The 288,358-nt window shown below is 43.3% G+C and overlaps 4 protein-coding genes and 1 pseudogene across 7 annotated transcripts; 3 read left to right on the top strand and 2 right to left on the bottom strand.

Annotated features, from left to right (window-relative positions):
* The first annotated feature begins 5,366 nt into the window (after positions 1 to 5,366).
* On the top strand, positions 5,367 to 30,764 carry mkrn4 (makorin, ring finger protein, 4). The gene is made up of 8 exons (XM_078546724.1): positions 5,367 to 5,521; positions 8,926 to 9,054; positions 9,857 to 10,287; positions 14,328 to 14,443; positions 18,582 to 18,775; positions 21,834 to 21,941; positions 26,770 to 26,899; positions 29,878 to 30,764. The coding sequence occupies exons 1-8, from the start codon at positions 5,469 to 5,471 to the stop codon at positions 30,091 to 30,093; spliced, it is 1,377 nt and encodes a 458-aa protein (XP_078402850.1). The 5' UTR covers positions 5,367 to 5,468; the 3' UTR covers positions 30,094 to 30,764.
* A 3,576-nt stretch (positions 30,765 to 34,340) lies between these two features.
* fance (FA complementation group E) lies at positions 34,341 to 63,614 on the bottom strand. Its single transcript, XM_078546723.1, has 11 exons — positions 63,529 to 63,614; positions 57,333 to 57,545; positions 53,953 to 54,607; positions 49,841 to 49,885; positions 48,916 to 48,969; positions 43,622 to 43,765; positions 42,851 to 42,974; positions 41,731 to 41,806; positions 39,994 to 40,060; positions 38,753 to 38,878; positions 34,341 to 34,639 (listed from the first exon to the last, which is right to left on the bottom strand). The coding sequence occupies exons 2-11, from the start codon at positions 57,539 to 57,541 to the stop codon at positions 34,535 to 34,537; spliced, it is 1,605 nt and encodes a 534-aa protein (XP_078402849.1). The 5' UTR covers positions 57,542 to 57,545; positions 63,529 to 63,614; the 3' UTR covers positions 34,341 to 34,534.
* Positions 63,615 to 69,252: 5,638 nt separating this feature from the next.
* LOC144683571 (NADH-cytochrome b5 reductase 3-like) lies at positions 69,253 to 104,376 on the bottom strand. Of its 3 annotated transcripts, none has more exons than XM_078546721.1 (9): positions 104,237 to 104,376; positions 89,988 to 90,137; positions 89,832 to 89,904; positions 88,819 to 88,925; positions 85,946 to 86,075; positions 81,160 to 81,243; positions 80,319 to 80,404; positions 77,508 to 77,607; positions 69,253 to 70,985 (listed from the first exon to the last, which is right to left on the bottom strand). In XM_078546721.1, exons 1-9 carry the CDS (start codon positions 104,249 to 104,251, stop codon positions 70,813 to 70,815), a joined length of 918 nt encoding a protein of 305 aa, XP_078402847.1. In that variant the 5' UTR covers positions 104,252 to 104,376; the 3' UTR covers positions 69,253 to 70,812. The 3 variants fall into 3 exon arrangements, with proteins under 3 accessions (XP_078402847.1, XP_078402848.1, XP_078402846.1); XM_078546722.1 differs by lacking the exon at positions 104,237 to 104,376 and adding an exon at positions 100,072 to 100,094; XM_078546720.1 differs by lacking the exon at positions 104,237 to 104,376 and adding an exon at positions 93,405 to 93,539.
* A 46,104-nt stretch (positions 104,377 to 150,480) lies between these two features.
* Positions 150,481 to 286,609, top strand: LOC144683570 (tetraspanin-18B-like). Of its 2 annotated transcripts, XM_078546716.1 has the most exons (9): positions 150,481 to 150,631; positions 193,206 to 193,317; positions 269,443 to 269,543; positions 269,894 to 270,088; positions 273,375 to 273,449; positions 273,543 to 273,641; positions 276,280 to 276,453; positions 277,196 to 277,279; positions 283,930 to 286,609. In XM_078546716.1, exons 3-9 carry the CDS (start codon positions 269,484 to 269,486, stop codon positions 283,975 to 283,977), a joined length of 735 nt encoding a protein of 244 aa, XP_078402842.1. In that variant the 5' UTR covers positions 150,481 to 150,631; positions 193,206 to 193,317; positions 269,443 to 269,483; the 3' UTR covers positions 283,978 to 286,609. The 2 variants fall into 2 exon arrangements, with proteins under 2 accessions (XP_078402842.1, XP_078402843.1); XM_078546717.1 differs by lacking the exons at positions 150,481 to 150,631; positions 193,206 to 193,317 and adding an exon at positions 237,236 to 237,493.
* On the top strand, positions 251,999 to 252,159 carry LOC144684105 (U4 spliceosomal RNA; annotated as a pseudogene).
* Positions 286,610 to 288,358: the final 1,749 nt, after the last annotated feature.

The following is a 288,358-nucleotide window of genomic DNA, read 5'->3' as shown; positions in this document are numbered from 1 at the left end:
TATATACTTTATTCATAAAATATCTGAAAGAACATGACAAAACATTTCTAAATTGCCATCGCAAAAAGTGCAATCAGATTCAACTTTTACACCTGGATCACGGGGTGCTTCAATACAATCAATGAATATTACAATCATTTCAGGTGATTACAGACAGTCAGACAGTGCAATGGTATTGGCGTTATCAACATACATCATGTTGCATTCTGAGGTGCTTCAATACAATTATAATACAATTAGTGTTCAATGCATACATTCATTGTGAGCCGTACAGCCTGAGGAGTCTATACCTTTCCCAGCCCCTCGGTGCACTATGGCAGGAAGGTCTTAGACAGTGACTTTTCCCCATTGTGCCTTTGCAGCGGCTGCCCCAAGCTTTAGTGCGTCCCTCAGCACGTAGTCCTGGACTTTGGAATGTGCCAGTCTGCAACACTCGGTCGGGGACAACTCTTTGTACTGGAAGACCAACAAGTTTCGGGCAGACCAAAGAGCGTCTTTCACCAAGTTGATGATCCTCCAGCTGCAGTTGATTTTTGTCTCGGTGTGTCCCCCTGGGAACAGCCCGCAGAGCACAGAGCCCTGTGTCACTGATGAAAAACTACCCAAACATGAGTTGAGGAAATCTTCTAGCTTTGGGAACCAAGAGTCCAATTCACCTGTTCCTCTTGAGCATGCTACACTCTACAGTATGCCGTGTTTCAATTTACTCTCATACTATATCTGAAGGGATAATTTTCTGAGAGAAATCTATTGAATTTGCATTTGAATGAATACTATTGACATCTGTAATCGCCCTAGGTAACCTGTGCCATAGGAATAATGTTTCCACAGATTAATCTTGAATTTATCCCTTTTTAGGCACAGGCTGTGAGCTCTAGTTCCTCTGCTCTGGCTAAGATGAGACAGCTTAAGGTCTACACCTTCGGTCTGTCTGCAAGCATGACCCAGACCTCCCTGTCGCTTGCCATTTCAACACACCACTCTGCTCTCATGCCCACATGTCCGTCCTTGGCCTGCTGCAATGTTCCAGCAAACTGGAAGAACAGCACCTCATCTTCCGACTAGGCACTCTACAGCCTTCCGGACTTAACATTGAGTTCAACAACTTTAGAACATGAACTCTCTCCTCCATCCCCACCCCCTTTCCGATCCCTCTTTTTCCAATAATTTATAATTTTAAAAATATATTTTTCTTTTCCCACCTATTTTTAAACTTATTTCAATCTATTGTTTTATCCCACCTTTTAGCTCATTTCGATCCGTTCCCCCCACCCCACCCCAACCTGGGCCATCTGTCACTTGCTTGTCCTGCTTTCTACCCTTAATGTCACCATTAGCACATTCCTTAGATAATATCACCACCGTCAATACCCTTTTGTCTATGACAGCTTTGGCAATTTCTTCTTTGCCTCCACCTATCACTGGCCCTCTATCCAGCTCTACCTGTCCCACCCCCCTCAACTAGCTTATATTTCACCACATTTCTATATTTCCTTAGTTCTGATGAAGAGTTATACGGACTTGAAACGTTAACAGTATTCCTCTCCGCAGATGCTGTCAGACCTGCTGAGTTTTTCCAGCTATTTTTGTTTTTGTTTCAGATTTCCAGCATCCGCAGTATTTTGCTTTCAGCTAAAGGTCTATCTAGTTCCTTCAGAATCCCCAAATCTGTCAAACTTCTTTCAGTGGGAATATACCCAATGAACATAATTGCTTCTCATTATCTAATCTCTCAATCATTCTGGTTGCTCTCTTTAGTACTCTTTCAATAGCTGAACTATCTCTTGGTTCTGCAGGGACCAGAACTGTACACTATTCTAAGTGGAGTTGCACTAATGATTTATAAAGTGGCATATTACCTCACTTTCATATCAATAAAGGTCATTCAGTCCCAACAGCTGATTTGCTTTAGTCGGTTACCAAGCAGTTTGCAATAGCTTCAGTTTATTGTTGAGAGCTGCCGATCTCTTTCATTTTGCACCCCATAGAATGTACACCACAGAAGTAAGCCGTTTGGCCTAATAAGTCTACGCTGGTGTAATGTTCCACGTGAGCCTCTCCTACCCCTCCTAATCTATCACCTCCCCCCTCCAACGTATCTTATTCTTTTCTTCTTCATCTGCTTATCTAGCTTCCTCTTAAATCTATCTATGCTGTTCATTTCAACTATTACATGTGGTAGTGAGTTCCATTTTTATGCAAAAATATGCTTTATTCATAAAATATCTTAAAGAACATTACAAAACATTTCAAAATGGCCATTACAGAGAGTGCAATAATATTCAAATTTTCTACATAGATCATGTTGCACTCTGAGGTGCTTCAATACAATAAAAGGAACATTACAAACATTTCAAAATGGTCATTACAGTAAGTGCAATGGCATTTATATTGTCTACATTGATCATTCCATATTCTAATCATTCCCTTGATAAATAGGTTTCTCTGAATTCTGTTGTCAGTTTGCAGCAAGAATGTATTTAACTTAAAAATAAACAGACATTAAAGGGTTTAAAAAGCTGGACTGTAAAGGCAGTTTTTTCTAAATTGAACAATCATATTCCGAGGAACCTTAAGGAACCAATGAGGCTCTTAAATGAACTTCTAAAACAAGCTGTGAGTTGAAAGGAAATTGTTCATACCAAAATACAGACACGGTGGATTGACATTATGAATATGTTAACCAAGAAAGTAGCTGGAGTAATCAAGCCATACAATGGCATGTGTTTGTTTAAATTTAAGTAACTGTCTTGATCATTGAACTCCTGTGACCAAGCTGTAACAGGTCTTATAAAATAACAACCATAGCTCTGCTGCTTCTGGATCAGTTGCCACATTCCATGCGAATGTTAACATCAAAATTGTCACTGGAGTAACACATATTCACCATATTCACCAACCTATCAGACTACTGATAAACTCAGAAGGTTTTCCTATGTAAACACCTTTGTGTGATAATTGTTAAAGGTCAAACAAAATGAGGACATTTGCTTCTGTGACAATGGACCCGGGATGGCGAAAAGACAATCAAAGGAAGGTGTGGTTACGTCAACCTATTGTCACAGGTGTGATCTTTGTATTATAAGAAGTATGCATTTAGGGATGATTTTGGCACCTTGGAAGGAAACTGTTGGGAGACTTGATTATTCACAAGATGGGAACATACTCCTCTGAGTTATTGCCAAATTATTGTGAGTAGTGTTTGAAATTAAAGAGAGTTAAAGGGAACGGCGTATTTGGATACCACTTGAAGTTAAGGGGAATAGTGAATTGATATTTGTATGTGATGTGTAGTACAATAAATAGTTAAAAGAATACTAAGTTGTGAGCTTTGACCATTTTACTCCACTTGGACGGATTCAGGTCAGATTCAGGGATTAGACTATAAAATGGAAGATGTGGGTTCACCTCCCTGAAATTCCCTATTGGATTTCTTTGTGATTATATTACAGCCTCTAGTTCTGGTGTTGCCTATGAGTGAAGCAACTCCTCATCTACCCTAACAAACTCATTCATAATCAAAATGATTTCTAACAGGTCAACCCTCAGTCTTCCCTTATCTAGAGAAAAGAGCCCAGCATGTTCATTTTTTCCTGACAGGTATAACCTGTCAGTTCTGATATCATTCTAGTAATCTTTTTTGCATCTTCTCCAGTGTCTCTACATCCTTTTATAACATGGAGATGAGTACTGTTCAGAATACTTCTCTAAGTGCGGTCGAATCAAAGTTCCACACATGTTCTGCATTTCAATTCTATCCTCCCAGAAATGAACTCAGTGCTTTCTTTACTTTTGTTGTGGCCTTACTAACCTGTTACTACTTTTAGAACTTTCTTTCTATAATTTAGACTCTCTATAATGTGCAATATTCAAATTTTCCAGGTGCAGTGTGACAAGACTGCTCAAGCACATAAAATTAATCCTTTTAAAATATGGTAATTTTATTTGGGCTTTGGAAATCTCTCCAATTTTTGTAATCTCAAATGTGATGATATCATCAGTGGTCCTCAGCCACCTGTTAGTTGAAGATTTGATCATTCTATCAGGAAAGACTGATATAATAAAAACAAAAATACCTGGAAAAACTCAGCAGGTCTGACAGCATCTGCGGAGAGGAACACAGTTAACGTTTCGAGTCTGAATGACTCTTCATCAGAACTAAGGAAAAATAGAAAAGAGGTGAAATATAAACTGGTTTGGGGGTGGGGGGGTGGGGCGTTGGCGGGTAACAGGTAGAGCTGGATTGAGGGCCAGTGTTAGGTGGAGATAGCCAAAAGATGTCATAGACAAAAGGACAAAGAAGTGTTGACGGTGGTTATATTAACTAAGAAATGTGCTAATGGGTATATTAAGGGTGGAAAGCAGGACGAGCAAGGGACAGATAGCCCTAGTTGAGGTGGGGTGGGGGGGGAATCGAAATAGGCTAAAAGGTAGAGATAAAACAATGGATGGAAAAACGTTTAAAAATAATGGAAAAATGTGGGAAAAGAAAAATATATAATTATTAGAAAAAAGGGGATCGGAAAGGGGGTGGGGAAGGAGGAGAGAGTTCACGATCTAAAGTTGTTGAACTCAATATTCAGTCCGGAAGGCTGTAAAGTACCTAGTCGGAAGATGAGGTGCTGTTCCTCCAGTTTGCTTTGAGCTTCACTGGAACATTGCAGCAGGCCAAGGACAGGCATGTGGGCATGAGAGCAGGGTGGTGTGTTGAAATGGCAAGCGACAGGGAGGTATGGGTCATGCTTGTGGACAGACCGAAGGTGTTCCGCAAAGCGGTCACCCAGTCTGCGTTTAGTCTCTCCAATGTAGAGGAAACCGCATTGGGAGCAGCGAATGCAGTAGACAAATTGAGGGAAGTGCAAGTGAAATGCTGCTTCACTTGAAAGGAGAGTTTGGGCCCTTGGAATGTTTGAGGTGCAGATACTTCTTCAGAAGACTTGGGTGGCTGTACAGATCCAATATTTTCTGTTTTTATTTCAGATTTCCAGCGATTGTGTTTTTTAAGTGTCTGGTTATGAAACTTCACTTAGTAGTTATGATCAGCAACTCAATGACACAATCACTCACTTCTTTTGTATTATGAAACAATGACCCATAGGCGAGTCAGTCCGTTGTGGTTCTGAGATTCAGATCAATTCTTAGCCCACGATCATATTTCAATCTGGCGGGTCTTGACATCATAATAGTGGTCCACTGTGATTGGCTGATGTGTGGACCTATTAACATCGCGAGTCGAGGTAATTAGGTAACATCTGCTTATGATTGGTGGATTGTAAAGGATGACGCGATGGGATGCTCTACAGTGATTGGTCGGTCGTGGGGACCACTCTGCAGTGATTGGTCAACCGATAAGAGGGAGGCGGCAACCGGCGAAGCCGAGCGGCCGGGGCCCACCGGTCTGGAAATAAAGGGGCAACGCGGGAGCTCCGTGGTTGTCGGGGGAAAGAAGTGGGGGGTGGGTCAGATAAATGGCGGAAGCGTGGTCAGGAAGTGTTCCGCGTCGGAAGCGTATCCTTTGCAGGTAAGGGGCGATGAGGAAGTTCCGAGACTTTCCTTCCAGCTAGGGAGATAAATTAAAACTTAACATTCCGTCGAAGCTGAAGCGACGGTTGAGGCCCGAGCTCAACATTCTAGAGCGCCGGGGAGGGGCGGGTCGCGTCGTGCGTGCAGGCGGCGGCCCGGGCTGAGCGCTGTAGAGCGCGGGGGCGGGGCGCGTGCAGGAGGGAGGGAGGGAGGGAGGGGGGGGTGGGGGGGGTCTATTGCTGCATTGTTCACTCCTGTGTTAGCGGGTGCAGCGGGGAGTCGGCGCCGTTTTAACTGTAAAATCAGAGACCTATTAGATGTGACCATTTCCACCCTGCCCTCGCCCTCATGTCCAACTAACGCACCAAAGTTGTTTTTTTTCACATTGAAGCTCTGCTTTGTGCCCATCCATGTGTAGACTTGGAGGGCTGTGCGGGTGAATTTACAATACAGGTTTACAAGCTTTAAACGATATTTAGCGGAAGGACAGACTCGGAATAGCTTTAAATGTTTTTTTCGCAATTTAAAGAAGACAGGAGTTGAGGTGCCTTGTGCCTGATATGATTAGCGCTGCTGAGGTGAAGAAGCATATATAGTACTTGCTGAATGGTTTGTATTATGGTTATTGAATAATTAAGTTTTATGCTTGGAAGTGCCTATCAGCTCTGCGTTAGTCAGCAGAGGATCAGACTTCAGGGTTCCAAGAAGGCGATTTTTCCCTCTGCCTTGGCTTCTGTTTGCAGATTGCTGCTGTACGTAAAGTTATAAATGTGGACGTCAACTAAGGTAATATGTGCAAATGCAGTTGTAATCCTTTAACCAAGCTCTCTTTCTGGTTAAGAATGGAAAGGTGATTAAATTTTTCTGCGTTTTGTAAATGACATGCAGTAGCTAAAATGACTGTTGTGGCTGAGCATTCTAGGGTTTGTTTTAATCTGTACTTTAGTAATCAAAATCTAGTAGCAAAAATAATTAAGACTGTTACTAATAAAGCTGCGAATTAAATTGATGTACACAAGGTGCTTTTGTGGCCAAAGCAATCATTCAACCCAGCCATTTGAGTGTGAAGTTAAGGCCCATCAAATGGTTGTTTGAAGTGTTAAATGGTTAATCCAGGCAATTCTGAATATTGTTTAAAAATCACTAACATTGAATGTACTTGGTGATGCCTAATCAATCTGCCAGAGGTTATGAAAATTTCTCTTACTTTAATATTGCTGATCTGAAGTAATACAGTTGCTCTGAAATAGAAACAGGTAATTGTAAGGGTGGATGCTAGTCTGGACAGGCACCAAAGAATAAACCAGGGCCTGGGACTGCTGTTTGATACAGTCCATCAGTTGGGATGTATGGCCTTACGTACCTGTTGTTGCACCAGCACTGGAATTCATATACCACATTAATCATATGTGTGGTAGTAAAATGTCTTTTAACTTAATGGCAGCATCCTGTTAGTGAAAAATACCACTCCTGTTGTTACTGCATAGTAGCACTGTGTAACAGCTAGCTTCACCTGTTGATCACAATTTGAGATACATTGTCCTTTCGGGGTAATTTGAGGTACACTGGGCACTTTTCAGGTCTAAAAGTTGTGCTGTAAACTGCCCATTTACTTCGATGATGAAAAGGATTTAGGGCCAAGAATAGCTAATCAGTATTGCTATCTGGACACGAGGTTAATGGATTTCATCTTGCCAAGGGGACAAGGGAAGGAGAAGCCATTTCTGAGATCCAGGTTACAGGTTTCCCTACAAACCGGTAAATATCACCGACAGCAATTCTGTCTGGTCAACTGAGGAAGTGGCTGTTTTGGCTTTGTGAACTATCATAGCCAGATGTGGGGTTGAGAAGGTTGACGTTGAAGAGATGCATCCTGCAACCATGTAAAGGTTGTAGGAGACTTGCTCTGACACATCCAGGGGGTTGAAGAAGCATCAGTACAGGTTTTATTACTAGTGGTTGGTTTTTAATTTTTAAAAAAATTCTGAAAACTGAGGAAGTGTAGATGGCCATTTGAAGTCACTATTCTGATACAGGCATACAGGAAGCTGGGAGCAACTTTAGATGATTTGCTATCAGGACTGTAATTCTGTGGAGGGTGCAATGAGCTATATGTATAAAAGGGAGCATCACTTTCTACAGTTCAAAGTATATAAGTTGCCTTCAAAAATAAAATAACATGTAGCCAGTAGTGTGCTTGGTCATTTTTTACAGTAAAAGTTTTGAAATTGGAAACAATGCTGTATGTTATGACACAGCAGTTGGTAATGCTGAGTTATTTAAAAATCTCAACAACTGTCATAACCTATATTTTCATTTGGTACGTTTTGAGATGCAACTCTGAATTCAGGAATAAAACTACCAGTTCGAGAGGTTTTTATCTCAAATCACAGGAGACATTTATTAATTTACAGAAGTTAAGCATATACACATGGCTACAAATTACTACTATCATAACTTTTAACACACTAAGACAACAGCAACCCATAGACTTTAAGCAGACACCAGGCAAAGCATTTTCACCGTACAAATTCAAAATGAGGTTCCTTTCACTTTGGTTCCTGTGCAGACAGTTGTAGGCTTACATCTGCTCTGATGTTACATGCCTCTGCTCTGTTCACATACAACTGCTGTCTGTTATACCAGCACATCTCTTATGTAAATTCTCATTGTATCACCAGCCACTTTGATCTCCACCTCTTCTAACAATAAAACCTTTTTCATAGTGCCAATTTTATTAGTAATATAAACATTGCTTGATCTCTGCTAGCTAGGTGCCAGATTTCACTCCCCTTCTTGAATGCTCTATTCAACAAAATGCAAATGCACTCATATCTCTCACACCCCAAAACTAGTACACATCAAAGCACCCAGACTAGCTGTCTTTAATCCAATTAAGACCCACCCACAGACTAAACCTTTTCTAGAAAAATAATTTCCAACAATATTATATACATTACTAGATTCATGACACCATGTCAGTTCTTTCAGCTAGAACTGAACCAGTCTCCTATGGAGATTGTAAGAAAGGTTTCAGACTTTGGGAGTTTTGATAGCTGCTACATTAGCTTAGGTTATTTCCATAATGGTCACAGATTTTAGGTACAACCATGACACACATGATAAATTTCGAGTAAAATACATAATGGGAATGCATGGCTTTGAGAACCTTGGAGCACATGGTGTTAAAGTACCATCTTAAGAAAATGCACAGCAAGTGAAGGCCATTCAGCCTGTCAGATCTCCTCAATCTAGAATTCATATTAATCCACTGTGGCTGGCTCTCTATCTCCCTTCTGTTTGTGTCCCATCTTTCTGGGATCTTGGGCTTGTAGCTGCTAACTTGAGGGATCTCAATATTGATTTGAAGCATGCATAAATTTAGTGACGTCTGTTTTCCAGGAACTTCATCTGTGGAGTTTGCAAATGGGGACATAGCTGCTATTACTCACATGATCTTTCTATGCTGAAGTCGTCCCAGATCTGTAAACACTATTTAAATGGATTTTGCTTCTATGGAAATCGTTGCAGGTCTGTATTTGGGCAGGTGTAGGAATTTTTAATGTTACAAATGGTTCTTCTTGGACTTTACATGCTAGAATTTGAATTCCTATAATACCTTATTGCATCATAAAAATACTTGAGTACTTCACATATTTAAATATTTTGTATGATCATTATATAGATAAATATGACATGCATTCTGTGCCAGCAGGAAAAAAACTATTCAAGGGGGACAGTCCCAGCACAGACTGAAACCTTTAGTTTGTGTTAAATCTTTCTGCAATATACACATTTGACATGATTGACAACTGTTTTCTCTCTGTACCAGAATTCCCATTTAACATGAGGCTATTCATCCCCTGTCTTTGAAGAGAATGTTGTAGTCTTTATAAATCGAGCTTTAGTGCTCTTGGTGCTATAGAGATGTCTTTCTCAGGAACTAAATTGAAATTAACTCTGGTCTGTCTCAAAGCAGTTCAGTACTGTAATGGCCACCTATAACTGCACCTAATTTGGATGTTTTGCTTGCTTTGGGGTAGCTGTTCATTGAAAGTGGTAGTACACTGTCCTGAGGCTGGATTTGATTGGGCATTTAGGACAGCATGGTGGCAAAAATTGAGAAAGGCACAAAAATTAGTTCCATTTTCCAACCTGAATATAATTCCCCTTTTTTAATACCTAATGTATTGCAATGGGTTGCTGGGATTTGGTATAATGGTAGTTAGGCTGGTTCATTACCTAGCAGTTTTGGACTTGCACCCAAAGGTTGCTTTTGTATGAGGTGGTATTAAAATGCATTAATGAGCAATAATGAAAAATCTCGTACTAGGTACCAACATATCCGACCCACTGCAGGATGGTTATCTGAAAGCAGACGTGGTTCTGAACCTGCTGTTCAGCCGAGGGCTGGCGAATCGCCCCAGGGTTACTATGGTGTGGAGTCTAGTGATCCTACTGGAAGAAACTGCGCTCAAAATAGACGTAGCTCTGCTCCTGCTATTCATCAAGGCCCAGGAAGATTTGCCCAGCATTTCCATGCTGCAGAATGTACTGCCCACTCAACTACTGAAAAGGGTGCTTCGGGTCGGCGTGGTTCTGAACCTGCTGTCTCAAGCTTCACTCGCTTTGGTAGGAACACTGGGTATTTTGGCATGCAGCTGGAGGAAGATGTGGAAGAGGATAAGGAGAATGAAATGCCTGAAAGCTCAGACAGATGGACCTTTCCTCTAGAGTTTACATCTCAACGATTTCAAGAGCACGGTAGGTAACAATGGCCTTGCATAAAAGGTGGGTTATGAATTTATTGGAACTTGCATTTCTCATACATTATGTTAGTTTGAATGATGTGATTAAATATAGGAAATAGTTGTCCCTGCAACAGTGGGGGAAAGGCAGAGGAGAGATTTCTGCTTCCTTAGTTGAAAGGAGAGGTCTCTTCAAATTATCTTCCCAAATTATTTTGCTGCCATTTTGTGTGAAATGTAATCAAGAAATAAAAGCTGCCTTTAAGCATGCTGCAGGGAATCTTTGCAAGTCTGGCAGGAATTATGTTTAGAAAGTGCCGAACCTCAATAAGAGGACAGAAGGGATTCCAATAAATTGGAAACCAGCCAAATTCATACTTCCCATCAAAAAGTGACAGCCTTGACTTTTTGAGCATGCCATTCTAAGAGGGTGTAAGAAAATCCTATGATGTAGTACACATGGACTTCAAAAAGCCTTAATCAAGTCTCAAAATATTGCAAAGTTTAAAGCAGTGGGTATTATGGGTAAAGGTTTTGAGGTTTTTAAAAGTTTGCAAGAGAACATTGCGCTAGCCAGGGGAGCAGTGTCCGTGTGCACTACTACATGGAATGTTGTGCTGGGGATCTGCATTAGAAGTCTTTTATAAGAGAATGTTCAATTGAAAAGAGACTGGCATTTACATAAATAATAAAAAACAAAAAGCTAAAAGCTACTGCGGATGCTGGAAATCCAAAACAAAAACAGAATTACCTGGTAAAACTCAGCAGGTCTGGCAGCATCGGCGGAGAAGAAATCAGTTAACGTTTCGAGCCTTCATGGCCCTTCGGCAGAACTGAAGCATAGTTAGAAGAAGGGAGAAATATAAATTGGTTTAAGGTGGGTGGGGGGTGGGGGAGAGAGAGAGAGACATTGAGGGTGTGGTGATTGTGGAGATGAGCAGATGATCAAAAGATGTCACAGACAAAAGGGTCAAAGAGGTGTCGAAGGTAGTGACATTTGTCTGAGAAAAGTGCTAATTAAGAATGGAAGACAGGATATTCAAAGTACAGCTCTAGTGGGGGTGGGGTGGAAAGGCTAACAAGGTTTTAGTTTAGATTTAAAAATAATGGAAATAGGTGGGGAAAGAAGAATCTATATAAATTATTGAAAAAAAAAGGGGGGGGTGGCGGGGGGGAAGAAATGGGGTGGGGATGGGGGGAGGGGGAGTTTAAGATTTTTAAGTTTAAGATTTTACATAATGCTTTTCACAGTCACCAGAAGCCTCAAAAGCAATTTGCAGACAGTGTAGCACCATAAAGTGTAGTCACCTTTTGTAATGTAGGAAATGCATAGATCAAGCTCCAACCAACAGCAATGTGATAAAGACCAGATAATCATCTCACAACAATAGAGATTAACTCCCATGCTTTTGAAAACTGTGCCATGGGATCTATTACTTCTCCCTAGCACTTCCCTCTGCTGTGCTGAGGGAACACTGGACTGATATAAGCTGGTACCCCCACCCCCCACCTTAAACCAGCTTATATTTCACCCCTCTCCTAATATTACTCAGTTCTGTTGAAGGGTCACGAGGACTCAAAACGTCAACTCTTTTCTTCTCCGCCGATGCTGCCAGACCTGCTGAGTTTTTCCAGGTAATTCTGTTTTTGTTTTGGATTTCCAGCATCCGCAGTAGATTTTTGTTTTTATCACTGGACTGATAGCCTTGCTTTACATTGAAACCTGTAAATTACAATGACCCCATGGTGACTGGCAGCAAATCAGTGCTCCCTGGGATAGACACAAAAACAAAAAATTGCTGGAAAAACTCAGCAGGTTTGACAGCATCTGCGGAGAGGAGAACAGTTAACGTTTTGAGTCCATATGACTCTTCATCAGAACTAAAGAGAAATAGAAATACAAGCTGTTTAAGGGGTGGGGGGTGGGGTGGGGGGTGGGGTGTTGGACAGGTGAAGCTGGATAGAGGGCCAGTTATAGGTGGAGGCAAAGCAGAGATTGCCAAAGGTGTCATAAACAAAAGGTCAAAGGAGTGTTGACAGTGGTGATATTAGCTAAAGGATGTGCTAATGGTGACATTAAGGGTGGAAAGCAGGGTGAGCAAGTGACAGATGGCCCTAGTGGGGGTGGGGTGGGGGAGGGGGTCAAAATAGGCTAAAAGATGGGGGTGAAACAATATGGAAATAAATTGTAAAAATAATAAAAATAGGTGGGAAAAGAAAAAATATATATCTTTATTAGAAAAGGGGTGAGGATGGAGGAGAGTTCATGATCTGAAGTTGTTTAACTCAATGTTATGTCCGGAAGGCTGTAGAGTGCCTAGTCGGAAGATGAGGTGCTGTTCCTCCAGTTTGTGTTGAGCTTCACTGGAACAATGCAGCAGGCCAAGGACGGACATGTGGGCATGAGAGCAGGGTGGAGTGTTGAAATGGCCAGCGACAGGGAGGTCAGTTTGCAGATAATACCACCACCTTCAACACCTCTTTGTCCTTTTTTTGTCCTTTTTTTTGTCTGTGACATCTTTTGGTTATCTCCACCTATCACTGGCCCTCTATCCAGCTCTGCTTGTCCCACCCTCCCCTTAAACCAGCTTAAATTTCACATCTCTTCTATTTTTACTTAGTTCTGTTGAAGGGTCATTCGGACTCAACGTTAACTGTGTTCCTCTCCGCAGATGCTGCCAGACTTGCTGAGTTTTTCCAGGTGTTTTTGTTTTTGTTTTGACTATTAATTAGGCTGACGTGCAACCTTGGCGCTCCACCTTTTATTCGTTCACAGGATGCAGGCATTGCTGGCTGTGCCAGCATTTATTGCCATCCCTAATTGTCCCTCGAAGGAGGCGGTGAGTTGCCTTCTTGAACCACTGCAGTCCGTGTGGATCTAGTTTCATAAGTTCCCTACTAAAATGATACCAATATTAGACTTTGACTCAACTTTCCCAGTGTGCAAATATTAATCCTTTGTTATACCAGAATTCCAGTAGTGTCTCAGATGGACTATCTTCTACAGTAGCTAATTTCTATAAATTTGATTTGGAAATGTGCAAGTTGGTTAAATTTTTATAGATGGCACTAAATTAAGGATCAATAGAGCCTGAAGTAATGACTAGAAAAACTTGCAAGCATGTGGGCCAGAAACTTACCTATGTCAGGCAGGCCAGGCACGGAGCCGATCGCCGGTTGCTTGACGCCATTTTACGTGGGTGGGCCAATTAAGGCCCGCCCAATGTATTACACATTCCGTAGCGTTCAGCACTATCTATGTGGGCAGGGGGAGGAGGGAGAGTCGGGGCATGTGCGCGAAAGAGCACAGCAATCTCCGTGAGGCATGGAGCTGCCTCGGATTGAAATTTTTTTAATAAAGAAAGTAATTATTTAGACTTGTCCCCTTCATGTGACAGTGTCACATGAGCTGGGACATGTTTGTCAATTGAACAAAATTTATTTATTGATTTTATTAAACCTTCAGAAAACCTCATCATACCTGTGGATGAGGTTTCCTGAAAAACGCAAAGGCTGCTTGGGCTCTTTGCCTGCCTGCCAATCTTAAGGTCGGAAGGGCAGTGCTGTTAATTAGCTAAATTAGTTTCCTAATAGTCTTAATAGGCCTTTTGACAGTTCGGCAACCGTCTCTGGCAAGCACCTGCCGAACGTGATATCGGAATGACACGCGATGACGTCGGGATGAATGCCTGGCGTCATATCTCGTGTCATTTTGTGTGTCGGTGTCAGACACACTGACAATATTCTGGACATAGATTTATGACAATACTGATGAGCAGAGTTTTTCATATTGGATAAAAGATGAGGTGTGTGTCTCTTTACTCAGCAGTGACTTAGAATTGCAGCACAGTACTGACTCTTGTGTACACATCATGGTCCATGGATGAAAACTGGATCACCATGGTTATACATGCACTAGGTTTAATTGAAATTCTTTGAGTCAGGCCCTCTTGCAAGTACATGATTTAGTCTTAAAGGTGACAAAATACTTTTCTGTCCTCTTTTATTGTATGTACTCTAATTGGGGTTTTGTGTTGAATTGTTTGCAAATTTCAGATTGTGCATCAACATCTCAGGCAGCAGGTCCTTTCCATTGTATGCCCAGTTGTGACAACAGCATACCTCGAACTGAGAAGCCAAAGAATCGATCTTCAACTCAATCTGTTACACAGGTGTGCAGTTTCAGCTTTTCTAAATGAATCCACCTGCCTGTCATTGCAATGTGATGTCTTTTTAGAATTTTTCCCCCACCAAAGGAAGTATCTGTATTTTTGGTATCAGTATTGTTGCTTGTCTAGTAATCCACAGACCCAGGGTAATGCTCTGGGGACCCAGGTTCAAATCCTGCCACAGCAGATAGTGGAATTTGAATTCAGTAAAAATTGGGAATTTAAAAGTCTAAAGAAGACCATGAAACCATTGATTTTTTAAAAAAAAACGCCCGTCTGGTTCACCAATGTCCTTTAGGGAAGGAAATCTGCCATTCTTACCTGGTCTGGCCTACATGTGACTCCTGACCCACAGCAAAGTGGTTGACTCTTAAATGCCCTCTGAACAAGGGCATCCAATAGAATTTAAAAAATCCTACTTTTTCAATGAAGGAAAATTTTACCTTTTTGGAGCACTACAAAGTACAGATCAAGTCAGTAAAGGTTCTTAGATTAATATGAGGCCAGTGCATCGATGAAGATTGAAGGGACATTTTGCTTCTCTGGGTAGCACCTATGAATTTCCATCTGTTAGTTTGCATGTATATGATTTAGTCTCCAAGCTGACAAAATATTTTTGGTGTTGATTATTCAAGGATCACTGAACCATAACTTATGCTGTGATTTTTTTGCTACAGGGCAGCGTGAGGGGGCAGGCACCAGCCCCTCAGTTGGAATGGGGATCAAACCCTTCACTGGTGTCCTGAACCACATTAGCTGTCCAGCCAACTGAGTTAGCCAGCCCTGGTAGGGGCATTCTTGTTTTTCAAAAGAACATGATCCTCTGCTTTCTTTCCTAACACACTTCATTGTAGCACATCTTGCTATAATTTTTTCCTGTCAGGGAAAAGTGAGGGTAAACTTAATTCTTTCCTGTGAGTTTTTGGACAGTTCTATCTTTTTTCCCTTTTTGGGATGGCTTCTTTGCCATGGTGAAAGTAAAAGTTACCTATGTTTATAGATGATGAAATTGTGAAAAATAAAAGCTCATGGGGCAACAGATTGGCTAGCTAACAGGAAACAGGGTAGGCAGAGATGGATCTTTTTTCTGGTTGACAAGATGTAATGAGGGATGTGCCACAGGAAGTGCTGGACCCTCAACTCTTTACAAATTATATTAATGACTTGGATGAAAGGTTTGAAGGTATGGTTGCTAAATTTGCTGATGAAACAGTTAGATAGGATAGTAAGATCTGAAGAGGACACATGGAGGTTGCAAAGGGATATAGATGGGTTAAGTGAGTGGGCAAAGACCTGGCAAATGGATTATAATGTGGGAAAGTGTGAAATTGTCCATTTTGGCAGGAGGAATAAAAAAAGCATAACTATCTAAATGGTGAGATTGCAGAGCTCAGATGCAGAGGGATCTAGGTGTCCTAGTGCATTAATTTTGGATTGGGGGAGAGTGGATTTTAGTAAAATAAGGCAGGATCTGGCCAAGGTAGACTGGGAACAGCTACTTGTGGGAAAATCTACAGAGGAGCAGTGGGGGGCATTCCAAAAAGGAAATGGGAAGGGTACAGGCTCAACATGTTCCCTCTAGGGTGATAGGAAGGAGTAACAAGCCCAAAGAACTATGGATGACCAGGTTACAATGAGAAGGAAAAGAGGCTTTTAGCAGGTACAAGGGAAGCAAATCAGCGGAGGCATTAGTGGAGTACAGAAAGTGCAGGGTGGAGCTTAAGAAAGCAATTAGGAGAGCAAAGAGGGGATATGAGAGAGCTCTGGCTGGTAAAAGTAGGGAAAATCCCAAGATATTCTATAAGTATATCAATGGGAAAAGGATAACCAGGGAAAGAATAGGGACCAATCTATGGGTGGAGCCAGAGGACATCGCTAGAGTGTTGAATGAATAGTTCACATCTGTCTTCACCCAAGAGAATGAGGATGAAGGTATCCAACTCGGGGAGAGAGACCGTGAGGTTCTGAAGCAAATTGATATAGGGAGTTACAAGGTATTGGAGATGTTGGCAGGCTTAAGTGGACAAATCTCCAGGTCTGGATGATTTGTATCCCAGACTGCTGAGGGAGGCAAGGGAGGAGATCGCAGGGGCTCTGACCCAAATTTTTAATTCCTCTCTGGCCACGGGGAGGTGCCAGAGGACTGGAGAACAGCTAATGTGGTTCTGCTATTTAAGAAGGGTTGTAGAGATAAGCCAGGGAACTACAGGCCGTGAGTCTCACGTCAATGGTAAGAAAACTATTGGAGAAAGTTCTGAAGGAGAGAATCTATCTCCACTTGGAGAGGCAAGGTTTGATCAGGGATAGTCAGCATAGCTTTGTCAGAGGAAGGCCATGCCTAACAAATTTGATTGAATTTTTTGAGGAGGTGGCCAGTTGTGTAGATAAGGGTAGTGCAGTTGTAGTCTATATGCATTTCAGCAAAGCCTTTGACAAGGACCCACATGGGAGACTTTTAAAGAAGGCAAATACACATGGGATACAGGGTACTTTGATAAAGTGGATTCAAAATTGGCTTAGTTGTAGGAGGCAGAGGGTGATGACAGAAGGATGCTTTAGTGACTGGAAGCCAGTGTGCAGTGGCATACCACAGGGATCTGTGCTGGGTCCCCTATTATTTGTCATTTATATAAACAACATAGATGACTATGTGGGGGGTAGGATTAGTAAGTTTGCGGATGACACCAAGATTGGCCGGGTGGTTAACAGTTAAGTTGAGTGTCTTGGGCTACTGGAAGAGCATGGTCAAATGGGCAGATATGTGGCAGATGGAATTTAACCCTGAAAAGTGTGATTAATTTGACAAGGAAGTGTTCAATGAACAGCATGACACTAGGAAGTTCTGAGGAACAAAGGGACCTTGGTGCGTGTGGCCATAGATCTCTGAAGGCGGAGGGGCATGTTTAGTGGGGTGGTGAAAAAGGCATATGGGACACTTGCCTTTATCAATCGAGGCATAGATTACAAAAGTTGCGAGATCATGTTGGAGTTGTATAGAACCTTGTTGAGGCCACAGCTGGAGCACTGTGTGCAGTTCAAGTCACCATATTATAGGAAGGATGGGATTGCACTGGAGGGGATGCAGAGGAGATTCACCAGGATGTTGCCTGGGATGAAACATTTAAGTTATGAAGAGAGGTTGGATAGACTTGGGTGGTTTTCATTGGAGCAGAGAAGTCTGAGGGGTGACCTGATCAACGTGTACAAGATTGAGGGGCATGGACAGGGTGGATAGGGAGCAGCTGTTCCCCTTAGTTGAAGGGTCAGTCACAAGGGGACATAAGTTCAAGGTGAGGGGCAGGAGGTTTAGGGGATGAGGAAAAACCTTTTACCCAAGGGGTGGTGACGGTCTGGAATGCACTGCCTGAGAGGGTGGTGGAGGTGGGTTGCCTCACATACTTTTTAAAAAGTACCTGGATGAGCACTTGGCATGTCATAACATTCAAGGCTATGGGATTAGGTAGGTCAGGTGTTTCTCACGTGTCAGTGCAGACTTGATGGGCCAAAGGGCCTCTTCTGCACTGAGATTCTGTGATTAATCACAAAAGGCTAGTATGTAGGTACAAGTATACTGTGTACAGTTTTGGTCTCTTAATTAAGGAAGGATGTAAATGCGTTGGAAGCAGTTCAGAGAAGGTTAATAAACTAATACCTGGATTAGTTTTATGAGGAAAGGTTGGACATGCTAGGCTGATATCCACTGGAGTTTAGATTAAGAGGCAACTTGATTGACCTCTCAGATTGTTAAGTTCCAATGTGGAGAGGTATGTTTCCTCTTATGGGAGAATCTAGTCCTAGGGGCCACTGTTCCTCAAAAGGCAGTGGAAATGGAGCCTTTGAAGGCAGAGGTAGATCCTTGATAAGCAAGGTGGGGGTAAAAGGTTCTTTGGGATAGGCAGGAATGTGGAGTTGGGGTTAAAATCAGATCAGCCATGATCTCATTGAATGGTGGAGCTGGCTCGAATGGTCAAGTGGCCTACTCCTGTTCCTAATTCATATGTTCATGGGATGATTGGGTAAATGCTTACTGATACCTTGCTAAGCAACTTTGACACGATAGAACTTTGATGGAAAAGGAATTCAAATTCAGATATGAGAAAACGCTGATTCGCTAAATGTATTTTACTTCCTTAAATTTTAGGGAAAGTTGACTAAAGACCCAGCCTTTGAAATGAGTAAAGATATAACTTGTGGAATTTGCATGGAGAAAGTCTATGAAAAAACACCAGCTAGAGACCGTTGCTTTGCAATTCTCCCTGACTGCAACCATGCTTTCTGTGTGACCTGTATCAAGAAATGGCGAGACAGCAAGGGGTTTACCAATAATGTAATCAAGTAAGTACATGTAACCAAATTAGCAACTTCAGTATTTGAGCCATTAGTAATCTCACTATTCCAATTGTTTTATTGACTTAACTGTTGAAATGCCTAATGAATATATAATCTAAGGCTTCCCCAGTGGCTCCCCATGTTTGTCAACTAAGTAGCTGAGCTGATACAATCACCAGTCTGCTGTGTTGGTCTGAAATTTTAATAGTATTAACTTCTGGTTGGAAGAAATGGACTTGGTGCCATTTTAGCTTTCAATTAACTTGGGAGCAGGAGGAGGCCATTTAGCTCCTTGACACTGTTCTGCCATTCAATGAGATCATGGCTTTTTTTGGTCATCGATCTGTATGCATGGCTTTCCTTGTACCTATCAGTTAACAAAAAATCTGTCACCAATCTGAATTTTAAATTACTAATTGATCTAGCATCAATTGCTCATGGAAGAGAATTCTGAACTTCTGCCATCCATTGTACTTAGGAATGTTTCTGATTTCACTCACTTTTTTAAAAAAAAAAAGTTTGGTTCTAATTGTTAGACTGCTTCCTGAGTCCTAGATTCCCCAACCAGCCGAGATAGTCACTCTACCTGTCCGTTCCCATTTTAATATCCTAAACTTCAATCACATCACCCCTTAACCTCTAAATTACAGGGAATACAACTCTAGTTTATGTAATCTCCTTGTAATTTAACCCTTGGAGTTCAAGTAACTTCACTGCCTGCCCTATAAGGCCAATGTGCCCACTGGTCCTAGTGCAGTGTAACCAGTGTTATGTATAATTGTGCTTTACATAATATTTACCCCTTTTTATGTTCAATCCTCTGGATATGAAGACCAATATTGCATTAGTATTTTTTCTTTTGTTGTTCATGATTGGTGTACCTGCATTTTCACTTTTCTGGTTTTTCACTATTTAAAATGGTTGTCCAAAATTTTCACATGAGGGATCACACTTTAATTTTTCTGAAACATGCACATCTGTCCCTCGAGTGAGAGAAAAATTGGAGTTAGTACAACATTAAACATGAATTTGAAAAAAAAAATCATGTCTGAGCAATAAATTGGTAATAGTAGCAAGCAGCAGAGCTAACTGATTAAAGTCTTTCTTTGCCTTTTATGCTTAAGAAGCAGAGCTAGAGACAGACTAGGCCCTAAGTCTTGGTGACCAGGGAATGACTGGGGCCAAGCTAAGGAGTTAGGTTTCACTAACATTGACCTTGTGTTTGCCTCTGGTGGTGCAGACACTGAGCTGGGCACAGTGGAAAACATATGAAAGTGGGGGTCAGAAGCAGGTTGCCTTTCAGCCTGGGCTTTCCCCCTCTCCCAGCCTGCTCTGATTGGGTTGTGTCTGGATCAATCCAGTCTTGGGGTTTTCACTTGTGTACAGACTTGGATGCTGTCTGGCCACGTGTGTTTTGGACATTTTACCATCGAGGAGGAATTTGGGACTGCAGTGATGATGCCAAAACATGCTTCCTCACTCTGCCCTGTGGGAGAATATAGCTGCCCTGAGTGGGGGCAGGACAGATGCTGTTGCAGCAACTGCTGTTCCTTGTGGCCTCCCCAGCCCAGTGCCTGCATAGGAGGGTGAGTGATGGAAGCAAGCAGCCAAAAGTACACAGAATGCACCATGGCCACTTCTCTTCATGCTGCAGAAGAGAAACAGTTTGTGATTGGAGAAGTTCCTTGCCTTTCATTCATTTGAACTTGCCTGTATTTTGAACAGTGAGTCTGGGGGCCAGTTAGAAAGGCATGGTGGGCTGGATTGTGGCCTGCAGGCCATATGTTAGACAACCCTAATTTAGAAAGTATTTCCTATGAGAAGTATATGACCTCATTTGCTTGCATTTAAATCCTTCTGTTCATAACAAAATTAGAGACACGAATTGTTTTCCATCTACACTTCTTACAATCACAGAATTTTAGTGGCACAGGAGGCCATTTAGTCCATGTCTGCACCAGCTCTCCAAATGAGCATTATGACCTAGTGCTATTGCCCTGCCTTTTCCCTGCCACGCAGTCATCTGCCTTATCCTCCTGTTTCTGTACTCACTGGCATGTGGCACTGGGAGTGATCTGGAGATTACTACATTTGAGGTCCTGCTTGCTAATTTTATACCTAGCTTCCTAAATTCTAATTGCAGGACCATATTCTTCTTCCTACCTATGTCGTTAATACCAATGTTGACCTTGACCTGTGGCTGATCACCCTCCCCCAGAAGAATGCCTATCTTTACATGAGCAAATTTGGGCACGTGGCTTTCCATCCCATCATCTAATTCATTAATAAATGGCTGTTTGCTCACACTACAAGTACAGAGGGCACACTCTACTTGTATGCAGTTGTGGTGCCTGTGTAATCACTGTTAGTGATATCCCAGACAACTGCCTGCATCATAGATGGCACAGACCAAACTCACCCAGTTCACCTCTCCAATATTGCCAGTGAGGGCTTGGAAGAAAGGCAGCAAACAAAAGGCAAACAACTGATGCACAACAATAATGTCAGCAGTGGGAGAAATGACATGTGCTGGTGGATACCAAGTGGGCATGTGCAACTGCTGTTTGGTGCCAGGAGTTAGTGTTGTTAAATACTGTGCATAATTGTGGCCTCCACATAGGACCTTGCAGGACACCATGCAAATTATCTACTAACCACTGCCAAACAGCCAATTTCCTAGCCAGGAAATTCCATGAGCTTCAACTTTAGGTTAAAGTCTAGGGCAAGTACAGCACAAATGTTACAATGGCTTAATAACTTTTCATGAACAACTTCAAAAACAAGTTTTGAAAACTGAATGCTTGAAAATGTTTGGTAGCCCTGTAGTAAAGGGGAAGTAAATGTTTGGTATCTGAAAGCAATTTATGCTGGTCTCGGAGCATTTATGTCTAAATGCCTGGAAAAATAAATCTTAAATTGTGCTGTATTCATATGGTGTAGCTGTGAGGACATCTTGAGGGTCTGGCCCAGACGGTCTTGTGGACTGAAATGGGGTTCTAGTTAAAATGTTTTTATCTTTGTGCTGAAGAAAATTTAAACTTCAAAGATATCCTTTTGTTTGCAGGGCATGTCCTGAATGTAGAGTTGTGGCCAGTTACTTCATACCGTACAAGTACTGGGTAGTTGATGAACAGAAACAGAAGCTTATTGAAAAATTCAAAGCTGAAAAGAGGTAGGTTTGCCTAGAGGTATCAGTGTCACAATAAAAGCAGTATTTTAATCTGTTTTCTAATTCTGAATATACTACAGAGCTGCACAAGTTTCAATTTAAAAATCCAACACTTAATCTTTTGCATTTTTAAAATTCTGAAATATGAAATGAAGTTAATTTTGAACTTGAGCCAGTTAGATTGTGTAATGCAGAATTAGTTCTGAATTTATTTCCAAAAGGATCTGGCAGATATGTACACTTGGAGTGTATACATTTCATTCACTTGTGATATGTGATTGAAATGGCTATAAAACATTTTAATTTTTAATTCCTCTCTGGCCATGGAGGAGGTGCCAGAGGACTGGAACAGCATATGGGTTCTGCTATTTAAGAAGGGTTGTAGAGATGAGCCAGGGAACTATAGGCCAGTGAGTCTCATGTCAGTGGTAGGGAAACTATTGGAGAACATTCTGAAGGATAGACTCTCTCCACTTGGAGAGGCAAGGTTTGATCAGGGATAGTCAGCATAGCTTTGTCAGAGGGAGGCCATGCCTAACAAATTTGATTGACTTTTTTGAGGAGGTGGCCAGGTGTGTAGATGAGGGTAGTGCAGTTGATGTAGTTTATATGGATTTCAGCAAAGCCTTTGACAAGGTCCCACATGGGAGACTTATAAAGAAGGCAAATGCACATGGGATACAGGGTAATTTGATAAAGTGGATTCAAAATTGGCTTAGTTGTAGGAGACAGAGGGCGATGACAGAAGGATGCTTTAGTGACTGGAAGCCGGATGACACCAAGATTGGCTGGGTGGTTAACAGTGAGGTTGAGTGTCTTGGGCTACAGGAAGATATAGATGGGATGATCAAATGGGCAAATAAGTGGCAGATGGAATTTAACCCTGAAAAGTGAGGTGATACACCTTTGGGAGGAGTAATTTGGCAAGGAAGTATTCATGACAGTAGGAGGTTCTGAGGAACAAAGGGACCTTGGTGTGTGTGTGTCCATAGATCTCTGAAGGCAGAGGGGCATGTTAGTGGGGTGGTGCAAAAGGCATATGGGACTCTTGCCTTTATCAATCAAGGCATAGATTATAAAAGTAGGGAGGTCATGTTGGAGTTGTATAGAACCTTGATGAGGCCACAGCTGGAGTACTGTGTGCAGTTCTGGTTGCCACATTATAGGAAGGATGGGAGTGCACTGGAGCGGGTGCAGAAGAGATTCACCAGGATGTTGCCTGGGATGAAACATTTAAGTTATGGAGAGAGGTTGAATAGACTTGGGTTGTTTTTGTTGGAGCAGAGAAGACTGAGGGGCGACCTGATTGAGGTGCACAAGATTGAGGGGCATGGACAGGGTGGATAGAGAGCAGCTGTTCCCCTAAGTTGAAGGGTCAGTCACAAGGGGACAAGTTCAAGGTGAGGGGCAGGAGGTTTAGGGTGGATGTGAGGAAAAACTTTTGTTACCCAGAGGGTGCTGATGGTCTGGAATGTGCTGCCTGGGAGGGTGGTGGAGGTGGGTTGTACTTGGATGAGCACTTGGGCATGTCATAACATTCAAGGCCATGGGCCAAGTGCTGGTAAATGGGATTAGGGAGGTAGGTCAGGTGTTTCTCACGTATCAGTGCAGACTCAATGGGCCGAAGGGCCTCTTCTGCACTATGATTCTGTGAAAACTGAAAACCTTGTGTAAATGAACTCTAAAGCAGTGATAGTAAATGCTGAAAATACTCAGCAGGACAGGCAACATCTGTGGTGAGTGTTAACATTTCCAGTTTATATAACCTTTCGTCAGAACTAGTAAGTATGTTAATGGGTTTTAAGTGAAGGGGGAGGGTGGAAGAAGAACACCAGGAAAGGCCTGATAGCGTGGAAGGTAAGTGAGATTAAATTACAAGGGTTGGTGATGCAAGGCCACCAGTAAAGAAACAAACTAGGTGTGAATGGCAGAATGATGAACAACTGCTGTCCAAAAGCAAAGAGTAAAACCAAAAGCTAGCAAAGAAAAAAGAAGCAAAATGGGGACACAAGTAATGATCTGAAACTGTTTGAATTCTTATCAAAAGATGAGGTGCTGTTCCTTGTTTGCATTGAGTTTCATTGGAACACTTCAGGAAACCGGTCAGAACGAGCAAGCTGGAGAATTGAAATGACAGATATGAAGCTTGGGATCATGCTTGCACACGGAACAGAGGTGTTCTGCAAAGCTGTCAGCCAATCTGCATTTGGTCTATCCAATGTAGAGCATACTGAAACAGCAATACACAGCAAATATAATATATACTGAATTGAAATTATGAATAAATTGCTTTCACTTGGAAGGAGTGTTTGGAAGGGGGTAAAAGGGCAGGTGCTGTGTCTCCTGTGCTTTCATGGAAAGGTGCAATTTCAGGGATTAGGGCTGATTGAAGAATGAGCTAGGGTGTTGTGGAGAGATGTGTTCCTTCAGGATGCTGGAAGGAGAGGGGGGGGTGTTCGGTAGCATCATGCTGGAAGTGGCAGGGGGTATCCATTGAATACAGCCTGGTAGCTGGAAGGTGAGGAGAAGGGGAACCTCATGATTCTGGGAGGGACAGTGGTGAGCAGAAGTATGGGAAACTGGATGGATACACCTTTTTAGATGGCAGCTGCTCACCTTTCTGCATTTATACTTCTAGACATAACCATTGTTCCATTTAGTCATTCCGTTACTACTCCCTTTGGCCTTGCAGCACCAACCCTTTCGTTATTTAATCTCCTACCCCTCAATCCTATTGGAGGCCTTCCGTACTATGAAAGGTGCACATGCTCCCTCGTGCGCCTGCATTCTTTTATTACACTTATGATTGGCCCCTGTAGAGACTGATCTTTCAGAAAGATAGGAATTTCCCAGCGACTGCAAAGAACCTCATGATAAGATTTCATGTTTTAAGACTTGCTGTAAAAAAACTAAAATCAACATACACTAATATTTAGTTGATTGACTACTAAGTGAACTACAAAAAAGTTTAAATTTGTTTTTCCTTGCCCCCATTAACTTGGCACAATCACAACCCCACTCCACATTTGTACATTATACTGCAGTCTCAGCAGAAACAAAGGATAGGATCCCTTCTCCCTGCCTCACCAGTGTCCAAAAAGTCCTTTCACTTAATCTTCTGAGCATAATGGAATAGATGTCTTTTAGCAAGTCACCTTCTGGTGACTCCTTGATCCTTAATCCTCCAAGCCTTGTTTCTATGAACAGGGGATCTGTCCTCACCAGTATGTTGCTTGGTGGTTAACTCAAAAAAAAAATGCTATACCTTTGGCCAATATGGCTATTCTTTCTGCTTATTTAGCTGCTTCTTAATGGCATAATTGTGGGCTGTGTCTATTGGGGATAGTCCCTAAATGTATCTTTTTGAACTAGAGTTGCCTTTCTCTTCTCCCTCCTGCAAAAAAACTGAAGGAGGGCAAAATATAAAAGTTTGGCTCTTATTTGGAAGGACAATACTGGACCTCCAGATGAGCTTGCTATTAGATAAAAGTTCCAGGACAATTTTGATGCCTCAAAACCAATGCCTATTACCAGCTTGGCTAGGTTAGACTAGTCATAGATTGCGGATTCAAGTCCCAGTTCAAACCATCTAGGTTGATACTTTAGCATATTGGAATGCTGTGTTGTCAGAAGTGCTATCTTTAAGCCAAGGTTTTGTCTGACTTTTCCACTGAACGATGAGGATCTTGTGGCACTGGTTGAATAACAGACCCCTTTCCTCATTCACTTGGTGACATCTGAAAACTTGGAACCAGGTTCTATATGACATCCAGCTCTTCCTCTTCTCTCTCCCTCCCCACCCACCTGTTATTAATCTACTTGTCTGACCACCAATCCTGGATGTGTCACAATTTCCTCCAGTGCAGCATTGCTGAAAGCCTCTTCAGGACCCCACTTCTGTGCCTTTTGCCACTGCAATGAGAGCTATGATTCTTGATTTTGTTTTTCTTCTCTCCAGTTTATTCTTTTGGTATCTATTCTGACATTCTTAAATACATCACTCAGGACCCTGTATTGCCACCACAAAGTGTCTTGTCTATTCTCCTGACTGAAACTGTCCCTGTGCTTTTGTATTTTGGTCTCTGTCCCTGCCTCTCCAACCCTGACAACCAGTTGCTCCACTACTGATGCTGGTGGATACTTTCCTATGGAGTTTCATACAACATGTACTTGGTATCAATTTTTTTCTTTTCAGCACATTCAAGCTGAATGGCCTGAAGTTTACTCCTACCTGATTAGGTGGTCTCACTTGTGTTCCTTGCTAACATTGTTTGTAGGGTGACCACCTCCTGGAATTTGCATTCCATGGATCCTTCAGCTTGCTAAATGTGAATATCACAGTTTGGAAGTCTGTACTCTAGCCTCTAAAATGCAAGCATGTCCCCAGTGTCTTTCAGTGGAAGTTTCTTTGTGCTCCTCCTGTTCCTCTTATTGTAAAGAATGTATCATTGCTCCTCCAAAGACTGAGGCTATTACTTTGTCTTTTAGACAGCAAAAGGCCTAGAGGCCCCAGGTTCAAAACCCAGTTGGCAAGTTGAAGTAAGGGTGATGATGCAATTGGTCTTAACATCTGAGGAGAGGTGGGTGGAATTGGTTGGTGTTCCTGACCATTATCCATTCCTCCTGATGGGGGTACATGTAGGATTGGGCTTGTGCTCCAGTCATAGTCTGCTGAAACATGCCATCCAGGTGGCACGTGAATGGTTATTTGGGCAAAATGTGAGGGAGAGTGACTGGAGAGTCGGTTGCTGTGATTTAGTTCTTCAGCTGATGGCTTTTGAAGGAGTTGGGAACAGTTGATTCACATCTAACAACTTTTTCTTTTTCACAGAAAAATACACTGCAAGTTCTTCCTACGAAGTAACGGCAGATGTCCTTTTAAATCTGAATGCATTTACTTACATGAGTTTCCAGAGGGATATCGACCCACCCAGCGTCGACAAAGGAGGCAAAGAGATAGTGTAAGAGCATACTATATATTGCAACATAACTGATGTGTTTAGTGACAGGTCAACATTATCAAACCACCTAACCATGGCCTTGTCTCCAGGCAAGGAGCTGAGTAAGTTGTCTTTCAGCCCTTTGGAATGTAATAGTGACACCAAGAATCAACAATCTTTAATTTCTGAAAGTAAAATGCTTAGAAGAACTGAGCATTAATTTCAAATCTTTTATTTGATGTTTGTTTGCATCTACATTGAAGCTGTTGACCAAAGTATTACTGTTATTTATGTACCCTCTGAAGCCTGTTTAATTGAATGGACAAATTCAGTATTTTGCATTCTTATCAGCAATAATTTAACAACATTAGCATAAATCATGTTAATAACCACCATGACAATTTACCCCCTTTTTTATTATTGAGTAACTTCCATACCATGTTTATAATGCAGACCAGATTTGATAATGTTTATGGTTAACTCTCGCAGTTAGTGCCACAACATATTTTCTTGAAATCTGGCTCAACAGCCCTCTGGTGGAATAAAAGGAGGGAGAGAAGGCATCTGGGCTTCACACCTGCATGATGTCTCTAGCTCAGCATCAGTAACTTGTCAGGAAGACTATTTTGCCATCTCATATATGAAATAATTGGAGGGGGGAAATGCCCCATTGTTTAAAACTGTTTCTCAGGCAACTGAAGTTGAAGCAAGTGATGACCAATTCAAACCCTGTAGAATAAACATTTTAGAAACCTCTAATTTTTTGTAGTTTTGACCAATAAATTTGCCTATTTGGACACATCTGGTTTGCAAAGACTGAAAGCAGTAATCTGTTATAATTATATAATAAACCATGTGGAATTCCTGCCTTTTTATAATTAGAGGCATGGAGTACAGAAGCAAGTAATGCAAAACCATCATAATCAATGGGTTATACTTGGCTTCATCGTTTTCCTCCCTCAACACTGACTTCTCATCCTCTGACTTCAGCCTCCACTATCTCAACGCATCATGTTCTCTTTCAAGCTCACCTGCCCAAGAATCCTCTCTATATAAACTCCTCAATCTGGGGAAACCTTCTCCACCCACAGGAGAATCAGTAAACAGAGAACACCAAATGAATAAATTGTGTTAAAGCACTACATAAATATAAAATTTCCCAAAGCACTTCACAGGAGCATTATAAACCAAAGTATGACACCAAGCCATTGAAAGAGATTGAGTCAAATGACCAGAAGCTTGGTTTTAAGGAGTGCCTTAAAGAAGGAAATATGAGGTGTAGAAATGCATGGAGGAAATTCCAGAGTTTGGGGCCTAGGCAACTGAAGGCACAGCCACCAATAGTGGAGTAGTTAAAATTGGGGATATGAGGCCAAAATGAGGGAGTGCATATAGAAGGGTTGTGGGACTGGAGGAATTAGAGGGAAGATTGAGGCTATGGAGAGATTTTGAGAACCAGGATGAGAATTTTAAAATCAAGACATTGCTTGGCCTGGAGCCAAAGGTCAGATAGCACAGGGATGATAGGGGTACAGGGCTTGGTGTGATTAATGCAAGGGCAGTAGAACTTGGATGACCTCAAGTTTGGGGAGGGTAGAATGTGAGAGATCAGCCAGGAGTGTTGGAATAATTAAGTCTAGCGGTAACTGGTTTCAGCAGCAGATGCTGAGATGGGGGGTGAAGTCGGGCAATGCTACAAATGGAAATCAGCAGCCTGGGTGATGGCACAAATGAGGATTGGAGGCTGATCACCAGGTCAGATGTGACACGAAGGTTGCAAACAGACCGGCCTAATTTTGAGACTGTTGCCACGGAGAGGGATGGAGTTGGTAGCTAGGGAATGGTGTTTGGGGTGGGGATTGATCACTTTGGCTTCAGTCTTTCCAGTATTACTGGAAATCTTTACTCATCCAATGCTGGACGTCAGCTACGCTGTCTGATAATTTGGTAACAGTGGAGGGGTCGAGAGAAGTGATGGTGAGGTAGAGCTGAGTATTGTCAAAGTACATGTGCTAGCTAACTGCTCTTTCAGATGATGCTGCTGAAGTGCAGCATTCAGATGAGAAATTTGAGGGGACAGAGGACAGATTCTTGGGGAACACCAGAAGTAACAATGTGGAGGGAGGAAGAGAAACCACCAAGTGATTCTCTGGATACCATTAGATAAGAATGGAATAAAGTGAGAATCACTGAATGACCATGGAGGATGGTGTTGTCAACTGTTAGAAGTTGTAGGCAGGTTGAAGGCAAGATGAAGGAAAGTCTGCCTTTGTCACAGTCACTGATGTCATTTGTGACTTTACTGCAAACAGTCTTAAACTGCTCTTAAAGTAGAGAAGCTGTGGATTATGTTTGCAATTCAGGATCATGAGCAGTTTTGGTAGACAAGAACAGGACCTGATGTTTAAATTGTTCCAGCCAGATCTGGCAGTGGATGGTTAAACCAGTTGTCTGGCATAGCCCTTCAGGTCTGTGTCCCTTGGGTGAGAGGGAGTGAAGTTGAGGGCTGTACCAAGGTGTGACAAGTCATGGTTTTATTGGGGACTAGGCCACAAGTTGGAGCAAATCAATATCTGCAGAAATGGGGTGTATTGTGGGGGGCAGCTTGAAGAGCTGTGGGAAAGTGGATACTTGTTTCAAAGCAGACACACAAACAATGGCTAAGTCTCTGTACCTCAAATCAGTTAGATATCCTTGCTGTGGCAGCAAGGTTCTGTGCTGCTTTGATTCAACTTTGGCAGTGCTGAAAATGTCAAAGTATAAGCTACATTTGATGACAAACAACGAGGTCTGTCATTTTCCCCTACAAGAAACATCTCATCCAATGATCACAGTAGCTTGCTGACACTGTGGGGCAGTAGCTTTGCCACTCCAGGGTAGCTAATAAGTAAAGGAAATTAATATGATCAACTTCTGTTTAACTTTGTTTAACCTTTTTTAAAGTTGAACAACTGTCTTTTTAAAGTCTTGGATTTAATGTCTTATTATCTATTCCACAGTCTCCGTTGGGAACTATGTGGGAAGATGATTGCGATGATGATGACTATGACCGTGCCCTTCACCTTGTTGGTATTCTTTCCCTCGATGATAGCTTTTTAGAGAATTTGGTACATTTTCAGTCTGAACTTTTTGATTCCGATCTGTCTGATTTTAATCAGGATGATGATTCTGATGATTATGATTCTGATGATTTAGATGGCTTTGTGCCATTTTAGCCTTCTGTATGAAGCAGTGTTCCTGCATACAGCAGGTGGAATATTGATGGCAAATGCTTATCCTATATTTTGGCAGTGCTGTTGCAGGTAGCAGGCTGAACCATACAGGTTGGGTATTTGCACACTGATCTATAATGCATGTGAAGTTGATTTTTTTTTCTCTTGCACTAGTTGTACTTTGACAGTTTAGTGAAGCTACTTTTTGCTAAATCCTATAGTTGCAGCTACTTAAGAATTCAAACTTTTTAGGCTAGAAATATAAAGTAAGTGATATGAAATGCATTTAAATGATTTGAACAATTCACTGATTTTTGATGTTGGACTTCAGGGATTGATTGTGCTGAATTCCATGATCATTGTGATTAACCTTGGGAATTGGCTATTTTACCAAACCTTGTAGACTTTTGACTGCAGGTAATCTGACTATGTACTGAAATGTTGAGTTAATAAACCAAATATAGAGAAGTGGAATAATGTATATTTAGTAGAACTGGAATGTTTTTCTCCTTCCTTTCATCCACTAATGATGGCAAATGTATATTTAACATGGGGATCAATGGCAGTTTGACATTTTGTAAGCAATAACAGCTTGCTGATAAAGTTGATCAGTGGGAATGTTTTTTTTAAAATGTTTGTGCTAACAATGTTCAAATAAAAACTTTTTGTAAATAGTTTTCTTCAATTCTTGCATTTTCTCTTCTAGACATGCATGTCTGGGATGTGTGCTTGCAAAGTCATAAGCACATGGGGCATGTTACTGATGAGGTGTTAAAACCTGAACTTGGTGAATACCTGTTAATAAAATGACAGCTTCAAATAGCTATGAGGAAAGCACCTCTTTACTACAGCTATATTAAAAGCAAAAAACTGTGGATGCTGGAAATCCAAAACAAAAATAAAAATACCTGGAAAAACTCAGCAGGTCTGACAGCATCTGCGGTTAACGTTTCGAATCCGTATGACTCTTCAACAGAACAACTCTTCTTTACTTCGGCTGTTCTTATTAGAATTATCACCAGAAAATCTGTCCTGAGCACCATTTTCATTTCTCTCCGCCAGCTGCCTGAAACTAAGCCAGACCCTTTCACAACCTTGGTGGTATTTGGCCCTGGATGAATTTCCAACTATCCTGCTCCATCACCAAAACTACCTATTTCTACATCTAAAACGTCACCAGACTCTGACTCTATCTCAGACCATCTGCTGCTGAAACTTGTCATTTGTACCTTTTTTTGAGCCTTCAGCTACTGAACACTTAGGCTCTGGAATTCCCTACCTAAATCCCAGTGTTCTCTACCTCCTTCTAAAACACTCCTTAAAACTTGCATCTTTGACCAAGGTTTTGGCTGTCTTTCTGAATGTCCTCCGTCTGGCTTGCTGTGACATTTTGTTTTATGCTTCTACGAAGTGTCTTTGAATGTCTTACTATGTTAAAGATACAATTGAAATGCTAGTTGCTGTTGCCTCTAGGCTATTCCAGTGCTTTTCTGGCCTGGCCACCTTCTACTTTACAAACTTGTGATCCAGTGCTGCTGCTGTGCCTTTTTTAACTCTCACCAATTCTCATGCTTGCTGATCTGTAATGGCTCCTTCTGCAAATGCCTCAATTTAAGTTACAGATCCCTCCCATGACCCCTCCTGTAAGCTGTTGCAGCCCTCCATACCTTTTTTGAGACCTGTCTTCCTCCAATTCTGGTATTGTGTCCCAAATTTTAATCATAGCACCAAAGGTTTCAAATGCCTAGCCCCAAAGTCCTGGGGTTCCCTCTCTCCCACCCCCAAACCTTTTGGTGCCTCTGCTCTTTAAGATGCACCTAAAAGCTTTGTCATCTGTCCTGTAACTGCTTTTGTTGCTTGCTGTTAGCACCACAAAATCTTTAATGTATTTCAGTGCTACTGTTACTATGGAGCATTTCTCCTGCCTGTTGCGGGGGGTTGGAAAATCAGATGAAGGGGGATTTTTAAATATCACCCACGTACAGGCACTGAAGTTGTGGAATGTGCAGAAGTCCACCTTAGCAGCAACATCAAACTTTTTCCTTTGCTGGCATCAGTATCACCTGTCATGGATTCCATGCTGCAGCAACCCCAAAAGCAGGAATAATCTCTGCTTCCGATGCTTTCTCTTCCACACGAGCATGAGTTGTTGGTTGGTAATTGGAGCATTTATTGTCTCTCCTTAGATGCCCTTGAGTAAGTGATGTAAACCACTACTTCAGGCCATGTGGCGAAGGCATTCCTGCAATGTTGGGGCTTCTAAGATTTTTGAGCCCAGCAAAAATGGTGTATGTATTGCTGGGGGCAAAAAACCAAACATGCTGGTGAAGCTTTTCATCTTGTGGGCCTGACTGACTATCTTAAATTGGTTAAGTGAAATTCTTGGCAGGATCAGGATTGTTTAGTAATACTATGCTCAGTTTTGCACTAGTGGGTTGAGTACAGTCAGTACTTTGCCATTTGCAAACAGACAAAGGGATGTGCTGTTTGATAATCCACTAGATGTCAGGATGTACAACCTACATACTTGGCATCACACCAGCACTGAAATTCATATACTACCAATACTCATTTGTGTAATAGGTAGCATGTCTTTTTGGCTTGACAGCTGCATCTTTCTTTGCCTATTGCTCAGTTTTTTGGGGGAGGTGATGGTGTAGTGGTACTGTTGCTGGACTAGTGACCCAGAGTAACACATGGCACCCAGGTTTGAATCCCACCATGGCAGATGGAAATTGAAAGTCTAATGATGACCATGAAACCACTGTCAATTGTTGTAAAAGGTGGTGTTGAATATTGAATTCAACAACTTTAGATCTTAAACTCCCCCTCCCCGTTTCTTCCCCCTCCCTTTTTTTTTTCAATTTATAGATTCTTTTCCCACCTATTTCCATTATTTTTAAATCTACAACTAATACCTTGTTATTCTTTCCACCCCACCCCCACTAGAGCTGTACCTTGAGTATCCTGCCATCCATTCTTAATTAGCACTTTTCTTAGATAATATCACCACCTTCAACACCTCTTTGATCCTTTTGTCTGACATCTTTTGATTATCTGCTCCTATCACTGCTTGCTTGTCCCCACAACCACCCCACCCCTACCTTAAACCAGTTTATATTTCACCTCTCTCCTAACTATACTTCAGTTCTGTTGAAGGGTCATGTTGGACTCAAAACGTCAACTCTTTTCTTCTCCACTGATGCTGCCAGACCTGCTGAGTTTTTCCAGGTAATTCTGTTTTTGTCGTAGATAGGTTCTTGTTAGGCAAGGGAATCAAAGGTTATCGGGCTTAGATGGGAATGTGGAAATCGAAACATAAACAGATCAGCCATGATCTAATTGAATGGCAGAGCAGGCTCAAGGGGTCGAATGGTCTACTCCTGTTCCTATTTTTTGTGTAACTAAAAATGTTTTAATGTCACTCAACTTTAGTTAGACTGGATCATTTCAGCCTAGGTGTTTGCCACTTTTTGATGAGTCACACTAACCCTGAGGAAATTACAGTAGACAAATGGAGAACCCCTGCAGAAACTCAGCCCTTAGATAAGAGTCAAAGCCTACAGCATCCATCCTACACACCTATACATGACCTATATTTTAGTCCTAGATTATACTGAGCACAATGTAAATGCCAATTCTCCATGAATTAAAAAAAAAGCCAAAACAAAATGAATCGATGTTCACCTACTCAGTGCCTTTCTTTCATCCATTTTAGTAATTCTCTTAAGTGGAATTTGAGGGCTGATATTAAGAGAAGTCTTCCACTTGTGGCGAATTTGATTAAACTGCGCACGTTCTTAAACTTCATGGAGATTAGGAACAAAATCTTGTTTTTGGAAGGTTATTGGTGCAGCACAAATCATCTATTAACTTTTCGTGATTTCAAACTGCCGCTGCCTAACGGGTTAACAGCTATTATACTAATAGCTAATGTACATAATCAGTGATGTTAGATCATGTGTAGAACTCAGAAGGAGCCTCATGCTTATCTGTCCCCGTGCATAGTTAATCAACGTTTGGAAGTTCCCGGAAAACTTGTTCCCATTAGTCTCTGTCAAACACACCCTGGGCCTGTTTCTGATATTACTTCAGTCTTCAAAATTACTCATTTACTGTGCAATCCAACAATGGAATGTACATTTCCAGGCCAATGTCAGAAAACATATGAATCTGCAGCATCCTTGAATGGTGAAAGGGTGTTACTGCAGCCATGTCATGGAATAGTGAAGTGACATACACAACAAATTCATTATACTGTACTGTATATTTTTATATACATAAACATAGTATATAGTGTCCTTTATCCTGACATATGGTCTTTTCCCATTCCAATTCTTGCTATGGATCTGAAGAAGCATGTACTCCAACCAAACTGGATGTATGATAAATACAGTGTCACAATTCCTCTCCCTGTCCCACCGTTGCTTCCTCGAAAAACACTTCACGTTGTAACGATGTGCTTTAGTGCTGCCTGCATTGACTTCTTCAGAAATGTCTTGTGTAGTGCTAAGGCACAGGACAGTACGTTTTTGTGCGCAGTTGTTATCTAGAAAAAGTAACAACAACAAAAAAAATGCTTCAGAGTCATTTCTTTGATTGGTTTCCTATTAGCTTTAGAAAAGGAGAGAAACTATGCGATGGCTCTCTCGATAGTGATGGGGCTGGAGGCTTTCTCAGCCTGTCCTCAGCTGGCTGGTACATTTTCTAACTGGAGTCACTGGATAATAATTAGAAGGGAGGGCCACATACTAGAAATGCAGTTCCTGTATCAATTCTGTGAAAAGAACAAATCAAGCTGCAGCAGTCAGCCAGACTGAGTCTAAAGTAAAATATGTTTGGCCAATATCATTCAAATTCTTCAAAGGAGAAAGAGCACAGGCTAGAATTGCTGAAAGTGTGAGAGATCAACACTGAAGCATGTTTCCCTTCAACTATATTTCTTAAGATCATAAGGAATAGGAGTAGACCAATCGGCCCTGTATATGCTCCGCTATGCAATGCGATCATGACTTCTACCTCATGCTCCACTTTCCCACCCATTCCTGATCTCCCCTGATGCCTAGAAAAACCAGGAATCTACTTCAGTCATAAATATACTTATTAATGGGGCATCCACAAATCTATGGGGTAAGCAATTCTAAAGATTCAAAACCCTCGGGTGAAGAATTCTCATCTCAGCCCTAATTGATTAGCCCCTTATGCATGACATCATTGTTTTTTTTGAAATCCAAGTATACTATATCTACTGGATCTCTTTTATCTACTCGACCACCTTTCTCTCTTCATACAGGGTCGTTGGTGTCCGAGGGCTGCTAATCATGGCTCTCCACACATCTCTATGCCATAATATGACAATGGATCAAGTAGAAGAGGCAGTCCCAAGAGCTACCTCAGCCAGTATGGGCAATGAACCCATGTCAGCAGTGTTGTTAAGCATCATGCTCTAGCAAACTTAGCTAACTGGCTCCACCCTACTAGTTACGCTCTGACAAAAACTTAATACATTTATCAAACACAATTTCCCTTTCATAAAAGCGCACAGACTCTGTCTGGTCATTATGGAACAAATCTTCTCGTCTCCAGAACACTGGAGGCGGGACATACATCATGGGATGTGCGTCAGGACCCTGCAGAAGAACCCTGACACGATATGTGGGAATTGTCTGGGAAGTCTGAACTTTCGGTGGGCTGATGCCCTGCTGCCCAGGACCCTCTGCGCTCGCCTCCAACCCTGAGTTCAGGGAGGAGCCTTGGGCCAGATATGTGGGACTTACCTGCATGTTTTCCCTGGAAATGTCAAGACACTTTAAAACCTAGTCTGACAACTGGGTAACTCCACATCTGGCCCCTGACCTGACTGAGTGACCACTCAGCTAACCCTTCCTGACCCATCCAACCTGCTTCCCCAACCCAACTCAACTACCTCCCGACTGAACCACCGCCCCCATGCCCCGACCCAACCACACTGCACCCCCTGACTCCGCTATCTCCCAACCTAACTACCCATGTCATCCACTCACTCACCCACCTATCCATTCATTCATTCAACCACTCACCTACCCACTCATGCACACTTGTTCATTAAAATACTTGGACCTTTAAAAATTTAATTGAATATGGCAGCTAGTGCTGTAAAAAGTGGGCGTTGCCCTCTCTTTCCCCAACTCTACTATGCTCGCTGGACAGTTTTAGTTGGGATTGAAAGATCCCGGAGGAAATGGGCAGTAGCGTTGCGTTGGTAAACATTGTGCAAGCAGTGGCAATGCACCCGGCACTGCTGCTTGAGCGGAAGATCTGGCCAATATGATTGTCTAAGTGCATTGTTAAGACTTCCTTGATTCCAGCATTTTCCTGATGACAGATGTCAGGCTAACTGGCCTACTGTTCCTTATTTTCCCTCTTCTCTCCTCTCCTGAATAGTGGTGTTACATCTGCTAACTATCATTCTGCTGGGACTGTTCTAGAATCTCAGGAATTTGGGAAAATCATAACCAATGTATCCAGTATCTCTGCAACCACCTCTTTTAGAACCTTAGGAATGTTGGCCATCAGGTCAGGGGATTTGTCAGTTATTAATACCTTAAGTTTCCCTAATACTTGTTCTCTGCTGATGTAAGAATGAGGAACTTAAAGTAATTAGTTAGTCCTTTGGTTACCCTCAGTTTCTGCGATATAATTTGTGTCTTTTACTGTGAAAACAGAAAAAATATTTGTTCAATGTCACTGCCACTTACTTCCTCACTCCCCATGATAATTTCTTCTGCCTCTGCCTTTATAGACCAACATCTACTTTAGCTACTCTCCTTTTTATATAAAAATTCTTACTCTGTTTTTATATTTTTTAGCTAGTTTACTCTCATTATATTTTTTCCATTTATATAACCTTTTGACTCCCCTATGTTGGTTTCTAAAGCTCTCTCAATCGTCAGGCTGACTACTATTCTTCACAACATTATAAGCCTTTTCTTTTAATCTAATGCTGTCCTTAACTTCCCTAGTAAGTCACAGATGGATCTCCCTTGCTGAGATTTTTTTTTTTTGTTGAGCATTTGGAATCGTTTAATTGCTTCCCACAGTTTATTTTATCACCACAGATTTTTGTCGATTTACTCAATCAACATTAGCCAGCTATCCTTTTGTATCTGTGCTTTAAGTTGAAATTTCTTGCTTTGGACCAATGTGTGTTGCTCTCAAACTTAACATGGAATTCAATTGCAACATGATCACTTTTCCCAGAGGATCTTTTGTTTTGAGATTATGAATTAACCCTGCCTCATTACACAATACTAATTCTAAAACAGCTTTATCCTTAGTTGGTTCCACCAGGCATTGTTCCAGAAAACTGTTGTCAAAGCATTCTACAAACTCATCTTCCAGACTACATTTGCCAATCTGATTTGTTATTTTCTTAATGTTATAAATGTGCAGTTAGTGTTTCTTAATCACTCTTCAGACCAGCCTTTTTTATGGTGGAACTGACGGTTAGTATCTGCTTGGAAACAAGTGCCCACCACTTAAAAGGTTTACAACAGATTACATATTAGCCAAACATAATAATTACTTGACCATTTGTACTAACATCATTTAAAAAGTTACCAGTTATAAAGTCGTAAATGCTCTGTTTAATTTGGGCAGAAATGGCTCTGCTTACTCACCTGTGATGTTGTCTGAGTGAAGTCTACATGAAAAACTAAGGAATGTTTTCTTAAAAGTTTATTTAACTAAAATATCATGTATAATAATCCTAGAAGCCGAACTGGAGTGCCCTAATCCTGTGTTTGGGTTGCTTAAATGGTTGTCCTGTTCCTCCAGTTTTTTGATAACTGCAGCCAGGATAAGATTGGAGCTTTGGGATGTTTGTTCAGGTCTAGGATCTGACCGTAAGGAAGTGCATTCAGGGAGCATCTCCTTTAATCCTCCAAGCATTTTCAAAAAAAACCCCAAAAAATTATACCGCAACAAAGATTAGTAAAGCACTCAGCCTGCACAATTACCTGATCTTGAGTACTTTGATTCCAGGCCTACAAAGTTAATGTTTCATTCCACAACAATGAGACCACTGAATTGTAGTATTAAATTAATACATTACGTTAAACACAGGAATCTGAATTAGTTGATGGTGCAGAATTGAGGGAAAATGTCCAGAATGGTAGGTTTAGTTCAGTCACAAAGATATGTCTCCACCCTCACTGATGTTCTGGTTTTGGGCATCAGCTACATTATCCAGTGGTCTCAGCATTGCCATTGTGTATCTCCAAAGCTAAAAAGGAAATGGCAGAAAAGCTAATGCAATCAATCACCAAATTCAAAAACATTTCAATTTTGAATGGGATTTGTGCTGCCCATCTCAGCTGGTAATGAATAGGCAACCCTATGACCTGCATTACTAAGGTGCCAACAGCAGAACATGTTGGTGCACATTTTCACTTTTTTTGCAGTTTATTCCATTATGTCCATGTTTAGATGGATAGACATATTATTGCCACCTCCCCCACCACTTCACTCCTGGCAGGAAGGCTTTGAGGGGAAAGAGGGGTGATCCAGCTGACTGTTGCATTCCCACGCCCCCTACTCCCACCACCACCCCACCGCCCCCACAAATCTTGAAAAATAAGATATAAGCCAAAGTTTTTCCTCAAAACTCAGTTGTAATACTCACATAGATCTGGTACTTTGTGAGTGCAGCCAGGACCACTTTGGCATATTTCATAGATTTGTTGAAAATTCCTGCATGCTGGCTGAGCTTTTGAACAAACTGCTCAAATAGTTCAGATGTTACTTCCACCTATTAAGGAAAATAGAATGATAGCTGTTCAAATAGCAACTAATTCCTGGCTCCTCTTTCAACCAACATGAAAACAAATTATCTGGTCATTTATTTGTATGCTGTACTTGAGATTTTGCAACTGTCGGTTGCTGCATTGTTACATAACAGTGACTACACTTCAAAAAAAAGTAACCTCTTATCTATAAAGTAATTTAGAACACCCTCATGAAAATATAAGCGGTTTCATAAACTTTATTCCTGTAAGTGATGAGTCAGTTCAGAAGGGGCAATACTGGATTTTAAATCCACATAGTGAATAGTGCACAAATTCCTATCAAGATTGCGGTTTCCTTTTCTTGAAATATTTTTTGACCACCAGACAGTCTTTGTACTGCTCGGTTATAAAGGTAAGAATATTCAAAATTGGTGATGCCTATTATCAATGAAAAGGGTCGCAGAGCCTGGAAGCAAGATGTAAGCAGGACTTGGGAGGTAAGCCTGCAATAGCTGACAAGCAGGAGAGCATTATACTAAGTATACATATTACACAAAAAGGAACACATATATACACAATAGTAATTCAGAATATTTTATCTACTATTATAATTTATCCAGCCATGGGAAAAAGCAGGCCCATTAACTAAGATGGTATATACATGGGATCAGTTCCAGTCAGGATTGTCAACTAAAACTGACATAATTCTGAAAGTGTTTGGTTACTCTGAAATGAATGGGAAGTAGTTTTAAACTTGGTATTGATTTCCACGCCCCACCCTCAATCATGTTTTGCTGGGGTACAATTAAACTGTGCCAGCAGCTGCTTGTTATAGCACTGAGCTAGTTATGAATTTGAAGTGGAGCCTAATCTTTATATACTTAATAGCTTTTATTTACAGAGATCGAAAAAAGTTTGTCTGCTTCTATGTATGAATGAGTCCCACCTTAATACAGTTAAACAGTCAATTAATATACAATTAGCACCTGGTGCAAATCACATGGATGGTATTTTATATGTTGTCACGTTAGCTATTTATTTCCATGTCACCAGATTATTTTGCTGTTATAAATAGTTGCTCAATTAAACTACACACTGTGTCATATGGTATCTCCAACTTGCAGTTACTATTACTCACCCTCCTCTCAAGCAGCGTATGGACCACAGAAAGTATTTCTTCACTCCACATGATGGACAAGATGTGCCTGTAAGTATATCACAAAAATTAGCATGAAGAACCAGCACACTTTAAAAAAATCCCAATAGATGATCCTCTTTCATCCTCGTAGTTCAATCTTTTCAATTCTCCCCATTTTTGTGCCCTCAGTAGAACCTTGCACAGGCTACATTTTTCTATCTGTGCCAACCATTACATGTATTCCCTTCAACTTTCACTACCTCATAAAAAAGGGAGATGAACTTGACCGAAGGCATGTGTCTGCCACTATGGCAACCGTTCACTAAAAGTTGTACAATGTACATTTCTGAGATTTCTTCTCCACCAATTTACATGCCAGTTTTGTTCAGCGCTTAGCCTCTGTGGGTTCAAGACCCACTAGGATTTGAACACAATGTAGGCTGACACTTCAGTGCTGCATTGTTGGAGGTCCCAGCCTTTGGCTGAGATAGTAAACAAAATGCTGTCTGCCTGTTTAGATGGATGTAAAAGATCTTTTACATGGTTCTTTTTCAAAGCCCTGGCCTAGCACTTATTCTTCAACCAAAAACAGATTAACTGGTCATTCATCTCAATGATGTTGGTGCAGCTTTACGGTTTGCAAAGTGGCTTCCAAAACAAGTGACTACGCTTCAAAAATTTTACAGTGTGCTCAATTTATCAATTGATCTGGATTGAATCAGAGCTAACTACAAATGAGTGGAAGTTGCAAAGTTCTGGTTTAAAATCATATTTCTCCGAATTTAATCCCGAGAACATTGTCCTGTGCTGAAAGTTGAGAAGATTTCTCATTGGCAGCAGAGCTTTTTCAAATAGTGGAATGTCCCCAAACCTGAAACCACAGCAGGGCAAAATAGTCAATTCTTAATTTTATTTCTTTCGGTTTCCACAAAAGTTCTTATTTCTTTCCTCCCTCAAAACTGATTAAAGGAGTGTAAAATCCCAGACCACGTTTTGTTGAAAATACTCCCCCTTTCCATGAAAGTGAATGATACGTGCATCTTAAATTTATTTTTCAAGCATCAATGTTGAGGTTACTGTAAAGAGCTTCAGAAAGGGCCCAGGCCTCTGTAGTAGTTGGCCAACATGCAATAGCTGTGCTGCAAACCGGCCTGATCTCAAAAGCACCCTGCAGCCTGTGCAGAGAGAAGAAAAGGATTGCAGTTCCATAATGGCCCAATGGCCCTTCTGCACATTGTTTGCAATGGAGTTGCTACAGGGATACTTAAGCTCTAGATGAACTCCAACCAACAAAGCAGTCCAGCAGACACATTAATTATCAACATACTAAATAGTGCCTTTAACAGACTAAAACATCCCAAGGCACTTCACAGGAGAATTATAAAACGAAGTATCAACCGAGTCACAAAAGAAGATATTAGGTCGGATGACCAGAAGCTTGGTCAAAGAGGCAGGTTTTAAGGAGTGTCTTGAAGGAGGAAAGTGAGGTAGCAAGATGGAGAAGCGCAGGAATGATATGCTAGAGTTTAGGGTCTAGGCAACTGAAGGCACGGCCACCAGTGGTGAAGCAATTAAAATCGAGGATCCTCAAGAGAATGTTGGCTTTTAAAAAATGTGAAGGATTTTGTTTTTCCATTTAACTATATGCATGGATACTTTCAAATATGTTCTCCTGAGAGAGGGATATACAAGATATACACGCAATGTAAACTTGAATTATCAATAGAATAACTCAACTCAAAAGTCACTGTTAGATGCTCTTGTTCAAGGCAGTCTTCTGTAAGTCTGCAAATCAGTTCCACTTGAATATTTCCTGTAAAGAATCCAGAAACATGAAACTGCAAGCAAAAGCATTTAACAATTACTGTCTATTTCAGCAAAATCTGATTATACAGAACAAAACTTAGTTATTAATGAGATGATCAAGACTGAAATATGTCATAATGCACTTGTTGTAATGTGGAAAGACACAGGTATATGTCCAGAACCGGGCTCTTAACCTCAGTTAGACAGTCAGTGTAGCTTCAGAAAGGAGGCTTCAGAGAGAGATGAAGAAAGATTCCACAATGGGGACAGTGGTACTCTGATTGTTAACTGTGGTGACATTACACCACCTAACTGTTTATATAAGAACAGAATCATTGAGGAGGATGTCACTTCAGCAGATTTCACATTTGTAACTAGTGACATAGATAATTTTAGAGATTACAACTTCACAATCATATTAGATTATGCGAATTCAAAGATAACAGTGGCAGCCTGGTGACACAAATTGGGTTTCTTTCAGAAGATAATATTTTGGGATACAGTACATGAGTAACCTGAGACAAGATGTATAATAACGTAGCATGCTCTCTATAGCAAGAACAGATGATCTGGGACCTATGGTCCCCAAAGCTTTGTACTGTTGTGGGTTTACAGTTGCCTCATGTGTCTAGGTCTGTTGGAGACTAATTAATAAAAGATTGATTGCTATTAGTCAATAACTTGTATTGTTACATCATATGATTACCAGGGTGGCAGAAGATGAAACAGATGGACCGTGGTCATATTTCATCCAGCAATTCCTATGTACTGCTTCAGTGCCTTGTTCCACCATACCCATAATTTTGCACACTGCAAGATGCAGATCACTACAGTGATAAACTAGCTAGCCTTCCGGAATGAAAATTTGATGGTAAGTATCAGTTTAATGCTCAGTTAAAAAGAGGCAAGGGAAAAAAAAGAGTAAAATAATTTATGCACAGATCACCAGTTCATGTCTGGCTATAGTTAGGACTGCTTTAGTCATTCTTAGTCAAACAGTGATAACAGTTGTTATCGGTACATTTCTGTAGTTTTTAAAATCTGACCATACCTTTGTCTGGAGCCTGAAGGAGTGGCTGGATCAGAGCACTGCAGGATGGACGAGCATATTTCTTGCAAAATGAAGTGATGGCAGCCATTAGAAAGCGTGAGGCAGGCTCTGTCAATGAGAGTACCTATAAATATACACAATCCACTTATTTATTTAAGGAACCATTATGGTTCATTTAAACAATATCTTTATCATCTGAGCCAACAGGAGAGCTACACATTATTTATATCAGCACATATATACACAAAGACAAAGCTTCCTTTGCATGGGGACCTAATTGGAATTTAGTCTAAGGCAATTCAACATTCAAATGATGCAGCGCTCCAATCTTACTGTGAAGCATCCTTAAATATATAAATTGTACTGACACAGGTAGGACAAATCGAATATTAAAAATAGTATCAACATGACCCCACCCCTCATCACAGAGAAGCTGGAACATAGTGAAAACTTCTTTGGAACCACTTTTCCCCTGGCCCCTAATTCTCTCTCTCCATTTTCAGGATTTCCTGCTGGGATTAACACAGCGCCTGCAATATAGCCACCTATATTTGGGTAAGCATGGTGCAATGCCAAACAAATAATAGAATCATGTTATCTAACATTTGTCATTTGTGCCATAGCAATCTCTGGTGTCCAATGTTGTGTTTGGTGACAGAGGAGCCCAGTCAGATTTCAGTGGCTGAAAAGGCTGTGCAATCAAAATGGAGGAGCTGGAAAAGAAAAAAAAACAGCGATTGCAAATTGTAGTTCCACACAGTCCCATCATACCCTCGTCAAGAAGAGGTTCCGAGCGAGCACAGCCGCATTACTGTAACTGAGATCAGATGACAAGGAGATCAGTCTGTTGCAGGCCAGGGGCAGGAGGTGCTCTGGGAGTTCGGACAGCCGCAATAACAAACAGAGTTTCTCCAGCTACAAGAAATGCAATGTGCAAATTAATTACCGAAAACCTTATGAACAAAACTAAAAATTTACAGACTCAATGCTGGAAGGATATGTGGATTACACTTTTTTACTTTGCCAAACAGATGCTGTAATCTGGAAATTCTGCTAATATGCTCAGTCAAACTAAGGCTGCGCTATCGCAATTCTGAAACTAATCGTGCATTTTCCATTATTCTATTGACTTGTTTATACAGAAGTGATAAAAGTGGCATAATATAGTAAAATGCATCTTCCTCAGCTCTTGGCAATTCTGATGCAAGTTAAAAGTTGAATGGCATCCCTACCGATGCTTTACTTTATTCATTTTGATAAGCAATACCTGAGAACTTTAAATTGAGTTGGTTTGTGTAAGACATTTTCAGATTCAAATTAATTATTCACAATAGATTAATTATCACAATATACCAGGTGGAAAACTAAATCCTGAACAATTTCCCTTAAACATTAAGCACATAAAAACCAATGGTACTTTGAAAAGCCACACATCCTGGCCCCAATCTGCCAATTGTAGATTTGGAATGGAAGGGTCTTAAAATGAGTTGGGGGACATCTTCCGCCTCCTCCTCCTCTTTTATAAGAGAGTCCTGGTGCAAGATGTGCCTGCCTCATGCCCTGATTAAACACTGCATTCAAGGGCTGCCATTAGGGCCCAGTCTCCAGCATTCTCAAATAAGCAGGGGGGTGCAATGGAAGGGGCCTGTGGAAGTGTTTTGTTGGTGGATGCACAAAGGTTCCAGCAGCAGCACAGAAGAAAGCCATTTTCCTTACAAAGCTCATCATTGCTTTCTACCCTTTCCAGTAGTCCCAAGGGCTGCCATGACAAACCTCCAGCCCCAATCTGCTATGATTGGAAGCTCCTTTTTAATTCTCCATGGGATGTGGGCATCGCTGGCAAGGCCAGCACATGTTGCCAATCCCTAATTCCCCTTGAGAAGGCGGTGGTGAGCCACATCACAGAATTTTAACGCACAGGAGGCGGCCATTCAGCCCACCATGTCAAATGAGCATTATGACCTAGTGCCATTGCCCTGCCTTTCCCCTGCACAATGTTTCTACTCAAATAATCATCTAATGCCCTCTTGAACGCCTTGATTGAGCCTGCCTCCACCACACTTCCAGACAGTGCATTCCAGACCCCAACCACTCGTTGTGTGAAAAAGTTTTTTCTCACGTCACATTTGCTTCTTTTGCAAATCACTAAATCTGTGCCCTCTCGTTCTTGACCCATTTACGAGTGGAAACAGCTTCTCCATATCTACTCTGTCCAACCCCCTCATGATTTTGAACATCTCTATCAAGTCTCCTCTTAGTCACCTTCCCTCCAGGGAGAACAGTCCCAGCCTCTCTAATATATCCTCAGAGCTGAAGTTTCTCATCCCTGGAACCATTCTCATAAACCTCTTCTGCACTCTCTCCAATGTGTTCACATCCTTCCTATAGTGTGGTGCCCAGAGCTGTACACAATACTCCAGCTGAGGTCTAACGAGTGTCTTATATAAATTCAGCATAACCTCCCTGCTCTTGTACTCTATGCCTCTATTAATAAAGCCCAGGACACGATATGCTTTATTAACTGCTCCCTCCACCTGTCCAGCCACCTTCAATGATCTATGCACATATACACCTTTCTGCTTCTGCACCCCCTTCAAAATTTCACCCCTTATTCTATATTGTCTGTCCATGTTCTTCCTATCAAAATGCATCACCTCACACTTCTCCACATTGAACTTCATCTACCACCTATCTACCCACTCCACCAACTTGTCTATGTCCCTTGAAGTTCCACACCGTCCTCCTCGCAGTTCACAACACTCCCAAGTTTCGTATCATCCGCAAACTTTGAAATTGTCCCCTGTACACCAAGATCTAGGTCACTAATATATCAGGAAAAGCAAGGGTCCCAATATTGACCCCTGGGGGAACTCCACGACAAACCTTCTTCCAGCTTGAAAAATATCCATTGGCCGTAACTCACTGCTTCCTATTTTTCAGCCAATTTTGTATCCACGTTGCTACTGTCCCTTTTATTCCATGAGCAATAACTTTTCTCACACGTCTGTTGTGGTACTGTATCGAATGCCTTTTGAAAGTCCATGTACACCACATCAACAGCATTACCCTCATCAGCTTTTTCTGTTACCTCTTCAAAAAAACTTCAGCAAGTTAGTTAAACACGATTTCCCTTTTAGAAATCCATGCTGGCTCTTCCTTATCAACCCATATTTTCTATGTGACTATTAATTCTATCTTGAATAATTGTTTCTAGAATCTGGCCCACCACTGAAGTTAAACTGACTGGTCTGCAATTGCTGGGCTTATCCTTACAACCTTTTTTGAACAAGGGCGTAATGTTTGCAATTCTTCAGTCCTCTGGCACCTCCCCTGTGTCTAGGGAAGACTGAAAGGTTATGGCCAGTGCCCCTAAAATTTCTACTCTCTCTTCCTTCAATGTCCTTGAATGCATCTCATCCGGTCCTGGTGCCTTGTCAACTTTAAGTACCGACAGTCAATTCAACACTTTCTCCTTATCAATTTTGAACCCTTCTAGTGACAGAGTTTCCTCATCTGTCACCAAGGCCTGGGTAGCATCTACCGCCTTGGTAAAGACGGATGCAAAGTATTCATTTAATACCTCAGCCATGGCCCCTTCGTCCATGTGTAAATTCTTTTTTAGGTCCCTAATCAGCCCTACTCCTCCTTTTACCACATAGGTTTATACGCCTATAGAAGAATTTGGGATTCCCCTGTATGTTGGCTGCCAGTCTTTTCTCATAATCCCTCTTCATTTCTCCAATATGCTTTTTCACCTCTCCTCTGAACCTTCTGTATTTCTCTTGTTCTCAGTTGTATTTTTTTACCTGACACCTGCCATAAGCGCACTTTTTCTTTATCTTAATTTCTATCTCCTTTATCATCCAGGGAGCTCTGGATTTGTTTGTCCTACCTTTCCCATTCGATGGAATATACCTTGACTGTGCCCGAACCAATTATTTTTTGAAGATAGCCCACTGTTCAGCTATAGATTTTGCTGCCAATCTTTCATTCTAGTCTATCTGGCCCAGCTCCGTTCTTGCCCCATCAAAGTCGGCTTTTGTCCAGTTAATTATTCTTACTCTGGATTGCCTGTCGTCCTTTTCTATCATCATCCTAAAACGTACAATACAATGATCACTGTCTCTTAAATGTTTCCCCATTGACACTTGATCTACTTGGCCCACCTTAATTCCAATAACCAGGTCCAACAGTGCGTCTTTTCTTGTTGGATTGGACACACACTGCTGTAGAAAATTCTCCTGAACACAATCTAGGAACTTTTTCCCCTCTCCGTCCTTTACACCACCACTGTCCAAGTCTACATTTGGGTAATTAAAGTCAGCCATTATAATTACTCTATAATGCTTGCGTCTCTTTATAATTTCCCTGCAGATTTGTTCTTCTACGTCCTTCTCACTATTTGGCTGTCTGCAGACTACACCAAGCAATGTAATTGCACCCTTTTTGTTCCTTAACTCTAGCCAAATTGATTCTGTCGTTGAACATTATTGAATTGCTGCAGTCTACCTGGTGTAGGAACACTCACAATGCAGTTAGGGAGGGAGTTGCAGTATTTTAACCCAGGAACAGTGAAGGAATGATGATATAATTCCAAGTCAGGATTGTGTGTGACTTGGAGGGGAACTTGTAGGTGCTGGTGCTTCTATGCATCTTCTGCCCTTGCCCTTCTAGGTGCTAGAGATTACTGATTTGAAGATGCTGCCGAAGAAGCCTTGGCAAGTTGCAGCATTGCCTTTTGTAGGTGCTACACAGTGCTGCAACTTGCTTCGGTAGTGATGAATGGGGTACCAACCAAGTGCCTGCTTTGTACTGGATGGTATTTTGCATATTGTTGGAGCTGCAATCTCAGCCTCTGACCCGCTCTTGCAACCACAGTATATATATGGCTGATTTTGGTCAATGGTGTGGGATTCAGTGATTAGTAATGCCATGGAACATCAAGGGGAGATAGTTAGAATCTCTCTTGTTGGAGATGATCATTGCCTGGCACTTGTGTGGTATGAATGTTACTTGCCACTCATCAGCCCAAGCCTGAATGTTGTCCAGGTCTTTCTACATGCAGACGCAGACTGCTTCAGTATCTGAGGAATCGCAAATTGTACTGATTAATGTGTAATCATCAACAAACATCGCCACTTCTGACCTTACAGTGGAGGAAGGCCATTAATGAAACAGCTGAAGATGGTTGAGCTTTGGACACCATCCCAAGGGACTCCTGCAGCGATAGCCTGGGATTGAAATGATTGGCCTCCAATGACCACAGCCATCTTTGTGCTAGGTATGACTCCAACCATTGAAGAATTTTCCCCCTGATTTCTATTAACTTCAATTTTACAAGGCCACACCTGGTCCTTCACCCCACCCCACCCCCCACTAGGGCTATCTGTACCTTGCTCGTCCTGCTTTCTACCCTTAATTAGCACATTTCTTTAGATAATATCACCACCTTCAACACCTCTTTGTCCTTTTGTCTGTGACATCTTTTGGTTATCTCCACCTCTATCCAGCTCTTCTCATCCCGCCCCCCCACCCCGCCTTTAAACCAGCTTGTATTTCACCCCTTTTCTATTTTTCCTTATTGTTGAAGAGTCATGCGGACTCGAAACGTTAACTGTGCTCCTCTCCACAGATGCTGCCAGACCTGCTGAGTTTTTCCAGGTATTTTTGTTTTTGTCCTGGTCAAATGCTGACTTGATGTCAAGGGCAGTCACTCTCACTGCATCCCTGGAATTCTTTGGTCCATGTTTGGACCAAAGTTGTGATGAGGTCTGAAGCCATGTACCCCTAGCAGAACCCAAACTGGGCATCAGTGAGCAGGTTATTGGTGAGTAAATGCCCCTTGTGAGCACTGTCATGTTAATTATCTGTGGGCCCAAATTACAACCAGGGTCAGGAAAGCATCTCCTGGATAGGGAGAAGTTTGACACCATCAGAGTTTCCTAAAAACAGAAGGTGTAGGCCAGTGAGGCTTGGCAGAATGGGCCACCACCTCAACAAAGACAAAGTGTAGTGCAGTTCACTGCAAACAGGGTGTTACTTTAAGAAAACCACTCTGGCCCTACCTGGCTTGGATCACATTCATTCAGGATATTTAGTTCTTCAGATGTTCCCAACTTCTGGAGGGAGAGGAGGGAAACAAAAAACACTCAACAAAAAAGAGTTTACAGGTTGTAACAACCGGCTGATCCTTCGACTTGTAAACCATTACAAACACAATTCATTTGATTTCAGAAATAAATCAGCACAGTCATAGCTGCGCTGCAATTAACAGAACAGCAGAATTTAGTTTCCAGGACAAATCGCAACAAAGCTTTCACAGGTAGAGAAGCAAATAAGAATAGGTGAGGATAGCCACTCTATTTAGTTCTATACCTGGCTAGCGACCTGTTGTAGGCATCTTCAACACCTCCTTCTCCACTTCAATTTAATGAGACATCATATAATTACAGTGCTAAACTCATATCATCTACTTTATTTACATTATTAGGCTTCTCATTGGCCAGACATAGCTTAATATCTGGGGGAGAAAATCAAGTGCAACCCAGTTAATTCCAGAACTGAGTGGATAGGGTGGGGTAGATAATCCACTGCAGAAGCCAATTGTTAGCTAGCTCAATGAGGAATGCACTAGCAACATTTTTGGACTCTTCTCCATCATCCTGGTTCCTGGAACAGACAGCAGTGTCCTGGACTCTCTGGTTTGGTTTGACTTGAAAAATTAAATCTATTGTACATCACTGCTGCTAGATGGCACTAATGAATGTGTCCCAATATGAGTTCAACGGATAATCAAATCAGTAAAGGTTATTTTCTACCCAATGCTAATCTGACGGATGAGCATGCTTTACTTTCTAACGTAAAAGCACTGCTGCAAGTTGCTAGTAAAACAGAAGACTTTTGAAAATTTCTTTCTACAGTTCGAATAAAAGCCACCTCCAATGGGAGCTTTGGCTTTGCTGTAGACAAAAAAGTTAACAGAACACTTACATCCGAATCAGCCTCAAACAGATCCCTCAGTCTGGATACTGAAGACTTTAAGAAAAACAGAATATACGTCAATCAGCAGGTTTAGTAACTTAGAAACACAGAATCAGCAAGGCTTGCTCTATCAAATATCCCATCTAATGACCTCCATGTTTTAAATAATGGACTCCATTTGATTCCTAAATCTTGGTTTCCCTGGTTTCCCCTCCCTGAGGAATTACTAGTTTCCATTTTAAGTGCGATTTGAAGTTTCTTACATCAGTATGTAATTACACCAGTGAATCTCCTTTGATTGCACAGGGAGCTGGAGGAAATATACATCTTATATAGCCTGTTAGGACAGATACAGCTAACAGCATTTACAGTACCACCTCTGGAATGAATGACAATAGCAGAACATTATCCATTAAATTTGATGTTCTAGAGCATCAGTGTTATTAACTCAAGAATCTTGAGATATTTATGTGGATTTAACCTATTTACATGGAGGAATCAAGTTTGATTGTACTTGCAAGTCTCCACATCTTCCTCGCCCACTTCAAATTATCCCTCTGATCGCTGGTTATGAAAGACAATACTGATTCTCTTATTTAGGGTCGGGTTGGGGAAGGTTTCTGTTTAATATCAGTGTGATTCCTTTTATGTTCAGCAGATTTGCCATGATCTGTGACAGGTGAAAAGGTAAAGGACTGCATGTTGGGATAAGGTTTACTGGCCTGGGAGAACTGAGATTCTTCCAAACTATCAACGAATTCTGCAGGATTACCACAAGGTGTGCTTTTTTACTTCAACTTTTAACAGAAGAGTTTTCCTTTGAGTGAAGGATGGTGGAGGCTTATTTAGCAAAAGGGCCAGGAGGAGTGAGAAGTGAGAGTGCACGAGGCAAAGGCAGTCAAGTATGCAGCTTTGACTCAGAGGGCAAAGATGCCCACTGAACTGCTCATATTTAACATTAGAGGTGATGATGGAGGATTCAGGGAGTCAGACAAGAGACCATTAATGGTAGTGAGTGGGGCAGCGAATTGGAGCCTGGTGAAGTACCAGGAATGAAGGCTTGGAGCTGAGTGGAAGTTTTAGCAGCTGTCATGCACATTGTTTGGAGTCAAGCGCCTTCAGAGGTTTCGCCATGTTAAAGGCAGTATATAAATGCAAATTGTTAATTACCAGCACATATTCAGCAGCCTGTAGACAATCTGCATAATAGATAAGGCGCCAGTGAACAATGCAGTGTCACAATTTGTGAACATAACAAATAAAGAACAATTTTGCATATTTACAGTGCCTTTCATGACCTACAAAGTACTTCATAGCTAATTAAGTACTGAAATCACGAGATAGAAAGAAAGACTTGCATTATATACCATTTTTCACATTCTTTGAACTTCCTAAAGCACATAAAGGAAAAGTGATAGGAAGAGTCTAGGCTTGTTCTTGCCTCCTGAATTACAATGGAATCATATGAAGATCATGCTGCAGAGAGGGAGCAGTTTCAGGAGATCTCAGAATGGACAGTCATATACTGCCAATATGCGGGATCATTGATTTGGTTGTTATACTGGGGTTGGAAACACTCAGGGTCTGGTAGTAAGAAGAATATTGAAAGTGAAGGCAAGACTATTGTGGATTGATAACTGACTGATAAAGAATGATGGGCAAAAAATGCCAACTTTGCCAGCATTGCCCACATCTTGTGAATTAATTTTTAGAAAAAATGCTCGTAGTAGGCCACAGGCTGAAAAACCATAGCAAGCATTTGTGAGAGAAAAGAGGGGCTGATTTTTCCAGGTTCTGAAAGAGAGGGAGTTGAAGGGACAGAATCTCACAAGCAGAAGTAGTTAGCAGTAATAGTCATCAACCAGCATCTGCAAGGTAGGAAGATCAAGGGAACAGTAAAATGCAGATGGGGCAGTTGAGAGGGAGAGGGAAATTGATGGCGGTAAGGATGGCAGAAGAAAGATTCCGAAGAGATGTGGAGAGGTAAAAGCTGCAGCTCCCGGTCCTCTCAGATCATTGCAGTTCCTATTGGAGGTCACAGCCAGCCACTCTCCACTACCAATGTCATTAATAAATAAATCGTAGATGTTGCTGGTGATATGACATCTCCAGACTTTTCCTCATTTACCAAGGATTTTACCGATGAGAAAACCTCCTGTGGTCCAACCGTGGAAAAGTCTTCCGAGAGTGCTTGAGAGTTTAAGATGGAAAACCAGCTGGTTCTGATCAAGTTCCACCCATATGTTTAGTGTTCCATTGTGCGATGTCTCGAATGCTTCCTTCACTAAAGAAGCAGTTCCACGTCAATGGAAGCAAACAATCGTTGTTCTGGTGTCGAAGCAACAACCAGCATCATTGGACAAGCTACGTCCCATTGCCTTGACAGGCCACTTCCCTAAGGTTGGCAGAGCAGTTCATAACTAAGTGGTTACTGTTGTAGCCAGGCTGGAAGATCGACAGTGGTTAATACGGTGAATGTGCTTTGTAAAAGCGGCAATAAGCTGGGAACAACCTAAACCATTATTACTACAGATTTTTCAAAGGCGTTCAACAGGGTGGACCATACACTTGTGGTTAAAGTTAAATGTACATGAGATTCTGTCCAATGAATTGCTGACTTCCTCCCTGACCACACAAGTGTGTCAGGTAGTGTGGCCATCTATCCAAAAGTGTTCAATTAACAGCAGCTGTGCCTCAGGGCACTCTGCTAGGACCACTTCCTTCCTAATCCTCATTAGTGATACTTTCCTTCAGGTCTCAAATACAAGAAATAGGTGGATGATATGACAGTCAGGGAGTCTAGGCAGCTAATGCAGTCAATGAGGTCAGAAAACATTCAACACTCCGTGTATGGTGTAAGGAAAACTGTATGCAGCTAAATGCTACTAAATGTGATGCCATATGAGTAGACTTTGGTAGACATGAGCACATGCCCATTGACATAAAGTTAGACAATTACACCCTGACAGATGTGTAAGTCTTGAAAATCTTAGGTGTACAGATTCAAGGGAGGAAAACAAAATCCCATTCATGTGTCAGGTTTCAGATTCAGGTTGTCAATGCACTCATCCTGGAAGAGCACAAACAAGAGGATCTTATTCAGGAGAGGAAAGACTTTTTTACAGGACATTAATGGCCAGCCTGAAGGTTGCTAGAATGGGAGCTAGAAGGCGGTGTTGGGTCAGGAAATGGAGAGCGTATTGGGAAGGACAGAGGACCTGGACAAAGTGGCACTGACAGTTAACACTGGGAAAGGAGGCAGCCTGAGAGAATGCTCAGAGAATACCAGCAATTTGTGCCACAAGAACCAGGTGGGAGTTAGATGAAGTTGTAGGGCCTGTTCAGGAGGGAGAAGGTTCTGGGACAAGTAGTTAAGCAGAGTAGTGATGGGCAGAGAGGCAGGATAGGAGACTGGCACAGGGGCAGGGAGTACATCAGGGGGTGAGACAGGAGATGAGATACAAGAACAAAGCAGGGAAGAAATAAGTAAAATCATTAATATTGCACCTTGCATATCCTCAGGGGACCCCAAAGAAAATCCCTACAAAGGGATATGAGCTGGAACACTGCATGAACTTCCTGCTCCTCTTTGAATGGTGCCATGGGATCTGTTATGTTCCCATAAACTTGGACTTAAACATTTAATTCAAAAGACACCTCTGATATTGCAGCATTCCCTCAATGCTGCACTGAAGTGCAGCCTAAATATGCTCAAGTGCTGGAGTGGGTCTGGAATGTAAAATCTTTTGACTCAGTTGAGAGCTCCATCACTACACTAAACTGACACTTCAAAGTTGAGGAAATAGATGGAAAGGAAGAAGCTTTGGCTTTACTCTTCCATCCATCTCCTCCTCCTCCTCCTCCCCCCCCACCCACAGCCAATCTTGTTTGCCTGCCCTTCCTTCCTACTGCAGTGCATCATAGATAATAACATTCATAAGCCTCTGTGTGTCTGAAAAAACTATTTCCAAAATGTTAATACCAGAATTAAGAAACCAATTGTATAAGATACTGGAGAGATAACATGAACAACATTGGATTAAACAAATCATTCAATTATGGGCACAACTCACAATGAACAGCTTCTGCCAAACATACATTTGGATAAAGGTGACTTGTACCTTGACATGTTCTGGCAAATCAAGACTTTTCTCCGTGTTTAGAGGTGATTTCCGTTCCACCTCAACGATATCCAACTTGTTCTGTACCTGTGGACTGATAATTTGCCCATTTTCCAAGCTCCCAGGCATTGTGGTGAGATCTTGCTCCTTGTTGCCAATAAGGGGCTCGGGACAGACAGTGTCCTGCGTCAATTTGATTTTCTTTGTTGCATTTTGCTCACCATCATCCAAAGGAGATGCATCTTTCATGAAGTTTTTCCGTTTTTTAGGGTTCTGTATTAATACTGACTTGCCTTCAGTATTTTCAGAGGATTCATTACCATTGCTCTTCTGTTGTTGACTGAAGTACCATCCGAACCTTTGCCCAGCATCTGAACGCTCTTCAGAAATCCCCATTAACTTTTGACAGAGACTTCTCCATTGTTGCTGAGATTGCTCTGTATGTGAATGAGGCACCAAATGACCCAGACCATCTCCTACGTCCTGCTCCAGGGTATCAATTAATTTCTGTGTCCAGAGATCAGCATCTGGGTTTTGCCTCAACTGTACGATGAGATGATGCAGGCAGTCTTTAGGTACAACAGTATTCCCCAGGTGAAGAAATGATAAAAGATTTCTTCTGGCCATTACAGGTAAAAGATAAAACAACGGTTTTCTAAAAGAGAGAATACAATGAAACCATTATTCAGCTGAGAGTCATAGCATTGTTACCACAATTGATCTCAAATCCTGCAATTTTTTACACCTAATCCCAGTGTGCCTTGCTGCCTGAGTAACACAAATTTGCAGAAGCACAGGGAATGCCAGGCGATATCAGTGATAACAAATCACTTGCCCAACGTATAATTTACTGCCCAATGAGTATTTAATACTTTAATTACATCGCACTGTAGTAAGATGAGCAGAGATGAGGGAAGGCACTTTCATTTCTGGGACTTGAGTTTGAATAAAAACCACACTGACGCAAAGGCCTTGTCTATCAGCTACCTGTACAGTCCTACATGAAATGACAATCTCAATCTGGTTTTTAATGAAGTTGGCCTTCTTTTATAAATCCATATCAATTTTCATCGAAGTATAATGAAGCAATTTAAGAAACTGCAAAGTGGTTTAAGTGCACAGCAAGTGAAAAAGACTGCAAGATTAGCCATTTGGTGTAATACCAGACAGACGAGGTCAAAGACTCCTTTAACCGGTTTCACCCAAAGGCGTTCATACCAGTCATATCCAAGGTTGGGATTGGGCTCAGTTGGCACACTTGATGGCCTTTATTGTCCAAATTCAAACATGAAGAACCTATTAGGGAAAGCCAGAAGATGGTCACTGACAATGAAACTTTACTCCAGTGTGAGTCACCATGACAAGGGGTAGATTCATTTAACCATTGAGTTTATAGTACGCCACCATTAACCATACAGACTTGAGGTATTATGGCCAAAGACTTGGCTTTAACATTCCAGTTCACTTGTTTCTTTCTTTTATTTATTCTTCTGAGATCTAAACATCACTGGCTTGGCCAGAGCATTTGTTACTCATCACTAACTGCCCTGAGAAGATGGTGGTGAGCCACGTTCTTGAGCTGCTGCAGTCCATGTGATGTAGGTACACCCACAGTGCTGTTAGGGAGTTCCAGAATTTTGACCCAGCGACAGTGAAGGAACGGTGATGTATTTCCAAGTCAGGATAGTGTATGATTTGGAGGAGAACTTGCAGGTGGTGATGTTCCCATTTATCTGCTGCCCATGCCCTTCTAGATGGTAGAGGTCATAGGTATGGAAAGTGCTGTTGAGGGAGACTTGGCAGGTTGTCACAGTGCACTTTGTAGATGGTACACACACAGCTGCCACTGTGCATCGGTGGTGGAGGCAGTGAATGTTTAAGGTGGTGGATGGGGTTTCAATAAAGCGGGCTGCTTTGTTCTGGATGGTGTCAAGCTTCTTAAGTGTTATGGGACCTGCACTCATCCAGGCATGTGGAGAGTATTCCATCACACTCCTGACTTGTGGCTTGTAGATGGTGGACAGGCTTTGTGGGGGTCAGGAGATGAATTAGTTGCCACCGGATTCCTAGCCTCTGACTTTACTATGAATGGTGAGGCAGGTTTGCATTCACGATTCCTTGATACAGCAATTTACATTTCTATCGTATGGTCACATATAAAAAAAATTGAGTCCATAAGGTAAAAAAACAATGAACACCAAGTGGGTTCAGCAAACTACAAGTACAGACAAACGCGATAGCTCCTAACAAACGTGCAAAGTCACAAAGAATCACTGACAGGAGGAAAGGCATTACCAACTCAAAGAGAGAACTAACATCACAATGTACATTTTATGGATCTCCTCACAGTTGGGTCAACAACAGATGCCCAAAAGCAAGTCTATGTCTGCCCTCTTGGCAAACATGTGGCAAATGGTACAGAGAGAAGAATTGAAAATAATAGACAAAAAATATGACTCTCAAATCAAAAAGCTAGGAAAGAACTTGCATGTATATCACCTTTCACATCTTCAGGACATCTCAAAGTACTTAAACAAAACGTAATGGTGAATTGTAGTCATTGGCCTAGGCAGACACTTTGTGCACAGCAAGGACCCAAAAAGAGCAATGAGATAAATGTTTTTAATGGGTGCTGGTTGAGGGATAAATATTAACCAGGACTCCTGCTCTTTGGACAGTGCCACAGAATCTTTTTATTCCATTTTAGGGGACAGATAAGGCCTTGGTTTAAAAGTCTCGCCTGAAAGATGGTACCTTAAACAGTGCACTTCCTCAGTACCATACTGAAATGCTAGAAGGACTTGCATTTGTACTTCCGCGACTACTGGATATCCCAAAGCGATTTTGAAGCGTAGTCACCATTGTAATGTAGGAAACACAGCAGCCAATATGCTTATAGCAAACTCCCACAAACAGTAACGTGATAATGACCAGATAATCTGTTTCTGGGACATTGACTGAGGGATAAATATTGGCCAGGACAAGGATAACTCCCCTGCTCTTCTTCAAAGTAATACCATGGGATTTTTTACATCCACCTGAGACAGCAGACAGGACCTTGTTTAATGTGCTTTCCAAAAGACAGCACCACTCCCTCAGTACTGCACTGGAGTGTCAACCTAGGTTCTTGTACTCAAGTTTGGGAGCAGGACTTGAACCCACAGCTTTCTAATGCTTTGGCGAGTGTTATCAACTGAGCCACAGCTGACACAAGCCTAGGTTATGTCAACTCTTTGATGTGAAGCTTGAATACTACCCTCGTGCACGGAACAATGATTTAAAAGTACGGGGGGGAAAAATGATTAAAGTAGATTAAGTTTTATTAAAAATTTCTCAAATTTGGTAGAGTATCAGAAATGGTCACAATTAAAGGTTCTTACAGACTAAGCCTCTGCTCCTTTCCTTCTAACCGTGGCTCAGGCTGACACAATGTCTCTATGAAGGTTCTCCAATGGAGAGGCTGCTTTGATTGGATACGCTGGAGAATATGAAATGCAGTAGTAGCTCCCGATACACCCATGGTCAGTGCGTGAAGCAGGATTTGGAATGGTTTCTCAAACTGTTCCAGCAGCTCTTTATAGTTCTTCATGCTCCTAAGAAATCACAAATAAAAAGTGCTGATTTAAAATTATATAACTTTTTTTCAAAATCACTCAAAGATGCTCAACCTTTTTAAACTGATGACATGTGCTAAAATCAGTGAATGGGAAATGGGTCACCTTGAACTTTAAAACCTTTAAGGTTGGTGCAAGACAAAAATAATTTCCTTACACCAACACTTAGTGATAGCACATGACATTTAAACAACAGCAAATTAAGGGTTTGTAAGCATGAAAAGTGGTGCTGTCAAGATGAAGTGACTTTAGTTAGGGACAGTGACATACCAAAGGTGTGATGATGCAACAAAAAGTGATTTTTCCCTGCCAATTTATTTCTCTTCTGATCTTATCTTGTACATAGCAGCATTTTTTAAAAAGGTCTCCCTTGCAAGTTATTGCTTTCTCTGTTCTTCCTTTCCTTTAATGCACGTCTCTTGGCGCTGCCTGCTGCATATCTCTGCTATTTTGGATTCTCCTCTGCTGTTTAGGTAACATGGGAATTGTACACCCTCCCTTGTTTTTTTGTTACACTCTCCTCTCCATTTGCAATTTTAGTTACTCTTTCTTTTCTTCCTATCCCATTTTGTTCTCTCGGTCTTCAGTTCTTGTATTTCCCTCCTCTCAATCCCACTATGCTCTGAATCTCTCTTCAATTCCCAACTTCTCTCTCTCTTCCTGTTCTTTTCCCTGACAGGCTCTCCCTCTATCACCAGCTTATTTCCTATTGCGTTATGTTACACTAAAGATCATATTTACAATAAATATAATTGAATTCTAGGATCTGAGCTTTACGTTGCGTTATTATTTTAGCACTGATTAAAATGTTGATTTTAATATTAACTCCATTAAAACTAATAAGGAAGAGGGGGTAGTTAGAACACTGAAAACAGGTAATTCTGCTTTTCTTATTTTGCAAAAAATACTTTATTCATAAAATATCTAAAAGAATACAAAACATTTCAAAATGGCCATAAATGAAAGTGTAATGACATTCAAATTTTCTACCTAATGTTGCACTGTGAGGTGCTTCAATACAATAAAAAAAAATGACAAACATTTCAGGATGGTCATTACAGAAAGTGCAATGATATTCAAATTATTTACATAGATCATGTTATGCTCTATGGTGCTTCAATATAATTGGGATACTTGTAATATTTAGAGTCACAGAGTTTTACATCACAGAAAGAGGCCCTTTGGCACATCGTGTCTGCTCTGGTCATCAAGCACCTATCTACTCTAATCCCATTTTTTAACACTTGGCCCATAGCCTTGTATGTTACAGCTTTTCAAGTGTTCATTTAAATACTTCTTAAATGTTGTGAGGGTTCCTGCCTCTACCACCCTTTCAGGCAGTGAGCTCCAGGTACCCATCCTCTGGGTGAAAATTTTTTTTCCTCAAATCCCCTCTAAACCTCCTGCCCCTTACCTTAAATCAGTGCCACCTGGTTATTGACCCCTTTACTAAGAGGAAATGTTTCTTCCTATCTATGCCCCTCATAATTTTGTACATCTCAATCAGGTCCCCCTCAGCCTTCTCTGCTCTAAGGAAAACAAACAACCCCAGCCTATCTAGTCTCTCTTCATAGCTGAAATGCTCCAGCTCAGGCAATATCCTGGTGAATCTCCTCTCCAGTGCAATCACATCCTTCCTATAATGTGGCGAACAGAACTGCGTAGTACTCCAGCTGTGACCTAACGTTTTATACAGTTCCATCATTATCTCCCTGCTCTTGTATTCAATGCCTTGAATAATAAAGGTAAGCGTCCCATATGCCTTTTTAACCACCTTATCTACCTGTGCTTCTCCCTTCAAGATTTATGGATATGCACACCAAGGTCCCTCTGATCCTCTGTACTTCCTAGGGTCCACCCATTCATCGTGTATTCCCTTGCCTTGTTAGTCCTCCCAAAATGCATCACCTCACACTTTTCAGGATTAAATTCCATTTGCCACTATTCTGCCAATCTGACCAGCCTGTCTATATCTTCCTGTAGTCTAAGGCTTTCCTCTTCGCTACTTACCACACAACCAATTTTCGAATCATCTGTAAAATTACTGATCATACCCCCTATGTCATTAGTGTACACTACAAACAGCAAGGGAACCAGCACCAAACCCTGCTGTACACCACTGGACACAGGCTTCCAGTCACAAAAACAACCTTCGGCCATCACCCTCTGCCTCCTGCCACTAAGCCAATTTTGGATCCAATTTGCCAAATTACCCTGGATCCCATGGACTCTTAACTTCTTGACCAGGCACCCATATGAGACCTTGTCAAAAGCCTTACTGAAGTGAATTAGACTACATCAACTGCACTACCCTGATCTACACACCTAGTCAGCTCCTTGAAAAATTCAATCAAATTTGTTAGACATGATCTCCCTTTAACAAAGCCATGCTGACTATTCTTGATTAATCCTTGCCTCTCCAAGTGAAGATTAATTCTGTCCCTCAGAATTTTTCCAATAGTTTCCCTACCATTGATGTTAGACTCACTGGCCTATAGTTCCCTGGTTTATCCCTACCACCCTTCTTGAATAATGGTACCACATTAGCTGTCCTTCAGTCCTCTGGCACCTCTCCTGTGGTCAGAGAGGATTTGAAAATTAATGTCAGAGCCCCTGCAATCTCCTCCCTTGCCTCCCACAGCAGCCTGGGATACATCTCATCTGGGCCTGGGGATTTATCCACTTATAAGCCCGCTGATACCTCCTCCCTCTCAATGCTAATTTGTTCAAGTATATCAGTCCCCCTCCTTGATTTCTATACCTACATCATCCTTCTCTATCGTGATTACAGATGCAAAGTACTCATTTAAAACCTCACCTACGTCTTCCAGCTCCACCTACAGATTGCCACTTTGGTTCCTAATGGACCCTACTCTTTCCCTCTTGCCCCTAATACACTTATAAAATGCCTTTGGATTTTCCTTTATTTTACCTACCAGTGTTTTTTCATGCCCCCTCTTCGCTCTCCTAATTTCTTTTTTAAGCCCCTGCACTTTCAACACTCCTCTAGGGCTTCCGCTGCTTTGAGCCCTTGATATCTGCCATAAGCTTCCCTTTTTTTCCTTATCCAACCCTGTACATCCCTCGGCATCCAGAATTCTCTGGACTTATTAGTCCCATTCTTCACCTTTACGGGAACATGCTGACCCTGAATTCTCATTCTTTCCTTTTTGACTTGACTCCCACTGCCCTGATGTAGATTTTCCTACAAGGAGCTGCTCCCAGTCCACTTTGGCCAGATCCTGCCTTATCATATTAAAATCAGCCTTCCACCAATTCAGAACCTTTACTTCCGGTCCATCTTTGTCCTTTTCCATAATTAGTTTAAATCTTGCTGAGTTATGGTCACTATCACCGAAATGCTCCTCCACTGACACTTCTACTACTTGCCCAGCTTCGTTCCCTAAAATTAGGTCCAGCATCATCCATCTCTTGTAGGACTTTCTACATGCTGCCTTAAAAAGCTCCCCTGGATACATTTTAAGAATTCCGCCCCCTCTAAGCCTTTTACGATTTATCTACCCCAGTTAATATTGAGGAAGTTGAAATTCCCTATTATTACCCTATTATTTTTACACTTCTGAGATTTGCCTACATATATGTCCTTCTATCTCTCCCTGTTTATGGGTCTATAGTACACTCCCAGCAATGTGATTGCCCCCTTTTTGTTTTTAAGTTCTACCCAAATGGCTTCAATTGAGGAATCTTCGAACATATCATCCCTCCTTATTGCAGTAATCAACTCATTGATCAATTATTGTGATACCACCTCCTCCCCTGAAGATTCTATACCCCAGAATATTGAGCTGCCAGTCCTGCCCCTCCCTCAACCAGGTCTCCATGATGGCAATGATATCATATTCCCATGTATTAATCAACACCCTCAACTCATCTGCCTTACTCACAAGACTTCTTGCATTAAAATAAATGCCATCCAGCCTTGCCATTCTCCCTTGTGCCTTAACTTGACTATATATGCTCTGCCTTCCAGACTGATTTGGGTTTCCTTTTCTATTGTCTGTGCATCACCCCCTACTGTACCTCCATTCTGTACCCCAGACCCCTGCCAAATTAGTTTAAACCCCACCAAATGCACTAGCAAACCCTGCCACAAGGATGTTGGTCCTGTTAGAATTCAGGTGCAACCCGTCGGACTTGTATAGGTCCCACCTTCCCCAGAAACGGACCCAGTGATCTAAAGCCCTCCCTCCTGCACCAAGTCTTCAGCCACGCATTCATTTACTCTATCCACCTATTCCTAACTCACCAGCACTTAGCAATGGGAGTAATCCAGAGATTACAAACTTTGAGATTCCGCTTTTCAATCTGCTACCTAGCACCCTAAATTCTTGTTGCAGGACCTCATTGCTCTTTCTACCTATGACAGAGGTACCTATGTGAACCACCATGTCTGACTGTTCACCCTCTCCCTTCAGAATACCCTGCAGCTGTTCAGTGGCATCCTTGACCCTGGTCCCAGGGAGGCAACACACCATCCAACGGCCGCAGAAATGCCTCTGTACCATATACTGTATATATTTAATGTGAATCATACAGCCCTAGGATGCTTCTATACATTTTCCAGCTTTTACCCCACTCAGTTTGCAAGCTGCACAAGTCTGTCTTTCTCTCTCCTGTCAGAAAGGTGAATGTGATTGGGACCCTCAAGCATCCCATGTGCATAACAGAACCAATCTCAATGCCTGCAGGGAAGTAACAGGCCCTGTCTCTTCCTCTCACCCTCAGGTATTTACATGGCCCCGTCTCTCTCTCTCTCTCTCGGGTATTTACCCGGCCCTGTCTCTCTCTCCCGGGTATTTACATGGCCCCGTCTCTCTCTCTCTCCCGGGTATTTACCCGGCCCCGTCTCTCTCTCTCTCCCGGGTATTTACCCGGCCCTGTCTCTCTCCCTCCTGGGTATTTACCCGGCCCTGTCTCTCTCTCCCGGGTATTTACATGGCCCCGTCTCTCTCTCTCTCCCGGGTATTTACCCAGCCCTGTCTCTCTCTCTCTCCCGGGTATTTACCCGGCCCCGTCTCTCTCTCCCTCCTGGGTATTTACCCGGCCCTGTCTCTCTCTCTCCCGGGTATTTACCCGGCCCTGTCTCTCTCTCTCCCGGGTATTTACCCGGCCCCGTCTCTCTCTCTCTCCCGGGTATTTACCCGGCCCTGTCTCTCTCTGCCGGGTATTTACCCGGCCCTGTCTCTCTCTCCCGGGTATTTACCCGGCCCTGTCTCTCTCTCCCGGGTATTTACCCGGCCCTGTCTCTCTCTCTCCCGGGTATTTACCCGGCCCTGTCTCTCTCTCTCTCCCGGGTATTTACCCGGCCCTGTCTCTCTCTCTCTCCCGGGTATTTACCCGGCCCTGTCTCTCTCTCTCCCGGGTATTTACCCGGCCCTGTCTCTCTCTCTCCCGGGTATTTACCCGGCCCTGTCTCTCTCTCTGCCGGGTATTTACCCGGCCCTGTCTCTCTCTCCCGGGTATTTACCCGGCCCTGTCTCTCTCTCCCGGGTATTTACCCGGCCCTGTCTCTCTCTCTCCCGGGTATTTACCCGGCCCTGTCTCTCTCTCTCTCCCGGGTATTTACCCGGCCCTGTCTCTCTCTCTCTCCCGGGTATTTACCCGGCCCTGTCTCTCTCTCCCGGGTATTTACCCGGCCCTGTCTCTCTCTCTCCCGGGTATTTACCCGGCCCTGTCTCTCTCTCTCTCCCGGGTAATTACCCGGCCCCGTCTCTCTCTCTCTCCCGGGTATTTACCCAGCCCTGTCTCTCTCTCTCTCCCGGGTATTTACCCGGCCCCGTCTCTCTCTCTCTCCCGGGTATTTACCCGGCCCCGTCTCTCTCTCTCTCCCGGGTATTTACCCAGCCCTGTCTCTCTCTCTCTCCCGGGTATTTACCCAGCCCTGTCTCTCTCTCCCGGGTATTTACCCAGCCCTGTCTCTCTCTCTCTCCCGGGTATTTACCCGTTTTCTCCCGGGGCTGTTTTCTGTTTATTTTCCCTCAGTCGCCGCCGCCGCTGGTTGGACTCTTTTGCTCGTCACTTCCGCTCAGTTTTTGGCGGGTTCCGCGCGCAGCTTCCGCTCTCCTCGGCGGGAAATCCCTGGATTATTTTCCCTCTGGTGGCGGGAATGCCGCCGAAAGCAGAGGGAGAGGTTTAACCCCTTCCCGTGATTTATGAAGCGGACACGGCGCTGGTTTTTAAAACTCTACCCCTGAGTCCCTCTTCCTGCCCCGGGCTTTGTGATGGATTCAATGCCGAACTGACTCAGAGCTGATCTGTAGGGTTATCTATCGGCTCAGTAAAAATTATGCAACTGTGAATTTTAACTAAATTTCCCTCTTTTTTTTGCCCTACCGATTCTCTTAAGATTGATCGAGGCCTCAGCTTTCTAACAAATCTGGGTCATAACTGAATTTGCCATTTGATATTTTTACCTTCCCCCTTTCTGGAAGCTAACTTTGGCTGGGCTATAATTTCAGCTCGGAAAAGATGGTTATAAGGAGTCGAAACGTTAACTCTCTTCCTCCGCCGATGCTTTCCAGCATTTTATGTTTTCATTTCAGATTTCCAGCATCTGCAGTATTTTTGCTTTTATACAATTTCGGATTCTTTGGCATTTCACCCAAACGGAGAGTGACGGTGAGAACTAGCAGCCTATTCGACTACAATAGCCATCACAGCAGCGTGGTAAAGTTTCAGAAGAATTACTGGATAGGGTGATCATGAGTGAAAACTCTATCAGATTTCCCCATTTTTCTCTTAATTTTAACTGCAGCGACCAGTTGTTGTGCCCAAAAGTTTTAGCTGAAATCAACTAACTCAAAAAAGCCATAGATTGTGATTAAACACATGATGTATTTCACATTGCCTGTAAAATTAAGATAGCAACCAGACCATTACTGCTTAATAGCAAAAATCTCCACAATATCTGACCTTAATAAACACCCAGTTCTGTTTAATTATTATATGTAATGTAAAGCACAGAAATAGGCCATTCGGCCCAACTGGCCTGCTGGTCTTTATGCTTCACACATGATTAAGTGAAAAAAAACTTATATTTGCCTCTATGCCTTCATGTTTTAGACTTTTCCTGCAGACATTCATGTAATTTTTGGTCTTTCATTTAAAAAGGAATATTTTGCATAACTATTGCTTTAATCAAAAAGCCTGTCAGTGCTATTCTTATGTTGTCATAATTTTGGGGGAAAGTATCAGCATTTTGAAGGTGTTCGTCAGCTTTTACTAGTTTTCTAGTTGCCACATACGGTAAGTTTAAATCAGTATGTTGGAAATTTTGCTTCATTCACTATTTTAGAAGGGGAAAGATGCAAGGAGAAGCTCAATGGCTTTAATCGGTTTGGTAAAGATTATGATATAAGGATTGTTCATGATCTAGACAAGAGATAGTGTTGTATTAAATGACATACCTTTCCTCATTCTAACTGCGAAGGAGAATCAGCAAATAACTCATGGTAACTCAGTTCTGAGCACTACCAAGGGTCTAATTTAAGAGATGCATTTCCAGAGGCTTGGCAGTATGTGCCATATCACCTGCTGCAACAAATTGCCCTAGGAATGCAGCATAGTAGGAGTAAAACTAGCCAGAAGAAATGAAGAACATGCAGCTTTAAAAATTTCCTTTCCACTGCATCACCATTTATTTACAGAAACAGTGTTTCCAGCAAAGTTATGGCAAATGGAGAGGGAGTAGCTATGAAAAAGTTTTAAAAATTAAAATCTAAGTAAAATTGTGACCCGAAGAGGACAGAACCACATGCACATGACTGGTGCTATGGAGCTAAGGGGAAAGGAAATGATCAAAGTTACATTAATAGCCAATTTAATATCTACTGCGCTTTTATCTAAATTTTAAGATTTTGATCAATTTTTCTTATTTGTAACTTGAAAATCTTATTTGTTTTAAATCATTTAGAATTCTGGTATGTTAATAAAATTTTATAACTACCCTGAAAATATTCGCAAACCTCACCATTACATTTTATCCCCAAAACAGCAGTAAAATATCTACATAATGTAGGGCTGGATTGTCCCTACCAAGGAGAAAATTTCCTGCTTTGCTGTACCCCCCTTGGGATAAAGTGGCCCAATATGCACAATTTTCGCACTGTGTGAGGGGGGCAGGTAGAGGCAGGATAGAATTGGGCCCGCCAATCCCAGAAGCAGAGCGTAAGTGGCCGAGTGGATGGGTGAGGCAGGCTGGTTAGAAGGCCAACATCATTTCTCTTGGACTTTGTCCCAGTTGTTTAAGACATTGTTAGGCCCTCTGGCTCTCACCCCCTCAGCCCCCATGCTCCCTCATAGCCCCCATGCCAACTCCATAGCCACTCATTCAGTATATACCATGGGCAGACCTAGGGAGCCATGTGGAGATGAAAAAAATGAACTTGTAAGAACCTAATACAGCTCTCGCTTGTACACACTTGATAGTGAAAAAAACTCCCATTCATGAAATTCATTCAAAGTTTTTACATCTCAAGTAGTTAATCTCTTATAAAAACAAACTTCTATTGATACCCCAGATCAAAGACAACTGGTCCCTCAATACCCTTTGAAACCATTGACCAAACTGTGAACTCAGAACCCCCTGCTGAGACAATTGTAGTTCTTTGAAATGCAGTCAAGCATTCATAGCCCTTGGGGAAATTTCAATGAATAACTCATGGTGAACCTTTTTTGTCTCAGGATTACAACAATTTGCATGCATATCAATTAAACAGTATCACTTTTTAAAATGCAGGAAGAATATTGTCTCCATTTCCAACAACAGCACCTGCGGGGAGTTGAGTTCACACTGCTAGTTTGTATTGTGTGTTTGGGGGAAAGGTGAATTCTACATATGCACATTCAAACACACTCATGGAATTCTGCTCATGGGCCTGTGACTGTGACTCCCCCCAGTGAAATGTATGGGATTTTCAGCTCTGCACCAATCATTTGAATGTGAAGGCTAGAGCTAAGGAGTACCAGAAATCATTTTTTAAGGAATTCCAACATAATTTTTTTCTAATCATTTTCTACTGGCTGCTTTCACACTGTAGCTGATGAGCATTATTACCACTCCTTCTCCTTGTAATCTTCTTGTTGCTGTAGATTTCAGCACTGATGAATATTAGATGGTTTTATATTACCGTTTTATCATTGGTCAGTGCCCAGGATGAGGTAATGTCCAAACCTGTGTTGATGTTCTTAACAAAGTGCCTTCTACATTTCAACAAAACGTCCCTTAAAATGTATTTGGATGATGAAATATGGCAGGCACATCACTGAGTTACAATGCAAGCAAGAAAAAGGATCAACTAAAGACTGTTTACAAGAGAGAGCCATTTGTTGCACTGAATGAATGTGATCGGTTATATTCCACTTATTTTATTTTGTCATGGTTATGGAACATCATAATTATTGATGAATGAAAAAACAGGTTTGACAAAATGCAGATTTTATCCTTATTTACAGAATAATCTAGCAGTTATTAAAATTCTCCACTGATGAAAACAGAACTGCTAATGTCATACAATCAGGTGTTGTAGCGGGCTTCTTAAAATTTTAGCCAGTTTATTGGTTTACTAAGTTGAAAGGTGCTATAAATTACAATTGGAAAAATTGGAAATTTGTTTTCTATGCTGACCAATACCCTAGACTAGACTGTGTAATATATGACTTTTTTTCAAAATCACTCAAAGATGCTCAACCTTTTTAAACTGAGGACATGTGATAAAACCAGTGAATGGGAAATGGGTCATCTTGAACTTTAAAACCTTTAAGGCTGGTGCAGGACAAAAATAAATTCCTTACACTAACATTTAGTGATAGCACATGACATTTAAACAATTGCAAATTAAGGGTTTGTAAGTATGAAAAGTGGTGCTGCCAAGATGAAGTGACTTTAGTCAGGGACAGTGACATACCAAAGGTGTGATGATGCAATAAAAAGTGATTTTTCCCTCCCAATTTATTTCTCTTCTGATCTTCTCTCACTGTACATTTTTGTCTAAAGGGATGGTGCAGCTTGCCTGGGTTAGCTGCCTTTCCATGACTAAAACTGTTTTTGATAGGACAAACATTGCAAACAGCATGAGATAAAACAGCAACAGTACTTTCCTTCACCTTGCTACCTTCATAATTCCAGTCAGCATTCGAGGTGGATGATGGAGTAATGAGCTGCATTATTCCAATGTTCCTTCATAAGTTTTCAGAATATAGTGGCTGTTTAAATCAAAAATGATGTCTACCATAGATGACATTAAATTGAAATTAATGTCTTGTGTCTTAACTAGTTTCTCATAGATAACAAACAATATTCACGTTCCCCAATACTTAACATAATTCGTTACCTTAATTATACTCAACATTCTTATTTACTTTATTACTTATTTACTCTAACCCATCTTAAATTATTAATTATTTGATATGGATAATGTTCAGAAGTACTAGTTGCTATGTGACAATCCCATGTCACAAACCACAGACTGCCCAGTTTACTTAACCTGTTTTGTACAGTGGTCACTACAGAAAACCAGTATTCGTAATTTAAAATAATTTGCTCAGTGAGTAAACTCAGATTGTCATAATTAATTGCTCTAATTCAGTTAAAACCCAAAAACAAAGGAAGTCAATATCTCAAATTGTATATTCGATGTATGAATGTACTTCCATGTATATATACATTCAACAGCAAAGATAGCACATGATTGCAAATACCAGTAGATTTACAAGTTTTCAGCTAGCCTTATGGAATATTATATAACCCTATTGAATATGTACGTGGAAAATTAGCTCTTGCCATTAAAACAAATATTGAAATTTAAAACATTTCTAACAATCTTAATGTTAACTAAACTAGGGCTTTCAAACTGTAAAGGGGTGGAGCCAGAACCCTGAAAAGCAGTTTCAACTACGCTGAAAAGACAATCATCTTTTAATTTATCCCTTTTCTCTCATTTCAAATTTATCTTTTACTTTCTGATGTTTGCTTGTAAAATGTTCTTTATGTAATCTCATTGCAGCCTCTCTCTGCTGTGGAAGAGGTGCCATGAACTCCTCCTATATTCTTAATCAATTCACTTTCCAAAAGTGCTATGAATGCCTCTCCCCCCTTCTGGTCTCATATCTGTAACGTACTTGGCTTGGGTAAACAAATCACGTCATTCTGCCACTTCCACCCCAATTTCTTGAGACTGGATTCAACTCCTTAGGTTATTTTTTCTCTCTGTTCACGGATTAGGATCTTTCTGCAAAGTGCCCTATGTCATATTACTTGATTTTTTTTTAAATAGCTGAGATTCTTTCAGACTTGAACTGTCTGACTGGATGCTTCATTCTCGGCCTCCACCTCTGCTCTTTCGTCCATCAAGATGCTCCTGAAAGCTTACCACCAGGTGCAAGCTTTTGGTAACCTGGCCAAAATGGAATATGGCTCCGTATCAAACACTTCCATGAAGAGCCTTGGAACGTCTTAAGTTGAAGAGGCTATATAAATACAAGTTGTTTCCATTCACTCTGGATTGGTTTTCTTTTTTTTTGCACTTCTGCAACATGCTTCAAATGAATCCAATATAGTTTATATGAAGTACTCAAATGTTTTAACAATCAAATTCTTTAATGGCCATGTTATATTTCAACACCTTAAAAAAAAAACTGAAGCGCCAAGTCATTACAATATACAAAATTGTTCACCAAATGGATTTTTATTTTTTTTCTGTGCCATACATTTGTATTTCAGAAACTGTGATCATCCAGATTTACCAAAAGAATCTTCAGGACAAATCCCAAATTTATTATTCCATTGTACTTCAGCTAATGATTGAAGTAACTGATTTGTTTTTGTCTTGTCCTAAAACTGATACGCCTTGGTGCAGTGTCACTAAGTGACATTTGGGCAGGGGAGAGCGCACAGGGTGGTCTGTGATGTGGCATTGTGTCTCCACCAAAACAACTGGAGTTCTCAGATCCATCAAAGTCAATCTCAATTTGGAGCTGCATGTATTTTAAATAAGCACACATTACAGCTACTGTACTGTAAACTAGATCAAATAAAAACATGCAGGACTGCGGACTTCGTGGACATCTTAAAGACTAAGTAAAATCGCCAAGAAAATGATCAAAACAATTACTTAAGGCACAAGTACTTGAGTCAGAATTACAAGTGATCACTGGGAAACATGGGAGAATGAGACCAAAAATCAGACAGACTAGGCAAATTATCACTTGCTCAGGTACTATAAAATATTATAGCAAGATGTTGTGCCAAGCCTGAACGGAATGATTCCAGTATTCAGGCTATTACTGCTATTGAACTACGTCCAGCCAGTAATGCATCAAATGTAGATCACATTAATATTGCCCCCAATGTTTGATACACTATTTGCATTTAAATAACATTTGTGAATTTGCATCTTATTAATGAAAAAATCTTAAATGTGTCCTAACATACATTCACACAAGCAATTAAGGGGGTGCTGTTTTGAAGCTAAATCACAATCAGATGGCCTTTGAGGCAGATTATCAGTTATGGATAGTACTGTAGAAAACAGACCAGTTTCACAGAAGTGCCAGAGGAAATGTCAAGTCCTTTAAATCTTGGAAAACATGAGAAATTAGCATACTAATCCATTACACTTAGTGCCACACCCTTTGAATGCAGAAGATAAATACCTAAAGATTAAAAGATTGTTGCATTGCATATTCTGGATGCTGCATCACTTGGTCACCGATGGTTGCATGTGAAGTTCACTGACTTACACACATTCTTCAGTGCCAGTGTAGTACAGCAATGTGTGAAGTGCAAATAAAAAAGAAAAGATGGCAGAATTGAAAAAGTTCAACATATCCACCAACATGTCACTGTCGTCCCCTTGATTACTTTTTAGACTTTGGCAGATTTCATAGAGCAATTTGACATCTAAGAAGTTTGCAGTGGAAAGAGACATGAAAGTTTAAATCCATACATTAGTGACATGCACACAAAACATGAAGCTCTCAATTTTATGCTTTTCAAACAGATTAACTGACAGTACAATATATAAACACATTATACATTCATGTATTTCAATATGTGCAAATACACACTTGATATGGAGAAAATTAGTATTAAATGCAACTGGCATACAAACCAGCTTATTTTGTCCTAATAAGGTGAACACCACTGTTTGAAGTGCAAAAAATATTTCCATTTAGCTTGTGTATCACTTTCCCCTTTCCCCAAGCCCTAATTTGGGAATCTCAACACTTAGTAAATAAAGCGCGTTCCTTGTCCATATCCAAGTTTGTCCAAGTTGGGGTTGCATGCAAACTGAATCATTGGGGGCGGGCCACACATGAGAATCAAGACATCATCAGCAGGTGCAGGCAAGTGTTCCTTTATCATGTCAGAATTCAAGAAGCCTTCACTGAAATCCCAGCCTAAAATGGAAAAATAATTTGCATTAAAACAGATCTATTTAGATAGTGAAGAGAAAAAACCTAGAATGCAAGAATTAATTTCCATCATTACCTCAAGTCAATGCCAGACATGTGTTGGACGCACTAGGTGGAATCCCATTTACCTTGTTAGTGTGTTGAAAAATGCAAGTGGATTGCGAGTAACTAAATCACCACCGTCTCATATGCAATTAAGGGCGGGCAATAATGCTGGCTTTGTCAGCAATGTGCACATCCATGAAGGAAGTAATAAAATCAGGCCCCCAGATAGATATCAAATAGAAATAGACAAGGCAGGCAAAAAGGGTCCATAATGTCAGGAGAAGATAGCTGTTGCAAGTAGTACAATATTAAATGACATTATTGTACAAAACATGCTGGAAGATTGACAGCCTCAAGTCAGGTGAGAATTGACCGATTGAATTCGCTGAAGCAAAATATTAATCAGGCAGCAATCTCAAGGCTATAAATCAGGCTTCTGAGACAGCAACCAAGATAATTTCTTGATAGCCGAGGCAATAACCAAGAGGGGGAAGCCATTGTCCGATAGGGAAGGTGTGAAAGACTCTTGGGCACGTTTGTATCTATCCTGATAAACAGTTGATGGAGGAGAGAACCAGCCTTTCACACCAGACCATTGCTAGAAGAGTGGATGACCTAGCAGCCAACATTCAGAGTTCCCTAATCAAAAGACAGTTCAAGAATTTTGCAGTCTAGGACTCAATGACGGCATGGATATGAGTGATATAGCTCAACTTGCAATCTTTGCAAGAGGAGTCACAAACTTGAATTGTTGAGGAACTGCTAGACTTCTGTCCAAATGAAAGGCACAACAACGAGGCAAGACATTTTCAATGAAGTTCGACATGTCTTGGCAAAATTCAATCTTCCAGAGGACAAACTTTGTGGCCTGACAACTGATGGAACTTTTTCAATAAAGGCAAAGCACAGTGGCTTCGTCAGTCTGATGCTCAAATCAGGAAGTCATGACATATCACTATCATCTACCAAGAGCAGCTGTGTGCAAGGACCCTGGAGATGAGACATGAGATGGAGAAAGTTCTCTCAATAGTCAGTCAATTTCATTAAGGTCCAAGGGGCTTATCACAGACAGTTCCCAGCCTCTTGCAGAGGTCGGCTCTCAGCACGAGGACGTCATTTACTTCAGCCAGGTATGTTGGCTCAGCAAGGCGGCCACACTAGCCATCATCAGGTGGCGGGGGGTGGGGGCGGGGGGCAGTAAGGCAGTGGCAGGTGGTATTGTCACTATAGTAATCCAGAGACTCTGGGGACCCAGGTTCAAATCCCACCATGGCAGAATCCAATAAAAAAAAATCTGGAATTAAAGTCTAATAATGACCATGAAACCATTGTCAATTGTTGTAAATGCCCTGAGAGAAGAAAATCTGCTGTCCTTACTTGTGTCTGGCCTACAAGTGACTCCAGGCCCACAGCAAATGTAGTTGACTCTTGACTGTCCTTCAAAATGGCATAGTAAGCCACTCAGTTTTATCAAACCGCTATGGAGTCAATAAAGAATGAAACCGGATGGGGAACTCCAGACCTGGGCTCCAGAAATGACAACAGCAAACTTGGCCCTGTTGACCATGCAAAATCCTTACTAACATCTGTGCCAAAGTTGGGAGAGCTGTTGTTCCAAGCAACAGCTCGACAGTCTCACTCTCAGAATCATATCCTACAGATAATGTCCCAGACACTACCATCACCTGTCTCGGCAGCAGTGGGAGGGAATTGCCCTGAGAATCCTCAACATTGACTCTGGACCCCATGAAATCTCATGGCATCAGGTCAAACATGGGCAAGGAAACCTCTTGCTGATTACCACATACCACACCGCACCACCAACCCCCCCAACCCCACCCCTGCTGATGAATCAGTGCTCCATGTTGAACACTTGCAGGGAAGCACTAAGAGTGTCAAGGGTGCAGAATATACTCTGGTGGGGGATTCTGGTGAGCCAAGAACGGCTCAGTAGCACCATTACTGATTGAGCTGGCCGAATCCTAAAGGACATAGCTGCTAGACCACGTCTGCGGCAGGTGGTAAGGGACCCAACAAGGAGGGAAAAATATAGTTGACCATATCCTTACCAATCTACCTGCTTGCAAATGCATCTGTCCATGACAATAATAGTAGGAGTGACCGCCACACAGTCCTTGTGGAGACGAAGTCCCATCTTTACACTGAGGAAACCCTCCATCGTGTTGTGTGGCACTACCACCGTGCTAAGCGGAATAGATTTTCAAACCGATCTAGCAACTCACGACTGAGAACCATGAGGTGCTGTGGGCCATCAGCAGCAGCAGAATCACAATCTGTAAACTCATGGCCTGACATATCCCCCACACTGCCAACAAGCCAGGCGATTAAAAGCAAAATACTGCAGATGCTGGAAATCGGAAACAAAATGCTGAAAAATCTCAGCAGGTCTGACAGCATATGAGGAGAGAGAAACAAGAGTTAACTTTGAGTCCGTATGACCCTTCTTCAGGATTAAAGGTTCCGAAGAGTCTGATTGGACTCGAAACCTCAACAGTTTCTCTCTACACAGATGTAGCAGACCTGCTGAGTTTTTCTAGCATTTTCTGTGAGCCAGGGGATTAACCCTGGTTCAAAGAGTGCAGGAGGACATGCCAGGAGCAGCACCAAGCTTTACCCAAAAATGTGGTGTCAACCAGGTGAAGCTACAACACAGGACTATTTGCATGCCAAAATGCATAAACTGGTGATAAACAGAGCTAAGCAATCCCACCAACAACAGATCAGATCTAAGCCCTGCAGTACTGCCACATCTATTCATGAATGGTGGTGGACAATTAAACTGGAGGCGGCTCCACAAACAGCCCCATCCTCAAATGATGGGGGAGCCCAGCACATCAGTGCAAAAGGCAAGGCTGAAGCATTCGCAACATTCAGCCAGAAGTACTGAGTGGATGATCCATCTTGGCCTCCTTCAGAGGTCCCTTGATGCCAATCTTCAGCCAATTCACTCCACGAGAGCAAGAAATTGCTGAAGGTACTGGATACTGCAAAGGCTATGGGCCCTTACAATATTCCAGCAATAATACTGAAGACTTGTGCTCCAGGACTTGCTGCACCCCTAGTCAAGCTGTTCTAGTACAGCTACAACACTGGCATCTACACAGCAATGTGGAAAATTGCCCAGGCATGCAAATAGCAGGACAAATCCAGCCAGGCCAATTACCACCCCATCAGTCTACTCTTGATCATCAGTAAAGTGATGGAAGGGGTCAACGGCAGCACTAATAAGTGGAACTTGCTTAACAATAGCCTGCTCACTGACACTCAGTTTGGGTTCTGCCAGGATCACTCAGCTCCTGACCTCATTACAGCCTTGGTTTAAACATGGACAGAAGAGTCTAACTCTAGAGATGAGGTGAGACTGACTGCCCTTAGCATCAAGGTAGCATTTGACCAAATATGGCATTAAGGAGCCCTTGCAAAACTGGAGTCAATGGGAATCGGGGAAAACCGTTGGTTGGAGTTGTGGGCTGACAAATAACATTTGTGCCACACAAGTGCCAGGCAATGACCATCTCCAACCAGAGAATCTAATCATCACACCATGACATTCAATGGCATTACCATCACCGAATCCCCCACTAATATCATCCTGTGGGTTACCATTGACCAGAAACTGAACTGGACTAACCATATAAATACTGTGGCTAAAAGAGCAGGTCAGAGGCTAGGAATCCTGTGGCGAGTAACTCAGCTCCTGACTCCAAAGCCTGTCCACCATCTACAAGGCACAAGTCAGGTATGAGATGGAATACTTTCCACTTGCCTGAATGAGTGCAGCTCCAACACCGAAGAAGCTCAACACCATCCGGGACACAGCAACCCACTTGATTGGCGCCCCATCCACAAACATTCACTCCCTCCACCACTGATGCAGTGGTAGTGTGTACCATCTACAAGATGCACTGCAGAAATTCCCAAGACTCCTTAGACAGCACCTTCCAAACCCACAACTACTACCATCTAGCAGGACAAGGGAAGCAAGACACATGGGAACATCACCTGGAAGTTCCCCTCCAAGTCACACACCATCCTGACTTGGAAATATATCACCATTCCTTCACTGTCACTGGGTCAAAATCCTGTAACTACCTCCCCAAGAGCACTGTGGGTGTACCTACATCTCATGGACTGCAATGTTTCAAGAAAGCAGCTCACCATCACCTTCTCCAGGGCAATTAGTGATGGGCAATAAATGCTGGCCCAGCCAGCGACACCCACTACTCAAATGAAATAAAAGCCTGGAGACAAAAACCTTAATGGCTGGCAAAGGAAAAGACGAGAGTTTCATGGACAATGAGCGGCTTAATGATTTGACATCCTTAGTTGACATTACTAAGCTTCTTGTGGACTTAAATGTGAAACTGTAAGGAAAGGATCAGTCCATCAGACTGTATAATATGTCCATGTGTTCGTTCAGAAGTTGGAATTGCTGCAAAAAGAGTTCGCCACGAAGAAAGTTGTCCATTTCGCAACAGTCATCTAGGCATGCTGAGGCAGTGGACCATGATTGGTGGCTTGAGATGGATACGCACAGATTTGCAGATGTCAGAGGGCACAGTGATGAGATGAAGCTGTTTGCAGTTCCATTTGGAACAGATGCCATTGATGAATCCCAGATGGAGCTAATTAAGATGCAGAAAGACAGTGCCCTGAAGAGAGCTATTGCAAAGCATGACCTTCTGACATTTTACAGGCATTATGTTCCATACGATTCATACCCAAGCCTGTCAAGTCATGCTCGTTGCTTCAATGCATTGCTTCGCAGATGTTGCTGCGAGTGGTGTTTTTTTTTTAAACGAATGAAGATCAAGTCAAAAATAAAGATCACTGCTGACAGACTGGCATCTATCTGGAATGCTCCACATCGGCACCTCAAGTGCGCAGGCAGGCAGACATTACTTTTGCTTGCACGAGAAGTCAATGCTAGATGTTTCACTAAGCCTGCGCTCACTATGCTGTGGAGAAGGTGATTAAGTAATGTCTGCGAGACAACTAATTTAAGGTGCAGATTTCTGTCGCTCAAGATAAATTTCAAATCATCCGGTCGTTTCCCTTTCCTCCCAGAATTTCTCAGGGGGTCCCCGTGCAAGGAAGGAAATAACGGAAATGTGGTCCCTCATACGAAGAGGAGGGATGAGAATACAGAATTAGGATCACTCCTGACAGGAGGACATCAGGTCTGGGACATGCCATGGCGCTACATCAAGAACATGGGCAGGCACTGACTTCTTGTGGCAGGCAAAAACAAGGGCAGATGTCTCACTGAATCAATGTTCAATGGGTGGTGAAGGCAAAGTGATAAATTAGTCTTCTCATCTGCAGCTTGTTTGTGGAGATGCAGATTTATGTTGTTTGCAGTAACAGCAAGATAAATTTCCACTCCTCTGAGCCCATTTCCTTTTCTTCCCAAAAACTGAGCATCGACTCGAGTGAAAAAATTGAAATGTGCCCCCCGCAAAGCAAGAAGGTTGGACAAGCCTGATTTAGCCTCAACTGCTCCTGGGGTTTGGGAAGAAAGGTGGCAGTTGCTGGAATGTAAACATTTGGATGTAGCTGAGGGCAGGTTCATGCTCAGCTACTGATGTGCCCATGGATGACAGCCTACTGACACTTGCTGGCTGGGCTCACATGAAAGAATGTCAACATTTGCCAAATTTGTTAAAATTTAAATTGGAAGACAGCGTGGGATGAATATAGTGTCTTAATTCACCAACAGCATGAAAATACTTGCTATGGGGGAGATGCATCAGCTTTACAAATGAAGTTCGACAACTTCAATTAAAGATTAAACTTCAAAGTCTCAGAAGAGGGGAAAGTTAATTATCAATGAAATCTTTTGCAGGATTTTTAGGAGCCAACTCTACAGTAATTTATATGTACATGTTAATTGTGTAAATCCAAGTTTTAACCCTAGCCTCATTACAGGAAATTAACACCAAATCTACACAAATTGTAAAGACATCCTGTGTTTGGCTGTTTTTTTTGCTCCTTTTTAAAAAAAAATCTATTTTAACTATTCTTCACCCTCCTTCGCACCTACTCCTCCCACCATTTTAAGTCAAAACTCATTTATTTCACATTTTTGACCTTCAACCTTCCAGTCACCAGTGTTGGAGCAGAGAACACGTTTGGGGAAAATGTATTTACTTAAACAAAAAAAAAATCTTGAGTTGATTTTTAGTCACTCAAGTACACAGACATATGCAATCTCAGATGGAAGGGAGGTTGAAATGAGTAGCCCCCAAAGGAACAAGGTTTACATACCTGTAATGAATAACAAATTATGAACCGAAACACTTCTTTGGCTCCAATTCTATGATAGTTAAATTAAGAATCAAGACTTGAACATGAAAAGCTCTCCCATTAGCCAATTCCAAAAGGAATTCATTGCAAGTTCATTTTATTAAACTGTATTAAAGAAAGGCTTTTAAGATCTACCTTCAGGAGCCTTATCCACTGTATACCACAGCCTAAAGCGATCAGAATACTGAGCTTGAATTTCCTCCAAGTCATCACGAAGCAGAATGTCCTTTTCAGTCTAAGACAAAAAAAATTGACAAAATGTTTTTTGTTTAACCCACATGCCATACTGTTTTCTGCTGCTATGAAGGAGACCAGCAACCAGTGTACTCCCACAACTAGAGTTAAATCCAAGATTGAGGGAAAAAATAAAATAAATTTAAAAAGGGCATGCCTTTTCAGTGAACACAACTTTAATCTTCTATAAACATAAGCTTATCCATAGCTCAAAATGCATTTCCTAATGCATACCAAGTCCAATTCACCCATTACCCTGTGACCCACATTGACTTCTGGTCCACAGAATTTTAAATTGAGGTGTTTGTTTAAAATCAGATCGTCTTGGCCCTCTCCATCTCTAACTTGCTTCAGCCATTCAACCTCTAAGAACTGTACATTCCTCCATTCCTGGCCCTTCTGAGCATTCCCAACTGTGACAAAAGTATAATAATTATATTTTTCAGGTTTATTGTGATGTAGGTTTATGGGTGTGATTATAGTTGGGTCCATCTGTGAGATTTAATTACATTTGGAGTCAAATAGACTGCAAGCTGGAAATCAAAAGAAGCCCGTGTAGGAGGTGCTTGACATGCTAATGACTAAACATGGATGCTGGCTTAGCAGTAAGGTGTGAAGAGAATTTGCATTTTTAGATAAATGAAGGGATTGTTAGATTTCAGAGGGCTGTTAGTCTGTTTACAACTAGCCAGATAAGCAGGGCTAAGGAGCGTGTTTATTTTTCCCCAAAGGTTATTGACAATATTGGCAGCATGAAAGGTTCTCTCTCATGAGGAAGATACAGCTTCAAAGACATATGGAACAATAGAATTTACATATTAAGGAGAGAGAAACATATATAAAAAGGAGAATGAAAGGTTATGAAAGAAGGCCATGTAAGATCTAAAATGAGTGAGAGAAACAGCCTTCAAGAAGCCTCCAGCTATTTGTGCTGGAGTCTGCTATGTAAAGTAACTGAAGGTGGGAAGCCATTTGGAATTCCACTGTCAAGTGGGTAGTGTGTTAACTTGGTTTCATTTTAAATCTGAAATCTATTTTGGACTGTTGCCTTAAAGGGATTGTGTGGCTGGGAGTCAGGTCAATTAGGAATTTTAGGATTTGTTATAGTAGTAAGTAACTGTAGTCTTATGTATGTGCTTGAAATCTTTTATTTTGCTAATAAATTTTTTTATTTAATTTTTAAAATCTGAAGGTCTTGGTGGACTCATCACTTCTGAATTCAGTGCACACATCTTCTCAAACACAAATTACAAAACCGTTGTGATAGCATGACCAAGTTTCCCTTGTGGATTTGGTCCGCCTGACACACATCATCTGCCATGTCATAACACAGCTTTCTTTCTTCCTTCCATCACTGGCAGCTGTACTTTGAGCTATCAAGGTCAGAAGCTCAAATTTCCCCTCAATCTCCTTTTAAGATGTGCATTGAAACATCTATCTAAGCTTATGGTCACCTGCCCTAATGTCTTTGGCTGTGCCTAATTTTTCTAATTATGCTTCTATGAAGCGCTTTGTAATGTTTTACTATTCTAAAAAGGTGCCATACAAATGCAAGTTGTTGTTACATGGTTGATTTGGCCTCAAACAAGACTGGTTGCAAGTTTCACTGAACAGACATTGTACTGCATTGTTGCTGACTTGACACTACTAGATTCTAGGAAACGGAAGTGACTTTCCTGGGTTATTCACCTAAAGCAAGTGTTGGTTTAAGGCCGTGGTGGTCCTAAATGCATACAATAGCCGTGACATGGTTGCAAATGGATAAATTTCAAAAATAATTTCATTAGCAGCAAAGGATTTCATCCCCCACCTTCCTTCAATACACCCAACCCAGTTGATAGATCATTTAAATAAAAATGCTGGAAATGTTCAGCATTTGGCAGTCTGGCAGCATTAAGGTCATGGACCTGAAATGTTAACTTTCTCTCTCCATTGATGCTGCCAGACCTGCTGAGATACTTTAGCATTTCTGATTTTATTTCAGATTTACAGAATCTGTAGTATTTTGCTTTTGTATCATTTAAAATATCTTTCATTAATAGAACAGAAGTGGGATTAGGTAGCAATAGCTGGACTTTTATTTTGTTAAAAACTAAAGATGCAAACAAAATCCTCCACTTCTATATTCATAGGCACATAGCTGCTTTTTCACCTAATGCAGTTCCATCAGAATCGTAAGTACCAACAATTGCATGGTTTGGGTAATTTTCCATTGGCAGCATGTCACAAATGCCTGTAAAGCAATATAAATTTGAATTAAGATATTTTTCCACATGAAGATCAGCTACGGTTCAGTGGATGAACTTTCATCCAAGTCAGAAGGCAGTGAGTCCAAACCTCATTCCAGGTTGACACTATAGCACTAGGACTGCTGCACTGAAAGTAAGTGTCATTTTTCTGAGCCGTTAAACCCAAGCCCTGCCTGCCCTTATAGGGTAGATGTTAAAGACTCCACTGCAACTAATCGGCAGAAAAGCAGGGCCTCAACCAACATCAAGACAAGTGATTTTACCTACTGCCATTTGTAAAATCTTATTGTCCACAAAATGGCTGCCACATTTTCCCACACTACAGTGTCTACATGTCAGGATATCCCGAGGTTGTGAAAAGTGCTATATAAAATAAGTTCTTTTTTATACCATTACAATGGCTTTAATTAATTTGTCTTATTTAGATTGCCTCAGCACAATAAACATTTTTAAATTTACTCACTTGATTTGCAAAAAGTAAATAGCACATAGTTGGGTCTTCATGATCTTTCATGATGGCACGAATTAATTGCAGCATTGGAGTGATACCTACAGAAGAAGGCAGCAAATGAATAAAGAGCATCCAAACAAATTTGTAGCAGAATGACCAAGTGACTCTACTCAATCTGGTGTCACAGCTGTGCCAAAATTCCATGTTCTGTTGGTTTGAATCCCTTTATTCCCATGTAAAATATTCTATTTCCTAACTTCTAACACTTAAAAGGAAAATAGATTTAGTTGCTTGTGCTATCTTCCTCTCATGCAGTTGGATTTCTATTGAAAACAATGTATGGCTGTGTCTTTAAATTCCCTGTGTAAAGGTATACTAAGCCATGTAGACATGGATTTCAGGTTCAATTATAGGTTGGGATAGCTGTGGAGAAGTTATTACTTGTTTCAAAGTCCCTGATAGGGAAGGAAAACCAAACCAAGTACGGATTTCAACTTCTGATTTTCTTTTTGATTTGTGCTGGAGCTTGTGTAGATAGTATATAATGTGTTTCCACCCTCCCCATATGTGAACACTCCCCTGATGCTCACTATTCATTTTACAAATGGAAAAACAACTTTTCAGAAGGATGTGGTTTTCATGAAGCCCCTATTTGACAGAGTACAAGGGGGAGGGTTAAAGGAGAGAAAACAGTGGGAAAAATATTTTCCAACCATTTGGTGTATTTAAAAACTAGCAAGAGGCAATAGTCACAACTATCACAAGCACTATATGGTTACTCAACAGAACCACATTACAGCTGCAGCTTTGGTTTGATTGCAGATTTAATGATATTTGCAACTTATGTACCTACCAGATCCACCTGCTATCATACCAAGCTTTTTGACATACTTGGTTTCTGGTGATGATTTCTTGTCAGGCTGGATGGCAAATTCCCCTGGGGAGAAAAAAAACAACTTACTATACAATTGTTCCTCTCCACCCAACCAACCCACAAGAGTCATGCCACAATTAAGATTGTTGGACAATATGCTTATTTTAATAGTCAACAGCATGTGAAATGTGAAGCCATTTTTTGCCTGGAATAATGTAAAGATACCATTTGCTTAGTTTACACATAGGAAACAAATGTTCGAACTTTGTCTGCTCCTTTAGTGTGATACTATTAAGGAAAAAAAAACCTTCCCATCTTACGAAGTTTCCAAGCTCAGTCTCCAACCAAAAAAAAAGGCAGAACTTTGAATAATAGATTGATGGGAAGCTTCACAGGGCAAAACCTATGGCACTCTTGCCTAAGAGCAGTTTCTCATTCCAGTGCATGGCATGGAAGGAGGAGCTAGAAAATATAGCCTAAATAAATAACAAGAAATTGGACACGGCAGTGCTACTCAATGCTATAACTGTTATAGCATTGAGTAGCACTGCCGTGTCCAATTTCTTTGGGGGGGGGGGGGATGTGGTTTTCCAGAAAGCTTTTGATAGAAGGTCCCACGCAGGTTAGTAAACAAAATTAAAGTACACAAGATATTGGCGGGCAGGGGGGAGATATTACTGGTATGGATTATGAATTGGTTAACAAACAAAACACAGTAGGGATGATCAGGTCACTCTCAAGATGGCAGGCTGTTGTTATTAGTGGGGTGCTGGGACTACAGCTGTTCAATCTTTATCAATGATTTGGTTGTGGGGACCAAATGTAATATTTCCAAATTTAAATAGGTTTAGTTCAGAACTTGAGTATTGCTTAAAAAAAAAAGGACATGTTGAAGCTTTATGTCTTGCACTCATCAGGACATTTCGCAAGAATGCCAAATGTAAAGGGAGCAATTTATATTTCATGAGAAGAGTGTGTGTGCTGATTAGTTGGCAAGTGCACTCCGAGTGGTAGAGACATTGCCATGGAGAATGCAGTTAACTGATGACTGACTGTTAACTTCCAAGCTTTGTTTAAAGTCAAACCAGGCAGGGCGACTCATTAGTCAAGGCATTGCCCTGGGGTGGGGGGGGGGGGATGAACCTGAGAATGGCTGTTACCTATTTTGCTTAATTGAAAGAGGTAGTGTACATATTCTGTCTGCAAAGAAACCTTGCCAACCAATCAGCACTCTTCATGAAGTATAAATTGCTATTCTCGCATTGTCCCAATGAACAAGTGCAAGATGAAAAGCTTTGACATGTCTTTTTTCCAGCAAACTCAATTTCCAAATTTTCTGATGACAAAACTAGGTGGGAATGCAGGTTGTGGAGGCTGCAAGGAGGCTTCAAGGGGACTCGGACAGGCTAAGGCAACGTGAATGGGCAAGAACATGGCAGATGGAATGTAATGCAAATAAATGAAGTTTAGATTAGTTTAGAAGGCAGATTTTATTATTCTAAAATTAGTTTTTTATTCTAAAATTAGTTTAGAAGGCAGAGTATTTCTCAAATTTCTCACGAGTTACTAAAAGCTAGCATGCAGGTGCAGCAAGCAATTATGAAGGCAAATGGTATGTTTGCCTTCATCGCAAGGGGATTTAAGTACAGGAATAAAAGTGTCTTGCTGCAATTTTATAGAACCTTGGCGAGACCACACCTGGAGTATCATCTACAGTTTTGGTCTCCTTATCCAAGGAAGGATGTACTTGCCATAGAGGGACTGCAACAGAGGTTCACCAGATTAATCCCTGGTCTGGTGGAATTGTCTATGAGGAGGGATTTGAGGAAATTGGGCCTGTATTCTCTAGTTTCAAAGAATGAGAGGAGATCTCATTGAAGCGTACAGAAATCTTACAGGGTAGATGTAGATAGGAGGTTTTCCCTGGTTGGTGGGTCTAGAACCAGAGGACATATCCTCAGAATAAAAGGGGCAGGCTATTTAAGACAGAGATGGAGGAGGAATTTCTTCACGCAAAAGGTGGTGAATCTTTGGAATTCACTACCACAGGGTCAGGGCTGTGGAAGCCCAGTCATTGAGCATGTTCAAGACAGAACACTATAGATTTTTGGATACTAAGGACATCAAGGGAAATGGGATAGTGTGAGAAAGTGGCATTGAGGCAGATCAGCCATGATCTAATTGAATGGTGGAGCAGGCTTGACAGGCCAAATGATCTACTCCTGTTCTTATGTTTCTAAAACATCCCCAATTCACATTTGTGGCAAGTGATCATCACTTAGCAAAATTCCCAAAAGAAATTTATTCCTCAATTCATTTTAGAGTTGTTGACTTCAAAGAACCAAACTATATGAAATAGCTACCCAGAGGGAGGAGCTGAAAGTACAGGTCTGATATGAACTCATTACGGCTTTCAAAGCACATTATGGGTCATATTGTACTGCAGTACAAAACTATACGTTGGAGATTTAACCACATTTCGCAATTTTACAAATAATCCAAGCCCTGGTTAATGTCTCGTCACAGAGGACAGGTCCATTAATGTTGTGGACCCAAATGTTTTACTGTTGGGTGGAAATGGCACTGGGTGTTCTTAGAATTCAGTATTTCCACAGTCAATAGAACTTCCCGATTACTCCCAATTGATAAACCAGCTGAGGGAAGCAATATGTCACAAGGTCAGAAGAGGAAAGGTAAGATTAGTTGTTCTTTACATCAAGCCAGAGTTCAACTAGGTATGGCACATGTGCTAAAACTAAACTTAGTTAAGAAAAAAAAAAGGAAACACTAGTGGCTGGAGTCATAAATGTCACAAAGCCAGTCAAAAGTCCTAGAACGTCACTGGAAAGTTCCTCAGGAAAGCAATCGGGGGTCAACCATCTTCAAATGCTTTATCACTGACCTGAGTCACAAGGTCAGAAGAGGGGCTGTTTAACGACAATTCCAGTTTCAGACCATTTTCAATAATGAAACAGCCCACTCCAGGCTACTGTAGTAGGTAATGTCTTTATCATGTAACTGGCAGGCAATGTTCATCTCCAACAAGAAAAAGTTATGTTACCTTCCCATGGTGTCCAATAGTAGCACCATTGAATCACACACTATCATCTTGTGCTGGTGTGGCAGTCACTTGTGACCAGAAGCTGAAAAGGAACAAAAGTAGGGCAGAGACTAGATACTCTGCAAGAAGTGGCTCACCTCCTGACCCCCAAGTCTTTCCACCATCTACAAGGCTAAATCAGGAATGTGATGGTATACTCACCACCTGCCTGGGTATATGCAGCTGCAACAAAGCTCAAGAAATTCAACATCACATAGGCCAGACTGTCCCTATTACCAGACTACATATCCAACACCTCAATCATTGTAAATATTGCATCAATCTACCGTAGCTACTCGCCAAGCATGCTTTGAAGTCAGCAGCCTCCCCCACAACCATTAAGAACAAAAAGCAACAATGTTGTGCCAACACCATTACCTCAGATTCTCAACTTAGACAAATATAGTGCTGTTCCTTCATTGCTGGCCCATATCCTCTAATAGTTCTTAGGGGCTCCTACAAAAGGCAAGGCATTTCAAGGAGACATCACACAACACCTTCTCAGGGTCACTAGGGATGGGAAATAAACAGCACTGCCAGGGCCAACCAAATTCCAGAGAAAAATAAACAAAGCGACATCGCTCCAAATTATACTGCTCTTGTTAAACCTTGAAATTAAAAAAATCTAGAAGGCTACTACGCCCCTACAATTCCAGGTCAAGTAACATTAACTTTGTTCTTTCAGCTATTTCACAGAAATAAGGCAATGTTTACAACCTCTAGTTTACAAAAAGAAGAGGTTTTGATTAGATCACATCATACCTTATTACTTTTCTAAACAAGTCAGAACATAAAGGTCAGGATCTGAGCTTCAAATTGGCTGTATTTCCCATAGCTGCAAATGTTCCTTTTGTGGAAGCCAATTGTTTGGCATGAAAAATGTTGTTTCCTTTTTGAGAACACGAAAGTTCAAGTGCTGCCACCTTTTGTCTGCTTGTAGCAGGTCAAGCACATGTGCAAAGCCAAAATATCACAATGTGATATAAGCTAGAAAGCTCCAAATGTCACCAAAAAAATCTCAGCTGGTTTAGAACCATTTCAGCAGACCTGGTGCCATCACCACACCTATTGGTCAGAAACTGCACTAAGCCCAGCTTGCCCCATTTTAATAATGGCCCATTGTTTTAAATATCAACAGCAATGAAAAACAGACACCCATCAGTTAAGAATTTGAATCGAGTGTACACTACAGCCAAAAGTGATGCTTTGAACACTATCATTAATAGTTACTAACAGGTTCCACTGGTTCTTAAAGCAACAGCTGTGTGATCATAAAGAATATTCATTGTGCAGGTCAAATAAGTTACTGTGTGTTCAGAGCCACTTATTGTGCAAAACGTGTGGGGTGCTAAAAATTAACATGCTTGCAGCACTTGTGATTTTTAAAGAAACTTGTACACAAGTTCAATTGAATGACAAATCCAAGCTCTCTAGTGATCTAATGTGCCTGCTAATCAATAAAAAAAGGTCACACCAACAGGATGGTAATGTGGAATAAGTTCTTAGTACAAAGGTTACACTGAACAGATGAACAGGGTATGGGTTGTTTATCTTCCACTTACCTTCACCTCTCTTCCCCTATTTTTGTGAATGCTAGTGATCCCTATTTCAAGTTGTAGATTACAGTAATGCCAGTAATGTGTGGATTGCAAACACAAATTTCACCTTTTCCTTTGTAAGTAAGTAATCCACCTGGTCCTCTGAAGTGAATGGCATCCCCAACCTTCAGGTCTTCCAGATACTGAGACATCTTACCACCTTCTGGGAATTTGGGATGTACACCTTTAAAATAGATCTGCAGAGAGACAATATCAAGCTTTGTAAGCTCGAAGGCTAGTTTATGTAGGTCCATTATGCTGTAAGAAAGTAAAATCAGCATCAGCCCCAGCAGGAAAGTAAAACAGACAAGAATGAATAGTTATTTATCCAAAATGTACAGCTGAATATCTAATGGGTGTTTGAATTATACAGATACAAAACGGAATTGTGAATCACAGATGCTGCTCGAGAAGTATAGGAAAATAGAATATAATTATAAATATAGATCTTCCAGACAGAGCAGAAAATTAAGCAATAAAGTTGGGATTACAAAACGTTCAATTAGACTAGAATATACCACACAAGATTTTCAGCAGCCTTTTGAACAAGGTATTCAAGAAGTTAGAGTTTATGCAGACCAATTCTTTCCATCATCTACTAATTGTCTAATTGCCTGAATTCTTAATTACAAGTGCTATGTAATCTCATTAGTTTTTAATCAAGAAATAATTCTACACTTATGAACTACAGGAATAAAGCTAACGTGACTACAAACTCCAAACAACAATTAACACTTAAAATAGACTAGAGTTCATGAGAAACATTTGTTTTAAGGCACCACATTTGTTATTTCTTCTTTTGTCCTCTTTTCTCTTCCCCTCCTCCCAAGAGTATCCCTGACCCAATTCCTTCTACCAAATGTACTGCAATTTTAACTTGCCAATACAAAGGTGAAACAGGTAAAGGGCAAAATGTACACAAATGATAAATGAAGTGAAGAAGGAACAATTTGAATTTTTTTTGGCTATTTACCCCTTTTGAGTAATTTATGTTAAGATATTGAAATTAAGTGAACTTTTGACTCAAAGATGTTAAATTCATAACATGCCTGGTGATGCAGATCATGGTTCAACAAAAGAAACTAGACCCAGCTAAATATTTAATCAGGATGGTATTTGTCACCTGGTATTTACAGCACAGAAACAGGTAATTTGGCCCAAGAGGTCCATGCTTGTGTTTGTGCTCCACATGGAGCCTCCACCCATCCTTTTTCATCTAATCCCATCACCATATTCCACTATTCCTTCCTCCATTGGTTTGTTCATCTAGTTCCCCTTAAAATACATCTATGTCATTTGGCACAAATATTTTTGGTGGTAGCTGGTTTCAGTCTTTACCTAGAAAGCGGTGAGAAGTTTCTCCCAAATTCCTCATTGCATTTATTAGTGACTATTTTATATTTATAACCCCAGCATTTTACAGCACATTCTGTAGTATGTGATAAACCCATTCAACCTTAAAGATCTTAATCAGGTTACACAGTAGTCTTGTTTTCTGGAGATAACAGCATTGTCTGTTTAATCTTTCTCCATAGATATATCTCTCAGGTCTACTACCATTCTATTATATCTTTTTGGCACCTTCTCCAATGCCTCCATATCCCTTCTATAATATGGAGACCAGAACTCTTCACAACACACCAAATGTGGTCTAACCAGGGTTTTCATACAAGTTTTAATGGTTTTTAAATTTCTACCCCTCTAGAAATTAACACCAGTGTTTTGTTGCATTTGTTATGCCTTCATTAACCTGGTTAATGCAACAATTTAAGTAGCGTGTCCATGTTTTATTTTAAAATGAAAAAGAGCTTCTTCCTCCCACCCCAGTGCCTCTGAGTAAATGCAAACCGTAATGTGACCATAGGCCATACATAGCAGGAAGGCCAAGGTTTGGTCCTTGGTCAACATACCACAGTTTGAGAGAGATTTGTTAACACATCTAGTGAGGAGATTGAGGATTATGCTGGTACGGCATCAGTTTGAGCCTTGTAGGGAGTTCTGCCAGGGAACCTCCAACTTTGGAGGAATGGAAAAAAGGGAAATAGAATATTGGTTTGACTGACAGCTCACCTGGACACCCACAGGCACAGACAGCTGAGCAGGGTCAAAGGTCAAGCTGTTGGCTTTTTGTCCAGCCAAGAAATGCATGTATAAATACACACAGGTAGCATTCAAGAACTGCTAAGGTGGTGGTAGGTGCTTTTGGGGAGATTACTGGTCAGAAAAGAGTTTAGTGCACTTTATTATTTTCTAATGATTATGGTTAATTTATGAGAAGTCAGTCAACTTGATGTACATTTTACTTAACAAATTTGCTGAGGTGAAGTTATAGTACCCAGTTCACGCAATAAGTTTTTTAAGAAAAATTAATACCAACTCTTATGCCAAGCTATCACATTACTAGAAACTGTGCAATAGCAGTAGGCTGCTCTTTATAAGGAATGCAGGTTCTGTTTAGAGAAAAGTTTCAGAATAAGGAGTTCACTATTCAGGAAAGAGATAGACGATTACTTTTTTTTGCACTCAAAGGGTTGTGGACCTTTGAAATTCTCTACCCTGGATAGCTGGGAAGCTAAATTGTTGACTATAATCAAGACAGAACAATACATTTTTGGACATGAAGGGAATTTACAAATATGGGGAAAGTGTAGTTAAAGGTAGATCAACTACAATTGTATTGAATGGTGGAGCAAGCTTACATCCTTATGTAACACTAAAGCCTTTGAAACAAATAATCAAACAATTACAAACAACTTGACATTGAAGTAGTTAGCTGGACATAGACAAATAATGAATAGCATGGTTCATTCTGGTTTTATAGTGAAAAGATTCTTAAGTCTGCCTGCTTTCTAGTTTAAAATCCTATGACATTCTCAGAATCTGCCACATTTAAATATGCATTGTTACATTTTTGTTGGCAGATAAAGAATTAGACATTACCTTGACAACAAGATCCACATAGCCTTTGTCATCATCACTAGTAACTGGAGTATATGGTCGCACAACAAGGTTTCCATCAATTCTTGCAGAGACGTACACATGTTTTCCTGTATTGAAAGATTTAAGTCAAACAACTTGTGCTTCAATACAAAACTAAGAACTGCTGAAGTAATACAATTTTAATTGGACTAGCAGATGTCCTGAGGCATTGCTTGCAGACTGAGAATGAGATGGGGCTGTGTGTCTAGTAGGGCCATAAGCACGTTTATTTTTCTACTTGGGTGGATTTCCAAGAACAAAGTTGAACAGGGAGCAAGCAGTGCCTGCACAAGATAAACAATTAGATTGGAGTCTAGGGAGAGCATTAGAATGGAGTACAAATTAGATTGGAGTCTAGGGAGAGCATTAGAATGGAGTACGAGGGGAAACAAAGCTGGAAGGGGACATTGTGGGGCACAGTACCCTTAAAATCCTATCCGGTGTTTGGGTTCCCATTAGTTTGCTGGAAATGAAGTTGCAGGTAATTCAGATTTTTATTTTTAGGAACACAAGAATCCTGAAATGTATGAACCACAATAACATTTAAAGCAACACTGAACAAAATCTCTTAATCCAAGCATAGTTGGGAGTGTCATGGAAGTTGTATCAGTTCTTTCCCTACAAGGTAGCTCTAAACAAGGGTATTGTACTATGATTGGTCAGCAAAAGCAAACAAGGAGAAAAACAAAGACCTAATCAATCAAGACAGACAAAAACTGAGTCACTCCAGGTGCTAGTAATGATGCACAGTGCAGATACAAAGCTTGTATAAATAAATAGTAAGCACAGGTACAAGTGGCGCTGCATGGTGACGTCCAAATAAGATACTAGTATGAAGATTCTAGTCTCTGCTAGATCATCAAGGGAAAGAAAAGTTTGCTCCTTTACGGAGCAAGTTAAGTTTCAGGACAAGTGTGAATCCAGGTTGTTCTTGTGTAGCCTTCAGCCAATAAAAGCTGCTGCAAGTAACTTACCAACAGGCAAACCAAGAATGTGATCGGCTGAAGGAAGAGCAAAGCGAAACCGCCTGGTGTCATGACTCACAATCTGTTCAAAAAGAAAGAAGAGTGATAGTCCTTTCGCATATTAATTTTTGAAAGACTGAATACTTAGAAAAAAGTCACACTCACCTCTTTATCTATTAGCCGCAGTGGATACTTCTCATTGGCATCTTTCAATGTGATTGCAGATTTCTTTTTTTTGGACAAAACATAGTGCCCCACAATAACTCCAACTGTTGTTACGAAAACGGCACCAATTGCAAAAAGCACTCCGGAGGTCTGTAACACACATCATCATCATCTCATAGCAACAGGAAATACCAAGCACAAAAATTAAGAGCTACAGCATATTTACATTCATTTTTAGTGAGAAGTGGTTCAGGATCACTTAACTCAGGTGACAATTATCCAATGACATTACTTGGAGCTTGTAGTTAAGAGTAGAAAGACCAATATAAAAAAGGTGAACATTATAGTTAAAATGGCAAAGAACAAAATACAAAATTACATCACATCTGAACACAGAGGTCTCAGCCTGTTTAAAATAAAAGCAGTTTCACATGAACAGAAGTAGTGAAGATGCACCAAAATTACATGGCATAACTTCACACATTTTACCAAAACAGTTCCACCACAAAAAAAAACTTGCTCAGGCACCAAGCAAACATGGACACCCAGTTTACCAATGTTTAAAACAGCTCAGTTTCATAAATCACTAGAGGATTAGTTTTAAGTTACATTTATCATGCCACAGAAATCACCTAGTGAATCTAAAGTTATTGGGCCAGAATTTACTGAAACCAGCAAACAAACATCAGGCATCCTTTAGCCTTGACCTTGCCAGTTTGAGCAGCAAGTTTGTTACTGGAGAAGAAAAAGAAAAAAAAAGTGAGGGGAACAGCAATTAAAAAATGAATTAAACTTTCTGCACAGGAATGCAGTGTGTCAAAAAAAGGAACTAGAGGTAAAGGAAGAAATATGCAAACATATTAGGGAAATAAGCAACATTGGGGGGGTTTCAACTACCTCAAAATTAATTGGTCAGAAGATGTGGGTAAAGTGAATAGGGGAATGAAATTCCTATAATGTATACAGGGCTTCTTTCTAACCCAATGTACAAGAAGCCCAACAAGGCAAGACTTTCCACTGGATCAGGTAATGGGAATGAACCAGAGCAGAGTAAGAGAAGCAAAAATTGGGGAACATCTAAGCAATAGTGACCATAATATGGTTTAGGTTAATAATGGAGGAGAGAAGCATGAACAAGGCTAGGTTTATCAATCATAGGAAAGTTGATTTTAGGAGCTGATAATAGAACTTGGGAAAATAAAATTAATATTGCTAAACTATGATGCAGAACTTTGGGAAACATTTAAAACTTTGTTACAAGGCCAGGAAAAATATATCCTGCTTAAAGACAAACTAATCATCAGGGAGACACCATGGATAAGACAAGAGAGAAAAATTAAGGAAAAGGGTACTTAGTACATGGACTTCACAGAATTACAGTGCAGAAGAGGCCCTTCGGCCCATCGAGTCTGCACCGACACGAGAAACACCTGACATACCTACCTAACCCCATTTACCAGTATTTGGCCCATAGCCTTGAATGTTATGATGTGCTAAGTGCTCATCCAGGTACTTTTTAAAGGATTGAGGCAACCTGCCTCCACCACCCTTCAGTGCATTCAGCGAGAACAAGACATGGGAGAATATGAAGAGACCAGGAGAGAAGTTTAAAAAAAAGATAATTTGCAAGAAGAGGAACCATGACATTAAATTAGTCCAGGAACAAATATTCTACTGGCACATAAAGGAAAATTGAGATGAGAATAGTCAAGATAAAAATCAGGCAGGGATAGTGAAATGGCAAAAAATATTAAATTACTTTGGTTCAGAATTTAATAGAGAGAAGTCAAGTGGGAATGACATCAGATGATATTAATGGTTACTGCATTTAAATTAAGAGGAAAACTATTAATAACAACTAATTAAACTCAGGAAGATACAGCTCCTGGTTCAGATGGATTGTACCCACTCATTCTAAAAGAATTTAGGGAAGAGATGGCACAGGCACTATTGTATGCATTCAATAATTCCCTGGAAAAAGTTGAAGTGGAACGAGGGCTGGCAGATAGCTAATGTTATATCCAGAGGGGAGGCGAGGTAGTGGTCTTGTCACTGGATTGGAAATCCAGAGACCCAGGGTAATGCGGGGACCCAGGTTCGAATCCCACCATGGCAGATAGTGGAATTTGAATTCAATACAAATCTAGAATTAAAAGACTAATGATGACCATGAAACCATTGCCGATTATCATAAAAACCCACCTGGTTCACTAATATCCTTTAGGGAAGGAAACCTACTGTCCTTACCTGGTCTAATGAATAGTCGATGTGGATTTCAAAAGAGAATGCCTCATTTAACAAACCTCGCTGAATTCTTTTAAGAGGTAACAGCAAGACTAGACAAGACTAATGCAGATGTAATATATGTAGATTTCCAAAAGACCTTTGATCAGGTACCACATAACAGACAATGTATAAAGGTCATAGCATGCAGAGTCAGGGTTGGAGTAGCAGCATGGATAGCTCACTGGCTTAAAGAAAGCCCAGAGTAGAGGTAAAGGGTGGCTAGGTGGCAGCAAGTGGGATCCCACAAGGATCAGTGGTATGAACACTTAGTCACAGAACAATATAGACTTTGGAAACACAATTTCTAACTTTGTGATCACCACCAAAAGATTAAGGACTGCAACGCATTACAATCCATTAATAAACTTGATTGGGCACAATTGGCAAATTAATTTAAGGAATCACATATTACTTCAAAAATCTAAATCTAAATGGGGTAGAGGTACAAAAGGATCTGGGAGTAAAAATACAACTTCTAGTGATGTGAGATGCAGGTCAATAAGGCAATAACAAAAAGAAAACTAACAAAGCAAAGGGTTTATTTCTAGGAGGGCAGAATTGAAAAGTAGATAAGTTTAACTAAATTATATCAAACCATGGTTATTCCACACTTTGAATGCTGTGTACAGTTCTGGTTGTCACATGACAAAGCAGATACAGAGACACTAAGAAGGTGCAACAAAAAAAAGTTTTAAAAGGCTGATACCAAAACTGAGGCAATATGCATCAGGAAAGGATAAACAGGCAAAGTCTTTTTCCCCTCTTGAAATGAGAGGGCTGAGGGGTGACCCAATGGAGGTCTTTAAAGTTATGAAGGTTCTGGCACTGTGACTTTGGGGAAGAGCAAAATTAGAGGTCATCAAAACAAGATAGTCACCAAGGAATAACTTAGGTCATTCAGAAGAAACTTCTTTATCCAGAGAGAGTAGTAAGAATTTGGAGCTCACTATCAGTGATTAGATCAGAGCAGTAGTACAGGTGCATTTAGGGGAAGTTAGAGGGTATATTTAAAAAAAAAGTGTTAAATGAGGAAGCCCTACTGGAGCTTAAAAACACAGGCATGAATATTTTAGGCTGAGGGGCTTGCTGCTTGCTTCTGTGCTGTACATTCGATATAAAATCAATAAGTACCTGGGGCCTGCTTGAACAGGGCAAGTAACTGTATCCCCTCAACCAGCTTGAAGAATTAATGAACAGTGCATCTTGGGCAGCAGCTTCTGGATTTAAGCTTAACTGCATGTTTGTGTACATCCAAAAAGAGGTTACCCAATTTTCACAAAACAGTAAATGGCATTATCCTCACCATTCAATTTTGGCCATTTACATGGATTGCAAGCCACTGGTCACAATAAAGAGCATTATGCAAATAAGTCAGCATTCGGTACGAAAAATATTTTAACTCAAGTTCAATTTAACTAGAGTTAAGCAGGATAAATCCAATGTAATTTTTATAAAAGTATATTATAGGCTTGTACCTCAATTTAGAAGCATAGGAAATAGGTGTGGGCCATTCAGCCACTTCAGCTTGCTCCACCAGTTAGATCACGGCTGATCTTCTACCGCAAAACACCATTTTCCCCACACCATCCCTTGATGTCTTTACTAAGCACAAATCTTCGATCTTTGTCTTGAATATACTCAATGACTGAGCCTCCAGAGTCCTCTGGGGTAGAGGGTTCCAAAGATTTACCACCCGAGTGAAGAAATTCCTCTTCAACTCAGCCCTTAATGGCCTCTTATCTGAGACTGTGTCCCCTGGTTCTAAAGAATGCTACACGACTGAAATAGCTCAGGTGAGTATAACAGCCAAGTCGCATGCACCGTTACTGTGAGGCAAAATGCCAGTGGTAAGCAAGTCAAAAATTCAATGGGTACATAACTGACCCAAGAAGTGTGATTAAATAGACCAAGAACACCGCAAAAGAAACTGCCTTACAGTTAAGCACATTTAAATTCCACTGCAGTACAAGCGTACAGAGAAGTCATCTGTCAATGTTAATTCATGAAAGTATGATTTAAAACCTCCAAGTCATTGAATAATCAGTTTAAAAACAAAATGGTAGCTTGACCCGAGATGAGAACCAGTTCAAAATAAAATGCTTAGGATAAGAACATGTAAACAGGATAGGGTAGTAAACAGGAATCCTATCACTTCGTACGAGTTTGTTCAAACTCAATTGATTAAGCTTTTCACTTTGGTCTAAAATGCTTTTCAATCAGACCTGACTACACTAACATGATATTTATACTCCCTCGTGATCTAATGAACATCTACACAAGTATAACTAGGAATAAAATGGAAAACGGTATGAGAACATTAGATCCTATTTTGTACCAAACTTGGCTACAGTTTCAAAACGCGGGTGCCAGGCCTGTTAGGTTGTTGCCAGGGGTCAGTACTGGCAGGTGGTAAATCTTTGGAACCCTCTACCCAAGGACTCTGGAGGCTCAGTCATTTCATTCCCAATGACATTTAAAATAAGGCTGACACAGCTAAGCAGCTCCTTTACGTTGTCAATGTTTAAACTTCTACCTGATGGGAGAAAATGAAAACCTGTCAGCAGTTGGAGCATTGACAGAAACACCCAAAGTAATACTGTTGATTTGCTGAATTTTTAAAAAATTGGTAAACCCCATGACCAATGTAACAAAATGAGGTAGCACTGCACTGAATTACCAATGATATCTAGCTAATGAAAGCTGTCCTCGTATGACCTTATTCCCAAAATACTGACTTCTCAGCTTACAGTTCTTTTGTAAGAAGCTGGATCAGTTTCCAGCATTTTTTCCCTCAGCTACTTCCACCACTAGATCCAAACTGTTTATCGCCCGCAGTACAAGCATTGAAAAATCCACTTTCCACAACCATTTAGATCTTGCAGGCAAAGTAAATTATGCCATTCATTTTCCATGAATATTACTTTCAGACAAGACTGGGACATTTATACAATATTTTTGTAATCCAGAGCACAAATTAATTTCAAGCAGTTCATCCTAGGTTCGGCGAGGGCCACACAGCTTCAGACCTCTTTACAGCCTTGGTCCAAATATGGACAAAAGTGCAGAATTCCAGAGGTGATTAACTGCCCTTGACATCAAGGCAGCATTTGACTGCACGTGGCATCAAGGAGCCTTGGCAAAACTGAAATTGGGAATCAGGGGGAAGACTTGCCACTGGTTGGAGTCATACCTAGCACAAAGATGGTTGTGGTTGTCGAAGGTCAATCATATCAGTCCCAGGACATTGCTGCAGAAGTTCCTTAGGGTAGTGTCCTAGGCCCAACCATCTTCAGCTGCTTCAATGACCTCCCCTTCAGAAAGGCGGATGTTTGCTGATGACTGCACAACGTTCAGTGCCACTCGCAACTACTTAAGACACTGAAGCAGCCCATGCCTCCATGCAGCAAGACCTGCACAACATTCAGGCTTGGACAGATAGGCAGCAAGTAACATTCACACCACACAAGTTCCTAGGCAACGACCATCTCCAACAAGAGAATCCAACCATCTCCTTTTGATGTTCAATGGCATCACCTTCACTGAAACCTCAACATCAACATCCTGGAGATTACCATTGACCAGAACATTAACTGAACCAGCCACATAAACACTGCTACAAGAGGTCAGGATTTTGTGGCTATGAATTCTGCAAGTAACTCAGCTCCTGACTCCCCAAAGCCTGTTCACCATCTAATAGGCACAAGTCAGGAGTGTGATAGAATACTCTCTCCACTTCAAAATAAAAACAGAATTACCTGGAAAAACTCAGCAAGTCTGGCAGCATCGGTGGAGAAGAAATCAGTCAACGTTTCGAGCCCTCATGGCCCTTCAGCAGAACTGAAGCATAGTTTCAACAAGGGAGAAATATAAATTGGTTTAAGGTGGGTGGGGGGGAAGAGACACATTGAGGGTGTGGTGTGAGCAGATAATCAAAAGATGTCAGAGACAAAAGGGTCAAAGAGGTGTTGAAGGTCGTGGTCTTTGTCTGAGAAAAGTGCTAATTAAGAATGCAAGACAGGATATTCAAAGTACAGCTCTAGTGGGGGTGGGGTGGAAAGACTAAAGGTTTTAGTTTTAGATTTAAAAATAATGGAAATAGGTGGGGAAAGAAGAATCTATATAAATTATTGAAAAAAAAGGCGGGTGGGGGGGGGAAAAGAAACGGGGTGGGGATGGGGGGAGGGGGAGTTTAAGATCTAAAGTTGTTGAATTCAATATTCAGCCCAGAAGGCTGTAAAGTGCCTAGTCGGAAGATGAGGTGCTGTTCCTCCAGTTTGCGTTGGGCTTCACTGGAACAATGCAGCAAGCCAAGGACAGACATGTGGGCAAGAGAACAGGGTGGAGTGTTAAAATGGCAAGCGACAGGGAGGTTTGGGTCTTTCTTGCGGACAGACCGCAGGTGTTCCGCAAAACGGTCGCCCAGTTTGCGTTTGGTCTCTCCAATGTAGAGGAGACCACATTGGGAGCAACGAATGCAGTAGACTAAGTTAGGGGAAATGCAAGTGAAATGCTGCTTCACTTGAAAGGAGTGTTTGGGCCCTTGGACGGTGAGGAGAGAGGAAGTGAAGGGGCAGGTGTTGCATCTTCTGCGTGGGCATGGGGAGGTGCCATAAGTGGGGGTTGAGGAGTAGGGGGTGATGGAGGAGTGGACCAGGGTGTCCCGGAGGGAACGATCCCTACGGAATGCCGTCAAGGGGGGTGAAGGGAAGATGTGTTTGGTGGTGGCATCATGCTGGAGTTGGCGGAAATGGCGGAGGATGATCCTTTGAATGCGGAGGCTGGTGGGGTGATAAGTGAGGACAAGGGGGACCCTATCATGTTTCTGGGAAGGAGGAGAAGGCGTGAGGGAGGATGCGCGGGATATGGGCCGGACACGGTTGAGGGCCCTGTCAACGACCGTGGATGGAAAACCTCGGTTAAGGAAGAAGGAGGACATGTCAGAGGAGCTGTTTTTGAAGGTAGCGTCATCAGAACAGATGCGACGGAGGCGAAGGAACTGAGAGAATGGGATGGAGTCTTTACAGGAAGCGGGGTGTGAGGAGCTGTAGTCGAGGTAGCTGTGGGAGTCGGTAGGCTTGTAATGGATATTGGTGGACAGTCTATCATCAGAAATTGAGACAGAGAGGTCAAGGAAGGGAAGAGAAGTGTCAGAGATGGACCATGTGAAGATGATGGAGGGGTGGAGATTGGAAGCAAAATTAATAAATTTTTCCAGGTCCCGACGAGAGCATGAAGCAGCACCGAAGTAATCATCGATGTACCGGAGAAAGAGTTGTGGGAGGGGGCCGGAGTAGGACTGGAACAAGGAATGTTCCACATACCCCATAAAGAGACAGGCATAGCTGGGGCCCATGCGGGTACCCATAGTCACACCTTTTATTTGGAGGAAGTGAGAGGAGTTAAAGGAGAAATTGTTCAGTGTGAGAACAAGTTCAGCCAGACGGAGGAGAGTAGTGGTGGATGGGGATTGTTGGGGCCTCTGTTCAAGGAAGAAGCTAAGGGCCCTCAGACCATCCTGGTGGGGGATGGAGGTGTAGAGGGATTGGACATCCATGGTGAAGAGGAAGCGGTTGGGGCCAGGGAACTGGAAATTGTTGATGTGACGTAAGGTGTCAGAGGAATCACGGATGTAGGTGGGAAGGGACTGGACAAGGGGAGAGAGAAGGGAGTCAAGATAACGAGAAATGAGTTCCGTGGGGCAGGAACAGGCTGACACGATCGGTCTGCCAGGACAGTTCTGTTTGTGGATTTTGGGTAGGAGGTAGAAGCGGGCCGTCCGAGGTTGGGCGACTATCAAGTTGGAAGCTGTGGGAGGAAGATCTCCAGAGGAGATGAGGTCAGTGACAGTCCTGGAAACAATGGCTTGATGTTCTGTGGTGGGGTCATGGTCCAGGGAGAGGTAGGAGGAAACGTCTGCGAGTTGACGCTCAGCCTCCGCGAGGTAGAGGTCAATGCGCCAGACAACAACAGTACCACCCTTGTCAGCGGGTTTGATGACAATGTTGGGGTTGGACCTGAGAGAACGGAGTGCAGTGAGTTCAGAGAGAGACAGATTAGAATGGGTGAGAGGAGCAGAGAAATTGAGACGGCTAATGTCACGCCGACAGTTCTCAATGAAAAGATCAAGAGAAGGTAAGAATCCAGAGGGAGGGGTCCAAGTGGAGGGAGAATATTGGAGGTGGGTAAAAGGATCCGTTGAACGGGGAGAGGACTCCTGCCCAAAGAAGTGAGCACGGAGACGAAGACGGCGGAAGAAGAGTTCAGCATCATGCCGAGCCCGAAATTCATTGAGATGAGGGCGTAAGGGTATGAAACTAAGTCCTTTGCTGAGCACTGAACGTTCAGCATCGGAGAGGGGAAGGTCAGGGGGTATAGTGAATACGCGGCTGGGGCTGGGATTGGAAGATGGGGTGAGGACGGAGGGACAAGCAGGGGTGGAGGGTCCCCGATGGGTGTTGGAGTCGATGAGTTGTTGGAGCTTGCGTTCCTTAGCACTTGAGAGAAAGAGAAAAAGTTTCTTGTTGAGGCGACGGATGAGGCGAAGAATAAAATGAAACTGGGGGCACGCGCAGCTTTGAAAAAGGGTGCGGCGGTGCTGCTGGAGGGAGAGGTCAAGTGTGTTCATATGGCGGCGCATGGCACTGAGTGTGGATCTCAGAATGCGACGGGAACAGCAGTCCGAGAAACGTTTTATGTCCCGGAGATACCTGTAATCCTGGGTGGGTTCGAAACAAGAGGGATGGAATTTCAGTTGAAATCCACGTGGGGTGAGTCGGAGACGGAGACAGTCACTGAGAAAGGAGATATGGCTGTGAAAGCGGGTTTTAGTAAACACCTTGTCAAACACCAGGAGAGAAATGGAAAGCAATGAAGGTGAGCAGGGCAGAAGAGACAGTCGGAAATCCTGTCGGAGGACAGAACCATACTTCTTCCAAGAGGGCATTTTTTTGAAGAGAGGTGGCAGTCAATCAAACACAAAGATAAAAACAAAAAGCTAAAAGCTACTGCGGATGCTGGAAATCCAAAACAAAATAAAAACAGAATTACCTGGAAAAACTCAGCAAGTCTGGCAGCATCGGTGGAGAAGAAATCAGTCAACGTTTCGAGCCCTCATGGCCCTTCAGCAGAACTGAAGCATAGTTTCAACAAGGGAGAAATATAAATTGGTTTAAGGTGGGTGGGGGGGAAGAGACACATTGAGGGTGTGGTGTGAGCAGATAATCAAAAGATGTCAGAGACAAAAGGGTCAAAGAGGTGTTGAAGGTCGTGGTCTTTGTCTGAGAAAAGTGCTAATTAAGAATGCAAGACAGGATATTCAAAGTACAGCTCTAGTGGGGGTGGGGTGGAAAGACTAAAGGTTTTAGTTTTAGATTTAAAAATAATGGAAATAGGTGGGGAAAGAAGAATCTATATAAATTATTGAAAAAAAAGGCGGGTGGGGGGGGGAAAAGAAACGGGGTGGGGATGGGGGGAGGGGGAGTTTAAGATCTAAAGTTGTTGAATTCAATATTCAGCCCAGAAGGCTGTAAAGTGCCTTGATCCACTTGCCTGGATGAGTGCAGCTGCAACAAAACAGGAAGCTTGACACTATTCAGGACAAAACAGCCAGCTTGATTAGCACCCATCTTAAAATTTCACTCCTCCTACCACTGGTATAGTGTACTGTTGTTCACTGCAGCAATTCACCAAGGCTCCTTTGACAGCACTTCCAGACCCACAACCTCTATCGTCCAGAAGAATAAGGCCAGCAGACACATGGGAACATTGTCACCTGCAAGTTCCTGCCCAAGTCACATACCATCCTGACTTGGGAACTATAGTGCCATTCCTTCACTATTGCTGGGCCAAAATCATGGAACTCCTAGACACAGTACCCTCAGCAGATGGACTACAGCAGTTCAAGGCAGCAGCTCACCACTACCTTCAAGGGCAATTAAGTATAGACAATAAATGCTGGCCTTGCCAATGATGTTCACACTCCACAAATAAATAGCAAATAACTTATTTTGAGGGCAGGGAATACAGATTTCATTGTATCAATACCTGCTAAGGACATGAATTTGTAAGCAAACACCCAGTTACTCATTCAAAGCCTCAGGCTAATAATTAAATGTTCCAAGTCAAGTTCTGTAGTACTTAAAGCATTATGTATGGCCTATGCCAAAAATATACAAGGACTGCACCACCTGGAGTCAGATTTTACTTTAGCTGGCAACTGGAAACACTCCCGGCCCACTTGTGCAAAGTGTGTGAAGGTTTGCTGCTGATCGGAGGACTTGATCACAAAATGCTGCCCCTATGACAGGCTAGTATCATAGTATTAAACAATTCACAAGAATTGGTTTGAAATCACAAATTTGATCAAAACTTGCAGAAAACAGCTAAAGTTTTAAAAGCCTATATTTGAAAGGGTAGCAATACAATAGTAGTGATAATAGAATACATGTTTACTGGTGGCCAGGACAGAGAAGAGCATGGGTGAACATGTAGTGCAAACTTAGGGAAAATAATTGCAGCCTCCCCCCACCCAGTTGTGAACTTGGACACTTTTCCAAATCACATAGGTACAGCCCAAATACAGAGGCCCCTTCTGTAACACGTGATAAAGGACTACAACTGAAAAGCAGACAACGTCAATCTCCTACCTCAATACACAGAATATTTTCAGTAGCCTTTTGCAATTAAGACTAGAACTAAACCACCACAGCTATGTACAGTTGGACAGCTTTTTAAAAAAAAAACAATGCTGTAAGACATATTTTGAATTCTGGGTGTAGTAATGCTCAAAAGTATTTCTTGTGTCATTGCTGCAGAACACTATCCTGCAGGCTAGACAACAGCAAATTAACATTTCACACAAAGAAAATCAGGGTGCAGTTGTTAAGACAACTTTGCAATTGCCCACGAGGCACTGGGTGAGGCAACATAAGTCTGTTCTAGCTTCAGAAACCTGACAATGGTTCAGTGGACCAAGATGATGGGAAGGGAAACCTTTTGGCGGAGTAAAGCAATTAAAGGTAGCTCAATGCCAAATATACAAGGTGCAGTTTGCAATTTTTTCAAAGAGCACTTCTATTGTCAGACCAGTAACTTCTCAACTACGGGCTCTGCAACCTCAGTATGAAATCCAAATTCAGGCCTGCTGAAATTGGTAAAATCTTCATACAAAAGTATAGCCATGAACAGCTCAAATGGTGCACCTCAAAATTTCCTATAAAAGCAAAAGAAATGCTAGTAGTAGACAATAGATTTATCACCCAAAAAGACAGGTGAGTTTTTTGGGTGTAGCTGCTCTCAGGAAAAATGTCATGAATTATTTTAACAATTTAGCAAACTGCCACTGACAGAAACTATGCATAGAAAATTCAACCATGCTTCAGTTCCAAATCACTCGCACAACCATGTGTAATGACTCTTATAATCTACTACAGAAAGTAGCACCACTATTCGCAGAGCAGATGGGGGGGCTCAATAGCCTCCACCTATTTCTGTACAGCATAATATAATTTCTTTAATCTCATGGGCTGACCAATGGAATTGGTGATTTCTTAAATCACAGGAGACAAATCTTTCAGGTCTATTCTCTCCATTCAAGAAAACACTAGAAAATCATACAACACTTCCACGCAACATGACTATAGCAGATTGTCACCATTAATTGAAATACACCTACATCAACTTGTAAAACACCACCTTTTCTTTTGTTATTTTGATGAATTCATACCTTATGGTTGACATCTTCCTGATTCATGTTTGCATGAGGGGGTAGAGGGGAAAGTAGAGCTGAGGCCACAATCAGATCAGCCATGATCTTATCAAATGGCAGAGCAAGCTTGAGGGGCCGAATAGCCTACTTCTGTTCCTAATTCATATGTTTGTATGTATGCTTCAAATTTTTATTTACAAAGTTGACAGGATCTATTTCTGTTTGTGTGTATGATCAATAAGATATACAATAGGGATATTTATCCAAGTGAATAAAAATAATTTGGAAAATATTTACAGCAAGCACCACGTGGTTACGTTGTGGAACCCATTTTAAGGCTGAAATTATAAGTGAATTACAATTGTTATGCAATAAAAAAGAAAAAAAATCACAAAAAAGACCTCCTGCATTGCAATTGATACCCAAGAAAATGATAGTCACAAACTACTTCAGCAGTTGTCTCTTTTACATTTAGTAGTAGATATTTCAGTCACTTCACTGCCGTCGTCCTGGCCGATTTGAGCAGAATACTGCCAATAATCATTTGGAAAGGTATTTTTTAGATCCAAAATAGGCCAAAACATTTGAGGAGAATCACACCTGGAAACTGCCAAATAGAATGCATGTAGTTTTATAAAAAAGGAATTTACAACTCTAATTTTAAAAAGTAGAAAAGAATGCAAAACATCTACACTCATGTCTAGCCCAGAGTTGGGCTAGACACATTTTTGCTGTCACCATAGCAATTCGAAGTGAAATGAGCTAAAAGCAAAAAATTGCAGATGCTGGAAATCCAAAACAAAAATAAAAATACTTGGAAAAACTCAGCAGGTCTGGCAGCATCTGCAGAGAGGAACACAGTTAACATTTCTGTTGAAGAGTCACATGGGCTCGAAACGTTAACTGTGTTCCTCTCCGCAGATGCTACCAGACCTGCTGAGTTTTTCCAGGTATTTTTATTTCAAAGTGAAGTGAGTTTGAACAGGCTCAAACTACAGTACAAACCAGTTCAGCACTAAACTGATCCCATGACATATCAAAAGGTAATTGGATTTCATTGAGGCATTTATAGTAGACCTACAGTATTAAGTATCAATTTAAACAAATGGCCAATTTTGGGAATGGAAATAACTATGTTTTTCTGAAGTTACACCAAAACTGGGATTTGAAAAAGGAAAATAAAAAACAATATTTGCCCCTGATCTCAAGAACTATAGGTGGGGCAGGGGGGAAATCACCAGGTTGCATAGAGAAATTTGAACAGAATATGGGTAGGAGTAATGTTAATTCTCCTTTTCTCCCATATTGGTTTAATTCCTTCTCACCATCTTGATTACTTAGTCAGGATAGCAGTTAAACTCATTTAGAATTAACTGACTAATAAAAAAATGGCAGCCAGCCACAATGCCAACTCTCAGCCCAAACAAACATACTTAGAAAATTAGTTTTAAAAAGTGAAGAATTCTTTAATTTGAGCTTAAATTGAAAGCAGACTACTGATCATCTTTTAGTATGTCATTAATATTTACCAGCAGAGTAAATTTCTTTAGCAACCCTTAGTCAAAGCACTTTAAACAAGTTCCTGTGGTGTACTACTTGCTTGATTGCAAAGTCTTACTGTTCCAAGAAATTAATATTAACTGTAATATTGCTCCCAAATACAAGCAAAGCCACTTCTTTAAATGACAAACCAACTTTCAAACCAGTTTCAAGGACATACTGCCACAGGAACATTTTTAGACTGTGACATTTTGGCAGTAGTTTCCATTATGATTCACCCACTACTCAAATATTCCTACAGAACATTCCAGGTGCATTTGCATAAATTCAGGGAGTACCCGCACCCCACCTCCCAATTAGCCCGAATTAGACACAAGCTTTCTTTTTGTTCACAATATGACTTATTTTTCCCATTGCAGTTGGCACGATCAGGAGCAAAAAATAAAATACAAAATAGCCATAGAATGAACACCATAAGGCCTTAAAACCTGCTTCCAAGTGGCTATAAACACAGCAATGGAAGACATTTTACCAAAAAAATGCAACTTGCTCCCAGATACCCTGTTTGTACAGGGTTAGGGTTATTGACAACTAGTTGCAAGGAAGCCCCCTCCCCTACCCTCCCTGCACAAAGACCACTCCCTCGACCCTCACCTCCCTCCACAGTTAACGCTGGCTGCGATGCTCCATCAGCTTTTGCTGAAAGAAGCCTGTTGAGATCCGAATTGCAAACCCCCAGAGACATTTTCTCACTAACCAGTGAATACGCCATGGCTGAATGGATCCAGGGAGGCGCCTCCTCTGCAGAAAATCAACTACCTACTCCCGCCCTTCACGCTCCCAGAAACCCTTCCGTCTTATACGCATGCGTACTCCGCCAGGCAGAATCAGGTGGGAGTGGAGACAGCGCCATCAAACGGCTGGGAGGACTCATCGCTGCTGCGTGAGTGCGCCGCCCAGCGGCCAGGATGGCTCTTCACTGCTCGGGTGACAGCGTCGCCGAGCGGCCGGGAGGACTCGTTGCGGGTCGGGGGGTGGGGGGGGTGCTCATCTGGAGGTGATCAACTGGAGTAAACAGTACAGTCATATGTATTTACATGGCACCTTTACTGCGGGGGAGACGCCCAAAAATGCTTCACCATGGAGGAAACATGCCTATTTAAACAGACTCACCAACACTGTTGGCACATTCTGGAAGGGTGGAAAGATAATTGGACTCCAGGTGGTAGTTTTTCTACTTGTCTTTGGGATCTGGGTGCCACTGGCAAGTTTGCGTATATTGTCCAGCCCCAATTGGCTGTTTCTCGACCCTTCTGTCAATGCGAACAGTTTCTCCCTATCTACTCTATCAAGACCATTCATGATTTTGAACACCTCTATCAAATCTCATCTTAATCTCCTCATTGGAAAAGAGAACAACCCCAGCTTCTCCAATCTATCCACGTAACTGAAGTTATGCTTAGAACCATTCTCGTGAATCTTTCTGGAAGCCTAGCTAATGCCTTCACATTCTAGTTGCCCATCAACCATTGGCTCCAAATATTGGGCAGAAATTCCCCCCCCCCAAAGTTGATGGGCAGGTGCGTGTGGGTGCACTTCCGATCAGCGCCCCCGATCGGAGACGCGTCGCCATTTTACGTGGGTGGGCCAATTAAGGCCCGCCCAGCATGACGTCCGTAGGGAAGCGCTATGTGCTTCCTGTGCGGGCGGGGGAATCCCAAAATCGAGAGTGCACTCTTTCACGCATGCGCACGAATGAGTGCACTCATCTCCCTGAGGCTAAGTGGCAGCCTCAGGGAGATCGCCTCTACTTTTAAAAATATTAAAAATAGAGAAAAAAAAATTCCCTTACATGTCCCCTCATGTGACAATGTCACATGAGTTAGAATGTGTTCATAATTTCCATGAAAACTTTAATAAAATTTTTAAAACCCTACATGAAACCTCATCCCACCTGTGGATGAGGTTTCATGTTTTTCCTAGTTGCCGCCGGGGATCCTGGCCTGCCCACCAACCTTAAGGTTGGACAGGCAGGTCCACTAATTACTTTAATTGATCTGTCAATGGCCTCAATTGGCCATTGACAGGTCGGCGGGCACGCAACTGATTTTGCTGCGCCCCAGCCTTCCTGAAAATTGAAATGGGGCAGGGTGATGTCGGGAGTTCCGCCCGACTTCACCGCGCGTCATTTTACACGCCGGCGAGTGGGCCCCTCCCCTGCTCACCGATGGTAAAATCCTGCCCATTGTGTTAAGTTTGAAATCATCATCCTTATCTTCAAATCCCTCTATGGCCTAACGTCATATCTCTACAACTTTCTCCAGTTTTATATTCTTCCTCTTACCCCTCAAACCTCTGCTTGTATCCCACACTTCCACCATCCCATTATTTGTGCACAACTTTCAGCATGCTGGCACTAATTTCTGGTGCTCCCGCCTTGAACCCCTTTATCTCCTCATGTTGTTTTCCAGTTTTAAAATGTTTTCAAAGCCCACTTTCAAACAAGCCTTTTGTCACCTCTTCTTGTTCTCTCCCATAGCTTAACATCCATTCTTCATCAATTTCTACTTATATTTGGCAGAGCACTGCAGCTGTATAAATGCAAATTGTTGTTGATATATTAGTTGGCAAAGCAAGCAGTTCAGCCACAAAATATCCCAAGATGACTCGAGAATTAAGGTGATTGGTAGAAGAATTAGAGGGGACATCAGGAAAACTTTTTCACCCAGAGGGTGGTGGGTGTCTGGAATTCACTGCCTAAGTTGGTGGTTGAGGCTGAAACGCTCAACTCATTTAAAAGGTACCTGAATCTGCACCTGAAGTGCTGTAACCTGCAAGGCTACAGACCAGGTGCTGGAAAGTGGGATTAAAATGAGCGGCTAGTTTTTTCTCTTTTTTGGCCAGCGCAAACACAGTGGGCTGAATGGTCTCTTTCTGCACCATTACTTTTCTATGGTTCTAATTGAAATATGTTGCACTTTGGATGTGCTGATTCCAAGCCTGGTCCTAATCCACCTTCCTATTGAGTTAGACTCTGTTTTAGGATTACCCTAGTAAAACTTGTAAAAATACTTTTCAAGGTATGGAAAGGCTGGAATATAGCTTAATTAAAATGATATCAGGGAGGAGTATAGATAGTTACAATGGTAGATTTGAAAAACTTGACAATTAATAAGCAAAGAAACTAAAAACTTGTGCGGGCAGGACAAGTAGATAAGGTATTCAAAGAGACCCCTTTTAGCTACAGAAGGACCCTTTACAGATGCTAGGTGCCATTTGCCAAGACTGCACACTAACAATGAAGTTAACCTTCCATCAGGAAAAAACAGTTCTGTGTTTGGAGGACTGAAAAAATATGCCTGGGGCCTGCATGGGATCAAGATCATAAATTTGAATGAGTGAAGGACTATTGACATTGCTGCCATTCTATATGACTACCATTCTGTTAGCAGACTTGGTAGTGTAATAAATTTTACCTCCAAAACCTGAGATTCTGTCAAGTGGCAGGGAACAAAATTACCACTACAAGGTCCCTGCGTACAGCAAGACAGCTGGCATTGAGCTCAAACTTATCAGAAGAGCATTAATGCCTTGGTCAGGACACAATGCTGAAAAGGCATCCTGCACAGTGAGCAGAAATAGGCCGAGTGGGAGAGAACCAGGTAGTGAAAGAGAGCTAAGGACTGGCCAGGCATAACTTCAAATCATACAAAATTAGCGTTTATAGTTGCACAAATCTCACAGTTAAAGGCATAAACTGCTGAACAGTGAATCAGAGTTATTGTTATAGAACCATTGTAGCATAGAAGGGGGATATTTGGCCCATCGAGTCAATGCTGGCTCTTTGAACAGCAATCCAGTCAGTCCTATTCCCTGCAGTATCCCAGCAGCTTTGCAAATTTATTTCCATCAAGTGCCCCTCCAATTTCCTTTTGAACTCATTGATCAACCCCATTGCCACCACTTTCATAGTTTGTGAGTTCCAGGGCATTACCACTCAGCACGTAAAAAAGTTCTTCCTCACGTCCCCGCCGCATCTATTGCTCAAAATCTTGAATCTGTAGCTCCTGACCCTTCTGCCACCAGCTAATAGGAACAGCTTTTCCTGGTCTACCTTATCCAAACCTGTCATAATCTTGTACACCTTGTGATGACCTGATGAGAAGGCCCCTCCGTGCCCCCTGTTTGTTTGGAACAGTTTTTTTGTTTATAAAGATTTGCCAATTCAGTGAGTACTTAATTGTTTATGTGCTGTGATCATAAAAGAACCAATGGAACATGTTTTCTTGAGTTTAACAAAGAAAGAGGTTAGCTTTATTGTACTTAAACTGATAGTTTTGTGACTGTCATCTTTTTCATAATATTATTTTGGGGAATTGTAAAGTAGGCATATGTTTGTGTGTATGTGGATGGTTCTGCTGTGTGGCTGATTTAATTAAATTAGAGACAGATAGACTGCAAGGTTGAAATTATCAAAAGAGTTATCTGTGACAGGGCATTTGAGATGCTAATGAGTGAGTTAGGGTAAAATCAGCAGATAGGGTGCGAATGAAATTTGTGCTTTAATATAAGTGGAGAGGTGTTTGATGTTCAAAGAGACATGGTAGGATGTTCACAACTAACAAGATAAACAAGGTACGTTATTACATTGATTTTTCCCAAAAGCGCTGACCATAATGACAACATAAAAGATTTTAATGTTATGGGAAAAGTAATTCCCAAAGACATGGGGGAAACAATGGGATTTACAGATTAAAGAGGGAAAAATATATTTAAAAAAGGATGGAAGGCTGTGTTGGGTTGGGGGTGGTGGTGCATGTAATATCTGAAAGGTACACCATGTGAAATAGACTTGGGGAAAAGCCTCTCGCCACTTTGCAGAAGTCTGCTGTTCCAGTAACCAAAGTTGTGTTAAAAGCCTTTGGAATTCCAATGTCGAGTGGGTGCTTGTGATAACCTTGCTCGACTGTTGCTATAAATTTAAAATCTATTCTGGACTGTTGTCTTAAAGGGGGTGTGTATTTGGGATGACACATTTGGGTCCGCCTGGCAAATACCACCTGTCATATCATAACATGATCTAAGTAAAATAATGAAATACACACTGACTTTTGCACACACACAAACACACACACACACAAACACACACACACACACAAACACACACACACGCACTTATAAATACAGATTACAAAATGGGGAAGGATAGGTTGGCCAAATTAGAGTCCTTAAAAAAAGTAAAAGAGTATACAGTCTGTATTTTGGTACCTCACCTGGCTTCAGCTGAATTGGTCTTGATGCTTCCGATTTGAACAGGTCGGTGACTAAATTTGTTGTTGCTCGGGAGATTATAGTGCTGGGGATTGGATTCTTTTAAGAAATCTCTGTCTGCAGTAGGGTGTCCCTGGATGATCACAATCAGCAAACAAGGCTTGAAGCTTACCAGGTGGGTTGGAGAAAAAAGGAGGTAGGAGAGACCCCACTTAGGTTAGCTCCCAAAGCTGCTTGTCCTCAGTTCTGCTGAGAAAACATGTGCTTAAAACATACATAGGGTAAGCTTGTCATGTGACCTTCCTTCTCCAAGGGAATGAAAAAAGACATTGTCCGTGTATTCCAAAGGTGCCTTGATTAGCTCATGTCTGGTAGCTAACTTAGCCAGGGTCCCATTGTCCAAGTAATAAGTCTTATTGGCCTGAATCCAACATTTGAATGCTTCAGGTGATTGCTATAGATGACCTGCTAATGAATTAGGAGATGTGGGTCCTTCACACTCTCATGAAATCATTGCCTTTGATGGATTTTGCAGACAGACTGACTCCACTCTAATGAATTGGAATTTGGGATGTATAGTAATGAAAACTGGGGTTAGCCATCTTGGTCTGTGAATTCAAATCACTTCGCTCTCGGTGAAGCTGATCTTCACTTGTAATTTATCTTTGGGTGTTAACCATAGTTTTTCTGGATCTTAAGGTGTTCATTAGGCAGATCTGATGTATTCAGTCTGTGGAGGCCTTCATTGCCAATAACAATTTTAATTTTAATGCCTTGCCTATCTGGTTTAGAAATGTCCAGGTCCAGAAAACATAGTTTGATGTGTTTCTGGAACAAAATGAATTCAGAAAGGAGATCTGTTGACTTCCCATTGAGCACTGGAAATTTTGTGGTCATCTTTTAACCTTTTGCAGGATTTTTAATGCTATCTGGAGTTTTTGACAGCTATGCAAGTTTACTTCAGCTGCTTTAGGGTTAATTTAGCTCTGAGTTGCAGTATCTTCACTGGTCACTGCCTTACATGGTCATAGGTTACTACTTTACTGCAATGGTGGTACTATTAAGCTCTTTCTGTTTTTTCTCAGTTTTAGCTATAAACTCACCGATGAAGCAGTGATTTCGGCAGGTAAATGGCTGAAGGACTTCCAAAGTGAAAGTAAACAGTGAGCAAGGCTTTTTACAGGCTTCTTCTGGCTGCTAGGATGTGTTACTGAATAGATTCTTCTTCCCAGCCTAGCTTGCACTATTTAGCTTTTGCAGTAATGAATTCTCCTGTTTGTGAAGTTCTACTTAAAGTGAGACCCCTGCAGTCTGCTGTTTAGTTTCTGTTCCTGCTTAAACTTTGCAGCACGTAGACTTTAACTATTTAAGCTCACCAAAATTGGACAATCTTACGGTGACCTGATGCCTGCTGGCTGGAGCAAGGTGCGATCCCAGAATGTACAATTGTGTAGAATTCATAGAGAGCTGCAAAATCATGTACAGACAGTGAGTTTTGATAGTTGTTTCACTTTCACAACAATCCTTTCCTTCTGCTGGATGTAGAAGGGTTGAAGCGTATATATTTTGCAGTCCAACTTTCAAAAAACCTTGCTGCCATTCTGCCACCATGTTACGTTCTTCTCTTCAGCATAAACACACTAATCATACACAATGATTGGTGTAATAATAATGTGGATTCTTTATTTGAAGATAAGACTATAGACAGATAATGTTCACTGGGAGCTAAATATAGTACATCTCATCACTACCCTGCTGCCTGCCAACTGCCTACAAGTCATGGGACAAATATATTACATCCTGTCCAAATGTGTAATTTGGTACTCTAAGATATTGTTCCTTAAAGGTATATGCACATCATATCACAACAAAGGGCTTACAAAACAAAATAAAAACAGAATTACCTGGAAAAACTCAGCAAGTCTGGCAGCATCGGCGGAGAAGAAATCAGTCAACGTTTCGAGCCCAAACGTTGACTGATTTCTTCTCCGCCGATGCTGCCAGACTTGCTGAGTTTTTCCAGGTAATTCTGTTTTTATTTTGTTTTGGATTTCCAGCATCCGCAGTAGCTTTTAGCTTTTTGTTTTTATCTAAAGGGCTTACAAATCCTTCCTAAAGTGTTGTGACTGGAGCTGGAAGCAATACTCCAGTTGAGGCCTAACCAGAGTTTTATGAAGATTTAGAATAAATTCCATGCTATTGTACTCAATATCTCTATTTATGAAACCCAAGGCTCATATACTTTGCTAACTGCACTCTCAATATGCCCTGCAACCTTCAAAGGCACATGAACCCCCAGGTTCCTCTGTCTCTACACACTTTTTAGAACTGTGTCATTATGTGTAAAATTGCATCTCCCTATCCCTTCTACTAAACTGCATCACCTCACAATTCTCCATATTAAGTTCCATCTGCGACCTGCCTGCCCTTTTTGCAGGTCTGTCTATATCTTGTTGCAGTCGGTTGGTCCCACCCTCACTGTTTGCCAAGCTCCAAGTTTGATCAGCAAATTTTGTAATTTTATTCTAAATTCTAAACTCCAAGACATTTATATGTATCAGAAAAGATAGTGGTCCTGGCACTAACCCTTGGGGGACACCACTGTCGACCATCCTCCAGTCTTAAAAGCACCCATTTATCACGACTCGCTGTTTTCTATCCTTAAGCCAATATTTTTTTTTTATCTAAGTTGTCACTAATCCTCCTATTTCTTGGGTAACTGACCTTTTATGCTTTCTTAAAATTAATTTTGACAATATCCATTGCATTCTCCTCATCAACCATTTATGTTACTTAATGAAAAAATTCAATTGGTTTATTCAAACATGACATGCTTTTTACAAATCCATGTTGGCTCTCCTTAATTAACTAAAAGTTTTCCATGCCCCTTTTGTTAACTTTTGCCCTGATTATTGTTTCCACAATCTTAGCCACCACTGATGTTAAACTGGCCGGCCTGTGGTTTCTTGGAATATCTTTACATCCTTTCTTGAACAAATGCATCACATTCATCACTTTTCATTCCTCTGGCACCTCTCCCATATCTAGGGAAGATTGGAATGGTAAGCTGTTCTTCTATTCCTGCTTCCCTTAGCAACCTGGGATAAAAGCCATACAGACCCAAGCAACATATCAATTTTAAGCATAACCAGCCTTTCCAGTACACCCTGTCTATTAATTTTCACCTCATCCACTATCTTGATTAACACTGCTTCTACTGATATTTTGTCAGCATCTTCTTAGTAAACACCGATACTAAAGTACTCTGTAAAAAACCTATTTTTTATTTTTCTTGGACTCTGGCTTTAAAATTGGGCTGTGGCTTTAAAAAAACTACTATGATTGCAGTTGAAAGACATGTTCACTGGAGCAGCATGAGGAATATCTGAAATGTTGCTATCCTGGAACATAAGGTGCCATAAGAGAACAGGATGGTGCCAGAAAGGGGTTCTGGACTAAGGGGAACTGCTTGACCACAGCATTTTAATTGGCTCCTGACCAGCTGACCTGTGTTTTGTGTGGTAACAGTGCAGGTAGAACAGTGCCTAGCCTGACAAGACGGAAGACCTGAAACCTCTCTCTCCTGTGTTTGTAAGATTCCAGCAATTTTGCCATAATAGCTAGCTGGCTATCCCTTACATCTCTGTAACCTACTTTCTTTGAAAACCCTGTCAAGAGGAAAAAGGGAAAAATTACCAGTAGACACATTGAAAAGCAAATTTTTCAACCAGTGAACCACTGACTGAAAGTGCTGGGAAAGCACCTCATGTCATCAACAACAAACTGCAAGGAATTTAGAAGACATCAATCAAAATCAACCCATCTAATCCTGTACTCCAGATTGGTGCCATTGAACTGTTTTATCTCACCCTTAAAATCCATGCTTTGTGTGACTTATGTGTGTGTGTGTGTTTGTGTATAGGGGTTTAAGAATTTAAGTCATTGAGTTAGAAGTTAGCAGTTTCTTTCTTTCTTTTGCCACTAAAGACAATTTGTTCAATAAAAACAGTTATTTACTATTAAGTTTACAAATCTGGTGTGTATGTTGTTAACCTAAATTAAACAGTTAGGTAGAATTGGGGCAATCTGGTGGTTTGGTCCAGCTTTTCACATTTGTCACAGCTCTGGGAATAGTGGGGCTTGATGTTACAGCGCACTGTCCCCAGTGAGTCGTGACAACTCATTAAGAATTCTAGCCTTGCTCTGCACCTCTAGATGTATATAACCTTCTTGTTCCTAATAGGTCCCACTGCACCATAATTACCCACTTGATACTTACATGCTGGTATAAAATTTTGGGTTACCTTTTATGTTAACTACCATTCTATCCTCATATTCTCTCTTTGCTAGTGTTATTTTCCTCTTCACTTCCCCTCTCAACTTATTGTATTTACCCTGATTTTCACTGCAATAATTCACCTAACATGCATTATACAGCCTCTTTTATTGTTTCAGTACAATCTCTATCTCCCTCGTCATCCAAGGAACCCTAGTTTTGGGTCCCCTGCTTTTCCTTCTCATTGGTATGTATCTAGCCTGTGCCTGAAACATCTCTTCCTTAAAGATTACCCATTGTTCCGTTACAGTTTTGCTGTCAAACTTCGGTTCCATTTTATCATTGCTAGCTTCCTTTTCATTCCATTGAAGTTAGCCACCTTCCAATTTAGAAGTTCTACTTTAGATTGTTCATGGCTCTTATCCATCATTAGTTTAAACCTTATGGTACGATGATCACAGACACTTGGTCCACTTTGTCCAACTCATTCCCCAGCACCAGATCTAGGAATGCCTCCCTCTTAGTTGGACTGAGAACATTCAGGTCAGGGAAATTCTTCCACACACATTCCAGAAATTCTTCCCCCTCCTTTCCCTTTATTCTAACATTAACCCAATCGATCTCTCTCTCTTACTATTTGAAGGCTTATAGAATATAATCGTGTGATAGTACCCTTTTTGCTTTTCAATTCTAGGCAGATGGATTCTGCCCTTGTCCTTTGAAGGGCACCCTCTCTTTCCAGTATTACCTTGTCTTCCCTAATCAGTACTGCTACCCCACCTCCCTTTTCTCCTTCCCTATCTTTTCTGAACACTTTGTATCCCTGAATATTAAGCACGCAGCCTGCACCATTTTAAGCCACCTTTCTGTTATTGCCATTACATTATATTTCCACAAGGCCATTTGTGCTTGTAGTTCACCAATCTTATTCACCATATGTTGTGTGTTTACATATAGTGTCAGTCACTGAGCTGATCTTAGAAGAAGTGGCAATGGTGAGAACATGAACAGTAGCAGTCCGTCATCGCCAAATGAGACTTTTTTTTTGAAAAATACACTTTATTCATAAAATATCTGGCAGAACATTCCAAACTATTTCAAAATCATCATCACATAAGTACAATCAGATTCAACTTTTACACATGTATCACAAGGTGCATCAATACAATCAATGAATATTATAATCATTTCAATATGGTCAATGCAGACAATCAGACAAAGGTATTGGAGTTATCAACATACATCATGTTGCACTCTGAGGTGCTTCAATACATTTATAATACACTTAGTGTTCACTGCATACAGTCATTTTGAGCTGTACAGCCCGAGGGGCTCTCAACAGTTCCCAGTCCCTCGGTACATTGTGGCAGAAAGGTCTTAGACAGTGACCTTTCCCCATTGCGCCTTTGCGGAGGCTGCCCCAAGCTTTAGTGCGTCCCTCAGCACGTAGTCCTGGACTTTGGAATGTGCCAGTCTGCAACACTCGGTTGGGGACAACTCTTTGCGCTGGAAGACCAACAAGTTTTGGGCAGACCAAAAAGCGTCTTTCACCGAGTTGATGATCCTCCAGCTGCAGTTGATGTTTGTCTCGGAGTGTGTCCCTGGGAACAGCCCGTAGAGCACAGAGTCCTGTGTCACAGAACTGCTCGGGATGAACCTCGACAGAAACCACTGCATCTCTCTCCAGACCTTCTTTGCAAAGGCACAATCCACAAGGAAGTGAACAACGGTCTCGTCCTCACCACAGCCACCTCGAGGGCAACCTGCAGAGGGGGTGAGACTCCTGGCGTATTGGAAGGATCTGACGGGGAGGGCCTTTCTCACCACCAGCCAAGCTACGTCTTGGTGCTTGTTGGAAAGTTCTGGCGATGAGGCATTCTGCCAAATGACTTTGACAATCTGCTCGGGGAACCATCCCACAGGATCCACCCTGTCCTTTTCGCGCAGGGCCTCTAAGACATTACGTGCTGACCACTGCCTGATGGATTTGTGGTCAAAGGTGTTTCTCTGCATAAATTTTTCCACGAGGGACAGGTGGTGTGGCACGGTCCAACTACTTGGAGCGTTCCGTGGCAGCGTGGCCAGACCCATCCTTCACAACACTGGGGACAGGTAGAACCTCAGCACGTAGTGACACTTGGTGTTTGCGTACTGAGGGTCTACGCACAGCTTGATGCACGAAGGTGGCCATCAATATGAGACCGTCATCGCCAAATGAGACTTTTTTTTTGAAAAATATACTTTATTCATAAAATATCTGGCAGAACATTCCAAACCATTTCAAAATCACCATCACATAAGTACAATCAGAATCAACTTTTACACATGCATCAATACAATCAATGAATATTACAATCATTTCAATATGGTCAATGCAGACAATCAGACAATGTTATTGGAGTTATCAACATACATCATGTTGCACTCTGAGGTACTTCAATACATTTCATCGCCAAATGAGACTTTTTTTTTGCAAAAATATACTTTATTCATAAAATATCTTCAATCTCATTCCAAACCATTCCAAAAACACCATTACAAGGGTACAATCCGGTTCAACTTTTACAAAATGTATCACCAGGTGCATCTGTACAAACAATATTACAATCATTTACAGCCTTTCATTTTGAGCTGTACAGCCCGAGGGGGTTTAAACAGTTCCCAGCCCCTCAGTGCGCTGTGGCAGAAAGGTCTTAGACAGCGACCCTTCCCCATTGCGTCTTTGCGGCAGCTGCCCCAAGCTTTAGTGCGTCCCTCAGCACGTAGTCCTGGACTTTGGATTGTGCCAGTCCACAACAATCGGTCGGGGACAACTCTTTGTGCTGGAAGACCAACAAGTTTCAGGCAGACCAAAGCGCCTCTTTCACCGAGTTGATGATCCTCCAGCTGCAGTTGATGTTTGTCTTGGTGTGTGTCCCTGGGAACAGCCCGTAGAGCACAGAGTCCTGTGTCACAGAACTGCTCGGGATGAACCTCGACAGCAACCACTGCATCTCTCTCCAGACCTTCTTTGCAAAGGCACAGTCCACAAGGAGGTGAACAACGGTCTCTTCCCCACCACAGCCACCTCAAGGGCAACGTGCAGAGGGGGTGAGACTCCTGGCGTGTAGGAAGGATCTGACGGGGAGGGCCTTTCTCACCACCAGCCAAGCCACGTCTTGGTGCTTGTTGGAAAGTTCTGGCGATGAGGCATTCTGCCAAATGACTTTGACAGTCTGCTCGGGGAACCATCCCACAGGGTCCACCGTCTCCTTTTCCCTCAGGGCCTCTAAGATGTTACGTGTTGACCACTGCCTGATGGACTTGTGGTCAAAGGTGTTTTTCTGCATAAATTTTTCAACGAGGGACAGGTGGTACGGCACGGTCCAACTACTTGGAGCGTTCCGCGGCAGCGTGGCCAGACCCATCCTTTGCAACACCGGGGACAGGTAGAACCTCAGCATGTAGTGACACTTGGTGTTTGCGTACTGAGGGTCTACGCACCGCTTGATGCAGCCACACACAAAGGTGGCCATCAGTATGAGGGCGATGTTGGGCACGTTTTTTCCCCCTTTATCTAGAGGCTTGTACATCGCGTCCCTGTGGACACGATCCATTTTTGACCTCCAGATAAAGCGGAAGATGGCTCGAGTGATCTCCACCACGCAGGAGTGTGGAATGGGCCAGACCTGCGCCACGTACAGCAACAGCGAGAGTGCCTCACACCTGATGACCAGGTTCTTACCCGCAATGGAGAGGGAGCGTCGCTCCCACATGCCCAGTTTCCTTTTCACCATAGACACTCGCTCCTTCCAGTTTCTAACGCATGCCCTGGTCCCTCCGAACCATATACCCAGCACCTTCAGGCCGTCAGCCCTGACAGTGAAGGGGACAAAGGATCAGTCAGCCCAGTTCCCAAAGAACATGGCCTCGCTCTTCCCACGATTTACCTTGGCTCCCGAGGCCAGTTCGAACTGGTCGCAGATGTGGATCAGTCTGCGCACCGACAGCGGATCCGAGCAGAAGACGGCGACATCGTCTATGTACAGGGAGGCTTTGACCTGAGTGCCTCCACTGCCTGGGATCGTCATTCCTCTTATGCCCGGATCCTTCCTGATGGACTCGGCAAAGGGTTCTACGCAACACACGACAAGAACAGGCGAGAGAGGACAGCCCTGCCTGACTCCAGATTTAATCGGAAAGCTATCTGATTCCCACCCATTGATTGAGACTGCGCTACTGATGTTAGTGTAGAGCAGTTGGATCCAATTTCGAATTCCCTCCCCAAACCCCATTTTGGAGAGCACATCCACCATGTAGGCGTGCGATATTCTGTCAAAGGCCTTCTCCTGATCCAAGCTGATGAGGCAGGTATCCACACCCCTGTCCTGTACATAGGCAATCGTATCCCTGAGCAGCGCGAGGCTGTCAGAGATCTTCCTGCCTGGCACAGTGCAGGTCTGATCAGGGTGAATCACCAATTCCAGAGCGGATTTGACCCGATTGGCGATGACCTTGGACAGAATCTTATAGTCCACATTCAACAGTGAAATGGGTCGCCAATTTCTAATTTCCTCCCTTCCCCCCCTGTGCTTGTAAATGAGGGTGATGATGCCTTTCCTCATGGATCATCGCCAAATGAGACTTTTTTTTTGTAAAAATATACTTTATTCATAAAATATCTTCAATCACATTCCAAACCATTTCAAAAACAACATTACAAGGGTACAATCCAGGTTAAACTTTTACAAAATGTATCACCAGGTGCATCAGTACAAACAATACAATATTACAATCATTTACAGCCTTTCATTTTGATCTGTACAGCCCGAGGGGCTCTAAACAGTTCCCAGTCTCTCGGTGCGCTGTGGTAGAAAGGTCTTAGACAGCGACCCTTCCCCATTGCGCCTTTGCGGCAGCTGCCCCAAGCTTTAGTGCGTCCCTCAGCACGTAGTCCTGGACTTTGGATTGTGCCAGTCCGCAACAATCGGTCGGGGACAACTCTTTGTGCTGGAAGACCAACAAGTTTCGGGCAGACCAAAGCGCCTCTTTCACCGAGTTGATGATCCTCCAGCTGCAGTTGATGTTTGTCTCGGTGTGTGTCCCTGGGAACAGCCCGTAGAGCACAGAGTCCTGTGTCACAGAACTGCTCGGGATGAACCTCGACAGCAACCACTGCATCTCTCTCCAGACTTTCTTTGCAAAGGCACAATCCACAAGGAGGTGGACAACGGTCTCTTCCCCACCACAGCCACCTCGAGGGCAACGTGCAGAGGGGGTGAGATTCCTGGCGTGTAGGAAGGATCTGACGGGGAGGGCCTTTCTCACCACCAGCCAAGCTACGTCTTGGTGCTTGTTGGAAAGTTCTGGCGATGAGGCATTCTGCCAAATGACTTTGACAAAATGAGACTTTTTTTTTGTAAAAATATACTTTATTCATAAAATATCTTCAATCACATTCCAAACCATTTCAAGAACAACATTACAAGGGTACAATCCAGGTTAAACTTTTACAAAATGTATCACCAGGTGCATCAGTACAAACAATATTACAATCATTTACAGCCTTTCATTTTGATCTGTACAGCCCGAGGGGCTCTAAACAGTTCCCAGTCTCTCGGTGCGCTGTGGTAGAAAGGTCTTAGACAGCGACCCTTCCCCATTGCGCCTTTGAAGCAGCTGCCCCAAGCTTTAGTGCGTCCCTCAGCACGTAGTCCTGGATTTTGGATTGTGCCAGTCCGCAACAATCGGTCGGGGACAACTCTTTGTGCTGGAAGACCAACAAGTTTCGGGCAGACCAAAGCGCGTCTTTCACCGAGTTGATGATCCTCCAGCTGCAGTCGATGTTTGTCTCGGTGTGTGTCCCTGGGAACAGCCCGTAGAGCACAGAGTCCTGTGTCACAGAACTGCTCGGGATGAACCTCGACAGCAACCACTGCATCTCTCTCCAGACTTTCTTTGCAAAGGCACAATCCACAAGGAGGTGAACAACGGTCTCTTCCCCACCACAGCCACCTCGAGGGCAACGTGCAGAGGGGGTGAGCCTCCTGGCGTGTAGGAAGGATCTGACGGGGAGGGCCTTTCTCACCACCAGCCAAGCTACGTCTTGGTGCTTGTTGGAAAGTTCTGGCGATGAGGCATTCTGCCAAATGACTTTGACAGTCTGCTCGGGGAACCATCCCACAGGGTCCACCGTCTCCTTTTCCCTCAGGGCCTCTAGGACGTTACGTGCTGACCACTGCCTGATGGACTTGTGGTCAAAGGTGTTTTTCTGCATAAATTTTTCCACCAGGGACAGGTGGTACGGCACGGTCCAACTACTTGGAGCGTTCCGCGGCAGCGTGGCCAGACCCATCCTTCGCAACACCGGGGACAGGTAGAACCTCAGCACGTAGTGACACTTGGTGTTTGCGTACTGAGGGTCTACGCACCGCTTGATGCAGCCGCACACAAAGGTGGCCATCAGTATGAGGGCGATGTTGGGCACGTTTTTTCCCCCTTTATCTAGAGGCTTGTACATCGCGTCCCTGTGGACACGATCCATTTTCGACCTCCAGATAAAGCGGAAGATGGCTCGAGTGATCGCCGTCGCGCAGGAGTCTGGAATGGGCCAGACCTGCGCCACGTACAGCAACAGCGAGAGTACCTCACACCTGATGACCAGGTTCTTACCCGCAATGGAGAGGGAGCGTCGCTCCCACATGCCCAGTTTCCTTTCCACCATAGCCACTCGCTCCTTCCAGTTTCTAACGCATGCCCCGGTCCCTCCGAACCATATCCCCAGCACCTTCAGGCCGTCAGCCCTGACAGTGAAGGGGACAAAGGATCGGTCAGCCCAGTTCCCAAAGAACATGGCCTCGCTCTTCCCACGATTTACCTTGGCTCCCGAGGCCAGTTCGAACTGGTCGCAGACGTGCATCAGTCTGCGCACCGACAGCGGATCCGAGCAGAAAACGGCGACGTCGTCCATGTACAGGGAGGCTTTTACCTGAGTGCCTCCACTGCCTGGGATCGTCACTCCTCTTATGCCCGGATCCTTCCTGATGGACTCGGCAAAGGGTTCTATGCAGCACACGAAAAGGACAGGCGAGAGAGGACAGCCCTGCCTGACTCCAGATTCAATCGGAAAGCTATCTGTTTCCCACCCATTGATTGAGACTGCGCTACTGATGTTAGTGTAGAGCAGTTGGATCCAATTTCGAATTCCCTCCCCAAAGCCCATTTTGGAGAGCACATCCCCCATGTAGGTGTGCGATATTCTGTCAAAGGCCTTCTCCTGATCCAAGCTGATGAGGCAGGTATCCACACCCCTGTCCTGTACATAGGCAATCGTATCCCTGAGCAGCGCCAGGCTGTCAGAGATCTTCCTGCCTGGCACAGAGCAGGTCTGGTCAGGGTGGATCACCAATTCCAGAGCGGATTTGACCCGGTTGGCGATGACCTTGGACAGAATCTTATAGTCCACATTCAACAGTGAAATGGGTCGCCAATTTCTAATTTCCTCCCTTTCCCCCTTGTGCTTGTAGATGAGGGTGATGATGCCTTTCCTCATGGATTCTGACATGCTGCCGGCCAGGAGCATACTCTCGTACACTTCTAGCAGGTCTGGGCCGATCAAGTCCCACAGAGCCGAATACAACTCCGCCGGCAGGCCGTCGCTTCCGGGGGTTTTACTCTTCTCGAAGGACTCGAGGGCCTTAGTCAGTTCGTCAGGAGTTAGCGGTTTGTCTAGGCTCTCCCGCGTACTGTGGTCTAAGACCTCCGTGATAGAGGACAGGAAGGACTGGGAGGCCGTGCTGTCCGTGGGCTTCACGTCATACAGTCCGGCATAAAAGGATTTGCTGATCCTCAGAATGTCGGACCGTGATGACTTTACTGAGCCGTCTTCTTCCTTCAGGCTGCTGATCACAGAGCGTTCTCTGTGTACCTTTTGGAAGAAGAAACGTGAGCACGTCTCATCCTGCTCCACGGAGCGGACTCTGGAACGGAAGATGATCTTGGAGGCCTCCGAGGCAAAGTGCGAGGCTTGCTGGCCCTTCACCTCTTGGAGCTCCTCCTTGACATCGACCCCCATCGACCGCAGCCGGAGCAGATTCTGCATCTTTTCCTGGAGTCGGGACATTTCCCTCTGTTCCTTTCTAGCTTTCTGGGTGCCTTTGCGGATGAAAAACCTCTTGATGCTTCCCTTGATCACTTCCCACCAGTGTGTCAGGGACTCAAAGAGGGGTTTCACGGTTCTCCAACCTTTGTAATCCCTCTTGAGCTCCTCAATGTTCTCTGGGGTCAGCAGTTGCACATTTAGCTTCCATGCCCCCCTGCCCACCCTCAGGTCTTCCTCCAAGTGGCAGTCCGCCAGTAGGAGGCAGTGGTCAGAGAAGAACACCGGCTTGACCTCGGTGGATCTGACTGTGAATGCACGGGACACAAACAGGAAGTCTATCCTGGAACGAATGGACCCGTCTGGCCGCGACCAGGTGTATCTACGCTGCGCTCCGTCTGCAGGGTTGCTGAAGACGTCGTGCAGCTTGGCATCCTTAACTGTTTCGATCAGGGATCTGGACGTAGCGTCCAATCTGCTTCCGGCCCTGCCGGATCGTCCAGCCGCATCGATGATGCAGTTGAAGTCCCCGCCCAGAATGACCGGCCTGGAGGTCGCCAGCAGCAGTGGGAGCTGCTGAAAAACCTCCAGCCGCTCAGCCCCTTGTGCCGGGCCATACACGTTAATTAACCGGAGTGGAGCGTTCTTGTACATTACGTCTGCTACGAGGAGTCGCCCGCCCACCACCTCCTTGACCTCGGAGACGGTGAAGTTGCCTCCCCGCAGCAGAATACCCAGGCCGGAGGAACGAGAGTCGTTTCCGCCCGACCAGATCGATGGCCCGTGGGACCACCATCGTGACCATTGCCTGTAGGAGCTGAGGTGCGGTATCGCACACTCCTGCAGAAACAACAGGTCAGCTTTGACCTTGGCTAGGTAGTCCAAGGTCGCAACACATCGCGTAGTAGATTTAATGCTACGCACATTTATGGATACAATCTTTAAACCCATTTTAAAGCATTTATTCTCCTACCAAACCCACTGTCTCTGAGAGTCCCAGACCTTTAGTCTGCTCCTTCATACCCGTAGTGAGCTCAAATTCCTTCACTTTGGATGGGCTGAGGTAGATCTCCTTGGCTGTGTTCTGCTCCAGTGGCATCTGGAGGTTCACGTAGAGAGCGGGTTTTGAGATGACCTTTGCTGGAGAAGCTTCTCCAAAACTCACCCCCTCTGGGCTGTTGCTGTTCCCGGCTTCCTGGAGCTGGGGTGCGATGATTGCCTCACTGCTCCCAGATTCCAGGGGCTGTGGTGCACTGGCCTCCTCAGGTTGCAGGCAAAGTTGGGGTGCGCTGGTCTCCTTGTTGTCTCCAATTTTCTGGAGCTCGGGTGTCTCGTCCTCCAACGCCCTGGAGCTTTGCCGCCTCTTCTGTCGGTGCCGCTCTGGCACTTCATCATCCGAAGAGCTGCTGCCCTTGTCATCCGTGTCGGATGGGAGACGCCTCTTGCCGCTTCTCTGGGAAACGCCTTTGCTTCTTCTTCGCTCCCTCTTACTTTTCTTGTTCTTCACCGTCCGCCACTCCCCCTGCTGCTTTTCCACTGCTGCCTCCTCCTCCATTGATTCGCTGTCCTGAGGACTGGAAGGTTCAGGGGGTAGTGCTGTTGATTGGCTCTCTGTTGCCTCAATCTCTTTCTCCACCTTGTCTCTCTCTGTGTCCTCCTTTGTCCCGTTGAGCTCCCTGGGGGCCTTGGTGGTTGGAGTGACACGGAACATTTCTTCTGCTTCCCCCTGGTCGGCTTTGGCTGCCTGTGCGTAAGTACGGCAGCGTTTGGGGCAGGTCCTGTAGAGGTGACTTGCCTCGCCACACAGGTTGCAGCACTTGGCCTGTTTGCAGTCTTTTGTCTGGTGCCCTTCCTGTTTGCAGATCTTGCAGAGGGAGGCGCTGCAGTTGGCCGCCACATGACCAGCCTTGCCGCATGAGCGACAATGCTTGGGTTGCCCAGCGTAGACCAGGTAGCCACGGTTTCCCCCGATAGCGAAACTGGAAGGAGGGTGGAAAATGGCTCCCTTACCATCGGTCTTTAGCGTGACCTTAAACAGGCGTTTGCCTGTCCAGATCCCCAAGTCGTCTCGAATCTCAGTGCCGCTCCCCACCTTATCGAAGTACCTGGTGAGGAAGGTGACCACGTCGGCGACAGGGACGAAGGGGTTGTACACATGCACCATCACCTCACGTTCCCGTTGCAACGGCAGAGAAAAGTGCGGCTCCGCCGTCAGGATCTTCATCTCCGGCAGGTCTCTCTTCTCCTCGAACACCCTTAGGAGCCGGACGCGGTCTGCCACTCGCTTGAACGTCACGTCAAAATAACCACCTTTGCGGGAGTCGTGCAGGGTGAAGATCTCCGTAGCTTGGAAGCCGCACGCCTTCAACAGGATCCTCCTGGTGAAGAAGCCCCGATCCATAGGTGATCCTCCTTCGTCGCTGTGGTTCACCGTGACTCGGACAGTGATAGGTAACCCACGGTATGGATTCGGATTGCGATTGGTTATCGCCCTTCCATCCCGACCTTGCCTTGGCAGGACCATGGTGTCGCCCCTGCAACACTTGATCTTAGCCAAAAGGCCGAGAAGCGATATCAACTATCGTTGAGACAGTTGAGTGACACTTGTGGGAGACTTGCCTCTCTTGTATTGGCCTTAACAGTCATTAGCGAAGTCCTTAAAGCTGATACCCTTTCCAACAAGGGTCATCACTTGTAATTTGTCTCAATAGCCATTAATCAAGCGTACTTCAATAGTCATATCACCTCAACCGCGAATGTCAGTTAAGCACCTTCTGCTGGTTATGATTTCAGCCACTCTGCCCTTCCTTGCTAAAACAAAATTTGTTTAACAAATCAGAATAGAAAGTTTGCTGTAATGCACAACAACTGTAGTTCATTGATTAAGCATCGGATGTCACTGTTCAGCTGTTTATTCACCTCTGGCATCTATTTCTCAAAAGACCCTATGGCACACTCTTAAGCAGACAGGAATGTTTAAGGCAAGTGATTTATTATAGGATGTTATTTTTTAACATTCAAGTCACTGTATTTGGAAATAATTATGGAAAATTACAGAATTAATGCTCTAGCTGGAGACTGATAGCATTTACCTTCTTAGGGTTCTCCAAGAAATAGAAACTATACTCCATTGAACTCTGTGATTATAGAGTGGGGGAGATGGTGGTGTACTGGCTTAGTAATCCAGAGGTCTGGGCTAATACTCTGGGAGCATGAGTTCAAATGGCAGCTGGTGGAATTTAAATTCAATTAATAAATTCGCAATATAAAGCTAGTCTCAGTAATGGCAACCATCAAACTATCATATTTTGTTGTAAAAACCCATTTGGTTCACTAATGTCCTTTAGGGAAAGAAATCTGCCACCCTTACCTGGTCTGGCCTACATGTGGCTCCAGACCCACAGCAATGTGGTTGACTCTTAACTGTCCTCTGAAATGGCTGAACAAGCCACTCAGTTCAAGGGAAATAAGGGATGGGTGATAGTATCCATATCCCATGAGAGAAGAAAAAAGAACTTAGACGGAGAGGCCCATTTGGTAGCTATATTTAAAAGCTAGCCTGTACTGGAAAATTATAAGTCTTCGGAAAGATCATATGAGGATGTACTGTATCATTACTTTGAAGGAAAATGTTTTGGGTGAATCTCACCATGGCTTCTAGAGAGGAAGGATGAAAATCATTAACTTTGTTTAATTTTGGGAGGAAGGTACAAATTTAGTGGATGATGGAACAACATATGAACATATGAATTAGGAGCAGGAGTAGGCCACTCAGCCCTTCAAGCCTGCTCTGGCCTTTGATGACATCATGGCTGATCTGATTTTAACCTCAGCTCGACATTCCCACCCCTCCCCCGATAACCTTTCACCCCCTTGCTTATCAAGAATCTTTCTACCCCTGCTTTAAAAATATTCAAAAACTTTGCTTCCATCGCCTTTTGAAGAAGAGATTTCCAAAGACTCACAACCCTCTGAGAGGAAAAAAATTCTCCTCATCTCTGTCCCCAGTGACTCCTAGTACTAGATTCTCCCACAAGAGGAAACATCCTCTCCACTTTGACCCTGTCAAGACTCCTCAGGACCTTATATGTTTCAATTAAGTCGTCTCTTACTCTTCTAAACTCCAGCTGATACCATGTCCAACCAAATTATATACTTAAAAAAAAATTTTCATTTAGGTGCAGCAAAAATGGCTGAATAATGAACTAGCTGCATTCGCTTCAACAGAAAGTAATTGTTGATGGCTGAGGCTCTGTATGGTGACCAATATCACTGACGGAGTCCCACAGGGATCAGTTAGGGTTTCTGCTTTTCGTCATCTTGATTAATGATCTAGGTGACAGCCTTGGGGGAGTTGTGCACAAGTGATCAAAAAGATAGGTAGGACAGGAAGTTGTGAAGAGGACAAAAGGAGTCTGCAAAGGGATATAGACAGGTTAAGGGAGTGGGCAAAAATTGGCAGTTGGGGGATAATGTGGGAAAATGTGACCTTGTCCACTTTAGCAGGAAGAATGGAAAAGCAGCATATTATTTAAATGGAGAGAGATTGCAGAACTCTTGAGGTACAGAGGAATCTGCGTGTCCTGGTACATGAATCACAAAAAGTTAGTATGCAGGTACAGCAAGTGATTAGGAAGACAAATGGAATTTGTCATTTATTGCTAGGGGATTGGAATAAAGAAGTAGGGAAGTTATGCCACAGTTGTACAGGGTGTTGGTAAGACCACATCTGGAGTACTGTGGTTTGGTCTCCTTATTTAAGAAAGGATATAATTGCATTAGAAACAGCCCAGAGAAGGTTCACTAGGCTGAATACTGAGATGGAGGGGTTGTCTTATGAGGAAAGGTAGGGCTGGTAGAGCCTGTATCCTTTGGAGTTTAGAAGAATGAAAGGTGGCCTTATTGAAACATATAAAATCCTGAGGGCCTTGACATGGTGGATGCTGGGAGGATGATTCCTCATGGGGGAGATGAGAACTAGGGGACACAGTTTAAAAATAAGGCACCTCCCATTTAAAATAGAGATGAGGGGGATTTCTTTCTTTCAGGGGGTTGTTAGTCTGTGGAATTCTCTTATCCAGAGAGCAGTGGAGGTTGGGTCATTGAATATTTTAAGGCTGAGCTAGATAAATTCTTGATTGACAAGGAAGTCAAAGGTTATAGAGGGTAGACAGGAAAGTAGAGTTGAAGCCACAATCAGATCAGCCATGACCTTATCAAATGGCAGAGCAGGCTCAAGGGGTCAAATGGCCTAGTCCTGCTCCAATTCATATGTTTGTATGTATGTTCGTGTACAAAGCTATTATGGGTGTAAGGATCTTGGATGAGAAAAGTAGATTGCAGGCAGATCTGGATGCAGTGGGAGAATGGGCATGTGTCTGGCATATCTAGAGATATTTCACTTTAGATAAATGAATGTAATGCATTTGGGTATTGGAAACTTCAACCATGTAAACACTATGCAAGATTGTGTGCTCAAACTGAGAGTGAAAATATTCTTGGCCTTATGGTGCATGATTCAACAAAGATCCATGACCAGTACTGCGAGACTTGTGAAAGCGAATAGCGTGTTAGAATATATTTCCAGGACAATTAAATATATAACAAGAAACACTATCCTTTATTTGTATAAGGCCATTGTCAGGTCATGTCTGGAATCTATGCTCGGTTCAGGTCTTATTACATGATGGGTGATGAAGCTGCTGGAAAAGTTTGAAAGTAGGGTGACTAATCGGTACTTAGTTTAAGGGACCTTACCAAGGCAGCATAGAGAGCTGGGGCTGTTTAATTTGGAACAGTGTAGACTTTGAGCAAATTTGACTGAAATCTTATAAAGAATGAAAGGATTAACGCAGGTCCAAGTGGATAAGTTATTACAGATTAGTGTGGATCCTGGAACATGCCACCGAAATCATTGCCAGACTTGTATTCTGTACCAAATGATACTGGCTTCAAAACAAATAAAAATTTTTGTAATACATCTGCAAGGCCAATGTTAAAAACCACAGAATTATCTAAGAATACTGCTTTGGATGCAAGGCAGTTTGTGTAAATGTTTAATTCAACAGAATAACTCATTTTCTATTAAGAAAACATATATAAAATGTTTATATTAGTTATACTGAACATTTATAAGCCACTGGTTGGGCCTCAGATAGAGTATTGTGTGCAGTTCTGGACAGCACACTTCAGTAAGGATATCAAGGCCTTGGAGAAGATGCAGAGTTTCACCAGAATAATACCAGCGAAATGGGATGTCAGTTCTGTGGAGAGACTGGAGAAGTCAGGATTGTCCTCTGTGGAGCCAGAAAGGTTATGGGGAAATACAAACATATGAACATACAAACATATGAAATAGGAACAGAAGTAGGCCATTTGGCCTCTCGAACCTGTTCAACCATTCAATAAGATCATGGCTGATCTGTTTTTGTTTTGAGTTCCATATTCCTATCTAACCCTGATAACCTTTGATTCCCTTGCCTAACAAGAATCTATCCACTAAGATAAAAGCAAAAAACTGCGGATGTTGGAAATCCAAAACAAAAACAAAAATACCTGGAAAAACTCAGCAAGTCTGGCAGCATCTGTGGAGAGGGTCTATCCACCTCTGCCTTAAAAATATTCAGTGACTCCCATCTCCACCACCTTCTGAGGCAGAGAGTTCCAAACTCGCACAACCCTCTGAAAGAAAAAAATTACCCTCATCTCTGTCCTAAAAGGGCAACCTCTAATTTTAAAACAGTGCCCCCTAATTCTGGACTCACCCACAATAGGAAACATCCTTTCCATGTCCACCGTGTCAATACCATTCAGGATCTTATATACTTCAATCAAACCCACCTCTCACTCTTCTAAACTCCAGTGGAAACAAGCCCAGTCTATCTAACCTTTCCTCAAAAGACAATCCGCTCATTCCAGTTATCAATCTAGTAAACCTCCTCAGAAACACCTCCAATGCACTTATATCCTTATTTAAATAAGAAGACCAAAATTGCACACAGTATTTGAGATCTGGCCTTACCAATGTCTTGCGTAACTGAAGCATAACATCCTTATTTTTATGTTCAATTCCTCTCATAATAAAGGCTAGCATTCCATTTGCCTCCTTAATTACTTGCTGTATCTGTGTACGAACCTTTGTGACTCAGACACTAGAACACCTAGATCCCTCTGCACTTCAGAATTCTGCAGCCGTTCTCCATTTAAGTAATACTCTGCCTTTTTATTCTTTCTGCTCAAAGTGAACAACTTTGCATTTTCCCACATTAAACTCCATCTGCTAGATTTTTGCCTACTCACTCAACCTATCTATATCCGCCTGCAACCTACTTATATCCTCTTCACAACATACTTTCCTACCTATTTTTGTGTCATCTGCAAATTAACTACCATGCTTCACACCCCTCATCTAAGTCATTGATATAATTTGTAAAAAGTTGAGGCACCAGCACAGACCCCTGCGGGACTCCACTTGTCACATCCTGCCAGTCAGAAAAAGACCCATTTACGCCTCCTCTCTGTTTTCTGCCAGCCAGCCAATCTTCTACCCATGCTAATATGTTACCCCTTACATCATAGGCTTTTATTTTCCGCAATAACCTTTGATGTGGCACCTTACCAAATGCCTTCTGGAAATCCAAGTGCAGCATATCTACAGGCTCCACTTTATCCACAATGGCATGTTACTCCTCCAAAGAACTCAAATAAATTGGTTAAACATGATTTCCCGTTCACAAAACCATTCTGACTCTTCCGATTACCTTGAGTTTCTCTAAATGCCCAGCTATAATCTCCTTAATGATCAACTTAACACCTTCCCCAGGACAGACATCAAACTAACTGGCCTATAGTTTCCTGTTTTCTGCCTTCCTTCCCTTCTTGAATAGAGGGGTTATATTTGCTACTTTACAGTCCAATGGAGCCTTTCCAGAATCTAGCGCATTTTGGAAAATTAACAGCAATGCATCTATTACATCATTACCCACTTTTTTTAAGACTCTAGGTTAAAGTCCATCTGGACCTGGAGACTTGTCAGCCCACAGCTCCATCAGTTTGCTCAGTACTGCTTCCCTAGTGATTGTGATTTCATCAAGCTCCCATCTCCTTTCCACCTCTTGATTTACAGCTATTACTGGAATGGCTTTTGTATCCTCTATAGTGAAGACAGAAGAAAATATTTGTTCATTTCATCCACCATTCTCTTATGATCTACTATTACTTCCCCATTATCATTCTCTAGAGGACTGACTCTCACTTTACTTACTCTTTTCCTTTATAAATACTCTTGCTATCTGTTTTTACATTTCTAGCTAGCTTCCTCTCATACTCTAATTTCTTACTTCTGATTAACCTTTTAGTCATTCTTTGTCATTCTTTATATTCCGACCAATCATCTGACCTGCCACTCATCCAATTTAATAGAGGTGTTCAAAATTATGAGTGGCTTTGATAGATTAAATAAGTTTGTACTGGTAGGATGAATGGTAACCAGAGGACACTGATTTAAGATAATTGACAAAAGAACCAGAGACGAGATGAGGAATTTTTTTTTACACATCAACTTGTTATGATCTTGAATGCACCAACTGAAAGGATGATCCCAGTAGAAACATTTAAAAAGATATTTGAATTCTCTGTGACCAACTGAAAGGATCGCATGATAAAATTTCAAATTTTAAAACCTTTACTATAACAAACAAACTAAAAGCAGCATTGACTGAACACTATTTTTGGAGACAACTTGTACTCTAAATTTCCCAATTTCCCTTGTTAACTGACCAAAAATCCCCCACCACAGTTATACTTTACTCTTAAATGGACACTTTATTCTTCTGGAACCACTCCAAAGCTATTCTCTGCTCCCGATGGCTTGCTTCCTTTATCCTTTCCCAAACAGGTAATTTCTAAAATCAGAACTGACTTTCACTGTGAGGGTTACACTGGAGATTCCTTCTCCCTAGCCCAGGCTAGGAGAATCCTTCAGCCTCCTTTAAATCCTCACAAACTTGGTTTCTTCAATTTGAGCGTGAGCTTGCACCCATATTCTGTGTGGTGAACAACAAGGTCAGCATTTTCTTTGCCTCAGGCGCAGGACTAGCTGCCTCTATCTCCTTCTATCTCTCAGATTCTTGTAGACTCCTTTGGGTCTGTGAAGTTCAGTGATAACTTCTGAAACTACTGTAACCCGACACTACAATGGCTTGCAACTGTTCCCTTCCCAAAGTCCATCTCAATGGCAACATGAATCAAATGGGCCTGTATCCAGATAGGAATGCCAATTAGTTATCCTCTAGATCTCCAACTCTATTCTTGCTTATAATTAAATAGACAGTTTAAAGTGTAACCATTTATAAAACCTGACTTGGAGACTAACAGTCTACCCACAGTCAGCACAGATGCTCTTGCCATTGTCCGCAGGTGTGCACATCTTGCACATTCCCAGCAAGTCTTTTAACTTGGGCCTCCCTTGTTCCCATATCAACCAAGCCACCCAGGCTTGTTATCAGGCAGAATTCAGAGCTGGTCACATGACCCTTCATTCCTCTATTTAACCTTAAATGACAGTTCGAAATCATAAAGCTGTAATAAACTTCATATTGTAACAGATTGGATAGATATTTGAAAATGAAAAATTTGCAGGGCTATGGGGAAAGAGCAGGGAGATGGGACTAATAGGATGGCTCTTTCAAAAAGATGGACAGACATGGTGGACTGGATAGCTTCTTTCTATGTTGCATGATTTTACTTTATCCACATCATATATCTTCTCCTAATTGAGTGGGGATGCATGTGATTTGCTGCCATGTCTTTGCTGATCATTCTGTTGACCTGACTAACTGCTAGAAAACGGCTAAGAACAGCTCGGAGTTAGGAGGTGTGCCAACAGAGTTTTCACCTTGGTAATGTAGCAGATGCCATGTTGCAAGCACAATTACTTTGGCACAGAGTAGGAGAACCCAGTTGCTGTACTGTTCAGTGTGGGATATTGTGAGATTTCTACGGGACAGAAGTTGGAGTTTATGGGCAGAACTTTGCCCTCGGTGGGTGGGCTTGACCGGGGCGGGCGGGAAGCCGACCGCCACCTGCTATCGGGGCTGGACCGCGACTTCATGCTGGTGGGCTAATTAAGGCTCGCCCAGCATGAAACATGTGCTGCAGCGCTGTCTGTGGGGTGGGGGGAGGACGGCGAGTGTGAACTTCATGCACGCCCGTGGATGTGTGCTGGAAAAGCCCCCTGAGGCCCACAGAGCTGCCTCAGGGAGATGAACAGTTTTGAAAATAAAAAATAAAGAACTTTAAGGTGTTAAAAACCACGTCCCCTCATGTGACTCTGTCTTGTGAGACTCTGTCACAGGAGCAGGGACATGTTAGAAATTAGGACGAAATGTTTTATTTTTTTTAATGACGGATCGAAACCCCATTCCGTCCATGGATGAGGTTTCACAAAAAATACAAAGGCAGCTTGGCCTTTTCACCGGCCCGCCAACCGTAAGGTCAGACGGGCAACGGAAAATTTAAATCAATTGGATTGTCAATGGCCTTAACGGGCCTTTTAATTGTCGGTGGGCACGCTGCCAACTGCTGCGCGCGCCCGCTGACCGAAATATCGCGCGAGTGCGCAATGACATTGGGACACTCACCCGATGTCATCGCGAGTCATTTTACGTTCATTTGGGTCAGGCCGCCCGAGAGCGAAAAATTCTGCCCTGTGAATTGTCAAGAAAACTAAGTGTAGTGGACGACTGTGTGACACAGTGGCTTAGTATGATGTGCTTTCACTTGTGAGACCTGTGGTTTTGAACATGTCCCTGGGTGATAAGATGAAAGAAATATCACTGCAGGAACATGGAGCAGAATATTGCGCTTGTCAGGCAGGCGCGCGCCCAACCCGAACGAGCGTAAAATGACGCACGACGTCACGGTGCACTCACGCAATATTTCGGTTGCGGGTGCGCACGGGAGTCGGCAGCGCGTCCGCCGACAATTAACAGGCCTATTAAGGCCATTAAAGATTTAATTAAATTAAATTTTTCACTGCCCATCCAACCTTATGGTTGGCGGGCAGGTGAAAAGGCCAAGTGGCCTTTGGATTTTTTGAGACACTTCACCCATGTGTGGAATGAGGTTTCGATCAGTGATTTAAAAAAAAATGTTTCAAACTAATTTGTAACATGTCCCTGCTTATTTGACAGAGTCACATGAGGGGACATATTATTAACCTTTTTAAATTCTTTATTTTTTATTTGCAAAAGGCTTCAGCTCCCTGAGGCAGCTCTGTGCCTCAGGGAGCTTTTACTGCGTGCACCCGCTGGCATGCGCGAAGTTCCGCGCTTGCCCTCCTCCCCACCCAACATAGGCAGCATTGAGCGCTGCAGTGCGCAATTCACATTGGCTGGCCGTTAATTGGCCAGCCAGCGTGAAATGGCGGTTGTGGCCCGATTGCGGGCGGCAGTCCAATTTCCGGCCGCTCCCACCGAGCCCGCCCGATGACCGGAAATTCCTGGCCATGGAAAGTTTTTGATATCCAGAGTCAGCATAAAGCAAGGCAAGATCTAATATAGCACATCTAGAAGGAATAGATTCCATTGCTTTAATGCAATAACCTTCTATTGCCCTAGTCTCAGTGGGTCACTGCATTATTGGGATTTCTTTCTATTTGCCACCCCAGCTAACTTAATTGCCTTGACAATATAGATTGCCACTTGACCCATAACCAGGAATGTTTTGTATTTTACTTATTAGGAAATGATTTGCGAAGACAAATTTATTTTACACAGGCCCCTCAGAACTTGCAGAGAGTGAGCAAGAGGTTAAAGCTTCTCTGTCCTCAACTTGGGCTTCATCTAAGGTCAAAGAAGTGAAAATACTGAAGGAGACCAGAAGTTCTAGTATGCAGGTCAGAGGACATTTTGGACCTCCTGAAAGTTACAACACAGATAAAGTATGTCACGAATTTTTGACAACAAAGTGTCTTTAAAAATGGAAAGCGTATGATGTGATATACTTGGATTTCCAAAAAGCCTTTGTTAAAGTTCCTTATTAAAGCTGAAAACAGCAGAAATTCAAAATCAAATGTCGGTGCAGGTAGAGAATTGACCAAAGGAAGCAATGGAGACTTGACAAGGGAAAGATGTCAGCCAGATTTTGAATGGGGTGCCCAGGGATTGAGTGGAGACCCCTTCTTATCCATGGTCCAGGTCAAAACCCAATACAAACAGGTAAAACTTGCAGTTGATACTAAGATAAAGGACAGTCAAGTCAGAGGATGCAGTTAAAGACCTACAAAAAGAGCTGGATGAAATGTGAAAATTGGAAAGTGGCATAGGGATACGAAGTTGGCTGAGTGACAAGAAACTGAGAGCAGTGGTGAACGGTTTTCCGAACTAGTATATCGTGGGGCTCCCCAGAGGTTGGTATTAGGGAAACTACAATTCTTGATCTATATTGATGACCTAAACTTGGGTGCACAGGGCAAAATTTCAAAATTTGAAGATGACACATAACTTGGAAGGATTGTAAATTGTGAGGAGGCTAGTAATAGACTTAAAGAGGGCATTGACCGGCTAATGGAATGGGCAAAGACATGGCAGATGAGATTTAGCAGAGAGAAGTGTGAAGTGATAATTATTGATAGGGAGAATGAGGGGAGACAATATAAAATAAAGGGTGGAATTTTATGGCCCCTCCTGCTGTCAGGATCTTCTGTTCCCGTCGAAGTCAACGGAGTTTTGAACGGCTCACAATGGGGCTGTAAAATTCCCTCCAAAGAGTAAGGTTCTAAAGAGGTGCAGGAGCAGAGAGGCCTGGGGGTATATGTGTACAAATCATTGAAGGTGGCAGGACAGGTGGGGAAAATGTTTAATAAGGCAAATGGGATCCTGGGCTTTATAAATAGTGACATAGAGCACAAAAGCAAGGAAATTAGGGTGAATTTTACAAAACACTGGTTTGGCCTCCACTGGAGTATTGTGTCCAGTTTTGGGCACCACATTTTAGGACGGATGTAAAGGCATTGGAGAAGGTACAGAAAATGGTTCCAGGGTTGAGAGACTACAGTTATGTGAAAAGCTTGGAGAAGCTGAAGGCAGTTCTCCTTAGAGAAGAGAAGGTTGAGAAGGGGTGTGCAACTCATAAGGGGTCTGGACAGAGTAGATAGGGACAAACTATTCCTGTTGGCGGAAGGGTCAATAAGCCGAGCACACTGATTTAAGGTGACAGGCCAAAGAATGAGAGGCAATATGAGGATTATTTTTTTTTACGCAGTAAGTGGTTAGGATCTGGAATGCACTGACTGAGAGTGTGATGGGGGCAGATTCAATTGTGGCTTTCAAAGGGAATTGAATAATTTAGTGATAAGAAAAAATTGCAGTGCTGCAGGGAAAAGGTAGGTGTGTGGGAGCTATAGGGAAAAGGTAGGGGTGTGGGGGTTAGAGTAAAATGTAGGGGTGTGGGGGCTACAGGGAAAAGGTAAGGGTGTGGGGGCTACAGGGAAAAGGTAGGTGTGTGGGGGCTACAGGGATAAGGTAGGGGTGTGGGGGTTAGAGTAAAATGTAGGGGTGTGGGGGCTACAGGGAAAAGGTAGCCGTGTGGGGGTTAGAGTAAAATGTGGGGGTGTGGGGGCTATGGGGAAACAATAAGGGAGTGGGTGCTACAGGGAAAAGGTGGGCGTGTGGGGGCTACAGGGAAAAGGTAGGCATGTGGGGGCTACAGGGAAAGTTAGGCATGTGGGCGTAACAGGGAAAATGTAGGCGTGTGGGGGTTACAGGGAAAAGGTAGGCATGTGGGGGTTACAGTAAAATGTAGGCGTGTGGGGGTTACAGTAAAAGGTAGGCATGTGGGGGCTACAGGGAAAATGTAGGCATGTAGGGGAAACAGGGAAAAGGTAGGTGTGTGGGCATTACAGTAAGATGTAGGCATGTGGGGGCTACAGGGAAAATGTAGGCGTGTGGGGGTAACAGGGAAAAAGTAGGTGTGTGGGGGTTACAGTAAAAGGTAGGTGTGTGGGGGCTACAGGGAAAATGTAGGCATGTGGGGGTAACAGGGAAAAGGTAGGCGTGTGGGGGTTACAGTAAAAGATAGGGGTGTGGGGGGCTACAGTGGAAAATGTAGATGTGTAGGGGTGGGAAAAGGTAGGCGTGTGGGGGTTACAGTAAAAGATAGGGGTGTGGGGGCTACAGGGAAAATGTAGGTGTGTAGGGGTAACAGGGAAAAGGTAGGCGTGTGGGGGTACAGGGAAAAGGTAGGGGTGTGGGGGCTACAGGGAAAATGTAGGCGTGTGGGGGTTACAGGGAAAAGGTAGGGGTGTGGGGGCTACAGGGAAAATGTAGGCGTGTGGGGGTTACAGGGAAAAGGTAGGCGTGTGGGGGTAACAGGGAAAAGGTAGGGGTGTGGGGGCTACAGGGAAAATGTAGGCGTGTGGGGGTTACAGGGAAAAGGTAGGCGTGTGGGGGTAACAGGGAAAAGGTAGCCATGTGGGGGTTACAGGGAAAAAGTAGGCGTGTGGGGGTTACAGTAAAAGTTAGGCGTGTGGGGGTTACAGTAAAAGGTAGGTGTGTGGGGGTAACAGGGAAAGGTAGGCGTGTGGGGGTTACAGTAAAAGGTAGGTGTGTGGGGGTAACAGGGAAAGGTAGGCGTGTGAGGGTTACAGGGAAAAGTTAGGTGTGTGAGGGTTACAGGGAAAAGTTAGGCGTGTGGGGGTTACAGTAAAGGTAGGCGTGTGAGGGTTACAGGGAAAAAGTAGGCGTGTGGGGGCTACAGGGAAAAGGCAGGAGTGTGCGGGCTATAGGGAAACAATAGGGGTCTAGGGGCTACAGGGAAAAGGTAGGCGTGTGAGGGCTGTAGGGAAACGATAGGGGTCTGGGGGCTACAGGGAAACGATAGGGGTCTGGGGGCTACAGGGAAAATGTAGGCGTGTGGGGGCTACGGGGAAAATGTAGGCGTGTGGGGGTTACGGGAAAAAAGTAGGCGTGTGGGGGCTACAGGGAAAATGTAGGAGTGTGGAGGTTACAGGGAAAATGTAGGAGTGTGCGGGCTATAGGGAAACGATAGGGGTCTGGGGGCTACAGGGAAAAGGTAGGCGGGTGGGACTAGGTCATTTGGTCTTGCAGAGGGCTGGCAAGGACAGGTTGGGCCGAATGGCTTCCTTCTGTGCTGTAACCATGCTGTGATTCTTCTGACAAGTTGGAGACAATTTTAACCTTTGCTGGTTATGGTAAACCAGTGATATCAGATCAATTGCCTGTTATACACCTCTCCTGCTTTTATTTCCCCAGACTTCAATCATTCACCTACTGAATCACCCAAAACGCAGGAATAAACAAAACATTTGAATAACTAGTTATATTACCAGACCAGTTGAGTGTCATTTAGGAGATGAATTGCTAAATGTGGACAGTGCCTTTGTCATATCTCACCCTGAGTACTCTGTGGGGTTTTGGTCACCAAGATATAAACCATTCAAGTTGTGGAAGTATTGCGGAGCAAATCAATAATTCTTAATCTCTTAAAAAGAGATTGAAAGTGGACTTTCTTGAAATAGAAAAGATGCTAAAAGGCTAAATTTAGAGCATTAGCTGACAGGTGTCAAAATGTTAGCCAAGGGGCTTAAGTTAAACTAGTGAAAGAGATATTTAGTGTAGATGGCAGGAAGTACTTTTTCATGTTCAAATTAATCACTGTTTGCCTTGTATTTGAGATAACATAGAGGGAGTGGAAATTATAGATCCACTCAAGAGTTATTGATGGAGCAATCTTAGTTTATTTTTATTCTGGAGTAATGAGCCAAGATAGGCTTTACAGGTCATCCTCTCTGATATTTCTCCTGTGATGTTGCACAGAATATCTAGACGCTGTCAACCAGAAATTCCCGGAATCTGGATCGGAGTCAAGGAACATAAGGAGAGAATTCCAAATATCCTGTGATGTTTTTGGGATAGTTGACAGGTTATAAATCAAACTAAAAGAGCAATAATATTTGGCAAGTGAGGCATGAACTTGTTTGAAAAGAAGCACTGGTGGTGTCGATTTTTTTTTTTACTCACTCATGGGACGGTAAATAGGTAAGGCCAACATTTGTTGCCCATCCCTAATATGCTCTTGAGAAGCGGGAACTGAAGTGCCTTCTTGTACAGTTAACCTGCAGCAGATAGACCCCCAGTGTTGTTAGGGAGGGAGTTCTAGGATTTTCATCCAGTGACAGTGAAGGAACAGTGATATAGTTTGATGTGTGACTTGGAGGGGAACTTGCAGGTGGTGGTGTTCCCATGCATCTGCTGCCCTTGTCTTTCTAGGTGGTAGAGGTCATGGATTTGGGAATTGCTGTTGAAGAAGCCTGCGTGAGTTGTTGCAATGTATCTTGTATGTGATATACACTGCAGCCACGCTGAACCAGTGGTGGAGGGAGTGAATATTTAGGAAAGGTATGATCCTATGAGTATGATGATGTTAGGCTGTTGCTTGACTAGTCTGTGGGACAACTCTCCTAATTTTGGCACAACTCCTAAGATGTTGGTGAGGAAAACTTGGTAGGGCTGACTGGACACACTCTGCCTTCATTGTGTCCAGTATCTAGGTCGATGCTGTTGTAAAATGTCTTTAAGATACAGCAGCATGACATCACTAGAAGGGTGGTGTGTCATGTGATCCAGTTTTAGCTTCACTTTTGCCTGTGGGCAGAACACAGCACAGCCCTGATGCCTTCAGGCCTTCTATCCATGTTTATCTGTTCTCATGTGCCTAGTCTTAATAAATGAACCCATGACATGTTTACCCCATCCCTTGTGAGTGATTGGTGCCTTTATATCATTATAATGACACAACATGGTGCTCAGCAGTGGCCAAACAGCATGGCAGCAAGATTAAGTACAGGTATGACATGGTGAACAGCCTTAGATCATGTTAAATGGCATGAGATGACCCTTGACATGCTGGTCAGACTGCAACGGATTTGCAGCATCTGAATGTGTTGAAATCGCAGCATGGTGACTGCACAGAAAATCTTGGAAGACACTGAGATAGTGCTCAAATGAAATGCGGGTAAGCAAACAGATCCCTTGTAGTGAGTTTGCAGCGCATAGCCTGTCAGTTCAATGAGTAGGACAGCGCATTGAGAGGGCCACACTGGGTTAGCTCTGTTGGGAAAGATGAGTGACCAGTGTGTGGGCCGGATCAATGGTGAGTGAAGGACAGTCAAACAAAAAAAGACAAACAAGACCATTATAAAATGGGGTCAGAGAAGGTTGCGATAATAACAAGTAGCTTTGGGAATTGCTGAAAAATAAATTGAATAAAACAAGGAGGAAGGTCAAAGGGATATTGGTGAAATGTTCACAAAATTCCCCAGTTTGAATTGGGATGTATCTGACCAGCTATCCGAAATCAAGATGTTTAAACAGTGTACAGAGCTATGGTTTCTCGATTCAGGTGTGACTGGGCCAGACAAGCAAGCCATAAAAATTCACCTAGCAATTGGAAATGAAGGTCTACACAGGCTGATCACATCAGGATTAACAGCAAAAGAGATAAAGAATCCCCAAAAGATATGGGCTACATTGGAAGACTGGTTCAGAATTAAGTTAAACCTCCACATTCATCGATTAAAGTTCACGTATTTTCAACAGCAATCCATGGACCAATTCATCAGCATATTAAGAGGAAAGGGTACGTGCTGTGATTTCTCAAACACAGAGCTAGCAGACAGAATTGTTGAGTTGGTGATCACATCCACTTCCATGGGAGTAGTCCATAAAGATCTGCCAGACAAGCCCAAAACAGCATTGAAGAGCTACTATCTATGAAACGATCCTTGCAGGTCAACAAAGCTTAAAGGCCCTAAGTTTAACCCCAGTTGTTGACTCACTCACTAGAACATCCAAACCTAGCAAGACATGTGGAATGTGTGGCCTTCTGCATACACCAAGGAAATGCCCAGCATTCCAGCAATTCTGCAAGGCATGTGGCAGAAAGGGCCATTGGCAGCGACAGTGCACTAGAGCAAAGGCTGGTGCAGCTACAAAGAGCCATTCATTGATCCAAACAGACCGTACACAATGGGTACCTTCAAGTAATAAGAATGACCGCCTGGTATCCCGTTAGAAACATATACATGAGGTGATCGACAAACCAGAAAATGATGATGGTGTGCACGATGAGACAAAGAGTGGCGAACAAATGTTTCACACCGTCAACCTCATGGAAAACGTAGATGCTGTCCAAAGTATTTGCCAAGATTCGAATTATCTGCCCTAAGAAAGTTTGGTAACTACTATACTCGTTATTGGCCAAGATTGACACAGGGGCAAGTGTTAACATACTAGCCCTGCAACTTCTAAAGGACATGTATCCACAGACTTGGAAGGCCATGGGCTTTAGAGCAGGCTTGTCCAATGAGCGACCCATGGGCCGGATGTGGCACACAAATGCCCCAATGTAGCCCCCGGAGACAGTTTCAAAAATGCCAGTAAGTGGTGTGGAAGATATTGAAAGAAACTGCTCCTCCAATCACAGGCCAACTTTCTTCCATGTTTGCTGCTGATAGGCTCATGATTGAGCCTATCAGCAGCAAATGTGGGAGAGAAGCAATCTGTGACTGGAGAAGGAGCAACATTGGTCGCAGTGAGTGTGCTCTGGAAAAAAGGTATTGGTGGGGTGGAGGGGTGGAAAGAGAGGCTGCCATGCTGGGTTGGGGGAAGGCTGACTGCCCGGATGGGCCAGGCTGAGCTGAGCTGGGGAGGAGGCTGACTGCCCGGGTGGGCCAGGCTGAGCTGAGCTGGGCTGGGGAGGAGGCTGACTGCCCGATTGGGCCAGGCTGAGCTGAGCTGGGCTGGGGAGGAGGCTGACTGCCCGGGTGGGCCAGGCTGAGCTGAGCTGGGCTGGGGAGGAGGCTGACTGCCCGATTGGGCCAGGCTGAGCTGGGCTGGGGAGGAGGCTGACTGCCCGGGTGGGCCAGGCTGAGCTGGGCTGGGGAGGAGGCTGACTGCCCGGATTAGGTCAGGCTGAGCTGGGCTGGGGAGGAGGCTGACTGGTGTAGCCAAAGAGGCTGGAGGTAATAGTGTGGTTGGGTGGGGGGTGTGTGCGGGTAACGAGACTTGCTGCCTAGGGCATGGAAGAAAGAGAGAGTGTGGGAGAGCATGAATGAGCGAGAGATTGTGTGGATGAGAGAGAGGGAGTGTGGGTAGGAGAGAGAGAAAAAGTGTATGTGTGAGAGAGGGAAAGTGGATGACAGAGCGAATGAAAGAGAGAGAGAGACTGGATGAGAGGGAGAGATTGTATGGATGTGAGAGAGAGTGTGTGGATGGGAGAGAGAGAGAGAGAAAGTGTGTGTGGGAGAGAGAGGAAGTGGGTGAGAGAGAGAGAGAATAGTTGAGAGAGATAGAGTGTGGGTGGGAAAGCGAGAGAGAGTGTGGGTGAGAGACAGAGAAAGTGTGTGTGGGAGAGAGAGAAAGTGTGTATGGGAGAGAGAGAGAGGAAGTGGATGAGAAAGAGAGAGTGGATGAGAGAGTGGGAAAGAGAGGGAGCATGTGTGAGTTTGGGGGAGAGAGCGAGTGTGAGAATCTAAGAGAAAGAGAGAGTGGGAAAGAGAGTGTGCGTGTCTGTGGGAGGGAGAGAGAGAGAGAGTGTGGGAGGGAGAGGGAGTGAGTATAAGTGTGGGAGGGAGAGAGAGTGAGTGTTGGAGGGAGAGTAAGTGAGTGTGGGATGTGGGAGGGAGAGAGTGAGTGTGAGAGTGTGGAGGGAGAAAGACTGAATGTGGGAGGGAGAGAGAGAGTGTGGGAGAGAGTGAGTGAGTGTGGGAGTGTGTGTGTGCCTGGCTCACTCGCAGGGAAAAAGTTTCCCCTGTTGGGGGGGAAGTGTGGGAGCGGGTGCGGGCAGGCACGCCTCCGATCGGGGGCGCGCCGCCATTTTACATGGGTGGGCCAATTAAGGCCCACCCAACGTGATGTTCGCCAGGAAGTGCTATGCACTTCCTGTGCAGGTGGTGGTGGTGGTGGCCGGGGGGGGGGGGCGGAGGTGGTTGGGGGGTGGTGGTATTCCCTCCGCTGGGAGTGCGCTCTTTCGTGCATGTGCGTGAAAGAGCGCACTGATCTCCCTGAGGCTAAGTGCTGCCTCAGGGAGATCAGCTCCAATTTAAACTTTTTAATAAACATGTTTAAAAATTTTCCTTGCCAGGTTCCCTCATGTGACACTGTCACGTAAATTGGGACATGTCCATAAGTTTTATTGAAACATTTCTTAAAAATGTAAATACCCTCATGAAACCTTATCCCGCCCACGGATGAGGTTTCATGCTTTTTCAGAAGCCCGCCTGGGCTCCCGGTCTGCCGCTAGCTCTAAGGTTGGACAGGCAGGTCCATAAATGGCCTTAATTAGTTTTTCAATGCCCTCAATAGGCCTTTGACAGGTCGGTGGGTGCGCAGCTGACTCGGCTGCGCCCCCGCTGACCTGAAAATGGAAACGACGTGGCGCGACGCTGGGAGTTCCACCCGACGTCATCCTGCTTCATTTTACGTGTCAGCGAGCAGGCCCCGCCCCTGCTCACCAACTGGAAGATCCTGCCCGCAGTCTCAGGATTCCCACTCACCCTCACCCCACACACCAATACACAATCATACCCACTCACATGTGGATGAGGGCGAGTGAATGAGCATCAAGACATTGTGAGTGAGCCAGACAAACAGACTCTGGCCCTCTCACACTCTAATAGCAATCTTTATTAATTACTTATTTTAAATTATCAATTTATTGCTTTGGCGTTGCTTTATTTTTGAGCAGGTCGTTTCTTTTCTTCATACCTCAACTTTATTTTGAAATTCATGTTTAATTTTGTGCCAAACCTTATGTTTCCAAAATTTGCACATCAGCCCCTTGAGTGAGAAAAAAATGGAAATGTAGCCCCCCCAAGTGGAAAGGTTGGACAAGTGTGCATATTTCACCCCTCTCCTAACTATACTTCAGTTCTGTTGAAGGGTCGTGTGGACCCGAAACGTCGACTCTTTTCTTCTCCACCGATGCTGCCAGACCTGCTGAGTTTTTCAAGGTATTTCTGTTTTTGTTTTGGATTTCCAGCATCCGCAGTAGTTTTTTGTTTTTATATCTGTGCTATAGAAACTCATAGATTCATCTGTTCTATCCACTTATGTCAGTAACTGAACATGAACATGTATTGTAAATGGTTATACTTCTTTGGAAGGGGGCATGTATCTTTCAAAAGAAAGGGAGACGTTGTAATAGCCTTAAAAGTACAGCGCTATGACATCTTTAGAAGGGAAGTGTGTCATGTGATCCAGTTTTAGTTTCATCTTTGCCTGTGAGCAGAACACAGCACAGCTCTGATGCCTTCAGGCTTTCTAACCATGTATAATAGTTCTCATGCACCTAGCCTTAATAAATGAACCCTGAACCCAATCCCTCATGAGTGATTGGTGCTTTTATATCATTACAACAACATGACATGCTAGGTGGTCATACAGTGTTATTCTTACTCTAGTTTTGCATAGAAGTTTGATACAATTGTGTGGCTTGGGGAGGGCAGTTAAGAGTCAACCCCATTGCTGCAGGTTACATATAGGTCACGGCAGCTAAGTACAGCACCTGTCCTTCCCTGAAGGACCTTTGTGAACCAGATGGGTTTTTGTGATCATCTGGTAGTGTCACGGTCATCATTATTGATATTAGCTTTTTTTGCCATATTTATTTAACAAACTGAATTTAAATTCCCCAGTTGTCATGGTGGGATTTGAACCAATGTTTCTGAAACATCAGGCCAGGCCTCGGGATTAATGGTCCAATAACAGTAATGGTGAGTAGTCCAGTAACACAACCACTATGCTATAGTGGTATAGGCTGAATCGCTATCCCCACAAAATTCTGATACAGGACACTTGTGTAATCAAGTTCCTTCAGTCTAATGGTGACATTTGGAGTCATTCTGCCCTTCTCTATTTTAACAAAGACATTAATTTATTTTAAATAGGTTAAATCTCATGGTTGAACAGATTGGAGCCAACAAAGAAGTACCACATGCTTATTTTACACTAATATAGATAAAGGCAAATTTTAGACTCTGTGAGGGAGGGAGTATCAGCTTAAATAACACTGGGTCATGTCTGGACAGTTGGATCTTCCTGTAATTGGGAGTGATTTATTCAAGCAGTTTTTAATACTGATAAAGAGAACAGCAACATTGATGTACTCTAACCACTATCAGCTGTCATTTGCTTTATAAATCTGATATTCATGCACAAAACCAGGGGGAGCGCATGAGTGACAGGATTTTCCTTTATTTTACTGACAGTTTACTGATGATGGTAGGCTGTACATTGTAAAAGTAATTGGGCAGGGATTCATTAAATTGGACCTCTGCCCATTTGTGCATCCAATCAGCATTCCCAGCAGCACCTCTATTGATGCCAGAAGTGGGAATGGTATAGTGCTTATGTTACAGGACTAGTAATCCAAAGACAAAGAATAATGAGGCGGAGACAAAGGAAGAATTTTCACTGCTAAGGGCAAGCGGGTTTGGGTGCTGGTAAGTTAAATCCCAGAAAAGCGACACCTGGTTGGAAACCCAACATGCTTCAGCCCACTTCTGGGTTTAACCTGGGTGGGTTTGCAGATGAGCATAGAACCCTCATGCAGCTGTTGGGTAAGCCATTATAATATTCAAAGAGGCAATTAACTCTGAATTTGACCCAATATTTTGGCTTTAACAGTCAGTGCACTGGTTCCCTGAATGATGTGGAAATTGCCGGGGTCCATGAAGTGAGAGCACTGCCCAGAGCTCAATGAAACTGACATGTTGGGAAGCCCTAAAAGAAAGAAATCACTAAACTTGTGACCAGCCTCGGCGAAAGGCTGATACATGCAGGGTTTGTCCTGAGAGCCTGAATTCACTGGTTAGTGAATCAACTTCAACATTTTGGAAGTATTTTCAGTCTTGGAGTTTATTCACCTTAATCTCAAATTCCTTGCTGTCAGCCTTCAGTGCAGCGTGAGAGCAACTTATACAGCGGTAACCTGGCCCTCTGATGCACAGTAGCAGCAGCAGTGCCAGGGGGAGGATTTTCCCCTACAGCGGGCAGGCCCGGAAGTGGCCGCACAACGGCCTGCTGCCAGCAGTCGGGCCCCGACCGCGATTTCACACTGGCTAGCCAATTAACGGCCAGCCAGTGCCAATCGCGCGCTGAAACGCTCAGTGCTACCTGGGTTGGGGGGTGAGGAGGGAGGAGGGCATGCGCAGAAGTCAGTGCATGAGCACGGGTGCGCTCAGTGAAAGCTCCCTGAAGGCACAGAGCTGCCTCAGAGAGCTAAAGATTTTTCACATTAAAAATAAAGTTTTTTTTAAAAATGGAAAACATGTCCCCTCATGTGACCCTGACACATGAGCAGCGACACGTTGAAAATGAGTTCTAAAAATTTTAATTTTATTTTTAATTAACATCGGAAACCTCATCCCGCCCGTGAATGAGGTTTCCTCAAAAATCCAAAAGCTGCTTGGCCTATTCACCCGCCTGCCAACCGTAAGGCAGAGAAAAATCCTATTTAATTAATGGGCTTAACAGGCCTCTTAATTGTCGGCGGACGCTTTGCTGACTCCTGTCCTCGCCCGCTGACCGAAATATTGCGTGATTGCACGATGACATCGGGATGCTCGCCCGACGTCATCGCATGCTATTCCGCGCTCGTGCGTGTTGGGCGCGCGCTTGCACACCGAGCGGAAAATCCAACCGCTGGAGTCACACCAACAGCTACGACACCAACAGCACCAGCAGCAGCAGCAACACCAACAGCTACAACACCAACAGCACCAGCGGCAGCAGTAACACCAACAGCAGCAGCACCAGCAGCAGCAGCAACACCAACACCAGCAGCACCAGCAGCAGCAGCAACACCAACACCAGCAGCACCAGCAGCAGCAGCAACACCAACAGTACCAGCACAGCAGCTGCTGCCTCAACAGCCACATGCCACAGGACAGAGGGAATGGACAGAGAGCTGCAGCTTGAAGGAGGCACAACTCCCAGCACAGCGTCTACAGACAGCAGGCGAGCTTCCTCGACTTGACAGAGCAACAGTGCCTCAGGAGGCTCAGGTATCTATGGCAGACCCTTGGTGATATCTGCAGCCTCCAGGAAGAAAGCCTCCTTCCAAGAGAACCGTGTTTTGCTGTGCTTTGCGCAACATTGCGCTGCACAGAGGAGTGAAGCTGCAGGAAGAGGAAGATGCAGGACGACTGGCATCTTCTGTGGGGAAAGAGAAAGAGGAGGAGGACCCAGATGTGGCCATAGTTCCTACTGCCATTCTGCCAGAGAATCCCATGATGGAGTCATCCAGGCATGTTTTAATTAATATTACATGTCAGAACACAAGTCGACTTTTGAAGCCTCGAAAAATCTTTCCAAAAATGGAGTTTGACTTATACACTGAGTTTAAAAGTGAAACACTGGCATTGGGTGTGGGTGGTTGCCATCTTTGTTGTTCACCAAGTGCGGTCTGCTCTGTGTGGGCGTGTCTTAAACTTCTGTGCGTCTTTGCAACGCAACCCACATCACCTGCTTAACCCCTTATAAGGTGCCCGTAAATAAAACATCTATTTGTGAGGTAAAAAATTAAGGTGACTGCTAATGTCATACCTGTCTAACATGTCATGCCTGAAAATTCGGTGGTGGGGTGGGGAAGGGGGTGGGGGGAAGGGGTCGACTTATAGGCTGAGTATATACAAAAACATGATTTTTAGGGCCGATAAAATTGGGTTGTCTTATACGCCAGGTCAACTTATACACTGCGTTCTCTGGTATCTGAGCATGAGGCCGTTTTACAATGCCATCAAAAACATTGGACACCCCTCCCCCTAGACAAAATTCATTCCAACAGGCAACAAGCCAGCCATGGTAAAAGCTGATCATACTATTCTCCTGTAGGCTATTGTCCAGGGTGAGCAGCAGATGCAACAAATAGAGGCCAGGAAAATGAGGAGTTCAAATAAAGTGTGTTATTCATCGAAATAAACATCATTATAACACCATTAATATTGTGATACACACCCAATTGAATTATCTTGTGCAACCATGAAATCTTTCATATCTGCTTCCTCTTACCCTTATGTGGTGCAACCAGTGTAGCTTCAGCAGATCTGGAGGCAGGCTGTTTGCTCCCCAAATCTGACAGCTGTGATGCCCATTTCAGACATCCTTTGGGGTTTGGAGCCCATGAGGGGTCCCCAATACAGACAGTCCCATCTGCACCAGTGCAGGGTCACACTTGGTCACCGGGGAAGAAAGCAGCTCTGTCCAGGTGTGGGGATGGGGATGAGAAGTGTTGTGGGGGGTGGGGGTGCATTGACAAGAACCCCACTGCCAAGTGCCCTTTCTCCAACTTCCCTCTCAGTGTCCACATGCACTGCTGTGCCAGCTGAGAGTGGGTGAGCACTTGGCTACAGGCCTGTGAACTGTCGAGCCACCGAAAGGAGGCTCTGCTTCATCACACTCAGAGTGTACAGGCCATTCGTCTGCGCCACCATGCATTCGATTTCTTGCCTCATCTAATTCTCCAGGAAGGTAGTCACTCCTTCCATGGAGGTGGTCATCAGTGTAAATGTCGAAGACATTGAGAGGAATTTTACACCGGTGGGATTTTATGGTCCTGCCGAAGTCAATGGGCTTTTGAATGGCTTGCCGCATTTTACAGTCCCGGCCTTGCTGCGATGGGGTCGTAAAATCATGCTCACCGTGGTACTCCTGCTAGCGATGGACTCCGTCAATCTCCCTCCACAGTTGCACATTGCCTCTGGAATTGCTGGCCGCAGTAGCACACATTTCCCATTGCTGCTCCACAAGTCCCCATTCCATGGAAGATCCCTGAGGCTCAACATTTGCAGGCAGCTGAGCAGAACGTGGAGTGCCCTGCACCCTCTGACCAGGACTCAGCTGTTCTGGTCTCCAGCACTTACCCCTGTTCACATGTGATGTACACCTCACCATGTGACAACTTGTCCATCTCTATTCTGCTACCCGCTGAGTGTATGCATCTACTCTGGTGGGGAATGTGCATGAGTCATGTGACAACATATCCTCAGAGTGCTCACCCTCCTCTGAGGACTCCTCGGTTTCCTCCCTCATCAGTTCCTCCCTCACCCATGAAGTACCTATGGGAGATCAAAGACATGAGTTCATGGTGAGATGGGAAAAGGGTACAAACTTAGTATATTGCAGATCATGACATTTCAGTTACTGGTGATGTCAAATCAACATGAATGACGAAGTGTCAAATGACAGTGTATTATCTAAGACTGTCCCCAGTTTCTGGGCCACACTCCCCATCTCTCCAACACTGATACCTAGTGTTCGTGCCACCCTGCCGAACTCCAGAGCATCCTCCTTCATCGCAGTCAGGGTCGCTATGGCTGCAGGTTCACCCCCAGTTCTCTACTGCTCCCTGGGGTTGTGTGCTCTCTTCTCCTGCAACGATGGAAGATACAGAGTTATGAGTGTGAGAAATGGAATTGTGTGTTGAGGTTGAAATGGGGACATTTGAGGCGTAAGACTGTGAGGGATAGGTGTTGAGATGAAGATTTGAGGAGGTCCCCGGAGAGACATGAATGCGTGGAATTGCAAGGTATGTCAGTCATAGGAGTGCTGTGCAAGAGAATTCCAGCGAGGTGAGGGAGTGATGGATGCCCCCTGAAAATGGGGATAGCACTCACCTTTCCTAATGAGGTCATGAAACCTTTCTCAGCGCTGAACCCAGGTCCTGGGCACCACATTCCTGCTGCTCGCAGCCTCCACTAATTTCAGACACCCCTGCTTAGTCTGGGTGGCTGACCTCTGCCTCCCTCTGGCCCTCACCACCTCCAGTGTGACCTCCAGGAAAGAGTCAGAGAACCAGAGAGCTTCCTTCCATTGTCTTGCCTTCAGTTTGCTTCAGAAGCAGCTTTCCTGCAGCCGTTCATTTCCATGCCAGGGTCCCTTTAAACACAATGCTGTCATTGACAGAATAGAGGGGTGTCATCACGCCCAACCTCCCTGATTGGTCACGAGGTCCGGAAGCAGCATGCTAATACCGCAGCTGAGTTAAAGAGCCACGGTGAAGCTCGCTTCAATTACGACAGGTTCCTGACCTGCTACTGCCTCCCCACTATGCGTGGGTCTATTCCGTTAAGAATCCGTCCATGAGCTCAAATCCCAGCACGATAGCTGGAGAACTTTATTTCAGACAATTAAATAAATCAGTAATGGTGACAATGTAACTACCGGATTGTAGTTAAAAAAAAACCCATATGGTTCTCTAATACCCTTGAGGGGAGCAAATCTGCCGTCCTTACCTGGTCTGGCCTACACGTGACTCCAGGCCCACAGCAATGTGGTTGACTCTTAAATGTCTTCTGAAATGGCCGAGCAAGCCACTCAGTTATCAAGAAGGTGGCTCAACACCACCTCCTCAAGGGCAATTAACGATGGGCAATGAATGCGAGCCCTGCCAGCAAAGCCCATATCCTGTGAACGAATAAATAAAAACCTGACCAAATGTGAACAGACATTAAATAGTGCAATAATGATCACACAAAGTCATATGTTTGCCTCATTGCCACCTCAGTAGCACTGGAGGTTACTATGTACAGCAGGCATTCCGTGTTGCTAAGCAATTTGGAACAAGTGGAAAAAGACAAATCCCTACAATAGAAAATCAAATCAATAGAGTAACTATAGAGTGATAATCTCACACTGCTGTTTCATTAAATCTCATTTGGATGCGTCAATGTCAATTGATTCTTGAGACTGGCTGGCCCTTTGAGCTGCTGGTGTCTAAATTCCACAGCAGCGAGCTTTTATTGCTTATATTTGGCAGGTGGAAAGCGTGCTCTACCAAACTTAAACTTCAGACCACTCCAGAGAACAAAACCGCCATCATATATGAATCACGATGTAAAACATAAATAAGAGACACTTGGGTTTGTTTCTTTTGATGAAAGGTCATGGCCAAAACACTACCCTTTTCATCAATGTTTTTCTTTCAAATGTTATTGGTCTGCTGTGCATTCCCTGCATTTTTGGTGCTCACTTTAAATTTTTTACACTAGCCTGGACAGATTCTACAATGGGTGTGCAATCCGCTCAATGGAATCATGCCCGGTCACCTACTTCAGGGTATATGACTTTTATACACAGTTGTAATTTGCCACTGATCCTTTCAGAGAACTGAACCAGGCTTAAGTAATGTTGTTCAGCACATTAATAATACAGTAAGTCCCTGCTTAATGTTGACTCAGTTAACATTGTTTCACTTTAACATCGTTAATAAAATAGGCACAATATATCCGTTTAATGTTACGAGGTTCGCTATGATATCGTTTGCCGCAGACTGTTCTGTGGCGTGCATGCGGACATGACGTTTTCCGCAGTGTGTCTGCTCCCATCCTTCAGCCTTAAATCCCTCTTCCTCCCCCCCACGCTCCCACCCTAGCTCCCATCCTCGCTTCCACTCCTGCCCTCGCCCTCAATCCTGAGGTCACTCTTCCTCTTCCCTTGGTCTCTATCCCTACTTGTAAAGTCCCCATTGTCCATTTCCACCGCTGGGGACTTCCTCAGCTGTTCCTCTTCTCCTCGCTCCAGTACCTCTCTCAGCTCACACTGAAGTCCTGGACTCCTTCAGGTGCTACTTGCACTGACCAACTTCTGCCACTAGATGGAGCCTAGTCAACCCAAAACCAGGTGAGTGTAATTATTCTCACATTTATTTACATTTACGGTATGCTGTAGTGTATTTCTTTCATATTTAGTCATTAATTTTATTTTGCAAGTTATTTCAGCTGGGAATGCACTGTAATGCACATGAATGGTACAATATTTCAACCTGCACATTGTTTGTTCCAGGCAAGAAATGTCCGAAGGAACCTAACTCAAGTTTTAACATCGATTCCTGTGGGAACTCATGATTCACTTAAAGTCGTGATTTTCATGAACATAACCACAACTTTAAGTGAGGACTTACTGTAATTCAAATTGTCAATCCATATTATTCATGCTGGGAAAGATCAAGATGACAATCTTAAAACTGACACTGCAGGTAAATGAAGGAAAACTGTGTGTTCAGTTCAATGGTTTGCTATGTATTTTTTGGAATTTGTACATCTTATTCCATCCAGTTTGTGCTAGGCTATAGCATAGCCCAGGGTCAAGAGGTTTTGGAACAGCAATAGTAACGAACTGTGGCCCCGAATGCTCTGTGTAAAGTATTCTGCTTTGTAAAGTGAGCCTGGTGTAATATCACAGCTAAGGAATAGTTGGATTCTGTAGTAATTTCTTTGAGGTTAGAATTGCACTGAATCATTTCCTGTATCACGTGCCTTTCCCACTATCCCAGCAGTGAGCAGGCCAAACAAATCTATTTTATGGCACTGCTTATTTCCCAGATGCTGTTGGAGTCAGTTATGGCACAGATGAGCTCAAACACTGGTGGACTATACAGACAAATTGCGAAGTGCCAAAAGAAACTGGACATACTGCAGGGGTCTGAGCTCAACAGGACCAACTGTGCAGGTAAGTTGTGCTTGTGTTATTCTCATTTACAAGCTGTTGATTGACTGTGCGTTTGTTAACTTTAAACTAGTTGTTGTGTCTGAATGGGGAGCCTGCTGCTGTGGGACATGCAAAGCAGCTCGAGAAAGTAAACTGAAACTTCTCATAGACATCTCCTCAAGACATTCCCTTTTGTCAGGATAACACAGTACAGATGTTTAAGCAAAATTTACTTAAACACTACAACCTAAACCCCTAATTCTTCTAAATCTGTCTCTCCGTGTGTGTATCCTAATGTGACACTAAACAATTCAAGCTCCTGTCACTTTACTTTTCTACATCATTACATTAGATGTGTTCAACTCCAAAGGTTTACAGTTTCAAATCAAGATTCCAGAGGTAAAAGAAGTAATGTTTTAAGGGCTGAGACCAATCGTGAAACAGATGTTAAAGGGACTAGATAGTGAGGACGTTCCAGCTTGAAATAATATTTGCTGTAGCGCATATTTAAATCACTCCGCCCTTGCCAAGTTACACTGGCTCCTGTGCCCCAGACCCTCATCCTCACTTTCAAATCACTCCATGGTCTCACTGCTCTTTACTTCTGCAATCTCCTCCAACTATATAAAATCATAGAATCTTGCAGCACAAAAGGAGGCCATTCAATCCATCATGCCTGTGCTGGCTCTTTCATTCCTTTCGTGCATGTTCTACACCTGCAACTCAATGTTATAGCTCATATCCCATTCTCTCTGGGCTCATTGGCAGTGCTCCATCAATACCCTCTGGGCGGCCGTCCGAGCAAAAGAATGTTTGATGACAAAAACTTCAAACCCTGCATCGAGCTTGTGGCTTACAGGGCTGCAGTGCTACCTGCCCTCCTGTACGCGTCAGAGACATGGATGGACAACGTACAGCAGACACCTTAGATCCCTGGAGAAATATCACCAGAAAAACTCTGCAAATTCAATGGCAGGATTGGCACTCTAATATCAGTATCCTTTCTCAGGCCAACATCCCCAGTATCGAGGTACTGGTTATGGTTAATCAGCTACGTTGGGTGGGCTACATCATCTGCATGCTTGACACAAGACTCTCAAAACAAGCTCTATACTCCGAGCTTCATCACGACAAGCTGTTACCAGGAGGGCAGCGGAAACGTTTCAGGGACGTCCTCAAAGGCTCCCTGAAAAAATACAACACCCCCACCGATTTGTGGGAATCTCTTGCTTGGGAGATCGTCCACACTGGAGAAGAAGCATTCGCGAAGGAGCCGACCATTTCCAACGTCTCTGACAGGCCCAGGTAGAGGCCAAGCACAAACAGCAGACGGAGCGGACCAAAATCCGAGCATCTCACCCACCTGCCTCATCAAACACTACCCCACCTGTGGCAGCGTGTACAGATCCAGCTTTGGACTTTTTAGTCACCTCAGGACCCATAATCTCTCCGACCTTTTGCTTTGTCACCTTCTTCCTTGCTTTCATCAATCAAAAAAAATCACTTCAACCATGCCCCTTCCTAATCCCTCTCTTCCTGTGTGTATTGTCGTCTACCACCTAGCCCACAGCTCTCAAACATCTCCAAGTGTGATGTAGAACTGTAACTTACGACTGTTAACAGTAAGTCAATAGATGAGTTTTGATTAACCTTTCCTTTTGAGGTATTGACTAACCTACTGGGCCAAGATTTGTTGCCAAAATAATGGTGAGCCTAATGTTTATTATTTGTGTGTAGGTGGTACAGCGACTTCAGGTTATGGGCAGATCCCTGGTCAGATGCGAATATCCAAAGGCTGCTGCCGAGTTGTGTCACCCTGCTCTTAGCTTTGTGAAAAAGGCATTTCTTTGCCAAACTCTCCCTTGAAATGCATTGAATGTCATGAAGGTTGCTGTATTTGCACAATAGATACAAACTAAACTCACTGCAGATATCTAGGACCTATGCATAGTACTGTAAGTATCCCTTTAATGATGTGGTAATTGTTAATTACTGTCAATCAACCTCTCTGGAACTGAAAACTAACAGCTACGAGTCTCGTTGCTCTAGATATTTAAGTATTTTGAGGAGATTTTTAAAATTGTCAAATTTAAAGCTTAATTATTTTCTTTCTTTTCCTTCCTTTCTCTTTCTTTTCTCTCGTAACCTGATCTCTCTTTCCCTCTCTTTGTTTCTTTCTCTGTGCCTGATTTAACATTAAATTCACCCTCCTCCTCAGTCCCTCCACTGCTTATTTCCCCACCCATAAATCTCATTGTTTAAGGAGATATGCGATTGGTTGCCCTGTTCACTCAGGTCTCAGGTGCCCTGGTTGCCTCACTGCGATATGATCAGCTCACACTTTCTGCCACCTTGTGGTCAAAAATTAAATTGAGCTGAAGGACACATGGACAAGTCCAACTAACAGCAGATGGCCTGCTGCGGCAAAATCTGGTTTACATCCAGCATTTTCTATTTTTATTTCAGATTTATAGCAATTGTTCTTTTTTTCCTTTTTTGCCTCTTTGATTTATTAACATTAAATAATCTTCTTTGGCCACTAGATGTCAGCAACCCATATTTTGTGAATATTGGATGATAAACTATTTATAGATTGCCGAGTGACTGCTAGAAGCAGGTAGGTGTCATTGCATTAAGGAGGTGTGAAAGTAAGAGCCTCTTTAAATGTACAACCTGCTTCAGCAGTTGAATTAAACAATACAGAAATCCAAATTTAGCAGCGTATTTCACATCATGTCCCCTCCTCCTTATCTACATTCAGAACCTCAGTGATAGAATCCATAGGCACAGGACCAGCTTTCACGTGTTCGCTTATGAGACTTAACTCTATCTTTCCACTACCTCTCTCAACTCATTGGCTGCCAGGCTGCTTGCTCGACATTCAGTGTTTGTTGATTTACAATTTTCTTCAGCTCAAGGTTAGGGAGACTGAAGCCACTGTCTTTAGCTCCCAGCCACAATTCTACTCCCTTGCCACTGATTCCATCCACCCTCTGGGCCACTGAGTCAGGCTGAATAGATCATTTACAAATTGGACTCCCCTCTGGTCTGAACTGAGCTTAAAACCCTGTATCGTCTACAACATAATATACATCCTTCTATCTCTGCAATAGCACCCACTAGCACTCCTACCTCAACCTGTCTGGCATTGAAATCCTTATAACTGCTTTTGTCACCTCCAAGCTTGACTTCCCCAGCAATCTCTGCACTGGCCTCCGACCCCCCACCATCCATTAAACTCTGCCGCACATTCCACTCAGCCTTTGCCCCAAGTCCTTCCTGACCTACCTTTGCCCATCAACACGTTCCATTTAAAATCCTCATCCTATACTTTAAGTTACTCCATGGTTTTGTCCCACCTTTTCTCTGCAATCTCCACAGCTCTATTACCCCTATCCCAAACACGATGGCCCAGATTTTCGCTCCAGGGCCGGGCGGGCAGAGATGGGAGAATTCCTGGCTCCGCAAACCTGACCTTTAAAAACGGCCACCCGCAGGTCAGACTTCCAATCCGGGTGGCGGGTTGGATTAGAATTCAGACCCGCCACCCCCGGAGCACGTGCAGAGGTTGCTGGGTGCAGAGGTTGCCGGGTACAGAGGTTGCCGGGCGCAGAGGTTGCCGGGCGCAGAGGTTGCCGGGCGCAGAGGTTGCCGGGTGCAGAGGTTGCCGGGTGCAGAAGTTGCCGGGTGCAGAGGTGCTGGTTACAGAGGTTGCCGGGTGCAGAGGTTGCTGGGTACAGAGGTTGCCGGGTGCAGAGGTTGCTGGGTGCAGAAGTTGCTGGGTACAGAGGTTGCCGGGTGCAGAGGTTGCTGGGTACAGAGGTTGCCAGGTGCAAAGGTTGCTGGGTGCAGAGGTGGGCTGGGTGGAAGGCCTCTGTGCACCAGGAAAATTTAAAATAAATAATTAAAAAAGGATAAAACACAAAACAGCCCTCCAGCCCTCACTCCCTACCCCCTTCACCCCCATGCGCTCTCTATGTCCCATCCATGCCAACCTATGACATTATGCCCCCCAACCACCTCCCATGGTCCCTCAAACCCACTATGTCAATCCATTCTCCTCTACACACCCCCATAGCCCCTCGTGCCCCCTATGCCAACACATGCCCATCTACCCCATGGACCCTCACACCCCCATGCCCCTCCACCTCCCCAAGATCCTTTATAGCCCCTATGCCAACTTAGTGACAACTCATGTCAACTTATGCCCCCACCCACCACCCTGTACCCTTATCCCCTCCATGTCAGCTCACCTAGTATCCTTTTGCAGTTCCTTGACATTTTTTGACAACTTTGACAGTTCTTTGACAGCTTGACAGTTCCAATGAGTTGGTGCCTAAAACAGTGCATAACCATGTTCACTGTTAACAATCCCAAAGGTGTCCCGGGACCATATCCAGAGGAGTACCTTACCTCTCCAAAGGGATAGCCTGGTATCCAAATGAATCCACCAAGTTCAGGCCTCCTCTCACCTGTTCTACACTGCACTGTCTGGGTTTCACACTCCTAGCCCACCAAAATCCCACTTCAGCAGAGGCACTGTGAACCACACATGCATGAGCCCCGACCGACTCCACTCTTACCCCCACGAAAATGGAACATGCCATGTTCGAGGCAGGGGCACTTAGAATTTTTGGCTATTTCCTGGATTTTTGCTATAACGGAGAACCTCTCCATCGTGGCGAATATCTGGGCCTAATTTTCCCACATGCTTGTCTTTTGCATTTTCCCCTCACTTTGCCCCAACATTGGTAATGCTGATCGGGTCCTACTCTCTTGAATTCCTTTCGTAAACTTTCTTGCATTTCTGCCTTCGTGTGCTTCCTTAAAAACTTGCTCAAAACCCATTTCCTAGGCCAAGCTTACAACCTCCATAATCGCTCTCTTCCTGCTTGGCCTTCCCTTTTCCTCATGACTATTTGAGAAACTCCTTGAGACTATTTTTATGTTCAAAGGCGCACATGACTATGAATAACTGTTGTGAAGGTGAGATATTTTCATTTTGGTAAATTAAATACAAGGAGCTGGATTGATATTAGGCAAACACGTTTCATGAGTAATGCAACTGAACCAGCCACATAAATGCTCTGGCTGCAAGAGCAGGTCAGGGGCTGGGAATTCTGCGGCGAGTAACTCACCCCCTTGACTCCCCAAAGCCTGTCCACCATCTACAAGTCACAAACCAGCGATGGAATACTCTCCACTTGCCTGGATGAGTGCAGATCCAACAACACTCAAGAAGCTCAAAACTATCCAGGAGCAAGCAGCCCACTTGACCGGCATCCCATTCATCACCTTAAGCATTCACTCCCTCCACCACCGGAAGGCAGTGGCAACAATGTGTACATTCTTCAAGATGCACTGCAGCAACTCACCAAGCCTCTTTCGATACCACCTTCCAAACCTGTGACCTTTACCAATTTGAAGGGCAAGGGCAGCAGATGCATGGGAACACCACCACAGCAAGTTCCCCTCCAAGCCACACACCATCATGACTTGGAACTATATTGCCGTTCCTTCACCGTCGCTGAGTTAAAATACTGGAACTCCCTACCTAACAGCGCTGTGGGTGTACCTACGCCACATGGACTGCAGTGGCTCAAGCAATAAATACTGGCCTTGCCAGTGACCACCACATCCCATGACAGAATAAAAGAAATGAAAAGAAAACGGAGGACTTGACATTTGTCAGAGAATGGATGGTTTTTACCTCAGGATGCTTGTTTTAAGAAGTCTGTTCGAATGTATGAAGGGACTGGTAGATTACTCAAGCAGATGTAAATGTTGACATGCCAGTAGCAAAACACGGCAAATATATTGTCCCACCTGGACATGGGTCAATGGGGGTGTCGGGAAACTGCATGGGCAAGAGGGGGGTGGGTATGTGATGTTAAAACCCTCACTGGGCTATTCTCCGAAGTGTCAACGTCAGATTCTTTTCTGTGGACATCCACACTGAAAGGCCCCTGCAAGGAGTAATTCAGCAAAATATGCAATTTGGTGCTAAAATGTGCTTCTCCTGCCATATCATTTCAAAACTATTTCCTGTCTGACTGTTTTGTATGCGATTCTAAAATAGTTACAGATGTTGAAGTGGATGCCAGGTCTTCCAGTCTTGTGATGAGAAATGTATATGCTTTGGAAACTCTTAGGGGAGAGTAAAAACATTCTCGAGGGAAGTGTTCATAATGTTCATTGGCAAACATTCAGAACACACTCATCAAGAAAATTGTTTCTCATTATAAACTTCTCTTAACATGCTCCTTTCTAGCTTTGAAAACAAAAAATATCATTACAGTGTAATACTTACACAAATGCACAGTCATTAACTCAGTACATGGGATTAAGATAATTTCTGTGATCAATTAAGTGTTGTTTTTTAAACTCATTATTCTTCAGCTGTAGCACTGGGTCAATTATTGCCTAGTAACGGATGTTGGACTACCTCAGTTATTCACACAAATTTCAACTGTAATGTGAATGGAAGGGTGGAACTAAGGGAGAGGAGGAGACCTGCTCTGATCACCATGTGTAACAATATTATAAATGTGTTCATAAAGAACATGCTTGTGAAACCATTGAGTGCAAGCAGAGCAGCTCTTCCCTATGGATCAGTACACTATTGAGCTAAATCTAAGATCTGGATTTACTACCAATTCATGGCAGACATTTTGATTTGAGGCTATTTCTAAATAAGCCGTCAGCTTGTACAGGTATCTAAGAACAAAAAATGTTTGGACAAGTTCCGAGAGCTGATTTATATGACTGAGTAGACACGGTGGAGGTTAAATTGAGCCAAGTAGTCTCTGATTATTTGGCCATCTGTGACCACAACAACAACAATCTACATTTATATAGCACCTTTAACATGGTAAAACCTGCCAAGGAACTTCACAGGAGCCTTGTGTCGGGAAGCTGTCACTTCCAGTTTTCAATTAAGCCCAGTGTGGGCAACCCCTTCAAGTCAATTAACATGTTTTAATTACTCAACTAGAGCAACATTGACACTAACTTCTGAATTCACTGTGTGACTGATGGGTTTCCCCAGCTTTCTGAAACATACCAGTGAAAGGAAAGTGAGAACACAGTGGCAATTGAGGGGGTTAATCAATCTCTGGGAAATATGGGACTTCATACTTGGTGCTCACAGCCACTTTCTCAATGGGAAAGGGTTTAGTTCACAGTACTTTTGCTGAGAGTTGACTTTCTGTACTTGTGAGGTTTCTTCCCCAGCTCTATCAGATCAGTTTGGGTGCCGCTGGTTCAGGTTGGACCTTAGATGAAGAGAAAGGTGATCAACAACAGCATGAGCAACAGCCTGCTGGTCACATCTGTACAGGAGAGAGTGGAGCAGCAGAAAAGGCAGTAGCAGAGAGAGGGGTAGCGGAGAGGGGAACGGCAGAGAGGAGAGTGGCAGAGAGGAGAGTGGCAGAGAGGAGAGAGGCAGAGAGGAGAGAGGCAGAGAGGAGAGTGGCAGAGAGGAGAATGGCAGAGAGGAGAGTGGCAGAGAGGAGAGTGGCAGAGAGGAGAGTGGCAGAGAGGAGAGTGGCAGAGAGGAGAGTGGCAGAGAGGAGAGTGGCAGAGAGGAGAGAGGCAGAGAGGAGAGTGGCTGAGAGGTGGGCAACAGAGAAGGAAGTAGCTCAGAGTTGGCCATATCACCCACACAGGGTCTGAGGATCTGCTTTCCCAGCATGTCAGACCATATGTCAGAACATGTCAGTCTATCAGGAGGCACAGGCTATTGTATAAGGTAGTGGCAGCCATTTGCAGCATGCTGGAAGAAGACCCGATGCCAGCTGGACATGGTGCCAAGCTTTATCAATGGCTTTCACTCTAATACCACCACCCTCACCGTTTTAGCTCAACACCATTCCAGGGCTGTGGCAGAGACATTTGAGGGTCTCGCAGTTGGCGGACCACAAATTAATAAGGCAGCTGACTGATAGAATGTTTGCCAAAATCTCCAATGTCACCAGTCAGAATGAGTGGGCCCTGAGGTTTGTGGTTCTGGTTGGCTTCCCGCGGGTGCAAAGTTTATTCAACTGCAGCAATGTGACAATCAGGGCACCTATTGATCCATTGATCACCCAGGAGTATTCGTCAACTGCAAGTGTTTCCACTCCAAAACTGTGTAGCTGGTGTGCAACCACAAGATTCTGTTTGCAGGTGTGAAAAATTCCCGGGCAGCTGCTGTGATGTTTTTGCTTTGTGGCTGTCCACATCCCTGAACTCTTTGCACCTTGGAGCAGAGCTATTGGCTGGCTGCTGGGTGTCAAGGGATACCCACTTCAATCCCTCTCAGAACCCTGAGAAATGGTGCCAAGAGCGATGCATGGAAAGGCATATGACAACCAGATGTGCTATTCAACAACCATCAGCATGCTGAAGATGTGTGTCGGGCGTCTGCACAGTTCTGGATGTGTCCTTCAGTATGCAGCAGCCAGCATCTCCACAGTGTTTGTGGTGTTCAGCGCTCTGCGGAACACTGCACAGCAGCAAGGTTTGGACTTGCGGGAGGAACAAGGTGCAGATCCTTCTCTGAGGATTCTGAGGAGGAAGATGAAGACGAGGAAGAGAAATGGGATGAGGGAATTGCAGCACCAGTGGCTCACATTGCTCTTTGGGATATTAGGGATGCCCTGATTGTTGGTGACATTCACTTAGACCCCACCAGTCACACTGTCAGCACTCTGGCCCCTGAGTCAGAAAGTTGTGGGTTCAAGTCTCACTCTAGGACGCAAGCACAAAAATCAAGGCCCGGATTTTACCCTTGGTGGGTGTGAGTGATCGGCGGGCTCGGGGGGTGGCCAGGAACGGACCGCTCACCACAATCGGCTCTAGACCTTGATTTCACGCTGGCTGGTCAATTAACGGCCAGCTGGCATGAAACGCGTTCTGAAAAGCTCAGCGCTGCTGGGGTGGGGGTGGGGAGACGGTGGGCGACGACATCACCGCGGGTGCGGGTGAGAGCTGCGAGAGAGCTCCCTGAAGGCAAATAGCTGCTTCAGGGAACTGCAGACCTGCAAATAATGAAATAAAGGTGTAAATAGCTGCAAAGAAATGTCCATGCATCACAATCAAGCACCTGAAAGTGTACCTCATAAAAATGCTGTCCCCGGGTATTTCTTTTAATTTTATTTCCTAACAGGGATTTCATCCCGCCCTTGGATGAGGTTTGATGAAAAATGCAAAGGCCGCCTGGCCAAATCTCCCGTCTGCCAACCGTAAAGTTGGACGGGCCACAAAAAATGCAGACAATTCTGCCATTAATGGGCTTAATTGCCCTCTTAATTGTCAGCGGGCGCACTTCTGACCTTTACGAGCGCCCGCTGAGTAAAATATTGCATGAGTGCGCGATAACGTCGGGACACTCACCTGATGACATCTTGAGCAATTTCACGCTCAATCGGGTCAGGCACGCGCCCGCCCGTGAGGCGTAAAATTCTGCCCCAACGCTGATGCTCCAATGTATTACTGAGGGAGCACTGCACTGTTGGAAGTGTTGTCTTTTGGATGAGGTGTTAAACTGAGGCTCTATCTGCATATACAGGTAGGAAGGGAAAGATCCCATGGCACTATTTCGAAGAGGAGCAGGGGAGTTCTCCTAATGTCTTGGCCAATATTTATCCGTCACAAAAAACTGATTATCTAGTCATTATCATGCTTTTTGTGGGATCTTGCCATGCACAATTTGGCTGCTCTGTTTCCTCCATTATAACAGTGGCTACAATTCAAAAGTATTTCCTTGGCTGTAAAACATTTTGAGATGCCTGTTGGTTGTGAAAGGTGCTATATAAATGCTTGCTAAATGCAAGTCTTGCTTCTTCTTTTCCAGCCTGCTTATCTGACAGCATAGTTGACCTCATTCTCACCAACCTGCCTGCCGCAGATGCATCTGTCCGTGACAGTATTGGCAGGAATGACCACCACACAGACCTGTGGAGACGAAGTCCCGTCTTCACATTGAGGATACCCACCATTGTGTTGTGTGGCACTACCACCGTGCTAAATGGGATTTCAAACAGACCTAGCAACTGAAGACTGGGCAACCATGAGGCACTGTGGGCCATCAGCAGCAGCAGAATTGTACTCAAACATAATCTGTAACCTCATGGCCTGGCATATCCCCCACTCTACCATTACCAGATGTGTGCTCAGCTTTTCCACAACTTACTGTTTGACTTCATTCAATGCTGCTTCTATCCTGTCCACAGAACTGATACCGCTCTGACCAATGATATCACAACGATATCCTTTATGACTATAACTGAGGCACTTTATTCGCTCTTGTCCTCCATGCTCTGTCAGCAGTATTAAACATGGATGACTACACTTTCTTCTTCCACCGCCTCTCCTTTGCGATCCACATCAATGGGATTGCTTGCATGCTTTCTCTCCTTCCATTACATCACCTGTGATGGCTTCTCCTCCATATCCTATACGATATCCTTTGAACTTTCCATCCCAGCCCCTTCCTTTTCATCATTTACAAATTGTCCGCTGTAACATTATTCATAGACATGAGATCAGCCTCCACATGTATACTGACAAAACCAAACTCTACCCCCACAACATTAATACTAATCCAGTGACCATCCCCATACTCAGTGATGATCCATTTAATCAGCAATCCCTGGGATACAGCATCTGTGTCCAGCTGAGCAGAGCTTGGAGACAGCTGTGCCCTCTGTCATGGACTCTTCACTGCTAACCCTGCCACCACCATCTCTTGTTCAGTTGTGTGAGTCACATGAACCCAACTATCTGTCCTTTACTGGTCCCACTGAAGTTCGAGTATCTGAGCTGGTGCACAGTCTGCATGAATCCCTTGATGGTGCACCTCAGAAAGAGTGAACTTCTCCCAGGAATAATTGTCCACTGGCTTCTGCTGCACATTTGAAGACCCTGTGGGAGACATGAATTATTACTGGCAGGGCAAGAATTTTGTAAGTACTGATTATGAACATGGTCATATTTCACTTGCTGTTGACATCAAATCAACATGACAGAGTGCCGTATGACGTGTAGCTGCCTGATTTTGATTATGTCACCCAGTAGCTGGGCATGCCAAGACTTTGCTGATCCTGTACCTCATCCTCTGCACTTATGCATTACAGAATAGCTGAAGGGCCACCTCTGGTTCTCTGCTCCTCCCTGATATTCTGTGCTCTCTTCCCCTGCAAGGCAGGAAGGAAATAAAGCTACGATTGAGTGCAATGACTTGTGATCACCTGGTGGGCGGAGAGCATTTGGTTAGGATGACTATGAGGGAGAAGCATGACATTGCACAGAGATGAGAGTGAGTGTCAATGATGGGTGGATAGCTGGGGATGTGAGGAAGTGCCTAGACAGAGAGTGATGGATGCAGTTGCAACCAAGTGAGGAGTGATGTGATGGAATAGGTTTGGAAAGACCAAGTGGGGGAATGGGGTGAAGCAGGTGTTATGACATAGCAGCTGGTAATGGCTGAGTTGTTTAGACCCCAGAGGGAAACTTGAACAGCTGTCATAACCTATATTTTCAATTCGTATGTTTGAGATGCAGCTCTGAATTCAGGAATAAGACCACTGAGCCTCAAGAGATTTTTAATATAAAACTAAATTAAGCATTTATTCATTTAACAAATTAAAATGCATACACATGTCTACAAATTACTATCATAATAACTTTTAAACCAATCCCCAAATTAATCACTCCCAGGTAAATCTTCACCAAGGCAACAATAATCCATAGACTTTAAACAGACACCAGACAAAGCACATTTGACATTATGAATTCAAAATTAGGTTCCTTGCAGTTTGGTTTCCTTGCAGTTTACAGGCTGGTTAGACCTTAAATGCCTCTGACTTGCACACACAAACTCATTTCTGATTATACCTAGCTTCCCCTTTAAATTTAAATTTTCCATTGTATCCTAGGCTTTTAACGTTATATCTTCTAACAATAACATTTTCACCCCAGTAATTTTATTAGTAATATAAACAGTAAGGAGGATAGAAGGTAAAGTGTAAATTAGCATTTGTTGAATAAAGCATTCAAGAGTGAGTAAATTCTTGCACCTATATTACTAACAAATTTAATAAACCCTTTATGAAACCTCATCCCACCCGTGGATGAGGTTTCATGAAAAATGCAAAGGCCGCCTGGGCTCTTCGCCTGCCCGCTAACCTTAAGGTTGGAGGACAGCTCTGTCCAATTGTCTAATTAGATTCTTAATGGCTTTAACAGGCCTTTGACAATTAGGCGGGCATGCAGCTGACTCCAGTGTGCGCCCGCCGTATGAAAGGTCGGAATGAAGCGCGGTGACATCAGGCCCGCCCCCGCACGCCAAACAGAAAATTCTGGCCATAGGCACAGACCCTACTACAAGTCCAATTTAAAAATAATTTCCAATATCATTATAGACATTAATCTCTTCATGACACAGGATTTAAGTGAATGTGCTGCACTTTTGCAAATGTTACCCTGCTTTTTAAGAAAGGAGAGAGAGAGAAAACAGGGAACTATAGGTCAATCAGTCTAGCATCAGTTGTTGGGGAAATGCTGGAATCTATCATTAAAGAAGTCTTAACAATGCACTTAGGAAAGTATAGTATGATTGGAACAAGTCAACTTGGTTGTACTAAAGGCAATTCCTATTTGACAAATTTGTAACAGTTTTTTGAGTGTAGCTAGTAAGGTGGATAAGGGGAAACCAGTAGATGTGGTATACCTGGATTTCTAAAAGGATTCAATAAGGTGCCGCTCAAAAAGTTAATAGCCAAGATAAGTGCACATGGAGTTGGAGGTAATATATTAGCATGGATAGAGGACTGGTTAATAAATAGAAAGCAGAGAGTGGGCATAAATGGGACTTTTTCAAGTGGCAGGCAGTGAACAGTGGAATGCCATAAGGATCAATGCTGGGGCCTCAGCTATTTACAACCTATATTAATGACTTAGATGAAGAGACAGAGAGTAATGTTTCTAAGTTTGCTGATGATACAAAGCTCGGTGCAAAGATAGATTGTGGGGAGGACACAGAGAGGCTGCAATGAGATGTAGAATGGGCATCAAGATGGCAGATGGATTATAATGTAGGGAAGTGTGGAGTTATTCACTTTGGTCAAAAGAATAGAAGAGCTGAATATTTTTTAAAAGGTGAGAGACAGTTGATTACATCTAAGGCTGGGATAGACAGATTTTTAGTTTCTCAAGGAATTTAGGCACGGGGAAGTGGACGGGAAAATGGAGTTGAAGCTCCAGATCAACCATGATCGTATTGACTGGTGTAGCAGGCTTGACGGGTATGGTTTACTCTTGCTCCTATTTCTTGTATTCTTGAGTCACTGGACCCTCCTTCCATGACCCGGATGGTCATAAAAATGCACCTTGCACTGCATTCAGGATCATGGGCACCAGGCTCCTGCTGATCACAAACTGGGTGACTTCCAATCAGACCTTCTTGGTTTCTGCTGCAGCTTTCTTCCCCCCATTGCTGGGGAATAGTATCTTGCACAATAGAAACATAAAATGGTTTCAGCACAGGGGGAAACCATTGGCCTGTCATGGCCATGCTGGCTGTGTAAGAGCTATTCAGCTAGTCCCACTCCCCTGCCTTTTCCCCTGTGGCCTCGCAAATTTTTTCTCTTCAGATAATGATCCAATTCTCTTTTGAAAGCCACGATTGAATCTGCTTCCGCTATTCGTTCATTTGTATTCCAGGTCATACCAACATGCTGCGGAAAGAAAAGACTCCTCAAGTCACCTCTGTTTTTTTGCCAATCGTCTTGAATCTGTGCCCTCTGGTTTTCAATCCTTCTGCTAATGGGAAGAATTTCTCTCTATCTACTCCATCCAGACCCCTCATGATTTTGAACACCTCTATCAAATCTGCTCTCAACCATCTCTTCTCTAAGGAGAACAGTCCCAGCCCTTCCAACCTATTCATGTAACTGACCTTCCTCTGAGGCCTCACAGCTCCCGGCAGCATGTCCAGGAATCATTGAACCAGCCTTTGCATATCTCATTTACATTCTTCACCTTTCTCCTTTCTTCTCCTGAATTACAACACCACCAAATCGCATCTTTGCATTGTCCATCCATTTAAATACTGAATAGGATTGCATCATGTGGGTCCTCATCCTGCCTGCTGCCACTTGATTGGACAGGAAACCTGGAAGTAAAATGGTAATGAGGTGGCTGTGTTAAAAAGCCGCTGATAGGCACACTTAATATATCTCTGGGTCTCCCATACAATATTGGAACATCCTGCCTCCCAGATAAGAACAGAGCCAGAATGACTGAGGATTTGACCAAGTATGAGCTAATTAAATAAAGCCTTTGTGAATTTGTGATGGATAGGCCATGTCTGGTTAATCTAGTTGAATCTTTTTGTGATAACCAGTAGCATAGTTGATAGCAAAATGACAATGGATTTGTCTAAATGGACTTGCAGAAAGCATTAAGGTTTCCAACATACAAGGGATTATTAGCAAAAATGAAAGCACACATAGTTGTAGGTAGCCTTGTGATGTGAATTAGTTATTGGATAGACGGTAGGAGGCAGACAGAATGGATAAAGGAAATGGAGTTTGCTTTGTGGGGTGTAACTGGTGACATTCCCAGAGATCTGTACTGGGGTCTTGCCCTTTCACCATGCACATCAATGAGTTGTATGAATTAAGCAATAGAAAGTTGTACACCCAAGTTTGCAGATGATGCTGAGGTAGGGGGCACAGTAGGTTGTTTAGGTGAGAGCAGAAAGTTACAAAGGGACATAGGTAGGTTAAATGAAGTAGACTATGGTAGATGGGGTGACCTAATTGAAACTTATAACATTCTGAGAGGGTTTGACAGATAGATGCAGAGAGTATCTTTCCCCTGATTGAAGAGTCTAAGGGACATGGTCTCAGGATAACGGGTCAGGCATCTAGGACTGAATACTGGAGAAATTTTTTCACTCAGAAGGTTGGGAACTTTGGGAATTCTGTCATTGGCTCGGCTGCTGTCCCTCGATTTGAGGATGACATCTATTCAGGGTTGCAAGTTTTTGCCGTGGGTCTTCATGTGACTGATCAGGCCAAGTCTTCACCCGCAGAACTTCAGGCACATGGGGAAGGATGCCCCATGAGGTTCTGGGATTTAGAGTGCAGGATTTGCTTTCTCAGAGGGTTCTGGAGGCTCATTCGATGAGTATGTTTGTGACTGAGATCAGTGGTCTCTGCACACTAAGGGAGTCAAGGAATAGGGGGAGTGGACTTGATGCAGAAGTTCGGCCATAATCTTAGTGAATGGCAGGGCAGACTTGAGGGGCCTTACAGCCTACCCCTGCTCCTATTTCTTATCTTCTATCTTCTTATGTTCTTAATCTAGAACAAGGGTACATACACTCACATTTTGGTGTGAAATTGGGAATGAATTTTTCACACAGAGGGTAGTGGAATTCTGTGTCCCAAAAGATTGAGTCAATTGAAAATTTTCAGGTGGACATCAATAGACTTTGGTCAGTTGTGGGTATCGAGGGATACAGAGCAACTCGAGTGGAAGTACAGGTCAGCCATGAACTAATTGAAAGGCAGGATAGGCTCAACAGGCTAATGGCCAATTTCTGTTCCTATTTACCTGTAAAGCAGCAGTGACTATATTTCAGAAGTAATCCATTAGCTGTAACATGCCTTGGGTAATATCTTGAGGATATAATTGATGCTGCATGCATGTAAATTCTTTTATATCATATTTTGAACATATGTTGGTTCCATTTGACTGTTATAAATAGAATTTAATTTTTTGCTAAATTTTTTGTTTCCTGTTTAAAAAAATAGGTTTTTGCTTAAATCAAAATGTCTGCAAAGAATAAATGACACAAGCTAGCCAACTGGAATGCACTAATCTGGCTCACAGGATGACTGGAGTTTGTGTGACATGATCAAGATGGTCCAAAATTACTCTCAGTTCCCAGGCTGAACAAAGTCAGTTCCACAGCTGAAGAATAACCAGTCATGAAGAGTAGCTGTCGTTTGATTACAGAAATATTCGGATTACATACGCTTTGAATTTAGTGGCTGTGTAATTAACTAAACATTGCCTTGCAATGTTGACAATGTGTTCTACCAGAATTAGGAGCAGTCTACAAGAAATTTATGGCAGTGGTTTTCGCCAATGTGTTCTGCATGCTTGCTAGTGAAAGTTATGAACACTTCCCTTGAGAATGCCTTTACCCTTCTCTTGTATATTTCATGCATGATTGTAGTAACAGTCCAAAACAACCGGAATTGTCACCATGGCAACTATATCAGCTAAGGGTAAACAAACATACTATGGAAAGCAATTCTGATGTGTAGGGCAGACTTAAGGGGCGACTATAGTTCACAACAAAGATTTGCAGAGATTTGCATTTCCACCCCAATTTTCTTGCCTCTTCCCCCTTCTTCTCCTGAAGTATTGATTCATGTTAGCTTATGGCTTCAAGGGCATCTAATTTCCTTCAAGATCTTGACTAAGTGACCCCTATTCATGCATGAGCCTGGAAGATAAGTGCTGTCCATTTGAGAACAGGGGATCCAGCCCTTACATGGAAGTAGAGTGTGTTTTGTGTATGCGTGTGTGTATGTGTGTGTGTGTTGTGTGCATTTTGTGTGTGTGTATGATTTGGCTGTGTGTATTTTGTGCATGTGTGTGTGTGTTTATGTTTTGTGTGTGTGTATTTTGTGCATATATGTGTGTGTATGTCTGTGTGTGTGTGTGTGCATGTGTTGTGCATGTGTTGTGTGTGTGTCTGTGTAAACCCCAAAGAAACAGCAGAAATGGTTGATCACGCTGTTTTTCTAAGCTTTCTGTTGATCATCTGTTTGAGTAATAGTAGGAGATTGGGAAATACAACCCTTGATAAACCCAAATGTGCACCTTCTGGTATTAATGGTAATTAAGAGATGTTAATTTGGCCCAATTGGTAGATGTCACCTTAGCTTATCTGGTGGAATGGTATCTTGGCTCAGCTCCTTGGGTTCTGGGCCAATCCCCTGCCCAACTGCTGCCCACTCAACTACATTTCCCTAGCCCAACGTTCACTAACTTCGTTAATGGATTCGTCTGTTTAGGCAAAACCACCATTGTCACATTCTTCCTTAAAATGACAAACCTTGGCCTGCCTGTCTCTTCCAACTACTTGTTGAAACCTAACCACTGCTTTTACTTCAAGATCCTTAAATGTGTCATTGTCCCCCAGGTGTGTGCTCAGCTTTTCTACAACTCACTGTTTGACTTCATTCAATTCTGCTTCCACCCTATCCACAGCACTGAGATCACCCTGGTTAAAGTCACTTGTGGCTATAACTAATGCACTTTATTTTGTCCTACATGCCCTATCAGTAGCATTAAACATGGGTGACTACACCAAGCATGACTTCTTCCATCACCTCTCTTTTACAATCCACATCAATGGGATTGCTTGCATGCTTCTACCCCTCCCTGTCCCATTACATCACTTGTCATGACTTGTCCTCCATATCCTGCATGGCCTTCTCTCAACTCCCCTAAGATCCATCCTTCATTATTCATAGACATCTGATCAGCCTTTACACGTATATGGACAAAACCCAACTCAACCCGCTATTAATTTTGATGCAATGACCCACCCTGTGTTTGTCTGACATTAAGACATTTATAAGCCAGAATTTGCTACAATAGAACATTGGGAATATCAAGGCTACCATTTTCTACTCTCAATCCCAACTTTCTTTTTGACCCAGACTTCAAACCCCATATCCTATCTAGAAATAAGACTGCTTGCTTCCACCTTTGCAACATTGCTCACTTCCACCCTATTGCTGCTAGAACTCTCCTTCATGGCTCCTGGGCAGCTCTTGACTTACTTCCTCCTTGCATGACACCCCAGCCTCCAGCATAAATTCACTTCAAACTGTGTAAAGCTCTGCTGCCTGTACCCTATTCTACTGTAATTCCCAACACCTTCATTCTCACTGATCTACTTTGGCTCCCCATCCCCTTCCGTCTCTGGTCTTTGTTTTCTTTCCACCCACCACTCCAGCTTCAGTGGCAGAATGCCCAGTCATATCAACGTTATCACTTGAAACTCATTTCACAAACCCCTTCTCTACCTTTAAAAACCTGCACAAAGCATATCTGTTCAAGAAAGCTTTTAGCTTTTCTCAATCCTTCCAGAAAGTCTCCTTTTCCACCCTATGCAGTGAAATTAAAGGTGCCTGAAAATGGCAGTTTTATTTATTTATGTGTGATTTGAGACCCGTGTCAACACATGACTGAAGGAAGTCTTGTTGCTCACTAGGTGGTACCTCGGCCTCTGAGCCAGTTGCTCCGGGTTTAAGTCCTACTCCAGGACTTGCTGCCTACGGAAGAAGCATTCATGACATAGTCCGCCGGTTGACTATCAACCTGCTAATACTTTCAACATGTCCCCACTATTCTCCAAAGGGAAAAAGTATGTGTGAAGATATGAAACGGATGATCTGGACTGATGGTCCTGTGCATTATTGTAGGAGTACTGCAGTGCCAGAGGCGATGCCTTTTGGACGGATTATTAATCTGAGCCTCCTTGCCTACCTGTTCAGGTACACACTAACAGGCTTTGATCTGAAGACAGCTGGACTTGCTGGAAAGATGACACGTGGACTGAAGAGTCCTATTCATGGCTGAGGTCGAGTGCAGTGGTTTGGCTGCTCCTGGGGCTGAAAGCAGGCGATGTTAGAGAGGGTGACAAGCCTCCCAATTTTAGCATCCATTAGCCACTGTAAATAAGACATTAGAATTCCTCAACACAACACAAAAACAGAAACAGAAATACCTGGAAAAACTCAGCATAGAGAAGGGGCTTGTGTAGTGAGTTTCCAGCATCCGCAGTTTTTTGCTTTTATTAGAATTCCTCAATTCTGAACGCAGTCTACCTGCTCTCAAACGCCAGACTGGTAAAAAATCTTCTGCTCTTTCCAGCAGCAAATATATTGAAATATCTCAATGAAAAATCTATAATATTATCAGCCCCTTTCCTTAGTGTAGCTTGTTGCTACCATGAGGCTGGCTGAATCCCCTGCCAATAGGTGTTGGAATAACTGTCCTATGACAGGTTTGAAATATATGCAGCTCCTGCAACTCATGAAGTAAACCCACAGTATAGTAATAACAGTATGAAAATAAGACCTAGGGTGGAATCATCCCAGATTTTCACAGTGTGGTAGCGGGCCGGAAAAACGTCATTTTACCCTCTGGCCGCAATGGCGGCTTTTTGCGCCATATCGTCTCATTAATTAAGCAGTCACAGGAAACATGCCGTCTCGCTGGCGGGCAACCTCCGATTCTCCCACTGCTTCCTCACACAGGGCCCCCTATTTAAACTGAAGCTGCGTGCACCCTTCTCCGTGTTTGCAGCCCAGGAGGCCACCAATGAAGACATGGCTTAAAAAACCAAGAAGACTGCAGCACTCCTATTCAGTGACACATCCCTGAGATGCCTTTTGACACTGTGGAGGCCCACCACGATGTTCTCTACCCCCCCACCCCTTAGCCGCAGGAGGCCCATCAGTCTCACTACTCCGGCTTGGGAGGTGGTGGCAGTGGTGGTCAGTGCTAATGCTGCACGCAAGAGGTCGGCCATCCAGTGCAGAAAATGGATGAATGATCTCATCCATGCCGCCAGGGTAAGGCAACAATCTCATCACTCTAAATTCACACACTCACACGGCCATCACACATCCACTGGCATCTCACTCACTGCCACTTCAAGGGGCATCACCATTCAGTCTCTCATAGCGCTTCCTGTGTGGGGGGAGGGATTCCCCATCTGTCAAGGTGCATGCGCGCGAAAGAGTGCACTTCTCCCTGAGGCAAAGTGCTGCCTCAGGGAGATTCGTGACAGGTAAGTTAAGTGTAAAAATAGAAACATTAAAAAATTATTAACATATCCCCCTCATGTGACAATGTCACACGAGATGGGACATGTTAATAAAAAACACATAAACTTTATTACTTTTTTACAAAACGGACATGAAACTTCATCCTGCCAGTGGATGAAGTTTCATGAATAATCTGGAGCCCGCTGGGGCTCCTGGCCTGCCCACCAGCCTTAAGGTTGGCTGGGCAGGTCTTTAATTACTTTAATTAGCCTGTCAATGGCCTCAATTGGCCATTGACAGGTCGGCGGGCAGACAGCTGATTTGGCTGTCCACTTGCCTTCCTAAAAATTTAAAGGGACCGGGATGACGTCGGGGATTCCTTCCGACATCATCCTGCGTCATTTTCCCCTCGGCGAGTGGGCCCCGCCCCCGAGTCACCAAGGGGAAAACCCTGGCCAGGCAGTTTAGTAAGATCGAGGCCATGTGCATTATTCCCTTGTATTTGTTCATTCAGTACTTACCGTAAGTCAAGTCTGGCATCTTGAACAAGGTCAGCTTGGTCAGTGGTGGCAATAATGAACCACTCTTGGCGATTGATCCACTAAAGAATATTCTGCACCTTTACTACACTCATTGCTTCCTCCATGTGGTATTCAATGTGGCAGAGTGTTCACTTGCTGAGGAAGGTTGATCATCAGCAGGAGATTTCCTTGTCCTTCTTTGACTTGAAGCCATGAGATATGGGGCCCAGAGTCAACATTGTGAATTTGCAGGGCCGATCATCTTGTTTGTATACCAATGTTCTCCATACCCATGAATAGTGATGGAGGAGCCTGGGACTTTGGCTGATAGGTATGGTCCTTTGATGTCCTGATTTGATGCCTAGGCCACTTTAAGTGGCCAGTCTTGTTGCGTTGTAGTGGTCTGATACAACAGAATGGCTTGATAGGCCTCTTCAGAAGGCAGTTAAGAGTGACCCTTTTTTGTGGGGTTGGAGGCACATATAGGCCAGACCAGACAAGCACAGCAGCTTTCCTTTCTTGCAGCACATTAGTGAACCAGTGGCACTCTCTGGCATTATGACAGCTTTGTTGTCACTTGATACCATCTTTTTAAGTCCAGATTTTATTTTCTTTGAATTCAAATTCTCAGACTGTCATGGTGGGATTTGAACTTACGTTCTCTGGATATTGACATACCATTGTTTGGGATTATTCTAATAAGATAATGGTGAAAAATAAAGCCACATTTTGGTGATATTTCTCACGTTTAGAGTTGAAAGGCTGTGAACACTTCCTGGCTTTCCAAACTTTTGTCACAGAGATGGAAGGAGCTCTTAGCCCCAATATAAATTCTGTGTATTTATTTTTACAGCAACAACATAGACATTAGTAAGGCATTTAGTTTTGCAAAAATAAATAATGACTGAGCCCTTCAGAGAGCTTGAAAATCATGGATTTAGAGGGGATCGCGGGATAACCTTGTTGGAACTGGAGCAAATCATCACAGCAGCAGCACCTGCTTAGACAGAGGGATCTGTGACTCTGATACCTCCTTTTTGGAAATGCTTCAAGAAGAAGCAGCTTCTGCCATATACAGGCAGATATGGAGCATAAGCATTAACATAGGCTGCTCGGCCAAACAAGTCTGTTTCCGTGCTGTAAACTTCTCTGTAACTCTCTATATCCTGGATTAAAGAATCAGCCTGGGGTTCCAGAGGACTGGAGCAATTGTGCATCTGCAGCCATTTGAATTTGCTATTTGGTCTGGAATTTTACACGGAGGTGGTGCACCCCGCCGCCCACCACTGCCACCCGCCCCACCCCCCACCCCACACCCCCCCTCCCCCGCCCCCGACCCAGACCTCCAGCTGAAAGGTTGGGAACAACCCCACCTCCACTTGGCCAGATCACCCCGCAACGATTTAACAGCCATGGGGCTCAGGGCAGGTTTTCAGCTGGGAGAGAACGTCCCGCCTCTGAGGGCTGCCAAGGGTGGTGGCAACTGCTGGGACGGCAGGCAGGCTGTCCCCACTGAACAGCAGTCATGTTGCCAGGCAGTCGGGTAAGTCTTGGGTTTTGCTATGGCCAGTCTGGCAGGCCCCCAGTAAGGTGGGGTGGGGGGGAGGGGGCGGATTCATCAGTGCAGAGGATGGGGAACATGCAGGGGAGGGGTCTACCTCTGGGGGGTGGGGGGGGTGGTGCCCAAACAGGAGGGACAAACCTCAACCCACCAAAAGGCCAACAATTGCACCTGGCATCCTTTACCAGCAGCAACAGGGAGGGCCTTTACTGGCCATTAATTGGCCACTTAATGGCCTCAATTGGCCCAAGGCAAGGGTGTGCAGGTTGTCCAATGTCTCCTCCACCACTGGTAAAATACCAGATGAAATGGGTAACCAACGGCTAATGCGCTTGATTTTACGGTCTTCCTGCCTGCTTACAGTGGGGTGGGGTGGGGGAGGTGGGTGTAGAGGTGGGGGTGCAAAATTGCAGCCGTGATTTCATTCTGCTGGATCTTGATATGACGGTTGGTTGAGGAGCCCACAGACCAGAGATGAAGATTATTGGGAACAGATTACCTCTTGTCTGTTTCAGCTGAGAATGTGGTATGGTTTTTGTCAACAAAAAAATGTTTGTGTGAAATGTGTGGTATGTCTCTTGACTGTTACTGCATTGCGTGTTTGTCTTTGTCTGTGTAATAAGTCTGTTGAGTGTGTGTGGTGTGTGTAATGTGTCTGTGTATGTGTGTGCAATGTGTCTGTTGGCTGTGTGTGGTGTGTGTGTAATGTGTCTGTTGGGTGTGCGTGGTGTGTATGTAATATGTCTGTTGGATGTGTGTGTTGTGTGTGTAATGTGTCTGTTGGGTGTGTGTGGTGTGTGTGTAATGTGTCTGTTGGGTGTGCGTGGTGTGTGTGTAATGTGTCTGTTGGGTGTGTGTGTTGTGTGTAATGTGTCTGTTGGTTGTGTGTAATGTGTCTGTTGGTTGTGTGTAATGTGTCTGTTGGGTGTGTGTGGTATGTGTGTAATGTGTCTGTTGGTTGTGTGTAATGTGTCTGTTGGTTGTGTGTGTAATGTGTCTGTTGGTTGTGTGTGTAATGTGTCTGTTGGGTGTGTGTGGCATGTGTGCATTGTGTATATTGCATGTTTGCAATCACCTTGTTTCTGGATGCGTGTGCAGTGTGCCTGTGTTGTGTGTGCGTTCTAGGTTTTTTGTATATTTTCATACTAGGGATGTGGGCTTCACTGGCTAGGCCAGCATTTATTGCCCATCCAGAATTGCCCTTGAAAAGGGCAATTGAGTTTCTGCAGTGAGCAAGGTCCTTTGACAGTGCTGTTCCCTAGGGAATTCCAGGATTTTGACCCAGCAATGATGAAGAGACCTGCGCCTGCTGCCCCTATCCTTCAAGGAGGGAGAAGTCACGGGTTTGGAGGGTGCTGTCGAAGGAGTTGCTGCAATACATCTTGTAGATGGTAGACTCTACTGCCACTGTGCACTGGTGGTGGAGGGTGTGAATATTTAAGGTGTTGGATGGGGTACCAATCAAGCTGGCTGCTTTTTCCTGTATAGTATTGAGCTTCTTGAGAGTTGTTGGAGTTGCAGTCATCCAGGCAAGTGAAGACTGTTCCATCATACTCTTGACTTGTGCATTGTAGATGGTGGATAGGCTTTGGTGAATCAGGGGATGAGTCACACACCTAGCCAAACTTTCCTTCACAAAGTATTTATCCAATTCCCTTTGGAAAGTGACTATGGAGTCTGCACCCTACACCTTCTCAGGCAGTGAGACCAAACCACAACAACTCGTGTTATTTTTGTGATCTTATCTGATGTTTCCTACTGTATATAATGCATGGAGGTCTTGTGGTACAGTGGGTAATGTTCCTGCTTCTGAGCTAGAAACTCTGGGTTCAAATCCCACTGCAGTATTTGATGGCTGAGGAAGGTGCTGTTTGTAACGTGGGGGAAAAAACAGTTTGGCTGTCTACCTGCAAATTTTCTCAACACATGCCAATGGTGTGTAAAAGTGGATTTTGTCATAGACCACAGAGTGATCGTTAATACACCACTACTGTTCATAATGCTGCTGTGAAGTGCCTTTGGCTGTCTTATTATGTTGAAGGTGCTATATAAATACAAGTTGTTGTTGTCTGTGTGTTGAGTATGCAGTGTATGGTATGTGTATTAGCTCAGATCCAACCAAAAAACATGCTACCTCTATCCTCTTCCTCCATCTCAGCTCTCACAAACCTGTGAATGGAAGATCCACTAGTTTCTACCTAAAGTTTAACTGATTATCTGGTGAGTAACCAAACCATGCAGATCAGGAAGATTCTAGGTTCAATTGTTGGAGTTGCACTCACCCAGGCAGTGGAGACTGTTCCATCATACTCCCACTTGTGCACTGTAGATGGTGGACAGGCATTGGTGAATCAGTCACCTAGCCAAACTTTCCTTCTCAAGTATCTATCTAATTCCCTTTTGAAAGTTACTATGGAATCTGCACCCTTCTCAGGCAGTGAGACCATACCACAACAACTCATGTGTTATTTTTGTGATCTTATCTGATGTTTCCTACTATATATAATGTATGGAGGTCTTATGGCACAGTGGGTAATGTGCTGAGTTAAGTACTCTCAGCCAGAGCAGCGGAGGTGGTAATATAACTAGCTTTCAATCCCATAGGTTAGGGATTGTCATTTAATGACCCTTGTTTAGAATACACATTTTTAAATGTTGGATGAAGACATGAAGGTCAGTGACTCTTTGTTCCCCATAGCGCTGTAGCCTGCCAATACTCGTTGTTTAGGCTTACACAAGCACACACCACACACACACAATACATACGCACAGAAACATCACACAAACACACCACACACACACACACCATACACACACATAGACATCTCACACACTCACACTCACACAACACACACAGAAACATCATACACACACTCACACAGTCACACACACACAATACACACACACACCGAAACATCTCACACACACAGAACACACACACACACACACACACACACACACAGAAACATCACACACACAACACACACCACACACACACAAACATACAAAACACAACCACACACACAACACACATGCACTCAACACACATGCACACAACACACACGCACACAACACACAACATACAGAAACATGACACATAACTCCCCCCTCCCCACTACACACACAAACACTCATACACATGCGGAAAATTCACACACAACACCAACCCCCTCCCCCCAGCCACACACACACACACACACAAATCCATGCACAGAAACATCACACACAATACCCCCTGCCCCTCCCTCCCACACAAACACATACACACACAGAAACACCAGACAAAATAACCCCAACACACACACAAACATTACATAGAAGCACCACACACAACCCCCTGCAGCCTGCCCCCCACTACACACACACACAAAAACATTACACACAACCACTGCCCCCATCCCCTCAAAAACACACACAAACACCACACACAATCTCCCTCCTCCACCCTGCCATATGACTATCGAAGCAACATGGATCCCAGCGGCTGGGGAATTGCAACCCTGTGAGCTATCAATGTCTCCTGTGAGGTGGAAAATTAATAAAATTGCAAATTCCAAATCCTGATTTGCTGTTCATCCTGTTCTCATTGAATTTTCCCACAGATGCCTCAAACTGATCTCAATGGTATTTTATTTTCTGTTCAGTTAACACTAAAATTCAGTGGAATATATCATGTTGAAGAGTGTGAAAAATATCATGTCCAATAAAATTCAAGTTTTGATGGCCAACTTTGGATTTTAATACATAAATATTTGGTGGTCAGAAATTAAATATGTTGTATGTTTAAAAATTTAGAAATTTGTCCTTCTATGGGAAATGTAAATGTAGTACACAATGAACAGAATTATTAGTCTCTTTTCACCCCAAGAAGCTGACAACTGTTTGAATGTTCTCAAAAGGGGTAGGAGAATTTAAAGTGGCAAATGGTCCTGGGCCTCGACCAACAAAAGCAGGTGAATTTAAGGATATAAGAAATTGGAGGAGGAGCAGACTACACAGCTCCTTGAGCTGCTTTGCCATTCAATAAGATCATGACTGATTTTCAATCTCAACTTCATTTTCCTGCCTGTCCCTTCATCCCTTGAATCCCTGAGTATCCAAAATTTAGAGTGGTAACTCTAAATTTAGACCCAACCAACAATAAACGGAGGTCAGCAACTTGCACATCTTAATAAGTGCAGAGTTACCGGCAATCTTGTTCAAAGTTGAGTCCTGAACCACTTAAAGTGCATGTAACTTTCTCCCAACTATTTTCAACACAGTAGAAACATTCTAACTTTGCAGTAACTTGGACAGAGTTCTGAACACTGGTCGGTTGCAGTGCCATAAATATGACTTTACAGAGATCTGCTTCAAAGATTGCTCTTACAGAACTAACGTATATTTTGCCAAAATAAACAGAGTAGACAGGAAAATATCATTAAACATGCTTCGAAGTGAGTGCCTAAAACCTGCAAAGCTGGCCAAGATCTTCCCTTGCATACAATATACTGTGTGCACAGGAGCAGCAACTGCTTTTCTACATGTCTCTGAAAATGTGTGTGATATTTGCCTCCTACAAATACTGAGTTACCAGGTTAGTGAAGCCATTTTGAGAACTCTGCTAAATATGGTTATGAACTGTGTTAAGATGGTTGCTTAATGAGAAGCATGACAGTAATCATGGAAGATTAATCTAGCTATTGCACAGGGGAGCTGAGTAGGAGTGAAATCCTTTCAGCACATTCTTTGGCTTTTCATAGGCCAGTATTGGAACTTCCAAAAACATGAAGCCTGCATGACCCCATTCAATATTACCAACTTTTATCAATTCCAATCTGATGGAGTGCAAGGACAGAATGTGGCTTAGATGTTTTTGGAAAATAAATTATATTAAGGGAAATGATTTCAACTCTTGTGTGGGGTCAATTAACTGCGTCGCTACAATTGACTGCAAAACTACTTCGTTGGTTGTAAAGTGCTTTGGAATGTTCAGAGGTTGTGAAAGGTGCTGTATAAATGCAAGCCTTTCTTTCATTTGCAAGGGCTACACTTCTTTCAGTGTTACCCCTTGCCTTGCTGGTGGCGCTGACCTACCTTGGGGATCAGTTGGTTTAATTGCAGGAGAAACAATTCAAATTAGGCTAACGTTTTTATTTCATTATAAACCTTCCAATACTAGATTTTTAAAAAACCCACTGAAAGACTTACGATAAATGGATCTAAACTTAGAAAACCAGAATTTAACTGTTCTTGTTTGCATTGAAAAGTGGAATAAAAGCTTGACTGTTCGTCCACGGAATCCAGCAGAAAGGCAGTGAGGCCGAAATCTCACCACCAGTGTCACATTTAATAATCTCAGGAGAGCGTATTAAAGTTATTAGTGCCTAAACATTTTTTGAAAATATTGCAATATTTCTGCACATGAAGCCAATGTATGAGAAAGTTGAGGGGTGTGTGATTGTGAGATTGGCCATGCAATGACTGTTTCATTAAGTTACCAACAGTCTGACACCACATGCTTATTGCCTTTTTTGGTTAAATGGATGCTGGGGTAAGATATGAAAGTTTGAGCATTTGAGTCCACATGGATTACTACGGTTCAACCACCACCTTCTCAAGGGAAGTCAGGGATGAGGAATAAATGCTGATCTAACCAGCGTCTCATGCACAAATTTAAAAAAAATTTTTTAACTTGCATGTTCCCACATATAGAGATGCAACCAGATTTTGGTAAGTGCTCTGCCTAATTTCTGCAAAGCACAATGGTTAAATTTCAGTCGCAATGGTTCGACTCCTGTTTTGCGTTGAAATAAAATATACTATATTTTCCAAGTGGAAGGTGGAAGAAAGGCTTGCACCTATTTTCACCATTGCCTGGAGAGCAGGAGTAGAAAATGTACCCAATATTTCTAACACAACTTGATAATTGACAGTACTTTTGATGCACTACAGGCACTGCGGAATCATTAGTCTCATTGTCTATAAGGAGTTGAAAAAATTCTGTCTCAGGACCATGCACAGTGCAGCATTGATGGCAATAAACGTGAGACCCATAGTTTCAAAATTAAACTGAAATACTCATTTACCTTTGAAAGCTCTTTACTTTAGCTGGAAATAATTGGCCAAATTGATAAAATGCTGGTTTTTGGGGCGTGTTTTGCAGCTTCAAAGTGTTTTATGCTTTTAATTACTTCTGTCATGTTTCTTGAAATGAGACAGAATATAATGCAAAGGATCAACCACGAATTCCAGCTTTTTGCTATTACTGAGCGAAGAGTTTCAAGGATGTTATCTGGCATTGCCTCTTGGAATCTCTTCACAAATACAATCTTTTAATGAAAATAAAGGCAGATACAACTGCTGCTGATCAGGGCCTGGTACAATGGTTGCCCAGCAGGACGTCCAGTTAGTATGAAAACTGGCATTTTTTGCCTCACGGGTGGGAGCAATTGGACAAACCACGCTAAGAGTATGAATACACAGCCCCTTCAATAATTCAAATTGTTGGTGGGTGTAATGTTCATGGGACAAGAGCGGAAAGCTGACAGTTAGAAATGAGCTGCCCATTATAAACCCCACCCCATTTTCCTTCCCATTGACTTCTACTGTTTAAAGCATTGCTTATTATCCTGAATTAAGGCAAATGCCGATTACAGCAGAAGTCTACAACAGCCCAAGGCATTACCGCATTAATGGCTGTGGCCAGGCCATTGTCTCATTCTTTGCCCTGACCTGCGAGCAAAATTTCAGGGCCTAATTAATCTCCTGAGAGAAACCTTTCAAAACATATAACTGTGTGAACTTTCTTTTTAACTCCCTGAAGAAAATAGCAAAACTTTAGGACATCGATCTAACAGTGCAGGTTACATTATTCAACCCTGGCCAGCTGTATTCACAGATGAATTTTCCATCATGGGAACCAATGCGTTCCTTAGAGTATTTATTCATTTATGTTCATGCTTATTATAATTTTCCATCCTGTTTCCATCAAGTATTTTCTTAGCTCCTTTTTTAAAGGACTTAATTGAAATAGCATTAAATACATTTACAGATTTTAAAAACGTGTTCTAATCTCTCACCTTGCTTGTGGTTTCTTTGATTTTGTACTTGATCAGCCCTTCTAGTTTTGAAATCGCCACTCTATGCACATTTCCAAACATTCATTTCATGTAACTGTCAAACCTTGTCTTGGGTTTTCTTCATTAGTGACTAATTCAGCTCCAGTGAGTCTCTCTGAATTCTAGAGCCATCCACTTTGCTTCTTTCTGAGGCCTATTTCATAAATGTGAGAATATTATAGGAAACCAAGACCTGCACAATTCTTTTTTATTCATTCGTGGGATGTGGTCATGGCTGCCAAGGCCAGCATTTATTGCCGATTCCTAATTGCCTTTGAAAAGGTGATGGTGAACCCCCTTCTTGAATCGCTGCAATTCACATGGCGGAAGTACATTCACAGTGCTCTTAGGGAGGTAGTTCCAGGATTTTGATCCAGTGGCAGTGAAGGAATGGTGATATAGTTCCAAGTCAGGATGGTCTGTGGCTTTGAAGTGGAGGGAGGCAGAGGCAGAAGGGTGCGAACTTATAGGTGACGATGTGCCCATGCAGTTGCTGCCAATGTTCTTCTAGGTGGTGGAGGTCATGGGTTTGGAGGGAATTATTGAAGAAGCATTGACAAGTTGCTGCAGTGCATCTTGCTTCTACTGTGTCCCAGTGAGGGAGAGAGTGACTGCTAATGGTGGGTGAATAGGATGCTAATTAAGCGGGCTGCTATATCCTGGATGGTGCCGAGCTCTTGAGTGTTGTTGGAGCTGCTTATGAGTAATGGAGAGCAGGGCAATGTTTGGGTATTTATTTTTAGGATACATCAGTAAATATATAAAAATTAAATGCTGCTGAAATTTCAAAGTAGGATTGTATGGTGGGAAGCCCCATAACATGGCACTCCTATTCACATGTAGACTAAGACAGTAAATTTCAGATCACAGAATACAGGGATCTGCTTATGAAAAGAGCCTTTTGCTGTGATCCCAAAAATGAAGAATTAGGAGACAGTCTGAATTATAACAGACTCTGACCAACTCACAAGTCCTTTTACGTTGATGGATCACAAGAGACTTGCAAGTCCTGGTGTGCTCTGTAAATAGTCAGTCTTGCTATCAATCTTAAGATATTTCTGGGAGCTGTAAGTGTGGATGCTTTGTGGGGATGGTAATTTACAGTTTTGTAGATTTTCCTGAGTGATTGTTTTGGAAGCCCATTTAACTCAATCCCTTGGTTTTCCAGATAGTTGTAGGCCTCTGATGGAAAATGTTAGCAGATATATTTTAAATGCAGTAAAGGCTGTTGTGCTGATACAGTTAATTATGTTCCAGTAAATGTGGTAATTTTTAATGTCTTTATTGTGTCACTACCTTATGTCTGGTGGTCAGTATGCAATTTAGTGGAGATAACCAGGTGGCAGCTGAAAAGTGTTTTAAAAAGAACTTGCAGCGATTTTATTAGTTCACTGCAACTTGTATGAAATTTGAGCCAAAGTTTGACACAAAGACCTAGATTTTCGCCAATACGGAAAGCATCTCCATGGTGGTGAAAATAGCGAAAATGGGCAACAATTCCAATCCTGCCCCAAACGCGGCACTTCTTATTTTTGTGGCGGTCAGACAGGATTCAGGCTAGGGTTTGTGTATTCATGTTTTATGCAGTCAGATGGCCACTTAAATAATCAGCTGCCTCCACTGAAGTGGGATTTTGGTAGGGGCCAAAAATGTGAAACCCGGTGTTTGCAGCTTAGACCAGGTAAGAGCTAGTCTGAACTTCGTGGATTCATTGACAGTTCCTTGTCAGGGTATCCTGTTGGAGAGGTAAGGTACCCCTTTGGATATGATCCTGGGACACCTTTGGGAGAGGTAGGGCACTCTTTGGGATAGGTAAGGCACCTTTTGAGATTGTTAACAGTAGTCGTGATTATGCGGAAAAAGTGCATAAATTCACTGGAACTGTCAAAGCTGTCAAAGAACTGTCAAAACTCATTGGAACTGTCAAAACTCATTGGGCCTGACCAAACTGTCAAGGGATTTAACTCTGTTGAACTTTAATGTTTGTGCATAAAAAATGCATAAACTCATTGGAATTGTCAAAGCTGTCAAAGAACTGTTAAACTGTCAAAGAACTATCAAGGCTGTCAAAAAACTTTAAAATCTGTCAAAGAACTGTCAAAACTTATTGGAGCCATCTAAGCTTTAAATTTTTAAAAAGTGTGGAGTGCAAAAGAAATCAGTGCTTGATAATTCATTCTGTCTGTTGGCATAAGCCTGAGGGCTTTCATTATGGGATTAATGCTACAATGACTGATTTTATAAGCAGGCACTATCAGAGGGGTGCCTGTTAAGTGAACAGTTTGATTGAAAGCTCTAAGTGGTTATAGAGTAGAAATGTTTGTTTCCATAAGAGATTAGTCAAAGGAATTTCCATGTATTGAATGTTATTTTTTATCAACGAGAGTGTTTTGTTTGTTTAAAATAGTAACTCCATCAATAGAGACATAACTTTATTTTATGTCAGCATGGCTCCTGAGGTTTGCCCATGATGAAAACTAGGTGAGTTGGCATGGAGGGGGTAAGGGCAAAGAGTGGTGGGTGGGGGGCTGGGTTGGCATGAGTTGGTACTAAGTTGTAATGGAGCTATAAAGGGCCATGAGAATGAATGGAGGGGGGGGATTTTTTTATTCATTCATGGGATGTGGGCATCACTGGTTAGCACAGCATTTATTGCCCATCCCTAATTGCCCTTGGGAAGGTGGTGGTGGTGAACTGCCTTCTTGAACTGCTGCAACCCATGTGCTGTAGGTACACCCATAGTGCTGTTAAGGAGGGAATTCTAGGATTTTGACTGAGCGACAGTGAAGAAATGGCGATATATTTCCAAGTCAGGATGGTGTGTGGCTTGGAGGGGAACTTCCAGGTGGTGGTGTTCCCATGTGCCTGCTGCCCTTGTCCTTCTAGTTGGTAGCAGCTGTGGATTGGTGCTCTCTAAGGAGCCTTGGTGAGTTCCTGCAGTGCATCTTGTAGATAGTGCACACTGCAGGAACTGCAAGGGCTGGCATTGGAGCCATGAAGATGAATGGGGGGAGCCTGGGTTGGCATAGGGGCTATGAGGGACCATGGTGTTGGGTAGAAGGGCATGGATTGGCATAGAGGAGATGAGGAGCCACGGGGAGTGGGTGGGGAGCATAATGTGGCATAAGTTGGCATGGGGAGTGTGTGGGGGGTTGGGGGTGGTGGTGGTGGGTGAGGGCTGGGAGGGCTGTTTTTGTTTTAATCATTTTTTGTTAAATTCAACAAAATGCCGGAGCACAGAGGCAGGCCTTGCATCCAGTCCAACTCTGCACCCAGCAGCCTCTGTATTCATTCCGGGGGCAGCAGGCCCTACTTCTAATCTAGCCCATCTTGCTGGAATGAAAACCGGAACTGTGGGCTGCCATTTATAAAGGTCGCGTTCAAAGAGCTAGGAATCCTCCTGTCTCTGTGCACTCGACCAAGGAGAGAAAATCTGGCCAAACACCACTCTAAGAGAAAATAGACATGTTTATTGCACGTCCCTGATTACCCTTGAGAGCAGTTAAGAGTCAACCGCATTTCTATGGGTCACATATAGGCCAGATAAGGTAAGGATGGCAGATTTCTTTCCCTAAAGAACATTAGTGAACCAGATGGGTTTTTCCGACAATCAATGATAGTTTCATGATCACCATTATGAGACTATATATACAGTTGGTCTAAATGTATTTATGAACATTTTTTATAATGATCCTGATAACTAAAGCAACAATCATTAAAATATAAACAAAAATAACTGGAAAAACTCAGCAGGTCTGACAGCATCTGCGGAGAGGAATACAGTTAACGTTTCAAGTCCGTATGACTCTTCATCAGAACTGTTCTGATGAAGAGTCATACGGACTTGAAATGTTAACTGTATTCCTCTCCGCAGATGCTGTCAGACCTGCTGAGTTTTTCCAGTTATTTTTGTTTTTGTTTTGGATTTCCAGCATCCGCAGTTTTTTTGCTTTTATTTTAATCATTAAAATATATTGGGCAGGATTTACGGGGTCATTGGGCAGACCCGGGAGTGGTTGGGAAATGGTCCACTGCCTGTGATCGGCCCCTGAGCGCGATTTCACGCTGAAAGGCTCAGCACTGCTGGGGTGGGGGCAGGAGGAGGCTGAGCGCTGAAGTCAGGGCGGGCGTGGGGCAGCGCGCAATGAAAGCTCTCTGAAGGCGGTGAGCTGCCTCAGGGAGCTGAAGAATTTTAAAATCAAAAATAAAGCTTTGGTAATTCTGAAAACAAAGTCCCCACATAGGACTCACTCACATGAACATATATGTAATAAAAATTATGTCAAAATATTTTTATTATTTTAAAAATTAATTTTGGAAACCTCATTCCACCTGTGGATGAGGTTTCTTCAAAAATCTCTCTTAATTAATACCTTAATGGCCTTAATAGGCCTCTTAATTGTCGGCGGGTGCAGGGGAGTGCGCAACGCTCCTCCAACCGAAATATCACGTGAGTGCGCGGTGACGTCTAGATGCTCACCCGATGTCATCGTGCCCTATTTTACGCCCGATTGGGTTGGGCAGCACCCGCCTGCGGGACGTAAAATTCTGCCAATTGTCTCAGCTCTTCTCGCTTTAACACCAGCAATTTAAGTGTTGAAGGGAGAAGTCTCTTGCTAGTTTTGTGGCTGGAAACTACTTTCAATTGGTCAGCCACAGGAAATTTATTCTTCACATGCCTGGTGTGTTGAATATCGCACAATTAGATTTTGGCTGCAAAGAGAGTTGAGGACAGAGAGTGATCCCATTGAGTCTTTGTCCAAGAATTCCCTTTTAGATAGTGATTAATATTGCCAAGGGAATAATCCAGAGGTTCTGATAAAACACAATGCTCTTGTTGGGTTTGGTTAAATGATGCTGAATGTTTGGAACTGACATGAACTTTAAATACAAACTAGAAATTCTATAAGAACATATGGATGCACAAATTAGGAGCAGGAGTAGTCCTCTTGGCCCTTCGAGCCTGCTCCACCATTCAATGAGACACGGGAGGTCTGATTGTAACCTCTACAATCCCGCCTACCCCCGATAACCTTTCACCCCATTGCTTATCAAGACTGAGGTGCAGTCCCATGGGGAGAAAAAGTGAAATGGAAAACCTAAGGGAACTATTTATTTATCACTTCTCCCCTCCCCTTCACCATTTTATGGAGTGGAATCACATATGCAGTAGAATATTGTTTGACATTTTGGTTAAAAAATTCTTGTCAGCACAGCAATGAGGTTGAGTTCTTCTCTTTGTTGATTGCTACGGTAATGTCAAGGTGCAGAGTTTTCCTTTGAGTCCTGATGTAGTTTATTAGAAAACAGTGGAGTGGTGACTGTTGGCTGGGCATACAGAACATGCAGCGTTGTGGGGTTCTACTGGGCTGAATTGGACATCTGCTTTTTATGGAGCTGCTTTGGGCTGAGGGGAAAAACTCCGTCAGTGAGTGGCCTAGTGGGGAGGGAGACCTTACTTGAGGGTTTCCGTGGCTGTAAGAAAATGGATTTCATTCATCTGTGCTCCACCTGAAGGCAGGTCCTTGGCTCATCTTCTGCTGATGCTTCTGAACTGTTTTCTTGGCAGTTTTTAATCAGTGGTAATTTGACTTGTTTTCTACTCACAGCGGCGTGTCAAAGAAGCAGGTCCCAAGTCTACCTCAGCCAGAATAGGAATTGAAGCTGTGCTGGTGGTGTTATTCTGATCCACACACTCGCCATTTAGCCAACTGAGCTAGGCCCCCTAAGGAAATGGCTTTATGGAACAAAATTCTGCTAATTTTTCTACCATTTTGCACTAAAATGAGGAAGTACTTTGAACAAAAATACTTTGATCAGATGTTTTAAAACAATTTTGGTGTATAAACACATTACCCCTTAAATCAATCTGTTAACATAGCCCTTTGTCTCCCAGTTCCTAGCTATTAACTAATTTTGATATGCTTTGATGTAAGGGGCAGATACAAAGCTAAGGACTTAATTGTCTAATTGGGCTCCAAATGAAGAAATTAATGTGGAAGCTTTTAAAGTTAGTGGAGGAAACCCATTAAAGCCAGGAAACATAACTTTTAGCCCTCTGATGCAATTACATGGGTAAGTATTACATTTGGGGCAGAATTTTCCTGTTGGTGTGTGGGGGCGGGCCCCGCACATCCGCACGTAAAATGACGCGTGGTGATGTCGGGCGAGCGTCCAGACATCACTGCGCGCCATTGCGATATTTTGTTGGGCGGGCGTGCGATGATATCCACTGCGCGCCTGCCATTAATTAATGGGCCAATTAAGGTTCTTGACTCACCAATTGACGCCAATTTTTAGGCGTCTGTGCAATCTTCGGGTCGGCGCATGGGCACAACGGGCAGGCGGGTAGGACACATAAACCTCATCCATGGGCAGGATAAGAGGGCTCACTGGGGTCACGAGTGTGCTCTCTCAAGTATTGATTTTTCAAAGTTTTTGAAACTTGCCTGTGTGATCTGCAATACTTTAAAACACATACCAGCTGTTTGCTTGGATTCTTAACCCTCAGGTCAGCACTCTGCACTGAGGAATCTTTTTTGGGCCTGCAGATTTCTGGAAGCCTTTCCATAGCCTGGGAATGGGAGCTGAACTCTCCGCTGGAGGCACCTCCTCTGAGGAGGAAGGGAGGGCTAGAAAGGGGAGGAGGCCAGGAGTGCACATTCAGCCTCCAGCGGAGCCACCTTTGGGAGGACAAGGGGAGCACAAGGGGTGCAGGACCAAGAGGTAGACCAAGGCGGAAGGAGCCGCAGAAGATGCCACTATCCTGCTGCCAGGGTATACAGGCGGCAAAGCAGCTACCTCAGTATGTCTGAGGTGCAGTGCCGAAGGAGGCTCTCTTTCTCAAGGGAGACAGTCAACTATGTGTGTCAGATGATTGGGCCTGAGACCTCCTCTAACTGTGTGGGCGGACATCCCATGCCAGCGGCTCTGAAGGTCAAAGTTGCCCTCCACTTCTATGCCTCTGGCTCCTTCCAGGGGTCGGTGGGTGATCTTTGCGGTGTCTCCCAATCTACTTTTCACACTTGTGTCAAGCAGGTCACAGATGCTCTGTTTAGGCGTGCATTGACCTTCATCCACTTCGGTTAGGACCAGGCAAGCCAGACACAGCGAGCCAGAGGCTTCGCGGCCATTGCTGGGTTCCCCCGCGTCCAGGGTGCAATAGACTGTACACATGTGGCCATCAAGGCACCAGTAGGTGAGCCCGGTGCCTTCGTCAACAGGAAGGGCTTCCACTCCATGAATGTGCAGATAGTGTGTGATCACAAGATGCAGATTCTACAAGTCTGTGCAAGATACCCAGGCAGCTCCCACGGCGCCTACATCCTCAGACACTCCCAGGTGCCGGGGCTCTTCAGTGCTCCAGCCCGGCTGGATGGATAGCTGCTGGGTGACAAGGGCTATCCCCTCAGAAAATGACTCATGACACCTCTCCGCCATCCAAGAACAGAAGCTGAGCAGCGGTACAACAGGAGCCACGCCTCCACAAGGGTTGTGGTGGAGAGAACCATCGGTCCTCTCAAGATGCGCTTCCGATGCCTGGACCACTCAGGGGACGTACTCCAGTACCCCCCAGATCGTGTGTCGCTGATAGTGTTTGCATGCTGCACTCTCCACAATCTTGCACTGGAAAGGGGGGATGCTGCGGACGATGAAGATGTAGACGCAGTGGCTGTGGCTGCACACGATGAGTCCAACAGTGAGTCCAAAGATGAGCATGCACAGGGAAATGCTGAGGGGGTAGACGCTGACCCGGGCATACTGCAGGGAGGCAGGGACACCTTGGAGGCTTTAATCCAATGAACCTTCAGCTAGCACACCACAGATGGACCTGCAGGACAAGCCTAGGCTGTAGGCTCCATACTCGATACCTATGTGCCAAAACCTCCAGGTTAGGAACAGTAACTAAGGGCTTTGTTAATGAAACTGAATGTCCCACAAAGCACTCCTAACATTTTTGGAAACCATACACATGCAGAGGAAAAGAGGCACCCTCAGCCATGTCTGAATTTAATATCACAGGCAAAGAAACTTAATGAACCAAAAAGACAAGGGTGTTCCAATTCAAAGCAAATCATCAAGACTTCATGTCGGGCCAACACAAAAGCCAGTGATAAACCCATGGTGTGCCTAAGGTGTCTTATGTTTACATTTTCAGGTGCTACGTCTGGGTGCTGCCCCATCGCTGGGTGTGGTATCTGAGACAGCCTGCTGACTCTGCTGTCTTGTTGGCCTCGATGACCTTGGCTGTCGTCCTCTGGCCTATGAAGCCTGTGATGGCCCCGCCTGGGAGGGAGCTGCCAGTTGCACAACTGGAATCTTCCCAGTCATCGCAACCTCACCGGATGCTATGGTCACTGGGAGAGGGGCGGAGGAGCTGCCACCCTCTTCCGGAGCGCCCTGAGAAGTACCCACAGATACGACAGGCAGCTGCTGCACCGACGTGAGGTCGCTTCGGACCTCCCTGCTGGGTCTCCTGGAGGTGGCTGTCCACGAGAGTCACCACTCTCTCCATGGAGGACACATGGCGCTCAGACATGTAGCTCATTGCTTCGACAATCGTCCGCATAGGCTCCTCCGCCACGGAGACCAAGCCAAGCATAGCACCATGTATCTCCCCCAGATGCTCCCGCACACCCGGCCGCATTTCATGCCCCTGCTGTGTAGCGGATGACTCCAGAGGCACATCATCAGGCACCAACTGAGCATGTGCCTGGTCCCCTGCAGTCCTCCAACTGCTGGCGCCATGGGCACCCTCTGTCTCTGCCAGCTCCTCCAGCGACTGTGAAGTGCCCTCACTGCTGTGCCCCGGGACACTAGCCGATGTTCTAACTCCCACCGAGGTGCTGATATCTGCGCAGCTGCCTGCCTGGCAGAGATGGTGTGATGCTGGTGAGACTTCAGGGCCCTCAGGTGTGAGAGGGGGCCTCTGCTGCTCCTCCTCCCGGCCCTGCTCCACTGATGGTGAAAGGAAGAACAAGGACATTGGATCAGTTAACGTGGGGACAATGTCAATGTGCATCCCTGTTCCCCGGATCATTATGCGCTCATCCTTCCATAAGCAATGGTCAAGCCATGTTGCAAAATTAAATCAATCAACATTCAGCAGTGCCATGGCTGTTGGGAGAACAACGCTGACCTCACTGCTGGGCATAAATACCTGGCTGTGGCACCCCAGCCTCACTGACACCAGTGGACCTGGACACATGGCGCCTCTCCAGATCCAGGGCCTCCTGCTCGAAATGGCTTAGAATTGTAATCTGTGCCTGGCCGCTGCCAGTCCTCGCATGCTCTGCCGCGTTATGAGCATTCTTCTCCTGAAAATGAGGGAAGAGCATTGAAGTACAAATTGCACATGGACTCTCTTCGCACACGGCCCACCCCAACCAGAGTGGGACATGTCAGGGATCCAATGCCTCCTCACCCGGCTGCTGCCGAACAGGCACACAAAGATGCTAATCCTATTCCCCACCGCCCCCCCGCCCCACCTCCCTTTAGCCACGTGCTGCCTACATCACAGGGGCAGCGGGGGGGAGAGCCGACCTGCTGGGTTAAATGACTAATGCCAACATTGTCCTCACCCTTTCAGAGCGCAACAAATCATTGAAGCGCTTGTGACACAGGATCCAGGTGCACTGCACCACGTCGTGGGAGCTCACCACCTCCGTCACCTCCTCCTAGGCATGTTTCTTCATGTTGGGGGGCCTCCTCCTCCCGTCCTGGGGAACCAGCACCTCCCACCGTGCTGCCACCTCCTTGAGGATGGCAGCAAGGCAGTCATTGGAAAAACGAGGTGGCACACTGGCCCCACACCCTACCCTCCAACCTGGCCTACCCCGATGGCCTACCCTCTGGACTTGCATAACCTCCATTGCCCCTCTGCAGAGGTCTTCGTTCAGCCATTGCGAGCAGCCTTTCCAAGGCTGCCAGGGCTGTCTTTTATACAGGCCACCGGGTCACCACTGGACCCGGCGGACTGAGCACGCCTGCTGCCGCCCGCCCACTCCTCCTATGCATGGGAGTCGTGGAGTGCACTGGATGGGCCTTAATTGACCTGTCCACGTAAAATGGCGGCGCGGACCCGATTGCGAGCGGTGATCGGGTCCACGCCCAGTCCCGCTCCATCCACCCCTCCCAACCATCCAGAAAAATCTGCCCTTGGTTGCAATGACCATAGTAGATTACCAGGGTTACAAGCCATGAAATTCAGCCTGTTTCTTCGGCACTATCGGTGATGTTTTGCCTCCAAGGTAGCATCTATGGCACGCATGCAGATGTCTGGTGCTAGTTGCATCAGATGGCATTTTGGTGAGGGGATCAGCGTCATATGGGGATCTTCCACTGGAAGTATATGCAGAGTAGGCAGACCATGATATCACCGATACCAGTGCTGCCATTTTGGCATTCAATGCTCATGCACAACTGAATGCCCAATCAGCAGCAGGAAGGACCTCCCTCCCCCATCCCATCCCCATCATCATCATCATTTCAAGGGATTGTCCACAGCTTTCAGGTTGGTTGCTGATTTATTTCTACTGATACTTGCTGTGATTATTGAAGTGTTTGGTGGTTTCCAGAGTACTCTGCAGGAAGTATCTTGGACCTGCAGGAGGACTTGGTCCTAACTGCAAGGATTCTTCACAAGTCTGTTGCTCCCAGGTATGGGGGCAGTAGTTTGCATTACTCTTGGACTACAGCCTGACAGGGATAAAGAGCATTGCTGGCACAGAGCAGGACAAGCTGCTCGAAGAGGGCGGTGTAGGGAGAGTAGGGCTTTCAGCAGGATGACATATCCACCCAGGAGGTTCAAGGAACAATTGTCCTACCGTCGAACACTGATAACTACAGCTATGATGGTGCAGTCTGAGCCTCCATAACCTCAATCTGAGCTTCTGCTGCAGTGCTCAGGCTGTTGGGTGGCTTTTGCTTGTGCTACAATGGAAGCCGAGACATTGCCCATTAGAAACTTCATCATGGTTGGATTGCAAGTGTTCTTCATGGAGGTGGGTGCCACTTCTACACTGGAGAGGATGGGTTCTAAGTCACAAAGCTGTGTGCTAAGCTGATGGTGTACTCCTCTATTCTCCTTGACATTAATTACAGGCTTTCTGACATGCCTGCTAATTCACAAGTATTTCATTGCGCATACTCATCAGCCTCCTCCTGTAGGCTGTCCCATTGAAGTCCTTGTCTGAGTCCTCTGCGGCAGAACGCATCTGTGACCTTGCCCTCCGATGAGCTGGCACCTGCACTACTCTAGTCCCCTATCCTGGCTGCCGACCACTTGTGCCCAGTATCTTACCATTTGTTGATCTTGCCTTTAAGATATTCTCTAAAGTAGACGCATTGTCAATATCTGAGCTGATGACTGCAAATTTGATACTGAGTGATGGTGTTTCTTCTTCATCACATTCTTCCCGCTCTTCCACCTCTTTTTCTTTCACCACCTCCTGGTCAGGTTGCAGTTCTTGGGTATTATCAAAGAGAAAGGCACAAGGGTAGTGTTACCATGAGGGAAGTGGGAGGGAAAGCAAGAGGTGTTTGCACTATGTGCAGCTTGTAAATCAGCAGAGATTGTGCGATAAAGGGGAAGTGGGATGCTAGAGGAGGATTAGGAACACAACATCACCTTTAATGGTTTCAGCCTTGCCATTGGCCAAGGCCTCAGCTATGACTGCTCCATTGATCATGAGCACTGTTTCATTCATGGAGGTAGGTGTATGGGCTTGCAGTTTAAGTGACTACAAACGGGCCTCAATTGGCCCCCGGGTAGGATGGCTGCCTGCAAGCCTTCCCACCTGGGATTTGATCAGAGGGAGATGGGAGGGCGGGAGAGCACTGGGATCTCCACCTCGCGACTCACTCATCTGATCACACCTCCCGCCTCCAAACTCACCTCTGAGACATGGGGGAGGATGGTGTGGGTGGGGATGCAGGGCATTAAATTCTGCCCCATGTCTTTGAGCATTTACCGTAGTATTTTTAATGCTTGCTATTGTATAATTTATTTGATAAGTCTGGGTATTTATTTTACCTAGAAATACATTGTTTTACAGAATAAGGATTGTTTTAAATTGTCTTTTATCACTCTAGAGTTACAAACAATGTCCATTTTCTGTTTCAACCAGCTAGTTAATGAAAGATTTGACATGTGCCATTGCATAGGAAAAGCTTCTAATGTCCTATGATCTGGAGGTTTAGGTTAGAAGTTAATCACTGATGGATTTATTTGTTGTTAGTGACTCACCATTAGATACAACTGAGCCACAAAATGGCCACAGGGCCTAAAAATCAGTTGAGTTCGAATGCCTTTTTTTTCATTACCTTTGCTTCACTGATCTCACGTTTGATCCTTTTTGCACTGACACAAATATTCATCATGCTGTAGAGAAAGCTGTTCCTACATGGTTCCATGACTACCATATAAACTGCAACCATTCAAGCAGCTGAGCAAAAATCAAGTCTCAAGGCACAATCCTGGTGCTGATTACTCTACTTTCCAATGTTAAGCTTGGTACTGAGAAACATATTTTGCATGTACAAGATTTTTGGCGTTGTTCTTCCAGTATGATTGTCTGAAGTTCAGCTTTAGTTTTGGAAAAAAATTGGATGTTCTTGAGGTGAATTCTTAGCCATCCATCATGCTTCACAACAGGATCCACCCTTTGGACTGGGAGCTCAATCTTGAATCTTTTGAACCTAGAGGTCAACTCCAGAAAGCTACACTGTAATGTGTTTACTACCGTGAAGATATTGTCATGTTGTTGGCTTGTGTTCTTTGAGACATTGTGGAATTTAAAAATTTAATATTCTGGTTCATCATTAGAAACCTCCCTGTCAGATGTCTCAGCCTAAAGCTAGGGTTCAGAGAACCCTTCACTTTCTTTTCATTGTGTAACATTTGGATTGTGCATCCACACTAACATTTCTTAAAAATCTTTTAACTCCATTTCCTCACCTGGCAAGCGCATTGTCAAAACTCAATTCAGCTTTATCCATCTGGCCAAATTTAGAAATACCCAAACAAATCCAAGATGACTCAACTGAGATTTGGAACTGACTGAGTACTGAACTTTAGCATATTTTTAATACTACCGCACTGGTCACAGCCTCGTAAATATCCTCTCAACAACAAAAAAACTGTTTTTATAAAGCACTTTCATGAGAATAATAAATTGAAAGCATTTTCAGTTTACAGAATCTGACAATTATATCCCAGATGAAAAGACCGGGGGTAACCAGTTCAGGGATAATTAAATTCAGTGTTAACAGATGAAAGAGTAAAGCGTTTGGCATTCTTGTAGAAGCATGTCATACCAATATGCCAGAGGGCATTAAAAAACAGACAGCACTCAAAGGGGCAGTGAAGGCAGATATCCAACAATCACAAATAGCCAATTTAAGAACACAGTGAATTCAGATATCTTTGAAAACACAAAAAGACCACTGTTATTGAGACTGACACAATGTTCGATGCTTATATATTTTCCTGAGCAAGGATTACATTTCTTTACTAATTAGTTCTTGCTCTTTGGAGTGCAATTAATGTATCTCCTTTGTGTTTAGGCGGCTGTTACGTTGACACCATTGATCACCTCTGCTCCCCTGGGAGCTTGTCGTACGCTGGTCACTATTGATAGGAACTGGAAAGGCAAAGAAACGCATCGAACACCTTCAGGTAGGTGAATCCTTCAGATTATCTGCCCAACTATGATTGAAAAACAGAAAGAAAATAGTATTTTTATAAGTTAGTATTTGAGGGAAATGAATCAAATGTTAAAAATGACTCTGTTTATTCCTTAGTACTTCGTTTAAATGTAACAGATGTCGTAAGCACATTGACAGGAAAACATCTTCAGAGAAAATAATAACATTGAAAGCTTCCAGTCCAGGTTAGGGTTCATGTAAGAAAAATATTAGACCAGTTCAGATTCATTCCAATGAGACAGGAGAGAGGGCCAGTTTGAATTAATTTGTGATAGTTCTGCATTTTCTGATTTAATTTCCTCTGACGAAGAAGCTGATTATTTGTTATTATGTATTGCAAAGGAGGTGTAATTACTGCTATACAAATAATAAACAAATGGATTTGTCCATGCAAAATGTCCAACAATCTGTATTTGTTGAATCTGTCAGTTGACCAATTGTTCAAACCATGTGGGAACTTTGCTATTTTACAAAGTGCTGAGGGTGAGACTCTTTGGGTGGGGTGGATTTTAACCCCTAAAACAGACCAATATGGGTTGGGTGGAATTTAAAGTGTAAAAAAATCTGAATCCTGACCACAGCCCGCCTCTAACCCTCCCACTTCAAGTTTAACAGAGGCGGAACAGGCAACCAGCCCACACTCAGGAGGTCTGATAGCAATTTAAATGTTCTATTGAGGCTGTATGCCTCAAATTTATCTACCATTTCAAATTTAACTCTGGCCAGCCAAGTCTGGTAGGGAAGGATTGCTGGATCTAGGATGTAATTGTATTTCTATTTACCTGCTGGATCCGAATACCAGCCTTATCAACTCTCAGCAATTGGACAACCTCCTGACTCTTCCGCATCTCCCCCTGAATTCTCCCGCTCTCCTTCAAACCCCCGACTCTGATCCCTCCGATCTTCCTCCTTTCACCCTATGTTTGACCGCTCCCCACCAAAAGCATTTGGAGCCTTTCCCCATAATTGGATACACTCGTTGGGCTCAGACTCCTGGGATTAGGCCCACCCACTGTGACTGGGGGTCAGGGGTCGGATAAGCATTCCGCACCCCCCCTAACCCCCACCGACCACAACACTGGGATCAGATAGGAATCTGCTAGTTGTGTCACACGCAATGCTGTTGAGTTAGAACTCTACAATGTGCGGAGAAGCTCTGGCTTCCAGGTTTCCTGCATGCTACTTGCACTCCCTGCACCCAGCAGGGCACAAAGTTAAAATTCTCCTTTTAGTATTTAAACTGTTTTCTTCCTTTTGTAAAATTTCCCTACAAACTACAAACTTTGAGGGTTGCAAATTCTGGTTGGAAATATTCCTGTAGGATTCATCACATGACTTCCTGCCTACAACCTCTCCACTCCCACATTCCTGCTATTGGTTCATCAACATGGCCATTCTCACAGGGCGCCGGCTTCCCAAGCTGATCATGAAGTGAATAGACTATTCATCAGCTTCTTGGATGATACTTGACTGTCAATCAAACAGCTTTTCTCCCCACCTCTTAATATTTTTATAGCTATGAAAACAAAAATATGCAAGGAAAATTTAAAATAAAACACAATTTTATTCCCCCTATACTGGATTACTCAGGGCAGAGTCAGGGAATTAATTTGTAATTCCTGGAAACTTCATGGTAAACCTATGGGGGGGGGAGGGGGGCGCTGGCGGTTAGCAATATAAATACCATTCATGTCTAAAGGGTTTGGTGGCTGACTTATCCCAGGCATCATCCTGATTTGCTTAAGGGCTTTGTGCTAGTGTAGTCTGGAAATGATGTTCTCTTTCCTTTTCTCTCTTCCCATGTGAGGAATGTGGAGCTTGTGGCTATTTGTGAACATTCTTCCACAACTCATCATGTTAGAGCAACGCCCTGAAAAAGGGAACCTCTTTTGTTAAGTGTATATTAACGAAGAGATAATGCACAACGCCATTGTCCTGAATAATAATCTGGATACTGTAGTTAAAACTAGCATAATATCATTACTTTTTAAAGAATTTTGTAAATACAGAATAAAGTATTCTTCAAATAGTAGGTTTCCAGCACAAAGTGGTATATAGAGATGCTTCCAAAGTGTAAACCCTTGATAATTTTATACTGTTATACCCAGTGAAGGCATGCCCTAATCATCACTTTCAATATGGAAGGCGCTTATATGGAGGCTTCTGGAACTATCTTTTGTTTTTTAAAATGGATACTAACCTGGTGACTAAGATGGCTGCCAAGGGTCAGGTAACTACCAAGTTCAGCACAATTCAAGCTTCCAGAAAGTTCCTTATTGAATCACCCTGGGTGGGGGACACCCCTTGAATAGACATACCCAGACAGCACCCCTCTGTGGAATCCATACCTGCCATTGTTCACATACTCCAAACTCAGAATCAATGGACTTTTAGACTCCATGGCCTTAATTTTCAGCTCAGCGGGCAGGTGCGATCGGCGGGCCCGGGAGCGGTTGGAAACGGACCGCCGTTCGCAATCAGCCCCCGACTGCGATTTCACGCTGACTGGCCAATTAACGGCCAGCCAGCATTAAGTGTGCACTGATATGATCAGCGCTGCCTGGATTGACAGGAGGGCGAGCGCTGAAGTCAGCGCGGGCACAGCAGAGCGCGGAATGAAAGCCGCCTGAAGGCAGAGAGCTGCTTCAGGGAGCTGCAAAAAATATAAAGATTTTAAAAACCGGGAAAAATTCCCATGCATCAGAATCAGTCACCGGAACATATGGATGTTGAAAATTCTGTGCAAACATTTTTTTTTCATTAATATTGGAAACCTCATCCCACCCTTGGATGAGGTTTCTTGAAAAATGCAAAGGCCGCCTGACCGATTCACCTGCCCCCCCCCCAATTGCACGGGCAGTGAAAAATCCCAGTTAATTGCGGCGTTAATGGGCTTAATAGCCCTCTTAATTGGCGGTGGACCACTTCCGAATTTAGGGCACGCCCGCCAACTGAAATATCACGGGACGTTCACCTGACATCATTGTGCACTATTTTACGCTTGAGCGTGTCGAGTGTGTGCCCACTTGCCAGGCGAAAAATTTTGCTCTGTGTCTTCAAGTTTATAATTCAACGAAAGGGGAATTGAAGAAACCTCATTATCCACAAGTGGGTGTGAAGAGCCACCATCTATCTCCATTATATAGCAATGGCTTTTAGCTTTAAACCATCTGGGTGGACAATGGCAGTTAATCATGTGACCAAAATTATCTCTGAAGAAAGTGCTAATTGGTGGCAAATGGATCCTGTCCTTTGCAGTCAGAGGGAGCAGGATCACGCATTGCACCTTTTTTCAATTGAACAAAAGCTTGGAGGACAGCCATTCCCTGGTTCATTCCCCATGACAATGCCTTGACCAATCAGAGTCAACATTCCTGGTTTGAATTAAAAAAAGCTTGGCAGTTAACTGCTCCTTGGTGATTTCACAATGGCAGCGCCCCTACCAATCACAGCCTACTTGCCAACAAATCAGCACTCTCTTCTCAAGCAGTATGTATTGATGTTCCCTTTACAATTGGTATTCTTGTCAATTCTGTCCTGATGAGTGCAAGACAAAAAGCTTCGACAGCACGGGCAGAATTTCACCCATGCCAGGCGGGCTCAGCAGGGGCAATCGGGGAACTGACCGCTGCCCGCGATCAGGGCAGGATGGCAATTTCACGCTGGCAGGCCAATTAATGCCTGCCCAGCATGAAACGCGAGCAGCAGCGCTCAGCGCTGCCTGTGCGGGCGGGGGGGCGGAAGACGAGTGGGGCGAGCATGACCTTTGTGCATGCATGCGAGTGCGCCCTTCATGATCTCCTTGAGGCACAGAGCTGCCTCAGGGAGATGAACTGATTTCAAAAAAAAAATTGAAGATTTAAAAAATGCTATAAAACATGTCCCCTCATGTGGCTCTGTCATATGAGCAGGGACATGTTATTAATGAAAAAATAAAGTTTTAATTTAATTTTTATTTGCTTTTGGAAACCTCACCCGCCTGTGGATGAGGTTTCCAAAAAAGTGCAAAGGCTGCTTGGCTTTTTCGCCTGCCCGACAACCATAAAGCTGGATGGGCATCGAAAAATTTCTTTTAATTAACTTCTTAATGGCCTTTTAATTGTAGGTGGGTGCGTTGTCCACTCCAACGCTTGCCTGCCGACCAAAATATCTTGCGAGTGCACGATTACATCGGGATACTCACCTGACGTCGTCATGCGTCATTTTATTGCGTCATGGTTGGGTTGGACGCGCGCCCGCCCGCTGAGCTAAAGAATTTACCCATGTCTCTTTTTTCGGCAATACTCAAGTTCTGTAATCCAAATTATGGGAAACAAGTTATCACACAATAGAAGTGCACTATTCAGACTAAAACCAGGTATTTCAATAATTAGATATGAAATTAAGATTATAACAGGCATTTAAACTACTGACAGCTGCTTTGTATAAATTAAACTGATCTGTAATTTAGACACATGCAAAGGCAGAAATGCGCATGAGTTTTTTTTTAATAGTAACTTTAGAAAAAGTAATTCAGAAAATGAAACTTGATTAACTTAAATATTAACCAGTAAAAATAAGACAGGTACTGTTGTCTTCTTATTTGGTTAATTTTTAAGTTAATCAAGTTCCAATTTCTGAATTACTTTCTCAAAGATTGGATGCAAAGCCACTTGAAATGCACCAATCAGGATGTGTAAAGAAAGAAAAGACCTGCATTTATATAGTGCCTTTCATGGCCTCAGGATGTGTTTCTTGAAATGGAGTCACTGTTGGAATTCAGGAAATGTTGTAATGTAAGCGTTGTTACAGATGCTCAACTTGCTCTGATTCAACTTCACATCTGCTGTAGCACAATCGTAACAAGCGTAAAGGTTCCCAGGTGACCTATTAGTCTGAGGGTGAAATTTATCTTCAATGCACCAAATGGATGATAGGGAATTGGTTACCTGTTTTACATTCCACACAATTTTCTTTTCCAAGGCAGAATTTTTCAGTTGGCGAGCGGGCTTGGTGGAAGCGGTCGCAGAGCTGATCGCCACTTGTGATCGACTCCATGTCGCCATTTTATGCAGGCAGGCCAATTAAGGCCCGCCCAGCATAAGACACAACTGGTAGGGCTCAAAGTTACCTGTGCAGGCAGGGGAAGGAGGGGGTGTCGGGGCCAGCGATCTCTCGTGCATGTCCGCGAAAGAGCACTTCAATCTCCCTGAGACATAGAGCTGCCTCAGGGAGATGGAAGGGCTTTGGAAATTATTAAATAAAAGGTTTATAAATTTATTTAAACATGTCCCCTCATGTGACATGTTTTTATTTATATGAATTTTTATTTGTTTATTTAATAGAAGCTTTAGGAAACCTCATCCTGTTCATAGATGAGGTTTCCTAAAAAACGTGAAGGCCGCTTGGCCTTTTCGCCTGTCTGTCAACCTTAAGGTTGGATGGGCAGCGATTACAATAACCTTAATTAGATCCTTAATGGCCTTAATAGGCTGTTTACATATCGGCTGGCATGCAGCCGACTCTGGCGCGTGCCCGCCAAATGAAACCGCAGCTCAGCGCGATGACGTCGGGACGCATGGTGTCATCGCATGCCATCGGGACGCATGATGTCATCGCATGCCATCGGGACGCATGATGTCATCGCATGCCATTGGGACGCATGATGTCATCGCATGCCATCGGGATGCATGATGTCATCGCATGCCATCGGGATGCATGATGTCATCGCATGCCACTTTACGCGTCGGTGTGTCGGGCCCATCCCCGCAAGCCGACTGAAAAATCCTGCCCCATTACTTTGTTGGAGAAAATTGTGTGGCATGTAAAATGGGGCTGTCAACTCCCCTCTTGTCCATTTTGTACGAAGACTGGGCTGGACTTTACACTCCCCCCTGCCCAGTTTGACGGCAGGGTGCTTGTAAAATCCAGTGTGTGCCTTCCCGCCCATCCCTGACCTGTATGTAATTTTAAAGGGGATGGTGGAGGTGTCAGGCAGCTCACCCACCCTTGGGCCTTATTGAGGTTCATAAGAGGCCAATAAATGGCCACATAAGGGCTTCATTCTGCTCCCATTATTATTTTACCTGTGGGAGGGGGAGGCCAACACCATGTGGGAATGAGGCTGGCAGCTTTAGCTGCATAGGCTGGGGTCAGGCAAGGGGGTGGGGGGAGGGAACCTCCTCTGCGAGTCCTCTGTGACCATCGGAGGCATCCCTCTCCCTTAGATGACACTTCCAACTTTACCCTGCCCACCTCCCTTGCCTTTCAAACCCCCCCTCCCCCTAAACCTTGATGTCCAGCTGCAGCAACAACCTCCACTGCCTGTAGTCCCAACAGTGACCTCCACTTCCACCTGGCAATTATGGGGCCACAGAGTTGCCGGCCATATGATTGGCCGGTAGCTCTCTGAGGCGGGACTTCCTGTCCCTGAGGGGGCGAAGATCCAGCCTCCAGCCTATTAATGACCAGTTGACTGTTAAATGAGAGCAGAGCAGCTGTTCTTCCCTTGGGTGGGCTCTCTAATGACTGTTTAGTCGAGGGTGAGGTGGGGACCAGGGGAAAATCTAACTGATTGTTTTGTTATTTCAAGGCCCTGTATTCCAGTGCATGGTGTGCCCAAGGTGAATATACCTCCCAGTATTCCGAAAGATTTTAAAATTACCTGAGGCAATTGTACATTTCCTCTATGTAAACCATTGAGATTTAACTAGCATTCTAGTTAACATGGAGCTGGTGGTATAACTCGGGTCTGCTGGCACCATATTACATACAAAGGTACTGGCTTCAGATTAATAGTGCGATGTGATAAAGCCTCAACTGAAGGTAAATTAAGGAATTCACACAGATATTTTTATTTTCATGTTGTATCATTGTTCCATTCTGTATTCAGTTAATTATACTTTATTAACCTTTATATTTATAAACTCAAAATGCTGGCCTCCACTTATAATTTTCTTTTTTCATTTTTTCTTTCAAAAGTGACATTGATGATAAAAACCAAAAATGCTGCAGATGCTCAGCAAGGCAGGCAGTGCCTATGGAGAGAGAAAGTGGCCAGATTGATGACCTTGCATCAGAACTGGGAGAAGTTAGAAATGTAATGAGATGTAAGCAAGTGAAAGAGGGCAGGGTTGGTTAAAGATGAAAACAGAAGGTCTGCCATAGAGTGGAAAACAAGAGAGATTAAATGTGGAAAGAGTTGGTGGTGCAAGGCTAAATGGAATGGAACAATAAAGAAATAAAAGATGTGTCTAGAGGAAGTGTGAATGGCAGAATCTTGAATGGCTGCCGTCCAAAAGCAAGGAAAGAGGATAAAAATGAGAGAAAAATCAAATCCTGGAAAGAAAAAGGAAACAAAACTGGGGCAGAGTTCACAGTTGGGAATTGTTGAACTCGGTGTTGAGTCTGAAAGTCTGTGAAGTGCCTAATCAAAGAATGAGGTGCTGTTCCTCGAGATTGCTTTGAGCTTCATTGGAACACTGCAGGAGCTGAGGATAGGGAGGTCAGAGTGGGAGGAAGGTGGAGAATTAAAATGGCAGGTGATTGGAAGCTCTGGGTCACACTCGTGAATTGGATAAAGGTGTTTGCAAAGCAGTCACCTAATCTACACTTGCAGTGAAATGTCTTTTCTGTCTGTGTCAATCTGGGTGAAAAGCAAATTTCTAACCCACTGCGCCAATGCACCCACCCCCCAAGACTTTTAATTCTATTGAAGAGTTCTGACTATTTTAATTTGTATCTGGTTCTAATGAAACTCTAATCTGTTTCTGCTGAAATAAACAACATGTACCTGATAAATGGATAAGGAGTAGCCAAATTCTTTGGGTATTACAAGGCTCCATATCCCAATGCATGGAATGATTATTATAAGTAAGGCACAGCGAGTGAAGAACTCCTGCTGTACTTGCTTCAGGCAGTTACATTTTTTTACTACATAATCCGATCACTTGTTTTTAATCACTGATCCCCTGATGAATTATATTGTAGCAGGTGTGCTCTTAATTGAAGTTGATCAGAAAATTGATTGATTAATAGTTCATTAACCATTGTATCTACACCAATACCTTGCACAGTTTACATTGGTAACTTGGATTTGACACAATATATTTATGTTCTTGTGTTTTGAGTGTCACAGGCAAGGCCAGAATTTGATGCGCATCCCTAGTTTCCCTTGAGGAGGTGGTGGTAATCAGCTTCCTTGAACCGCTGCAGCCCATGTGATGTAGGTACACGCACAGCGCTGTTAGGAAATGAATTCCAGGATTTTGACCCAGCGACATTGAAGGGACAGTGACATATTTACAAGTCAGGATGGTGTGTGACTTGGAGGGGAATTTGGATGTGGTGGTGTTCCCATGCACCTGCAGTCCTTGTCCTTCTAGGTGATAGAGGCTGCGAGTTTGGAAGGTGCTGTCAAAGGAGCCTCGGTAAGTTTCTGCATGCATCTTGTAGATGATATAACCTGCTGCCAGTGGTGGAGGGAGTGAATGATTAAGGTGGTGGATGGGGTGTTGACCAAGCGGGCTGCTTTGTCCTGGATGGTGTTGACCTTCTTGAATGTTGTTGGAGCTGCACTCATCCAGGCACGTGGATGATGTGTGTTAACAATGATATAAAGGCACTAGTCATTCATAAAGGATTGTGCTAACACGCTGTGTGTTCATTTATTAATTCTAGGCACATGTGAACAGATATTCATGGATAGAAAGCTTGAGGACATCAGAGCTGTGTGTCTGTGCTCTGCTCCAGGCCGAAGTGAAACTGAGGCTGGATCACATGACGCACTTCCCTTAAAGTGATGTCATACTGCTATCCCTTAAAGGCATATTACAAAATTCCTGACTAATTGCAATATTCCTTCCTCAACTGACATCACAAAATACGGGTAAAATGAGCAGTAATGGTTGATACTAGATTAGTAATCTAGAGGTTGTTAGTTCAAGCTCCCTGGCAAGTTTTCAAATTCGAGGATGGGAACGTGGTAGTGGGCTAGTGTACCTGAAGTTCCAGTCACCCCACTTTGCATGTGTTCATTTTTAATTCTCTCTGAAATTACTTAGCAAGCCACTCAGTTATACAAATAGCTAGTACTCAAGGGGAAGACTCACTGCCAAGTTTTCAGGCAATAACTTCATCCATATCCGCAGAACAAACATAAAAAATATGTAACAAATTTGGCTGCGCACAAATGTAGTTGTTGCACTTTCCCATCTACATAACAACACTTTCACCATCACTGTTAGTTACTATCCAAGGTAACTAATTGGCTCTGTGGTGTTTTGGATTACACTTCAAAAGTATTTTATTGGCTGTGCATCGCAGTGCATCACTTTGGGACATCCTGAGATCATGAATAGTGCTAAATAAATAAGAGCTGCCTTTCCAGGGACATCCTGAGAGGGTGTGATAAGACATTACATAAAAGAAGTAGGAAATGAGCAGCTGTTGCTAAATAAAATATCACCACATTGTTATTAACACTCCGTAACTTCTGGGCTCCAGGGCAGTCTATCTGGGAGGGGGTACCCCAAAGATGCACTGGGAAACCCGGAGGTTCCCAGGTAAGGATTGCATGGCAATTACCCAGGAAGTTCAAACTTCCTCTGGGCAATTTCCCTGCCCCGTGAAGCATCTGAAAATGCAATTTGAATTGCAAACTTTGGATAGTTCCGACTGTCTTACAATAATAGTTACCCAGATAAAGTTAGAAGAATTAAAACCACTTCTACCTTCTGGGTGACTATAGCACTGACCCACCCTGAACCCCCACAGGACTTCCCCTACCCTTCACCGACTGCCTACGGGACACCCCACATGCCCCATTACCCCCACCTCCGACTGCCCATGGGACTACCTCCACTCCCCCATTTCCTCCAACGACTACCCCCCAACCTCCTAAGGGACTCCCCCTATTCCCCACTACCACCCCCCAAACCCCCATGGAAGTCCCCCACCCCCTACTACCGCCTTGACCCAACCTGATCCTCTCCCTGACCTGACCACCCAGCACCAGGTCCACCCAGAACCCCGCTCCAGGCCCGACCTGACACCCACCCCACCCCAGGCCCTACTCAACCCCCCTCCCGCAGGCCCAACCCAATTACCCCATTTCCCCCCAAATCCTACCCATATACCTTATACACTTGCCTTCTCCCTGGCTTGTCAAAGTGGCTGAATCTTCAAACTTATCTGGTTTATGGCAGCAAGCGCTATAAAAAGGGGGCATGGCTTACCTACCTTCAACTCTCTTTTCTCTTGGACTTGACTGTTGGCCTCGGGAACCAGTCGCACTGGAGTGATCTCACCTGGCCTGAGTCAGAAGGTTGGGTGAGATAGGAGCGCTTCATTTTAAGGTAAGAAACTAGGAATGGAGTGACAATTCAACTCAATTGCCACTCCACCAGAAGTGACGGGCCATTGTGAATCAGATATGGAGTTCAGATAAAGTGTTACAATGACATTGAACATAACCTTGTTCAAAAATGCTCAGCCTAGGGCTGCCACCAAAATAACTGTGGGGAGCAAAGTTCTTGCACTTTGGAAAAGATCCTGGTTAGTAACAAGCCAATTTGCATCAAGTTTAGCAAGTGCTGCCCCTGCTCCATTCTGTGAATCCATTGTCTTCCCCTCAAGATCTTCTTCAGCCATTTCAGACAAATCAGGCTCTGGTCAATGCAGTGGTGTTGAAAGCGCTAACATGAATGATTCTACCAATTGGAAGATCTTTAATTTAAAAAGAAACTGTTGAAAAAGGAGTAAAAATGTGAAGCATCATGCCTCTTCTTAACCCTCAAGACCACCACTTTAAAGGGGGTATCCTCTTGTATCCCAACTGCATTTTGACCTTTTGTGTCCCTTGGGATAGTGACAGGTGTAATGGGCTCATGTGCACTGCACAAGAAACAGTTTGCCTGCAGCGAGCCAAGGCCAGATAGATTAGGGGCTCCAGTGGGTTAATTATAATTTTAAAAAATAATAAATATCCCGGTAGCCATGGAAAGGGGCCTGTGTTTGATAGCTTATATTGCACTCTGTATGGCCTCATTATGCAAGGAAAATAACAAATGGATTCACAATTTCCAATTAACTGTAATCTGTCTGCAGACTTGAAATCCGATTCAGCGATAAACTCTAAATGGAGCTTTATCTGCACAGACAGATTTCATTTACTGGGCTGTCATGTTTCAGATTTTTTTTCTGCCACAAGCATTTGGAAGCGAGTTACACTTCACAACACACAGTTCTGTGTTTTAAAAACCAAGTGAATTCCCAGAGCTTTAAAAACAACCACAGGCTGCAGCCAATGGGCCAGAAGAGGTTGGAGATGTTAAAGAGCCTGACATTAAAAAGGTTCCCACAGTGATGGGGGATTTTAAAATCTCCCCTCAGCCGACTTAACAAACATTATGGTGGAGTTGATTCTGTTCTTTTGAGTCTGGGAATATACCCGTAGGTTGCTGGCAAACCCCTGAATGGCAAAGGAGTAGGAAGCATGTCCTTCCATTTCCTGTGAATGAAGGAGGAAGAGTGAAGGAGAGAAGAGACTCAAGGGCAGTTGTTGTCCAGCTGACTCTGGGAACATGGCCTGGTTGAGTAAGGGGGGAAATCACTCCTTCAGGCCTGGAGCTGGTCAGGGCCAGAAAACTGAATAGGTAAAGTTAAATACGGATAGTGTGGGATATTTTAATCATTTTTCTTGTTCCCGCTGAGGGTTAGGAAATTAGTTGGATTAAGGTGAAATTTTATTACATCTATCCATCTGCATGAACTTGCTGTCTGTAAAATGATGCAAATTAGCAATTGGTATCAGGATGTTTCTTATTAACCTGTTTTCAGTCTGCTATTGGAGAAACATTGTAAAAGCCCATGTGTGAACTACGCAATATCTAAATCAGATCACAAGAGGGTACTATTGCTGTATTTTGTGTTTTGCAATTGTATGAAAGTGGTTAAAAAAGCATATTGGATCCTGGACTTTATAACTAGATGCATAGAATACAAAAGCCAGGCAGTTATTATGAACATTTATAAAACTCTGGTTCAGCCTCAACTGGAATAGTGGCCCAGATCTTCCATTCCCCGAGGGTTGTACCTAGGAGGTACCCCGGAAGATGTGCTGGGGGACTGCTCAGAAATCCCCACGCACTGACTGCACAGAAATCATCCAAGAAGTTTCAACTCACATTGGGCAATTACCCTGAGTCTGGAACCCTACGAAACTCCAATTTAAAGTTTCTTAGCAGAATAGTTACCCAAAAAAAGTTAAAAGAATTAAAGCCAGTTTTAACTCCTGGGTAACTGTGGTACTGAATGCCCTGCCCACCCTCCCTGACCCCACTCTGACCACCTGATTAACCCCCCACCCCCGACTAATTCCACCTGACCACCTTACCACCCTATATCCCCCGACCAACCTACCGCACCCCAACCGCCCTACCACCACCCCGACCACCCTAAAACCACCGACCAATCAATCCCACCCCCAAACACCCTACCCCACCACCCCCACCACTCTACTAACCCCCCTGCACTACCCTACCTGCCCGACCACCCTACCCCCACCCCACACCAGTCTACCCCACCCCCCCATCTGATCACACAACCAGCACCCCCACCCTGACCACCCTACCAACCCCCTCAGAACACCATAACCCTCTCAACCACTGTACCTCTCCGTCCCCCCCACCCCACCAACCCACCCTGACCCTCCCTAAGCCCTCACTCACTTACCTTACATTACACACTTAACACTCCCCTAGCTTGTCAAAGTGGCATTTAAACAAAGGGATGTTTAAACATACTGAAATACGGCAACTAGTGCTGTAAAAAGGAGGCATGACTTTGTTTCTCCCGACACTTGTACACTGCACTGAAGGACACCAGGGGAGCCACATTCCACGTTTCTCAGCGGGCCTGGTTGGAAGTCCAGGTGAGAAGTGCGGAACTCCAGTCCAAGGTAAGAAAATAGGAGTGGAATGGCAATCGGATGGTGATTGCCACTCCACAGGGGATTCAGCCCAATGTGTCCAATACTGGACAATGCACTTCAGGTGAGATATGAAGACTTTAGAGAGGGTGCAGCAACGAATTACAAGAATGGTCCCAGAGATGAAGGGGTTCAGTTATGTGGATAGATTGGAGAAATTAGGGTTGTTCTTATTAGAGAAGAGATTTGACAGGAGTTCAAAATCATGAGGGGTCTAGATAGAGAGAAACTGTTCCCACTGGCGGAAGGGTCAAGATTGAGATTTAAAGTGATTGGCAAAAGAACTGATGGTGAAATGAAGAAAAGCTTTTTTCATGTAGCAAGTGGTTAGCATCTGGAATGCGGTGCCTGAGCATGTGGTGGGGGCAGCTTCAATTTTGGCTTTCAAAAACATCTGAAGAAAAAGGTTTCCAGAGCTACAGGGCAAAGGAAGGGGGGTGGGAGTAGTTGAGCAGCTCTTGTGGAGAGCTGGCACAGGCATGACCGGCTCAAGAAAAACAGAAAATGCTGGAAAATCTCAGCAGGTCTGACCGCATTTGTGAAGAGAGAAACAGAGTTAACGTTTCGAGTCTGCATGACCCTTCTTCAGAGCTAAAGAGTAGAAATATGATGAAATTTATTTGGAAGCTGTAACCATTTTATGATTCTATCAGTCGAGATATTTGGCAAGGAAGTCTTGTGGCGCCATAGGTAGTGTCTCTGCCTGGCCAGAAGCTTTGGGTTCAAGTCCCACTTCAAGACTTGATGGCCAAGGAAGGTGTATTCATAATGTGGCCAAACAGGTTGATTATCAGCCTGTAAATCCTTCCAATACACCTGATGGCAGGTGGTAAAGAGCAGGAGAGTTTCCTGGTCAGCCATACTGCCGAAGGCAGCACAAACCACTGCAGTACTTTGCCAAGCATAATCATGGACCAATCCGATGGAAGTCTATGGTTGCCAATGCCCTCTTAGGGCATGGTACCTGAAGGAGGAGCAGACATTTGCCATTATGGGCATAGTCCTGAACTGTGATGCTAGCACCACATTTGAAATTGACTAATATCATTTAATCTATGTGGATACTTAAGGCAGATCCTGGATTTGAAATGGGGTAAATTTCCCTCCAATTTAAAAAGAACAGTATTGAAGGTTTTTCTTCCTGCTACGCTACCCTTGGCTTTTTGTTCAGGCTATCCATCTGATGCTGAGTCCTGTCCCCTCCTTCACCTCTTCCTTAGATTGGCCCATGTAAAGGATAGCCTCATAGGCCCAGTCAAATCATGTAACTCCTTTTTCACAGGTTCCGCAGCGAACAAGAATATGTTTGAAACTCAACCTACAATGAATGTTCTTAGAATGGGCACAGATCTCTGTGGGGTTAGGATAAATGAAAAGGCAGGCTGGATAGATTCACATCCATGTTGATTCCCATGGATCAGCTGCCTCTTGCTTAGTTCACCCATGGACTTTCACAGACCAGATAAAGAGGACAAAATCTCTTCTACGAGGGGAGGATTTTACTCACAAACTGTTTTATTCTATTCCTCTGATGTTGCATGAAAACCTGCAGCATTGCCAATGCACTTTTCTGAGGATTCATTGTGCGCCTATGATTTCACATGGGTATGAGGTCACGGGGATAGTGCTTTCACTGCTTCTGAGCACTGCATGTATGTTGAATCAATTATTTAACAGGGACATAGCTTGAGAAAAGAACATCGCACTAATTGTTTGCTGTCAATTTTTTTTAAAGAAGTACTTGTTAGATTTGTTAGACACTAAATGTAACAAGAGAGTTCCTCGGGGCAGTGGGATAACCTGCCCCATTAACTCCTGGATGTCAGTTTAATTTCAGCCCAGATAAATAAAGCTATTGTTCCCTCTCCCTTACCACCAATTACTGGGTGATGCTGGGATGGGTGGAGGAGAGAAACCGGTTGAACATCTGTGTTTCTAGTGCCCCATGGCTTTGTGGTTTTCCTTCAGTGTAACATCTATGGGCTATGTCCATCCATATTTAGGTGGATCTACTCAAATAGAATTGTAATGAAGTAGATATGTTGTTAGAACCTTAGAATCATCTGACATCAGGAGCGATGATATTTTCTAACATCCAGTGTTAAAGATTTGTTAAAATCTGTTAGATCTATATCTAGGAGTGCCAGTCGTGCCACTTTATGGCAAGGTACTGCAGAAATTTACCTCCCCACCTCCCCCACCTGAGGCCCAGTGGCACCATCTGTAGCATCCGCACCTGTTGCATAAAATGTAATTTATCCTGACCCAAGTACCAGCAGATTACCCCGTCTTGCTGAAGGCCTGCCATCATTACAGCAGAGATGAAGAAAATTCATGTCACAATCTCTCTGGTGGATGTGGTATAATAGGTTAATAGTTATGGTACTAGGTTAGTGATGTGTATCATGATGTAACAGTGACATAAGAAGTCATGTGCTAAAGGCTCTGTAGAGCAGATGGAACAGTCTGTATTCAAGAGAGGTCTACCTACTCTGTAGCCTATCTTGTTTATAGCGGACATAATGCAGTTTGAAGTAACCTACCTGAGTCAAGATCAGAGTTACTCAAGATAAGAGGTAAATCATCCCAGGATAGATTAGGCCATGAGATCAACACATTAAACATGATAGCAGCAGTGGGGACACCTATCTAATAACGGTTTGCTGCAATCGACAGAACACCCATGGCGAGAAAGTGGAAGAAGACATTTTAGTAGCAAGGATCTGAAAACTTACCTACGAGGGAGGCACACTGAGATTCGATAGTGATGTCAGCACCAGGCGAGCAGTCACTGCCCCTTCTGTGGACATTCAAAAGCCTCGAAGGCCCACAGAAAGGCCAACTTTGGGAGTTGTGGAAGAAACACTTCCTAAGATATTGAGCAGCATTGGGTTTGCTTTCCAAAGAATAGAAGCACCAGGTTAGTTCATTTCTCTTCAGTTGCCAGTGATGTCCTCTTGAGACAGCTTGTAAAAGATACCTTCGCAGACTTTGAGACTGTCCGAAGAGCGTTCGACACATATTTTAGTCCAAAATGAAACTTCGTGATCGAGAGTGTGCAACTTAATCAGAGATGCCAAAGACCAGGGGAATGCGCTGAATTGCTCCTTACCAACCTATATCACCTCGCCAGTGCCTGTGGGCATGGTGCATTGAAAGATTAACTTATTCATGACCGCATTGTCGTCAAAGTCCACAATGAAAAGCCCTCAGACTTTTTACAGACGAAAGATGACCTCACATTCGATCAAGCAGTTCAGCACACTAGGCAGGTCAAACTCAGAGAGCTAAATTGGGTTATAATCCATCATCAACACCAAGGCTCTAGATGACCCCGTTAGCTGGGTAGGCCCAAGGTCGGCAGCCTCACCCACTCAAAAGCCTACCAAAACAGGTAAAAGGGTGGAAAACCCTCTGAGGTGCTTATGCTGTGGTGCAAAGAAGCAGCATAGATGGCAGGGTTGCCAAGAGGGGGCACAGAGTGTTTCCAGTGTGGAAAGATGGGACACTTCAAGCGGTTCTGTAAGTCTAACAATTTCAATGGAGGAAGAAAACAGGAGAACATTGATAAAATGCAAACAATTCAAGAAATTGGAAATAACAACAGATATGAAATTACAGAGTTCCTAGGAGAAGTAAATGGTCATGATCAAGGCTATTGGTCAGTTACAGCGTAAATTAAAGGCTTTAACACTGACTTTAAAATTGCCACTGGAGCTGCTATTACAATACCAGCTGATCATTTGTACCGCCTCCAATAATACCCCTCTATCCATCAGATATTAAATTGCAAGGTCCAGATGGCATGAATCTTCCAGTAAAAGGTCAGATAGTCACCACTCTTCGCTACAAGGGGTGAAAGATTGTTGAGGTCCTCTATGTTGTCTACAATCAAAGTATATCTTTAATCATTGGAGATGTCTGTATACAACTGGGCATCCTGGAAAGAGCAGATGATGGTTGTTATGATCCTTGGCCAGAACCCAGGGGGTAGTGGGAGATCTGGTTAGGGACCAGTAATATTTTGTTTAAAGTAGATAAAGGTTGAGATTCAAGACACTTGCTTTTGGAATAAAGCCACAAGATTCCATGGGTTTTGAACAAGCAAAAACAAGCTTTACTATACCAGTTCAGAAAAATAAGACAATTTACAATATCTACCTTATACTCTAACATTCAGGGTATGTATGAGGTACATGTGAATTAATGGATGCACACCACACTATAGAGTAAATGGCAGGTGCAACCAAGACAGAGTCCATGGATTTCTCAAGAACCCAACCAGATGTCAGTAAACACCAAGCCAAGCAATCTTGTTGAAACTCTGTCTCAAGAGGGATTGCCAGCTTCACCTTTGAAGAACTCTGCTTGGAATTCTCTCCAAAAGTCACTCCAACTCAGATGGCTTTAACAATGACCAAATTCACAGAGCTTCAAATAGCCTTCGAGATTCCTTCTCCCTGGATTCCCAAGTCTGCACTTCAGCCTCTACTTACTGGCGTAATTTCAGCTCTTTGCTAGACACGGCCCCTGGGTTTCTCCAAACTCCTGTCTCCTGGCTGTATCCAGCTATAGATGAATCCTGGGACTTCCTCTGAGCCCTCTTGGATTACCAGGGCTTCGCCTGAGCCCTCTTCAATTACCAGGGCTTCCCCCTTGCTCCTGACCTCCTGAAACTGACTGCCTCAAGCAGGGCAGTTCACTGACCCTCAAACTGTTCTGGTGACCTGTCAAAACACTCCCAGAGGGTCCCACCCTTATTACTAGGCAGGGGCCAATGTAACAAGCATTGGAACATCCTATACCTTAAATGTTACAATCTTCTAATTCAGCATCCAAGGACACAGATCAATGGATTTCATGACGTTGCCTACAACAGGATGACGATGCCTTTCATGGAGGAATTCCCAAAGCCATGTGTTCAACTGGTGGGATTTTCATCCTACAGCAGCAGGTGAGGTGTATTCATTGAGTGGTAGTTCGCTGTCCATTACAGAGATGCACTATCCACTAGACCCCAGGTGAAGATTGAGATTGTGGATCTCTGTTTTTTTTGAAGCTAGGTTGGAGGCTGCAGACACAGAAGGGACTGCGGCAGGTGGCGGCCATCCACAAGAAGTCCTTTTGGACCTAGGTTGGTTCTTTTCTGAAGAAGGTTATGAGAAAGAAACCATTGTAGCACTGAGTGATCTGTTGCAAGATGAGTTCCTAGAGCATGGTACACTATTCGAACCTACTGCCGAAGCATATGAAATCTCTGGGTTTCTTTGAGGAGTCAGCTGTGTTTGCTGTGGAAGAGCAGCATTTGTATCTTTGTCCCACTGAACCCACCAATACAATGCCTAGTATATTGCTGGTTGACCGGGAAGAGTTGTCCAGGGAACAAAAAGTGTTTGATTCCATTGGGCATTGGTAGAGTCTATGAGCTTGGGTGAAAGTAAGTTGGCGCCCATGCTTCAACCTCATCTGAAACTCTTCTTCCCACCAAAGCTGTCCTTCAGCGCAGAAGCTGAGGCCAAACCTTCAGAGCTTCTACAGCCCCAAAGTCCTGTACAAGCATCCTGTCTTGATGTCATTCTGGTGATTCATTCCATTGATGAAAATGGTGTTGTCTTATCTTCTTATCCTGACACAGTCTTCCCATTGCCCATGGTGGAGCAGCCTCACACTGAGGAAAATGTGGCAATGTCATCACTACGTGCAAAAAGTGAAAGTTGTTTCTGAAGTGCTGTCGGGACATTATATCATCTTTGTATCCTGCAGTGCCAATATTTTGTTGCTCTTCCTCTCGTTGTCCAGATTCATTCAGACCTCAGTGGTTGAATACCTTTCTCATCTTTCGATGCAGCTGTGAATGATATCGCTGTGCAATTCTTTGTTGGAGCTGAAGATACTTCATCTCTCAGGCCTTTCTCCATTGTGTTAAGAGGAAGCAGAAGATTCCTGAGCCAATGCTAATCTATCCTCTTGCAGTTCAAGAGAGTGCAGGTGTCAATGTTCTTCAGTTGGCTGGATTGAAATCCCTTGTCAGATGTATGAAGGATAACAGTAAACTCTGTTGGGTGGAAGGGTTGTTGGGCCTTGCTGGGCTGGGGGTGGGTGGGAAGGGGAGTTGGGAGTCAGGAGTTGGGCCTGGCCAGGGGGCGTTTGGAAGGGGAGCGGGGGAAGGGACAAAGGGGAGTTGGAGGTCAGGCCTGGCCAGAGCTGGGGGTGAGGAGGGGGTAGCTGGCCTGGCCGGAGGAGGGGGAAGGGTAGTCAGGCCTGGCCGGGGCGGGGTGATTAGGTTCGGAAGTCAGGCTGGCTGGGAGGGTGGCGAGGGGAGTGAGGAACTCCTTCGGCCTTAGCTCTGGAGAAGAGTCATATGGACCCGAAAGTTGACTCTGTTTCTCTCTCCGCAGATGCTGCCAGACCTGCTGAGTTTTTCCAGCATATTTTGTTTTTATTTCAGATTTCCAGCATCCGCAGTATTTTATTTTCTCCTTAGCACCTTAATTGGTCTCTTTTTCTTGCAATCCTCAGGCTTGGCATTACCTAACTATTATTCATTGAATTACCTGATCTGCTCTCCTGCTGTCTTCAGTCACCCTGGTGTCCAGCTGTCAGCTGAGGCTCAGTTGTCACCCTCTTGCCTGTGAGCCAGAAAGTTGTGGGTTCATATCCCACTTCAGAGACCTTGAACACAAAAATCTGGACTGACTGTCCAGTGCAGTCCTGAGGGAATGTTGAAGCGCTAGAGTTGCTGTCTTTCAGACAAAACTTTACAACAAGACCCCTATCTGCCCTCCTTGGTATCCTTACCAACATTCATCCCTTAAACCAATATCATTAAAACAGATTACTTGGTCTTTATCATATTGCACTTTGTAGGGTCTTGTGTGCAAATTGGCTGCTGCCTTTCCAAAATTACAACAGAGAGTACATTACATTGCCTTTAAAGTACTTTTGTGGTATTCTAAGGTCATGGAAGGCGCTATAAAAATTAAAGTTTTTCTTTCATGATATTCTGCTTAATGCTTTTCGCATCGTTTTAGCAATAATAATAAATAATATATTCTGCAATTTCAGAATATTAATTTAACCCAATCATTCTGTGGACAGTCCTTGGAATGTGCATGCAATCAAAAATAGATTACATCTTTTAACAAAGTCAATACTTTTCCCCTTAATGGAATGTATATGAAAATTAATAAAAATTTAGCTGCTACAAACCTAAAGCAATAGCCACTTCCTAAGAATCATAATAATAGGCACTTTACAAACACATGTTGGGTGTGCTTTACTGAGGTGGGGGGAACATGGAGCCTTGTTGGGGTAAAACCATGGAAGCTAATTCCACCTTTCTGTGCACAGCAGAAATGTAATAGTTCAATTCAGTGTTACAGCATTGTAATTAAATTGTCAGGGCATTTTCAAATGCCCATGAGATTCATGCTAGTTATAAAAACCATTATGGTAAATGTTTGTTAAATCATAACTGGTGTGAGTCAGTGTGCTGTATGAGAAGCAGCAAACCAACCATTTTAGCAGCAAAAACCAGTGTGCAGTAATTTAGCACTTAAAAGTTACAGGGTAAGAAAACAAAATGGGTGCAATATTTAAATAACAATGACTTGTTGTCATCTTAAATAAAGCGTCATTCTAGTCGAATAAAATTTGAAGTTGTTATTGAATCAGACCTCAAGGCTACATTTAACTGAATATTGTGAATACTTTGTTGTTTTTCTTGTATAGAGAAGTTATATTGAGTAAAATGTAAATCACAGTATGTGGCTATATTCTAACTTCAATCAATTTAGAAGGAGTTGGAAGGAGTTTTACAGAGCGAAGAGAGAGTTTAGTGTTGTGCTTTTATAATGATATAAAGGTACTAGTCACTCATAAGGGATTGGGTAAACACGTTGTGCGTTCATTTATTGAGACTAGGCCTATGAAAACATTTATACAGTGGTAGAAGGCTTGAAGACATCAGCAGCAGAGTTGTGTGTGCTGTGTTCTGCTCACAGGCCAAAGTGAAACTGAGACTGGTTCATGTGACACACTTCCCTTCTAGTAATGGCATGCTGCTATCGCTTAAAGGCATATTACAACATGCCCCTTTCTTTTGAAAGCTACTTTCCCCCTTTCCAAAGAAATAGAACTATTTACAATACATGTTCATGTTTAGTTACCATTATGTAATTGTATAGGGCTGGTGAATCTGAGCCTCTAAAGCATAGAGGTAATCTGCTGGTATGTCCAGATCTTGTAATGGTAACCTTGTCTGGAGATTTCTTTAATTGCCCACAGTGATCTGTGGGATTGTCATTCTTGGATGCTGTTCCTGTTGCATTTGGGATATTGTCCTCAATGCAATAGGACTGCACAGTGATCGAGGAGCTGGAATGGATCTGATTTGTCCTCGGTTACATCTCACTGTTGCACCTCTAGTGGAATGACTTCATAGGACTTTGGTTCTGAACAAATCCCTGTAACCTTGTGTAGTTGCCACATACCTTCCGTGGGATCCTGGTTCCTTGTTGTTCCAACTGTAAACTTGGCAGTTCTGTACCTGCATTTTTATCATGCATGTTTGTCATCTTCTGTTGTAGTTTTAAAAGTAGCTCTCTAGTTTCTGAGAGAGTAGAATGGATAAGAGTCGGTAAATTAGTGCGCACTGGTTTGCCAAACATAAGCTTTGCCTGTGATGGAATAGTTGTATCTAAAGGTGTTGCTCTAAGATGTAACATTGCAATATATAGCTCTTGCTTAGTCTGTCTACATTTGAGAATAAGGGCTTTCACTGTGCAAATCATTCATTTCAGCTAGGCCATTAGATCTAGGGTAATGAGGGGAAGAAGTTGTGTGATTGATATTCCACTTCTCACACATAACCTGAAATGGTTTACCAATAAATTGTGGACTGTTGTCCATAATGATCTCTCTAGGCACACCAAATAAAGTGAAAATAGCACTTAGTGTACGTGAAAGTTGTGCTTGATGTATTGTGCGATTGTGGAATAATGTGGTACTTGGTAAAGTAGTCAACAATGGTGATGAAGTCGGTACCATGGATGTGAAAGAGGTTGGATGCGATTTTGGACCAAGGATGGGTAGGGATTTCATGTGGAATCAATGGTGCTTTATGCTGAGTTGGCATATGGTCCTGCCATGCCTCGCAGTTCTTGACACTACTATCAATGTCATTGTTCATACCTGGCCTCTCTTATGAGTCTTCTCATCCAATCTATGCCCATGTGTGAATGATGAAGTTGTTGAAGAATATCGGGTCGCAAAAATGCCTGTTTGATGACCTGCCCGCCTTTAAAAATGACTCCCCAGGAGATGGCTAGCACATTCCGATAAGGCCAGAATGGTCTCACGTGTTTGTGGACATGCTGAATTGCATCAGGCCATCCTTTGATGATGGTTTTCCACAGTTTCTATAGTGTAGAATCTGTTGCCATTTCTTCTTGTAGCTGCTGGCTTATGCGTTGTGCAAAATGTACCAGATCAGTTGACGGACTTGATTGTCCTGCAAGTGTAACATTGCAGCTCCCTTGAAACTGCCAATTTTGTCAAAACATTCTGGATATTCAATGTTAAGTCATGAACTGAGGCAATAAGGGTCATTTCTGTGGTTGATTTGCCATGTGTGGCCTGACTAATTCCATGGATTGTCACTAGTGCAAATTCATGGCATGTCGGTAAACCTGCGAATGCTGGGCCTTTATCTCCATGATGTTGAGTAGCTGTGACACCCAAGGGGATTGACTATACTTGCACTCCAGGACTATGGATCCTGTACATGGAATCAATGAACTGTACAGGATACTAAACATTGTGTAGTAGGTTTCGCCATGGCTCCTGATGTCTATGGTTACGTGCTTTTTAGAATTTGCAGGACTGGTATGTTGGCACTTGCCCATGTATCAATCTGGGCCAATAATGAATAGGTATCAACTTTCTTAAGGCAGATAATTTGAATCTTGGCAAACACTTCAGACGGTGTGATGGTATCTGTGTTTTCCACGAGATTGATGGTGTGAACCATGTGTTCACTGCCCTCTGTCTCATTGTGCATGGCGTCATTTTCTGGTTTGTCAGTCACCTCTTGTATATATTTCTGATTGCATGCTGTATCCCTTAAAGGCATATTACAACAGTGAATTTTTAAAAATTGTACAGCGTTGTTTGAGCATGGAGTAGATGGGGCAAGAGACCATTGCATCCTCTTAAGGGAAGAGAAGATAAGCATTTGAAATAGAGGAAGATACAGGGGTATGGAGAATATCAGAGCAGTGAGAGTACTGGTGGTTTTGGATCACCCTAGAGCAAAAAGCCAACATAGACATGTTGGGCTGAATGGCCTCTCCCTCTGCTGGCTCTTTGAAATTTAAATCATGTTATACATACCCGGAAATAATGTATTTTTAAAATTTATTTTTGCTCATTAAGAATGATGGATGACAGTTTCATGCTGAACTTGCAGCCACCAAGAATTAGGTTAAGGCTTCTCCAAACTCAGTTCATGGGAATAAGTGCCAGCAAAAAGAGTGGACTTCCACCCCATCAGTCTTGGTGAACAAAGGTCCAGGTTCTAGATGTTAAAGGACAGAGCAATAAGCTGCTTGGTCCTCAACAGAAAATAGAAAAGTTCCGAATGGGGTCTGTGGTGCTATTACGTATGCTCCTAGAATAGAGGGCTGGAGCAAAAGTCATTAATTTCCCAATACCACTAGTTCAGGGCTTCTGTAAGCTCTTCACAATGTATTGAATTGTTGCAACCTTTAATATTTATTTTTTGTGTATTCTCGTTAATGTGCCAGATATTCAGCAGAATGGGAAACTTATCCATTTATATTTTTTCTAGGCAATTTTCTCTATTCTTGAGAGCACTGGCTCCTTGCTGGGCACAGTTCCTTGGTGCTGGGCACCCTCTGACACGCCAACTGGGCACTATTTGTGTGAATCATTAAATAGCAATGAAGAATGGGAAACCATTTTCCCTCTTTCCAACTGAAAGTCGGTAGGTCAATTGTAAAACCCTTACTACCAATTTCAGCTAACTTGGCACAGTCTTGGGCCTATCCTGACCTGTATGGAAGCTGCCATTGGAAGTCATAGCCCAACACTTCTCCCCTGACAATGCAGGACAGCTTGGGAACTTTGCATACAAGGAATAATAAACAATGTCCTTTCATTAGTACTGCAGCAGTTCAGTGCACCATTGTGCAAATAGGTGATAGAAGATCTTGCCAACATCATTCCTTTTTTGAAATTAAGAATGCCAAGAAACAAAGATTAGCTCTAAGTGTTGAACTAAAGGATTTACAAATGTCTTATTAATGAAAGTAGTAATATAACCATGGCAAATTTGCATCTCCAGCCAATTTCAGTAGTTGAATCAGTTGTAAAATAAGACTCTGAAAATTTCATGAAATGCAAAAAAAATCACATTAGGTCAACAAGCTTCCAAGATTACATAGTGAGGAAACGGACTGTCCAATGCAACGAGTCATATATTAATGAGTTTGATGGTAGCTCAGGCAACCGTTGAGGGATCAATTAGCAGCCTTGGGCTAGGCAGCAATAAAATTATCCAGGATTTCCACCCTTAACCATGGCCCATTGACTCTTGTTAATAAGTGCTCAAGTGTAGAAAATGCATAGAGATATGACAAGGTTGTGATGCTACTCCTGGAGAGCACCTTTAACAATGCCTCAGATACTCAAGAATCCGTGCCCGCATGCCACAAGATCTGGACAACATTTATGCTTGGGCTGACAAATGGAAAGTAACATTCGCATGATGAGTTCCAGGCAATGATCGTCTCCAACAAGACAGAATCTAATCATCTGCCCTTATAGTTCAATGCCATTACCATCACTAAATCCTGCACCATCAACATCCTGGGCCATCACCATTGACAAGAAGCTTAATTGGACCAGCCATATGTTCAATGTGGCTACAAGCAACCGGCTGGGAATTCTGCAGTGTGCAACTTATTTCCTGACTCCCCAAAGCCTGTCCATCATTTACAAGGTACAAGTCAGGAGTGCAATCGAATAACCTGCACTTGCCTCGATGAGTGCAGCTCCAACAGCACTCAAGAAGCTCAATACTATCCAGGACAAAGCAGCCCACTTGATAGGCATCCCATCCACCGCCCTAAACATTCACTATCTCCACCACTGACACACAACTGCAGCAGTGTTTGCCATATACAAGATGCACTGCAGTAACTCGCCAAGGCAACTTTGACAGCACCTTCCAAGCCCTCTACCACCTAAAAGAACGAGGGCAGCAGATACATGGGAACATCACGCTTTCAAGTTTCCCTCCAAGTCACACACCATCCTGACTAGGAACTATATTGCCGTTCCTTCACTGCCTCAGGGTCAAAATCCTGGAACTCCCTCCCTAACAGCACTGTGGGTGTACCTACAGTACAGGAACTGCAGAGGTTTAAGAAAGCAGCTCACCACCAATTCCTGAAGGGCAATTAGGGATGGGCAATAAATGCTGGCTTAGTCAGCGGTGCCCACATCCAATGATGAAAAAAGTGTTGTGCATTTGCATATGCTCATGAGGGGCTTGTTGTCAGTTTAAGCACTGATCATGTTCCATTCAGGTTTCTAATCTTTTGTCTGGCCTAACTAGTGCTCCATAGGGACGGCTGGAGGCCACCGACAAAATGGTAAGTTTCTCCGTTTAACTTATCTTGATGTAGAACCAATAGGAGCAGGAGTGCACCTGAGTTGTGCTGCCAAACCCGTGTTTGCCCCCTCCACACACCGTTCTCCATCGCGACCCAGAGCCTATCTGAGGGTGTGTTGTAGCCAACTTAAATTGGTGGGGAGCCAATTGGCAAGCTACCTCTGGGCTGTAGCTTGTCAGAGTTATGCTGATAAGGCCCATGGAAATGTTTGGGACATGACTGAGGCCTCCAGCTTCTGGTATGTGCTGTTTTAGGTCTGCAAACAGGTCTAAACCAATTTATGGCCTAGAGAACCCGAAAATTCAATAGGCCATCAGAGTAAGGGTTCCCGCATTAACTTTGAGGCACATTGGAGGCATTGGTGGGGAAGCATATGTGGCATTTTACCGCAGGCATTATAATTTTACATCCAAATTCAAGGTTGAATGTACAGGAGCGGATGTGGTGCATAGCAGCATGATACAACCTCAACTCCAATATTTAAAGGACCTATCCAAAGATGGAATTTGGAGGAGTTGTTCGATTTGGCAAAAAGACAGCAATTACAGAATATGGACACAGGACTTTCATAGTCTGCACCCCATTTTACTGCCACCACTATTGATGTGCTGTGGTGGTGGCTGTGAGGAATCGATAAGAGATATTCTTCCCCGGGAAAGGGAGGAAGAAGCCTGCAATGAAGGCTTGGTTGGAGATGGCCCAGAAGGAGCAGGAGAATTGTGCCACCCTTTTGGATTCAGTGTGGGAAGCGCTTTAATGACTTGATCGGGTCAGGAGATGTAAATACAATTGGACACTTACCTATGTCCCATTGTGCACATGACACCCCATCTCCTCACTCTGCCTACTCAATCATATCACTCCTCACATCCACTTACCTTGTAAGCACACCCATCCGTCTCTTTCTATGCACTCTACACATATCCATCTATCCCCCTATACTTCAGCCAACCTGGTTCCTATGCAATTTCATGCCTTTCCTTGAAAGTCATCTTCACCAATGCACTGCATCCATTGGGTGATCCCACGTCTGCACAGTCGCACATAGGTCTGTCCTTTACCCCATTGCGGGAGAATAGAATACAAGGTAGAGAGCGGGAGATCTGGATGTGGTCCTCTACAGGCCTCATTGCTGACGACTGTAGGGGAGGAAGCGCTGGAGATCTGGTGGCAACTCAGTGTTACTGGCCATTGGAGGTGGGGAGATGGGGACCTCTGAGCCACCCAGTGACGGAATTAAATATCATTGAATCCCATGTTGTCCCACTCAAGGCATGTTGACTTGATTTAAGCAGTGAGTGAAATATGATCATCCTCATAATGCTAAGTTACAACATTCTTACCTCACTAATGCACAGTACTGCTTCACACCTTTCCCCTTCGCCAGGGCCTTCATGCATGTAGAAGCAGTCCGTGAACCTTGCAGATTACAAATCCTCAGAGGAGTTGATTCCTTTTGATGGTGCATCATCACAGGACTCACGCTCACCATGCACCAGTGCAGATACTCACACTTTGATGGGTCCAATTAGGCAGAATGTTTGGCTTTCACCTGGTGAATTACAGTTCACAAGTGAGCAAGAGCAGGCAATGGTGGCATAAACAACAGTGGAGTGGCCATATCAGAGGGCACAGTCCTCTTTAAACTCTGCTCAATTGGGCACAGATGCTGTACCCTAGGGACCAATGTTGGAAAGAACCATCATTGAGTGACAGCAGAAAATCTGTGATGTACTAACAGGTTTTCTACACACACACACACACACACACACACACACAGCCAATGATTGCTGAGTGATGGAGTCGAGCTCAAGCATGAGTGGGTTAATGTTGCAGAGCATTGCAGGGATGTCGTCTTCCATGAATAGTGTGGCTAGCTCTGTGGAACATTAATCACGGCAATCAAATGAGTCCATTGGCCTTGTAGGCCTTCACCACACCGTGCATCCTCTGTATGCCAACCTGTCTGGCACCTTAAATGGGATGATAAATACCTTACAGGACCTTGCCACATAGCCTTATAGGACCTTGCTGAGCTGCATCAAACTGTTTTCTATCAGAGTAAGTTGCAGCTAGCTCATGAGAGGGGCCATGGAACTGGGAATTCCACTCAAAAGGCTCCCACTTCTCAGCCATTACCACCTGCAACCGTCTCCCAGTCAGGAACTGACATGTTGCCTCCTCTCCTGATGGCTGAGTCTGTTGGTGCACAGGTACAGGTAGAACAGCCTTTGGGAGGCTCTTCGCCGACTCCAAAATCTGCAGATTGTTGGCCAAGAGCATCTCAGCAATCAGAGTAGGTATCTGAGCAATCTGCTTCTGCTGCAGCCGCAGGGTTTCCACCACATACTGTAGGAAAAGGAAGAGTAAAGAACAAGGGTATGAGAAAATGTTGCATTATTAAATTTTCCATTGTTTACTGCAACCTTGTAAAATATATGGCATTGCACCACTTTGTCATGTTGCCCAACATGGCCAACTTATCTTTTCGGTTGTTTGTTGATGAATAGAAAGGTGCGGACCAACTGGGAGTGCGGGGGTGGGGGGGGTGGAGAGGGGGGCAGCGCAGAGGAGGAGGTGGTGGTGGGGTGCAATTTGGGTGTTTGGATGGTATTAGGACTGCTTTGTATCAGATTGTGGGGGGTGGGGAGTAGAGAGAATTCATTGGATGTGTTTGCTACATGGATCCAGTGTTGATAAATAATGGAATCTTACAGCAAAAAGGGAATCCCTGGTATTTTGGGCAGTGAGTGAGCAGCTGGTGTTGTGCTGTGGTGGCCATCTTTTCCCCTTTTTGGATTCATCTGCAGATGATATGTACTTAGTGCCTTGTTCCTCATGGTGCTCCAATCTTTGCATCTGTGCAGTGTTGTTCAGAATGCAGAACATCACGATCATTCTAGAGACTGAGTACTGTAGTATTGGAGTGCTGGAGACTTTAACTGGTGCCTCTAGATCTGTCCAGGCACCTGAAGCACATCTTCAGCATGCTGATTGCTTACTGACCTTACTGAATCACAGAGAATCACAGAATCACAGAATTGTTATGGAGCAAAAGGAGGCCTTTCGGCCCATTGTGTCTGCACTGGCTCTTAAAATGAGCATCATGACTTAGTGCCATTCTCCTGCTTTTTCCCTGTACCCTGATAGTCACACGACTTATGTTGTACTGAACTTTCATTGGTTGGATTTCTGACATGCCATCAGCCAACTTTGAAGGGGATACCTTTCCCCTCCTAGCAACCATCCTATAAATCTGTTTGCAGGTTCAAAGAGGTCAGGGTGCTTGGATTGCTAAAGGGTGAAAGCATCATGGCAGCTCCCCGCGAATCTGGTGCATAAACCTCTTTCTGTGGTTGCACACCAGCTGAACATTGATGGAACTGAACACAAGTCGACACAAGTTGAGTGCTTGCTCATTCTGACTAGCTTCATCACAGACAAAGTTCACATAATTGGCTTTGGCAAACAGTGTGTTGCTGACCTGTCTCATATGTATTTATGTTCAGCCAACAGGCAGATTCTGGATACGTTTCTGGCATTGCCCTGAAAGGACCATGAAGTAAAAACATTGAGGGTGGTGGTCACTTTCACAGTCACTTGTAATACATGACCCCCAACTCCAGCAGGGAGCAGGACTTCATCTAAGAGGCTGGATATTCACCTGACGGGACTGCCTCTGGAAGCACTGCTCTTCCGAGGCATCGGCTGAACATTCACCTGTACATTCTGTTTTGTGGCTAGTGCCTCCTCCGAGCTTCATCCCTCTCTTCTGCTCCCTTCTCTGCTAACCACTTGCAGCCTCTGAGACCTACTGATGGGGCAGCATTGGCAAGCGGCTGCTAACCTGTATTCTTCAACACTGTCTGATAGGAGATCTCAAAATTAAATATCAAACTGGTTTTGCAAAACATGCTTGATTTGGTCTGCAAAGTTCAAAGTGAGAATGGGCATCACAGCAGATCACCTGGCCTTGTAGTCCAATTGCTTGAACAAGGGTTGTTTCTAGTTAATTTCAGGTTGATGCCACTTTAAAAATATAGTGTATTAATCTTGTTAAATTGCACTTAAAATATACAATATAGAGATCCTTCTGATTTGCTACAGAGACAACCCATCACGTCAGTACAGCCTAAATATTGATCCTGGGAATTTTATGGTTCCTATGGCTCACTAGCCCATGTTCAGGTCTTTTGTTAAATCAAAGAAGCAATTTATTTGAGTTCGAAGCAATAGTCATGTTGTTTAGCTTTGTTGAACCAAAACCATTCAGACCAATAAGCTTTTTAGTGATTAGGCAATTCCACTTTTGACCTCATTTCCCAGTGGATCAATTATGGCTTTCTTTTTGTTATAGATGCTGGAAAGAATATTTTTAAAGAGATTGTGTATGGATCATTAGAGTCTGAATAGCTGGTCAGCAGGACTGTGCACAGCCATACATCACAGGAGACTGTAGTGCCAGACAGCAGGTCTCACAGTGCAGGTGTTGTAAATCACAGTTTGGTTGAGTTCTGATCTTGCTGAAGTACAATGGTTTCAGGGGACAGAAATATGATAGCTTTAGTCTTTGCACGGGAAAATAACATAACAGAAAGGATGAATTGTCCTACTTTGCCATAGAGATGTAAAGAAGGTTCAGCTGTTTCATAGAATCATACAGCACAGGAAGAGGTGATTCAACCATCAAGCCTGTTGTTAGCTCACTGAAACAGCTAGCAATAAGTCCCATTCCCCTGTTGTTTCCCCAAAGGTCTGCAATGTTTTCCTTTTTGTTTATCAAAAGATGAAACAGTGAATGCTATTGGAATGTGTAACTTGCAAGTCTCAGGAGGGTATGTGATGCCACCCAATATTAGAACAGAACTCAGAAGTAGATGAGTTGCAGATCTTAATTTATGTGTCATATTTAAAGTATACTTGTAGGTTTATTCACTGCTTTGACACTTGGATCATTGTCTTTTGTGTTGTAAAATCAATCCTTTTGATCCCGTTTGAATCATGAGGTGATGAGATGAATGAAACTGGACAGCCCCTGTGCGTATCTTTAAGCCAAACTGGGAAACCTGCTGGAAGAAGCAGGATGCAGAGAAAAAGTTAGAGATGATATAGATCTATAATATATCAGACACATCCTGAATGAGAGGGAGAAAAATACTGGTGTCTTTACATGTAGAGAGAATGGCTTTATTCCATTTCTATATTATAGCCTTAAGAGTGCCATAAGCCTCTTTCTGGCTATTTTTATGGACCCATATGAGAATGTTTTATACTATCTTGTCCCCTTCCAATTGAAGATCTGCAATTACATTTCCTTAATTACTTTTCTTTGAGTGCCAATTGAGTAGTGGATTGAATTTATTCAGCCTTCTGTGGTGAATAAAATGAGTACCTAGTTTAAGTTATGGGGGAGGCGGGAGGGAAGAGCTGACTACAGGGATTGTGTCCAGGAATTGGTCACTGCCGCAAGTATAACCTTCCAATGTTCCTAACCATTGGCAATATAAATGGTTATCAGTGACACCTCCTGGTGCCATCTGGTGTTGATTAGATAAATCTCCTCTCTAATTACTATTTATTGAGTTTCTGAAATCTGCTCGTCTCAGACGATTCTACTTCTAATCCTGAACCCAAATCATTTGCTTTATTTCTTTCCACTGTACTAAAGAAATTAACCTGAAATTGACAGGGCAAGTGGATTATTGAAAAGTGGAGATGACAGCTTGAATTTATTGTGATATTTCATATTTGTATCTCCATTTACTGGAAAGCATTTTTCAGTTGGCTTCTGCCCAATTAGAAACCTGGGCTCTCTAAATAATAAGGCAATCAATCTATGTATCAAAACTTAGACAAACGTGAATTGAGTTGGTGGGACCAAAGTTTCTTCTATTCGCTTTGCCAGCTGTAAAAGCCCTTCTAAAAATACATTTAAGCAGTTTCAACCCAATTTCTAGAAAGGAAAAAGAAAGACTTGCAATAATTTAGCATTTTTCACAACAACCAGATGTCTCAAATCACTTTATAGCCAATGAAGTACGTTTGAAGTGTAGTCACTGTTGTAATAAAGTAAACACAGCAACCAATTTGTGCACAGCAAAACACCACAAATGTGACATTGACCAAATAGTCTGTTTTCATGTGATGCTGATTAAGGCCGAGACACCAAGGATAACTCCCCTGCTCTGCTTTGAAATAGTGCCATGGGATATTTTGCATCCACTGAAGCAGGCAGATGGGGCTTTTGTTTAACATCTCACCAAAAAGACAGCACCTCTGACAGTGCAGGACTCCCTCAGTACCATACACTAGTGTCAGCATAGCTTTTTGTACTCAAGCCCTGGAGGCGTCTTGAGCCCAGGACCTTGTGACTCAAGCAAGAGAGTTACTGATTAAGCTACAGCTCAAAAAGCAGAGAAAGATCCACAGCACAAAATACATGATATTGGGGGTCATTTTAACCTAACCTGCTGTCAGGAAACTGATGGGATTGGGTGCAAAGCTGACACCCTGTCTGATTTAGTTTTCTATTGAAGCCGATAGAGGGAAACATCAGGAGGCAACACCAACGTGCCACCTGATCCCCTGGTTTCCAACTTGGAGAATTAGGTTAAAATGACACCTCCCAACCATAGTTCAGCAACTAACAGCACAAAACTGATCATCTTGGTCATTGTGGCCGCAAGATTGGCTGGCCTGGGAAATGGAAAAATGTCATACAAGAAGTAGAAGGTATTGTTTCGAGATTCAGTTAAGACAATTTGGGGAAGCTTTCCTCTGATTGCTACTTCCTACAGTAATGAGCAGAGGGAATCTTCCTGGTATGGTTACAATGTAATTGCTAAGTCAAAACCAGAGGAAAGCTTCTTCTGAGGGAGGAAGCTTTATTTTTGTGGTGCTCAATGGTTCAGTTGTTTTGTGTTTGATTAAGTGAGTCTGTTAACGATTGATGCTCACTGTGCTTGATTGGTTAAGCCTGGTTGTGGACTCAGAGAAAAGTAAACAAAGCTGTAGAAAGAACTGGAAGCTAGAGCTAGAAGCATGGAGTAGACATTTTAAAGCACTGTGAATAAAACCTGTTACGCACATGGAAACTAGTGTCATCTCTGCACAGATTTGAGATATAAAATATACAACACTTATCATTTGAATTATGGAGTATCTGACTTGGGAACACTTCAGGCTGAGACTATTGTATAGTAGGAAGTGCTTTCCGCATTGACACCCTTCACTTTGACTACAATTTTCACCCTCCCAAAAAGAATGGTTTTATTCAATATTGTGCTATATACATGGGACCTGGAACTCCTTGGTGTCTGTTCTGCCTTTTGCTGCTGTCCTCCTATTGCTGATCTTGCTGGATTTGGCACCTAATTGAGATGATGCTAATGGGTACCCATACCACGATTGTTGCATCTCTGGTGTTCATCTGTTTCATATGGCCAGAAAATTTGGTACCTGCCAATGACTGGGCAGGGTGGGGAGAGGGGGGGTTGCCCCTCGGAGAGCAAGGCAGTGGGACTAATTGGACGGTACTTTTAAAGTATTGGCACAGGCATGATTGGCCAAATGGTCTCTCTCTGTGCTGTAAGATTCTATGATTACAGAACTCACCACATGGGTAATTTTAAAAATACATCGGTGGGACTTGGGCATTGCTGACAAGGCTGACATTTATTGCCCATCCCTACTTAAAACTAAGTGGCTTGCAAGGACCATTTAGAGGTCAGTTGAGAGTTAACCATGCTGATGCAGGCATGGGGTTATATATGGGCCAGGCCTTGTAATGATATTAGCGAACAAACTGGGTGTTTCTAACAATCCTGATACCAGTATATATGCTTTCATATTTCCAGATTTATAAAACTGAATTCAAATACTCAAAATACCAAGGTGGGAACTCAGAACCTCTGGATTATTAGTCCTGCAACATAACCACTTTACTACCATATTCCAAAATTATGGGTGCAAACCCACTAGCACTTCTCCCTATCCTGTGCTTTGTCTCACAACTGCACTGTGCTACAAAGCTGGTGGTGCCAACACCATAAGAGAACCATCCTCCTCCAACGTCTCTCCACTGTCGTCCAGCTCAATGGGACTGCACTCACCTGCTCCCATTCTTATCAATCTAATCATAAACAGGGTATCACTTGAAATGGCTTATCTTCTATCTCCCGCATCATTATAGCTGGCTTCATCACCCCATCTCCCCACCAAGCATTGATCCTAGGCTCTCTTCTATTTCTGATTACGCACTGCCCCTCAGTGACATCAGCTGAAAGCATAGTGTAAGTTTTCACAAGTATGCTGACAATACCTAACTCTACCTCACCACTACCTTTTTCGACTCCTGCACTGTTGCTAGATTATCAGACTGCTAATCCAACATTCATAATTGGATGAGCAGAAATGTCCTACAATTAAACATTGGAAAGACTGAAACCATTGTCTTTGGTTCTCTCTACAAATTCTGTTCATGGCTACCAACTTCATCCTTCTCCTTGGCAACTATCTGAGGCTGAACTCAACTGTTTGCAACCTTGGTGTCATATTTGACCCCTAGATAAGCTTCCGAGCATTACTAAAATGACCTATTTCCACTTAACATCGCTCAACTCCACCCTTGTCTTAACTTAACTGCTGCTGAAACCCTCAATCATGTTGCTGTTACCCCTAGACTTGACTATTCCAATGCATTCTTGGCCAGTCTCCTACATCTTAACTTCTGGAAACTTGAGCTCATGCCTGTGGCCTTACTCACACTAAATTCCATTCACCTATCACCCCTGTGTTCGCTGACCTACCTTAGCTCTTGGTCAAGCAATGCCTTAATTTAAAATTCTCATTCTCGTTTTCAAGTCCCTCCATGGCCTCGCCCCTCTCTCTCTATAATTCCTTCCGCCCCACAAGCCTCTGAAGTATCTGCGCTCATCTGATTCTGGCCCCTTGAGCATCCCGATTTTAATTGTTCCACCATTAGTGGCTGTGCCTTCAGCTGCCTAGGCCCTAAGCTCTGGAATTTGACCCCTAAACCTGTCCACCTCTCATTTATCCTTTAGGACACTCCTTAAAACCTACCTACTTGACCAAACATTTGGCCATCTACCCTAAAATCATCTTATATGCTTGGCGTCAAATTTTGCTTTATAATGTTCCTGTGAAATGCCTTGGAACATTCTATTAGGTTATTATGTTAAATGAACTATATAAACTTGAATTGTTGTTGTTTTCTTTATCAGAAAATAACATCAGCATAACAATATTTTTAAAACAATTTGGCTTTAAATTTTCCAAGGCCACTACGTCTAGTCATGTTCACGCCAATCTTCTCCAATGATACTTAGTTTTGATTCTTAGAAGCTACTCTAAGCTTTGTTTTTTATTTCCGTTGCTGGACATAATTCTTCATTTTGCTAGTGTTCCTGTAAAACAATAACCGCAATCATAAAACTGTGACAATAGCGAGATCTTGCAGTTTAAACAATGATGTAGTGAGAACTGTTCCCAGAAATATAAATTAATTCCTTCTAGTTTGAAGTTGGTCAAATCTAAGTTGGTGGTGTGACAGGGCAAAGGACACCAAGTAAAAGGAATAGCTGTTTGGTGTGTTTTCAAAACATTCATGAATGCAATCCTGGATATTGTGTACAGTGATCTGATTTAAACTTCTTAAACCACTTAGCTAGTGCTCAGCAATGGCCCAGGGCTTTAATGGGTAAACTCTCAGTTGTAGATGGATCATACAGAGCAGAAGGTTCAACCCCAGTCTCTGCTGAGCTTCCTGCTCATCGTCACTATTCAGGTATTAGACGTGGCTCAATGGAAATACTCTCCCCTCGAAGTCAGAAGCTTCTGTGCTCAAGATCCTGCTCCGGAGACCCGAGCACATAATGTAGGCTGGCACTCCAGCACAGTACAGAGGGCATGCTGCACTGTCTGAGATGCTATCTTATAGAATTTCTACTTTGCGTACCCCTCTTTCCTGCATCCCCGCCCCCCCTCAAAAATTAACCTGTGTAGCAGTTTTAGGGATGCTACAAACTTGGCCTCAGTTCCGTTGGCCCGGGAGGGCTACCTATAATCCCTGCTGAAAAGAGTATGTGCGTGGTGATGGTGCGTTACAGTTCACTCAGAGTCTGAGTTGCTGTGGCAATGTGCACTTTTACATACATGTTATAGTCTGGGGATATGGAGATTGGTGGCAGGCACCACAACTTCTGTTCCATCACATGGCTGACCAGGAATCTCTCCCGCTCTTACAACCTGACATTGGCATGTGTTGGAAGGATTTGGAGGTATAGGTACTCAATCTGTTTGGCCATGTTATGAACACACCTTCCTTGGCCGTCAAGTCCTGTCGTGGGACTCAAACCCAGAGCTTCTGGCTCAGAGGGAAGGACACTACCCACTGCACCATAAGACATCCAGTAGCATGTGTGCACATTGGATAAGAGTATGATCAACTATGGTGTCCATTGTGGTTCAAATAGCTTGCTAGCTGTCACTGACTAAACTGACAGTGGAAGAAATGCCAATCAAATGTGATATCTGAGGGCTGCCAAGCACATGGGCTGCACGTCACCAAGAATCAATGCTTTTGGAAGAGGCGCAAGGGGATAAAAAATTACTTTAATAATAATTAGATTAATATAACATGATTAAATTAATACAATATAATATATTATATAAAAGATTACTTTCTCTGGTGCATAAGTGGCAAGTGGTGCTGTGATTGCGAACAGTTAATTCAGCACAGGCCAGTAGCTGTATGCCACATTACAGCATCTTGTGATGCACTTATCCAACCATGGTGTTCAGCAGGAGGTGATGGGTGGGGTAGGTTTGGAGATAGAGGTGACATGCTCTAACTTACCATAAATAAAATTTTGTTTGAATTGGAACTGAATTGAATAGAATCACTTAACACAGCTGGAGAAACTTTAATACCACAAGAGGCCACATGCAAAAGTGTGAACTACCCTGGGAAGGTTTACAAACTCCGTGTGACCAAGGTTTGTAGCTGTGTGTGATCCTTACGTTGGATCCGACTCAAGTTGTAAGGCCAGGATTTTATGGCCCCTCCCACTCAACAGGATATTATGATCCTGCTGAACTGAATGGAGATTTAAACGGCTTGTCCACTGGCGGGGAGACATGTCGCGGCGGGGCCCTAAAATCCTGGCCTTAAGTTTTACTTTCTTGAATTATGTAACATGGTGATTCAAAACTCAAATGTTAAGAATAAATCTATGGCCAAAACTGGTTCATATTTGAATTCAAAAGCCAACAGTTCTGGATGAAATTAATCAATGAATGTGTCATGGAGCCCACAATTGAAGATTTTATGTAACTTCTATGATACCAACGATGTATCAGAACTACTTTTGCAATTCCGAGAGGGGTGTTACTCAGAAAACATTACAACTGCATGTGAATATCAGCACCCAGGAAGAAAAAAAACATTTGGGTTATCATGCCTGCTCCTTTCAGGAACCTTCAATCTATCCTTTTGGGTAACCTACCTCTCCCATTGGACCACCTTAGGGACAATTCTATACCAGTATCCGCCCATCACCTCAAAGACTAGCATACAGAACTCAGGAATATCCTTCCATCCCGATATAAATATGGCTTAGCCCTGACCTCACCCGATTGTTATTTTTTCAGAGAAAAAATGAGATGCAAAGAATTGTCAACATTTGAAGAGAGAGCGGAGAAAAATAGTTTAAATTTGTAGAGACTCTCTTCACAAGGCCTGTCATTTCCTGATTAAATATATTTATCGAAGCTGATGTGCAGTCCCTGCAGATTCTTTCTTTTTATATTTTAGATATCCAACATTTCCAGATTGTTCTCTTTTTTTTTATCTCTGACGTATTTTTGATATTCTGGCCAACTCCCTCCTAATTTTTTGCCAAATTAACATTCAAACCAAATTCTTCCCAGAGATTTCAAGACAGCCAACATTTTCTGTTAGGAATTAGAAGTATATTCTGGGAGTAATATTCTAACTGTGAAGAAATTATTATTGAGAGGGAAATGGATCAGCTGAGGAGGAAAGTGCAGCAAATAAGCCTCTTCTAGGATGGTGCAAAGCTTCAAGGATATTAATGCAAGGCACTGCTAAGTGTGTGATTTATATGTTCACCTTTTAAGAGAAACTCCCAATCCCCAACTTACCTTCCTCAATAACTTTAACTTACACTTTTTCAGTTCGTCACATCCTCTGTTTTTACTGTAAAATGCTTCCCTACATCCATATTATTAAGCCCTTTCTTCCTTTATAAAAGAGTAACTTGGATCACCCGGGGTTAGCTGCTCTACAGACATTGCCTTCCATTGCAAGGGGATTTGAGTACAGGAGTAAAGATGTCTTGCTGCAATTGTATAGAGCCTTGGTGAGATTGCACCTGGAGTATTGTGTACAGTTTTGGTCTCCATACCTAAGGAAGGGTATTCTTGCCATGGAGAGAGTGCAATGGAGGTTCACCAGACTAATCCCTGGGTTGGCAGGATTGGTTTATAAGGAGAGATTGAAGAAACTGTGCCTGTATTCACTAATGCCCTTTAGGAAAGTGTAATGAACTTGATGTACTGGACAGATTTCTTACTTGAAACAGATAACTTTATTACAGAGCTCACTTAGAAGCTAAATGCTTGAACCAGGTTCACAACTAGAAAGCTTGGCCCCCAAGATTACCCACGTTTAGGGCTCATTCGTCGGTGCAATCACATGGCCCCGAAAGGCAGTGGGAAAGGTTACATCTACATTCACTACATTTCCTCCCCCTTTAGTTTTTTTACATTTCCTATTTACAAAGAATACATTAATCCACAACATGTGCATATATACACAGATCAAGTGATTAAAGATTAAGTCTCTGAGGTGGTTTTCTAATTTGGTTAGAGTGGCGTAGCTCTACCACTTGAGATTCTCCCACTGGATCTACAAGATCAGGAACTGCAGGATCAGGGACATCCTTAGACAGTGGCAATTCAGGATTAGGTAATTCAACAGAGACATCAGGTGTGTCTATTCTAGATTGATCTGTCACCTCGGGGATTAAAGGTCCGACATCAATTACAGGTGGATTAACTGGTTGTTGGAATGTTTCTCTACACAGATGATCCACATGTTTTTGAACAATCTGGTCTTCCATTTTCACTTGGAATGACAAGGGTCCAGTTTCAGAGACAATTATACCAGGAACCCAACTAGGTCCATTTCCAAAATTCCACATGAAAACTGTATCTCCCACAGTGAATCTTCAAGCTTTGCTATGAATATCGTGATTCAATTTCTGACTACTTTGATTCTTCTCTACCTTCCCCTCTAAGTTTGGAAACACCAGACTTAACCTTGTACAAAGGTGGTGTTTCATCGGTAATTCAGATGGTGCTGAACCCATAGTTGCATGAGGAATCATGCGATAATTGAGTAGAAAATGTGAAATTCGAGTTTCTAAAGTACCTTTGGATAGCTTCTTTATTCCTGATTTGAAAGTTTGCACAGCTCTTTCAGCTAACCCATTTGATGAAGGATGATATGGTGCTGTTTTAATATGCTTAATTCCATTTAAATTCATGAATCTCTGAAATTCTGCACTAGTGGAGACAGTATCTTTATCTGAAACAATGACTTCTGGCAGGCCATGTATACTAAAACATTGGCACGGCTTTTCAATAGTTGCACATGATGTTGGTGATCTCATTTCATACACATACATTCACTTAGAATGCACATCTATGATCAATAAAAACATGGTACCTAAGAATAGTCCTATATAATCAATATGTAGTCTAACCCAGGATCGACCAGGCCACTTCTACGGACGGAGCGGAGCTGAAACGGGCAACTTCTTTTATTGCTGACACTGGAGACAGTGCTTGACCATGCTTTCAATGTCACTGTCTATGCCTGGTCACCAGACATAGCTTCACGCAAGCATCTTCATCTTCGACATGCCTGGGTGCACACTGTGAAGCTCTGTCAAGAGTGGTTCTCATCGTTGTGAAAGGATGATGACTTTTGATTCCCACAAGAAGATTCCATCTTGACAACTTAACTCTGTTTTTCAGGTATGGAATTGTCTTATCTCTTCAGACACTGGTGAATTCAACCACCCTTGCGATAACTTTTCTTGGACTTTTGACAAAATTGGATCCCTGTTTATCCAATTCTTTATTTGCTTTGCACAGACAGGCGAAGGGCCCAAGAAATTCAGCACAAGCACAACTTCTTGTGGCACTGGAGCAAGTACAATGCTATCTGGTAATGGAAGATGACTGAGTGTGTCTGCATTTTCAATATGCACACCAGGACGGTGCATAAAAGTGTACTCATACGCTGATAAAATCAAAATCCAATGTTGAATTCTTGCTGAGACTATTGGCGGAATGGCTTTATCCTCACTGAATAAACCCATTAATGGTTTATGGTCTGACACTATGGTGAAATGTCGTCCATGCAGATACTGGTGGAATTTCTTCACTCCGCATATCACTGATGAACCTTCCTTTTCAAGTTGTGAATAACCCTTCTCGGCTGCAGAGAGGGTTCTGGAGACATAGCCTATTGGCCTTTCGGAGCCATCTTCCATCTTGTGTGACAACACAGCTCCCACACTGTAAGGAGATGCATCATAGGTTAATATTAATTCTATTGATGGGTCATAATGTACTAGTAGACATGGTGAGCGTACTAGCTTCTTAATTTTTACAAAGGCTTCTTTGTGCTGCACATTCCATGACCAATGATGGTTCCTTTTCAATAGTAAGTGTAAAGACGCTGACACTGTTGACAAGTTTGACAAAAAGCGACTGTAATAATTAATCATGCCCAAAAAAGACTTGAGTTCAGTGACACTGGGAGGAGAGGGCACCTCTTTGATTGCCCTTATACTGGATGTAACCCCTAGGCATCCACTCGGTGACCCAAGTAAGTGACTTCTGTCGCTTGGAGTGTACATTTCTCTTTCTTCAATCGCATCCTAGCTTCCAAAAATCTTCTTAAAACCTCTTCTAAGTTGGCCAAATGTTCAGCTTCCGTTGACCCTGTGATCAGGATATCATCCAGGTACACAACTACCAGGGGGCATTCTTGTAATAGGCTTTCCATGGTCCTTTGGAAGATTGCACAGGCAGATGATACACCAAAGTGTAGGCATGTATATTGATACAGGCCCTTGATGGTCACATACCCTCTAGACGTGCTATCCAGCTCTAGCTGTTGGTGTGCATGACTCATGTCCACTTTGGTGTAGGATTTTCCTCCAGCTAGCATAGCGTACAAATCTTCAATTCTCGGGATAGGATATTTATCTAATTTAGCAGCCTAGTTCACAGCTAATTTGTAGTCTCCGCAGATGTGAATAGTTTGATCAGGTTTCATCACAGGGAGTATGGGCACTGCCCATTCCGAAAATTGGACTGGCTGGACGATGCCCAGCTTCTTTAAGTGGTACAATTCTGCATCCACCTTCTCCTTTAGGGCATAAGGCACAGGTCTGTCCTTAAAGAACCGGGGTGTTGCCTCCGAACCTACATACATTTTTGCTTGTAATGCTTTCATCTTTCCCAGTTTGTCATGAAATACACTGTTGTACTTCTTTAACAGCCCAGGAATTCCTCCTGTTCTCACTTGAAAGATTTCTGAAACTTAAGCTTAATTTGTTTTAACCAATCACGGCCAAGAAGACTAGGCCCTTCATCTGCTACAATGGTCACTGGAAGCTGGGCTGTCAGTTGCCTGTAGGACGCAGGTACTGTGGCGATGCCCTTTACCTGTATTGACTCTCCAGTGTATGTCTTCAGCTGAGCCATGGTTTGCTCCTTATTCAGTGGCTGGGTATCTTCATTTAGGTGTTTAAATGTGCGTTCTCCCACCACTATTGTTGATGCTCCCCTGTCTACCAGAGGCTTCCTGTTCTCTTGAAGGATGATGGTTATTGGTTCAGTTTTTACTGCTTTGACAATGTATAGGGAATAGATAGCAGTATCAGCAGCTTCTGGTTCTGTTAAATTGTGCACTTCAATCATTTTGGTCTGCTGTCTGATTGGCTGTCTCGATTTTGCCCTGCATTGCTTTATCACGTGCCTTTTTTTGTGTGACAGCAATGGCATTCTGCCTCCTTAAATCTGCAAGTTTCCGGTACATGGTTACACCCACATCTGTAACAGATTAATTTCTGAATCACTTCTGAGATGCTTCCACTAGGCCTTTTCATTGTTCGAGCAGCAGAGACTGTCTCCCGCTTTGCGGCTGTCTCTCTGGTTTTTGCGCCACACCTGGCGGTAGGTTCCCGCCCAAATGAAGAACAGTGCCCTGTTGCACACTCTGTAAAGCCTGCGAGTCCCCCTCAGAACTCTCCATTGCCAGCGCTATTTCCATGGCGTGCTTCAAATCAATATTAACTTCTGCAAGTAAACAGCGCTGAATGGCAGCGTCATGAACACCACAAAAACACCAGTCCCAAAACATGTCATTGAGTGTGCCTCTGAAGTCGTGATGTTCAGTCAACTGCTTCAACTTCGCTATATAAGTTGTGATGGGCTCTTCTGGGGCCCTTACTCTGGAGTTAAACTTAAATCTCTGCATAATTACCAATGGCTTTGGCTGAAAATGCATCTTCATGAGGTTTACCAGTTCATTTAAAGATTTAGAGTTGGGCACATTCGGGGCCATGTGACTCTTCCTCAGAACTCTTCTGTTCTGACTCTTCTGTTCTGAAGAAGAATCATATGGACTCGAAACATTAACTCTGTCTTTCTCTCCACAGATGCTGTCAGACCTGCTGAGTATTTTCAGCACTTTGTGTTTTTGTTTCAGATTTCCAGCATCCGCAGTATTTTGCCTTTACACTAACAGAAATGCTCTATTAGCAATCTCAACCAGAGGAACTGTTCAAAAAATAGGGACATAGGAACAGGAGTAGGCCATTCAGCCCCTCAAACCTGTTCTCCCATCCAATTAGATCATGGACCAACTGTATCTTAATACCTTGGTTTTATAAACCTTATATCCTTGCCTGGAAGTCTTGTGGTACAGTGAGTAGTGACCCTGCATCTGAGTCAAAAGCTCTGGATCCAAGCCCCACTCCAAGACTTGTTGATCATGGAAGGTGTGGTCATAATGTGCCCAAACAGGTTAAGTATCAACCTGTGAATCCTTCCAACATATTCCAGTGGTAAGAGCAGGAAAAATTCCTGATCAGCCATGTGACGGAAAGAATGTTGGAGCCTCTACCATCATTATCCATAGCTCCAGGCTACAACATGCGTGTAAAAGTGTATGTTGCCAGAGCAACTTGGACTCCTTGGGGGGCTGGTTGCCTCAGTTGGCTAGCTGGCAGGCGTGAACCAGATTGGTGCCAACAGAATGGGGTTTGATCCCTATTCTGGCTGTGTGGATTCAGGACCTGTCTCCTTTTCCTACCTGTGGCGGAAGTCGTAGGGCTGTGGGTTGAGCCTGCCTTTCAGGAAAGGAAGAAAAATCTGTCCCCTTTCCTTAATTTTTCAGTTTTCCTAAAGGAATAGATTTCTCTTCCTTTGATTCTCTTTCGAGCTCAATGATCTAAAACACGAAAAACCTGTGTTGTGAATTCAGGATTAGGAGTTGGAGATTTGTATTAGGAGAGAGTGCATGTTGCGGGTGGGTGTACAATCTGCCCCAGGCTATGAAGAACGTTTTCACGGCAGATTACTTATGAAATTAATTATTGGAAGATTTATGCTTTGCGCTGAAGGATCCTTTAACTATCCATCCTCTGCAATATTGTCATGTTATACTGGTTTCAAAGATGAGGACGAATCTTGTGGAAGTTTTTACAAAGGGTTATTGAGTTGGTTGGGGGAGTAGGGGAGGAGGAATGCAAGGATTACACAAGAGTTACCATGTAGGCATTGATATAGAACTGGAAAAATAACTAAGCAGTAGCTGCACTTTTTTAAAGTGCAGGGTTACTTGGTCTCAAACCTCAATCAGTACAAGGCTTGAATTTTGTTGTAAAAAAAGCATTGAGCAAATCTCCCTTGAGCCCTATATAGAAAAACCAACTGCAGAGAGGAAAAAACAATTCCTTCTCTCCAGGGATAAAAACATTACTCACTTTAATCAACTATGTCAGTTGCTATGTCCTTCTGCATTAAGAAAAAAACACCTTGTAAACTCTGTTTTCATTTTTATTGCAGTTAATAAAAAGCTTGAGCTCACAGCAACTTCCAGCCTTATCTCTTTATCTCCTCCTCTGCATATTTCACTCTGCAGAATGCCTTGCGGTGGGCTTGGTCACTGAGTGCAGCAGCATTGAGGGAAAGGGCTGCCCGCTTCTCACCCTCGATGTTGCCCCCTGTCGCATTCTATTACAATGTGACGGATGCTTAGCCTTGTGCGTGCAGCTAGTGTTATGCTTGCTAAGTGTTTGAAATTGTGTGAAAACATTAGGCTCCCAGCACAAAAGACACATACTGACAACAAAAAGGTGAGTTGAACTGAATGTCACTAGACTGTGAAACATCATGCATTTGTAATAATCAATTTTACGTAAGCTATTGAGGTTCTGTTGGGATTCTACTTGGTGTATGCACATATATATTATATATATGTATCTATATATATATTTATATAATATATATATTATAAACTAGTGAGTGTATGAGAGGCACTTGGGTGAACTGTTGATCATAGATTCTGAGACTTTAAGTCTCTGGTTGCTGAACAGGAACACCCTGTCTTAACTTAGATAGTCCCTTTATCTCAATATTCCTATTAATCAAATATTGTGACTGCACAGGGATTTTCTGCGGATGCTGGTTTTGTTATAGTTATAATTCATGGTGATTGATTTTCTCCACTGCAAATACTTGGATGTTTCTGTAGTTTTGCTCTCTTGGATGTATTTCCTTAGCTGCCTGTGCTTCAGATTCAAGAATTGTGGCACCGAGTGAACCAAGAGGATGAGTGCAGTAAGGTTAGATAAGTTTACCCATTTAAATGATGCAAGGATCAAAATCAACCTGTGTTTAAAAAACCTGGTGGTGACTGTTTTGACTGCTGTAATTATCAACAGCCACGCTTTGTCATCAATGGGTGACAGGGTGTGAAATGCTGGTATTGCGAGTGCTGGGTACTGAAGCAATCAGTGTGTGCTGTTTTCAGTCCAGCAGCTCGAGTCTTGCACAGCTGAGGGATAAGTGTTTAGGACTAGATGTTATGGGACTGTGCATTGGATGGGGAAATGGCAAAATCTGTGATTACACAATGAGAGGTATAGTTAGGAAGCTCTAGGTGATAACATCACATAGCTGTGCTCAAAGAGATATACCTCAGCAAAGATTTTAGGAACATTTAAATGTGCCATCAATAATTGATTAAGAAAACAACATTTTAGGATAAGTTGAGAACAGGCAGAACTCTGTGTTTGTGGGGTCTGAGACCAATTTTTGTGACCAGTGAGAGTGAAAAGATTAAATGCAACTGTCAGGCTATTCAGTTATATTTTCTGCATGTTGCTATGAAATGAAGGACACGACTGGACCAATGTTCCTTCTGATTTCTGTTTGCTGTGTGCAGGCTGGATTGTTGCACTGCACTGTCCCTTTTAGATTGCCACCCGGCCGTGCATCTGAAAAGCAATGTAATACAGATGCAGGAAATCTGAGATAAAACAGAAAATTCTGGAAAGACCCAACAGGTCTGGCAGCATCTGTGGAGAGAGAAAGAGAGTTAATGTTTCGAGTTGAATATGACTGTTTTTCAGAACATGAAGCTGAAAGAGAACTTTTCAATGGACTAATATCACTGTATTAATGAAGTGATAGTACCTTCACCGTAACTGCACAGAAAATCTGTCTGATGTGTCCCACTAAAGAGCCTTAAGTATGACTGCAATTGATTAACTTTCAGTGTTTCTTCCCAATTAGAAGTCAACCAGTGACCTTATTTGTTCCTTTTTAAAAGCAAACCTGGTTAATCATTAAAAGGCATATTAGGGTAGGCAGAAGTTGAAGATCTCGTGGCATGATTGAAGAAGAGCAGGCATTCTAATAAAATTTCCCCTCTTTTCCACCATCAAAGACTACCATTCATTTTGCTGTGGTGGGATCCTCCTGTTTTTAAAATAGCTGCTGTATTTGCGTAACAGCGACTGCACTTCAAAGTAATTCATTGCATGCAAAGTACAGGCAAAGTATTTTGGGACATTTCTCAGAGACATGCTATTTAAGTACAAGTCTGTCCATGCTGCGATTGCACTGGCACAAGCACAATACACCGACTGGACTCCTTCTGTGCTGAAAGGTCTATGGTTTTTGTGTACAGTATTCAGTTTGTAAGATTTTCTAACTACTCCTATTACTTTGTACAAACATTTGAACATATGAATTAGGAGCAGGAGCAGGCCATTCAGCACCTCAAGCCTGGTCCGCCTTTCAATAAGATCATGACTGATCATTCTGTCTACCCCGACGACCTTTGGCTCACTTGTTAGTTAGGAATTTGTCTACCTCTGCCTTAAAAATGTTCATTGACCCTGCCTTCACCACTCTCTGGGGAAGGAAATTCCAAAGATTCATGACCCTCCAATAGAAAAAATTTCTTCTCACCTCCATCTTAAATGGGAGACCCCTTATTTTTAAACTGTGTCCCCTAGTACTAGTCTCTCCCACAAGGGGAAACATCCTTTCAGCATCCACCTTGTCAAGTCCCCTCAGGATCTTATATGTTTCCATGAAGTCACCTCTCAATCTTCTAAACTCCAATCGATAATGGCCCAGCCTGTCAACCTTTCCTCATAAGATAACCGCACCCTCTGTCCCATCGCAGGTATTAGCTGAGTGAAGCTTCTCTGAACTGCTTCTAATGCATTTATGTTCTTTCTTAAATAAGGAGACCAAAACTGTACACAGTACTCTAGATGTGGTCTGACCAATGTCCTGTACAACTGTAGCAAAATATCCTTACTTATTTATTCCATTTCCCTTGCAATAAACAACGTTTTTCCATTTGCCTTCCAAATCACTTGCTGTACCTTGTTGGGATCCTACGACATGAGAAGAACCCCAACACATATATTCAAAACATTATCCTTATTGCTATTTTTGAAATTGGATTTCCAGCTGAACCAAAAATTTGGCTGCTAGAAGTCACCTGATCACAGGGTTGGCCCTTTGCCTGGGAGCTATCCCCAGAAGTCACAAGAACAAAATAATTTGTTGCTCAGCTTCTGGAATTTCACACCTCATTGTACAGATCCCTTGTAATCACAGAAGGCCAGGAGACTTGCACATAAGAACTTGTTATTGCTATGGAGCTGCTAACAGACTTATATCACACCTGGGACTGTCCAGGTCCACTTCAAAGGGAACCATGGGGATGTAACTTGCATCCGATAAGCTCACCTTGCTAGCAGAATCAGTGGGTCTGCCTAGACAGTGGCTTCCCAAGCACCGGGCCCTCAACATAGATGGTAGCCCTTTCAACAACTAATGACTGAGACATTATCAGTCCTGAAATCAAAGCCAATCTCAGACACTGGAGAAACATTCTTCCTGAAGTCATTGTGGAGGAGGAAGGTCACATTACTCAAGTGACCATTTTAAAATCTCTATATGCCTTTGAGAACTGAGAAATAGTCAGTCTGCTGTGACATCCAGCTGAGGAACCACCACGAAGCAGACTCCTCCAGGCAGAACAACAGCTTATACCTCGAAAACTGTGTCTGCCTGAAGGTTTCTTACCATCATCTCCAGAACCAACCCAGTCGCTGCATACTTACTTCATCTTGTGGTCAGCACCAATTGAAAATCCAATACTACAACTCCAGTTTTCAGCCACCTGAACTCGAATACCTACATGAAAGAATTCCTCACTGGACTCTGAATTTGGACTTTGGAAATTGTGAACTAATACTTACTTATTTCAGTAGTTCTTGTACTGTAAAACTCCTTTTCTCTATCCCCCTCTTTACTGTGTGTGAATATGGGGTGGGAGGTTGCGAACATTCCTTCCCCCAGGTGTTGAATGTAGAAAATAAACTATCTTTCTGAGTTAATCCTAACTCGAGTTTGTGGATTATTAATAAATTGGATCACAAAAATCGAGGGATTGGGAAAACACACCCCACCTATTTTTAAAAACTAATTCAAAGCAGCTTCTGCTTATGGACAGGTGGTGAGAAGAAATCAGTGCAGTTTGTCTGTATCTCTCTCTCTCCTGTCCATAAAAAACTGCATACTAACTTTTGTGATTCATGTACCGAGACACCCAGATCTCTCTGTACCTTAGAGTTCTGCAATCTCTCTCCATTTAAATAATATACTGCTTTTTTATTCATCCTGCCAAAGAGGACAAGTTCACATTTTCCCACATTATACTCCATCTGCCAAACTTTTCCCAATCACTTAACCTATCTATGTCCCCTTACAGATTCCTTATATCTTCTTCACAATTTACTTTCCTACCTATCTTTGTGTCATCAGCTAATTTAGCAACCATGCATTCCGTCCTTACATCCAAGTCATTGTTATAAATTGTAAATAGTTGAGGCCCCAGCACTGATCCCTGCGGCACTCCACTCGTCATATCTTGCCAACCCGAAAGTGAGCCATTTATGCTTCCCCTCTGTTTCCTGTTAGCTAACCAATCCTCTATCCATGCTACTATGTTACTCACTACACCATGAGCTCTTATTTTTCATAGTAACCTTTGATGTGGCACCTTGTCAAATGTCTTCTGGAAATCTAAGTATAGCACATTCACAGGTTCCCCTTTATCCATGGTGCTTGTTACTTCCTCAAAGAACTCCAATAAATTAGTAAAACATGGGGTAAAATCTTTAACTCGGTGGGTGGGGGTGTGTCCGACCTGCTCGAGCATAAAATGATGCACGTTGACGTCGGGTGAGTGTCCCAACGTCAACGCACAGTTGCGTGATATTTCATTCAGCTGGCACACGCTGAAGTCGGCAGCACGCCCACCGACAATTAAAAAGCCTGCTAAGGCCCTCAAATGATCAATTAACTTAAATTTTTCGCAGCCCATCCAACAGAGTCACATGAGGGGGCATGTTTCATTATATTTTTATTTTCCTTATTTTTTATTTATAACACTTCATCTCCTTGAGGCAGCTCTGTGCCTCAGGGAGATTATGAAGCGCGCTCACGTTTCACCTGGGCAGGCCTTAATTGGCCCGCCAGTGTGAAATTACCTTCCGGCCCAGATCGTGGGTGGTGGTTGGCTTCCCGATCGCCCTCGCCCGCCCCCGCCGAGCCTGCCCGGCATGGATGAAATTCTGCCCATGATTTCCCTTTCACAAAATCATGTTGACTCTGCTTGACTGCATTGAGATTTTCTAAGTGCCCCACTATAATCTCCTTAATAATAGATTCCAGCAATTTCTCTATGACACATGTTAAACTAACTGGCCTGTAGTTTCCTTCTTTCTGTATTCTTCCTTTCTTGATTACAGGAGTCACATTCACTATTTTCCAATCTGATGGGACCTTTCCAGAATCTAGGGAATTTTGGAAAATTAAAACCAATGCATCTACTATTTCAGCAGCAACTTTTTTTAAGACTCTAGGATGAAGTCCATCAGGACCTGGGGAATTGTCAGCTTTAGTTCTAATAATTTTCTAAATATTTTCCTGGTGATTGTAATTGTTTTAAGTTCCTCCCTCCCTTTCACCTCCTGATTCAGTATTATTTCTGGGGTGTCATTTACAGTGAAGACAAGTGCGAAATATCTGTTCAGTTCACCCACCATTTCCTTATTTTCCATTATTAATTCCTTATTCTCACTCTCTAGAGGACCAATGCTCAATTCACTTACTCTTTCCTTTTTAAAGCCTGTAGAAACTTTTACTAACTGTTTTTATATTTCTAGCTAGCTTTCTCTTGTGCTCCAAATTATCCCTCCTTATTAATCTTTTAGTCATTGTTTTCTGTTCTTTATATTCTCTCCAATCTTCTGACCTGCCGCTCACCTTTACGCAATTATATGCATTTTCTTTTGATTTGATACTATTGTTAACTTCCTTAGTTGGCCATGAATGGTGCATCCTTCTCTTAGAGTCTTTCTTTCTCACTGGAATTATCTTTTCTGAGTATTCTGGGATGGCAGTAATGTTGTATGAGGAGAGATTGGGTCGACTAGGCCTGTATTCACTGGAGTTTAGAAGAATGAGAGGGATCTCATTGAATCGTATAAAATTCTGTCAGGGCTGGGCAGGCTGGATGCAGGGATGATATTTCCTCTGGCTGGGACATCTAGAACACAAGGTCACAATCTTAGGATATGGGATATGCCATTTAGGACTAAGATGAGGAGAAACTTCTTCACTCAGAGGGTGGAATTCTCTACCATAGAAGGCTGTGGAGGCCAAGTCACGAAATATATTTAAGAAGGAAATAGATAGATTTCTAGACCCTAAAGATGTCAAGGGGCATGGAGAGAGATCTATACCAGGCAACGCCTCTACTAAACAGAGTCTACTTGCCAACCAATCAGCACTCTCTTCTCATATAGTATGAATTGTTGTTCCTTTCACATTTGGTATTCTTGTGAAGTGCCCTGATGAGTGCAAGATGAAAAACTTTGACAAAAAAGTCTATTTTTTTCAGCAATTACCAGATCTAGTATAGCTTGCTCTCTGCTTGGTGTTAAAATGTGTTGACCTAAGAAACTGCCCCAAAAACACTCTATGAACTCATCATCAAGGCAACCTTTGCCAATCTGATTCACCCAATCTATATGCAGATTTAAATCACCCATAATTATCACCATATCTTTCCCACAGGCCCCCAATATTTCTTCCTATAGTGTGGTTACTATTAGGGGGCCTATAAATCACTCCCGCAAATGACTTCTTACCTTTACTATTTCTCATCTCTACCCAAACAGGTTCTGCATTTTGATCTCCTAAGATCATCTCTCTCTGTTGTACCAAAGGCGTCCTTAACTAACAGAGCTACCCTTCCACCATTTCCTAGTTTCCTGCCCTTCCTAAATGTCATGCACCCTTGAATATTCAGATCCCAGTCTTTGTCATCCTGCAGCTGTGTCTCTGTTAAATCATATAAGTTTATTTCTATTTGTGCTGTCAATCCCTCTGTTTTGTTACCAATGCTATGTGCATTCTGGTACAGAGCCTTTAGTTCTGCCTTTTAACTATGTTTGTAACCTCTAGCCTTATCTGCTGGTGCACCCTTAGGTTTGTACATTCTGTCCCTTCCTAGCACGCTCTGATCATCATTTCCCTTATTCCTACCTTATTCCTATTCTCTGGCCTTATCTTCTCTATTTAATTTAACAAATTTTTCCAAACTTGATCCCTTGTCCCCACTATTTAGTTTAAAACCCTCTCTATTGTTCTAATTATACGACTCATCTGAACACCAGTTCCAGCCTGGCTGAGCTGAAGACTGTTCCAGAGGTACATCTCCCACTTTCTCCAGTGCTGGTGCCAGTGCCTCATGAATCAAAACCATTTCTCCCACTCCAATCTTTGACCCACGCACTTAACTCTAATCTGATTTAGCCTATGACAATGTACTTGTGGCGGAGGTTGTAATCCAGAGATTATTACCTTTGAGGTTCTGCTTCTTATCTTAGGTCCTAGCTACTCATGCTCCCTCAGCAGAACCTCCTTCCTAGTTCTGGACCATGGACTGGACTGGATTGGATAGCTGTTCCACGTGCTGCTGACTGCCTCCAGGTCACATTTTTGCCCATTCTTCTAGGTCCTGCTGACTACCTCTGGGTCCTTTTTACCCTCACGCTTCTAGTGCTGCTGACTGCCTCTGGGTCATCTTTTCGCCCACTCTTCTAGGTGCTGGTGACTACCTCGGAGTCCTCTTTTCGTCCGCTGTTCTGGGTGCTGCTGACTGCCTCTGGGTCCTCTTTTTTTCCTGCTCTTTGGTTGAATGGAAGGATGGATTGTAATCCCTAAACCTTTACCTCATTGTCTTATAATTGACCAGCTTGGCCACAGTACAGGGATCACAACCCTGTTTCCCATTGCATGCTCTCAAATCTTGCAGGACAATGAGTGGAATCTTTTTTATTTGTGGACATCACAGGAAAGATCACATTTCTTTCTCTTGAGAAGGTGGTGGTGAGCCAACTTCTTCAATTGTTGCAGTCTGTGTGGTGTAGGTGCACGCACAGTGCTGCTAGGTAGGGAGTTCCAGGTTTTGATCCAGTGACAGTGGAGGAACGGTGATATGTGTCTACGTCAATTTGGTGTGTGACTAGGAAGGAAACTTGTAGCTGGTGGTGTTCTCGTGCACCTGCATCCCTTGTCCTTCCAGGTGGAGTTGAAGCTATTCCTCATAAAATAAGGAGGGAAAAGTAATGGGTGAGGAAATTAATGTGCTGTCAAGGACCCTCAGTAGGAGCAGATTTCCTGCCCACTGGCAAAGGCATGGTAAAGGGAGGGGGAGTTATGACATTTTTAAGGAAATGATGGGGTGAAAGTTGGGTAATGGTGCTTTAATACTGAACTATACAAACCTCAGGTAGGACTGATCCACCGAGTATCTAGTCCTACTTGGGTCTGAGGTGCACACTGCCCACAACTGCTCGGCCATGGCATTCAAGTCGCTGACTCCTCAGCTAGCAACATCCTGGAGGTGTATTTGGAGCTTGCTAATGGAGGACTTTGGTCTCCTGAATGTTGAATGTAAGTCTCATCACCTCAGTAAATATGTCGGTGATTCTCTGGAGATCTGTTTCCAACACAACACCTACTGCAACATCATCAGCATATTGCAGCTCAATGACTGAGGTCGGGGTGGTCTTAGATTTTGATTGAAGTCTTCTGAGAGTAAACAGTTTACTGTCCATTTGATAAATAATCTGCAATCCAGCAGGGAGTTTATCACTAGTCAGATGGAGCATGGCAGCAAGGGAGATTGAAACAAGAGTTGGGGCGATGACGCGATCTTGTTTGACTCTTGTCTTAAACTCAAAAATATTTGTAATGAATTCGTTGTTAAGGATCACTGCTCACATATCATCATGAAGCAGGCGAAGGATTGTAATGAATTTTGGAGGACATCCATACTTCAGCAGAATCTTCCAGAATGCCTCACAATTTACAGAGTCAAGGGCCTTTCTCAAGTCAAACAATGCAATATAGAGAGGTTGATGTTGTTTGTGACATTTTTCTTGTAGCTGGTGAGCAGCAAAAGTTATGTCGGCCATGCCTCCTGATAGCCTAAACCCACATTGTGATTTGGGGAGTAGTCCTTCAGCAAGTGTAATATGTTGATTCAGAAGGGTTCTTGCAATGATCTTTCCTGCAATGGAAAGCAGGGAGATGTAACTTCCACAGTTGGATTCGTCCCCTTGTTGAAGATTATCTCAATCATGGTGCCCTTGAGATTATTTGGGACTTCTTCAGTCTAGATCTGTAGGATAAGGGCACAGAGCTGACATGTTAGTTCCTCTCCTCCGTGTTTGAAGATTTCAGCAGGAATTCCATCACCTCCTGCTGCTTTGTTGTTCTTTATTTGTGTGACGGCTTTCATCACCTCCATAGGCTTTGGCAGAGCTTCGAGCTCATCTCTAACAGGGTGTTGTGGGATGGAGTTGAAAACACTCTCAACATGAATTGATTCTTGATTTAAAAGGTCTTCAAAATGCTCTTTCTGATGGGCGTTGACAGCTTCTCTTTCCTTGATCAGATCTCTCCCATCCTTAGACCTCAGAGGAGCTGGTCCTTGAGTACTTGGGCCCCAAATGGTCTTTGTGGCAGTGAAAAAGCAAAGGATATTGTTCATGTTGGTGAGATGTTGAATTTCCTTTGCCTTGTCTGCCCACCACTTGTTCTTCATGTCATCGGTGCACCTTTTTACCTCAGCCTTTACTTGTTGGTAAGCCTGTTTCTGTTGCTTTGAGTTCAGGTCATTGTGCCAGGCACAGAAAGTCTTGCACTTATGATCAACCAGTTCATTGATATTCTGATCATTTTCATCAAACCAATCCTGGGGCAGAATTCCCCCTGTTGGGGGGGAAGTTTAGGAGTGGGCGCGTGGAGGCGCGCCTCCAATCGGCACCCCCTGATCGCAGTCACACTGCTATTTTATGGGGGCGGGCCAATTAAGGCCCACCCAGCATGACGTCCACCAGGAAGCACTATGCGCTCCCCATGTGGGCGGGGGAGGAGGATTCCCTGAGACAAGAGTGCGCTCTTTCGTGCGCATGGGAGCGCACTCATCTCTCTGAGGATAAGTGCTGCCTCAGGGAGATCGGCTCCACACTAAAAAATCTTAAAAATAGAAAAAAAAAAAAATTCCCTGACATGTCCCCTCATGTGACACTGTCACATGAGTTGGGACATGTCCATCACTTTCAAAGAACTTCTATTACACTTTTTAAAATGTGCATGAAACCTCATCCCGCCTGTGGATGAGTTTTCATGCTTTTTCTAATGCCCGCCAGGGCTCCTGGCCTGCCTCTTACAACTCTGAAGGCTCCGAGAAGAATAAGCCTGTCCTCCTTCAGAACACCACAGAGAACTTGGTTTCGTTGTTGGCATCCAGAGTTGGACATATGCACTGACCATGATGGTGAATTAGCTCCTTGCCAGTTTGAGACAAAGGGTCGTGAGGTGTTCATTTCTTCCAAGAGGGAACTCATAAACGTGGTACACAAGTTCATTCTTGACGGCAAATCCGACTCCGTGAACTCTGCATTCTTCCTCTGATTTCCCTTTCCAGAAGAAAGCGTAGCTGCATCGGAGTTCTTGAGCTGCTGCTCTCTAGCTTGCTTGGTTTTACTCAGAGTGGCGATGTTGATGTCATATTGCTGGAGTTCTTGGACAAAAAATGCAGTGCGATGCTCTGGGCATTCACTCATGGGTGTGTGCATGAGTGTCCAGATGTTCCAGGTCCCAAGCTTTACTACTCCTGTCTTTCGGTGTTTCTACGGCAGAAGATGATCCCTCTGGGTACGGCTTCCAGTTGGGAGAGTTGAGGCAGATTATGTCTAGGGTACCTTTTCTACCCCATTTCCTAATAAGCAGTGTTATGATATGGCAGGTGGTATTTGACAGGCAGATCCAAATCCACAAGGGAATCTTGGCCACGCTATCATAAGGATTTTGCAATTTGTATTTATTATGAGAAGATTTGTGCACTGAATTCAGAAGTAATGAGTCCACTAACACCTTTAGAAATAAAAAAAAAAATACATTCATTCAAAAAGAAAAGAATTAAAACACATTCACAAGATTACAGTTACACCATTACTTAATATTATAACAAATCCCCAAATTCCTAATTAACCTGACTCCCAACTACACACCCCCTTTAAGGCAACATTCCAAAATAGATTTTAAATTTAGATAGGCAATCCAGCAAGGTTACCATAGGCACTCAATTGACACTGTAAATTACAAAGGCTTTTTACACAACTTTGGTTACCGGAACAGCATACTCCTAGAAAGTGGCTAGAGGCTATTTCCCTAAGTCTGTTTCACATGGTGTACTTTTTAGATCGTACATGGCCACCCCATCACAGCCATCCATCCTGCTTTAAATATATTTCTCTCTCTTTAATCTGTAAATCCCATATGTCTTTAGAATTTACTTTTCCCATAATATAAAAATCTTTCATGTTGTCAATATAGCCTTTTCCTTTTGGGAAAAATAAACATAATAACCTTGCCTTATTTATCAGTTGTAAAACTTTATCATGTTTCTTTGAAAACCAAACACCTCTCCACTAATCTTAAAATGCAAATTTCATTCACATCCTATCTGCTGAGACTTTTACCCTAGCTCACTCATTAGCATTTCAAATACCCTTTTTGCACCCAACTCTTTTGATCCTTTCAACCTTGCGGTCTATCCAACTCAAATTCAATTAAATCAGCCGCACACAAGCCTACCATACAATATCCCACAATACTATTATGAAAAATATGATAGTTTTATGACAGCGGTGAGCGGAGTGGATCCTAAAGAGGGCTGCTCAATCGCAGTTGGAGCTGCTGAAAGGCACCCTTGCCTTGTCTGTGTACCAGATGACCATCTTGTGACTGCTGCCTCCATGCCAGATTGTGACTAGAAGCTTCCAGACAACACAATCTTGCTCCCATCACCATTTGCTGGTCACCAAAGTGCTTGGGAGGTGTACTCAGAAAGAAAGATGCCTGTGCCTGACACCTTTTAGTGTGGAGAAACCATTGCAGACCAGCTTCCACACACCTTGACAGAAAGAAGCCTTGATCTAATGGCAACAAAGCCAAATGATTGGAGGTTTCATTCTGCTGCAGCCTTCATCTGCTGGAACAATTATTGAGACATTCCAGATAGCACATTTTGTTCCACCTGTTCTGCCGTTAAGAACTTGTTTACTGAGTGTTTCTAGGGTTCCTAAGAGGCCTTCATGGTAACCAAAGTGGCCTAGAACACGAGGAGTCCCACTGTACTCCACTCTGTTTTGACCGACCCTTTCTTACTCATTGCTCAGATCCTGCAGTGAGGATGAATGTTTGGACTTTTGAACCCAAATCACATTAGGTCAATGTTGTACACCTCTTAAGGTATATCTTCTGTTTTTATGAGATTGGGTAGCCTGCTCAATGTGTCAGACATAACCGGGTATTTCTGTTGCTGATCCTGAATAGGCTCAATAGGGTCACGCTTGCCTTGACTGTCTGGCATTGGTGCTTTATTGATCTTGTGAATTGTCATGATCCAGAATTCACTGCATACCGGCAGCCTTACTACCACTGGCCCATTGGTGTCAACAATGCAGAAGGCTTCTGGTGACCACGCAGACTTTCTTATCTGCACTTTAATGTCAATGCTCCCACACTGTAGATTGGTGGAAATTATATGTGGTGAGCTTATCTCATGTTGGCTGTAACACAGGCTGGGATTTTCCGGCCCTGTCGTGGGCGGGACCTGCCGCGGGCGAGGCGGCACGCTAGCCAGAAGTCCATTGACTTGCGGCGGGACCAGAAGATCACAGCAGCAGGCGGGTGCGGAAAATCCCACCCATATACTCCCGCTTCATCAGGTACATGTCTTTGAGCATCCGCAGTAGTAAAATGTTGGCACTTGCCCCAGTACCTATCTTCAGTCATAGCTTGTGTTTGCCACTTTTACTAGGATACATGATCTCAACTGTGATGAAAGCTTCCAGTTGGGTGATTGCAACACAAGCTGTGCGACTGTCACTGTATAGAAAGCTTGTTCACTTTCAATCTTGTGTTTGTTTCTCTCAGTACCTTCTTTGCCATCCAGGTCTCTGCCTACTCTGTGGACATGTCTTCTTCTGCCTCTTCTGCTTGCTGCCAGACTTTTTACACAATCTTGCCCAGTGTCCCTTTAGACCACATGCCTTGTAGGTGTCCCTAAATGCAGGACAGTTACGTGACTGATGCATTAACTTAAGACTGCACTTGCCACATGCCTTGCCCTGTCTGGGTACCTTGGCTACCTCACCTATGGTTATTGCTGCTCTAAGTGCTTGCAGACACTGCAGGCATTGCCTCCCCACAACTATAGCCTCATATTTTCAGCCACCTTTGGGTAGACTGTCGATGTCCTGTCCCTTTTTTGTATCAGGCAGTTCCTTTTGGAATGCCTCAATTGGGGCTGATACTATTACCAGCTCCATTATTCGCTCGGAGAGTTCTGCATGTATAAAATCACAATCTCTGCTTATGTCCTGACACCTGCAACAGACTGGTCAATAGTTTCTTTGGGCTGTTGCTATAGGCTATCAGTTTGCATCGATGGATTCTGAAGTTGACTTTAACTCTTAATTGATCTCAAGAGTTGTCCAGAGGTTAGATGGGCCTTTCTTGCCTGCTTCTGACAGTTCCAAAGTGCTGATGATGACTTCATTCATTCTCAATCACTATCTTAATCTTTACTGCCTGCTTGTCGGGCTCTGTGATTGCAAGAACTAAGAAGCGCAACTCCATACACTGTCTAAATAATTTGAATTCATTGAGGATGTCCGGAACCTTTCGATTCATAACTGGATCTTTTGTTGTCATGGCGTCAAAATTTCTTGTTTCTCAAGAATTCTCCTTTCCTTGATGGAAAAAAGAAAATGGTGCAGGCCTACTGCGCCCGCAGCTATGGGCCTTTCACATGTCCTGAGCTCTCTGTCTGCAGCATGGGCTTTCAGGCTCTGCATGGGGGGTCTCCGCTAATGGAGCTCTTTTCGGTGGGAAAAACTCACAACACTCAATGGCTCTGCAGTCTTGTAGCCCCAATTCAGATTGACTTTTCCAGCTCGAATCCGCCATTTTTTCTGGTTGACTACTGTTACATTACACCTCCCCCTTCAATTACTCACTCTCTGGGTACTGATTCACAAGGGTGATTTTCAGACTGGGTCCCAAACTTCGCTGCAGCTGTTTCTCCCAGTTCTTTGCTAGTGTTATCCCAGGCTTTATGACTTCTCCTGTTGCCCAACGATGTCACCATTTTGATTTCAGCCACTAAATACAAATTATTGCCACCACCTTGTACCACGTTATGTACTGCTGCCACTATGTTGTCTTATTGGTTCTTAAAACAAATATACCAAACACTATGACAATGATTGGCAATCTAAATTAAGTGTTCTTTATTGCAGAATGAGAGGAATCCAGGCGCGCTCTTCATACATATGTTACCTGCTGACCAATATTACTCCAACTACTATGTCATATGTTAACTTGCATCACTTCCTGTGATGATGTTTATATTCAGCAGTATGTTAATCAGTATGTTAAACTATGTGTACTACAAAGCAATATTACAACAATCATTGACCAGAAGCTGAACTGGTCAGAGACTGGGAATTCTGAAGCAAGAATTCACCTCCTGATTCCCCAAAGCCTGTCCACCATCAACAAGGCAAAAGTCAGGAGTGTCACGGAATACTCTCCACTTCCCTGGATGAGTGCAGCTTCAACAACACTCAAGATGCAGGACAAAGCAGCCTGCTTGATTGGCACCCCATCCACCACCTTAAATATTCACTGCAGTGGCAGTATTGTAGTCAATGAGGTTTAACTGAGGCACGATTATTGCTTATTGAAAACTTTTCCCAATACTGGTGTATAGTGGCTGCAGTGTGGACTATATAAAAGACACACTGCAGTAACTCACCAATTCTCCTTCGATGGCACCTTCCAAACCTGCGATCTCTACAACCTGGAAGGACAAGGGCAGCAGATGCATGGGAACATCACCACCTGCAAGTTCCCCTCCAAGTCACACACCATCCTGTCTTGGAACTATATCACCATTCATTCATTGTCACTGGATCAAGATCCTGGAACTCCCTCCCTAACAGCACTGTGTGTATACATCTTACCACCTTCTCAAGGGCAATTAGTGATGGGCAACAAATGTTGGCCTAGCTAGTGAAGCCCACATCCCCATGAAAGAGTTAAATAAAAATGAGCAGTGGAAATGGTCGAAGCTCCTGCTCCTCATTATTTTCTGATAACCCTTCTTTCCATACGTGGACATGAGACTGGGACAGGATTGGGCTCTTGATACTCCCACCGCTGAGACCTTCACATAAAGAATGTCCTCTAGATGAGATACTCAACCAGCACCGGTACAGCTGTACTTCAGTATAAGTCAGGAGAGACGGAAATATATGAGGGGCAAAAAAGGCAAACTGATCTTTAATAATAATAAAATAAGAAGCTACCCATTGGATATATTTTCTTCTGTTCGTCAATGATAGTGAGGAAATTGGAATGAGTATAAAGCAGGAATGCCTCGTGTTGACACTAATGTTGACTTCTCCTAATGTCATTGAATGAAGGGAAATGTCTCTTTCCATGTACAGCTCTTCATTCTTGAGGAGTTGGGACCTTGAGTGATCATCTTCCAGTCTTCCCTAGCTGCTCTCGATTCAAAATCATTCCTTTCGGAAGAACGTGATGCTCAGCCAACATTTGCAAAAGGCAGATAATCAGCTAGGTCATTATCATTTTGCTGCTTGTGGGATCTTGCTGTGTGCAAATTGACTACCCCCTTTTCCTACATTACACTTCAAATGTACTCCATTGCCCCAAATGTGCTTTGAGTTATAAAAAGGCAAGTTCTTTCTTTCTTAAATACCTCTCAAATCACCAAACACTAAGACATTAACAAAAAATGAAATTTAATGCTCAGGGTGGCAAAGTGCATCCATTATTAAACAAGGTAGGATTAAGGATTGGGGAAAACTAGATTAGAAAGGAAATTTAAAAAATTGCCCTCAATGTTTTCCAATTTGCCTTCTCAGGGCTTGTGTATGGAATGGAAACACTTAAATATGATTGTATTCGAAATCTTGATCTAAGCGTCCACATAGCTAAGGAATTGCATTGCTCCATCTCTGCCAAATAATGAGGCTTTGATTATTTCAAGCTATTGAAATATAATATATTCAGTCTGAAAGGCGCTGTGGAGTTGAAGTAAAATAAATTCCCCAAGCACTGATACCAGCCTAAATAAATGGCTACAACTGTCACACATGCCAAATTCATAGGAACCTGAGCCAAAACAATTATCCCATGTAAACAGGTTCCCGGGAAACATCAGGGAACAGTAAGTAAGAAGTGCGGATCATTGTTGTTACTTTCATAACAAAGATTTGGAGTAAAAACATTCCAAAATGAAACACAATTAACAAAAACGGAAGATTGTGTTGGCGAACACACTTTGAACAGAGGAGAACAGGAAATATATTCAGTAGAAGAGTAGCTAACTGAGAGTGTATTAGAGATTAGGGAATGTAGAATAGGGATCCATAAATATGGATTGTACAGAAAAGCAGTCAATCTGCTGTGGAATTGTTCATGGACAGAAATGAAAAAAAATGGATATTTCTTCCTGTGTTTGTCTCTCCATCAATCTCCAATTGTTGAATTCTTTTTGTATGCCTTTCATTTTGGCTTCTGTGCTACGTCTGCTTTCATGGCTCTCAGTTGCATGCTCTTGTCTTCTCTGTACCTCTCTGTTTATCTGGGACACTTTTTCTGTTGTCATGCCCAGTAAAGGCACATCATATTCATAACTTTACCCATAGATTGAGCTTGTATGGAAGCTTCTGGAACTGTTTTTCATCTGTTTAAAATGGATGTTGATGAACTGTTAAGATGGCTGCCAAGGGGTCAGGTGACCTTTGCTTATTTAACATAGACTATCCAGTTTCCGGAAAACTCTGAATTGAATAATCATGGGTGGGGGCCTCCCGCTGGAATGGGCAAACCAAGATAAATGTTATCTTTGGAAATTCACACCTGCTATTGTTTGAAGTTATTCAAAGCACAGAATCAGTGGACTCCTAGGCTCTATGGCCTGTATTTTCATCCTCGAGATGGTAGTGGGAATCTGGAAAATTCCAGCTCAACTCGCCTGTCTTGGGAGAAAGTTCCTGTAAAGGTGGGATTTTCATTGCTTGGGGGCGGTGGTGGTGGGGGTGGGGGGGTGGGGGGGGGTGGCCCCATTCACCCCCATGCCAAGCTATGTCAATTAATAAATGATTTCCCGGGGGGCGGGTTCATGTGTTTCAGCATGCGAAATTGTTGTCTGGGCTCTCAACCAAGCCTCATTGTGTATTCTTGGCTATCTTCTTGACCACCCAACTACCCTCCCCACCCTCTGACTAACCCATGACCCCCCCAACTAATGCCTCTTGACCACTCAACTACCCCCTGACTCCCCTCCCATCTCACCCCACACCCTCACCCACTCACCTGCCACCCTACCCCTCATCCACCCACCGGCAATCCTATCCCCTCGGCCACTTACCTTTCACACTTATCTTCTCTCCGTAGCTTCTCATAGTGGTTGAGACATTTAAACTTAACTGGTATATGGCAGCTAGTGCTGGACAAAAGGGGGCTTGGCTTGGTTTCTCCCGATGCACCTACACTACAAGGGAAGGACTCTGAGAGCAGGTACACTCCACATTTCTCAGGAGGCTTGGTTTGGAAGTCTGGGTGAGAAATGTGGAGCTCCAGTGCAAGGTAAGTAAATTGGTGCGGAGCAGCAATCTGACGGTGATTGCCACTCCTTGGAAGATTCGGCCCATTAATGTATTCTTCCTAAGGTTTGGTGTCCAGAACTGCTCACAGTACTCCAGGTGTGGTCCAGCTGGTCCTTGTATAGATGAAGAATGGCTTCAATCTCATCGTATTCTATCTCTCTAGATATAATAGTCACCATTCCATTTTAAATAAGAACCAAACAGCTCAAGAAACTCGAAGAGTCAGGCAGCACCTGTGGAAAGAATGGCCTGTAACTTCTGGTGGAGCGGAAATTGAGCCAGATTGCCAATTACTTACCTTGAAGGGGGTTAGGGTGGTCAGGGGGGCAAGGGTGGTCAGGGCGGGGGCGGGGGTGGGGTCGGGGAGGTGGTCAGTTCGGGTGGTCAGGTCAGGAGGGGTTGGGTGGGTCGGGGTAGTCGAGGGGGTATTAGTGGGGGGTCAGGGGGGTGCAGTCAGGGAGGGTAGTGGGGGAGTTGGGGAAGTACCGTGGCGGGGTCAGGGGCTGTGGAGGGTCCTGTGGTTGGGGTTGGGTGGTGGGGGGGTGCTGGTCAGTATAATAATTACCCCGACGTTAGAACTGTTTTTAATTTGCCTAACTTCTTCTGGGCAACTATTGCAGTAAGACAGAGGGAAGTTTGTGATTGGGAAGAGAAGGGGAACGCTCTCATGTTCCTGGGACGGAGAAGAAGGTGTGAGAGCAGGAGTGCATGAAGTAGGTCGGAATTGGAGGGCCCTGTCAACCATGCTTTGTGGGACTTCTAGGTTGAGGAAAATGAAAGATGTTGGAAGTGCTGGTGTGGAAGCTTGCATCTTTGGAACAGATGTGACGGAGACGGAGGAGTTGGGAGAATGGAATGGAGTCCTTACAGAAGGCAGGGTGTGAGGAAGAGTAGTTGAGGTAACTATGGGAGTCCAAGGGTTTGCGAACATTATTAGAAGGTCTATCTCCAGAAATGGAGATGGAGAAGCTGAGGATGGGAAAGGAAGACTAAAACAAAAATACCTGGAAAAACTCAGCAGGTCTGATAGCATCTGCGGAGAGAAATACAGTTAACGTTTCGAGTCCTTATGACTCTTCAACAGAACTAAGGAAAAATAGAAAAGAGGTGAAATATAAGCTGGTTTAAGGGGGGGGAGCGGTGGAATAGGTAGAGCTGGATAGAGGGCCAGTGATAGGTGGAGATTGACAAAAGATGTCATAGACAAAAGGATAAAGAGGTGTTGACGGTGGTGATATTAGCTAAGAAATGTGCTAATGGTGATATTAAGGGTAGAAAGCAGGACGGGCAAGTGACAGATAGCCCTAGTGGGGGTGGGGTGGGGGGAAGGGATCGAAATAGGCTAAAAGGTAGAGATAAAACAATGGATGGAAATGCATTTAAAAATAATGGAAATAGGTGGGAAAAGAAAAATATATATAAATTATTGGAAAAAGGGGGATCGGAAAGGGGGCAGGGATGGAAGAGAGAGTTCATGATCTAAAGTTGTTGAACTCAATATTCAGTCCGGAAGGCTGTAAATTGCCTAGTTGGAAGATGAGGTGCTGTTCCTCTGGTTTGCGTTGAGCTTCACTGGAACATTGCCGCAGGCCAAGGACGGACATGTGGGCATGAGAGCAGGGTGCTGTGTTGAAATGGCAAGCGACAGGGAGGTCTGGGTAATGCTTGCGGACAGACCGATGGTGTTCCGCAAAGCGGTCACCCAGTCTGCGTTTGGTCTCTCCAATATAGAGGAAAACCGCGTAGGAAGCAGCGAATGCTGAATGACTAAATTGAGGGAAGTGCAAGTGAAGCGCTGCTTCACTTGAAAGGAGTGTTTGGGCCCTTGGATGGTGAGGACGGGGGAAGTAAAAGGGCAGGTGTTGTACCTTCTGCGGTTGCATGGGAAGGTGCCGTGGGAGAGGGTTGAGGTGTAGGGGGTGATGGAGGAGTGGACCAGGGTGTCCCGGAAGGAACGATCCCTGCGGAATGCCACCAGAGGGGGTGAAGGGAAGATGTGTTTGGTGGTGGCATCATGCTGCAGTTGGCGGAAATGGCGGAGGATGATCCTTTGAATGCGGAGGCTGGTGGGGTGATAAGTGAGGACAAAGGGGACCCTATCATAGCTCTGGGAGGGAGAGGAAGGTGTGAGGGCGGATATGCGGGAGATGGGCCGGACATGGTTGAGGGCCCTGTCTGGGTGACCGCTTTGCGGTCTGTCCACAAGCATGACCCAGACCTCCCTGTCACTTGCCATTTCAACACATCACCCAGCTCTCATGCCCACATGTCTGTCCTTGGCCTGCTGCGATGTTGCAGTGAAGCTCAACGCAAACTGGAGGAACAGCACCTCATCTTCCGACTAGGCACTTTACAGCCTTCCGGACTGAATATTGAGTTCAACGACTTTAGATCATGAACTCTCTCTTCCATCCCCACCCCCTTTCCGATCCCCCCTTTTCCAATAATTTATATATATTTTTCTTTTCCCACCCATTTCCATTATTTTTAAATGCATTTCCATCCATTGTTTTATCTCTACCGTTTAGCCTATTTCGATCCCTTCCCCCGACCCCACCTCCACTAGGGCTATATGTACCTTGCTCATCCTGCTTTCTATCCTTAATGTCACCATTAGCACATTTCTTGGCTAATATCACCACCGTCAACACCCCTTTGTCCTTTTGTCTATGACATCTTTTGGTTATCTCCATCTATCACTGGCCCTCTATCCAGCTCTACCTGTCCCACCTCCCCTTAAACCAGCTTATATTTCACCTCTTTTCTATTTTTCCTTAGTTCTGTTGAAGAGTCATAAGGACTCGAAACATTAACTGTATTCCTCTCCGCAGATGCTGTCAGACCCGCTGAGTTTTTCCAAGTATTTTTGTTTTTGTTTTGGATTTCCAGCATCCGCAGTTTTTGCTTTTATCTAAGGAAAATGAAGAGTCAGAGATGGGGACCAGCTGAAGGTGAGAGAAGGGTGGAAATTGGAAACAAAGTCAATGAAATTTTCTAGTTCATGGCGAGAGCAGGAGGCTGCACCAACACAGTCATCAATGTTCTGTAAAAAGAGATGAGGGAGAAAGCCTGAGTAGGACCGAAATAATGAATGTTCCACACATCCTGCGAAAAGGCAGGCATAACTGGGACCTATGCTGGTACTGATAGCCACACCCTTTATTTGGAGGAAGAAAGTGGAGTTGAAGGAGAAGTTGTTCAGAGTGAGAACAAGCTCAGCCAGGCGGGGGAGGGTGGTAGTGGATGGGGACTGGTTGGGCTTCTGTTTGAGGAAGAAGCAGAAAGCTCTGAGACCATCCTGGTGGGGGAGGAGGTGTAGAGGGGTTGGATGTCCATAGTGTAGAGGAAGTGGCTAGGACCAGGAAACTGGAAACTGTTGAAATGAGGTAGGGCATCAGAAGAGTCATGGATGTAAGTAGGAAGAGACTCTATTATAGGGGAGAAAAAAATGGAGTTGAGATAGGGAGAATGAAGTTTAGTGGGGCAGGTACAGCATTCCATTGGCCTATTTGATTATTTTCTGTATCAATTCATGATATTTTAATGATCTGAATACTTGGAACCCCAAGTCTGTTTGGATCTCAACTAATTCTAACTTTGCTGTGTATCATTCGCCAGAATCTGTGCTTTTTTGTATTTTTATATGCTAGTTCTTTCAGGTTTATGTTATCTCTTACCTCTTTAGTTGTTGCTGGTGTCTTTTTTTGGCAAGTAGAACTTTTGCCCTTTAGGGGAATAAACTGATTCTGAATCATGTTAGATTCTTTTTTGAACACCTCCCACTGATCATCTGTCATTTTGCCCATTAACAAATTTTTCCAGTTTACTGTAGACAGTCTCTGTCTCATCCCATTGAAGTCAGCCTCATCTAAATTAGAATCTTAGTATCTGTTTCATGTTTCACTCTTTCAAACACCATGCTGAACTCAACCATGTTATGATTGTGATTAGATAAATGTTCGAGTACCTTTAGGTTGTTAATTAAATCTGGCTTATTACTCCTTACTAAATCTAATATGTCAAGGCCCCTTGTTGGTTTATGCAGGCGGCCACAAGCTTTTTAATTTTGCCAGTCAATGCTTTAACCCATGCAGGTAAGAACTGACATTAATGATCAGTAAAACCTGTAATAGTTCACAAACCCAGGTCTGGAGGCAGTCGGTCAGGACTGTCATTAGAGCACATGATTCAGCTTCCCACCTTCTGTAACCCATCATTTTGTTTGTGTGACTGACAATGATAATAGCAAGTGAGTGTGTTTTCTACCACAAACACAGGTTAAAAGGGCTGGATTTTCACCATGGAGGCGGAAAACAGGAGCTGGGTCTGTTTCTCTGTCAGAAACCTGCCTCTGGCGGGAAACTGACTGATGTTCAGATTTTCTCAGGGGCGAGCCCTTAACTGATATGGAAATGGGTATCCTGTCCAATTAGAGCCAATGGAGGTGGTTACAGAGGTGGGTCAGATGAAGAGTGGGACTGATTTAGACACCTCATGGCAGTGAACACAGGCTGCTAGTTGTCCTGAGGGGGAAATCTGTGGTTTGTTCCAGAACATTCCACTGCACCACAGGGAAATGAGATGTCATGGTGGAGCCAGAAGTCCGGCACCTTGAGCAGGGCAGCCCTTCACTTCATCGTGAGGGAGAGGAGGGAGGTCCTCTTCCCGGGTGGGGTGGCAGGAGGAGGCATCCTCATCATTCAGCAGGGGTCCTCTCTGTTCAGCATCACCACTCTCTACCTCTGTTTTCTCCACTTACCTCCTGATCCTGCTCCTTCCTGATGTGCTATCCCCTTCCAAGGCTTCACTGTCCACAATGGCTGCACGTCTTTGGAGGGCCATGTTATGGAGAGCACATCAGTCCACCACAACAGCCAAATTCCTTGCAGAAGGATATTGCAGGGTACTAACTGACTGTTCCAGGCACTGGAATCGCATCTTCAGAAGCCTGATAACCTTCTCAATGGTTGTCCAGCTGAGCAGTTGGCATTGGTTGTATTGCCTTTGTGTTTACAGTTGCAGTCGAGGGGTCAGTGGCCATCTCTTCAAGGGATTTCCCTTGTCCCCTGGGATCCATCCATGGCTGGAGTGAAGATTGTAGGCAGCTTGGACTGGTGGAGGATGAAGGAGTCATGAAAGCTGCCAGGAAAGTGAGCACAGATGGAAGAAGCACTTGTGGAGGTCATATGCTTGTTGGATATTGAGGGAGTGGAAGCCCTTCCTGTTGTTGGGTTTCACTGGCTGGTAACTGGGCACCTTGATGCCTAGATGGGTGCAATCAACGATGCCCTGCACTTGGGGGGATCCAGTGATGGCAGTGGAACCCAGTGCCATCTGAGCCTATGGTGCCCCATCAGTTATGAATCTGATGTGTTGCCTTGGTGAAGAGGGACCTGTCACCTGAGTGATGCACTCATGCAGCCACCTGTGCAGTGCTGCAGATGTCCACAGCTGTCCCTTGAAAGGATCCAACGGCAAAGAAATTCATGACTGCAGTTACCTTGACTGCTACTGGCAAGGCAGTGATCAGTGGTACAAGCTGTGAGGTCTGCACTAATGGGGACACAGTAATCTGTGACCATCTTCCTAGAGAGTCGCAGTCTCCTTCAGCACTGATTCTCAGCAGTGTTCCCTCTAAGCTACACATGTGCATGGCTGCGCAACAATCCAACAAATGCCACACACTTAATTATTACAGCTGCACGCATCCCGATGGCTAAATGAAGTTTACTGCCACTCTTGCCCCAAAGCAAAGAACTGGAAGACTCCCCCTGAATGGGAATTAATGGAGGAGATCCAAGCCTGACATGATTAATCAGGTGGAAATAACAGCTGAAATTCGCTTGTGTCAGTTTCTGGAGCCTGAAGCTATCACTCAGTCGGCCTAATACGCACCAGCTGATTCCCTGAAGCTAAACAGCAAGCAGACGGCCTCCCAAGGTCTTCAGTTCCCACTCCAAATCATCAGTTGGACTGATCTCAATCTCTGGTTCCTCTCACCCTCTCTTTCTCTCCCTGGCTCTATTACCTAGTGCAGAAATGAAAACACCGCTCACGCTCTGCCTCGCTCCCCGACCCTTCCGCTCACCACCTTCCTCCCTGACCTTCCAGCTCACCATCCCCCTCCCCAATCTTCCCACTCGCCAACCCCCTCCCCAATCTTCCCGCTCGCTATCCCCCTCCTCAAGCTTCCTGCTCACCACCTCCTTCCCCAACCTTCCCTCTTGCTGCCTCTATCCTGAGCCCTCGCTCACAGCATGGATTCGGGAGAAGGAAACGGCAGGCAGGAGAGTCAGCATGCAGAAGGGTTGGGGAGGGAGGCCGTGAGCAGGAGGGTCGAGGAGAGAGGTGCCTAGCGGGAGGGGGGAGGTGAGTGGGAAGGTCGGGGAGGGAGGCGATTAGTGGGAAAGTTAGGGAGGGAGGCAGCGAGTAGGAATGTCAGGGAGGGGGTGGGTCAGCGAGTGGGAGGGTCTCTCATATATAGTAGTGTAGTGGTTAGCGTACTAGAATTTAAAACCTAGTGCTAGTGAGTTCAAGTGCCATCATGGTAAATTTAAAATTGAATTCAGTAACTTTGGTAATTTGTGGAGTGGCATGTTACTATGCCAATGTCTGGCAGTAGTATTCTTTATTCTTCTTCCATTACTATGGTAACTTTTCAAATATATATGTTAGTTATAGGTTTCTACTGGTGGTGAATATCCCGCACATTATCTTAATTGATACTGGTGTACTTAACAAAATTCATTCCGCACGTGGATGGAAAAAATTAGAGGGCACGTGCAGGTCGCCTCTGCATGTAAACCCTGTGCTCAGGGTGGTGTCTCCTTCTCTGTTGTGCCCCTGGTTTCTCTCCTCTGGCCTCCTGATGCCCGGGGGCTCTGCCCTTCCTGTGCAGGCTGCTGTTCCTCACCTCTAATGGACTTGATTTCTGAGGGTGCAGCACCCATTTGCAGCTACACCCTTCCTGGTGCTCAGGTTGAGTCCAAACAGCCTTGCCTACTGCTCTGATGTCCGCATGACACAAGGAAGGTGATGTTTGCCTGAACTGGCAAAGTTCTTAATGCTGGCTCCTTCCCTGATCTGTGATGGGCTGCTGCAATGTATTCTTCAAAGGGATTAGTTCAGCTCTGATCAGCCTTTAGATTTTCCCACAAAAACTTTTCTAGGCTCTCTGACCATCACCTGACTTGGTCCACGCCTGCCCTGAGCTAGTTGGAGACAGACAGCTCTAAAGCGCCGGCTGCTTTCATCAAAGTTAAAAACCTGTAGAAAGTTGGGCTTTTAACGAAGCCGCCAACCACTTTAATTGGCCTAAACAGGAGTGTAGGTGAGTTTCTCCTGCCCTCACTCTCCCCTTCCTCAGAGATTTTTGACACTGGGAATGAAGACAGGACGTCAGCATGTACAACACTGGTGCCATTTTACATATAGCTATTGAAATGTTTACGATCTGTTTTTATGTCTCTTGCTAGTCTGCTCTTATATTCCCTTTTCTCTGTTCCTCGCAATTTCTTGGCCCACCTTTTCTGAATTCTAAAATCCTCCCAATTCTCAGACTTACTTCACTTTTTGGCAGCATTATAAGCCTCTTCCTTCAATGTAATACTATCTTTAACTCCTCTTGTTAACCATGGTTGGATCACTGTTCTGTGGACCTTGTGTGCCTTAAAGGTATGCATAATATTTTTGCAAATTATGTATCAATTCTTTAAATATTAGCCATTGCTTGTCTACCATCATAACCTTTAATGTAGTTTCCCAATCTGCCTTAGTCAACTCACCCCTCATTGCTTTGTTTAGATTGGAAACACTAGTATTGGACTTAACTATATCACTTTCAAACTCAATATAAAATCCCATCATATTAGAGGCCTCTTTACTACAAAGTTATTAATTAACCCTTTCCCATTGCACAATACTAGATCTAAAATAGCCTGTTCCCCAGTTTGTTGACATACTGAACTGGAAAACTAACTTATATACATTCTATGAACTTAACTTCCACAATATTACTGCAAATTTGGTTTGCCCAATCTCCCACGATTACTGAATTACCTTTATAACATGAACCGCTAATTTCCTGCTTTTTACTCTGCCCTACATGACAACTACTGTTAAGGGACCTGTAAACAATTCCCAGTAATATTTTCTGACCCTTGCTATTTCTTAGCTCTACCCAAACTGATTCAATTTCTTGATTTTCTGAGCTAAGATCCTTTCTCTCTACTTTCCATCCTTCTGTCCTCTATTATCAGAGTTACCCCTCCTCCTTCACTATTTGGTCCATCAAAAAGTTAAGTATCCTTGAATATTTTGTTCCCAAACTTGGTCTCTTTGCAACCACATCTCTGCAATGGCTATTAGATCAAAATTATTAATTTCTAACTGTGCTATTAATTCATCTAATTTATTTCAAGTGTTTTGCAGATTCTGATACGGTGCCTTTAGCTTTGACTTTTCTCTAATTTTCCCTGATGTCACCTTCTCTAATGCAACTTTGTGACTCTCACTAACCTTCCCTGACACACTGTTATTTTACCCAAACGCTCTAGATCATTTACATTTCCCGCGCTGCTTTTGAAGTTACCCTTTCCTGAATCCTTCCACTGCCCATTCCCCTTTATTAGTTTAAAGACCTGCCTACTTCCCTAGTTATTAGATTTGCCAGGAAACTGGTCCCAGCCCAATTTAAGTGAAGGCCACCCTAATGGAACCGCTCTCTCTTCCTAGTACTAGTGCCAGTGCCCCATGAAGCAAAACCCCTGCCTTCCACATTCAGTCATTCCACATTCAGTCATTCACTCATTCAGTCACACATTTAACCTTCAAATCTGTTTATCCTTATGCTAATTTATGCCTGGCTCAGGTGCAAATCCAGGAAGTATTACTTTTGAGTTTGTGCTTTTAATTTGGACGCTAATTCCTCAAACTCTGTCAGCAGAACATCATTCCTAATTCTACATATGTCATTCATTGCTATGCGAACCATGACAACTGGGTCTTCCGCCTCCCACTCCAAGTACTTCTCTAGTTGCAATGAGATGTTCTTAATCCTGGCACTGGGGATGCAACACAAGCTTTGGAGCACCCTGTCACAGCTGCAGAGAACGGTATTTATCACTTTGACTATACTATCCTATACCACTACTACATTCCTTTACACTGCCTCCATTCAATGGCCTCCTGCACTATGGTGCAATGATTAATTTGCCCATCCACCCTGTAGTCCTTGATTAACTCTGTGCTGAAGTTCCTCGAGCTGTAGGTACTTAGCACAAATATAGTTGTCCAGGATTGCAATGCCCATCACAAACTCACACATGCTGTAGCTATCTACCAGAATGTTGTGAGTTCGCACAACTGAAAATCCATGGAATCAGTCAGACCTCATGTGGCAGATCAACCTTAGAAACTACTCCTAACACCTCAGTTCATGACCTAATATTGAAATATCTAGAATGTTTTGATGAAATTGGCAGTTTCAAGGGAGCTGCAACATTACACTTGCAGGAGAATGCTAGTCTGTCAAATGATTTGATAAGTTTTGTGCAATGCGAATACCAGCGGCAACAAAAAGAAACAGCAAAAGAATGTACATTAGAGAAACTGTGGAAAACCATCATCAATGGATGGCCTGATTTAATTCAGCATGTCCACAAACACGTGGGACTATTTTGGCCTAACCGGCACGAGCTAGCTATCTCCCGGGGAGTCATTTGTAAAGGCAGGCAGGTCACCATACCGGAATCTTTGTGACCTGATATTGTTCAACAACTTCATCACTCACACATGGGCATAGATCGGGCGAGAAGACTGACAAGAGGCACAGCCTATTGGCCGGATATGAACAATGACTTTGAAGTTGTCGTCAAGAAGTACAAGGCATGTCAAGAACATATGCCAAATCATCACAGAGAACCATTGATGCCACACGAAGTTCCTAACCATTCTTGGACAAAAGCTGCATCCAGCCTCTTTCATATCCATGCCACTGACTTCAATGTTATGGTCAACCACTTTACCAAGTACCCCATTATTCAACAATTGCACAATACGTCAAGCGCTGCTGTCACACACACTCTAAGTGCTATTTTCAGTTTATTTGGTTTGTTTAGAGAGATCATTTATGGATAACGGTCCTCAATTTATTGGTAAGCCATTTCAGGATATGTGTGAGAAGTGGAATATAGATCACACTACTTCTTCTTCTCTTTACCCTAGATCTAATAGCCTAGCTGAATGAATGATTTGTATGGTGAAATCCCTATTTCTCAAATATAGACAGACCAAGCAATATCTACACATTGCAATGTTACATAAGAGAGTGACACCTTTAAGTGCAATTATTTCATCACCAGCCAAGCTCATGTTTGGCAGACCAAGGTGTACCAATCTACCTACTCTTACCCATTCCACTCTTGCAGGAACTAGATAACAATTTTTAAAACCGCAAGAGAAGATGACCAATGTGCATGATAAAAATGCAGGTATAGAATTGCCAAGTTTGCAGTTGGGAGAACAAGTTTGCATTCAGGATCCCATGGAAGGTACATGGCAACCAGCTGAGATGACAGGAGTTTGTTCAGAACCAAGGACCTATGAAGTCATTACACACAAATGTGCAACGGTGTGGCATAACTGTGGACATATCAGACCCAGTTCCTCAACCACCATGCAGTCCTTTTGCACCCAGGAAAAGATCCCACATGCAACCAGGAATAACACCCAACAATGACAATCCCACAGATCACTGTGAGCAATTAAGGAACCTTCAGACAAGGTTACCATCATAAAGTCTGTGTGTCCCAGCAGATTACCTCCACACTTTAGAGACTCATAGATTCATTAGTTCTATATGCTTATGTCGTGGTAACTAAACATGAACATATATTGTAAACAGTTCTACTTCTTTGGAAGGAGGGAAAGTATCTTTAAAATTAAGGGGGGGCTGTTGTAAAATGCCCTTAAGGGATAGCAGCATGACATCACTAAAAGGGAAGTGTGTCGTGCGATCCAGTCTTAGTTTCACCTTTGTTTTTGTGCCCTGCTGGTGATGTCTTCAAGCTTTTTATTGTTATGACATGGCATGTGATGTGTGCCAGGCAGACCAAATCCACAAAGGAAACTTGGCCGTGTTATCACAACAGTTTTGCAATTTGTATTTATTATGTGAAGATTTGGGCACTGAATTCAGATGTAATGGGTCCAGTAACACCTTCAGGGATTTTAAAAACTAAATTAAAACATTTATTAACAAAGGAAAAGATTTCAAGCACATACATAAGATTACAATTGCTTAATATTATAACAAAACCCAAAATTCCGACTTAAGCTGACTCCCAACTACGCACCCCTTTTAAGCAACTGTCCAAAATAGATTTTAAATTTAAATAGCAAGCCAGAAAATTTACTACAGCACCCATTTGACAGTGGAATTCCAAAGGCTTTTCTCCAACTTTAGTTACTGGACACAACAGACTTTTGTAAACATAGCTGGAGGCTTCCCCAAGGCTGTTTTACACACTCCTTTTAGTTATGATATGGCCCCCCTTCCTTCCTTCTTTATATATGTTTCACTCTCTTTAATTTGTAAATTCCATTGTTCTATACGTCTTTGGAAATGTGCTTTTCCCATAATATAAGAATCTTTCATGTTGCCAATATGGTCAGTACCTTTTGGAAAAATAAACATAATAACCTTGCCCTATTTATCCTGTTAGCTGTAAACATCCTCCCACCCCTTTGAAACACAAACAACTCATTCACATATCTAAAAATATAAATTTCCTTCACGCCCTACATGCTAAGGCCTCATCCATGTTTACTCATTAAAATTCAAATGCCTTTTACCCCTAATTTCTTTTGATAATTTCAAGCTTGCAGTCTATCTGACTCAAATTCAATTAAATTACACAGACAGAACCATCTACACTTGCACCCATAAACCTACTTTGCAATAAACCACAATAGTATTGTGAAACGTATTATAGTTCCGTGACACTATCCATGCATATCTGTTCTCATGTGCCTAGTCTAAATAAATGAACCAGCGTGTTTACCCAAACCCTTTTGAGTGATTGGTGCCTTCATATTATTGTAATAACATGACACAAACTTTTTATAGTTGCAATTCAGCCACACTAAGGATGAAAAATATTTACATTAAAGCCACTTTAGAAGCACTTTAGCCTTAGTGAAAAACGAAGACTCGATATTTTATAGTTGCACCAACCTTTTACTTATATTCGCAGAGAGAAATGTATTATTATATTACCTAAGAGTAATGTTTCAAATATTAAAAATTTCCATTCAAAACATGGTTTTATACCTAGAAGAACATGACAGTGGATAGATGCAAGTGATTATAACACTATGGTGGTATGATTTGAGAAGCCTTCATGAATAAACCAAGGGTGGATTTGTCCCAGATTTGCACTAAGTGCAGTAGTGGGTGGGTAAAATGATGTTTTACCCGTTGGCTGCGATGGCGGGTTTTCATGCCGTATCATCGCAAACCCATCACATTATTTATTCATTCCCGGGAAACATGTCATTTCAATGGTGGGCAGTCTCAGATTCGCCCGCCACGTCTGTCACCTCTCTGCTTCATCACGCCAGGCACTAAATTTAAAGTACAGTCGAACTCAGTGCATCCAGCCCAGGACTGCAGCAAAGAAGACATGACCCGAAAGGCAAGAAGACTGCAGCCCTCAAGCACCCTTTGGATGCCGTGGAGGCCCGCTGTGATGTCCTCCACCCCAGCTCTGGCCGCAGGAGAGGCAGCTACTTTACTACTACAGCTTGATAAGCGATGGCAGTGGTGATCACTGCCAGTGCTGCACAGAAGAGGTTGGCCATCCAATGCAGATAGAGGATGAGTGATCTCATCCCTGCAGCAAGCGTATGGCAACCATCTCATCACTCTAAACTCACACACTCAAGCCCATCACACATTCACTGGCATCTCACTCACTGCCAGCTCAAGGGATGTCACCACCCATTCTCACTCACATACCCTCACATCTCCATCTGGCCTCATCACCTCTGGAGACTGCCTCCTCAGCCCTCACCATCAGGAAGACCAGAAAAATTCCAGAAAACAACTTGACAAAGGAATTAGGAATGTTAAGCTGGCCTAATATGTGAATCCCAGGTTTGGTTTTCACATGGGCACTTTCACTGTTTGGGAGGCGGGCCGAGCAAGCTCAATGCTCAGCCAGTGGAAGCAGTCTGGTGCCTGAGCCATTTCCATGGTCGGTTCTTACTGACGTTTCATTGGTGAACTGCTCGCATTTTGTGGGAGGCAGGGGTGGGAAACCTGCTTTGACATCACCATGGAACCCAACCAGTCCAGGGAAGTTAAAAGGGGAGCAGGGTGAAGCGATGAGGAGGATCATGCATGGGGGCAGGGAACTGAATTTTGGGGGGGGTCAAGAAAAGCATTAATGTCCATAACTGATCCTCTTGGCACCATCTGGGGAGACAGCTTGCCTCTTGCTAGGTGCCTTTGCTCACATTATGACTGAGATTAGGAACTCACTTTTGGTGAGTCATAGCTGAAACCACTTGGCGATGCACTGTCTTGCTACAACTACAATATGAAGGAGGAGGTGTCAGCTGTGGCTCAGTTCATAGCACCCTTGCCTTTGAATCAGAAGGTTGTGGGTTCATGTCCCACTCCTGGAAACCAAGAACTGTGAATGTACTCGAAAGAGTTACATGCGATCTGTTGATAACTCGAAAGAGTTACAATATGAAGGAGGTTGATTATTATTCAATCTGTGCTGTTCAGTTCATGTTTTGAAGCACTCCCCCCAAATCATCCTAATATGGCAAATAAATTACCCTTCATATCTGTTTGGTAAGAAATCTGATTATGGAAAGTTTGTGTTTTGTCATTTTTTCGAGTGGCAATGAAACATTTGGGACTCCACCTACAGTGCTAATCATATCTACATTATTAATAGAGAGCTTTAGAAATAAATAAGTGCAAACTTTATAATGTTACGTCTCAGGAGTATTAAGCAAAATTAGAGGTTGCCATTTCCCAGCTTCAGATTGTTTTAGGAAGTACTTTAGAATTGAAGAAAATTCCAGGATCATGGGGCTTTAAAAAGGGCTTTAAATTCACTTATGGTCATCTTTGTGATGTTTTCTATGGAATTTTGCCACCAACCAACTGAACTGTAACATTATCAGCCCTGTGTATAATAATTAGTGTTCCTAACTGTGTTAAAATCCATGAATTAAAGAAGGACAGTTGCTCTACATTTTTTGAACTGTTAAGAGTTGTTTAGTCTTTTTACTACGGTGGTAATTTAGCCACTCGATGGCTGATGTGAAGACACTATCCCAAACTAAATTTGCAATGAAATGATTGCAACATGTAAACTGCAGCCTTCTTTCAATTGTCATTTCAGACCGAAAGCTGTATAAAACAATTGAAACGACTGGATTCCAAATGGAAAAATCTCGGACCTGTATCAAGTACCTCATGTTTCTGTCCAATACTTTAATTTTTGTAAGTAACTGGTTAGTCATATTTATGAACAGATGGGAATGACTACACGAAGCAGGCATTCGGGTAGAAAACTCTGAGAATATTCATGAGATCGGTAATTACAAGAATATTAAAATCTGGGTCCATGGCAACGGGCATTGTTATTCAATAACTTTAATCAAATATATACCACATAATTTTATTAAAGTCTAGAATGTGGCTTAATTGTATTATGAGATAAAGGGTACTTTATCTTAAAAACAGTTATGAAATAATATCCAGGAGCTGAGGAGATTATTGCAGGATTCTTGATGAATTTCAATGCAGGAGGCAGCAACTCTCTGTAATAATCTTACTATGGTCTGTTACAGGCAGGGGGTACTTGTCTGCTGGGAGTTGGCATTTGGGTTACAACCAACCCCAATGGCTTCAAGAACATTGTGACTGCAAACCCGTTGATCTATACGGGGGCTTACATCATCCTGTCAGTCGGGGTAATTCTCTTCTTCCTAGGGTTCTTAGGTTGCTGGGGAGCCATCCGAGAGAGCAAACAACTGCTTATGACTGTACGTACAGCAACTTGAAACCTTCTTTCTTTCAGATTATTTTTGATTGATGTTCAGAGGTGTGAGAATGGTTAAAATTTGACCCCTAATTCTCCTGCCCCCACTCCCAAATTTATAACCAATGAGATAACTTGCACAAATGCATACTATATCCCTATTAGGATAACACCAGCAGGTGCAACACCTCCTCATACATTTTGAAGGTGCTGGATTTGCTATGTTTTGGTGCCTTTTCCTCCTATCCCTTGGCCAGCTGGTCATTCATCATATTTGTAGCCGGTGAGTAGTGGCAAGCGTTTGGCCTCTGGAGCATCATAACCAAAACCAATGGTGTCCTTGTCTGAAGCTCTTTGACCTTTCCATCAAGCACCCACTGAGTGGTGATGTGGACCAAGAACCTATGGCTGAGGTTCTTGGTCTACATCCCTTCCTAGTCCAGGAGCATTGAGGCTATTAGCAGTAGCCAAATTGTTGAGATCAACTGGCTCACTATTGGCTTTGGTTTCAAATCCCATCTCCAATGTTTCATTACCTCAGAACACAGAAATTTAATGGAAGAACATTGTTTTGTTGAAATTTAATTCAGATTCTTAACATAAGGATTATAATTATGTTATGGATTATGTCTGCTCATTAGCCAATAGGACAAAATGATGTGAATAAACAAATGGTGATTTTAAAGCTTGTCCATCTCTAAAAGTACAGGGATTCTTTTTGATGGTTAGATAATTATTGGAAGTTGCGCTTTCAAATTTCACTAACTAGGGTCTTCTGTAAAATAGTGAACTGTATAAATTATAGACAGACTCCAAGGGACCCCCAGTAAATATTGTCAACCTTCCCTATAAAATGTTGACACATTCCAAGGGGCTTCCTGTAAAGTATTGACAAACCCTAAGGACCCCTAATAAGTATTCATAGACTCTAAGGGTGTAAAATATTAACACACTCTCAGGGACCCCTGTAAATATTGTCATACTATCCGGAATTCCTGTTAAGTTTTGACACGGTCCCGGGGAATGGTTCATTGGGTAGCACAATCTGGGTTATAAGGTTGTAGATTTGAGCCCCTCTCCTGATATTTGAGCACATAATCTAGGCTGACACTTCACTGCTCTTTTGGAGCTACCACCTTTTGGATGATAGATTAAACCAAGCTTCCATCTGCCCTCTCAGTTTGATGTAAAAGATGCTATTTGAAGATCTCTCCGGCGTCCTGCCCAATATTTATCCCTTAGCCAATATCACTAAACCAGATTATTTGGCCATTATCTTATTGTTGTTTGCAAAATGACTACTGTGACAGCCTACATTTACAATAGTGAAATGTGTCTTCAAAATACTTAATTGACTGTGAAGCATGTTATTATGTCCTGAGGTTGTGACAGGTGCTATATGAATACCCTTTTATTTGCATATTTGTAAATAATAATAGGCCCTCTGCAACCTATGGTTTTAAGAATTGTGCCACATTAGCTTTACAGAATTCCATTGGACGGCCATGCTTTTGTAAGATTTCCCAGGCTAAAAGCATCTCGTCTCCAAACTCCATATAAAGGGGAGACTCGCTGATGTTTACCAGTGTGGATAATCTTTCCTCTTAACTTTTCTTTCATGCCTATTTAAAACAAAATTGCAAATCTGCCATCCCCAAACATGATCACCGCCTAGAATGAAGACTCATTCCAACTTTCCTATTCTTAGTTCATTCATTCCTGCTACCTCAAATATGTGGAGCTCCCTAACCCTACTTTCCCTTCCCTTTTCCTTCCTCGAATAATCAACAAGCTTTCAAACAAAGTTTAACTACCCCTTCTTATCACTTTCTTCATCTTCTACTCTTCTTTGGCGGCACTCTCAATGGCTCCCAACTCTTCATCCAATGTCCAGTATTATCTAATGAATTTGACTAACTGGCAAACTTGAGTAATTTGAAAATATGCAGCTAATGCAGTTACATATTTGAGGACTTGACTTTACAAAGCAGAAATATAGAGCTTGTCATTGAGAGTGGGCCGTGAGCATCCCCTGCTGGTGATTTTAGTTCATCCATATTTTTATTGCATCTCTTACACAGTACTGTATTCCATGCTGTATTGTAGAATTTTTTTTTAAAAGGCTCCCTTCCTTGAGTGTTATAAAATCCATCAAACTCAAGTCAAATCGCACATTTTTGAATAGAAATTAAACTTTGTGCTCTGCACCTGTTATTTGATTAGGTTCGCAAATTTGATTTTAACTCCTCCCTTAAATAAATTGGTAGCTGTGACAAGGTAACTGTTAGTCAGTTTACAACTGAATTTCTCCAACTTCCGTCAAATAATTTCAGAATCTCACAAGCTGACAGCTTTGTGAAAATCGAAGGCCAGTTGCCTGTGGAAGGCATCGTTTTAAAAAAAACAGGTTCTTCCAGTCGGCGAGGAGGGGCGGGGCCAGCTCGCTGATGTGTCAAATGACACGGGTACACCGGGCGTGCGTCCTGATGTCACCCCTGTGTTATTTAGACTTTCAGTTCGGCGGGCGCACAGTCGAATCGGCTGCGCGTCCGCCGAACTGTCAATGGCCTATTAAGGTCATTAAAAAAACTAATTAGCTTGATTGATGGACCTGCCCGTCTAACCTTAAGGTTGGCGGGCAGGCCGGGAGCCCAGGCGGGCCTTGGATAAAGCATGAAACCTCATCCACGGGCGGGGTGAGGTTTCATGAAGGCTTTTAAATGTTTATCAAACGTTTAAATAACAGTTATGGACATGTCCCAACTCATGTGACAGTGTCACATGTGGGGACGTGCCAGGGAAATTTTTTTATTACCTTTCTGTCAACTTTTGAATTGGAGCCGATCTCCCTGAGGCGGCACTTTGCCTCAGGGAGATCTGTGCGCTCTTTTGCATGCATGCGTGAAAGAGCGCACTCCTGGCTGAGGGAACCCCCCCCCTGCCTGCACAGGGAGTGCATAGCGCTTCCTGGCGGACGTCACACTGGGCGGGCCTTAATTGGCACTGGGGGCACCAATCGGAAGGCTGGTCACTGGCACCCGCTCCTGCACTTGCCCCCCAATGGGGGGAAAATGTTCCCCAGAAACTGGTAATTGTGCATCAGATTCAATGTCTCCTGTTAAAAATGTCAGATTGTATATTTCTGGTGTCAGTAAAATCATAATTGCATATTTTTATGTACATTTATGACTTTGCTCTAAATGGCAAACTGTGGAATTTTTTCCCACATAGCGACTCAAGCAAGTAGTTTAAGACATGAGGATTAATTGATTGTGTCCTGTTACTTGCAGTTTTTGCTGTTGATTCTAATCATTTTCATCCTGGAGTTAGTTGCAGCTGTCCTTGCTCTGGTCTTCAGAAAACAGGTAAATACAATGGCCAGAAATAAAACTGTTACTTTCCAGCAATATGTAAGTAACTATCCTGTGCTAAATATGGAAACTGTCATTTATATTTAGATAAGAAAAGATTATTTCTTAAAGGAATTGCAGATGAAGTATAAGGGAGACAATTCTACAGATGCATTTTCAAAAACCTGGAACGCCATTATGATAGACGTAAGTTTTAAAACAAATTCTCTTCCTGCACCACTCCAACCAGAAACACAGATAAGCCTATAGTTCCACAAGCGTCAGCTGCCAACTCATGCCTCACCCAAGTGGGCGTCAACACACTGCTTGGTTGTGCAATGCACCACAAATGAGAATATCGACAAGCATTTTGGCCGTGTGATGCATCACAAGTCAGTTTGCTTCCCCCCTCAGTTGACACCCACACTTGTGCTCTTTAAGTGGGGTCACAGGATAGTACACTGCAGCAGGAACCATTTTCTATGGGGCAGTAGTTCTGGTTCTAACACACTGACTGCCTTAGGCAAGGCCAACTAATTGTCTGGGATTAAATCTAGGCCAACTTGACCTGTTAGCTCACCCATGTTGATAATCACAGTGTATACCGCCTTGGGTACCATAAGACCATAAGACATAGGAGCAGAAATTAGGCCATTTGGCCCATCGAGTCTGCTCCGCCATTCAATCATGGCTGATAAGTTTCTCAACCCCATTCTCCCGCCTTCTCCTCGTAACCTTTGATCCCCTTACCAATCAAGAACCTATCTATCTCGGTCTTAAATACACTCAATGACCAGGCCTCCACAGCCTTCTGTGGCAATGAATTCCATAGATTCACCACTCTCCGGCTAAAGAAATTTCTCCTCATCTCTGTTCTAAAAGGTCTTCCCTTTACTCTGAGGCTGTGCCCTCGGGTCCTAGTCTCTCCTACTAATGGAAACATCTTCCCCACGTCCACTCTATCCAGGCCTTTCAGTATTCTGTAAGTTTCAATCAGATCCCCCCTTATCCTTCTAAACTCCATCGAGTATAGACCCAGAGTCCTCAAACGTTCCTCATATGTTAAGCCTTTCATTCCTGGGATCATTCTCATGAACCTCCTCTGGACCCTCTCCTGGGCCAGCACATCCTTCCTGAGATACGGGGCCCAAAATTGCTCACAATATTCTTAATGTGGTCTCAGCAGCACACCCCTGCTTTTATATTCCAGTCCTCTCGAAATAAATGCCAACATTGCATTTGCCTTCCTAACTACCGTGTCAACCTGCAAGTTAACCTTAAGAGAATCCTGGACTAGGACTCTCAAGTCCCTTTGCACTCCAGAATTCTGAATTCTCTCCCCATTTAGAAAATACTCTATGCCTCTATTCTTCCTACCAAAGTGCATAACCTCACACTTCCCCATGTTGTATTCCATCTGCCACTTCTTTGCCCATTCTCCTAACCTGTCCAAATCCTTCTGCAGCCTCCCTGCCTCCTCAATACTACCTGTCCCTCCACCTATCTTTGTATCATCTGCAAACTTGGCCAGGATGCCCTCAGTTCCTTCATCTAGATCATTAATGTATAAAGTGAAAAGTTGTGGTCCCAACACTGACCCCTGCGGAACTCCACTAGTCACTGGCCGCCATCCTGAGAAGGACCCCCTTATCCCCACTCTCTGCCTCCTGCCAGACAGCCTATCTTCTATCCATGCTAGTACCTTGCCTCTAACATCATGGGCTCTTATCTTACTGAGCAGTCTCCCGTGTGGCACCTTGTCAATGCCTTCTGGAAGTCCAAGTAGATAATATCCATTGGCTCTCCTTTGTCTAACCTACTTGTTACCTCCTCAAAGAATTCTAACAGATTTGTCAGGCATGACCTCCCCTTGATGAAACCATGCTGACTTTGCCCGATTTTACCATGCACTTCCAAGTATTCTGAAATCTCATCCTTAATAATGGACTCTAAAATCTTACCAACGACCGAGGTCAGGCTAATCGGCCTGTAATTTCCCGTCTTTTGCCTCACTCCCTTCTTAAACAGGGGGGTTACATTAGCGATTTTCCAGTCCTCTGGGACCCTCCCTGACTCCAGTGATTCCTGAAAGATCACCACTGACGCCTCCACCATCTCTTCAGCTATCTCCTTCAGAACTCTGGGGTGTAATCCATCTGGTCCAGGTGATTTATCCGCCTTCAGACCTTTCAGTTTTCCTAGCACCTTTTCCTTGGTAATGGCCACCATACTCACCTCTGCCCCCCCGACTCCCTTGAACTTTGGGGATGTCACTCGTGTTTTCCACTGTGAAGACTGACGCAAAGTACCTATTCAGTTCCTCCGCCATTTCTTTGTTCCCCATTACTACTTCTCCAGCGTCATTTTCCAGCGGCCCAATGTCCACTTTTGCCTCTCTCTTACTCTTTATATATCTAAAAAAACTCTTGCAATCTTCTTTTATATTACTGGCTAGTTTACCCTCATATTTAATCTTCTCCCTCCTTATTTCTTTTTTAGTTGTCCTCTGTTGGGTACGTTATGTGAAATGAGTGTTTAATGGCTTGCCTACAATGCAAAATCTGTTCCAGTGGATTCAGTGTTAGTCTTCCGTGACCCACTCTGTCCCCGCCCTGCTACTGAAACATGGATGTCAGCTGATGATAGAATTAGACCCTGCTCTGCTATAATGCATGGCCAAACAGAGAAACAGACTATTGAGTCCATTGAGTCCTGTGCTGGAGTTTTTCTTCCTATGACACACGCTCTATAATTCTCTTGCTTGCTTCCCCTACCTTTTAATAAACCTTTCATAATGAAGTGCAATTTGCATCAAAGGTGTAATGCTGGACACTTGTCATTTCAGTTTTCCTGCTGTGGTGTAATTGGGCCTCGTGATTTTGGACAGAATTCCACTTTCCATGAACTCTTTCCCAATATGTTGCTACCTGAAGCATGTTGTAAGAAGAACAGCACAGCTCTTGTCTTTATAGACAAGAACAGATGTTTACAGGGAAATGCTGACTGCATAAACAACAAGGTAAGTGGGAAATCTACATGAAGTATTTGTTGTAAAGGGGCAATAATTCTTATCAACTGTTGGCTGGATTGTTATAAATCATTTTGGTAGCTCAGTAAGATTTCAGGATTTATATGGTGTATTTATCCCTTATAGTTTTGAGGTGTAATAATAAGGTAAGCAGTGATCCGTGGGTGTTACTGAACCAAAGCGGGAATATGGAATTGAGATACAGATCAGGCATTTATTTTATTCTTTCATTGGATATGGTGTCACTGGAAAGACTTGCATTTGCTGCCCATCCCTAATTGCCCTTGAGCTGGTGGTGAGCCAGCTTCTTGAATCGCTGCAGCCCATGCAAACATGATCTAATGGAACGATGGAACAGGCACAAGCGGCTGAATGGTCTTTTTCTGTCCCTATATCACTTCCAATGAGACTCCAAGCTGAGTCTCAGAACAGAAGGAGGCCATTTGGCCCATCCTGCACGGGCCAACCCTTTGGAAGAGATATCCAATTAAACCCACTCTTCTGCTCTTCTCCAAATATTCTGAATATTTTCTTATTCAAGTACATATCATGTTCCTTTATGAAAGTTACTATTGAGTCTACTTCAAGTGCTCTTTCAGTCAGTGCATTCCAGATTATCACAACTCAACATACACTGGAAGTGCATGTGGCATTCAAGACTCCCACCAAATTTTAGGTTATAGCAGTGTTGAGTATTTGTAGGTAAGGCATTCATTAATGTTTATTGTTTCAGGGATGTTTCTCAATGATTGCAGAGAATTTTCGGAATTATGTCCATCTGGTTGGAGCATTCAGTATAATTGTACTGTTAATTGAGGTAAGGTCACCTTTACGCAAATTAAAACTTTTGAAAAGCTGCATAAAATAAAAGGAAAGGGGAAGATTTGCTCTGTTCGTTGCTTGTAGTGAAACTGTAAGCATACTTTTTTACAAATCTTACTCCTCCAGGTACCATGCCCAAAGAGGGTGTTGGTGACCAAGGACTTCCATTGGATTGGTCCATGGTTATGCCTGGCAAAGTACTGCAGTGATTTGCCATTGCCTTCTGCAGTATGGCTGACCAGGAAACGCTCCCGCTGTTTACTACCTGCCATCAGGCGTATTTGATTTACAGGCTGATAATCAAACTGATTGGCCACATTATGAACACAACTCCTGTGGCCATCACGTCTTGAAGTGGGAATCAAACCCAGAGCTTCTGGCCCAGAGGGAGGGGTGCTACCCACTTCGCCACAAGACCTCCCACAAATGGCAACTGAGGAAATCTTCACCCGCGGTGTTCTTGTGCAACCCTATGGCATAAAAATGCTTTCCTACGGCTCTCTATACTTGTACATTTCTTACCCCACTATCTGTGAAAATGTCTAAATGCATGGCCAGAGAGTAGTGGTTTGAGCAAGGCAGTATAAATAGAGCATTGCCTGACTGGAAGCTTGTAGCTGCTTACCAGTTTGAGACTAGTAGTTAAAGTATAAATGAACCAAAAGGCAATCACTGTTCATCTGGTTTGTTTCATTGTAACCATCTTAGAACCATAGGAAAGTTACAGTGCAGAAAGAGGCCATTCAGCCCATCATGTCTAAGCCAGATTTTTTATGGGGATCTTATTGAACAAAGATTTTTTTTTAAACAAGTAATTGTACAAAGGGAAAGGAAAGTGTTGGAGAGAAATTCCTCCCAATTTTGTCTGAACAAATATGGGACTGGATTTTACATGGCCCTACTGGGCATGTTTTCGGTGGGAGGGCACCCAAAATAGGACAGGTGCCCAGCCCATCACTTTCCACCCACACCTCACCTCATCCCCATAACATGGTAGGTGGATGGGCGCTGAAATCAGCAGACTGCCCACCATGTTTATAAAAATACTTAAGCGTTAATTGGGCCTGTTAACAAGCCAATTGACCCTGATAATACACTGCCCACACCATAACAAGGTTGGCATGGGCAGGTGGGTGGGGGCGGGCAGGCTGTTTTTTTGGAAAAGTTTGGAAGAGGGAGGGAGATAAGGGCAAATACTTATCTGAGGGGGGCACACTTTGCACATCAGGGGCACTCCCCCAAAGGTGATACCCCCTCCTTCCTACTCGCTTGCTCTCCAGAACCTACCCCCCATGTCCTCCTCCCCCACCACCCTCCTTCCTAAGTTGGCCAGACCCTCCCCACCCAACAGCCCGGACTTATCTCACTCCGGAATCCATTGTGACTTCCTCTTGGGACTGGTTACAGCCCCGGCGGAGCCGATTATTGAGCTCTTGGTGCTGCCAGGACTTCTGGAACTGCCTGGCAATCCAATTGGCTGGCAGCTCCCAAGAGCGGGACTTCCTCCCCAGTGAGAGGTGCAAGTCCCACTGTCAGGCAACGTAGCATGACCACAATGCGTTAGGTTTGCCAGTTTGGCTTGCATGGAGCGAGTCAGCTTCCATCTGTCTTTCCTTCCTGTTGTGTTATTATAATGATATAATACCTTGGGCTTATTTACTGTACAAGACACAAGGCACCACTCGCTCATAAGGAATTGAATGGGTTCTTTTATTAAGACTCGGCACATGAGAACAATTATACATAGGTATAAAGCTTGGTGACATCAGAGCTGCTTGTGCGTGCTCTGCTCAAAGTGAAAGTGAAATTAAAAGTGAATCACATGACACATTTCCCTTTGAATGATGTCATGCTGATATCTGGTAAAGGCAACACTTCTGAAGGAGGTGAGCCATCCGCACCCCATCCCGAACCACTCCCCGTAAAATGCAGCCTATGGTACATATTACTTAACAGTGAGTTGAGCTTTTGGCTCTGTCTGTGCGCGATTTAATTACATTTGTAGTCAAGTAGACTGCAATTTTAAATCATCAAAAAGAAACTAGGTGCTTAACATGCTAATGAGTAAACATGGGTGCTGGCTTAGCATGTAAGATGTAAAGAGAATTTGCATTTTTAGATAAATTAAGGGATATTTGGATTTCGAAGGGATCTTAATTTGTTTACAAGTAGGCAGATAAGCAAGGCTAAGGAATGCGTTTATTTTTCCCAAAGGTTACTGATAATATATTGGCAACATTAAAGCTTTATGTTATGAGGAAGATACAGTTTCAAAGACATATGGAACAATAGGATTTAATATTAAAAAGAGAGACATGTTTATAAAGGAAAATTAAAGGTTATGTGTCAGAAGGCCATGTAAGATCTAACAAGAGTGTGTGAAGTGGCCTTAATGAAGACTCTAGCATTTGTGCATAAGTCTGCTATTTATCGAAACTGAAGCTGGAGAAAATAAATTTGGAATTCTACTGTCCAGGGTATTGTGTTAGTTTGCTGAGTTTGTTTTAAACCCTTTAGATATTGCAAGTCAATATCACAGCCTCCTACCGAGAACTGGATAAAACTTAGGTAGAACAATTTGAGTGCTAGGCACTTATCTATTCAATGCTTTGAGCTACTAATTTGGTAGTTACATATATAAATTTTTCTCCTATCTTCTCCTGAGGACACAAACTCTTGTTGCAGTTTCACAAACACAAGCCATCATCACTGAATCCCCCACTATCAACATCCTGGGGATTGCCATTGACCAGAAACTGAACTGGATTAGCCATATAAATACTGTGTCTACAAGAGCAGGTCAGAGGCTAGGAATCGTGTGCCGAGTAACCCACCTCCTGAATCCCCAAAGCCTGTCCTCTATCTACAAGGCACAAGTCAGGAATGTGATGGAATACTCCCCACTTGCCTGGATGAGTGCAGCTCCCACAACACTCAAGAAGCTTGACACCATCCAGGACAAAGCAGCCTGCTTGATTGGCACCACATCCACAAACATTCACTCCCTCCACCACCGACGCACAGTAGCAGCAGTGTGTACCATCTACAAGATGCACTGCAGGAATTCACCAAGGCTCCTTTGACAGCTTCTTCCAAACCCACAACCACTAGAAGGACAAGGGCAGCGGATAGATGGGAAAACCACCACCTAGAAGTTCACCTCCAAGTCACTTACCATCCTGACTTGGAAATATTTCACCGTTCCTTCACTGTCACTGGAAGTCCCTCCCTAACAGCATTGTGGGTGTACCCAGACCACATGGACTGCAGCGGCTCAAGAAGGCAGCTCATCACCACCTTCTCAAGAACAACTATGGATGAGCAAAAAAATGCTGGCCCAGCCAGCAAAGCCCACATTCCATGAATGAATTTTAAAAAATGCCCGCCACTGCATCTCTATTGACCTATCCTTTTAACTAATTCTCCAGTTCACTTTAGCTAACTCTGCTTCCATGCCCTCTTAAATGCCCTTACTTAAGTTTAAAATATTAGTCTTGGACCCACTCTTCTCTCCTTCAAACTAATGTAAAATTCAATTTTATGATTGCTACCTAGCGGTACCTTCACTATGAGGTCACTAATTAATCCTATCTCGTTGCATAATACCAGGTCTAGTATATCCTGCTCTCTGGTTGACGTCAGGGTGTGCTGTTCTAAGAAACTATCCCAAAAACATTTGATGAATTCCTCATCAAAGCTGCCTTTGCCCATCTGATTTTCCCTGTCTATATGCAGGTTAAAATACCCCATAATTATTGCCGTACCTTTCTGACAAGCTGCCATTATTTCTTCCTTCATACCCTGTCCTACTGTATGGTTACTGTTAGGGGGTCTGTGCGCCACTACCACAAATGACTCTTGCCTTTACCTTTTCTCATCTCAACCCAAAAGTTTCTACCCCCTGGTTTTCTGAATTTAAGACATCCCTCTCTAATATCATTAATCAACAGAGTCACCCCTCCATCTTTTCCTAACTTCCTGTCCTTCCTAAATGTCAGGTCACAATCTATGTCATCTTGCAACCATGTCTCTGTAATGGGCTATCAGATTGTATTTATTTATTTCTATTTGCGCTCGTAGTTCATTGTTTTGTTTTGAATGCTGCATACATTCAGATACAGAGCCTTTAGTTTTGCCCTTTTGTTATTTTTGTAACCTCTAGCATTATCTGCTAATTTGCTCTTAGATTTGTACTCCCTGTACTCTGTCCCTTCCTGTCATGGCCCGTTTTTCATTTCCCTCAATGATACCTTTCTCTTTTGTCTTTCCTCCACCCTTTGATTTACCACATCTTCCTAAATTTGATCCCTTGCCCCTACTATATAGTTTTAAACCCTCTCTACTTCCCTAGTGATGTGGCTAACCAGAAGACTGGTCTCAGGAAAATTCAGGTGTAGACAGGCGCAGTACTTTCCCCAGTACTGGTGCTAGTGCCCCATGAACCGGAATCCACTTCTCTGACAGCAGACTTTGAACCATGTATTCATCGCTCTAATTTTATGTACAATATTCCAATTTGCACATGACTCAGATTATTATCTTTGAGGTTCTGCTTTTTAATTTAGTGACTAGCTCCTCATACTCGCTATGCAGAACCTCTTTCCTAGTTCTGCCTATGTCGCTGGTACCTAAATGGACCACGACAACTGGATTCTCCCCCTCTTACTGCAAGTTCCTCTTCAGCCCTGAGCAGATGTCCTGAACCCAGGCACTGGGCAGGTAACACAGCCATCTGGACTCTCAATCTTTGCTGTAAGAACAGTGTCAATCCTCCTCACTATACTATCCCCTATCACCACTACATTCCTTTCTGCTCCCCCCAATGAATGGCTTCTTGTACCACAGTGCCACGGTCAGTTTGCTCATCCACCCTGCAGCCCCTGCTCTCATCCAAACAAGCTAAGAGAACCTTAAACCTATTGGATAATTTCAGAGGCTGACACTCCTGCATTCATGACCCTTGTCCCCTTATCTGCCTCATTCACAGTCACACCCTCCTGTCCCTGACCATTGAGCAAATAGAGGAGCCTATCCTAAGTGGTGTGACTGCCTCTTGGTACAAAACATCCCAGGTAACTTTGGCCCTCCCTGATCACAGTGTCTACAGCTCAGCCTCCAGCTCAATGACTCTGAGATGAAGTTCCTCGACTCAAATACTTGCTGCAGATGTGTTTGCCCTGGATCACACTGGCATCCAGGGTCTCCCACATGCTGCAGCCTTGACACATCTCCTGTCCTGCCATCCTTAATGTGTTTTGATTGATTACTTAATTATATTATTTACTTATTTATTTTCATTTTTATATACTTTATTAACTTTACCACCAGTTCATATACTATTTTAAACATTAGGACTGGAATAGACCATAACCACTTACAAGATAGTCACTAAACAGCTAGCTCCTTTCTTTGTAGTAGAGTAAGAACCAACTCCTACAGGGCGAAAAAGGTTGAAAATGCAAAAGGAAAGGAACACCTCCTTCCCCTCCTCACTGACCTCCTCCATTCACTAAACTCTCAGGTATGCACTCAGTTCCAAAGCTGCACTCATTTGCTTTAGTTGCACCAAAGAACCCTGAATTTAAACTAAACTGAACTGGAGCTAGAGAAACCAGATAACTAATTAACTACTCAGCTCTCTCAGGCTGGAAGAAAGAAAGAAATTTAGCCTACTTACACAGTGCTTTCCAATTACTGATAATTACAGATTGGACTAGATGTTGCAAGAATAAAATTAACGCTTTAAACTCCCCCACTGACCTACACCCAGGTATGCATTCAGTTCCAAAGCTGCACTTGTTTGCCTCAAGTAGCTTTTCCTGTTGGCAGTTCACCTTTGAAGGAGGGAAAGGACAAACACGTGGAGATAGCTTTTGGCTTTGGCCAATAGTGTGAAACAGGCGATGTTGGATCCGTGGATGTCTGCTCATGGATGGAAAGTACAATCGGGAGATGTGTGATGGGCAGCTGATCTGATCGTATCCATTTAGCATTAGCAAAACTGTCAGTACATATAAAAAGCCAGAATCAAATTACCCCCTGGAAAGAGAAAAATGGAAGGAAAAGCCTATGAACAAACTCAAACATAATAATCTCTGGGAAATTTAAAGTTATCAATTCATATTTAGATCTACAACTATATCTGATTGAGTTGCTGTGCTCCAGTTAGATCCCGTGATGGAAGATGCTTTTCTCCATTTCCCTTATTACTTCCTGTTATGCACCAAAAACTGTACATTCCCTTTCAGTCTGGGAAGAAATGTGTGGGAAATGTTCAATAGTGCAGAAGAGGCGGGAAGCAGAGGACATAAATTTAAGGTAATTGGCTACAGAACCAGTGGGGAAATTAGGTCATTTTTCTTCAGGGAGTTGTGATCTGAAATCCATTGCCTGAAAGGGTGATGTAACCTGATCCAGTAATAACTTTCAGAAGGGAATTGAATAAGTACTTGAAGAGAAAAAATTCAGGGCTAAGGGGAAAGGTCAGGCGAGTAGAACCAATTGAATAGCTTTTTCAAAGAGCTGGCACCTGCATGATAGGCCAAATGGCCTCCCTTCTGTATTGTATCATTCTATGATTCTATGAACTCAGACAAAACTTTGTGTTAATCTGTAGAGCATAACCTGTTTACTTTTCCTTTGCAGCTTGGTGCTATGGCTTTCACTATCTTTGTGTACCGGACTTATAACTAGCAATGACCAGTGTCAGGTGGAAGGAACAATGCCTCAGTCACTATTGAACAAAGAGAGAAAGAAACAGACAGCAGAAACATATGCTGCACAATGACTGGCGGATGTGCGTAGCCAGCAGTGGTTTACTGAGCCTGCGTTCAAATAGCACGTGAAATTGGGTTTGAAAAGGAATGAAGCAAACATTAACGAAGAAAAAGAACAATCCAAGCATTTTTATATTCTGTCCACATAATTATAATCTTTATTTTAGTCGTGTTAAGAATGTGCTACTTAACATTTTAACAGTGTTACTGCCCATTATTAAATGGCTGTGTAGTAAGGTACCAATGTAATGTTGAGCTAATTATATTACAGTGTAATAGATAAGGATTGTGATATGAATATTCTTATTTCTTCTTATTGAATATTTGTAATATCTCAGTTGTATTTTTGAACTTAAAGCTGAAAGTCTATAGTGTACATCTTTTTATAGCTGCCCTTTTAATTTATTATTCCCTTTCACTTTGCAACTTATTACCCCCCCAACCACCCTCCTCACCCCTGCTCTCTCCCTCTCCCCAAACAGATGACCAGCTCCCCAATCTTGTGCTTTTAAAGTGATTGTGAAAAAGACAAGAGTTACATGGGTCACCTTGTTCACTTCAGTTCTCAGACAACAGTACCCCCACCCTTCCTCTACCTCCCATTGGGAAATCAGCTAGGCGACTTCCTCAAGCAAACTTGCCTGCTGGGATAAGAAACTTGCCAAAAATCCTGTGCTCCATCACTCTGCAGGGCAGTGCATTATCATGGCAGTAACAAGCAGCAACAACCTTTGTATGTATGTTTCTTGCTGACACTGTGGAAACTGTGTGTTTTCCACTGACATTTATTTTTCAGTGTTAATGGAGGGTGATATTCTATTATTTAGTCGCGCACTGGTTCTTTCTGTTGTATTGGTTTGCACACACATGAAACTATAACTTTTGTGCAGAGTATATAAAAGCAGCAGCAGAGGGCAACATATTTTTTAAATACATTTTGATACTATTTATTATGCAATATTCCCAAGGCTGGAAAGCCCTCTAAATATTGAACACTTTGAAAAATATCTAAAAAAAATTCAGAACTGGGCCATAACGAGTTAAGGATTTCACTGCTCACTGTCGTCAACATCAGGAGGGGGTTTGTGAAATTTTTCTTATTATTATTTCTAGTGAAGTCATCAACGTTCTTTTAGAATTCTTACCCCAGTATTTTCTTATGACCTGCACACCAGAGCGAGGAGACTTGGGTATCTGATATCAAGATTATCAACTGGACTTTCACAAACTTACAGAACATGCTAGATGACTGTACAGTGCATTTTTTTCTCATATAGCAACTTGCCTATCACTGATTTGACCTATAATGTCTTGATTCTGACTTACTGCCCTTTTTAAATATTGACATCATCCCAGTCTATTGGAACTATTGGAGGTGTTAAGTAAATAAACCAATACACATACAATACAAACCCCAAATTTTCAAGCACATTAGAGTGAATACCATTGGGGTCAGCAGCCTGGGTTGTTTCAGAACTATTTCTACACTCACTTCCACTTTTTACATTTTAGCAACGTCTCTATGTAACAGCACTGGCTCAGCATCATCTTCAGTAGTGGAGACTAATGCAAAGCAACAATTTATAAACTCAGCCATATCTTGGGACTCAAACCAAACTGATCCTGCAGAATCCTGTAGTGGCCCTTTGCCTTGCAAGTCAGTCACGACCTTCATTTCCATTGATCTACTGGCAATTTGACAACAAATTTTGGTGCCCTCAACTGAGCCAGAATTACATCTCATTCATGTGGCAGTTGTTTACCTAGCACATATTAAAATATTTCTGCTGCAATTTGATTAGTTCTTAACATCACCATTTAGCCACTTTGACTTTGTCTTGCCCTCCTTTATTTTTATCTGTGATGTGATTATTTCTATAAAATTCTCCCACTTACCTTACTCGTGGTATAACTCCCAAAAACCACAAATTAACTTGTGGCAGTAGGATAAGGGGATATAGGTTGGAACTAGGAAAAGTCAGATTTCAGACTGCTATCTGGAAGTATTTCACAAGAAGAGTAATCAATCTATTTTGAATGAACAGTAACATAAAAGAATCAGCTCGCTCTAAGATTTAACATGCTGGTGGCTTCTGCAATGATACATAAGAGGTACCACTAGCTGAATTCATATAAATCATGTGCCTGCCTAATTTGACACATTACTTGTAAAAATTAGGTTCTTGTCTAGTATTTGGCAAAGATAGAAGCAAAATCATTCAATTCAAATACAAACATCCTGCGTGATTTATTCAAATATGTTTCTGATCAACAACTTCTTTTAATATCAGTTATTTAATTCATTAAGTTTTCATTATTGGTTTGAATGTATTTACGGGCCTGTCGTTTTTAATCAGTGGATCTGGAATCTTAAGAAAAGAATTACACAAGGAAATAACTTAAATCACCGTTTCACACTGCAATTGCAAACTATTATACTTTACTATCCAGATGCTAACTAATTTACCAGCAATTGTAAAAATAAATTACTGCTGAAATTCACTGGTTGTATTACTATTCAATAAATCTGGTGAACAGATAAAGTTTAAGTTATATTATAGTGTAATATTATTCTGCAGCCTTTGGAAGGCAAAGAAACTTCCATGAAGAAAGGGGATGGAATCAAGCCCTGAAGTAATCTGTAAAGGTTCTCTGTTCCCACAAATACAAGTTACAACATAAGAAATGGTGATTCAGCCCAATCAATCCTGTCTGCATTCACCCCCCATGAGGCCAAACAGTCCTATTCCATCCTGTTTCCACATCCTCTTAACCGTTCTTTCACAGATCCTGAATGTTGTCTGGCCTGGGGGAATATGGAGCTCTGTGAGTGCACCTAAATGTCAATTAAACTGTAATGTTACTCATGACATTTTATTTCCATTCAGCTGGTTAAAAAAAGTTCCTGGGCTTGGCTATACTGCAATTGGCATGGAGTCAAAGCCATGCTGAAATCTCTGAACTTGATTTGGGCAACTTCAAGCACAACTGCTTTGGGCAACACAAACTGTGTAGTATAATTGACCTAAAAAAGAAATGATCCCTCAGTTTATTAGTACTCGTATTTATTGAAGCTGTCCAGTGTGACTGGAATTCATGCAATAGGAATTGGATTTGGTGAAAGCAGAACTTTGTGTTTGCACTCAGAGTTATCAGAGCAGGGAAGTGACAAGGAGTGAGATTTAAGATTGGAAAAAAGAATGACACAGATAGTAATCCCACTTTATTTTAATATGAAGCAATCTTTATTTTCTATAGTGAGTTGAACAGGGTCACATTTAAGAAGTTCTCATGCCCCCGCCCACCTCGACACCCCGCCACCCCCCACCCCCCCCCCACCCGCCCCCAAATCCGTGCCTTGGTGGGAAATAATTTCACAGGTTCCAGACATCTGGCAACCAACCAAGTTTTCACTGAATCATGTGCTTTGACAGAGAACGCCAGAAGATCATTCAATATTCGGGGGAATCCTGTCCTTGCCCTGATAACCATACCATGAGTGACGGTTAAGTGCCCCATGGCAGCGTAATATCTAATGCTCTCACCAGGTCTCTGGGCCACAACGCGTCTTACCACCCCCACTTCACCACCACCACTGCCACTGGACTTTGTCCTCCATCACGGTCAGGATAGCTAAGGCTGCAGACCCACCCCTGGTTCCTTGCCTCTCCCTGAAGTTGTGGGCTCTCTTCTCCTGCAATGAGAGAAGGTAGAGAGTTAGGAATGTGGGAATTGAATTAATTGCTGAGGGCGTAGGGCAACCATTTGAGGAGGGTGACTGTGAGGAATGGGTTCAGGAGGGTAATAGGCTGAGCGCAAAAGTGAGTGTTGTCTCTTGAGATGGAGATTTCAGGAGGAGGCTGGAGAAAAAGGGATGTGTGTGACAGCAAGGTGCGTCAATCAGAGGAGTGCTGTGTAGGAGAATGCTAGGGGTGAGTGAGTGAGTCATGGCTGCCAGGTGTGAGTTCCAGGACACTCACCTTCCTGGGTCTTGTGATGTCATTAAACCTTTTCCAGCACTGGATCCAGGTCCTGGGCACTGCACGTTGGCTACTGACAGCCTCTGCAACTTGCAGCCATGCCTGTTTGGGGAGGCTGGCTCGCCATGTCCTGTCATCCTCATGGAAGAAGACTTATCTCTGTGCGCACACTGCATTAGTCATCACCTCCAGGGACAAGTCTGTTAACTGGGGAGCAGCCTTTCCATGTCTTCCCTCCATGCTGCAGGTCATTGTTCTTTTCCACTTGATTATATACAGCAATCACTGCTGTGAGTCCTACCGGAGTCTCTTTAAATA

This window comes from Cetorhinus maximus, chromosome 8 (genome assembly GCF_964194155.1).
Source record: "Cetorhinus maximus chromosome 8, sCetMax3.hap1.1, whole genome shotgun sequence".
NCBI lineage: Eukaryota > Metazoa > Chordata > Chondrichthyes > Lamniformes > Cetorhinidae > Cetorhinus > Cetorhinus maximus.
Note: the sequence above shows the minus strand (reverse complement) of the source record. Positions and strands in the feature narration are given on the sequence as shown.

Bases quoted from the DNA above. Each gene is read 5' to 3' on its own strand.
- LOC144683570 (XM_078546716.1), top strand. From the start codon at position 269,484: ATGGAAAAATCTCGGACCTGTATCAAGTACCTCATGTTTCTGTCCAAT. The intron at 269,544-269,893 runs GTAAGTAACTGG...GGTCTGTTACAG, and splicing joins TGTCCAATACTTTAATTTTT to GCAGGGGGTACTTGTCTGCT. The intron at 270,089-273,374 runs GTACGTACAGCA...TGTTACTTGCAG, and splicing joins GCAAACAACTGCTTATGACT to TTTTTGCTGTTGATTCTAAT.
- mkrn4 (XM_078546724.1), top strand. From the start codon at position 5,469: ATGGCGGAAGCGTGGTCAGGAAGTGTTCCGCGTCGGAAGCGTATCCTT. The intron at 5,522-8,925 runs GTAAGGGGCGAT...TCTGTTTTCCAG, and splicing joins CGGAAGCGTATCCTTTGCAG to GAACTTCATCTGTGGAGTTT. The intron at 14,444-18,581 runs GTGTGCAGTTTC...CTTAAATTTTAG, and splicing joins CAACTCAATCTGTTACACAG to GGAAAGTTGACTAAAGACCC.
- fance (XM_078546723.1), bottom strand. From the start codon at position 57,541: ATGAAGAACTATAAAGAGCTGCTGGAACAGTTTGAGAAACCATTCCAA. The intron at 54,608-57,332 runs GTAAGAACCTTT...TCTCTCTTTTAG, and splicing joins AAGGAGCAGAGGCTTAGTCT to AAAACCGTTGTTTTATCTTT. The intron at 49,886-53,952 runs GTACAAGTCACC...TTTTTCTTAAAG, and splicing joins ATTTGCCAGAACATGTCAAG to TCTTCAGTATCCAGACTGAG.
- LOC144683571 (XM_078546720.1), bottom strand. From the start codon at position 93,524: ATGTACACAAACATGCAGTTAAGCTTAAATCCAGAAGCTGCTGCCCAA. The intron at 88,926-89,831 runs GTAAGTTACTTG...CTTTCAATACAG, and splicing joins CATTCTTGGTTTGCCTGTTG to GAAAACATGTGTACGTCTCT. The intron at 81,244-85,945 runs GTGAAATTTGTG...TTTTCTCCCCAG, and splicing joins ACTTACTTACAAAGGAAAAG to GGGAATTTGCCATCCAGCCT.